At 38.2% G+C, this 218,922-nt stretch overlaps 1 protein-coding gene and 2 long non-coding RNA genes across 5 annotated transcripts in view; 1 reads left to right on the top strand and 2 right to left on the bottom strand.

Moving 5' to 3' along the window:
- LOC136288875 (uncharacterized) overlaps nucleotides 1-288 on the bottom strand; it is a 4,611-nt gene extending 4,323 nt beyond the window's left edge. Inside the window, exon 1 of the long non-coding RNA XR_010720621.1 lies at nucleotides 203-288. This is a non-coding gene — a long non-coding RNA (uncharacterized lncRNA). The remainder of the gene's footprint in view (nucleotides 1-202) is intronic.
- Nucleotides 289-34,199: 33,911 nt separating this feature from the next.
- LOC136288874 (uncharacterized) lies at nucleotides 34,200-35,375 on the bottom strand. Of its 2 annotated transcripts, none has more exons than XR_010720619.1 (3): nucleotides 35,165-35,375; nucleotides 34,958-35,068; nucleotides 34,200-34,773 (listed from the first exon to the last, which is right to left on the bottom strand). It is a non-coding gene; the product is annotated as an uncharacterized lncRNA (long non-coding RNA). The 2 variants fall into 2 exon arrangements; XR_010720620.1 differs by having other exon boundaries at nucleotides 34,200-34,770.
- A 23,185-nt stretch (nucleotides 35,376-58,560) lies between these two features.
- Nucleotides 58,561-179,182, top strand: RORB (RAR related orphan receptor B). Of its 2 annotated transcripts, none has more exons than XM_066181311.1 (10): nucleotides 58,561-58,764; nucleotides 147,834-147,919; nucleotides 152,167-152,308; nucleotides 155,334-155,735; nucleotides 169,896-170,017; nucleotides 171,255-171,387; nucleotides 173,145-173,252; nucleotides 174,355-174,465; nucleotides 178,370-178,482; nucleotides 178,968-179,182. In XM_066181311.1, exons 1-10 carry the CDS (start codon nucleotides 58,758-58,760, stop codon nucleotides 179,121-179,123), a joined length of 1,380 nt encoding a protein of 459 aa, XP_066037408.1. In that variant the 5' UTR covers nucleotides 58,561-58,757; the 3' UTR covers nucleotides 179,124-179,182. The 2 variants fall into 2 exon arrangements, with proteins under 2 accessions (XP_066037408.1, XP_066037407.1); XM_066181310.1 differs by lacking the exon at nucleotides 58,561-58,764 and adding an exon at nucleotides 139,862-139,901.
- Nucleotides 179,183-218,922: the final 39,740 nt, after the last annotated feature.

The following is a 218,922-nucleotide window of genomic DNA, read 5'->3' as shown; positions in this document are numbered from 1 at the left end:
AAGCAGCAAGCTTCAAAAGCAGAAGATTTCTATTTAAGGCAAGACATTGTTTATTACTACTATAATGTGGTGGTGTCTGGAATAATTTACCAGCTTGCTCACTCACCAGTCCATAGGCAATTTTGTATCCTTTCAGTTCGGTGGGTCTGAACCTCAGGCTGAAGCGTAGAGGGGGCGTAGAAGAAGAAAGAGTGACTCTTACCTGGGTTGAAGCTGGATGTTTATTGCTCCCACAGGGCCACGTCCAGAGAGTGCCCCCTGGGGTTCTGGTTTCAGCTTTTGTATGAGGGGTGTGGAAAGGGCAAGGGGGAACAATAACCAATACCAGGTAAGAAGGGAGTGACCAAGACAGAAAGACAATACACAGGACATCTGATACATGATACAGGGTGGAGATACCAAAGGCTTTGCCATTCACCTCAGCCCCTCCCACCCAGAATCTTTCAGGTTTCTGGACAGGGACACAGAATGATTGGCACACCCACAACCAGGGAAAAACCAAAAGGGTTAGTGGGGCAGGGGGTAATTTAGACTGAACCATTGTTAAATTCATCGCAACACTATAATTTTGTCAAGACAAGCCTGTGTTGCCAGTGCTAATGATTGTCAGCGCTAATGATTGCCAGCTGTAACAACACGGTTTCTTTACTGCACTGATTTTACATATTTGGGAAAATGACAGCAATTCCTTTCATTTCAATTTTCTTTGCCTTTATAGGCAATAATATTAATAAGAATGCTGATGTCATCTATTGGAGGATGAATTCTTGCTTTTCTACAATTCCTGCTTTCCAATATAGGTAACATCTGATGGTTCTGGTAACCTGTACAGGAGGCACCGGCCTCCTGGACACATGTTCCAATTACTGTGCCTTATTAGAAACACAGCAGAGTGCCAGTCAGAACCTCAGTATCTTTACAGTGTCCATGGCCCTGCAACACTTTGCAGTGTCAGGTGTGCTGTACCTGAGAACCTCTGTAACTGCACAGAAAATATAGGGATGGTGGGACATGACAGCTGGGTGACTCCACAATGATAAAGGGAAAGGATTTAGTTAGGGATAACTGAGTAGTCAGCACTCTAGTCTCCACTGCAGGAAGAAGAAGAAAAGCAATGTGGCCTGGGATGTAATCAGGATTTGGCAATTAGGACAACCGTTAAGTTCTTTCCTTTCATCTTTAAAGACGCCTGTGGGGTCCTAGCACATTACTGAAGCCAGAAAGGGCTGCCAAGCTTTACTGACAAACAAATTCCAAAACTGCAGACCCCCATGCAGCAGCACCCACCCCACATGCCTACAGCCACCCCTGCCAAGCAAATGATAATCCAGCCTCCAAACAGGGAACCAAGAAGCCAGAAATGCATGGCTTTACAACTGTGGGCAGAAAGCAAGTGCCAGCAATCTGAGATGAAAATAATAAAACATCTGGAGCTCAAGCCTTGAGTCAAACTGCAAAAAAAGGGAAGGAAAGAAATAATAATCCCAATGACACAGTAAATCCTACTGGAAGTTAAAGATATGAAAAGATGTCAGAACTCCTACAGAGAAAGAGTAGCAGAAAATACTGTGTCACCACCTACTCTTGTGTCATGTGCTATTGGTTGCATGGCACAGCCTAGTTATACTTTATACTTTACAGTGCCTGTTCTCTCTAATTTACCTGGACAAAAAAAAAAAAAAAAAAAAAAAAAAAAAAAAAAAAAGGATTTTTTTTTTTTTGATCTGCATAAAGTTGCATTGTAAAGGGACTTCTGAGAATATTTGCATTGGTTTAAACCCTGTAGCCGACACAAATATTTTGTGATTAATATATCAGTCACTAGCAATAGCAACAGACATTGTGGTTTGACTGGGTAAAGTGTTTTCTCTTTTTGAAGCAAAATTTACACCAAGAGATACATCTAAGTGTATCCTTCCCCAAGCCTTACAGTGGTAATAGGTAATTAGGTTTGGGGTAGAATTTTTGCCTGTATTTATTTTCCTCAAAGATGTGGCCAATAAATTATTTTTCCTTTGCACTGGCTGAAAAAGCTATTTGTATCAGGAATACATCTTTTTGAAGGAAAAAAACCCCCCTTTTTCTTTAAATGCCATTCAGTTTTCTCTACTGTTTAATAGTGATGAGCTTACCACAAGTTGCACTAATGAAAATGCAAAACAAGGGTTTTGAACAAGTTTAGGAAGAATTAATGATTTCTCTTTTGAACATCTACTGCAAAACCTAAAGAATTGGCATAAGTAATTGCTGGTTTATGCAGTATATTCAACGTTCAAAGACACAGAAATCTATGGCAGGCTTAGAAGAAGCTGTGCAAGTCCTTTGCTATAATTCAGTATTGGTTTTGTGCGTTGCAAGATGAGGGACGTATTAGGATTTGCCCTGGGCACTGAAAATTACTGGGCTTGTTATCCATCTAAACAAGTGCCATATAAAGTGACAGAAATAACACTTGCCAGCCACATGTAAGACACATGCAAATTCCTTTTAAAGGAGCATATGTTAAGGCTTTGTAGTGTAATGTTGCACACAGGTAAATGCAACCCGTAGTGGTGGTGCTGGAAGAATGGAAATTACAACCTAGGTCTCCTTAGCTGTTCATTAACTGTTAAATTCAATTTGAGTTTACAACGTTTCCTCCTGGAAGTACTACAAGAAGTTCCATTTTTTATTATTGTTTAGTTCCTACACACAACTTTCTGTAAATACCAACTGAAAGAATCACCCAGCAGAAGTTTAAATCAATTAGTAAATGTTTTTCCTATAAATACTATTTTCTTCTTTGGTGCTGCTGGTGACCAGTGATAGGCAGATTCTAACCCACAAAAATTATGTTGAGGTATCCTACAGAATGAAATTGTACAGCCATTCCATGGTGAGAGCACTAATTCCAGATTCTGTTGCTAGTTTGTTGTACAGGTGATGTACACTGCATTTCTCTTTCCAGACATAATCTTCATAATCCTATAGCTCTCAATTATCTTATGTCCCAGCAAGGCCTAACAGGTGAAATTACAGTGTTATCAGTCTCATTAAAAATACAAGGAAAAAAATCACATGCAAAATATGCCCTCTTTACAAAAAGACAGACTGAAACACAAACATAGTACATTTGAAGAGTAAAATTTATTTCATTTGCTCAGAAGATTAGCAACATGAAACTGTTACACAACCACTGTTGTGTTTAAATCCATTTAAATTGTGTTTAAATCCATTTAAAATTCAGCAATATTTCCCTGCTGATGGACACAGACCAACAAAGTTTTAACAGAAATATCCACCATGGATTTATTAACGTGATTTAAGAGTGGCAGTACAACACTCTATGATCTGTGATTGGTATCTGACTTCAAGTTATATGGACATGACAGAAAAATACAGTGCATTTCAGTCAAGCCACAATGTAGCATTGATTTATCACAGAACACAGAAGCAATGCCACTGGTTAAGGATCAGATAAGACTCATGCTAGACACTTGAGGCTCTTGGATCTGTTTTTCTATGCTAAATAGCTCCTGTGAGAAGGAAGTATGTCTGACGCAAAGGGGAAAATGAAAGTGATCTCTTTTGACATTTATCTGAGTACATCTCTTTTGTAAGATAGTGACATTTTGGTATTTAAAAAAAAAAAAAAAAAAAAAAAAAAAAAAAACTGAAGGATTCACAGAATCTTAGTATCACAGAACAGCCAGATTTGAAAAGTACCCACAAGGATCATCAAAGTCCACATCCTGGCCCAGAACAGAACAACCCCAAAAATCACACCACATGCCTGAGAGTGTTGGCCAAACATTTCTGAACTCTGGCAGGCTTGATGCTGTGACTTCTTTGGGGAGCCTTTTTAGTGCTCAGTCATGCTCTGAATGAAGAATCTTTTTCTAATATCCAACCAAATTACCTCAATACAGCTTCATGACGTTCTTCCAAGACCTATCACAGGTCACCTGAGAGAAGGGATTGATCCCTGCCACTCCATTTCCCCTCAGGAGGAAGTTGAAGACTGTGATGAAGTTTCCACTCAGTCCCCAGTTCAACAACCATCTGGAGTAGCAAATCCTGCACAAGTTCAGGAGTAACGGAGTGTTTATCATTCTCACAGCCTCAGCTCAGGACATATACCCTCACACCGTCACATCCTCTAGCTCAGTACACTTGGACTCCCACAGCCCCATCCTTAGTTTTGAGGACTAGAACAAAGAAAGTAATAAACATCTCTGCCTTGTCCCTGTTTATGAGGTCACCATCCTCATACCCCTCAAACAAGACAAAGTCATTACTGAACTGCCTTTTGCTACTGACTTATTTTAAAAAACACTTTCTTTTGTCCCCCACAGTACTGACTAACTTCAATACCAGTTCAGCTTTTGTTGCATGAAGTTTCTTCCTACTGTGGCAAGCAGCATCTCTGTATTCCTCCCGTGTCATCTGACCTTACTTCCACTGGCATTACATTCTCTTTTCTTACCTTGGCTCCAGAAAAAGATGCCTGCTCAACCAAGCCAGCTTTCTGCCTTGTCTGCTTGACTTCTGATATTTTGAAATTTCCCGCTCCTGTGCTCATGGGATGTGAGGCTTAAAAAGTGACCAGCACTGACAGATCCCAGCACCTTCAAACACATTTTCCCAGGGGATATCATTAATTAGTCCCCTGAGTAACCTTAAGTCTGCTCTCAAAATATCCAGAGCTGAAGTTTTTCTGGCACTTTTCCTGTTGCTGCCAGATGTAAGCACAATTGCCTCATGATGTCTGTTGTCAGGATGGCCACCAATAACCACTTCAGCCACAAGACCATCTCTGTTTAACAAATTAAATCAAAGCAACAAATCAAGGAGGTCACTTTTCCTTGTTGGTTCCTTTTGTACCTGTACCACCCATATCACCCAGGTGTTTAGGAATTTTTTAGGAATCTTCTAGGACCTCAAGGTCCTAGAGACTTCATGTGGGAAAACCACAATCTTACACCCTATCCAGCTCCCTTGTTAGTATGCCAGTCCTTGTCAGAGAAAGCCCAAGGAAGAAAATAAGTAAGTCACAATATTTATCTGAAAATATGAAGGAAATTTAGGCATCAAAATATCTGAATAGGCATTTTGCCATAACACTTAATATGATGTCTCAGTGTAACAAGTAATGACTGAGCGTTGACTTGTACACTGTGAACAGTACACTGTCCACCAGTGTTAATATTAGGTGTCTTCATCACAGACAAGGGAATCACTTTTCAAGAGGATAACACAGTAGCATTTTTCATAGCAACTCTGTAAGTTTTTGATACATAATGTATTTTTAAAAGTGTAGTAGATGTAGTGTATAAATTCATGTATAAAATATTGTATGTGATAAATCTGAAATTGTCACTGTGAGTTTGGATGCCCAAAAGCTGCTCAAGGCGTCTCCAAAATTCCAAGGCCCGTTGTACAACAGTGAAATGGCAGAATTTGCAACAGAAATGACAAGGCTGAACGGGAGATAGCCCTTTCATCAAGGGTGGACCTCCACTTTACAGCTGATCAACATCCGATATCAGTCTAGGTGGAGGGCATCCGGAGGTTGAACAGATCAGCATCCCAATGCAAGATTCCCAGAATGCCTTTTATACTGTCAGGAAATTCTTTAAAAACCCAACTCTGAAATAAAGAAATACATGAATATGCGGACTCTCAATAGACATTTCCTCCGGGCAGAAAAACTGTATAAAATTCGTGCACCAAGAACCAGCATTCATGGGCAAGATTGGACAGCACCCCTGCTGCTGCTCCTCTGTCCACCCAGCATTCGATTGATGTTGTCCAATTTTATTGTGGCTGTTTTTAGATTGATTTTGGAAATTGCTAAATAAATTCTTTGATATTGGATTGGCGATTGATCATTTATAACAAAAAACAAGCTTTTATTCATGCTTTGCGAAAGCTTTGTGACATTCCCAGAAAAAAATAATTCTTTCCCTAAAAGTATTGCACTGCTCTTGGGCAGCTATGTGGCAAACGTGAGGAAAGGACCAAGTATATCCAACAGGAAGGATAGACTGACCATAAAAATAAAGAACAACCAACAAGGTTAGAGGGATATCACTGATAGTCATTTTAACTTGGACATTCTCCCAGATGAAGGAAGTCATCAAGTTCTCTTGTTTAGTGTAAAAGTGAATGATCCAAGCTCATGAAAAATATCTCTTCAAGAGCCCATGACTTCATATAGAAATAAGAGAAACATCCTGTCTGTTTAACAAATACTTCCCACCACACACCTTCCAGCCTTGGGAAGGTGGCTTGCAGACTTCCTGCAGTGCTGATGGCTAAAACAGTCAGAAGTCAAGCTGCTGATGAGCAAAGTGACCCACCCAGGTGCAGAGGGGAGAACATACCCACCACCTCAGGCTACAAGCTCAATGTTGAGCAAGATGAGGAAAGAACTCTACAAGTGGCATACTGCCTCTTCCTTCTTATGAAGGCGAACTCAGCTGTGATAATTCCCCTGCCAGAAAAGTATGGGGACATTCACCCATAGCAATGTCTTCAACTCTGCTGATGGGCCATGATGGGCCATAATGGACTCAACTGCACTAATGTAAGCAGCTGGCCTTAGAAGGTGTCAAAGATTCCTGAACTGTCCTGTGATACACAACATTACCTCATTCAGTGTGAAACTCCTCACCCCTCAGGGGAGGTAGCTGGATATTCCTACCTGAACCTGAACACTCTGTTCAGTGGATTTCATCCATCACTTTGACAGGGCTTCCTCCACTCCTGAGAGTACACGACAACAACCACCTGACACTGAAATATCAACACCAGGCCTTGGTGCAGGATCCAATGAATGGTGACTATATCCCTTCCTACTTTCATTCCTTCTCTTGCTTTTCCTTATTTCTTTCTATCTCCCTCTACCTCACATTCACTGTTAAATAAAAATCCATGCTATTGACTTCAGCATATGGTCTTGTTTGCACCTCATTTGGGGCAGATGCAACTCTCTAATAATTTTAATATTTGGATCATAATATTATTAAATTTATTTTAGTAGAGATAATCATGGACTTTTTATTATCATTTCACAAAATTCCTTTGATAAGAAGAGTAAACAAGCAAGAAACTTAATAATTTTCTTATATCTGCAACTCAACAATTAAGGAGTAAAAGGATATAACTGCCCAAGCTGATCAGTGTGTCCTACTCTGTACATCGAAAAAAACTCAAAAGGCTTCTGTAAAGTTCCAGAGTGCATTTAATGGCAATGGAAATCTTACCAATTAGAGCAAAAGACACTGATTTAAGATCACTCCTTTACATTCAATCTCAATTGTGGTCCCACCCTGGCTCTCTATCTGCACTCCAAAGTTTAGATACAGTAAATATTGATCTCACTGCAAATTTAGGAATGGCAATTTGTAGTCATACAGTGATTCTAATTCCCCTTTTATTTTTTATGCTTTTAACTGATTTTTTTTTTCCATGACATTAAAAAAGCCTCCTTTAGGGCTTTTTGTGTTTCCTGTGACAAATGTAAAAATCAAGTTTCCAGTCAAAAGTAGTTGTGTCGCCCATGGACTTGTTTCATGTCATTTTCCTGAGCATTTTTCTCTGATCCCTTGTTTGCCTAATGCAGGCACATTGACAACATCAGTAGTGACGGTGTAGATGACCATGAGCAATTTCCAAATTTTGTGACAATAATCTGTTCCTGTTTTGACAATATAGTCCCTGTAGAGAAAGCAGAGAATAGAGAAGCATAGTAAATTTATAATAGTATCAAGTAATTTATAGGGGTATATATTTTATCTCTAGTAAACTGTGACAAGCCTTTGCCTGAAAAGACAGGTCTATTTCCTGTGATGTCGCTCTAGTTGTGTAGCTTGTTAAATCAGAAATTTACTCTGGTAGATTTTTTCCTTTTTATCAGGATGTTTACTGATGGAGGACTCTTCTTTTTATCAATGACTCCAGCTTCTGTATTGTAACATACCTCTCCAAGTACTTGCATCTTAGTAACAAGAAAACACAATATTAGGCCCAAAACTGGTGTGACAGTGTTGAATATACAGCTCTGTTGTTTAAAGCAGGAATTCACTCTTTTTATTTCTATATGAATTCTTGTGCTCCTGTGGTGCCCTCATGGTTCCATACCTCTTTTTACTAGCAGAGTAGCAGGTTATACTGTGCTCACCCTTTTGTGCTTGAGCCCCTGAGTGCCTCACTGCCTTTATCTGGGAAGGTACTCGTAAGAGGCTGTGTGCAGAGGTTCATAATGAGACCTCCAATAAATACCAGTAAAATTATGAGTGACAAAATTGTGACTGAAATGTGCATATTGTGTGGTCAAAAAAGTAGCAGAATGCTGACATTTTTTGAAGGGAAATATGAGGAAAGCAGAGCTGCTTTCTCTGTTTCTAGGCCACTAGATTATATTTGCCATTTAGTTCAGTTTAGCAGCTACTGGGCTGATAGTCACACTTCAATTACACTTGTTTTTCTGCTAGGTTATGTCACCAGTACAGCAAAAAGAGGTCTTCATTGAAGTCAAGAGCCTCAGTACATAATGTTTAGGACTTGGTGATAGCAATTCAACCACATTTGTGTTCTTAATTAAGACAACCCATTTGGAAACAGACAGAAGGTATATAAGTAAGAGTAAGAAGAGATGCGCTTCAGCTTTGTCTATTGCAGTACTTGCAATGTCCTTCAGAATTACATGGCATGGCAAAATGACTTAAGTAAATAAGACACAATGAATGAACCTTTTAACTTCTTAATTTCCAGTGGTGATCAGAGCTCTTCATCCTGTCCATACATGTATTTTGGCCAAGGATGTGAGGGGATAGATCCTTGACATGCCTAGGTTCTTTTTCTATTACCCACATCATCACTGGCAGGAGGCAGAAGTAAGGGATACCTACTTTTGAGAAGAAGGGGGTATGATGTTAGGTGGAGAAAAAAGGGGCCTCATGGGGATCTGCGGGCATTTTACCCTTTTCTGGGGGACAGAATGGCAAATGGAGCAGTTTGTCCAGTCTTGTTTTTCATTTTCTGAGATTGGGAGGGAACAAAAATGCATGTGGAAGGGCTGGGGGCCATTCTGTTCTTTGTCTCAGCGGGACACATGGCACCAGACCAGGTCAGATGGTTCGGTCTGCATTTTTTGTATGTAAATCAACCTCTTTTTTACTTTGTTACTAATAACAATGTTGTTACTTCGGTTTTTTATCTTACTGCTATTTGCAGTGAATGGTTCTTATCTCAACTCTGGATCTCTGCCTTTTGTCTCTTCCACTGGACTGGGTGAGGGTAGTTTAGCAGCTGGTGGGGCTTAATTTCCAGCTGGGGTTAAACCATGACAACACTTTACAGTTCTCTCCTAGACTTGATTGCAGGTAGTTGTAACTGATTCTCTGCTGGGTTCTTGGCTGCATAAGAAATGTTGCATAGAAATGAGCATTGGTATATCTGGCTTTCAGACAAAAAAAGATAACTTATTGTTTAAAGTGAGGCTGCACGTTTGATTAGTTTTCATGTCAGCCAGTTATTTAATTGCTGACAATGTTTCCGTAAATACCAATCTTTTAGACAGTCAGTGTCTTGTAACTGGATGTCACCTGCCAAGTGCAAAGTACAAAGCTCTGGCTAAAGTGCTCTCTCTATTTGTTATAAAGCAGAAAAACTTATTCAACAAGTATAACAGCAAGCAAACTGAATTTATTGCTTTACATATTGAATATATATGAACACCATGTAATATTAAATAATTAAAAATCATGTGCAGAATTAAAGAGTTGTGCTACTTTATGAGAATTTAAACTTTGATAAATATACTTATGTTTACTTTTTTACAGTGTTTTGTCCAGCCACATCCACATATTTCTGGAGAGTCTAGCATATAAAAACATTTTACATTTCCTAAGGACATTTTCAACAATGGTTCAGAAGACAACAGTGATATCTTATTCCACAACACAGCCTATTCAACATATCATCAATAAAAGGGTCTTTTTCAAAAAGCATTGTAGCAAATACACAGAGACCACCAACAAAAGACTCATCCTTAGGCATTAATTTAATACAAAGTCTATTTTTGCAGAACTCTCTTACAGGGTACTCCTTTCAGGGACACTTCAAAGTAGGGGACTAACCTGAGCACGCCAGGTAGTTTCCCTGAAGGAAGTCTTTTATCCCTCCAACAGAGTGGAAGAGAAAGAGGAGGGAAAATGCCACTTGTAGGTCCATGTTGGTCTTAACTGTCCTTAAAACTTCAAAAGATTTGCCCATAAGACAAGATCAAGTAAGGTAGTTTTATATGAAAAAAATAGTGAGTAAATAATCAGGGAAAATATATACTGTTATAAATGTGATCAAACAGACAACCTGAAAGACTGGTGAGATGAAAGCAGAAATTAAAACTGTTACTTAGCTAGAAAAAGAATCCCTTCAGAGAAAAGAGTTTCAGAATACAAGAAGCATTTAATTTCATAGATGCCCTCAAGCAGTACTTTTACCTAGCTGCTAAGCAATTAATGTTATCCTAAAATGTTCCTGACACCTAGAAGAAACTAAGAAAGCCATGTCAACATTTCTATCTCCACCTGAGATGTTTCTCATCTGAGAGTTCAGGGATTTTCAAATTATGGTTTCAAGCTCTTTTTGAAGTCCTTTCTCAAATGGTCCAGTTTCAATTTTCTACTAGAGTTTTTCATGTATAGACTCGGCTTTTCATTTTGATGGATTTGAAATGTAAAGACAACAGACCAGGCAAACACTGAGGTGAATATTTTCAAATGGCTTGAGGGACTTATTTTTTCCTCATTTAACCTCTTTTTCTTATGCAAGGTTTTAAGTCAATATTTAGCCCTAAATCAAATGCTTGATGGACCTATCAGCACAATATATCACTGAGTCTATTAGGAACTGATGAGAGTAATTGAAAGTGTGACAGAATAAGTTCAGAGTTGCTTGCTGAGTTTTGGTGCCTAAAAATGTGGTTATTTTCCAATCTCAGACCTCCAGTGAAAAGAAATGCCTCTCCTAAACTAGACTGGCAAAAAAATGCAGGCTGCTAACAATTTGAAAACTTTGTTGCTTCAACAGAAACACCAAAAAAATCCTCTCTGGATTAAACCAATATTGAATACTGGTATTTGAGTAGATGACATATAATTAGTACAGTAAATATGTGTATGTATACATGTACTTTTGCCACTAGGGAATAGAGTGCATCAGATTTTCAGCATTGTAATTTAATGCTGTCAAATAGTCAAAAATACTTGCAACAGTATGTTACACAAAAATAAGTGTTTTAAATACTGGGTAAATTGCATGATCAGGTAAGAAGATGGTTATGTGCATGCCTCCTGATAGTTCTTTATACAAACACTTATGACATATCAGTTAATTAATCAGCTAAGAAATAAAATAGGCTTGAAATGAGTAATGTTTCTTTTTTGGTTTTTTTTTTTTCTAAAATCATTGACTCACTGACTTCAGCTATGTGACCAAACCTATTTGACGGAGCCATGCATAGGAGAGAAGTGAAGTTTATACCTCCTTTACATCAGAAGAAAAGATGTGATGATGATTTCTTAAGAACTGAAGCATGTAAAGATCAAACAGAGAATTTCAGACAAACAGTCAAGTACTTAGGTTTAAAAGCCAATTGTTGTTTCATTGACATTTGGAATTATATCAGACTAAAAGCAGTTATAGAATGGTTCCTAATTTATGCTATAAAAGTGGGAAATTAGATAGTCCATATAGTTTTCATACCTTTTCTTAACCTGACTAAGACATGAGGCGTTCAGTGCTTATCAGGTTGCTGCACATCCATCAGTTCTCCTACTCTCATGCTTCTTTTGCTCTGCTGTGTAATTTCAGTCAAACTTAACAGGTCTCAAAGACAATTAATTTTCTCTGAATACAGACAAAATCACTGATTGGTTAGACAGTAGCATCCCTAGCTGGGGATAAGTTGGGTGAAAAATCAGATATTGCATTCACAATTTTCACCTTATTTTCTGGCTAGCCAGGCAAAACAAATATAGCACTGGCAATTCACCCAGCATGGCAAGTCACCTTGGCCATTGGCACTATCAGAGAAGATAGGAGGTTGCAAAGGTCTGAAATACTGTGATAGAAACAGGGATATAATGGTAAAAGGGCCCAAAATATGTGAAAATTTAATTCGCTAATGTCCTTTACTATGTTTCTTGAGCAAAGAGACAAGGGTGTTGAGGGTTTCAGAGCTGTCTATTCAAGCACCACTCATGTTGCAGCCATTGGTGGGGTTTTAGCAGGTAAAAACCGCAAAGAGAAAGGGGTCCATTTTGTCTGGTTCACTGAAGTGAAGGACAGACCCTGGCACCAGACAACCAGCAGGTCTTTTCCCATTTCCAAGCCTTTCCAGGACACTTCTGGAGGACAAGGTGGTGAGGAGAGGCAGCAGGGCCATTCCCAAGCCAAATAATGCTGAAGTCACAGCTCCAGAACTGCAGCTGGACTAGTGGGGCAAGGGGTGCTGTTCTTTGGTGACCAGAAAGTCCATTTTCTCCCCATCCCCTCCCAGCATCCGGCCCAAGACTGCACTCACACCATCTGAGTCCAGTGGGAGGCAGGAGGAGGCAGCAAGTGGCAGCACTGACCACACACACAGAGTCATACACATACATGCCACCACAGTTGGGTTTAAGTAGCATTAATGTCAGAAATCATATTTGAATGAAATCTATGGTAATCTTGTTGGGGTGAAGGTAAAAAGATTGACCATTTTTTCTGCAAAGGATGTCTTCACTTCTTCTCTCTTCAAAGAAATGAACAAAAACATATTTACAATATCATCGGGAAACACAATGCTTAAAAGCAAGAGGATTTTGAATCTGTGTGAATCTGTAATTTATAGTTATGAAACAATTATACCTATATGAAAAGACATATTGTGAACATAATAAACAAAGGGTTTCTTACACCAGGTTCAAAGAAACGTGTATCTGAGCCAAAAAAAGTTAATACTCCAACCCATGTTTTCTTTATTGTAATGTTCAGTTTTGGTTATAGTGAAGAAAAATATCTCTCATTACTTAACAAAACTGTAGTATGAATAATATAATGATTAACATCTTTATCAAAAGGGAGTACCGCTCATTGTTAATGCAGCCATCATTGTTTTTTGTGAGTGTAATGGTGAATCCTTAACATAAGAAGTACCAAGCACAATTCATTAAAATTACATTTGTGTCTTACATTTAAGATAGATCAATATATGCCATTGATTTCCTCAATCTTCATAGTCTCCTTGTAGAAGCAAATAGTTTTCAGTTCCTAGTTCATTAGACTGCTGATGAAAGACCAGAATATATGTGATATTTGTGTTTATGCTGATACATTGTAATGTGCAAGCAGAATATGGAATTAGTTTGGTTTCAGGTTTGGTTTAAGGAACTCAAAAAGGAAAATTATGTCATGAAGACTGTTATTCCATAGTGAGGAGTTGCCCTCCATGTGAGACAACACTCGGAATACATTTAGCTCTGTCTCTGAAAAATGAGTAGAGACCTTACACGTTAGGATAAAAAGGGGAACTAGAAAGGGTGACACTGTAGTGGGTGTGTGCTACAGGCTCCCTGATTAGGAGAAGGAAGTCGATGATACCTTCTACAGGCAGCTCAAAGCAGCCTCAAAGTCAGAGACACTGATGCTTAACTACCCTTATATCTGCTGGATGTAAGGGTACACAGCAAAGCACAAGCAATCCAGTAGGCTTCTGGAAAGCATTAATGACAACTTTGTGTTTCAGGTAAGGGAGAATCCCACCAGGAATTATGTGCTGCTCGACCTCATCCTAACAAAGAAGGAAGACTTTGTTGGAGAATCAGAGATTATTCTGAGTTGGAAGGGACACACAAGGATCATCAAGTCCTACTCTGAAGTGAATTGTCCATACAGGGATTGAACCCACAGTCTTGGTTTTATTAGCACTGTGCTCCAAGCAACTGAACTCATCTCAGTGTTTGGTGAAGATTCAGGGCAGACAGGCCTGAAGGGATTATGAGAATGTGGAGTCAGTATCAGATGAGAAGGAAGCAGGGCAGCAAGTAAGATCACAACCATGGACTTTAGGAGAGCTAACATCTTCAGGAATCTTTTCGGAAGAATCCTATGAGACAGAGCAACCTGCAGCTGACAGAGATCCAAAACAGTTGGTTGATATTCAAGGATCACTTCCTGCAGGCTCAAGAACGATGCATCCCAATCAAAGAATGGGGGCAAGAGGCATGCATAGATGAACACGGAATTCCTGTCGTTACTCAAGCATAAACAGAAATGACAGAGAAGATAGAAGCAGGCTCAGACCACTTGGAATGAATATAGAGAGGCTGTCAAAGTAGAAACACAACAAGGAAGGCCAAAGCCCACCTGAAATTAAATTTTGCTGAGGATACCCACAACAACAATATGTGTTTTTCCAAGTATATCAATAATTATAGGAAAGAAAAGGATAATGTGGGCCTGTTGCTAGTGGAGGAAGCCTGGTAAGAAAGGATGCAATGAAGGCAGACTTACTGAATGCATTCTTTGCATCAATCTTCACTGACAAGATCATCCCTCAGAAAACTCTAACCCAGGAGACGAGGGTAAAGGAAACTTGGAAGACAGACAGACTCTAACCCATTTCTCCGTGACTCCTAGTAAAGGTTAGAATCATCTAGGCAAACTTGACATCCATGAGTCCTCAGACCCTGACAGGATGCATCCTTGAGTGCCGAGAGAGCTGGTAGAAATCACAGCGAGGCTGCTCACCATCATCTTTGACACATCATGGAGTTTCAGGAGAGCTGTCTGAGGACTGGAAGAAAGCAAATGTCACTGATCTTCAAAGACAGCAAGAAGGACAGCACAAAGAGCTACCAATCACCTCAATTCCTGGAAAGGCAATAGAGAACCTCATTCTGGAGTTCATCTCTATCCACATGGACAGGAGCTGATCAGGAGCAGACAAAATGGAGTCACTAAAGGTAAATCATGCTCAACCAACTGGATCCCTTTCTATGATGAAACAACTACATGGATGATGATGAAAGAGCAATGGATATTGTCTGCCTTTAGAAAGGTTTTTAGGATGGTGTCGAACAAAATCCTCATAGAAAAATTCAGGGAGTGTGAATTGGACAAATGGGCAGTGGATAGCGAAATGGCTGGACATCAAATTCTATAGTGTCTAAATCATTGTCACAGGGTCTAGTTGAGAGTCTATCACTAGACGTGCCCTCAAGGTTAAATACTGGGCCCAGTATTGTTTAACTTAATTGTTATTCATTTGATGAAGGGTAAGATGCCTACTCAGCAAGTTACCAGAGTGTGTTGTGCAGCCGTTCAGAAGGACCTTGACAGGTTGGAGAAATGGGCAGACAAAAGCTCCCTGAAGTTCTACAAAAGCAAATGCAGGGTCCTACCACTGGGAAAGGATAATCACAGGCACCAGTATCACCTGGGGGCTGACCTGCTGGCAGCAGCTCTGCAGAGAGGGGCCTGGAGGTCCTGGTGGAGGACAAATGGTGCATGACAACTGCCCAGAAATGGGCCCCTGTGGCCAAGAAGGCCAAAGGATATGCACTAGGAAGAGTAGTGCCAGCAGGTTGAGATCCTGCCCCTCTAGTCAGCCTAGCAGAAGGGTTGCTTCAGAGGCCACATCTGGAGTGCTGTGTCCAGTTCTGGGCTCCTCAGTACAAGAGAGACATGGAGCTCCTGGAGGTATAAAGGAGGGCAACAAAGATGGTTAAGGGACTGGATCACCTCTCTTATGAAGAAAGGTTGAGAAAGCTGGGCTTGTTCAGCCTCAAGAAGAGACAACCGAGAGGGTTGTAAGCAACACAGTAAGCATCTGAAGGGAAGATGCCAGGAGGATGGAGCCAGGCTCTGCTCGGTGACAAGCAACAGGACAAGAGACAATGGGCAGAAAATGATGCACAGGAAGTCCCATCTGAATTTGAGGACAAACCTTTTCAGCAGGCAGGTGACAGTACACTGGAATAGATTGTCCAGAGAGTGTGGAGTCTTCCTCACTAGAAACAGTCAAGAGCCTGTGTTGGGAAAGGTGAGACAGGAAAAGCCTACAAATATGATTGCCTGACAAGAAATACTGAAAATATAAAACCTGTGAGTGAAATAGAAATGAAAGCTAGTTTTGAGATATAGGCATGGCAGCATGAAGACAGCGATTAGTTGGTGAAGGGTTGGGTGGTAACAAACAAAGGGGTTCGAGGGAGTAGCCCACTGAGGTATCAGGGAAAAAGTAGTTAAGAAAAAGTAGTCTTTAGAGTTTATAATATAGAATGATATGGTAAAATAGCAGTTCTCATAGGCTGTATGCAAAGTTTGTAGGTTTTGTATCTCCTGCCGGTTGGTCACTGTAATGTAAAATATTCAACACAGAAGGAGATATAATGTATTGTACCAAGGTCTTCTCTCTCTTGCTTTTTCCTCTTATCCCTCTCTCTTGCTTACCCTGCTCTTACCTTGCCCTCTTACCTCACCTCGCTGACCTCCCTTACCCCTGCCACCTCTCTTACCCTGCTCTCATCTCTTAGCTCTTGCTGGCTCTCTCTCTCTCCCCCCCCGCCAGCTTCCCTTCAGCCAAGGCATGGCCCTTTTACCCATGACCCTTGCAATAAAACCATGTGTTTCTTTAAGTGTCTCAGGTTTGCAGGGTTTCCTCTCCCTGCTGTCCATGGATGCTCCTACAAGCCTGCAGTACACATTTCCATGTCATGTCCTCTAGGATGACTTTGCTTGAAAAGGGAGGTTGAAGATGATCCCCTGTTGTCGCTACCAACCTTAGCCATTCTGTGATACTATGATTCTGTGGAATGCTTTGCATGATAAATATCTTGCAGACAACTGGAATTAACAAGGATATCTCTAGAATAATTTTAGTAAAGGAACACAAATCCTCCTCTTGTGATACTCCTTTTATTTAGACTGTTCCTCTCCAATTAACCATGGGATTCTTCTTCAAGATTAACATTCTTCAAATTCTTTGAAATGAAATGTTTTACTTTGTTTTAAATCATCTATACAGTGATGATGAAAGATAGTGAAGTTTTGTAGAATAATGCCTGTTGAATGGGAAGATGTAGAACTGTAGAAAGAACACATTTAACTAGAAGTAAAAATAAAAAGATGACTAGTAGACCTGTAATTCAAAAAAGAGAAATAAAAGTGCCAAACAAATAAGAACAGGTACTGCTAATGAAGATTAGGATGTGGGTAATAGCAAAAAGAGTTTCATACAGCAACATTAGTATCAGCAACATTTGTAGCAACAGCAAACACTTATTTGAATGGCCACTTATATTTAAGAAAACTTTTTGGTTTAAAGTAGATAGCATGAACAGGGCCCTGAGGAGTCTACACTGTTAAGCTTAGACATAAGAAGCCTTTTTAAAGTCAGACAAACAAATGTAAGCAACTAAATTAAAATTTGGTAGAAAAGCAGGTAGGAAACAAGATATTAATTTTAAAAAGTACTTTCGTAAAGGCTGAATTTCAAGTCTGCCTATAATACCCTCATCTGAACTTTTTGGAAAAAAAAATATTTTCTCCATTTCAAAATCATAAATCTTCAATCACAAATCATCCTTTTTATAATGGTTGTTCAGGTACTTTAGATGCAAGCATAAAAATCTTCTGTGAATATTCAGAATGCTTTTACAGTCTTCAGCATACCAAAAAACTTCTGCAAAAATGTATTCCCAAAATGTAAACACTTTGAATATTACAACTATAATTGCTGATTTTGTTAGTCCGAGAAAGAATGTTGTAGAAGATTAAGTTATGTTATGGCTGGAAATAAGCAACGAAATAAAGTACACCAAAATGTTTCCCAAAATCAGATGAGGGTGTGCTGGTTTTAAATCCTATTTGGAACATTAAACGCACTCAAGCTCCCTTCTCACCCCTGCACCTTCTGAAAATGGAGGAACACTGGGAGAGATTATAAATCGGAGTACCAGCTTACTGAAAATTGCAATAATCATATTAATGATAAAGAGAGTACAAGAGAGACAAGGTGTTTTACTCACAAAAAAGTATCACCATCAAATAAACAAAAATGCTTCCTGAAGACATCACCTGACATGGTTTCCCAGACACAGGCACTATGGGGACCGGCCCTGCACTGGGGCCAAAGGTAAGTGGGAAAACAAAGCAATGAGAATGTGAATGAGAGCTTCCACAGTTTAATGTCTCCTCGCCCACTCCCAGTTAAGAAACAACAGCGGGGAGCTAAGGTAGACAAAGCCTCTTGGAAGCTGGATCATCTGAGCTGCCCCCTCAGACGGCTCTATTTCTCTGGCTCGCCTCCGCGCCGCTCCCTGCGGCACTGGTGCCGCCCAGATCTCCTGGGGCCTGGGCCCCACACAAGCCCCACTGAGGGCCCCTCTGCCCTCAGGCTGTGGCTGACACTCTCTTTTCTTCCCCTGGGAGGGGTGTCTTGTGCTCACCATCACTCTCTTTCAGCACCAAACCACAAAACCTGCAACTCAGAGGAATGGGAAAAGGAACAGCCGGTGGTGGCAGTGGGACTAGCTCCAACTGGCTAGTCCTTCTTCTTCCTGAAGAGAGCCAGGCAAAAATGGCAAACTTTTTGTTTCCAGATCCAGCTTTTTTTCCTGCTGAAACCACTCAGCCCCTCTCCCCACTGTGATGTGAACTGTGAGTGGTATGGACAAAACAGCACTAAAAGCTTCAATACCTTGTCTTTGTACCCAGGAAACAGGACTACTAAATCAGGTAGGAGATACATAAAATTATAAAAGACAGTAATTGGTATTTTAAAATTGTACACTGCAGGATATTATAAATGGCTTTGTGAACTACTGTGGCTATGGCATATAGTGGCAAATTTCAGAGATTGAATTCCTGTAGGTTTTCGTTTGGTCAGAAATACTAATTCATTTAGATGTGAAGCAAATATTTTTATCTCTAAATATTAAGCAGCTAGGTTTGCAGTGTAACTTAAGAGATGCAACCAGCAGGACTGATATTTCTGAAATCCTCATTTACAAGCCAAACTGCTTTCACAGCCCTGATGCACAATCACTTAAGAAACAATGTGGTGGATGCTCTTGTGCTGTGAGTGTGTAAAGGTAGATGCAGCAAATCTGATGGGGTCACATGCACATTGGCTGCGTGGGGTCTGTGTCTCCGTTAATGTACATCGAGATGGTTTGCCTAAATCCAAGTTGAAACTGGACAATTTTGTCCCGGAGCGAGTTAGGACAGAGAAATGGAAACTGCTTGTTGTCTTACTTCAGCTGAACACTAAAGATTTGTGCTACAATTACTCTAGTTAGTTTCATTGGCCTCTGGCAGGAAAGCAGTGAATTTCATATCTGTCCTCCAGAGGGTGACAAGGTTTCCTAACTTCTCTCCCATTGTCTGTATTTTTGTATTCCAAGCACTAACTAGCCCACATTGAAAAGGACCAAATGAAATGATAATCAGCAACATGTAAATATTACATCTAAATAACTACTTGTCTTCATTTTGTTTTGGGAAGGCGGGATAATTTTTTCCCTTAGCAGAATTTTCATACTACTATTGCAGTGTAAAATAAAGCAGACAGAGAACTAAGATCAAAGTAGACAAAATAAATTTAGATTACATGAAATTAAATACTTTTTTAGCCATTCATGTTTACCAACTTTGGTTCTGACGTAACACATATCAACAGTGTCAGAGGAATTAAGCTGGCATCAGTGAGAGCTAGGGAGCTGTATTTCACTTCAAACTTACAATTACATTGTTTGAAGCTGAGTTAGGGAAGAAAGTTCATAAACAAGAGACCACATTCATGGCTGGTATAAACCAGCCCTGTTGAAGGCTGTTAAATATGCTGATTTCAAAATTTGGTGTTTCTGCCACAATATTCCTAATCCACAGTTTATATGTAGCTTCAGATGGGAATATATTTGTTCAATGTTGCAACAAATTTAAAACTTCTTAATAATTTTCTTAGCATGTTGTTCTTCCTCTGTTTGTGCTTTTCTGTTTTTTGGTTTTGTTTTGTTGTTTTTTTTTTTTTTTCTCTTTAATATGTCTTATTGTTCATTGAGTGATACAAATAACCATTACTTGCATTGTATGATTGTTCATATGTCAACTACACCATGGCATCTTTCTTATGCCATGTATGGTCAGTAACTTGTTGGATTTTGTCCTGGTTCTAGCCATGACAGGGTTAATTCTTGCAGTAGCCAGGAGGGGCCATGACTAGAATCCAGAGGTTATGCTACCACCTCATGTTTCTGGGGGTATGGGGAAGGGATTCTCTTCTGGGGAGAAAGGATTCCAGTCTGGCCAAGTAAATGTGGTAGAGGAAGTCGGCTGGTATTTTCTGTTGACGAGTTCCATGTGAATCATTCCTTTCTTGTACTGTCTGTTATCAACATTGTTGCTGTTACTGCTTGTTTTCTTGTCTCATTGCTGTTTCCAGTAGGGGGAAGTGGAAGAGGAAAAGACGAGACTGGGAGAGAGAGTGGCACATGGTTTGAAAAGTCTTGGAGGGGACACTGAACTGGGGAGAACCATTCCTAAACCATGACATGTTTCCTCTGTGATACAAAGATATTTCTTTGTATTTAACATGCTTAATGAAAGAGCTGAATATGGTCCCCAGCTCTGCAAGGAAGGTGATTTAGCTGCAAAATTTTATGCTGCTATCTAAGCACAATGCACTCAGCTGAACTTCTGACTGGTGGAATTTTACATGCAGAGCGGTCAGTAACTCAGGGGTTTTGACAAGTCTCTGATTCTCTGTACTCAATGCATAGAGTATGAATCATGTAATTTTTATGGTAAGGGAAAGCAAAGTCCTATAGATCTCAGACAGTTGTGTTCCAGAATGGTTACCTCCTAATATTCATAGACAGACTCCAGAAATTCTCTAAAAATGTAAAATCCTAGAAGCAATATCTCAGATTCTCAGTTTTACTGAACTGCTCAGTCTCAGATCACAAGACTGCCAAGAAGACATAGTAAGTCACCAGAATTTATTGTAACTAGGACAGTTTAAGGAATGACATATTTTTATCGTAAGGATTCAATTTATTTTGACTGTGTCAAGTAGTTGGAAATTAACTTCAGTCTTCTCAACCAGTGAATGAATTTTCTGTGTTCTCTTCTATCATAGAGTCAGCTGTGAGAGAAAAAAAACATCTGAAGTCTAAGCACAGGAATTAAAAACAATTTATTAACAATATATGTGTAAATAATAATGGTGTGTTTACACCCAGGTGCACACACTCACATGAACACACAGAAGCACACACAAAAAAATACTATATTCTTGTTTTGAATATTTGGTTGATATGGAACAAATCTGTTATTTTTCCAAAGCTAGTAACTCCAACACTCAAAAGAGAAATCTTACAAACAATGAAAAAATGTTATAACCAGAGAAGTAGAAATGTTATACACATAATATGAAACAGAACTAGAAATGTGATATATATGGTACGTATACAAATAGGAATTCAATTAGTATTTTCAGTAGGTTCAATCCTACAAGACCCCAAGAATGATAAAATAATGAATAAAATGCCACCAGAGTTATTCATTGCACTGTGTTCTGACTTAAAAACAAAGAGTGTTTTCTGTTAAAAAGATATCAGAAATTGCAAAATTATAATTTTCATTTTAAGGCCTCCTAGCCTGCATGCAGTTAGAACCTCCATTAGAGCTTTATCTCTACTATAATAGCATTTATTCCTTAATAAAGGGTGCATGATAGACAGTGCACCTGTTTTTTCTTTTGCAAAAGTTATTAAAAATAATACGTTACTATTACTAGGAGATAAGTCAGTTCTGTTTCTTGCATTTAGGACTACTATTCGCTCACATTTGGCTATTCACATTTAATTATATATTTCTCAATCCATTAGCTAATAGCTAATTATGTTGAAACATAATGCTCAAAAAACAAGATTCCAGGAGGAAATCTTGCCTGTTTTATAAACAGTCAATCTAATAAACTAAAAAAAATTCTTGGAGCCAGGACTTCAAGACAAGATAGGTACCCGTGTCTGTTTAGGACAATACACTGTGTGGCTGCAAATTTTAGGACTTTGTGATTCTTTGAGATTTTCAAAAGAAACTTCACTTCACTTCACTTCACTTCACTTCACTTCACTTCACTTCACTTCACTTCACTTCACTTCACTTCACTTCACTGTTCCTATTATTAATAATAGCTAATGATAACAATTTGAAGTTACGGGAGGAAATGGAGACATGCATTTATAGCGTATGAGAAAAGTTTGAACCCATGCTTTCCCACAGAGCCATTACAATTTAGGTTTAGTTTCTTTATGGGTGTAAAACTCAACTTTAGGGACATTTTGAGGATTGGCCTCGCTGTCAGCTGATAAGATCAGGTTTGCAATCCAGATGCAAGTCATATAGCTCTTCATATGTTAGATTGCCATTGTTTCTGGTGTTTCTCTTTTGTTTTTCACTTGTCCCGTAAGTATATACTGAGAAATTACAGGAGAAAAATGAAATGTGTGTCACTGCATGTTTGTGTGCCTCTGCCTAGAGCTCTGATCTTCTTGTGTTCACACATAATTGTTAATATTTTCTGTTTGAATCTATTTCTCTAGCATCCAAACTGGGCTAGATATTTTATGAAACAGGAGAACTGTTCCAACTCTGCCTACCCCTAAAAAGAAAGAAAATTATCGAGTGATTCATTATAGATTCATCACTAAATGTCAACAGAACAAGCAATAGTTTGGGCCATACAAAAAGAAATTTTAAAATGTCTCTTTGAGTATTTTGGATATTTTTTTTAAGGACATTTCTTCCTGTTATGTATTAATGCTGATAAAGTTAATGTATATGAAGTTATCAAAGGAAATTGAAAGGACCATTTCAATGATTCTTTTAAACTATACAAACTGCTCAGTTTTTGTAGAGAAAAATGTATGTTCCTTGAGGCAATGTGGAATGAGTAGTTAAGAAGAAAATACACATTTTTTTCATTAAAGAAAAGAAAATCATTCATAAGCAATTATAAATGACATTATGGATCTCTGAATTCAGAATAGACCCTTTTTATTATAGCCAGGAAAAAAAAAGAGACAAAAACATGAAAGCCATCCTTTTTTAAAAAAGTCTTTTTTTTTTTTCTTTTACCAGTAAGTATTCATTTTTCTTCCCACTTTATAAGGACTCTGTTTTTATACTTATCTAACTTAAGACCTTAAGACTTATTAGTGATTAATGTTAGAACTTGCACTTGCAATCAAATTGAAGTGAAATGCTCAGTCTCTATTTACAGAATAAGCATAACATAGTTACATTTTTCCTATCACATTCTTCTCTGAGTAATATCCACCAGAAGTCTAATGCTTAACCTTTTCTTTGAATATAGTTTACTATTCTAAAAGGCTGCATATTCATCTGGCAGACAATGGTGGCAGATGCAAAGCTGAACCAATTGTTAAATTATATTAAATATTCTACTGTCTTAATTTGATTTTATTTGATTTAGTCATCTTTGAAAAGTAACCAACAGGTGCTCAAAAGAAGCAAGAAACAAGAACAAAAAACAGCCAATACCCTTCACAGCTTATAGAATGGTTTGGGTTGGAAGGAGCCCTAAAGATCATCTGGTGCCAACCACCCACTGTCACATTCACTTGATGAGGTTGCCCAAAGCCTCTCCAAGCTGGCCTTGAGCACTTTCAGGGATGGGGCATCCAGTATACCTTGGAGCAACCTGTTTTGGTGCCTCACCATTCTCACAGTTAATATCTGCAATAAAGGAAAATAATGTAAAGAAGATAAAGAGTAGCAAACCTAGGGTTGCCATTGTCTTTTTAAAGAAAAGTTTACTTAGCCTATAGTTTGAATGTTTTTCCTAAATTGGTGGTCCCCATGGAAAAGGTTTTAACGTTTATCTTTTGGTGGTTTTTACTTCATATGAATAGCTAGGTATGATAAATACACATCAGCTCATCTTAATCTATTATTCTACTGGGTTTGGCTGGGATGGAGTTAATTTTCTTCATAATTAAGCACTCTGTATAGCGCTGTGTTTAGGACTGGTGATCAAAACAGTGGTGGTAGGACATCAATGCTTTATTCAATGGATCCATGATGCATCAGGACACCAAGGAGGGGATGCAGCATTGTGTTTGTAGGGTGAATATGACCAATTGAAATTTTTGCACAGGTTATCCTGGGAATTCAAAACATGCCGTAGTCAAAAGAGCAAACAGGTAAAGCTTGGCTTTCTGGCACAGACGATAGTGACCGACATACTAATATGGGGAGGCCGACATTACCAGGAACTTGCCAAGATTGTTGCCGTTCACTTAGGACAGTGGAAAGTATTACCAGATGGCCAAAAACATGGCACATGTCCAACAACACTGCCTGAAACACCATCCTGAGCCTTGGAAAATAAGCCTCAAGGCAAGAAAGTGCTCCAGTATAAATCAAATCAGTCTATTGTACTCATGGACATCTTGACATATCACACATCAACTTTTAATTGAACAGTTAAAAACTGCACTTATAGTGATGGGTGCTGGACCTTCAATCATTTGGAATACAAATGCAGCAGAGGTCACTTGGATGATTAACACTAGACAGTCTGCTAAACAACCTGCTTCTGCCCAAACAAAATCCCTACATACTGTAGAAGGACACACAGTTACTCTAGTGCACATTAAAGGAAAAGGCAAGCCCATTCACAAGATATTTTTACTCAAGGACCTCGGTGGATAACAAAACAATGGGGAAATACAGTGTGCACCTTGAGGATGTTTTACCTTGGGTGAAAATCATCTGTGGTCTCAGTTGTATGTTGCCATTGCTGTGTGATGTCACAGTTCTAGGTCAGAAGTACCAAAGCAAGAGTCATGCAGCAAATGGAGGAAAATAATAAGGAGTTGGGCAAAAGCAGCAAGGACCTAACACACCATCTCTCATGTCCTGAATGACCATAAAAACTTGAGAAATCCAGGTCAAGAGCTAAATTTCTGAATGGACATTTGAATGGATATTTGAATGGGAGTGGTCCATGAAGGGAATTATCTCTGTCAATATGTCAAAAGTTAGGGCAGAGTATGGTGGTGTCTTATGAAAATAGATTAAATAATGTAGTACCTGAGCATAATACTAATGGTGTGGAATAAGGTATAAATTGTAACAGCATGGTACTTATTTTCTTCACAGCAACTCATGTGGTGCTTATGTGACAGAAACTGTGACAGAAACTATGTCTGATAGATACTCATGGATGTTTTAGTTATTGATGTTGTAGTTGTTGCTAAACAGTACCTGCACAGCATCATGACCATCTCTATTTTCCTCTTTGTCCTCTCAGAGAGAAGGCTGGCTAGAATAGGAAACAGCGAATACAGCTGAACTGCCTTAATCAGAGAGCTATCCCATGGCCTAGGATGTCATGTTCAGCAATAAAAAATGGAGAGGTGTGGAAATTCTTCCGAAGTCTATTTTGCCTGGGTACTGGCTGGGCATTGATATCCTGGTGATGAGAAATTGGGCTTTTGCAAAATCTGGAGAGGGTATTCCTCTGTGTTGTCCTTAAGAAGTTTGTGGCTGAAGGCACACATATGAAGGAAGCCTTGGACTCTAACTCCTTATTGACTAATTTTATAAAAGGATTTATGTTGAAAACTTATATCCTGTGGAAAAATTTTGCATGCTCTGTGTAGCCATCTATGCATTGCTTAACACCTAATAGATGCTCATTGGAGAAGATACAGGATAGTGAGCTCCATCACCTAAGGAGAGGAGTTTTCAGCAATGATTTTTTTTAGTTGTTCTCTTTTCTTCTAGCCCAAGAAAAACCTAAGCTTTTTATAAAAAGTAGGAGTTTCAGAAAGTTATTTATTGTTAGAATTATTACAAATCAGGTTCAAATCTTTGCCTTGGCAGAAGGACTAAAATTTGTGTTCTGGATGTATTTTTTGTTAGGCTGCAAAGTTAACATGTTGGGAGTTAGATAACAATAACAACAGTGGAAACATCTTCTCTATACTTATGAAATGCCTTTTCCTTTTCACTAATGGGAATAATTCCAATTTAGTTTAAAATATTTTAATTGCCGAAACAACAACAATAACAACAACAACAACAACAACAACAACAACAACAACAGATATTGGTTAGGCACTAAGCCAAAAAGTCCATTATTTATTAAACTTTCTTTTTGTGTGGAAAGGACTCAAAAGAAGAACTCTATAATGAAGAAATTGTCTTTACTGGATAAAATAATGCCAAAAAATATGGAAAAATAGTAATTCATAGTTTGAGAACTTAAAATAGCATGGGAAATTGTTAAATAAATAAATTATTAAAATAAAATTATATCATTCTCTAAAGGAAAATTAACACACCCAGACACATACACATATGTTCATTTATACAAATTTAATTAAGACTGAAAATTTACACAAAGATATGCTGAGCTTGCTGTACCAGGGATCATTTAAACCAACTTTTCTACTGAACACAGGTACAGAGCAGTCTGCTGGTATAAATAGATCAGATAAATTAAAATCAATAGCTAAATTACTAGCTGGCTCATTCTCTACCTACACTGAAGCTAATAGACAGCTTCTGAGCACCCAGTATAGTATTTGGTCTAACTGACAGCTATCTCAAACAGATCACCTCCATTTGTCATAGGCTGTGTAGCAACTGGAGGAAAGTTCAATGTCTGTGGGGTTTTTATCTTAGGATAAGGTGGTCAGACACTTAAGAATTACTACTGTAAATGTTCTTTCATGTTCTTATAGCCCTTTTCCAGAGCTGGAAAGGAAATAAAAAACCCACCCTCTTCTCTAAAAAAGAGAAGTTGCTTATTCTTTTATGGGACTCCCATTTGAAGCAGTTCTCTCTTGAATTTACAGCATAAATAAGCACAGAAGCAGCAAAGTTCTTTACCTTCAAAATTGAAACAGGAAAATAACAGAGATTATCTCTCAGAGATACATCATTTGATAGAACATGTGCAGAATTTGATTTTTTTAATGATTAACTAGTGCAGCGATTCTATTTGAATATGCTAATTATGAGAAAACTCTGAGGTAAAAATACTCCATTTTATCATGAAGAAGATGCAGTTTAATCTCTCTGACATACTGTAATTACAATCTTCATAATTTAATAATTTAATATTTGTATTATGTTTTATATATAACACTGTCACATCATACTACACACAGCAAGTGGGCTGGGTCTCTGTGAAGTGGATAAAAGAGTCCTAGTAACAGTCTAGAAACAGAAGACCAGAGAACTGCAACAGCTACTACTTAAAAAGAGAATAAAGAACCTGTATTATTTCATTTAGCAGTTTTAGAAAGGCTTTAAAGGAAAATAAGATACTAGAGCAAGTAAGAGCCAGAGGCCTGACTGTTTGCAAATGTCCAGACCTATGGAGGGAATACCTTTCCCATAGCCAGGAGATGCTAGAGAAAAGAATGCCACCTTGAAAACAACCCAAGTATCTTCCAAATTTCAAATATAATGGGGTATAATTTTTTTTTGTGGAAAATTACTTCATAAACATAGAGATTTTGGTAGGAAAACTGTAATGAAAAGTTTTTCTAGGAAAGACAGTCATGAATTTGCATTGACATGAACCTGTCAGAGTAGCTTGTGATGGCCAAATACCTGAACTCTGTCTCATCCTTTCCACAAGCAGCTGTTGAGATCAGTGGACAGGAAAAAGACACTCAGATTTATTCTTTTTTCCCATATCCAGCTATCACAGCTGCAAACTATTAGTGTGCTCCCAGTAGCAGGAGAATAACAGGAGAAGGGGCAACAAAGAATGGCCTTTGCCCTCCATAATGATATTGGGGGGGGGAGGGGGGGGGGTTGGGTTTTTTGGTGGAGGTTTTGTTTTGTTTCGTTTTGTTTTGTTTTGTTTTTTGGTTTTTTTTGCGCACGTAGCCAGGACAATGTGGGAAGGTATTTTCAATTTATGAGACCTCCACCATCTGTGAACATCATATTTCTGGAAGGTGATATAGATGCAGGAGCATATCTGAGATATTGGAGGGGAATGATTTCAGTGCAATAGCAGAATGTAAAAAAGGATGTGGTGTTCTGACCCACCATCTCTTTTCTAGTAATAATATGACTAACAAGAACCACTTCCCTTGCCCAAACAATCTAATATTTACATGTAAGTGTTCATTATTTTAATAATTTTTCTTCCATTACCCTTAAAACCCAAACAGTTTCACTCATGACATATGGAAGTCAGATTATGAAGAGGCCTGTGTGTTTTCAGACCATGGAAATTTAGATGTAAGATATCCTATCCTCACATCAGCCAAAAGAATCAATACCATCTCTAACTGTGAGTTTAAATCATATTCCATGGATTCACATAGTCAGTGGGAGTCTAGTCCTCTGAAACTGAAAAATAAAAAGCTCTGATTTACCAGCTTTTCCTAAACCAAAACAAACCAGAAAATATGCTGTAGCCAGTCAAATATGTGTATCTCTCTAATTATTTAATTGTGATGAATAATGACAGGGAGGTTGTCTGGGTTTTCTTTCTGTTCTACCTTTAGTAGAATTTTTTTTTTTTTTTTTACCTGAGAGCTTTTGAAAGAGCTTAAGCTTTATAACATCATTTTTGTCTGATAAAAAGACTTGATGCCTTCCTTACTGACCCCTGTACTCCCACACAATACTTGTTTAGAAGCTTTGATTCAGGTTTAACAAAGTAAAGGGACATTTTACACTTAACTGACCTAGGTGTGATATTTCCAGCCCATTCATCTATAAAAAGTGAAGAAAAAGGTATTGCTTAGAATGAAAGATACATATTATCACCTCTTACTTAAGTATGGCTCACTTATTTAGCTCTCTCCTCTCCTCTCCTCTCCTCTCCTCTCCTCTCCTCTCCTCTCCTCTCCTCTCCTCTCCTCTCCTCTCCTCTCCTCTCCTCTCCTCTCCTCTCCTCTCCTCTCCTCTCCTCTCCTCCCCTCCCCTCCCCTCCCCTCCCCTCCCCTCCCCTCCCCTCCCCTCCCCTCCCCTCCCCTCCCCTCCCCTCCCCTCCCCTCCCCTCCCCTCCCCTCCCCACAAAGAGGCTCTAGGACCTTGATGATAATGGCATACCTTACATTTTCACTCACATCAGAAAGCTGGTCCCTTTACTACATTTGTGCACACCCTGCCATTTTTGTCATCACAGTTCACAAAATAGTATTCAAAAGTTTGAAATTGTTAATCATTAATCCGGGAGCATATATTTGTCACAAGCTTAAACATCACAGGGATTTAAGAAAATGTTCAGTTGTCAGTTACTCTGATCTGAACCCAGAATCATTTCTGTGAAGTGTCTGAAATTAATCCAAAAGTAAGTATGTGACAGCAAAACTTTTCCTATCATATCTAGTCTGTTAAACACCAGCCCTTCCAGCTTGGAATTTTTCAGGATAAACTTTAATGGTATGTGAAGATATTATCATTAAGGTTGCACAATTTAATCACCTTCTGACAATAAGAAATTATTCCAAACTTAGCAAGGTTTGGAAATCTCAGGCTTGCACAATGGTCTGTTTTGGGAATTTATGGTCTTCATTACCTAGAGAATCTCTGTCTTACACCTGTACTGAATCAATCCCTTTATCTTCTTAAAGATAATGATTTTTCAAAACCCACGCAGCTACCACGGCTGAATGAACAAAACAAGGATATGGTTATAGAGTTTAAAGGTGCACAGTTTAATTCAGCTCTGGTACACAAGGCCTGATTTAGCCCTAACCACCCTCTATTTCACCTTTTTTCCCCTTCTAGATGTGCTGTTCTGCTTCTGGATGTGTGAGCAATTATTTCAGCTATGTGATAGGTGGTATGATATAGTACTTCAGTAATAATAATTTTCAAATTTACTTCCTCTTTTCCTTGGGGGGAAATAGTGATTTTTAAAAGTGTGTCAAAATCCACCTTTGGACAGGAAATGAGGGCTGGATAAGAAGAACAAAGGTTCTGCTGATTAAGCTAATTTTGCTTTTTAACACCTCTTGATGACTGGCGTTATGAAGGAGGTTATGGTGAGTGATAAAAGTGGCAAATTTACCAAATGTTTATTTTAACTGGATTAAAGAAGATGAAGGCTCTAAATGCCTTCATAAGTAAACATTGTGTTTATCCAGGTTCCTTTTTGGAAATATCAGTCTGTAGGGAAATAGCACATAAGTCCAGCAGAAAATGCAACCTTTGAAGGTTATGGAATGAAAGGTGAATAATTAGCCTATAAATTTTTAGCCTATAAATTCTCACACAGAATTTTTAAATTATAAGAAATTGGTTTGCATTGAATAAGAAAAGCTTAGAGGGGGATCAGATTTAAGTTCAAATTTAAAAACTGCTGTAGTTAAAACATTTTTGAAGATCAAAAAAGATGACATCTACCATTAGTGGTAGGTATCTGCTGACTAAATTACTAGTGTTCTTTTCATTAACATGTCAACTTCTCCACTGAACTGATACTACAGAATATTTTGGTTTTAAATAGTTACCTGAAAAAGTAAAAAAAAAGGCTGCTAGAACAGTGAGGGGCTACGGTTCAATTGTAGGATGGAATTAAATAACCCACATAGCAATACTGAAATTCAGTAGCCATAGGCTAACAATTGTGTCTTTTTAATATAAAATATGTAGCATAATGTTAAGCATACAGTGCAGGCCTGTGTGTTAAGTCTGGAAAGACATAAAATGCTGCATGCTGTAATTGCAAAATGCAGTATGCTCTTCAGTGAAATTGCCAATCAGTGGTGAAAATCAAACAGAATTTTCTTCCAGTTCTCTTGTCTGTTAAGATCTTCTGGGCTCGAAACCATTGTAATCATGGAAATGAATTAAAAAATCAGTCAGACTTGGAAATCAGTGTAAAAGAAATTTAAAACTTACTGACTTCAATATAAATACTGATATTACCTTTGGCTGGCAAAAAAAAAAAATCCATATCTGAATAAAATTTGGGGTTTGTGTATAAAAGTCACATTATCTTTCATTGTGAAATAGGAATAATGTTGCCGTCCAAGTGTAAGTGCATTTTTTTGAGCTAGAATATGGTGAAGATTTAGCTGCTGCTAGGAAAACTGCTTTAAAACAGCATCCAAGGGATAAGAGAAAATTACCCTAATCATGAATATTACACTTTCCACAAAATTTTTGTTCCGAAACACAGAGAAAAAAGAAACCAGAAATAAGGAAAAACAAATCTTTCATCTGACTATATAAAATCTAAAGCATGATTATCTGTCCATATGCTTCTGTGATGTACATGCAGAAAAGCATGCAGACATATTCTCTATAGAGTATCCTCTGTGCATAATCTCTAAATCTCTACTTGTATATTTGGTGTATTTCAACATAAGAAGCCTTGCAAAGAAAATCCATTAAAAAGGACTGCACAGAAGCAATTTAAAAATTGTTCTTCAGAGAGGAGGGAAAAATGAGAAAAAACATAGGGCAGGGAATGAAAGGTTATGTTTTACCACTGCTGAAATAAATGCCAATATTGGACCCCCCCCACACACACTCAAGAGGTTAAAAAAGTCATGTTGCCAGTTAGCAGACTGTTTAACTAGAAAATATTTACAAAATATGCTTCCTCAATTTTGTAGCTAATAGTAATATATAATGATAGTGATAAAATTAAATCAAATTACTTAAAATCAAATGCGTAACTCTCATGCAGAACACTTAATGCAGTCTGTAACACCATGTCTTAAATTCTGTGAATACTCATATAAGATCGCTATATCCTAGCAGTCTGATAAAACGAGACATATTTACTGCATTTATCTTGACTGGTACTGACTGCCATAAATGTTATATGAGTACTCATCAATGATTAAATGAACATCACAGTGTCTTTACACCTTTTTCTTACAATGTCTGGATTCTAGTTCATATGAAATATTTGCCTATTTCTTAATGAAAGTAGCAGAACTTGATCTGTCTTGATTAGTAATGGCTTTTGGGTCACTGAAAATTTAGAAAAATACTATACTCTTTAGTAATTATGTTCCTTGAGTTGCAGCAATTTAAGGGGGAAAATTCAGAAGCCTAGTCTGTGCTGCAATACTGTGTTTCAAGGGAGAAATGACAAACTTGCGTGTGATGACAGGGAGGTGTCACCAAGCCAACTACCTCCACATTAGCTGGAGTTCATGGGACAAGCTCATGGTTACTGGTCCTCTGTGTCCCAGAGGGAACAGACTCATGATGGTACAACTGAGGGAAGAGGAAAACTTGGTGCAGGGTTGCAGGTATCAGAGTCATTGGAAAGTCGTTGTGGCTGCATCAGAGAATGGTGGTCTTCCCTGCAAAGCTTTGTGATGCTGTGAATGTAGTGGAAAGCTGTGGGGCATAGTACCCCATGCAGCGCTATTTTCTATAGTTAATCTTTGCGTGTCTTTCTCTTTTCCCATGCAAAAGCACACAAAAAATTCAGATGCCATGCTGACTAACATCTTTTCAGTCTTTTGGGAAAAAAAGATCTGCTTTTAATGCCTGTGATATTTTCTTTCCCTCCTTTTAACTCTTAGTGTTAGTTGGGACCCTTGATTTATGATCCTCTGGATTTATAAGCAGGGTGCAGCACGCAGAACATCTTCACTTCACTTGTATTTTGTCCCTAGTTTGTCTTGGAAAAAAATCCAAGGGGGGGTGGGGGGGGGGGGGGGGGAAGAAAGAAAATCTGCCTAGATTTCTAGCATCCCAGTACTGAAATGTTCTTGTCCTATTTGGAACCTTTTTTTTTGGTTACTTACAATAAAAATGTATTTGGTGTTGCATACAGCCACCTATCACCATTATTATTCTTGCTCTCTTAAAACTTTCACTCTTTTTTTTTTTCCTTATAACTGTACTCCACCATTACTTGTTATGAGCATTTTGCAATGGTTTAATTATTTAGGGATTGGTGGCAATATTGTGTCGATTTGTAGTAATAATTGCTGAAAAGAGCCCATCCACCACTGTTCACAAATAATCCATGTTAGAGAAGCTTTTTTGATCCTTTCCTGTGTTCATTCCCCTGGGAATTCCTACAGCTATAGCTATCGTGAAGGCAAGAATCTGCTGCCTGTAGTGAAGAGGTGGCAATTCTTTTCTGAGCTGTTGTTCCCATAAGGGGCCAACACACCAATGCTATGGTTTGTTAGTCACTTAAATATCTAGCTCTTCCAAACCAGACTCAGATAAATACAAAATAGGCATTCCCTGAAAGCTGGGTTCAGCTTTTGAAGAGTAAACAAACATTTCATTAAAATGGTCTCACTAAAGACGGGCAGAGAGATCTGAACTGAGCTGTCACCTTGTATTAGTCACACTCATAAATTCTGCCATGTTACAGTGCTCACTTGCAGTATCCCAGAGAGCTTGGAAGAAGCAATTCTCTCTCTGTTTTGGAGTTTTGTCTGGGGGGAGGTTATCATCTTTGTTGCAACGTCCAGTATGTTTGCATCAGGAATGCTGCACCCGCTTTGTGAACATGTACTCAAACACTGACCCTGACAGCAATAATTTCCATTAGGCTAGTGCAAACATGTATTTCTCTTAGGAAGACTTCTGTTACTGTATCAGTTCCTCTCAGGTCTGAGACACAGGACTTCTGATGTTGATGGTTTTCTGGTCTTTGGGATTCTTTTTACTTCTAAAGCAGTGACAGTGAATTCAATCCTCACATTCCCTTTGACATTCTGACAGTTATTTAATTCAGCCTCACAGCCCAAGGGAGCTGGAAAAAAGATTTAACTCTAAATTCTTGCTTTAGTCCTTTTAGTATAAAAATCTGGTTAAAAGGTATATGAAGAGAGAACAGAAAAGCAATGGTTGGCGACACAGGTAATGTGAATGTAGTTATTAAATGCAATGAGTCATGGAATTGGGCTTGGTAAAACATTATGAAGCAAAAAATTAGAGGAAAAAGAATAGCAACAGGCTATTCTTATTCTATTGTAATGTATATGATAAGAAATGAATAAAACCTGTGTGTCCAAGATTTTATTGGAATACTGGTTGGATGTTTTCTTTCAAAGTACAGCATTCAAAAAGGAAATATAAGTTGAGTCTAGATGAATAATTCTGGAAAGTTGTCTTTCTGACAAAAAATCCACTAGAAAAAAACATTTTGTTCAAAAAATATCCATGCAAGTGCTGTTTTATTTTTAAAATTAATAAGGGAAAAACCCCTTTTGTTTAAAAAAAAAACCCCAGACATAAAAGTAGGGAAGGATTACATTGATTTTTGAGTGGCTTACTTAACATGAGCCCTTGTTAAAGAAGATTGTGTTAACAGTGAAACTATGAGAGCTGTCTATTGCACTCCCGTATTCCAGATTCAGGTACCATTCCCAACCCAGTACCCCTGACTGATCAGGAATTTTCCTCTCTAAACTCAACCATCAGAAAGCAATCAGTTTCTTTCACACAAACTCAGGTCCCAAACCAAGAAGTTCTTTGATGCTGCCTTTCACTGCTCATGGTAAAATTAATTTATTAATGAAAACAAAACACAGGAAAAACAAATGGAATGGAAGTAGTTGAACATAATTATAAAATATGCTAATCCCCACCTTTTACATAATTAGCTTGTGGGAGGACTTTTGTTCTTCTTTCCCTACAAGGATTTTGTTGGAATGGTGAACTTTTCATCTCACAGTACCACTGACTTTCAACTCTCTTTGACATTTCATTCGGTTTTGGGCACATGGACAGTCCAATCTGCTGAGAAAGTGAGCACTGCTTAGTAAAAACCCAGAGCAGCTTCCTAGCCCACTAGGAAGTAGAATGTTTTTTCCCTGTAGGGCTGAGGAGTGATTCACATCCACAGATAAGTCTTTCATGTTTATGAAGTTGGTGGGGTTTTTCTACACTAGTACACAACTTGGTGAAAAAAGCAAATAGTTACCTAAATGGGATTTGCGGCATCTCCTTGGAAGTTGAATGTGATGGCAAGCAATAACCTCAAGTAAAAATGTCTGTAAGAAAAAATTTCTCCCATGACTGCCAGTCAAGGATGCTGAAAAAAAAAGAATATGGGATTGTCAAAATATAGTTGTTTTGATATTCCATTCTTCCCAGGTTAATATCTGCACTGAACTTACCCTGAACTTACCATCAGTCAGTGAGGTGACAACAGTGGCAGCAGCAGTGGCTGGGGGAAGACCAGAGGTGACTTTGGGGTCACAGTGTATAGGGGGGTTCCTGGGCTCAAGGACACACCATCAGCAGCTCAGACCCCTATGCAGGTCTGAAAGCCCTCAGGAACACATTAGACATGGAGGGGGACTTGCCCAGGAGCATCTGTGGGAGATGAACAGCTCCAGGGAATGGATGAAAAGGGTATAGCACCTCAGACAGGGTGTGACATGGCAATTTGCACAGCAGTTCACAAGGGTGGGGCACAATCCCCCAGCTGTACCTGAGGAGAATTTAATTTAGGGAGTGAGTCATCACCCGACCAACCACAAGAGAATTAACAGTGGTTTTCACTCAGTTAAAAGCCACTGTCGGTAGGAATGCGGTGGTCCAGACAGACCTCACACATCAAGATGTCGTACCATCAGCACTGGAATGAGTGCCCAAGCTTGTTCCTTATGCTTGAGGGCAGCAGAGGTAACACCTCTCTGTGGTGTGAACAAGTGAATGAGCTACTTACTGGTAGTGCTGAAAGAGGAAGTGGAGTGGTCAGGAAGTATCAGGGAGTATGAGAGGAATAGTTCACTGAACTCTAACAGGTGTGCCCTGGTGGAGGACTTCCGGCAACAGGTGGTCAAGCTGCAGGAGGCAGTCAGAAGACTGAGGGATATCAGGGAAGCTCAGAGGGAGTTGGGCAGTTGTTCCAAGCCCTGATGGTGGAAGAAAACACAGCCCACTTGAGAAGAGGCCAAAAATTCATCCACTGGCACTCATGGAAGGGAGAGAAAGCATTAACACAAGGGATTGGGATGTAGTGAAGAAAAAGCCTCAAACAAACACAAACAAAAGGAAGAGAAAAGGAACTAATAAAAGGAAGGAGCTTTTTTCAGAACCAGATATTCTGACTGAGCTTAACATCACCACCCAGAACCACTTTATAGTTCTGCAGACTAATGAGGCAACACCCAGCACACTGGAAAAACAGCCAGGGAGAACTGGAGCAACCCAGTCGTCTCCACAAATCAAGAAATTAAAGACTAGTTCACCCAAGAAAAGGTGACATGTGATAGTAGGGGACTCTACTTCAAGAGCCGTGGAAGCACATCTGACCTGGATCAGGGATGTTATTGAGAAGCTGCCAAGCCTAGCTAAACCCTATGGCTATTACTCACTATTAGTGTTCAAGGGGGCCACAGGTGACATAGCCAGCAGCTGACTGGGAAGCATTAATATGGATTAGAGAGCCCTGGGATAGGTGGTAAAGGGCTCTGGAAGTCAACTGTTTTTTTCATCAATTCTCGAGGTCAAAGAAGAGGTGCTTGAAATGGCCAGATGAGTTTGGCAGATCAGTAAATGGTTAGTACAATGGTACCATAGTCAGGTCACTCAGACCATGGGACTTACTTTGGCAAGCCTGGCCTGCAGGGGCTGATGGGGTCCATCTGACAAAGAAGGAGAAAAGTATCTTTGGTCAGGGATTTTCCAAACTGGTGAAAGGAGCTTTAAACCAGATTTGTTAAGGGACAGGGGGTACCTATCTTGCCAGATGGCTGCAAATACCTGTAATGGATACCTAGAAGAGTGCCAAGGCATTCCAGACACTCCAGCCTGTAAGCTGGCTTTGTCTGGGGCCTTCACCTAGTTCAGACAGCTATACACAAAAGCACATAATATGGGGAACAAGCAAGATGAACTTGAGACATGCACACCCACATCAGTGTGACATCACTGGCATCCCAGAGACAGGGTGGGATGGCTCCCATAACTGGAGCATTGGAATGGGGGATTTTAGGCTTTTAAAGAAAGACAGGCTTGGGAGACAAAGGCAGGGCATAGCCCTTTTGTCAGTGACCAGATGGAGTGTATGGAGCTCTGCCTGGGGAAGGATGCAGAGCCAACCAAGAGCTTATGGGTCAAGATTAAAGGGAGGGCAGGGACTGGGGAGATTATAGTGGGGGGTCTGATACAGGCCACCCAGCCGTGAGGATGGTGCTGGTGAAGCTCTCAATAGGCACACAGGAGCATTTGTCCTCAGCTACCATGACATCTGTTGGAGGGACAACACGGTAGGGCACAGGTAATCCCAGAGGTTTCTTGAATGTGTTTCTTCAATGGCAACTTCCTCATACAGTGATAGACAAGTCAACAAGAGGAGTTGCCATGGTGGACTTTGTGCTTACCAGCAGAGGGGAGCTGGTGTGGATTGCCTTGGCTGCAGTGACCACAAGACAGTGGTGAGGTCCTCATGGCAGTAAGGAGGGCATGCAGGAAGCTCACTGCCCTGGACTTCAGGAGAGTGCATTTTGGCCTCTTCATGGACCTACTTGGGATAGAGCCCTGGAGGGCAGAAGTGCACAAGAATGCTGGCTGGTATTTGAGGATCACCTCCTCCAAGCTCAGGAGCAGTGCATCCAAACAAGGAGGAAATTGGGCAAAAATGTCAGGAGACCTATGTGGATGAAGAATGAGCTGATGAGCTAGCTCAAAGCAAAAACAAAGAAGCTTTCAGAAGGTAGAAATGAGGACAGGCGGCCTGGGAGGCACGTACAGTGAAATTGCACAGGATGCTAGGGATAAGGTTAAGGAAGCCAAAGCCCACTTAGGATTGAGTCCACCCAAGGATAACAAGGATAACAGAAAGAGCTTCTATAGGTATGTTGCAAACTAAAGGAAGTTTAGGGATAATGTGGGCCCTCTGCAGCAGAAAACAGGAGAGACCTGACTGCCCTGGACAAAGGATGAGGTTCTCAATGATTTCTATACCTCAGTCTTCAACAGGAAGTGCCCCAGCCATACTACCCAAGTTTGGAACAAAGTCAAATTCAGGAACTGGGAGAATGAAGACCCTAAGCCCACTATGGGAAAGTATCAGGTGTGAGACCACCTAAGGAACCTGAATATATAAATTCCATGGGAGGACCTGATGAGATTCATCCAAGAGTCCTGAAGGAGGTGTCATAGTTGCTAAGCCATTTTCCATTACTTTTAAAAAATTTGGCAGTCAGGTGAAGTCCTCAATGACTGGAAAAAGCAAAATATAACCCCCATTTATAAAAGGGGGAAAGCAGAAGACTCATGGAACCACTGACTGGCCCTTGTCACCTTAGTGTCAGACAAGAACATGAAGCAGATTCTCCAGGAAATTTTGCTGAGGCACACAGAAAACCCAAGAAGTAACAGCCAAGATGGCTTTACAAAGGGGAAATCATGCCTGAAAAAAATTTGGTGACCTTCTGTGATGGGGCTACTACAGTACTCGATAGGGGCAGAGCAGCTGACTTCATCTACCTGGATTTCTGCAAAACATTTGAAACTGTCCCACATGACATTCTTGTCTCCAAATTAGAGAGACATAGATTTGATGGACGGACGACTCAGTGGAAAAGGAATTGGCTGGATGGCCACACACAAAAAATTGTGGCCAATGTCTCATTGTGTGCGTGGAGATCAGCAATGAGTGGTGTCCCTCAGGAACGGGTATTGGATACTGTTCAACATCTTTATGACCAACATGGATATTGTGATTGAGTGCAGTCTCAGCAAATTCACTGACAACAGCATGCTGTGTGGTGGAGACATCACGCTGGAGGAAGGGGTGCCACCCAGAGAGAAGATGTCATGCTTTGACGCAAACTTCATGAACTTCAACAAAGTGAAGTGCAAGGTTGTACTTGTCATGGTTTAGCAATGTTATTCTCCAGTTTAGGGTTGCCACTGAAGCACTTCAAACCATGAGCCACTCAATTACTCTCACCTTGCCCTCCCCCTGCAGAAGGATGGAGGGCAGAATTGGAGGCACAAAAGGTAAAGATCACAGTCTTTAGACTATCAGAGTCACAGGGATAAGAAAAATTTACTGAGAACAGAACTAAGAAAACTAGCAGTAACTACAAAGAGTCTACAAGATAGATGAATGACCCACATGCAAGTGCTTACCATCACTAGTGCTGTCCTGACCACTTGCTTCATCACTGGTCTGACTGAGGGGAGTCCTCCCTCCTCCACCTCCTCCTGCACATGAGGTGAGGTAGTATAGAATAACCTCAAGGTCCTGGACATGGACCTCCTGGCTACAGCAAAAATTAACCCTGTCCTGGATGGCACCAGGGCATTACACCAGACTTGGGGCAATTCCAGACACATACAAGTTGGGTGGAGAAGTCATTGAGAGTAGTAGAGTCCTATGGAGACAAACTTGGAAGAGATGGTTGATGAAAAACTCAATATGAGCTGGCAGAGTGTACTTGCAGCCTAGAAACCCATCCTGGGCTGCATCAAAAGGAGTACAGTCAGCAGATTGAAGGAGATGATTCTGCCCTCTACTCTGCTCTTGTGAGATCCTAATTGGAGTGCTGCGTACAGTGCTGGTGTCCCCAGTGTAAGGACATGGAAGTGTTGGAGCAAGTCCAGACAAGGGCCATGAGATTGGTAAGAGAACTGGAGCATGTGCCCTACAAAGACAGGCTGAGAAAGCTGGGACTGTTCAGCTTTGAGAAGAGAAGGCTACATGGAGACAGCAGAGCAGCCTCCCAGTATCTGAAGCTGGGCTACAGATAGTATCAGAAGCTGGGGAAGGATTTTTTGTCAGGATCTATACTGATAGTAAACAGAGTAATGAGTACAAACTGAAAGAGAAAATCTAGGCTAGGTATTTGTGGGAGACTAAAATATTTACAGTTAATGACTCAAAATTATCATCTATTTACAAAATGGCGGGGTGCTTTGCAAAGGCCAGCTTTGCATTTCCCAACAAAAGGGGTGGAGAAGATGGGTGGATTTGGTGTGGGTCTGATCTGCATAAGAACAGCCTAGGTGCAGAGGGAGTGAGCACCCACCACCAGAGAATGGTAAACCAACATTTATTTAGAAATGAGTTGTTTGAAGAACCTGATAAAGGAAGAGACTGGTAAGAAACAGATCCTATGGAGATGGGATAATGCTTTTCCTCCCTTACACAATTGTGTTAGGTGAAAACCTATCTCTTGAGGGAGATATTGGGACAGTCACATGTAGGCCTGAAGGTTTTCATCTCCTCTGACACAACATAAGTGGCTTAACCATGCTGATGAAATAAACAGAGGTCATGTCTTAGAAGGTCATGTCATAAACCATTTAAGACTACCCCAACTGACTTCTGGTGCCTTCCCCCACAGGACTGTGCATGACTCAGTGTTGAAACAGACCGTGTAAAACTGCCCCCTCAGGCGAGGTGCCTGAGTGTTCTCACCTGAACTTGAACCTATATTAACCCACTGAAGTCTGTCACAGAGGCTTCCCCCACCCCCACTGGTCAAGTCTGCAGCTATCACTTTGATCAGCAGACACCTAAATTGCATCAATCAAGTCATGTTGTTGGATCCAGTGGTGGTGGCATCTCCCCTCTCCACTACAGTGGAGGCATCCAGAGTGCAGTTGTGCACTGGAACAGGCTCCCCAGGGAAGCTGTAACAGCTCCAAGCCTGACAGAGTTGAAGAAATGTGTGGACAGTACTCTCGGGCACATGGTCTGACTCTGGGGGATTGTTCTGTGCAGGGCCAGGAGCTGGACTCTATGATACTTGTGTGTCCCTTCCAACTCAGGATATTTTGTGATTTCTTTTATATATATATATATATATATAATATATGTATATATGTATATATATATATATATGTGTATATATATATATATACATATATATATATATATACACACACACACATATAGATTTGTGCCTATATATGTACATATAAATGCTCACTTATATGTACATATAAATGGTCGTTGAGTGCCACTTCACTCAAACTTGGCCCAAGCAACTGATTGACCAGAACATCAGGTAACCTGTATTCAGGTGTGGATTGTAACAATAATAGGAAGAAATTCTTTATTTTGAGGGTGGTGAGACACTGTAATAGATTGCCCAGCCAGGCTGGGGATGCCCCAGCTGTGGCACTTTTCAAGGCCAAGCTGGATAAGGTCTTGGGCAAGCCTGGTCTCCTGGGAGGTGTCTCTGCTCATAGGGGTGGTTGGGACTAGATGGCATTTAAGGTCCCTTCCAACCCTTAAGATTTTATGGTTATATGAATCAGAATAAAGTAATAGGTGAAATCACATATGAATTATGGTATTTTGTGAGATATAGACTTAATTTATCTCTCTTCTCCATTCCTTTGCTCACTTTGGCCTTCAGTAATTCTGTGGTTGGCTGCAAGGACTGAAGGTTTGGGACAGGACTTGTTTTTATGTTCACATGCTGCTTGCAAAGTAGAAGGTCAACAGGAAAAAGGTTTTCATCTCCTGCTCCTGTCATCTGTAACTTTCTGGCCATGTATTAGGGGAATATTCATTTTTGAATAAATGATATTCTGAAAAGGCAAACTAAACAGTTTTTAAGCTAGTATCATATATTTATTTCTTCAGTGCACTGTGGACTAATAATGTGACCAATAATGATGAAAAGACAACTGCAGAAGAAAAAAGATGACATTTTGAGTGTTACAAGTTTATAGAAGGAGCTTAAAGCAAGTTTTTAAACTCCTGCTGGTGGAGTAGCTATGACAAGGTGAATACCCACGATCTGGCCGTATATCCTAATTTCTCTGTGTTGAGCAAGATCTGCCAAGTACTGAAATGCTTGAAGACCCCTCATAGTTGCCTTCTTTATGAGTGAAACTTCATCCTTTTGCCTGTCCTCTGGAAAGGAAAATGGCCTGATAATGATCAATAAATACAGAAGGGAAGGGAAGGGAAGGGAAGGGAAGGGAAGGGAAGGGAAGGGAAGGGAAGGGAAGGGAAGGGAAGGGAAGGGAAGGGAAGGGAAGGGAAGGGAAGGGAAGGGAAGGGAAGGGAAGGGAAGGGAAGGGAAGGGAAGGGAAGGGAAGGGAAGGGAAGGGAAGGGAAGGGAAGGGAAGGGAAGGGAAGGGAAGGGAAGGGAAGGGAATAAATATACATAAATAAATAAAAAGATAGTGTTTAGGGCTTGTATTCCTTTTCAAAAAAGAAATTGATCCTTTTAGGGGGTGGAACTCAGTCTACAAAACATGATTTTGATGCTGTTTGTCTCTTTGGTGTTACCTAAGTCATACCATGTACTTATGTTACTTCAGTGTACCAGAGAAAGAGTTAAAAAAGGTAATTATTGGATTGTGTGAATTACTTCAGAACAAATTACTTTATTTGGTACAGTAACAAATGAGAAACTTCAAAGACTACCATTTTTCAATGCACATAATTTTCATTTAATTGTACACATTTTAGAATAAGTGGCCTTCTTTGAGCACAGCTGGCACTTGGAATGTATGTGTCTTCCCAACCACAGTCATTTAAAAATCTACTGCTAGTATCAATCTCACTTGATAGATAGTACTTGAAAGTGATGATGATTAATACTGGTAGATGAATAGTCAAAGCAGAGGCCTAACTGACGAAGCAGTCTACAGGGCAAGTAGGTCATAAAGGAGAAATTAGATTTATGGAAGTCACACCTTACAAACCAGATCAACCCACCACAAGGAACAAGTTGGTAAAATACAATCTCTAGGTCTCAGAGAAGTGCTTGCAACTTTTTGTTTGTTATGTAAAATTAATGGGAGACAGGGACATGCACCAAAAAGAGAAAAGCACCTTCAGGTTTACTGAAATTGTGTTCTCTGTTATACAACAGGTGTCTTCAGAGAGGAGGAGAAAAGCAAAGCAATTCTTGAAAACATTTTCTACTTTCATTTTACAAACAATTGACAGCTTTTTACCAAATTTGGCACAATAATTAAAGTGTTTAGTCCCTGAAAGTACATTCTGATAACATGATTCCTTAATTAAGGCATTAAGAAATCAACTCTCTAATATTGCACAATATAATTACTGGAGCATTAACCTAGATGCCTTAGTCAAGGCTGTAGAACAGTTTCAGTGGATCCATGTTTCATAAAATGGACTAACAGCGGTGAAAAATCCACCACTTGGGCAAAAAAAATTTGTGCTGAGTCACTACGTAAAGACCCTAATTTTTTTTTTTTTTTAAATTTTTTTTTATTTTTTTTTTTTTTTTAAGTTGGAGAAAAGTCACATCCATTGCAGTTAGATACTGTGGTGTCCAGGAAATGGTCCATGGAATATAACAAAAAGAGAGGACTTCTAAAGTTCATAGTAGTAGGATTATTAGGCTGCCTAATTACATTAGCTTTTCATCATCTAAGCATACTTGATGCTATATGAAAACTGCTGATGCTATATCAGGAGAATCATCACATAAGTCTGTATCTAGGGCTCTTTCTTACCTACTCTTCCTTACAGCTGAGGTATATATGAACATACAAATTATAAAAATGCTTCTGTATACTCTAGTTGTGGCTTACATATCATGAGTAACAAATAAAAGTTGTCACACAAACTGGAAAACTGAGTTGTTTCTAAATGCCCAGGAATCTTGTCTAAACAGATTTTCAATGTGATCAAGAAATAAAATTATTGCACTGGAATTCAAGAACGATGAGATAGAAGTTTTTCTCTGGCTCACAGGCCTCCTTGGCAATCATGCATGAGCCACTTGGGTCAGTATTTTTAAGCACATAAAGATTCCTGCATCTGCTATGAGGAAGAAATGTACAACCTAATTCAAGCTCCTGGTTTATAATTCTAGACTATGAGGTTTTTTGGGTTTTTTTCTCCTATCATCCCTCATCTAGTCTTTGTAGGTTTCTTAGTTGTTTGACATCTGTTCCATTCTCTTCTCTTTTGTTTTCTTAACTGTTTCTTTTACATTTACCTCTCAAAAAAAGATAGTCAAAGGATATTTTGATTTGTGGAAATCCTGAGTTTAGAGGTTTTCATTAATTTTGCAGTGTTGGATTGTGTAGGCAGGTCTTACTTTCATTTGTTGTGCTTTCAGCACAGCTTTCTTCTCCTCAGCAGTGCTCCTCAGACAGGCATGCTGGCAATCCCACAGTGCCATGATGTTTCTGTGAAAGGGCAGGATGTGCCTAGAAGCTCACCATGCACCACATCTAAATGATCTAAGAAGGTGAAAGGATCATTACTGTATTGATTTTTTAGAGAGTGAAATGCATCAAATAGGGTCCCCAGAATTATTTATTTGTACCAGTAAGGGCTATAATTTTCTAAAATTAATTTAATTTAAAGATGTTTGTCTCAATCAGGAATTAAAGTTTTAAATAAGAAAGTCAGCTGCCTGCTCTTTGACAAGGAAAACTTCCATACAGTTTGTAATGTCATTCTAGATCCTAAAATCAGTGTGGATTAGCATAGGTCTCCTTAATTAAAAAAGGAGATCAATAGAATACCTCTCCTGGATGTAGCAGGTATGAAGTGTAGCAAACAATGGTCAAGCCACATCCTAAGGGAGGCGTGTTTTGGAGATTTTATTTACTAAACTCTTGCAAATATTTATATAGCTGGATGATAACTTGGGCTTTGGAAAGATTCATAACTTCACCAACTAAGACGAATTTTTATGAAGATGGCAGGTGTTAACCCTTCGGAGTAAAGGGCTCAATTCATAAAATTCTGACTTTTCCTAACACTGAGGTTTCTCTGTACCCAAAAGAAAGAAAAGATCAGCCCATTTATAAAATTTATTCTAGGACAACTAAAGAATACAACCCCCCCAAATTTTTGGCTAATAAGAGACAGGATAATAAATTTGGAGCTGTATTCACTCTTTTTTGTCACTTGTGAATTTGTGAAACTTGTGAATTACCTAAAAATTGTCATGTCTTTCCTACAGCTGTGAATACTGAGCCATTTAAGAGTGATACTTCAAGTTAATCTGAAAGGCAATGGCAAACAAAAGGTAGTAATTAAAAGCATTGTGGTCTTCAGATCCTTCCTAATTCACTAGATTGTGAGATTATGACACCTTCCAAACTTCTTCATCTGTTTTTACATCAAGAATGATACTGTAAAATTTTTCACATGTGATCTTAATTAAAGCAATGTTATACAGCTTTAAAGATGCACTCACAATGAATGATGAACTTCTAAAGATTAAGGTGCTTACCCATTTTTGGTATTTGCTTTTTTTCACATAATTTTTTCTCCTTCTCATTGACATCCCAACCTAAAGCAAGTATTACTCATCTAAATCTGTGGCAAAATGTGGGCAATAATCTAATCTTTTTGAGAGGATAACAATCGCCTACTCACCAAAAAAAAATTCCCCCTAAAGATTACCAGCACCAAGGTTGAAATCAATTCCGGTACCCCATGACAACAAATGTACCTTATTTTTTTAGAAGGCAAGGAATTTTTGCTTTTTTTTTATTGACACCTCTAACTTTATTAAAAAGACCAAAATTTTAAATTTCTCTTTTATATTGCACTACAGACATTTTCCCAACACTTTTTATACAGATTAGCATAGAGAAGCTATAAGGAGCTTTCTACACTGTTCTTCTGAAGTCACATATAAATAATCTGACCTATCTCTAATGTGTAGTTGACAACATCACTCTGCATAACTTCTCTGTCTATTTTTTCATAATGCCAGTGTCTTAGGCACCATCTGAAAAAATATGAAACATGATTTAGGGTGTCCTCTTAGATTAGACCTTATTTTCTCTTCCTTCTTTGGTTCAACAGCTAAATGGAAGTGATCTGCTTAGATTTATTGTTTCCTAGCAATTTTCACTTCCTGCGCCCACCCAATATAACTGAGAAATCCTTAAAATGAAACCTAAAACTAGGAAGTTTTTTAATTCAACTATTTAATTTCTAGTATGTGGGAGGGGAATCAAGCTGATGTAGAACCACATTTTAGTAGTTATGCCATGTTAAGAAAGAACCTTCATTTGCTATTCCATCAGTTTGCTCGTTTGCCAGCACAGTGGATCAGGGAACCAATATGGCTGGGAAATAACCATTTAAATAATTACTCCACATCATTCTGTTTTCCTGAGAACTGAGGGGATTCAGAGTTTTCCAACTTTCAGAAGAGTGTCCTAACCTATGGAGTTCTACTGTCTGTACTGTTTTAATCCCAATTAAAAGCAGGGCAATTAAATTCCAAATAAGCCACTCCCTTCCCCAATCCACTTTGGTAAGGAAGGGACAATAAATGAAAAATTATGAGTTGAAATAAAAAATTTACCAAAACCACAGTAACAGCAGCAGTATTAATAACAAGAGTGCGAAAAAGAGAAGGTGATTTACCCACGAAAGAGTATTCACCACTGGGAACAAAAAAAAAAAAAGCTTGCCGAAGATGGTGCTCATGACACCAGGTGTTTGAAAGGTAATGCGGTGAGGAGATCTTCCGCATGGTAATCAGGGACAAACAAACCCTGGAAGGTAGTTCATTCAAATAGGGATCGTGCAGCCACTGGCTGAGCTCAGCTCTGCAGCTGCTTGCGCTGCCACCTCCAAATCTCTGCAACACGAAGTGCATGTGTCTGTGTGTCCGTGTGTCCGTGTGTCTGTCTGTCTCTGCGTGTGACCACCACTGCCAGGGTGCTGACCCCGAGCCCCAGCCCCGCCGGCCCGGACGTGCCTCAGAGCTGTCCCTTTCAGCACCATCGGTCTGTGGTCCTGCTCCAGAGGAAAAACGGGACGGCAGGAGATGATGGACAGCAGAAGGAACCAAGCGCACCGCGGTTTTAAGGCAATAGCCCACTCTGCTCCAGCAAGCCTGCTAAGAACTTCTGGTTTCTGGTGCCCAGCTTGTCCTGCTGAAAGCAGTGAAGGCGTTGGTGGCATGGAATGAACACCGTGGTCACCCCGCACAGCGCTAAAATCTTCCACCCCCACCTCTGCAACCAGGCCACCGCCACTTCCATTTCCTCTGGTAGAAAAATACTGCCTTTCTGCACCATAAAGTGGATCTGGAGCAACTGAGAGAGTGGAAAAATATGTGAGCACCCATTATATGTTAAAATCTGCATTGGCCAAGTTTTCTGAGGCACCTGGCAAAGTGTGTGAGAGAGAGCAACTATAAGTTTTCTTACAGGAAAAAAAATAATAATAAAAAATCATATTATTAATCCTTCTTCTGTGGGTTAAAGAGCAGTTTATGCTTTTATATACACCCAACCCAGAAACTTGATTACAATGGATTAAGGTTCGTACAATGGTCTGTAAATAATCTTCACTGCTTGTACATCCTCCCCCTAAAAGTGAGAGAAATCTGTTTCTGCCACCTTGATTTAGGTGTGATAAAGCTTTTGAGCTTTTGTCCTTTGTAGTATAAAGATTCTTCAAACTTCCATTGCATTTATCAGCATAACAAAGACTGAAACTGAAATTTTACTGAAAAAAATCACAAAAATATGATAAATGCTAATAGTCTCCATAGTGTTTTAACAAAAACATGACCCAAATAATTTTTCCAGATCTTTTAATTCAGGCAGTTCAGATGCTAAAAATATCCTTTCAGAAAAATATATAAAAACTGCCAATTAAAAAAAAAAAGCTCTGAATTTGTTTGAAATGCAGCCTTGAGATCCACTGTCAGTCACTTTTGGCTATACTTTTTTTTTTAAAGAATGACAAGTCAGGTGATAAAGGAACAAGACTTTATTGCAAATAAAAATGGGTGAATGAATACATATTACACACACCATAAGTTACAAAAACTGTTGTGTTACAGTCAAATTTTGCCATCACGTCCACATGAATGTCAAGCCATTTAATCACTTTGACTTCTAGTGCTTTTACAAAAGGCAATTTTTTGTTCCATAACAAGACTCATTTCTCATTTCTGTTTCAAGGGGTGAACTGTGGGAGAGCACTTATTTGGAGAGTACAAAACTGTAAAAATATCTGCACATACGGCTTGCAGCTCCCGGCTCTCAGACCCACTGCATGTTCATTAATGCCACCAGGAGCATGGCAGACTCTCCTTGCAGCACAACTTCAAGAGGAGCACCGTCTGCTGACAGGACACGGAGACAGTACAGATGCTTATTGTACAAAAATTTGAGACTGGCTACTGACAAATAACAGCTAACCATGTTTGCTCTAAGGCCACAAAGTAGGTGAAACTGGAGGTGGAACAAAACTAACTATACCTCCAATACAAGGAGAAACATGAAGCAAACATTTAAGCCAAGATGCTTACAATTTACCCATTATTGGTTGCCACATTTTATAATATAAAATTAATAGTGTCAACTAGTTCGGTAAACCAGCAAAATATTTTATCTCCGTGAACCAAGAATGAAAGATTTTTTTTTTCCCCCCCTCTTTGGAGGACATAATATACATTCTATTTTAAAACAGAGCTCACATGCAAGAAAATACCTCACAGCTTTTTGGAACCTTAAAATTTTCATTAAAATGTTGTTTTGAAAAATATCTTTAGTGCTGTACTGCTAAACCCAGGAAAATGAAGATGATCTTCACTTAACAGTATTTTCCACTAGGGACTCCACTGGCATTCAGTTGTCTCATTTAATTATCACTTTCCTGATTCAACCATTATTCATGAGCTTCCTTGTGTTCTTAAAAAGCTCTGAGCTGTGCTTGCCAATGTTATGGCACATTATGAAGCACAGTTATGCAGCAAGAGGGAGGGGGTGATAATGCATTGGTCTATACTGCTGGCATATTTTCTGTTTGATCTCCTCTGCTGCCAGTGGAATGCAGAGCTCTTTATTCAAAATCTACTACTGTTTCTTAAGCATTGTGCTGGTAGTACAATCCTCTGCATTTCTTCAGTAAAATAGAGCAATACTGAAGCTCTATGAATTATTTGCATGGAGTTTACACTAGTTTCCATTTGACTGCATTTCTCTTTTGTAGTAGTGGTGTAAGAAAAGCATGGAGAGAAAAGTTTGTAACAGATGCAGGGAAAATACTCCTGGGTAGGTTGGAGATGAATTTTAATTGCCATCAGTTCTACCCATATTGAAGCTGTCATATATGTCATTTCAGATCTTCGTGCCCTCTCTGTCTAATTTTAATGTTTAGATATTTAGCTGAATTATATGCTGCTAATTTACTAGTTTAGGATTGTTACTGAAAATACATAGTCCAAGGTAGTTAGGCTAAAGATAAAGACTGAAAGTCTAAACTAAAAACAGCTGCTTTCCCAAATATGCCTCAAATCATGCTGCAGCTTATTTAAAGGCGGACAGAGCAACAGAAGTTACATAATTTCTGTTCTAAACCACTAAACTTAGTTCCTAATAGCAATAATCTTGAGGAAGCCTGTCATTAATGAAGTTAACAGGCAGTTTGCTAGAGTGTTTTCTGTCCTTAGGTTCACCCTAGGATATTATGTCAAACCCCATAACTTTTTAATAAAGATGAATTTTTAATTTTTTTATTATGCATAAATAATGAATTGGCACATATCTAAATTTCAGAATACAGTTAATGTGGAATATTTATTTACTGAGAGCACAGAAACACTTCTTATTTCCAGATACGGAAAGCAAAAACAACGAAAAAAAAATCTCAGCATGTTTCTTAGCATCCTTGCATCAAGTATATATGAGAGTAAAAGCTGATTCTCCCAAACTCATACTAGGGTGAAAGGAAATACCTACTAACACTTTTTTACATAGCCTGGCTGAAACATTTATTATTCCAAATTCCTCTCTGGAGCATTCAGAGCTTTAAATAAAACTATGACGCAGCTTGAAAGAAGACGCAGTTCCAATAAATTTAGCACAGTTGCTTCTACTTCAGCATCAAACAAGTTTCAATTTGGTAGCAAATTATACTCTAATTGAATATTTACAAAAGTTCTGAAGTCTTCTCTTAGTCAAATCTTTCCATAATTTCAGTGGGGACAGTAATACTACGTGAGTGGGAAGTTGCTTGAATAAACATTGATTTCACATCCAAAGATATGAACACCATTATGAGCCACGAATGAATAAAACAGGCCAACATCTATTCGGAATTGTATCAGTGTAACCAAGGACAGAACTGGGCTTTGCAGCTTTGGCTGGGGATACACTTGCTAGGAGTAGTCTCTGACTTGGAAGAGCTGCTGAAACCAGGAAATGCCTACAGAGCCAGAGCTGGAGCTGCTGTACCACCTTTGCTCCAAAGACTCACGGACAAAGCCACTTGCACAAAGCCTGTATTTTGCTGAGTGAGGACTTCAGGAATAACTTTCATGCTACAGACCATTTCCAGATATATAACCTATTATATAGAGCAAGATACTCAGCAAGTCACAGTAAGAAAGAAAGACAGCAATGAAAAGGGTAAGTTTTAAAGATAAAGCCCCAGTAAGTTCTCATAGCATGAGTTTAGTTTGGAGATAATAGCTTAGATTTCTAACAAGATAAGCAAAAATTGTTGCTACTGCTGCTTTAGAAAAGGTCAAAGTAAATTATTCATTGCTGGCAAATTTCAAATTAATCTTGCTTTGTCTAAAAATTATGCCTTAATTCAAACAAGTCCCTGTGGAAACCCTATGGATTTCATTATAAGTATGTGCAACAATCCTTTCTTTCTGTATGCTTCACAAATATGTTCTTCTGCAGATTTTTTCATCACATCTACTGAATGCTGATTCCATTCTCTTGTTCCTAATTTTTGAAGAGAAAAATTTTGATGTATTTTTGCTTTATTTTTGGTGTCAACTAGTCAAATGTGGCTGCCTCACAAAATAAGTATTCTTATTTTGATAAATAGTTTTTGTTAATGTTTAATGTGGCTTTAGGATCTGTATTATATTCCAAAGTTGATCTTTAGGATCAGATTTTCTATTAAAAATATTTTAACATGAAGAAGAGCAAATCCAAAATTCCTTGGCATAACAGTTTTTGTTTTCAGTATTCCTTCATTCTTATTTTTTTTTAACGCCGGATATGCAGTTCAAAATATCCAGTACATGGCATTGCTTAAATTCAATTTTGACATGTAAAATAAATCTTATCAAGTGCACCAAACCCCTAAATCTTTTGTTGTCTAATATTCATTTGATTACACTTACAAGATAATATAAGGTATGGAGGGTACAGAAGAATTATAGAAAAATTACACAAGCAACAGTTTCATAATCTGCAAGTACCAAGGAAAAGAGAGGTCCTGTTTTCAAATGGCATGCAATATTCTTTCCTCTAGGCACTGTATTTTCATTCACTTAGCAGTTTATGTTTTTTACAGCTTTTTTCCTAAGACACTACCTTTTTATTATTAATTCTCAGTTTCAGCTATTAGTATTTGTTTCTTTGGGATCTTAATTTAAAGTGCCATCAGAAGAAAATCTGGGATGAAAACTGCATAAATCCTCATAACTCAGTAAGGTAACAAAAATTACACTTTTCTCCAATACTGACAGTTTTTCTCTGTCAAGTATCAATACAGGTTTAGTACACATCACTTAACTGAGTGTTTAGCTTTGCCAGTGCCTACGTTGCTTGACCATATCACATATAGTTTTCATTTCATTCTGTTACTTTGTTTCATCCTTTCCTTTCCTGTCATTCTAACATACCGCTATATGCAGATATTTCTCAGTGACATCACAATCTGACTCTACAAACAGAGCATACTAACCCAAAATCATATTTCTATGGCATGTATAGAGAAAATTACATTTCCAGAAATACACAATTTCATAGTTTTAATATTTTAATATTTTATTATTTATTTATTATTTACTATTTATTTATTCACAATTTACTATGTGTTTAGAAAACTGTATTTTTCAGATCCTATAGAATGAGATAGCTGGTGGACATGTTTAACCAAAACAATATACTTTATAGTGTAAAGAACTGGGAAAGTGGAAGGGGGAGGAGAAGTGGTGTTAATATAATATGGCTGCAGGCATAGAAAAATTGAAAATTTGAAAATTCTGTTTTCACAGGAAACAAAAATTTTTATGGTCCTCATTGATAGAGAAATTAATTTGAAGCTCAAGAACAGTCTTCATCTTCCAGTTATTTATGCTTATCACATAAAGTCATCCTGTGTAAAAAGAACACATGCATCATTCCACAGGTTCAAGCAGTCTCCTCAGTATACCACTTAAAAATACAAGGAAAGAGTCATTGGATCAAATTAAAAATTCCACATGAAACCAGTAGAAGGTCCTCTATTTGTGGTACCTGTGCCACTAAGGAAATTCAACAGCTGGCTAGGTTGAAGTTCCCTACTTATCAGTGGTTTCACATCCAGCTCTGTTTCAGGTTGCAGGTAGTCAGAGGAAGCCATTCTTCTGGCAGAACTGGAAGGAATTTCCTAGATATAAAGACATTATTGACTACTAATTTAACGGATGCTTTTTGCCCGAGTATAGTATCAGCAAGAACCCAGCAACAGCCATACACTGCACACAAACCAGTGTTTACTTTCAGAACACTGTGGCGGGACTGTCCATAAGAACTAATTTTCTCCACTATTTCCAGTTAGGACTGGGCTTTGACTCGTTTTGACCAGCTCATTCTTTCCAAGCCAGGTTAGAGGTCATGATAGGATGTAGGACAACTAGAGCTGAACATCACATTACCTGCTGCCAGCACTTAGGTAGTCTTCTGGTGGTTTACATAAATTATGTAGGAAGGATCCTTGTGCAGGGTAAGTTTAAAAGTCAGGCATCAAGTAACAGAGATGCAGCTTCACAAGCAAGACACTGGCATGAATGATTAGTTCTAAAACGCTGCAGAAAAACCTAACAGATTGAGAAGAGATTTAGTGGAGCAAGAGGGTAATTTCCATGGACAAAACAGTATTTATCAATGTTGACTTCCGATCTTGCTCTGAAACAAAATAGTAGAAGACTGAAACTGAAATCTGGCCCTTGGCTTTCTCTGTGCCACTATATTTGGGAATGAAAGGTTTGATTCAGCATAGAAACTGTTCCAAATGTGACATACAATCTGGCTGGCCAGGGGGATGTGCACAGAGGAGTGATTTGTTTCTTTGTTTGGTGTTTGATTCTCTATACTTGGAAAACTGGCTGCTTCTTTAAAGAAGATGTTTGTTTCAACAGCATAGTTCATAACACCAAGGAAGCAACGAAAATGGGTTTTTAATTTCGATGTGTATTTTTGTTTGGTTGGTTTTAGTTCTGGTGTGGATTTCTTTATTTATTTGTTTGCTTGCTTGTTTTGAATCAAAGAAAAAGAAACATAAACATACTATGACTTCAAGAGCTCACAAGGAACAACCTGACATGATTGTCATTTTAATAATGTTTCCACAGTTGTCATTTGAATATTGTTTTCATCATTCTTTTGACACTTTCTGTAATTTTGAAGAGGTTTAGAAGTGCTTGATATTATTTTCTTTTATTTCTTCTTGGTGGACTCTCTTGTTTTACTATCTTCCCAATCTAAAAGAAACATTGAAAATGACTGTCTAAAACTGTCTGTAATACATAGCAATTATATAACTGATGTTGACAATATACTACTAAAGTTATATTATAACATAACACTTTTTCTCCTAAAGATAAAGCTTTTAAAAATATTTTGACATATACAAAGTCATAGACGCACAATACTTGTGCATTCTATTCAGCCTTTAGAACTACCGGAATTATAATACTCTATCATAAAATGATCTAGAGAACAATACTGACTCTCCAAAAATGGCAAGCAGTGTACTTTTTATTTGCAAGTAAAAATTTCAACAGCTTATAGACTTCTTCAGAAGCTGAAAGAAAAAGCTTTAAGATCTTTTCCCAAATGTAGCACTTACCAGCCTTCAAAAGATCACTACTTCTGAGGATTCCAAGCATTTTCAGTCTGGTCAGACTACTGTCATTGCACAGAGCAGAAAGAACTTGTGTAACATATACAAGTTCTTCTAAACCCCAAAAGATTTACAAGAAGAATTATGTAGCCTCCACCCCCTCAGTATGCCTTCTCTCTGGTCTTAGCGCAGTAATGTGTGCAGTGTCCTGGTCAGAGTAAAAAAAACGTTATACAAAACATGATGTAATGCAGTACCAAGTAAGGCACCAAGGTATCATACAGTGCTTTTTCTCAATTTCATTTGGTTTTAAGTTCTGTTCCTGTGTTGGTTAGTACTTATCTTCCTCTTTATTGTTGTTGTTCTGTAAATCTAGTCTGTTGTTCTTGTAAATAAGTGATTTTAATAAAAATGCTGAAACACATGCATAATAGACAGCAGTATGGTTCTCTTTTCCACATAAGGTAAATCACTTATTTATGTAGCTACAGTAGCTGCATTTATGAATCGGTAGACATTTGGAAAGGTAACAAGAGAATAAACATTACATAAATTTCAATTTGTTGTGGCTAACAAGGCAATTTTTTTTGTACTTTTCTGTTTTCTTACGTAATTCTAATCTTTGCTTATAATCCCTAATTTGTGAATACAGGGGTTTTAACCGATTCTTTCTTATTTTTACTGAATTGAAAATTGTGTCCCTGCTGTTGTTACATGAACATTTTCCAAATGTTTCTAAATCCTGTCTGTTAATTGAACTTACAATCATGCTTTCATACACCTTAATCACTTAATACTTCTTTGTACAGTCATGTATGATACATTACACTTTTAGCTTCTAAAACTAAGTAAAGATTTTTCAATTGCTAGATGTTGTTTCTCATCGTGTCAGGATTTTCTAGGGCTGCTTTTAAAATAGTTTTAGTAGTTTGGAAGAAAATGCAGAGTTTTGAATGAAATAATATCCTGTGGAAACAGTTTGAAATTGCATACTGGTTATAAGTCTTTATAGGAGACAAAGACAATATAGTGCATGTGCATGTTTTCAGATTGCAGGCAGCAAATAATGAGATAGGAGGAATTTCAGAAAATTAATCTAAAGTGAAGAACACACGAGAGAAGCTCATATTCCTGAATCTGTCAATACCTTTGCGCATAAGTCATAAAATGAAAAAATAGAAAATCATTCTTATTACTTACATGAAGTTAGGAATGTGTAATGAAGCTGGAGACAGATGAGATGAAGTAAATTGTGACCAATGCTACTCCTACTGAATCTAAGAAATACATTTTGACTATGGGGTGCATCTGGCTTCTTCTCATGCCAAAAGAAAATAGCCATTGATATCCAGGGGAATGAAATGGGACTTGCCTGATACAGTTTCTTTTGACTATTCATTCAGTACTTTTTAATGAAGTAACTAAATTATGTATAACTTGCTACAGCTTCAATGAACATATTGGAAATTATTAAAATGATAAAAGTATGTGCCCTTATATATTGTCTTAGTAGATTGTGATCCAAAGAGCCTTGGAAAGGTGCTAATGCAAGTAAATATTCTGAAAAGCAATTCCTCATTGTTATTTTGCAGTAAAAAAATAATAGCAATAATATAGTTCTTTAACCATAAAGTATTTGTTTATATTTTGAAGCAAAACAAATCATTTGTTGTATTTCAACTCTATTTGTCTGATGTTTTCTAAACTTCTCTGAAGCACTCACCTCAAATAAGAAAAATCTGAAAAGGCTTTCTTTGAAACCTAGCATAACTAATATTTTTTCAAGAACAGTGGGCTAAATTGTACTAATCAGTTTATTTAACTATTGAAGATACATGTTCAGCTTTTAAATATACTATTTTTTGTATGACTTCAGATCATGTGGCTTTCTTGTGTGTTGTTTACCTGCTTCAACATATAACAGTTTCAAGCAGCCCTGTATTTTTAAATAAAGTATTTATAACATGTCTGGCTCTCGCTGAAGTTCATGTACGTTTATAACATATCTAATTCTTTCACCAGCATTACTAGCACTCAGAAGACAATATTTCATCCTAAAAATTAAAAAAAAAAATAAACTCCCCAAATTTAACAGCTTGCTCTAGCTAGTGAAGAAGTTATCTCAGACATCATTGTACATGGACTATATTGGAACAAGAAAGATGAATAAACTAAAGGCCTACCAGGGCTTCTGAAAATGAATAAATAAAAATTGCCACTCCATATGGTAGTGAGAAATGCAAATGAATTCCAGGGCCCAACTTATGCTGGTTTTGTTTGCGGGGGGTGGGGGGGGTGGGGAGAACAAAACCAAACCAAACCAAAAGAAACAAACAAAAAAGAGCTACCTTTTTATCAAAATCAACCTAAGAAAGAATAATGAGATTTTTTTCTCCATTGTCAAAAGCACCATATAAATCCCACATAAAGATGATCCAGAACCCACTGTAATAGTGTAAGGTATTTTGAATGCACAGCATAGCAAGTAGATAGCTTGTTATTAACCTACTAAAGTTTTGATTGGGATTAGGATGCAGCCTGAAAACAATTAAATCTAAAAATCATATTGGCATAACCAAGGACAAGATGTCTTGACAATATTAAAAGAGAGTGTGTGCCTCCTCTTGAAATTCACCTGCCTTTTGTTCCTGCTGCTAGGTGAATCTCCAGGAGAGAAAAAAAAATGTTGTGGTTCCAATGCAATGAGTAGGTGGAATCTCTACTCTCTCTCCTAGTTGCTTTTGTAAGAGTCATAAGCACTATTTACTAAATTCCATATTAGATACAAGGTAAATTATACGTATTATGAGATGAGGCTTCCTAACATGCTTTGCAAAGTGGTGTGTAGGAGTTGTTTTATTGCAATTACCTCAGAAACTTTTGAACATGAGGAACAGATTAAAGAGATGGTTTGTGGGAAAATCCATAGAAGACAATCCTGGAGGCAAGCTTAACTGCCGCCAACCACATCTGCTAAAATCCCAATTAAAAAGAAAACATGCCACCGTAAATTCCAGGTCTTGTGAAGGGAAAAGATGGAGAGCACAAAACTGTTAGTGAAAGGTGCACTGAAACAAGTAGACAAAAAAGCCAAGTAATTGGTAAAAGTTTCTGGATGACATTCTACATGAGTATTAACAACTTTGCATACAGTACATAAATAGCATAAATACAATGGCCAAGAATAAAAATCCTATCTAGTATCTTAGGAATTAAGAATTATTTTTTTTAAGTAACCCTGTCTTCACTACAGTGAATGCAGTTAAAATTCACCATGGTCAAGTAAATTTAGACATTTTCAATACTGGCAGAGTTGATTCTTTCATGTCTTTGTCTGCTGCAATTCAAACAGGTGTTTTAAAAGAGGCTATCCAGAAGAACTGCTTCCTCTAAACCCTGTAACCTCGTTCCTCAAGAATAAAGCTTTGCCAGTTTGCACCAACAGTGGGCCCTTCACTTTGTATCTTTCCTACAATAAGTCTTAAAAATCATACCTATGATGTCTTGCAAAATAGACCTAATAGCACTTAGTCTGATAATTCATGTAGTGACAAATAGATCTATTTTGGTATGTCCATATCTAATTTAATAGTATCAAATATATATCCCATTTTGATTTATGATGTGGATACAGTAACTTTGTATGGATACCTTTTAGTTAAATCCGAGGTTTGCTTTTTCATTTTAGGCTTGGAGCTAGGAATTGTAAAGCTTGATATCAGGGACTTGTTTTTAAGGTGTCTTACTGACATTCCGTTGTGTTCCATGATCTATCATACAGGAAGAAAACCAAAACAAAACAGTCATTGAAAAGATCCCGTAGCCTTTTCGTTTGTTTGGGTGGCTTTTGTTGCCCTTTTTGTTTCTTTTGTTGGGGGGGGGGGGAGGGTTGTTTGTTTGGGGTTTTGTTTTTTTCGGGGACAGACATCAGTGCGTCTATCACTTAATCAGAGGGAGAGCTGTGATTCGTGAAAATCCTGCTGGCCGCAGAACATACCGGTTTCTGCAGAACCTTCTGCTAGTCTTACACCAGAAAACAAATTGCTTTCGACGTCCAGATTCACTCTTTAATAAGAAAATGACTCACCACCAAACTTTCCCATTCCCGTTGGAAAATGCAGTTTCCCGACGATGGTCACACCGTGGTAACCGAGTGCTTTGGCCTTTCTCCCCGGAGACACCGCCTCCTCTCTAACAACGCCACACGGGGTGACTCTGCGCCCGCCGCCTTCCTCCACAAGCTCCACAGCTCGGCACGCTAGTCCCATCCCGGCACCACCACCACGCCCAGCCTCTCCGGCCGGGCAGGACGCCCCGGCGCACCCAGGCCGAGCCGAACACAGCCGCGGCGCGGAGCCGAGCCGGGCCGGGCGGCGGCGGCGGCGGCGGCGGCGGCACCCGGGGCCACCCTCGGCGGCGGAGCCGGGCGGGCCGCGGCGATTGGCGGCGGCGCTGACAGCGGGCGGGGCGGTGGCGGCGGCACCGCCCACCCGCCGCTATAAGCCTCTTTGCCGCTTTCTCACTGGGTCTCATTTTCGCTCTGTGCGTTGCTGTGGCTGCGCAGTGGAAATCCGCACCGGGGAGCTGCTGAGGGGCGCCGTTGTCATGTGAAAGCGCACATGCTCTGCCATCCACGCGGCACCCCCCCTCTTCTGCATCCGCGTGTTTTTCCTGTTTTTTTCTAACGTAACTCCTTTCCTCCTCCCCTGCTCAGCCCCTCGCCACCGCTTGGCCCCCCAGGCGCCCCCCGCAGAGGCTCCGCCGCGGGCAGTGGCGGGGCGCCCGCCCCGGAGCAGCGCGCCCGGCGGCGGGGAGCCCGCGGAGCTGCGCCTGGCGGAGCCATCGGGGAGGTATGGTTTTCCCGGCGGAGCAGAGCTGCGGCGGTTGCCACCTTCGCGGGTGTTGAGACGGGATTTGTGCGGTGCGGTTCCTGGGGTCCTAGCTTAATGACTGCGCGGAGCGGGGAACTAACACCATGCGAGGTAAGCGGGCCGGGGGGCCGCTCTGTTTTGGGGAACGGGCTGGAGAAGCGGTTTCGTACTAGGGGAGAGGGTCCGGGGGAGAAAGTTGATGAGTCGTGCCCGCCCGCCGGCGTGGCCACTGTCTGTGTGATTCCTGCACCGCGGGGGCCGCGACCTAGACAGGGGAACCTTCCGCGGCAGATGGTGGGCGGACAGCCCTCGCGTACCTGTCCTGGGAAGCCCGGCGCCGCCCTGGCCGGTAGCGGGCAGGCAGAAGGGAGGCTCAGGGGGTTGGCCATGTCCATGCCGTGAAGTCCCCACACGCAGGTGCCTGCGGGGCGCGGCAGGTGTCCCGTACGGCGGGACCCGCTGCCGCTTGGTCCCGGCACGGAGAGGGGCTCCCCATTTCTCCACGAAAGTTATCTGGACTTCGTTCCCCAATCGGCACGTCATCTGGAGGCTCCCACTGCCCATGGGTTGCTAACTGTGCGGGCAGGGTTGCGCTGCCCGGGAACCCTCTCCCCGTTAACCGAAGGTCTCTTGGGGCCCCCGAGCCTGTGCTGCCTGCGCAGCCCTATCGTAGAGAGTGGTGAGAGACTCCTCCGGGGCTTGCAGCCGCACCTGGTGGGGCTCTCGCCGGAGAGCAGAGTATCGTCACAGACGGGACACCGTCAGGCATGGAGAACTGCTTGTACGGTGGGGCTGGAGCGAGGCTGCATGCTAGCACGCCGGCCCCCAGGTGGATGTGGAGGGCTGCGGAGGGCATGGGAATGCGTTGTTTCCGTGTCTCCCAGGGCTGGACCCCTCTGGGCCCCATCTCCGGGCCAGGCGAACACCGGACCGGAGCAAGAACAGCCCCTGTCAGCCTCGGGCATCCGCGGGGGTTACACACGTCCTCTACGCCCCATCTTCCATATTGCCCTTTATCACCCAGTTTGGCAGAGTGGTTGTTTGCCTCACCCATGGCTTGGTAAAAGGGACTAAAAGTAGTTTCTGTGCCACGGCACTGGAACGGAGGAGAAGGGCTTATGGGGAGTGGATCGCACTCGGGGTTGACAGCGACACTGCTTACTGATTTCTTGATCTTCCATTTAAGGACAGGTGACAAACACCCTACAAAGAACTTCTAGCTAGAATTTCAACTTGTTCGATGTCAGCTCCTGTAACAGCATGTGTTTACAGCACTAAAAAATCACACGTGTGTAATTCGCTTTAAAGGACTTGTAACTATAACATTTGCACAGACCAACTTAAAAAGACCTTCTTTTGTCCCAGCCTTCTTTGTTAAGGTGTTGGTTGTGGGGCATCTGGCAAGAACTTGTCAAACGGTGTTCGTTTTTCTTAAGAGCAACAAGGAAACAGAGGGAAAACACTCAATTCTGTAAAGTGGCCCCATGGCAGCTTTGCAGCTTGGGTTGGAGGTTTTTCTGTTTGAGTATGGTTTTTTGTGGGTTTTGGTTTTGTTTGGGTTTTTTCGTTCTTTCTTTTTCTGCGCACCAGAGTGCCTTCAATTCGAGTAAAGCCAGTCATTGTCTCAAGGGCTGTTTTGCAAAATTTGCCTGATCCAGGAGCCCCGACTCCCCTTTTTGTGAGCAGTTCATCCATGCAAGCCATGGCTCCCACGCTTTTCCTCCCCTGCCCTGGGGTGGTCTGTGCAGGGCTGAAGAGAAATGTCCTCCCTCTTATCGTGTGCTTTCCTTCTGAACAAGGCCCAGGGTGATCTGTGTGCACTGGGCAGGGAGAGGGAGGCAGATCTTGCTGCACATCTGGCAGCATCTCTTCTCTTGTGGGATCTGCCCCGGCTGTGTAGTCATCGCTGCCACCCCTTTAGCAGTGCTGTCAGCTACTGTGAGGAGGTGCAGCTCTGCCCCTAGAATGCAAATTTGTATTTGCATTGTATTTATGCTTACTCAATAGGGAATTTACAGGGAAATAGAGAAATAAGGGCTGGGATGGATGGAGGAGAAAAACAAACAGGCGGCTTTCATCCTTGTTCAAAACTCATGTACAGAGGTCAGTAAAGTGAAATTTTACAGTAGGTGTGTGTCAATGCAAGAGCAGTGCTTCACACCGCCTCAATTGAAAAGGAACACTATATGTTAATTGAGCATCTGTGTGGCTTTCCAAATAACAAAAATAAATGAGTGTCACAGTTCACAGATTGTGAGCACCCATGAATTCATGCTTTTGGAGAGCTGTAAGTCTTTCTGTAAAGGTGTAGTTGTTTTTTACTGTATTTGCAGTTGGTTTGGGTTTTTTTGCAAGGAAGAAGCGCTTGGTCTTGAACATGTGAGCTGCTCCCCCAAACTTTCCTTCCAAGCTGCAGCCGATGCAGTTTGCACAATATGCCTGGGATGTGCAGAGTCTGATGTGGTTCATTACTGCTCCACACTGGAGACGGAGGCCAAAAAGTGCCTAAACATACCCAGCCTGTGTTACTGCATGCTGAATCCCAAAGCATTGTACAGTCACATAGGCTGTCAGTTGTCCCATCCTGTGGAAGCCAAGCTAACATTTTCAGCTGTTGTGACAGTGTTACAGTCACAGGTCATGTTCTAGCCAAAATAATAATTTTCTGCACTTCAAACCTTGATTTCAGTCCCATTAAGCACATGTAGCCATACTGACTTACAGGAGGATGAGCATTTGTTGTTATGGTAGGTCCAGATACTTCCCTTTGAATGGGAAATGGAATTTTTTGAAGTTGATTACTTTTATACCAGTATTTTATAGAGGCAAACATAGGTATAAAATAAATTTAGAGTGAGCATTCATCACAGTCTTCCTTCCATCTGTCCCACTCCTGGCAACATCCTGTGAGGGAGTTAAGAACATAGAATGTGTACTTCAGTATACTTTTTAGAAAAAGAGAACAGAAAATGCGCTGAAATGATTTTGCTGTTTAACTGAAAAAGAAGACATGGATTTTTCTTTGTCATTTATTTCTTACTAAAATAATTTGTAAAGTTGAAAGCTATTAAAAGTTAGTCAATTCTGCCTATAATGCAGCTGTTACGCAGACGTGGAAGATTGACTGTGGCAAAAAAAAGTGTCAAAATAGCTACTTTTACCCTGGGAACATGCTACTCATACACATACAAAAATCAATTTTTTGATTGTAGCTATTTGAGTTGAGAAAGTGACATTAGTACCCAAGTACTCCAGTTATTACAAAAGTAATATTTAAACTTTCCTTTGAAAATCTTACTAAAAGCTTTTTCTGTTATGTTTTAAAGAAAAGGAACACCACAAACCTCTGAAGCCAAATTATTTAAATGTGTTTTCTGTGTAGTTTTTCCTTCTTGGTGTTAGGATTGACCAATAATGCATGTTACATAATGTTACGTAGTTACTCCATTTTCTTAGCATGACTGAAAGATTTGTAAGAAGTTACAAAAGTGATCCAACAGATTCTATCTGCTGCATTTCTAAGTAAGCTTATTAGGCAACATATACAAATAGACTGGCTACCTTACAAGCTCTCCTTAACTGGGTAGATGGGTGCCGGGAATGTTTATAGACTCATTAACTTTAAAGGAAAATTATTTTGCAATTTATTCCTGGAAAAGTAGATACGACTGTATTTGTATTATGTAACATTAATATTCTAAAATACATCAGTTGCATTGACTGTTTAAAGAAAGGACTTAGGACCTTACTCCACTATTGTAAAACCAATTTTTCCTCACAATGTAGTGCATTGAATGACTTCTTAACTGAATAATGTTATTTGACTTCATTGGGACTCCTTGATATGTGATAAAGCACAGATTTCTGGTGTTAGGTGTTTGCAGGTAAAATTTAATAAATGCCAGCAAATGCTTTGAAAATCATAAGTCAGTAATAAACTGAGTCACGTAAGAAGCAATTCAGATGTGTATAGTCAATAAACAGTGACACCTCTCTAGAATGAACAGAAGTAAAAGGGGAAGCATGAGAGCCCATTTGTACCTCAGCAATGCTTTTATTTTGCATTGGATTGTACTTACATTCCATACAGTATTTTCCATTTATCTTAAATTGTAATAAACTACACTATTGGGGGTCAGAGAAGAGTACATAGTGAAAGTTCAGTAATAGGAAACGATATGATTTAATATCATACAGATATTATATTAGAATTTTTTCACCATATATTTTTTTAAGGTTGCATTTGTTTTTCATAGATGGAAGTATGGTGACAGTAAATTTTAAAACTATGAAAATACCATGTGCGTTGGCTGGGAATAGTTTCTCTTTTGTGGTATGGAGAATATCTGACTTCCACTGTTGGTCTTTTACAAACCCAGTGACAAGCAGTAAGTTGGTATGATTTTTCTAGTTTGACAGTACAGTAGTAGAGGTCATTTATACTGTGTTTTATGGTTAAAAACCATTTTTGTCATTTGAGGAGTAAATCTGTCAGGAAAAAAAATGTTCTGAGTAGACAAGAATTCTGGAAGTCATAATTCCTGTTTAAAATTTACCTGTGATAATTTGTGGTAAGTCTTTAGGGCACTGTGGAAGGTATTGCTGTATATCATAGTGACATTTACCTCCTCAGAAACGTGTGGGTAAGGTATACCTTCAACAGTACTGCATTTGTTGAACAGTTTTAGGACCCAGGGTCTGCCATATGGGCATGTTGGTTACCTGATACAGGAAAACAATTCAAAGGGGTGAAAAATTCCCAAGTTATCCAATAAATTCCTTCCCCTCAAGTGGTGAATTCCCAGAAATTAAGATATGCGTTCTGAAATTGAAGAATGTATGCTTTGTAGCTGAAGATGCACACAGGAGTAAACATTGATTGAACTAATCATCTGGTGAATAGAAATGAGCTTTATCAGTACATCAGTATAATGACTTATGTTAGCTAGCCCTTTTGTAGTCCATACGCTGCCCTTTCAACCCATGACCCTGTCAATTTTGCTTTTAGTGAGGGAAAACACAGGTGTTACATTTATGGTAAATTGGGCTAAATATAGTAGTTGTTCCATAGGACAAAACGGAAATAAGTAAAAAGAAAAGGATAAAAAGTCTGAGCATTGCTGCACAATCATGAGATAACAGTAGTGTGTTAGTGGTTGTACATTGTTTTACAGTTCTAAGATGCTGTCTTAGATCACTTGCTGTTGAGCTTAGTAATAAACCTGTTATATCAACTTAAAGTGTAAATTAAAAAAACCTGATACATTTGAATTTAAAATCAGTTTCTTTAAACAGTAATTTTAACAGCTTTGTACATTTAGCACAGTTGGGGCTTTCCATAATGACTTTCATAGACTAGCTGTAGATGTCAAAATGTTGTTCTTTGTGCTCCATGTTTAAAAAAGTTCAATGTTGTTTTTTCTTCCGATTCTGTGTGCAGTCTGGCAAAGTCTGCAGTGCAGCTTGGAGAATAAGACATCACACAGCGTCACTGGGGGTGGCAGACAGAAGGTGCCTTTTGGATTGTGCCATTTCCCTGTTTGTTTCTAATATTGGTTTCATGTGCATATTAAAAACTCTAATTTATGCACAGGATTGAGAATACAGTACAGCTGTGATGGCCTGGTCCTTGTTTGACTGAACAATGCTTACTCACTTGAGTGGTCCTATTAATGAGACATTTGGCCCTCTGCATTTTTGCAGAACTATTTTTTGTGAAGCAGAAATGTTCGTGCTTAACTTTGTCAGGCACATTCTGCTGGAAGTTTATGCAAACAGAATAACAGCTCTTTCTGCCTCTGCTACAAGTATATGCGCTAATTTAGCTCAACATAAATGTTGTTACTTTGCTGTTAATTATGAATTATTTTGATGAATTGCCAATTAAAATGCATGTACACAATTTTTATAGAGGATCTCCACTTTTATTGCTGCACAAAAATGCAAAAATTTTTTTAAATCTTATGTTTATCTGGATCATGGCCATTTAAAACCACATATTTATTAAAGAGTAAGCATCAAGTAATTATGTTTGCTTGACAGACAAACTCATTTATAAAGAACTGTCACAGGCCTTGTATATGTGAGTAGTTCAGTTAGATTTTATGGGACTATTCACAGAAACAAGGCAAGCTGAATTTAAGACTGCTTGTTCTGTGTCCCTTGGAAACCCGATGATTTGAGATTGTAAGCAGCACGAATGATTATAAGGACTACAGGGAATCAACATCATAAGAAGCATGCCAAATTAAAAAAAAAAAATCTTCTTGCTCTGAAATTTCAGTAAAATCACCTTCCACTCCTTACTGGCTGCTACTCTTTAGTGTTACATAATATTTACTGGAAAGAAGTGTTTGTAAATATGCTACGTGTTTTCTCTGCTGGGCTGACACATAAAAAGTATTCAAAAATACTGTTCTTCTGCCAATTACCAATAAACTACTTCCTTTAATTGTTGTACTTATGCTCATTGCTGTGTTGTTGCTACTAAATAGTGACCAAATCAATCTTTATTAAAGGTTAGGAAAATACATGCATTTGTAATATATTTATGCATGAATATGCTACATTGGGTAATAAATATTTTAGTATGGCTAAAAAGAAATATAATTTTAAGGGCAACTTTGATGATTATTACAAAATCAGTCTGTAAAGCAGTTGGTCTACTTATGGATGTTCTTGAGGTGATTTCACATTCAACTGATTTGTTTTCATTACCCATGGTCACTTAGGTTTCCTGAACAAGCAAATGCCTTCCATAACAAAATTATTCTTTTTAAGAGTCATATTTCTGCTTCCTTAATCCATGGTATTCATAAGTGAAGTTATCCTTCAGAGTGACACTTCTAAACAGCACATGCATTCCCATTACATTTATTTTTTTTCCCCATCTGAAGCAATTCTTTAGAGGAAAAATGTCTTCCCTCTTACAAGCAATCCATTTCTTACAAGTTTCAATTGTTGTTGTTTCTTCTCTTTGTTTTGTGGGGGTTTTTTTGTTGTTTTTTTGAATGAAGACATTCATGGGGGGAAAATAGTTAGATCAAAAGAAGGCAAAAAAATTAAATTGCGGTTTGGTCTACTGTTGAAATAATGAGCTGTCAAGTGGGTAGGATATTATATTTTGTTGGTCTCAGGTGAAATTACGGTTCTCCTAAAATAAACTTCAAATGTAAAATGTAAAGACAAAGCTGCTTATAAATAAGCAACTCTAAATTATTATTCCCATTACAACAGGAAGGAAAGAGTGGTAGGCTTTATGCACTTGAATAGTTAGCAGTGGTTAGGTTATTTAATGTGCATTACACATTGAAAGTTTACACTTGCTTCAGAGATATTTGGAAGATGTAGACTCAGTCCACAAGTTGATGGCATGCATCTGTTAGTGAGAAGACTGAGAACTGTGGAAGAAATAAATTTCCAGATTTTTTGGAAATTGGAAATAAGGATCTTTTGGAGAAGGACAGTTTAATGATTTTATTGTATGTGAACTGTATAAAAAAACTGAGTTTAACAAAATTAAGGACCATATTTTCATTAAAAGTGCTGTTTAGAGACATTGATTTGTGTTGTCTTCTCTTTCCTTGTTGAAAATATGTCTAGTTTTACTAGGTGAGGGTAAATTTCTGCCAGTCAGCTTTTTGATTTGAGAGCCTGCCACAGAAGTGCGTTTTGGAAATCCTATGACTCCCGTGCTCGCGCATTTTCCTTGATCATTTATGCATGCCAGCAGTGCAGCACTGATTTTGCTTTTCTAAACAAGATGGAAAAATGAAAATAAATATTACATTTCAGCTCCTGGCTGAGTCGTGAAACAGGTGCTCTGTTATTTGTTTTCATATTTATCTGTCTGGAAGAAGAATGAAGCAGCAGCTGTCTATGAAAAGCATTGCTTACTTCAGTGCGCATTGTTTAGGGGATTTTGTACAATATTTGTACAATGAACTGTGTTTGGTAATTAATTGTAATGAACTGAAAGTAACTGGAATGAACAGAAAGGAACGACCGTGTTCAAGAGTTGAGGCCAGATACTCAAGGGCAGTGGCAGCACAAATATAAACAAATGCAGCACAGTCTAGTGGCACAGAGAAGTAATGGCATTAGAGAAGACATGTATTAATAAGGCACAATGGCACACATTGATTTCATCTTTGTGAAGAAAATAAACTTTTATTTTGGAAAGAGCTGCACTGATGGACAATGAAAAATTATTTTATTTTATTTAGGAAGTTATATTAAACCTGTTATTGTTTTCTTTCAGTGCATTATATAAGCTGTACAAGTATTGGTCATTGGAAGTATCAATCAGCAAGCTAGGCTCCTCCTTTTAATGACATGAACTACTCTCTCTGTAGAAAAACATATGGAAGTGGAAAAGTGATACGAGAAATACCAGCTTAACTGTTTTGTTTAATGTACGGAAACCTATAATAAATATTATACCATAGGCAGTATGAATGCAGTAGTGCACCAGAAATCTTTTTTTAGATATACCTGCTAGAATACTGGGACATCAGCACTTAAAATTAATGTTGCATTGAAAAAAGTAAAGAATTAGCAACACTTTCCACAGGATTTTCTCATTCAAAAACCTATGTTTTTTATTTTGAATACTAGTTTCCTTGTAGCCATAGCCAATTTTGGAAAATTCAGTTTATAATAATCTCTCACATGGGTACTTGGAATAAGGAAGAAGATTTAAACAACAATATCAGTGGAGGCAAAATATGGTTGATTAACATCCATTGAGAATAACCTGAACTACAAATTATTCCATGGCTTAAAGAATGTCAACATCACGTTCCACTACAATTTGTAAAGCAATGCTTTGTGCTTATGAAAATAAATTCCTTATTTCCTGGTTGAGAGAAAAGGCATTACTGGTGCTGTAGCAGCTGTTACAGTATTAAAGGTGAAACTTCAAAAGTACCTAGTAATCTCCATAATTTAGGCAGAATTTAATTAATAATTAATATATTATTAAAAGAACAGAAGGAAAGGTATTGCATGCAATATCTGCACTAACATTTAGAGAAGCAATGGTAACTACACAAAGATTTTTTTTGGAGAAACTGTTTATATGTGATAGTATTTCATACAAATGTATACTACAGTAGATTACATCAACCGAGTGAAATCTATCTGCAGAGCTGTGTATCTTCAATTTTGAAATAGAATTCCCTACCGACTTTGCTGTAACGTCTTACGTAAAATAATGGTACAATATGTTCTCATTGGTTTTTTGCAACCCACTGATTTTTTGAAAATGGAAGAGCTAATCAGTGTTGAGTTCAGTGGTTAAGAAGGGAGAGAACTTCTGCCATCCAAATTCAGGGGCCTATGCAAAATCACCTTCTTTGTTTATCATTGATTTGCATTTACCAAAATTCCAGTATTTATTTTTAAGAATATGATTTGCCAAGATGTGTTCTAAATCAGCAATTCCTACAAACTCTAGTGGACGTGCCATGAAAACTGAATATTAAATAAGAACTTTTGCAGCAAGCTATTTTCAGGCTTCAGCAGAACTGAGGAGAAAAAGATTGTATCAGCTGCATCACAAAACTGACAGAGAGAAATGTGTGCTTTCAGGAGGGAATTTAATCACGAGCAAGAGAAAATAGGGAGGATGAAAAAGATGGTAAATGCATATAAACAACAAATTGAATAGAAAGAGTGCTGTTTCGAAATATAGTTACATTCAAGAAGTGGAAATACAAAGGAAAAGAATAGCATTAAACAGAAGAGTGAGGAGGTGGAAGGGGTTTTGTTGTGAACAGTCCTGTACTACTAAGTCCTGGACTTTTCAATTTCCACTCATTGCAGGTGGAGTTAACTACAGTGGGCCTGCTGTTGGAAATGAGAAAGAAAAAGAGAAGTGTAAGTAACAGAAAAAGAGAAGAAAAATAAGGAAAAGAACAAATATGCAATATGAATGTATTCATTCTACTTCCTACTACTTGGTGTTGCATGTAAATTTGTTGGAGTGGGACTTCAAATTGTTTGGTATTTAACTAAATGCTAACATTCGATATTCACTTCCATTCATTTCACTGTGTATATCCAGAGCTCCACTACTCAGGAATGCTGCAAGTTGGGGCATCACACATACAGTTCTGTAAGTTGTCTGTACAAGCTTGGCATTCACTCCACTTTAGAAAAGTTACTTATTTGTGAAATTGAAATGTCATTTGCAAAATACATCCAAACCTGATGTTTTTAAACTCTGGATCAAATCAATTTAGGTTTGGTTGGATTTTTTTCTTTATCTTTCTGTTATTTTTTCTGGACTTCTTTTTTTCTCTGAATTTTTTTCAGTCACTTTTGTTGAAAAGCTGTACACCCAGAAAAGTACTTGAAACTGAAATTCATTCACTTGTTAGAAAATGTGTAATTGGTTCCCTAAACTATGCATCACACATCCCTCTGTATTACAGAGAGTTATTTTGTTCTTTCCAACCTTTTGTTTCTTTTCCTGTGCTTTGCTTGGGGTGTGCTACTATGAAGAAATAAGCAGTTTGTTATATCTGGGCCAGGTTACATCTCCATGAGGTACCTCTATTACATTTTTATGCTTGTAGCCTCGGAAATAGATTAGGTGCTTGAGAGTTGAATCTCTGCTTCCCTATTGCTTCTTGCTTGCCAGCACCTGCTCGTTCTCCTGTCTGGTAAAAGAATATGCCAGTATCTTTCCATTTGCTTGCCTGTTTGTTTGTTTTGTTTGTGTAGGGTTTTTGGAGTGGGGTGTTGGGGGTTTTTTGGTTGGACTTTTTTGTTGTTGTTATTTGTTTGGGGGGGGGTTGTTTTGTTGGTGTTTTTGATTGTTTTGTGGGGTTTTGGTGGTTTTGGGTGGTTGGTTTGGTTGCTTTTTTGTTGTTATTTAAAAAGAACAACACTGATTTGTTACCTAGATTTTAGTTTTCGGAGATGGTGGAAATACATGGCAATAAAGGAATAGTTTCCTATCTGATTGCAGCATCATATTTTTTGTAAGACAGAAAAAACATCTTTAGACCTTCTCTCCATGCTCAGGACAGAAAGAGAAATGGAGAATGCTCTTACAATGGTCACCATTTCTCCAAGACTAGGGTGATTTTTAAGTATATATCTTGACTAAGTTTTCTTTCTATAGCAGCCCCACAGAGCTTATTACAGAACCAAACAATTGCAGAACTCTCCATGGCCTAAAAGAAGAAGATCTCAATTTTCAGAAAACTACACTGAAAATGTAAGAGGTACACTTATATGAAATTTCTTGATTTCCCACATCCCTCCTGGAATTTTCTCTTAAGTCCTAAGCACAAAACAGGCAGAGAGCCAAGCTGTCATCCATTAACATCTATTTCATCCTTTTGCAGGATCAGTTGAGCTAGGGAAGTGTATATGTCTCAGAGTCTTTATGCTATTACTGAAATGTTTAGGAATGCATCTGATTTTGAGCCGGTCTTAACCTGCATTATCTTTTGGGCACAAATGAGCAACAGTATAAAATAATTTCAGGAAATGAATGCTATTAAATGCATATTGTGGTTTTTCATAATATCCAAAATAGCTTCTTTTATCCAAATTTCACGGTGGAACCAAGACAAAAGATGAACTCTCAAGAATAATATGAGTTGTTTAGGAGTTACGTTTCACTTCAGAATTGAGGCTGGTTTTGTGTGTGCTTAGTGCTTGCCTGTTGATATTTTAAGGAGTACTAAACAATATTTTACATGCTGCTCAGGAAGTTGACTGAAAAGGCTTTAGATTTTAGGTGTGTATATAGAAATGTTTCACATTTTGTGAGGGGATAGGTGGTATTTTGATACATTTATATATTGAACAGTCCCTTAAAAATTAAGTGATGTTATTTTCCCATGATGTGAATTCAACAAAACATTTACAGTAGGAGATATATCCAAGTATACAAACTTTCCTTTAATAGCTATATATTTTTTTAGTTTATTATGAGGGTTGAAAAGGGAAAAGAAAATGCCATGTTCCAGTCTTGTCCATATATCAGAAATTTTCTCTTAGAGCTAATCAATTGTTCCAATGTATGTTTACTGGTTTGGGGTTTTATTGCTGTTAACCTTTTAGATTCTTTGTGTTGCATTCATTTAAATTCCCATCTCCGTTTGCTCTCTGGTACATTTGCTTCTCAGTACATTTCATATTCTTCTGGTGTTTGTGGTTGTAACTTTGTGACCTGCTTCTGTAACAGGCATACTGGCAGACTCGGTAGAAGAAGTATTGAACGATTGAGATGTCACAGGTGAACTTGGAGCATGATCCTTCATTAGAGTCATTAGAAAGGCAGGCTGAAGAAGAGTCTCCATACCAGAGTAATCCATAACTGCACACATTCATTAATGCTTTCTGTAGTGACATTTAGAAACTATTCATGTACAAGAAAACCAAGAAAGCATGCTGAGTTATGTTGTTTAATTTGCTTTGTTCTTCATGATGATTTCTACCTATGTGACAGATGATAGTTCCCCTTCTGTTGCAGATATGGTCAGTGTCTTGTACATTAAGGAAAACATACAGAAGCCTTTTGTACAATGAAATTTTATCAGTTAAATTGAAACTTTCCTAGGGGTTTTACTCTTAAATGTCTTCACACATGCTATATTCTTTAATTGAAAAAGGTGCCAGATTGATTCCCCTTGTGTATAGAGGTTTAGGATCTGTTCCTGAAGGGGTTTGTGATGCGCAGGTATTTGCCTGGGTGGGGTGACTGATGTGCAAGGTCCTTGTCAGGCTGATGTGATTTGGTGCAGACCCAGTGGAGGTCAGGGAGCTGAACTGTCCATGGCACTGGAGCTTGCTGTCTCCTGTGCTGCTTCCTTGTTGTGCCTCAGCAGTGACCTTTAAAGATCCTTTTCCTGTGACTGCTGTAATCTTGGCCTAGCCAGTGACAGTGGCAATAGGGGTGCCAGTTAGTGCTATATGGTGGAGTTTGTTTTTCCTTTCTAATGAACAAAGTCCATTGAGGACTGGATCGACACCCAACAGCTTACTTCATGCAGGCCACCAAGTGCCATGGTATTTTTATTTTGCTCAATCACTACTGACCTGGTGTTGAACCTTCATGGGTAATCTGTATACAGGCTCTGTGTCTACCATTAATTTTAAATTGTTGTACTTGGTAGAAGAGGTTTCCTTCTGAAGTGAGATATGTGAATAAAGCAAAGTATTATGTAACAAATATGTAAAATATCTCAATTTATTTCTTGTGGTTAGTTGCTGAAATTGACTCTGCTCTTACAAAATTCACAAATTTTAGGAAAATTCTGAAGAACTAACCAGACATACAAAAGGGGAACAGCAGAAATGACAGAAGCATTAGAATTTTGCAAAAAATAAAGAGAGTCCTGTGTGTTACAATAGGCTTTGCAAACTAATGCAGAAACATGAGAGTCTGTGTTCTGTTATGTATATCTCATAAGTGATCTGAGGACATCTTTAGTTTACCAGGACTTTTCTGTCAAAAGTATTTAAACATATTCAGACATATCACAAGCTTCTAAGGTTTTAGAGATAGAAAACTAAGCTGAAAACTGAAGTTGCTCTTTAGTATTAAGTGGAGCCCAGGATTAAATTGTCATTTGGAAGCAGTTTTTGTTTTTCTGTCAGATGAAAAGTTACTTTACTCTTTATTTTTATATCTTTTTTTAAATATGCATGAACAAGCTTTTCTTAGTGTCCAGTAGAAGTGGTATCCTCTATTATACGTTTACTAAAATCTGTAATGCCAAATTTCACGTGACATATATGAGGGTGTGTACTAGATTTGTCAGCTCAGTGCAACAGTCTTGACTTTTTGCTTTTGCAGTACTTGCGATATTTTAAATTTTTAATTATTTGGGGTTTTTTTGTTTTTCTTTTTCCCACGCAGCGAAAGCTGTGATCCTTTACAGTGAGGTATATTACAAGCTGTCTGCAATTTAAAATCATATGGTAGTTAAGGAAGTATTAGAACTTTGTTTTTGCTAACAGTAGCAGTCAGGAAAGCATAGGGCGAGCAGAACTGGGTTGTTATTAAATCAAAATAGGGCTGAGATTGGACTGTGGATAATCATAATAGGGCTGAGATTGGACTGTGGATATATCCTCTTCAAAACGCTGTCTCAGTGCTGAAAAGAATAAGTATTAGAAGAGAGCTATTTTCAATACATACATGAAAAGAATCATGTAAATGTTGAAATAGCTTAGCAAAGTCTGCCGAAAAGAAATAATTACTCCAGTTCAGTACATTTGTGTGGTTACATATCTGAAAAAGACATAAGACTAGAGGCAGGAGGGGCAAGTGTATGACTTGGTGTGAGTGATACTGTGAAGTGGGGTAAAGAGTTCTGTGCAAAAATGAGAGAACCTGGGGAAGAAGACACTTTTGCCTCTCAGTACATCTCCCTCCTGAGTACATTTACTTCCATCACAATGAGCTAGAAGTGATTTTTGTTTAGTAGTGCAGTGCCCCTGAGACCTAATTTAGCTTTTACAGCAAATTCAAAAAGAGAGTGGGCAAGAGAGAGCAGAACAAAGATGCAAGTTTGCACCACAGATATTGGTATTGTACTTGATTCTGTAAATCCTTTTAAAAAAAGTTCCTGATTTGGGCTTTCTGCTAAAGGAGGGCTGAACTTCAGAGATGTATATTGTTTCATTATCCAGTTGTGATAATGAAATGGTATGTGTGATGTAGGGGAGCAGTGCCTTTGTTATCCTTAAATAACAAGTAGAAAACCATTAAAGACAAGTGTATCAGAATAATTTTGCTTCTGAAAATATGATTCTTCTTCTTAAGTTGTAGTGTTAGAAGCATATATTGGATCTAATTTGAACACTACAAAATTCAATTCTCGGGAGTCTCAAGACTTCGGAGTATGACATTTCTTATTCCTTTATTTGAGCAACTTCTCTGTGTTTGAGAGTTCAGAATGGTTTTGCCTTCATTTAGCACATAATTTTTTTTTGTAAAGTTCATCTGTGGACATCTGGATTTAGGGCTGTTGTGATGTCTTTGCATAATTTTTTTTCCTGTAGTTTGCAAGTATTTTTTTCATCATGAATGAAGCTGTATTGTGTATTCATGTACCCCCATGAACCTTACATAGCACGACCCTTTACCTGCTGAGTATTAGCATCAGTTCTCAAATTTGCAACTTTACAAATGTGCCTTGTGGCTATTTTAGAAGTAGAATATGAAAAATACACATCTGGGGAAAGTTTGCTTTGGAGTAATGTAACATTCAGCTATCGAAACAGAAATACTGCTTTGATGTTCAGAGTTACAGACAGATATGGTGATATATTTTTGGATAAAATTAGATTAATTAAATCTCTCATTAGTTGATTTAACTTGAGATTCTATTGGTACTTTTATGGTTGATCCAGTTGTCCTGCAGGTTCATATCTCTTATTAACATTTCTGTCAAAGTGTCTTTGATAAATAAAACATGGGTTTGTCAACAACAGATGGAAAGCTGATTTGAGTCAGCTCAAAAACTGGCAGTTAAAAATGCATATTGCGTATAAAGTCATACTTATACTTTATTTATCATCTGATTTTGACTTGCTTCTTGCTTTCTGTTTCTTGTCTGAAGAGGTCTCACTAGCAAACACACTGCTTCAACAAAGTTGTGCCCACAATGGCAGTCATGGGTTGTTCATCCTTGCTGGAGCTTGTTTCTGCAGTTGCTAGGCAGCCCCATTTGAACCAGCTGAAAGCACAGAGCAATTCTCCTCAGCAGCAGATTTCAATTAAAGATCTGGACATACAGCTGGTTTCTTTGGCTGGTCAGCTCCAGTAGTGAAAGGAAGGGCTTCAAGAGATGTGCTGTGCTACAGTTTGATTCCTTAGGGTTTTCTATAGTAAATTCACTCTGGGTATCTTAGAAATATATTTAAACAAGTAACTGAGCTGTTTCTGGTTTTTTCTTGTATACATCACCTTGCAGGGAAACTGGTGTTTGCATTGATTGTGTTTTTTTTCCTTTATTTTCAAAATAGATTTTATCTACTCTGTGGTGGGTTGAGGGGAAAAACAACTGAACATGAACCAAGATTAAATCCCATCTTAACCTACAGTATGGTTAGGAATTCCTCAAAGACACTGTGCCAATGCTTTCTTTCTTCTGCCAAAGAAGGAAGCATATTAGACATTTTCAAAAACATTTTGGGATCTGGTTGGAAGTATTACCTCTTAAACAAAACCTAAAAATAATCAAGAAGCCTTGTGATTAACATATTACCTTGCCATTCAAAATATTTTTTTAAAGATCTGGTTTTTTGTGTGTTTACGAGTTAGCTGGGAACTCAAAATCTATGAAAAGGAAATTGAATTAGAACTATGTGTGCTGTGTCATGGCTGGAAAAACCAAAGTGACAAAAGCAGGTTTTGGTATGGTGTCATTTGATAAAAGTCTGGGTTAGTTGTGCCATCTTAACCAAGTTAAATTAGTTACACAATCTGAAGCAGAGATTGAAGGAGCACCTTTGTCAACATGCAGCTGTCTTGCACTATCAAAATGTAAATACTTCGCTATTGCACATCATGTTTGTGGGCAGGTAAGGCAGACTGCAGTCATTTACTTCAGGTTTTAGAATACATCTCTTGTTCTATTCCTCAACACTCTCTTAACATACATTTTTCTACCAAAGGTGGTACCAAACTCGCTTGCCAGAATTACACTGCACTGATGTTTTCATCCAAATTCTGATAATAGATAGGCCTAACCCATTACTTAGTCTTTCTATGGAGAAACATTACTGAAGAAAGAAGCATAGAGAGTGAGCATTTTACAAGGTTTTCCACAGCAGTGCAGTAAAATTTATTACAATTTGTATTCTGATCTCTGTTGCCAGAATGCATTTGTTTAGTTTCCCTAATTTGCCAGTGTTACTATAGAGATTTTCTGTAAAATTTCGTTTTATTATAAATGTGTCCAACTGTTTGCTTTTTCACCAAGTTCTGTCCAAGTGCAAAGAATGTTCCTTCACTCAGCAGAGAAAGAGATGGGTGCTGTGTGTCCATTTTTAAATAACCATGTCTAAATAGTTTTAGTTCTCCTAAAGAATTCCTGAGGTTTGTTCTCTTCTACTCTTTCTAATTGAGAGATGGTCTCTGAGGCACTATCAGGCTGGATACTTAATTCATGATCTTTCCGAGCATCATCACAAGGCTACCCACAGCTGGTGCTCCATACAAACCCCTGTGATCCACTCCATATTGTGTGTTTGCTGTCTCATTTAATGCTGCCATGCATCCATTAGGAGGTTCCTCCATTGTCTCCTTAGGCCCCCCACATGGATTTCATATAACCCTTTGGATGTCGACATTACTCAGTAGCACCAAAGGGGTTTGACATGGAGCAGTATGGGGAATTAAGACAAATTACTAGGACATTCAATCATTGTGAAGTCACTTTCTCTTCTTTTAAGTGAAATATTCTGTCCGTGAACAGGCAATAACTTTTTTGAATGTATCCAGCATCTTCCCATCCCTGAGGTTAAGAACTTCACTAAAAAATTGTTGCTATATTCTTTGTAGAAATGGTATGCTATCTTATGGTCTGTGTTTTGTAGCAATTGTGGTGTTAAGATCATGAAATGGATACTGCTGACTTGATTTTTTTGACATATGGTAATCATCGTGGTGGGAGAAAATCATAGGAAGTCAGTGTTACTCTTGCCCTTGCCCAGCTTTCAGCTTTCTCCTCATGACACATTTCAGGCCCTAGCAAGTCTATCTGAATGATCTTCCTCTGAAGACTGTCTTCAGTTTTGCAAGAAGGCAGCTGTAGATAGGCCAGGAAAGACTGACTGTGATAGAAACAGAGTTGTTTTGTGCATCACTCTGGGGTGTATCTGTGGAGCTGCTGTCTGTGGCAAACGTTTTGAAGGCTGCTTCTCGAAAGGCTTAGGGATGCTGAGGAAGTGATGCTTTCAGGTATGGCCCAAAGGCAAATATGGTATATGCAACAAATTTTGCCCAGAGCAAGTTTGCCAGCTGTGTTCTCTCAGGACAATGCAGATGCAGGTTAGAAATATTATTGGTGGTTTAGCTTTTTCATCACACTGCTGTATAATATCTTGGAGTCTCTTAAATTTGCAAACCGAGTGTTGAAAATTAAAAGTGTGTTAAAAGTTTCTGAAGTGTACACTTGGAAGTCATAGACTGAAGTCAAGCAGGAGGTCGTTCTTCCCCATGTATACTCTCTTCTGTGACTCTTCAGGGAATAATATTGTTTCTGCTGAAGCTGTGTCATTAACTTGTGAGTCTGAGGACTCCTTCCCAACCCAAACTTTGTAAGAACAAGGTGAAAAGGATAAATTATGGCCAAAATGTTTTCTTGTCAACCTCTGATAAAGCGTTCCAGCCATCTGTTCCAGTTTTCTTCTATTTTTACTTGTATTTCTCTTTTACTAGTCTCTTCCTTTCATCTGATGTTTCTACATTCATCTCCACTTTCAGTACTTTTTATTCTTCAATCTCCAGATGTCAGCTTTTCTCACTGTACATGGATTATTCCTCCTCTATAGCTCTAGCCCTTAAAACTATGACGTTTTCACTAGTCACAGCTTTTATGGTCATGTTCTCTAAACCTCTGAGTCTCCAAAGGTCATGCATGCAGTTCAGGCTTTCTTATGAGAGTAAGTTAGTTTTTTTAATGTTTTCATCATTGAGGGTGTGTCTGCAAAATTACTCGGTGGTTATCCTGGACATACATAGCTCTTCAGTGAGTTCACACAACGCATATTGTCTCCATAAAACTTAAATATGATGAAAGAAATTACTGAATTCACTGTAATGCTACTGATTTTTAAGGTTAGCTTCTGCTGGTCCAAGTACACCAATATTTTTCTGATGCCATTAAAACTTAGATTATTATCTGTTAAATCATTATAAATTCAGTTTGGCACCTATGATAGGTGGTCAACTACATACCTATGACTCTAGAAGCCTCTTCTTGGCTGTAGTGTCCTTAGGCTCTATGAGCCCACATTTAGCATCCGCAGAAATTAAAAGTTCCTATTTTCTGCTGCCTTTGTACCTCTCAGTATAGTCCTTACAATGCAGAGAGTGTTTCTCTGCACTGTACTCTTTTGAGGATCAAATCCATAAATACACAGATATACCTAACAGAGCAAGCTATATACTGACCGCTGATTCTCCTCATTTATGATACTTCCAAAAGATTCAATAAATCAGAAATAGGGCAAAGATGATCCCTTAGTCCCAAAGAGCAAGACTGCTCCAGATTACATACTCAAATCTTGGATCCATTTTCCAGATTGGGAACTAACTGGATAATGTAGCTATTGGCTCTGAAGCTGAACCAAGATCTTCCTCCTAATGAGGGTTGGTGACAGTGCTAAAGAACCATGCTCTCTCTGATTGTCCCTTGATCTTCACCTTACTTCCACCTTTAACTGAATAATGAGTAGTCCAAAATCAAACAGTGACATGAGGAAAAACTAAGAATATTAATGACCCATAATAATGTCTTTGAAACCTCTGTGAGTTCATAAAGGTGAATGTTATGGTGTCTTTATTCCTCAACACATGTAGACTTTAGCTGCCATACCATGCAGCAGAAGAATAATTGTCTGGATTTTCAAGTTCTATTAATCATCACTATTCTGTTAAAAATGCTGAAGTTGGGGTAATTTTCTCCAGCTGATAATTTGCATGAATGGGTGAGATGTATTAATGTTTTTAAAAACAATAATTAAGACATCTGTGTCAAAATAAAAAGCATTCACTTTTAATGGAATGATGAGGGTGTCTTCTAAATATACAGCTTCGAATGCCAAACATTAAACCAGGATCTTAAAGGATTATCAAAGTCCCCAAAAATGAAGCTGAATAAGGATAGCTTGTTTTGTTTGGAATGTTTTGTTTTCGCAATTTTTTTTTCCATGCACTGTTACAAGGCAAAGCATCTTAGTTCCCAGTAATTTGTGGTGTATGTGTCTACAGTAATCACAAAGTTCACACACTCGGGCTTGGTGCACATGTTGTGCTGAGTGGTGTGGATCAGCAGTAGCTCCTGCAGTGTGGGACTGTGCTGTCCCCAGAGGGTATCTCTGTCATTAGCAGCAGGCCTAGCTGTGGGCAGTGGTTCAGCAGAAGAGCAGCAGGATTGGGATCTCAGTCACTTCTTATCCTACCACATCTCCAAGGTACTGTTGAGCATAATCAAGTTAATGCACCTTAATTTATGGGCCATCTTGTGTAGCAGACCGTTCTTCAAACAGCCCCCATTGAATTCATTTGAGAGAATAGAGCAAGCATGACTGAATATGAGGTTTGTTTTTACCTCAAAGTATCTGTTATTTCTATCCCTCAGTTTGTTGCCTGCGTACAATAAAGATATTTCACAGAATTTCAAGGGGCTGTATTGTGATTTCTCCTAAAATATTAGGTAGCCAATTGAATAATTTATTCTTTTATGTAAATTAACTTGATCCTCCTTGCTGACTTCTGAGTAAATTCACTCAGTCTTTTCAATTTGCTGATTGTAAGACAAAAACAGAGGGTATCCAAAGATACACTGGTCATTTATGTATAGCTGACTTCAACACAGATAACTGAAGATGGGGCTTTTTGTTTAAAATTCTGCTTCTGAAAGAAATAAAACCTGGCTGTTAGCAATCAATTTGTATTCTTTTTGTTGTTGTTGTTTTCCCCTCTTTTTCCTTTAATACTCAGAGCAATGTCTGCATGCAGGAGTGAGCAATGCAGTATAGGATTCTTCTTGTGTATTCTTTACAGTTTCTCATATCTCTGAATACGTCTCCAAACACTTTTCCTTGCATTACCAAGTTGTTTCAGTGAGTCTCACTATTTTAGGTCCTTTCCCCTCAGCAATTTCCTTGTCTTTCTGCTATTATTGGGGTGTTCCCAGCTGTTTCTGACATTTTACTTCCTTGAGGTTTGAAATAAACTTGAAGTCAAGCATTTTTCCCCTGCCACTGATACCTCTTTCTTGGGAAGCATTTCCAGTGTGTGCAGCACAGCCTGTCTTTAGACATCACTTCTCTGCTGTTACTTAGGTAGTGTTTGAGGAAAAGTCTGCTTTCCATTGCTTAAGAGTCTTGTTCAGATTATGCATAGTTGAGGTAATATATGCAAACCTGGCCCTGTATTTTGTGTTGCCCCCACCCCTTCAGTACAGCACTGTGCTGTTCTCTAACTTCTCTTTCCTCAATTCACTTCACCTACCATTTCAGACAATAGGACTGTACTTAACCGTGTAGTAATTACTTTGCTGTGTGCAAACCTTTTATGGAATGTGTCCTGCTAGGCCTCGAGTCTGTTTCTTTTGATCTTTTCTGTAGGTTAGCAGCAGTTACCTCTGTTTCTTCTCTCATCCCAGATGTGCTTTTGTGATGGACCTATTGGAAACTGTATCCTAATTGTCTCTCTCCAGCTATGATGATACATGGTCTAACAGATAACATTGATTTCTGTATGTTGGCAACATTTGCAAAATAAATCATGAGAAATTTAATTAACTGCATTCCAGCTAGCTCTGCTCTTTGTTACTTTTTGAAAGAGACTCTGTAGTGTTGGTTTCATCCTGGGGAAATACAGCTAAACAATCTAAACACAATCAGACATCTAATGGTAAAAATACAGCCTTCCTGACCAAGAGAGATGTATTAAATGTCCCAAATTCTGGTGTCACTACATGAAATAGTAACATCATGATGTCTCTAGTAACCTGAATGATCAAATTTTCTGTTCGATACCTTTGTAAGAACCTCCAGTCTGGAAAACATCGATTTTCTGTAGGGTTTTGTAATAATAGTGTATTAATCCTTCTATTGCCACTTTCCCCTTGCTTTTATTTCAAAACTTTCTGTTGGTGTTTCATTGTAAGGAAGATTTTGCCACTACTTAAGTTTGCTGTATTCCCTTGTATACCTGAGCTGCACTTGGTAAGAAGGCTATCTTTGCTGCTAGTTCTCCACAAAGAAAAGTTAATGTCCCTAATACCTTTCAATGTACATCAACCCCTGCCCTGTGATATTTTTTATAATGTGTTCTTTAGGATTGCTGGATCATATCATTATCACTTTGCCGATTCCTGTTGTATGTCAGTGAGTGACTGGGAACTGAGCTGTTGGTAACTGAGTTCAGCCATTAAAATGTGACCCTTTTCCTGTGTTCATGCTCATACATGTATTTGAATTACCAACTCTTCTCCAAATTTTCTCATGAAACTGGAAGTGATGGGCAGTATGTTCAGAAGGATCAGAGGAGTTAGCTTTCTAATGCTCTTTACCCTGCTATGTTTCAGCTTTATTGCTTTGTAAAGTAGGAGTAACAATTTCTGTACTCGTGGGACATTGGCTTGTTAACTTGCTGAGATCTGCACATTGTTATGTCAAGGTCAGGGTATTTTTTAAGTTTCTTTTACTAGATAGGAGATTTTCTCGTGGGGCATTCTAACATCAATGGCTGAAATTGAATGCAGTCACCACTTTTCCCCCACACTATGTTACCCACTGATACAGATTAAGAGTGAATACAAAAAGAAGAGGAAAAGTTGTAGGAAGGAGAGAAGGTTCCTACTGAAGTAGGCAGGATGGTAATAAGAATTTGCCAAATTAAAAAATTGTAATATCTCTGAAACAAACCACACAATGAAGTCATCTGATATCTGCTTGCCTTTACTTAATGTTAGTGTACTACCCTAAATAAACTGTTGGGACTTTTCCCAGAATCATGTCTCAAACATTTGCCTCATTAGACATAAAAAGGCTCTGGATTCTTTCCCTGCATTTTTGGCTCATTTGCTCTTTTTGCTTTCAGTGCTGTACAGCGTAAGACCTTTTTGCAGGCCATTAATATTTTGAAAGAGAACCATGTAGAAAAAGTCTATCTAAGTGTTTGCATTTTCACCACAGTACATTGGTGGAGTTTTTTTAATGTTATTTTTATTTTAACCAAAAATGTGTATAATTGTAATTATTAGAGTTTTAATACTAAAAACTTTGAAGTTCAGTTGCACAGACATTCAGTTCCTCCTTTCTTTTCTTAATTGGTCACAAGGTCTTTATGAATTTTCGGAATTTTCATTAAAATCTGTAGGGTTTGGCTAATAGCTTTTGAATATTTACTCTGGCAAAGGAAAATCTGCCTTCTGTTGATTGTTACCATCATCAAGAGAGCTGTGCAGGTACCTTTTATGTTTCTTACATGTCTCATTTGACTTCAGAAGCTCTTTTATGGAGGAATAGGTTCAGGTTGGTAATTCATATGTGTATATATGTTTTCTACCACTGTTTCCTCTCCTTGTACATAGAAATTCCCATTGCAGTGATTTCGTTGTGCCAAAATAAAGCTTTAGACACTGTGGTGCAAAGAGATCAAGTTGTTCAGCTCAGGGTGTGGGAATATGGGAAGACTATACTCTTGGTTGCCTCTCATTCTGACCTAATACTCTACTTCTTCATGTCAAATAGTTTACATTAGCTTTTCAGCAGAGACACTATTTTTCATACCATGAGGAAGCTGGAATTCTCCCTTTTCCATTTCAACTGCAATACTAGAAATAACTCATAAATTTACTTGTCCCAAGTTAGAAACTTGTTTGAAATTTGAAAAAAATAGGTTTCCAAGTTCTATGAATGCACATAGTACATAGTTAAGATGGGAGTTTAGAGTCTGTCAAGGCTTACTTAATGTTGTCTCTTAAATTAGAGACAATGTAAGTGAGCCTTGACAGACTAAACTAGACAGATTCTAAAGCTAAGGCAGGCAATGCAATTTTTAAAACCCGGTAACAATGAATGTTAAACAAACAATGGAATTCTCTTTTGTAATTTTGTAATTTTTAAAGAAAATTTTTGTGAAACTTAAATGACAGTGATCAGTTCAGTATGATTTGATTGCAGAAGCATCATCATGTACTTCACGTAGTTGGAAAAAATAATGAAGAAAAAACCAAAATAAATTCCTGCATTGCACAAAACGGGACTGCAGTTTTCTTCAATTATTCATGCTTAGTTGCTGAATTTACTCCATAAATAATCTGAAGTCTCTAGAGTGTGTATTAGGTGTTTTTTCCCAATATTTATTACTTTAAATTCCAGTTGGTCTCATTCTGTTTCAAAAATCTGCCATGTCTTTTAACTAATTAAGGTTATTCTAACAAGTGGCTTCCTAGTGTAAATATTCGTAAATTCTAAATTCCTTAACATTCTTCCATATTTCTTTAAAATCAGGTTTTTATGGAAGTTAGTAGGGGCTTTTTCCTAAAATATTTTTGGAAAGTGGATGTGAAAGGTATGCAGAGAAACTTATATATGTCTTTTTTTTTCCCAAAGTAATTTCTGTAAATATTTCTAGGTGTTTGCCAATATTGTATCTGTATAAAACTTTCTCACAAAGCTGCACAGAGGCAGATAATACACAAAAGAAAAAATTAGTTAATTAATAACTACAATGTCCCAATCTTGTATCATAGTGGTGCACAGTGGTCATGAGGAGTTGTTTCTGTGACCTGCTACTGTGGTACATGAGCTTGCTTGCCTCTTTCAATATTAGACCGCCTGAATTTAATTCTGGACTAGTAACCTTTTGCTTAATTGAACATTTTTTTGCTTAATTTTTCAGTTATGATCAAAGGGGCTTATCAGACTATTTCTGGCACCAGCTGTGATTGCTGGGTTGCTGGTTTTATAACAGAAATAAAATAAATAAATGAATAAATAAGCAAACAAAATAAAGCTGTTTTTTTCTTACCTTGATACACAGACTGTGCCATGCTCATTGTAAGCACATACAAAATGCTCTTCTGGAGAACTTGAGGGCAGTAGCAGGAAATGAAGCTGCTTCAAATCTTGTTTGTTTTGCTGGTAAAGATTACTTAGTGTCCCAATACCTATTCCAGTCATTTACAATTTAGTGGGAATTTTGCAGAGCCATCTGTGTTGCTATATAGTCTTACTCAAAGTGATCGGAGTGTGGGCTTCTAATTTCCATAGAGGTGTACCCACAGAATTCCCAAAGGACATAAGCACCCACTCTGCTGCTTTATGCATATTTGTATTTAGAAAACTTCCTGGTCCATACAGATGCCAATTTTTTTAAGAAAAAAAAAATGACAGTTGCCAAGCTTCAGTGGGAGTTTCCATGAATTTAACTGTTCAGCTTTCAGCCTCACGGGTTACAAAGCTGCTGCTGTGGGTGGTAGTCAAACCTCGTGAAACATCATTTGGAAATATGTCTTGTATGTTATAGGGTTCTGATTGCCAGTGCTCTGTTTTCAGAGCATTGTGACTGTGTGTTGTTTTTGCTGGTTTGTAAGTAATTTCTGACACTTCCATATTCCCAAGAGCATTCTTTTCTGGTAGCTTTATTATCTGAATGAGATTATTATTAAAAATTGAAGATTGGCTTCCCTTTGAATAAATGAAGAGCTCTCTTGAAACCGTCATTAAACTTTACTCCAGGCATTGTATTTCAAATAACAGGAAATCTGTCAGTTATGAGAGAAAAACAAACAAAGAACACAACAACAAAAACGCAAATGAAAGCCCATAAAAAGTTTTGATATATTTAGAGTGTACAGGGGCAAACGAAGACACAAAAAAAGCCTTCTGCCAGTGGATTAGATGCAGGCTGTCTGAGTGTCCAGACTTCCCACCTAGAACAGGGCTGGAGACATCCATTCTTGACTTACTGTCCCAGATCCTCAACTTCCTTATCTTGAGATAAGGCAAGGCATTACATTTGATTCAGAAGAGTTTTCCTTGGGTGTCTTCCTTATGTACAAAAGACATTTAACCTACATGACATCCAGTTCTGCCAGCTGTGTGCCTGAAACCCTGTGGGGTGTGGTGTGTCATGTAGCACCTCTGCCTTACTGGTCCCCTCAGGTGACATACAGGGCCTTTCTCCTCTTTGAGTCCATGCCCATGGCAGGAGGGGAAAATTAAGTGTCAGCTAGATAGCCACGTGTCTTCTCCTGCATCTGAAGACTGCCCTTGAGTTGTGTTGAGCCACTGAGGCATTGACTGTCAGATGAATTTTGCTGAGCAGCTAAGAGGGGGGAGAAAAAATCAAAATCAGAACCCTAAACTCAAGATTTAGAAAGATTTTCTATTTAGATGCTCCCCCCTAAATTTTGATTCTCACCTTTCTTAAGGGAGTTTTTACGCTGGAAGTATGCTTGTTATTTCTCAACCATTCCTGTTTTCAGACAACTGCTATTCTTCAGTTTACTGAGGTTCATTTTATCCTGTAGAATCTAATCCTATTACTCTGCAGCTGAACTTGTGTTGGTCAATACTAAAGGACAGGTTGGTTTTCTCTATCCCCTGGTAAGTGTTGTATTTAACCATTCAAAAGTATTGTCAGTGACCTGAAAAATACAGTGTAGAATACAATCTCTATCATATGCACAGACTATGTGCCATGGATATTAAAAGAATCACAATAAAGATTATATTCTGCCGTGAATCTGTGGCGTCTACATATGTAATGCTAGGATGAAAAGTTAATATATCCACATTAAAAAGTTACCTTAAAATGCGGAACACGTCCATTTTCCAAAGTGAGTATTGCAATATTTAGTATTTGTAGTACTAAATGCACTATTGTAATGTTATGATGTGTGACAATATTTTAATACTGGCCATGCTCAAAGATCTGCCAGTTTGCAATTAGACAACTTATCTGAGTTGTTTAAGTACTATCATTGCTTTCCTACTCTTCCTACAGGGAAAATGTAGAATAATTAAAATAATGCTGTATAATTACCTCTGACATTATTATTCAATAAGGCTATACTGTTTTTTATAATGCATGTTTTGTGACTGAATAACTAAATGACTAAAGATATAGCTCTTGGTGCTTAATTCTGTGGTCCAAATTCATGTAGTTTGATATTCCCATACAGGTAGACTTTGAGTGCAGGGGATCCAGGATGATGCTGCAGTAGGGAGGGGAGACATCTGAAAGATGTATTTTGACAGCTTGTCAGTATTTTGACAGCAAGACTACTCCAGGTAGGATAGAACTCAAAATAATAGGGAGGAGAATTAATAAGAAACTGTTCATGTTAAAATTAATCCAAAATATGAAAGTTGCTGAAAGAAGGAGGAAAAAACCCCAGAACAACAACAAAATAAGTTCTAGGGGCAGAGGAGAAAGATTAAGAAATCTGAAAACTTGCTTCTCAAAATTACTCATGATAGTTATGCCATATGAGAGGCTTAAATAAGCCCTATAATCATCTCTTGAATATAAACAAAATCCTTGCCTTTGCCAGACTGATAGTATTTCATTGATATAAGAAAATATTTTTGTAAGGAATTAAGAATTATTGATTCATGGAGCTAAAGAAAACTCGGGAGATCTAGGTAGAATATGTGTGTTTTGACATGGTAACCTAGGAGTTGTCTATGAGGTTCCTGCTTTTATTTGCAGACATAACCAAAGATCCTGCAACTTTTCAGGCTGCATTTTAATTGAATTCTTTACAAAATGTCTTTTGTACCACAGTAGTGCTTCTAGCACTAACCAAGAGCCTGGCTGCAGAGGAGCCCTGAATAACTTGGTCAAAAAAGCGAGATGGCTGATTCGCCCCAGTGATCATCAGTAACACCTATTAAGGTGGCCCTGAGAAGCAAGAAAGGGAAGGAAAGAGATTTGCCTATATGCAAATATGGAATAAGCTTTTACCATTTTAAAAGGAAAATCATAAACTTCCTTACTGATTGTGTTAAAGGTAAACCAAACATTGGCTGTTCCTCATTTAACAGACTGTGTGGACACTCATTCCTAAATATGAGTATCCTCTTGTTTCCAGAGTGCTAAAACTGAAGTATTTCCCAGCTGCTGCATGGACTCTGGGTTCCAGATGCATGCCTGACAGAATGTGTAGGCATGTGTAGCTACATCGATCTGTCTCTTTTATGTGGTGGAGGATGAGCCATTGAATTTCAGTGTCTGGGTGTGTAAATCTGGACCCTAGCTCTCCGTCTTCTTCATGCACAGACACAGATGCATGGTGTGTATCATGCAGGCTGAGCTATGGAAATCAATGTTTGCTTCTAAATCAGACTTCCACATGGCAGAACGGTATCATGGAAGTATCACAGAAGCTTATAGCAGTAATTATTTTCAACCCTTTTTTAAAACAAATGTGCTGTTGCATTCCTTTTCTTCTGCTAGGATCGAGGTAATGTGCTAGCCAGAGGCTGAAATACTCCTTGGGCAAAATTTGTGACAAAGGGTTTGGGTAAATTTCTTCTCCATATTTCTTACAGTCTTAAATAAAGTAAAGGAATTTTCCAGTTCTTAACTGATATGGGATGTATTTGAAAAGAAGTTTCGGTTGATACATGATTCAAATGATTATTGTAAATAATTGGATTGTTTCACGTAGCACATCAGCTTTTGTGAATGTGATATGGCTCTTACTAGCTAACGCTGAATTACGTGTTATTTTGTGGAGCTAGTTTGTTTGGTTGCTTTTTTTTTTTATAATGGCCAGTGGGGTGGCATGGAATAAGTAAAAAGAACAAATTTTTCCAGTTGAGTCCTTTGGCATCATTATTTCATTTTTCCACATTGTCCTTCTTTAGAGAGTTTTTAACCTTTCTTTTCAGAAAAAAAAGGATGGAAGGGACTGCAGGAATACATTGTGACTCTTGTTTTATAGGAAGTTTGATAATAGACAAAATTTAGATATTAGGAATCAAGTTATGCACTCTTTTTTTTTTAATAAAAGCAACACAAAATTAAATTTTGCATTAACAAAGACATCCATATTAAAAAGATGCTAGAGTATAGCAGCAAATAGTTTATTTTACATGGCGTTAGGAACTTTGTGAAGTCGATGGTGAAGTCAGTAATCTCAATACCTCTCATAATAGTCCATGAAAGCCCTAAGATCCCACCATTTAAATAGATGAACCTTACATGAAGTAGATCAGACCTGAAGCTGAACACTCTGCAGGTTCCTGGTACGCACAGTTGCTGTATTGTGAGAAGTCTGACTCATAAAGGGTATCTTACATAAAGCATACTATATAAAGTAGCTCTTCACCTGATGGCATACATTCAGGACTTCAGAAAGTTCAGGGAATCTCCTGAAATTTGGATGTGTCACAGTGTTCGAGTCTGCCTGTGCATGTAAACATGAGATTTTAAAAGTCCATATATGCACTGATCAAACCTTCTAGTGCAGTTGAAGGGGCAGTCAGTAAGGAAAGAGGAGTCTGCCTTTTGGAAAATTTGGCAAATACAGGCTTTTTCCAAAAATATCAGTGCAGCTTTAGTGTCTGCACAGAATAAGTAAGAATTTAGCCTGTGCATGAAAGATTTTTGTAGTGAACTGTCTGAAATGGAACAGGAGTCTTCCTCCATATGCTAGTACAAACCAGTTAATCATTCTGTATATTATGATTAATAGTTAATAATTCTTTTTTATTTTACTTTTTTTAATTTGCCAATGTGCTGAAATGTACAATAGGAATTATATTTCAGCCTGCAAGGACATCTTGTTCAGCTCAGCTTTGCTTTACAGCTCACAGGCTCTCAGCCCATTAATCACGAGGTGACACTCCTAAGTGGTAAACCTGATGATACATATTAATATTTATGGGTTTGCTATAGTGTACTCTTGTGTTTGCTGTACTGGGAAAGAGCAGTTCTGTCTATCAGTATGAGCTAACACCTCTTTAAAGCTGTAAACTGACAAGCAGCACACTGGCATTTTTTCTAATTATTTTATCAAGCTGATGACAACTAATCAAGCTGAACTGCCTAGTGGTTGCACTAGTTGCTTTCAGTACCTGCTTTGGGTTTTAGGAGTTTTCTTTCTTATATTCTATAGTATATAGAATATAAAATATAGGTGTGAAATATAGCGTACTTCTTGAATGCAGATTGATTTACTAATCTTCAAAGAATAACAACTGTAAGGTCAGTCCCAAATGTTCCTACTGTCAGACACTTATTTAATCTAAACAGACATTTTCAGTGGAAGATACTGGGTCATTTGGAAATTAGGTCAAGCACCCTATTTAGTCAGGTATATGAATAAATATACATATAGAGAGAGTGTCTGTGTATATATATATGTGTATATATACATATGTATATATATGTATATATATGTGTGTATATATATATGTGTGTATATTCGTTTCAGTGTAATCATACTTTTCAATATAATATTTCAGTATGGTAGCACTTTGCTTATAGTTACGTGCCAATCCTGCCAGCATTTTAAAGATAAACCTCTCCAAGTGTGTGTGATGTGAATTGTTTTGAAATGCAGGGGTTTTTTCTGTGTTTGGTTTGGGTATTTTTAAACAAATTTTACATTTTAGGAAATAGCCTGATTATCTACGGCTCTCTGCTATTTCTATGGAAAAGGGAACTGTTAGAAATTACAGACTTCTCACATCAAAAGTCATTACACCATTTGACCTTGAAAAGTAGCAGTTTTTTCAGTAGTCTGAGGATCTCCCAGTCCTCTCATACACATAGTCCTTGAGACTCAATCTGTAGGTCACATGGATAGAGTGAGCCACTCATGTAAAACTTCTGTTGAAATAGGCTACCTTGAGAATACTGACTCAGCTCATGTTGGAGTTCATGAGTTTAGAGATTTTTGGTAACTCTTAAACTTTCCTAAAGCTAGCACTACATGAAGAAATCCTTGTGATCTTTCTTAGCCAAGCTGACATGTTTCTCTAGCTGAAAAACTGATCTAGTGTGCTGAAACCAGATTCCAGGCTGTGCATTCTGTCAAGGCTACTTCCCTTTAGGCAGCTCTCCCAGTCCTTTGTCAAGTCTTAAAAAAAAACAGACAACAACAACAACAAAACACCAAAAAAACAAACAAACAAAAAAAAAACCAAACAAAAAACCCCCCAAAAACCAAAAAACATAAAATGCAGTAGATATTAATGCATCTACTGATGTTAATTTGTGCAAATGCTAAAAAGTAAAATGGGAATAGTCTTAGTTGCTAACATCTGGTATTCTCTATTGCTAACATCTTTTCACTAGTAAATTATAAGTTCAGAGAAAAATTGCCGCTGTACTAGAAAAGCCTACTTGAAATTATCTCTATGTGTGTATCTATCTATATGTATACAGTTTTAAATAAGATATATATATATATAAAATACATATTCAAATATGTATGTATGCATAGAGACATGCACATGTTTATACATCCACATCTCACGTCATGTTTTAGCTATGTTCCCCCACCTTTCTCTCTGTTTGAATTAGTGATTCATTCTGTTATATAAAAACCACAATAATGGAAGTTTTTCGTTAATCAAAAATACTATAGATTTGACGATTTTTTTTTTTTTTATGTTGTGTGATCATGCATGCACAGTGTTAATGGAAAACTGCATCATGTTCCCTTAGGGTCCATCCATGTATTTATACACAAATCCCTCTGCTGAACCTATTCTTGTGTGTTAACTCAATAAGTTCTGGTTAAACGTGACACTGTGTGTCAGTTGTAATCTTCAGGAAGAATAAGTTTCTGTGACAGCTATTTTACAGCACAGTGTTCAGTTCTATATAAAAGAAAAGTATGAATGTACTGCAACAGCACCAACAGGGTAACTTGGTCTCCTTGATGTATTCACTCCCTGCCACCTTGGTTTTTATTACGCTGCAGTACACAGAAATATTAGGCCTGCACTGTGTGTGGGGTTTGCCTTTGATGAATCCAGTCATTTGAGCTTTCACGAAGAAAAAGCCTCTCTAAAACCAGAGTGTATTTGTGAAGTATTTACTAAGCTTTAAAACCCAGGATAACAGGCATGATTAAATAGACAGCAGTGACAAACAAACATTTCGGTATGGAGCAGCACAACACATAACAATAACTGTTCACAAGTTTACTGCTTGTTGGTGCTGCTGCTGCTTTCAGGGAAACTGAAAATGTGCAGTATTTTTTTCTTTCAGGATTTGTTGGAGGACTAGAAGAGCTCTGATTATTGTTTGTTTTAGGGGTTGTGCTAATTTTGTTACAAACCAGTGTTCTCTTTACTTCCAGTGGAACCCCAAATAAAAAGCCACCTGTGAGCAATACAATGTCTGTAACACTATTGTGTGAAAGTAGTGGTTACTTGACTCTGTGGCAACAGAGAGTTACATTGCTTTTCAGCTATACCATAGTGGTGAGTGGCCCATTTCATGGTCCCCCAGCAATGTACAAACCATCTTGCAAACCCATGGCCAAGTTTGTGCTCCATGTTTGCTGCAAGGTCTCTCCTCTGAAGACTAGCAGGGACATTCAGGCAATGGGAAGCATCCCAGCTGTGCTGAATTTGCTCTTGGAGCCACATGGATGAGGTGGTAGATGCCGTGCCCAAGATCAAGGTGCAAGTCAGAGTCAAGTCTGGAAATATCGTTGAGGGACAGTGGTTCTTTGTGTCATCAAACTACTACATACAAGGTACATTAATTTGTAGAAATGAAAAACTACTACAGCTAATGTTATATAGTGTGAAAAAGGGTAAAATACATTCTACTGCTGTTCCTTTGATGAGTGGTAAGGAGCATGATGTTCTGAATGGAGTGTTCCCTCCATCAGCAAGAAAAAAGCCTTTATGGAGTGTGATTAAAAACACTTGATAGAGTGGATACTACCTTTCTAAAGATATTCCTTTATTTTTATCTTAAAAAATAATAATTGGGACTATAAAACACCACCACAAATAGGAGACCAACAGCCAAATTGCACAGAAAGGCATAGGCAACATTGTCTAAAAGCCTGGAAGAGGGTCAGACATTGACCTCCATTAGGCCAGTGGTCTCAGGTGTGTGAAGAAGCACAGAGAAGGGCTGGGAAAGACTTCTGTAAATCTGATATGCCTTTCACCTCACTTTATGAATTTTACTGCCACAACAGTTCTATTGAAATATATCTCTAGCTGCAAGGTAATTGTGATTTTGATGTTTTTTTGTTATTGTGGTGGTGTTTTTGGTTTTTTGGGGGGTTTGGTTTTGTTTGGGGTTTTTTTTTGGGGGGGGGTGGTGTGGTTTTTTTGTCGTTGTTCTGGTTTTGGGGGTTTTTTAATGGGTTTTTTTTGTTAAAGTATTTTAGTTTACTTTTCAGCTTTTAGGTCTAATTGACGTATGGTCAAGAGTTCTGACAAAGCACAACATGTTGGAAAGATTGCAGTGGAGAGAGCCACAGGACCAGTTGCAAAAGAGACAACACGTAGGAGGATACAGGCCAGGATTAGAGCCTTACATATGCAGGCACCCAGCATATCCCTCTTCATACTGTTACCCCTTTTTTTACTCCTGTGAGTGTTTATTTTTGACTTTCAGTGGATGCTGCGTGTGGTTTTCTGTAAACTGTAACCCTCATCCTTAGCAGAGACATCACAGCATCTCCTCAGGGTAGGGTAGATTTGGAGAGACAAGAAGGTCTCTTCTTCTTGCAGGTCACATGAGGTCCTGCCTGAGGAGTCAGATTTGAGCAGAGACTGATCTTCTTTCATTCTCACTGCTACCTGAATTCTCTGCAGGGGTAGGCATAAACCATCTTAGTCCACTGAGTAGTGTTGGTATATGGCAATGCTTACACTTAAAAAGTCAGTATCATCCAAACGTGTGATTGCAAGTTGAAGGCCCCACTAACAGTGCTTCTAAACAGGGCCCCCACTAGCACTGCTTCTAGACTCAACTTTGTCTGAGTTGCCCACCCAGGGCTTGCTTTTTTGCCGCAATGGCTCCACAGCTTTAAGGCAAGCCTTAAAAAAATCAAGTGGATCACTGTTCACTACTTCAAACACATCATGAAGGCTGTCCCTCTCCAGGTTCTCTTTTACAATGTTATACTACTGTTTTGTGTGTTTTGGTAGTGACACATTTAGCTATACAAAATATCTTCATTGCTGACAGCGTCAGGAGAGGTAGATACCTGCTTCCACATTGGGTTGTGCTAGACCGTGTAGTGAGTGAACTGCAGGGGCGGGAGGAGATTATGAAATAACTCCAGGATCACTGTGGCTGCCATAGAGGATAGGGCACAGCACTACAGAGGTTCTAAGAGGTTTTTTTTCCCTACAGAAAGTGTTTTTGTCAGGACATCCCTATCTCTTTTTTCCTGTTTTTACAACCACAAAACTAGGCTCAGAATTCGATTTGGCAGCCACTGAGCCACCATAATATAGCAGCATACAAAGCTAGGCAAAGAACAGATCTATCACTTAATCTGACTGATCCCTCTGCTTATGCACAGTGACAAATTCTCACCTCTCTATATAGATCAGCAAGCTCTGTAACCAGTCAGTCACGCATAAGTTGTGACAGCACATCACAAACTTGGCAATTTGGAAGCCCAGAGTACAAGGTAAAACATTCTGGTTTTTTACATGAAAGGAGCAGCCTTTTCCATTCCAATGCTTTTTACCTAACCCCCTTAATTCCCCCAGAACATTCTTTCTCAAGAAGACATCATATACTTCTATATCTCCCAGTAGATAGAAGCTAAACAAGGAAGTAATGAAAGCAAACCTTTCCATATACATTTTCTGTAATGTTTATTTATTTTTCTGTAACATATTTTTGTTCTCTCAGCTCAGAACTGTTTAAAAAAGAAATTCTTTCTTACTATATTAACTTTAATATACAAATCTAAAAACCACTATCTTGAGATAGAGATTTAGGTGTGCAAACTGATGGTCATGAGAAGAACAGTATAGGTATAAGTACTATCACCTTTGACGTGGAAATACACAGTTTAGTTAGAAGCTACTGACATGGATAAGAGACATTTTTAAAGTAACTTTAGAGGTTACATTGGTTGTCTGTAGAATTTGAATTATTAAAATGTTTAGACATGCCAGAAAACCCATCCCAATTAAAGGCAGTGGCTCTAAATTAGAGACAGTTGACCAGACGCTCTAGAAACTAGACATTTCAAAGAGCGGTTGGAGAACATATCAATTTTGTATGTTTTGATGTTGAATGAAGCCATTAGTAACCATAGAAATAGGGATATGCAGTTGAAATGTGTAAAACTTTATTTAAATAAGTATAAGAATTTAGTAAATTTTCAAGCATTTTTATTCTTGACAAAAGCTATGGGGTACAAACGAAATGTGCTTATTCTCTCTAACATGAGACTATTGAAAATACTGAAAACTAGTTGTGTCAGTTTCATGGTTCCTTCTGAAAATGTTAGTTAAAATAAATCAGTTATCAGTTCAGAAATCTGAGAGGAGATGTATCAAAAGATGAAATAATAAATAAGGCTATAAAACTTAAGCTTCCATGTTAGACTTGTTCTGTTTTTTGTCATGTGATGTGAATCTAATGGAGATCTGTGCATGTCATTGCAGCATGGGACTATCAAGTAGAGTGTTAATGACATTGCATTTCATATGATAGTTCTCAGACTTTCTCTGCTCACTGTACCTAAATGATATTCTGATTTTTTTTATGGATTACTATTCAGCCCTAGCCTTAAACTTTTAATTTAAAACTTTATTTAAATTAAAATAAAGTAGTAGTATGTTTGGAGTAGCTGAAGGCTGTTGAGGATGAACTTATAGACTACCCACTTATCTGAAGATGCCAGTCTTGAAACTACACTTGATGGGCTTATCTGAAGATTTTTTAATATTTTTTCACTTTGTATACAATTTTCTGGGCTTAGCTACTTTCCTACAGCATCATCCACTGTCTGAAAATGCTGTTTCATTGTTGGTGGAGATCACAGACTCCAAGTTGGACATGAAACAACTCTATCTGCTCAAAAGGCAGTTGCTGCTTTCTGAAGTGCCAGCGTGCAGGATTTCAGAAAATGGCACTGTCTTGTAGCAGCCTGTGCTGTGAGCAACTCATAAAAGAACACATCACAGTCTTGGTCACTGACACTGGCATGAAGCCAGGCAGACCTTTGGTATTAGAAAATTCAGGTTCAAGTAGCAACTTTGAAGCCATCCAATGTTGTAATTATGCAGGGTGTATTGTTCTGGATCACTGGTTTGCTGGGCCTGAAATGGCATTGATTGTAAGGATGGTCTGGGCTATCAGTGAAGCAAGGAGAGCATCCACTTGCAATGGCTTACTTTCTTCAAGAGAGGGTAAAGCCTCAAAGATTTCGTACTTTTAGTGAACATAACAGATGGAAATACTTAGTTCATCAACATACTTTGGTATATACCTAATTCTGGAGTCTTGATAACAATGAAATAATCTTTTTAATTGATATAAAGTAGGATATAAACTCAGTAATTATTGCTGATCTTCCTGTTGTGAGAAAAAATCTGCTTTTGCAGCACTGTAAGCTCTGAAGTGATATGGCCATGTTCAAAATGTCCACATGCCAGCAGTTCCAGGAGGCAGATCATAAGGGGTAACTCTGAAGGCAGTCAAATTTAAACCATAGAGTTTCCAGAATGAAAGCAGTCTACAAATTATCTTCCCTCCATAATAGTTTTAATACATAACTTTCAAAATGTTTGTTTTAGTTGGGGTAGCAAGGCGTTGGTCAGTTATGTTTTACAGGACTTGAAGAAGTCTAGGGACATGCAATTCAGCCACTAGTGAGGGTAGCAGTTACAAGTAAATAAGCAAGTTCTAGCCTCCAGAAGTGTTACAGGATATGTGGATATGTATAGAATTATCCATCCTGTTCTCCTCAGTTCATGAGGATGACCTGCTTTGAGCAAGTGGAGGAATAAAATGAGTCCAAAGTGAAAAAAAAGGTACATGACTTCAAATAATTCTTCATAAGACAAGGAAACCATATTTTGAGGAGAGACCTGAGGATTCATGTTTGTTGCATGCCAGCGCTTTCAGAAAACATGCGGTAGCATGTGAGAGAATGAAGGGACTCCTAATGACTACATAGTTTCTTCCTTTCAAAGGTACCATGATATTTCTGGTGTAGTTCACAGTGAAGCCATTTTTCATAAACACTTAATTAAATAAGCATAATCTCTTGAGGACCTGCATAGCAGGTTCTCAGGAACTCCATTTTTATCTTAACTACCTGTTCCTGAGCAAGCTTCCCTGTCCAAGATCAGTTTTACTTGCCCTTTCTACAGGCATGCTGTAATGAAAGACTTGAAAAAGCAGTTGTGTATTGATACTGTGTAGCTTTGGTTGGTAGATAGCTACATGCCCTGCTCTTTTTACATTTTGTGGGGCAAAGTAGATGCAATTCAGCAAAAGCAACATTCAGTCATAAAGCTGAGTCAAAGGTACATCTTGTTCTTACATATCACAATAGCAAGGTAAATTAAATTGTGTTTTCTTAGTCTGGAAATATTTTGTTCCAGAAGATGAAGGTAAATCCATGTGATAATTTTTCTTCGGGTTACTCCTTAGTTTCAAAAGGTAAGTATATATTCCAAGTGTTCTTATTTTCAGGTGTTCAGATGGTTAAAGCCCCTTCTTTAACTGCTGCACCTTTAACTGCTGAAGGACATTCTAAGGTATTTTAAGTTCCTGCATTTCACACTATGGGCTTTTTGATTCACTGGGATTTTTGCAGCTTCTTGTACTTACCTTTGCAACTTCCCCATCTATTCTTTAGGGAGAGGGAAAATGCTGCCACAGTACTCTCTGTTGCACTGAAGGCAGTACAGATACTGAGAAACACAGAGTTGCTTCAGCATTTCCAAGATCTCTGGCAGATGGATTATTTACTGTGTGATGTGTTTGTGACTCACAGCTGCCCAGCCAGTATTCAGGGAGGAAGAGCTCCAGTTCTGCCTGGCATCCTTCTTCAGCTGTGCCAAAGAAAGCAAAGTATGGTAGCAAATGCTGGAGTCCACAGTAAGGTTCTGGTCAGGATCTAAAACTTGAGTAGTTGCTCCAGAGCTGCCCAAAAAAACAAGCATCTCAGGGAGATCCCTGGGCAAGATCCGAGTCTTGAAGAGCATGAAATCTGGGGGAAAGAGGCAGTGTTCCTGTTGCCAGTGATCTTGTAAGTCCTTGTGCAAATCTGTGAGAATATTCTACAAAGATTTAGTTGAAACTAGTGACTACCCTCTGTAATGGCAGGTACACAATCAAACAGTCACTGGATATGTGCTAGGCAGAATGTAAACTGTTTATAAAAGATTTCTTTTTCCATTCAATATGAAATGCTTCTTGTCCTTGATCCCTTGCTAAAGTATCTATTTTTTGTTAACCTTTTTCAAGGCGCAGAAAGCTTTACTTAGGAGAGTATCTTCAGTTCCCTTTCATTTGAGTAAGTCAATGGATAGTTGGTAATATAAATCCCTAAGTAAAAGAAAAAGAAATCAAGTTACTAGTGTGCTTAGAAATGCTTTATGGTTTGTATTAGGGAAGGGGAGGGGAAGTCAAGGTGCTACATTCTTCTTTTTAATTCCACATTAATTCCACTGAAACCACGGATGGAAGTGGATTTGTAAGTGGATGCAACTGAAAATCTGGTTTATATATGTGTTTCTAAAAACATGAATTAGGAAATGATCCCAAATTTCTTTTTCTGCATTAAGGAAATCAATTTATACTGGCGTAACGTACAAGGGAATCAAGTCTTCAGTCTTTATTCTTCTGTAGTCATGCACTTGTTAAATTAAGTTTTGGTGACCTGTAATGAGATAGGAAATGAGATAGGACCTCTCTTTAGCTTCTTTCTGTCTTGCAGATAAGTAACAATAATTGGGGAAAAAATAACAGGGCCACAACTTCAGGGAATCATGTAGAGCTGAAATGCTTTCCAAGATGAAATAATAAAATTCATGCAGTTATACCCAACAAGTGAACTGATTTGTAGAAGCCTTTAAGTACATTATATCTTGTTAGGAGCTGGGGTATGCTGATGGAGATAAATTGTCCATCATTCATATATAAAAGGAGAGGTCAGCCTAAACACATACTAAGATAGTATTGTTTGATAGTGGGCCATTTCATGTCCAGAAATATTGATAGCTCGTACGTATGCGTTGCAGGAGTCCATCAGAAAAGTTCTGTGTTCTTTTATCAACTGTGAGTCAGGAAGGCATTGTTCAGTTTGCTTTTAAAGCCGGAAGTCAGACAAGATGACTCCAGAGCTCTCTTTTGGCTTGAATGATTCTGTGGTTTTGCCAGCTCAGTAGCTAAGGCTGAGATTTGTGAAATTCTGGATGCTTTTACATTGCCCTAAAGAATTAGGACTGTACTGTAAGGAAGGAGGATATCAAGCACATTGGACTCTGATCCTGCATGTCATATCCTACTTTCCTAAGTGTAATGCGGTTTAGTTGCTGCCTGCATAACTTATTTTTAAACAATCTGCTGTAATTCAACCAGTGAAATGTGCTTCAAAAGATGAAGTCCTTTTTTATTGTTGTGTGTAATGCAGGCACAGGGAAGGAGGCTTGGATGTGATCAGAGGAAATCATGTACGATGAAAAGATGTGAGTACAGTGTTATTTGCAGGTGTATAGCTATGTCTTTAAAATTTTTTCTTCTACACCAGTAAGTGCCTGTAATGAAGACAGTCCATGCATCCAGTTGTGCATCAAAAGGTTATGTATTGTTCTAGCGAGATGAGAGAGAAAATAAGGATTTTGCATAATGTTTTAGTCAAAATCTGCACTCAGCTTCCCAAATCATTTGCCGAAGTCTAGGTATTTTTGAAACTGGGATTTGGAGTGAACTTAACTTCAGTATAAACACATTTAAACAAATACTATCATTTTATTTGGGCCTGGACATAAACTACTTCTGTTAACAACTTAAAGTAATTTTTGTGCTAGATACATAAAATGTGGTCATGCCTGGAGTAAGCATGATCGACTCAAACTACTAAAAAGTTGCCATTAACTTTTTTAAATGTTACCATTTTAGGAAGTAAAGTAAGACCTTCAGCTGACATTTTGGCCATGTGCTACTTTGGTAGCACAGTAGTCTTTCACTTACCAGCTTCAATCTAGTAGTCATTTATGTGAGGGAAATTAATGGAAAATTGTAAAACTTTACATTTCTTTTGAAAATCATATGTATTTTTAAGAACAGTCCATACATTCTCTCCATCAAGCTCACTGATTATGCTTGTAGCATATAGGACTCCATGGGTCAGACTATATTCTGTATGATTTTTTTTGTTTTGTCATGTTCTGTATGCATCTGAACATTTTAATTTTTTTGGTGCTGTTTGTCTTCTTTTTCTTGAATGCACAGGGTAGAAGTCACAGCTTCACTAGGTGGCGCAATTTTGTATCCTTCCTCTCCAGAAATCCTTAGTAAATGTGAGGACAAAACATGCTGCTACCTGAGATTTAATTTCTTTGAAAATCATGTTCAGATATCTTTAAGAAATAAATGTCAGACCATTATTCCTTTCACAGAATCCTTATCTGATTGAAACTTGTAGATTAGTTCCCTTTTTGTTAAAGAATGAATTAAAGCAGATAGTTCTAGAAGAAACAGAAAGTAGCTGAAAAACTAACCTGCCTGTTCTGATGATCCAACATGTACTTAAGCAACAAGAGTTTGGATAACATTTTCCCCAGACAGTTTGGGTTAAATGATGTTAAACAAAATCTTGTTTGTAGTTTCTCATTATGTTACCATGTTAAAAGTAAAAAAATGCCATCTAATGCTCTGAGGAACAGATGAATTGAGAAAAGTTGAAGTTAGGAATATTATGTAGGACTACAACAAAATCAGGCTGAACCTTCGTTTCTTTCCCAATTCCCCTTTTCCTCATTTCTTTGACTGTTTGATTTCCGGATGTGCTGAAGATAGAGCGTGGTCTGCCTCTTGTGCAAGTCTGAAATCAGAGCTGGCGTGTGGTTTCTTTCAGCCTGTCGAAAAGGCAGTATGCTATATTCTATTCAATAATGCTGCTCAATACAGCATATGACTGGCTGCCTTCTTTTTACATACACTGCAATAGAGACCTTTGTCCCTTGTGAATCAGCAGATTTTATTCAGCTGTAAAAGGACTCATGTTCAGGAGCTGTTTCAGGAGGAATTGAACTAGTCCAGGGAGAGTGCAGAGAGAAGGTAGAACTCTGTTACTTAACAAAACCACCAAACAGCAGCAACAACAAAACACAACACCCCATATAAAAAAACCACAAAGAAATAGAAACAGATGAAAATTTATATCTATTTCATGATTACTACAAAAATACTGAGCAGATGTTGCTTACAAAATTACAGGTCTGGAGCTAATAACTGGAGACATAACTGTGAAAGCCATTGTGGTCAAGAAGGCAGTATTTTGTTCAGTAACTGTGCTCTTCAATTCCTGAAAGTTTATCTGTCCATAGTACTACACAACTGAACCAGGGCTTGGACTACTTTTTTTAAGTGACTGTAAACAAGGGCCAATAGTGCCATGTTCAGCTGCTTCTGAATGTGGATTTGACACGGCTGCTTCTCTATGTCAGAAAAAAGAAGGAATTAACATCTATAAGTCTAACAGAAGTTTCTGTAGAAGACATAAATCAAACCAACAGTGCTGAATCCACAGTTTAGGCACTTAAAAATATATGTTTAAGCCTGAAAATCCTGTCAGTTACTGTATTTGTATTGCCAAGATTTAGCTAGACTCTACTGAAATCATGTATTGTACTGCTGCTAAGTGTCATCTATCTTTTGCCTATATATCATTTTAACCTAGATTTCTGAGGAAAGTATTTTGGAAGATTTAAACTATGGAGTTAACCAATTCTACACTGAATTTCTGAGCCATCAAGAATCTTCGTATAGATTAGTTAGAAAACATCATGCCAAGGTCTTTCTCATTCTTAATGCCAAAATCTCCCTGGAAGCACAGAGTAGGTTTCCTGATCTCTGCAGACTGATAAGGCTTAGCTGGCCAGTGGAACATTTCCTCCTCCTTACTGTACAGAAGTTGTAAATAAAAATGGTTAAGAAACCATTGTTGCTATTGACCCATAACATGCACAGGTCAATCAATTGTTCTGCAGACAGCTAGAATAAACATGCAGTCCAGCAAAGCTCCTATTTACACTCAAATAGTCTGAATATGAATTTAATTAGGGATATTAATAAAAGAAATGTTTGTTCATTTGCACAGTGAAAAGAAAAAAAATAGCCTTTGGGTGGTTAAAAGCACATTCAGAGAAGGCACAGGTACTGAGACAAACCCATTCGTTCTCTAAACACGATACTCCAATAAGCAGAAAATGCAAATGAGTGTGATGAAACAACAATGAATGTAGAGTTTTCTCTTAGTTGTTTATTAGTTATTCTTTGGAGATGTGAAAATGAAGGGGAATGTATTTTGAATATACTTACATGTTTATATGCAGGGCATAGGTTTGGAGGTTTTTTTTCTTTTACAAATAAATATAAAGGAAACTTGGTGGGAAAACTGTAGGTAGTGGATGAGAGGCTGTGAAAAATTACGGGATTATTAAAATTAGTGTTGTTTGCTCAATACTTGAATTGGAACGTGGTGTTTTGTAGATTGGTGAATAACATTTGCACAAGCTTAAATGCAATTGCACATTAGAATGCAGCATTTGGGAAACACTGAAATTTTTACCACATTTTAGGGTTAGTTTCTTTATGTAATCATCTGAAGTGAAGTTAATTTCAGATTATCCCTCTACAGCGCTTGAATTTATAAAAAACATTCAGCTCTCCCCTGCCTACTCATCTTGTTATTTGTGTGGGCTTCATGCAAAGATAGGAATTACAGTCATACTGGGATGATTGTATAAATTTTTCACAGAAAAAATTTATCACAATGCCTAACTGTGTTTTATACTGGATATTTTTGTTGCTACTGTTAACTCACGTTGACACTAAATGATTTGGAAATTTCTAAGTTTAGCCTTAAAAATGCATGTCCAAGTAAGAGTTTAGGTGTTTAATTATAATTTTCAAGCTTTAGTGTGAGTTGTTTTCACTCAGGGAACTTAATGTTCATCTTTTTGTGACTAGGTGATGTCTCCATCAAGCAGTAGAAATTATTGAATTGACAGAAAGCACCACAAAGGAATGAGATGTTTGTATTGCAGTACTGAATATAATGTTGCCCAAGAAGGTGGGAGCAAGAAAAAAAAAGGTTGCATAATTTTATTAGATATGTCATATTAAATAAAGCCTGCCAGACAATGTCAGCATAATAAACACGTTGACCTAAATTCGCATGTTTGTTTTTTTCTACAGAAACTGAAATTTCTTACCAGTTAATGCTTTGCAATATAAATCACTGATTAAAGACTGAACACCAACCCACATTCCTCTGTGTGTCTGTGTGTGTGTGTGTGTGAGTACGCATGTACGTTAATACAGAAAAAGCCAAGGTATCTACTTTATTCAGCTATTTCCTCATGGCTCAGTGATAATGTTCAGGGTTAGCTGGTCTGTACATTAAATTAGAATATCTGCAAAATTACCCACTGTAATAAACAGAAAAATAAGAATTTGTTTTGAAGTAAGAAAGCACACACACAAAAAAACGTTCACGAAACTTCTAAATAAATAGGGTGTTGTTTTTTTTTTTTTTTAACTGAAATGCTTTTATTTCCCTTTCTTTCTTTTATCCCTTTAAGAGTAGTACTTGGCCTTGAATTTACCTTCTGCCCACCACCTTGTTTCTAATCATTGTAAATGTTTTAAATTCCTAAAGATTCCTGTGGGTCTATAATTTCAACTGCTTTTTTGGTAATTATGTAATGAAGTAGTTGTCATATAATTGGGGTCAAAAGGTATAATCCTAGAAATGTTAGGGCTATGTAAAATTTGTTGAATTTAATTAAAACAGTGAGAAGGTTAGGAGTGATATTTTAAAGGAGTGCTTTAATGGAGAATTTAAGCTACACTTGTACATTTTTGTACTTGGCTGTACTGTTGAGCAATTCCAGATTTTACGATCATCAAGAACAAAAAAAAAAAAAAAAAAAAAAAACCAAAACTATGCTGACACCAAAAAGAGGGGCATGCAAAAATACAATGGAATTTCAAAGCTCCATCTTGATTCTTCTGTGGATTTTGTACAACTACAAAGTGCAAAAACCTATTTTTTCTTTCCTTCCCACAAAATTTTTTCTGGGAGCAAGCCTCAGGAACTATCTGGTATTTCAGATCCCTAGTTTCAACAAAATCAAGTCCTTTGAAGACCTTAAATTTGAAAGTTACTTCTAAAATCATACACAGTGCATAAAATCATGCACACAATTTTATATACTGCCCAACTCACTCTTACTTACAGGAATGCAGAATTTGATACTACTTTGTGTTGTGAGAATAGAAGATATCCCAATGTGGTGTTGCATTTGATAACAGGCTCTGAACTCCTAGCAGATGTACAATTTTATTTTTTTTTTTTTAATTTTTTTTTTTTTTTTTATGCAGGAACAATTTTTGCAGTTCACAGAATGCAAAAAGTAAAAAGGTGTCTGGTACAACTGTCCTCAAATCCCTAATGGCATACTTGTTCCTTTTATAAAAGTCTGTTATTATGGTTAAGATTGTCAGATTAGTATCAGCCAACAGTTCTCCCTCCCACTTCAATCTGATGTGTTTGATTGTCTGGATTTCTCTTTGGGTTTGTTTTTGGTTTTTTCCACTCCCCCATTTTGACCAGGTCATCTAACATTTCAGCTGACTGTTAAAATATCCTGAAAGTGAGGGAATTGCAGGTCATTGGTATTTCTTGTACAACAGGACTGTATTTTGTGCACAAGGACTGAAAGCAGATTTTGGCTGACCTGCTGTAGAGGATACCTGATTAGGTGTCTGCTAGTAAAAGGCTTTCAGAAGTTTTTGAACTAGAGAGTCTCATTTTGGCTATTAAAACATCTGTAGCTGCACCGTATGTGGTGAGTTGGAAAACAATTTATGATGTTTCATTAGCAAAAAAACACTAATCCTCCCATGTCTGCCCCTAGAAACGCATATCAAAATTTAGTCTGCAGTTATGATATTGAATATGAATGACATGGTAGAATGCAAAATTAAATACGATTCAGCACTGATAGCATTTTTTGAGAAACGAATGAATCAGATAAAAACTGCTTCATTTCTATGTGTGATTGCAACATTAATTTACATTAATTTTACAGAAATTAAAGTCAATGTGATTATGATGATGATAATTTTTCTTATTTTATCTAGTGATACAGGAAAATGACAAAATGAATGTATCTATAAACACAACTATCACTTGTTCTGCCCAGAAGATCCAATTAAAACATAACAGATTTCTTCTCATAATAAATAACCTGTAGCTTTCAATCTTCTGTTCATAATTTAAAATAAAACCAAAAAAAAGAAAATTATAAATGTTGCACTGTTTAACATTCTGGGATTTTTTAAATACAAAATACTACTTCAAATCGCCAAGAAAAACAAATATATTGCAAGCATTTCTAAACCCCTGATGTTCTGGAGTTCAAGCTGTGGATTCAAACAGTGAAATTCATTAGTCTCAGCATTGTGTATTCACAACTGAAAAATTCAGAAAAAAAGCAAATGTTGCTCCATACGTGCAAGCTGTCACTGTCGTATTCTGAACCCTGCAAAGGTGCTTTACAGGTAATGTAAAAGGAAGGTGAGATGGTCGTCAGAGACATTTTAAAAAATTATCCTTGTACATCTGTTATGCTGTAAAAGTGAGATATTCATGTATTCATAAATAATGTAGCTTATGTATTAAGTGGAACTCACAAGTAACTAATCTAACAAATTACACAAGATTTTGTTAATATCTTCTATACCAGTTTAAAAAAAAAATACAAGTGATGTTTTTAACCTTGTAATTCTCAAATGTGGGGTCATAGAAGCAAACTTGGCCAGGCTCTCACCTGAGGCAATTTAGTAGCTCCATTAAGGTCAGTGTAATATTAATGTACTGCAAGTATGAATCTGAAGTGTGGAGTTTTCCTTGACATGGATTTTCCAGATCAGGCACATGTGGGGTAGGTGCAGCTGAATGGTGGCGGGCCTCACCGTCATAGGCAAGTATTGGAAGGTACTCCACTTGTAGGGAATGCTTACAAGCAGTACAGTATATTCCTGAGAAGGCCAAGACCACCCCTCACTCCTCACCCATGGCAGTGATTCATATCTCTTGCAATTGAGCAGAGAAGAATGCACGTTTAAAAGTATACACAGCTACATACACACCTCTTACCTATTGTAAACACATAGATTTGCATTATCTAATTAATATGATTAGTATTTTTTTCTTAAATTACCATAGTCATATTGCATATATTCATATTGCAATGCAAACACAAGTCTTTAAAAAGGACCTTTAGGAAGACGTTCCTGCTGTTTCCTGCCAATGGTGTGCTTGTCATTTGAGAAGCATTAATAAGTCTCAAACTGTCACTAGAGTGGGATATGGAGCCCAGTTCTGCAAAGACTACTTATTGTGGATCTAAGCTCGATCTCCAAGGATCCTAAGTAATTTTTTGCTTTCTCATATGCTGTTGTGGGTTATTTAGCTTATATTTAGATATATTTAGGCAGTTCTTAACGATTTATTCAGTTATGACCAGATACGTAAATTAGTGTATGGTTGGTAGCGTCATATAAGCATTTAAATTACAAGCAAGTTAAGTAACTTCCACTGATGGAAGCAGATTGGCTCCAGCATACTTCTGTATCAGTATGAAGTGTTTAAGCTACTGTGGAAAACCATGTCAAGTGGATCTCGCTGGACATTTACAAAGCTATTCATTAGTAATAGATGACCTCTTCTTCCATGGTTTTAGCCTTCTGCAAGAGTAATGGGGAAAATAAGTTTGAAGTTAGTTTAATTAGTTTCAAGTCGCAGCCAGACAGATTAATAAATTAATAATAAGAGGTAGAATCAGCAAATCAATAATCACACTGAGCTGTAGTCTTACAGCAGCCAACGTTTTGTTGGCTAGTACACAGGTACTAGTGTTATTTCTTGGATGGAATCAGTCTTCCCTTTGGGTAGATTCAGTGGATGGTAAATGCTTTGTGTTACGGTAGCTGCAATCATCTTGGCCATTTCTGGGCACTAAAGTGTAAGGGAAAGAGCATCCCACAACTTCAGTTCAGAAAAACTGCAAAAGAACAAAAAAACCCCATAAAAATCATCTCCCACCATGAAAAATCAACAGGAATCAACAAATACAATGTCTTTGTATATGAAAAGACATAAACTTTGGACCAAGCCCAACCTTATTATAACTAGACTTGACCTATTTCCAATGAATTAGACTGTAAATAAAGGAATTGTATCCAGATTATTTTTTACATGCTGTTTTGTAAATTCCACTTTAAGATTGTGTAAAGACCCATGACACCATACAGTTGATAGTGATTCAGTGATTCATCATACAGCTGATAGCTTCACCCAGCTGGTGTAATAAATTCGTGAGTACATTAAAATGGGCTCATTCTATTCTACTTGGTACCCAATCTGTGAAAAAATAATTCTAACTGAACCTTACCATTGTAAGTTTCTAATTAGAGCCTGATTTGCCTGTCTTTTAATTAATTTATTTTTTAAGGGTTTGCCACAGTTTTTCTTGCTTGAAAGATCAGGAGAAAGACATGGAGTGGATTTTTGTGCTCTCATAGTAGTAAGATAGAAAATGTGAATAATCCACGCTTTTCTTGAGACTTATGGTACATGATAGTTTATTAGACAATTAACAGAGACACTATAGCCTACAGAAATCAGAGTTTTCTGAAGTAACTGTGTTATATTATTAATTAAGTGACTGGATATGCCTGGACTTGTCTCCAAACTCCGAGACTGCCCAAGGATAGAGGGATAGTGTCATGCTGGAATTAAGATGGGACCCACACAAAAGCATTTTGATCATTCAGAGAGCTTAGTTTTAAAGCAGGAAATTAGAGCAAATGGAAAACTGTAAACTGCATTTTTTACAGTATAAGTCACTTTGTAACTTGTGGGGGTCAGACAGAACCGCCAGACAGTGATTAGAAACTGTGCTGATAAACTCTAAATTGGGAGCCAAAACTGTTTGTCTCTGTGGGCAAATCTAGTTGTAGTACTATTAAGTATCATTATTGAAGTGATATTAAAACCAAGTAGAAAAAATACTTAAAAGTCTGAGGGAGTGAAGAACCTTTGTCTTATGTTCTTGTAAATTAGTTTAATGCACCTGTAGGTCCTCAATTTTGTCATATTTTATAAGCAAATCTGGGCCATGACACTGAAATAAGGTACTGTTTCAGTGAGATTGATTGTATTGAAATTACTTTTTCTACACCAGTGTCGGTATTGCTGAAGTAAGTCTGACAGCTAAAATTTTGAAAAGGAATTGATTTTGGTTGGGTTGAGATCCCTAAATTTTTGAGTTGATGTCACATATCCTGTGCTTTTTGGTTTTTTTTTAATCTGAAAATGTTTAATATTGAAAATCAAAATTGTCTATGGGAACAGGCATGCCATATTGAAAAGAAGAAAATACTTTGATCAGAAAAAGAGCCCTGAAGACAGAAAATGATAACTAGCAAAACCTTCTCCTGTGGCAAACAGTGTTTGCTGGAGGGTAAACTAGCCAAATGGAGTTCTGGTGTAAAGTAGTTAGTTAGTCTTTACCACAACAAGTATTTCAATATTAATTCAGGGTAGCATAAACCTAACTGGGACGGAATAGCCAATGGATGCATAGTGAGGAAATCGTCTTCTTTACAAGAGGCCAAATTTTATCTTTTCTTGCAAGAGGAAGGACAGAGAATTAAATTTTGTTACATTCATATAGGTGATTTACCCAACTTCTGAGCTATTCTAAAGCTGATATATCTGACATTTTTTCCATAGACTGCATTTAAAGAGACCTTGAATTTAAGCCACAGAGGTTAGTTCAGTTGTTTGGGGCATGGTGCTAATTAACACCAAGGTTGCAGGTTGGATCCCTGCATGGGTCATTCACTGATTGATGTTCCCTGTGGGTCCCTTCCAGCTCAGATGATTCTGTGAGCTAATTTCCTATTACGGAATGAGAAGGCTTGTGAAATGCCCAAAATTTCCACAGGGTAGAAAAAACCTTCCCACCACATCTAAAACAACTTTCAGCAATCCTTTCCAGTCACTGGATTGCAGTAGCTGAAGCTGGGTATCTGGCCAGGCGTGATTGAGATTCTCTTCTTGTGTGACTTGAGTTGTCAGTTTAGTTGGCAGTTTCAAGATTCTGTACATGGATTTGGGTGTCTGTTCCCCACTTTAGAACAGATATATTTATATGATACTTGCCAGATCTAGCAAGATGAAGCCACATGGGTTTTTTTGCGTTTTGGGGAGTTTTTGAATCTAAGCAGGCATTCCTGTAAATCTCTCTGTCATTCCAGGCTCTTTCCACTTTCTTCAAGCCTCACAAGTTGTATTCCACAACTTCCAGCTTTGCTAAAGAGTTTGTCATGCTGAGCTGAAGCAGCTACCTAGGAACTGTGTTGTGAACAGCTCACCATACTTACAGTTTCAGGAATATTTTCAATACGAAGTTCCCTATGGCAGTGCCAAAATTGTTGACATGCAAAGTTTGAAAAATTACCACATCCCTTAAAAGTATGTAACTTGAAAGGCAGCCATGAAGAACTTCATACTGCAGTTCTCTTGGAATTTCTGCACTATTTGGTAACTCTAGACCTAAGTGTTTTCCATGGTGCTATCTGATCCTTAGACTTGAATGCAAATATGCATCTTCATTGTTTTGTATGATACTTAGATCATACAGTACAGTTCATTAACACATTTCTTGTACAGTAATAGCGTTACCAGAAGATTTCAGGTCTGAAATTAACTTACTCTTCGTCAAGAATTGCTGCTGTATTTACTGACATGACATACAGCTTTATAGAAGTTATCTTAGGAACATCCATTTTGGTGTTAAGGGCATAATACCGTTGTGACTTACTGCACTCCTGACTTTGTCTTGAGCTTTTGTCATGTTGAAATGCCAAGGTCTTATGGAGACAATAACTAAAATGTATGTGTAAATACCTTATCTTCTTACGAAAAAGGTTTTGCGGCAGTAACATTTAATGCGAAACCTTTTCAGATTGGGAGAGGTACATTAAATAGTCCCATTATGGTGTTTTCATCATCTTCCTTCTGAAAATAGGGAGAATGTAGCTCAGTCAGAGCATGGTGCTCGTAACATCAGGGTTTTGGATTCAATCCCCATATGAGCCATTCACTTAAGAGTTGGACTTGATCCTTGTGGGCCCCTTTCAGCTGAGAATCTCGTGTTCCTTTCTGACCCTTTAGAAAATATCAGGGTATGCATGTTTAGGAAGAACAGAAGAAAAGGATGTTTATTTTTTCTCACAGTTCTTTGAAAGCCATTTCTAATGAAAAAAATTTGAGCTGTGTACTATTTTTTATCTGTAAATGTAATGGAAAGTATCTTCTACTTGTAAACTGTAGTGCCATACCAGCAGTTGTAATCCCCCAGTGTAAAGATGATTCAGTCATTAGGTGTAAAAATCTTAGAAACATCAGAAAATGTCAAACCAAAATAAGGACCAGCAGCAGCCTTTTTTCTGATTGCTTTGTTCATCCTAAGTCTTTGTATCCCTGCATTGCCAGTCAGGCAATTGGCAATTAGGTCCTCTGGCCAGACAATGGGGAGAATGGTGCAGAACTTAAAACAGCAGAATTGTACTGTGGAAGTTTGGTTTCCTCTTGGTAATTAGTCATGTCTTATGTAAGTGGTTGGATTTTGGCAGTTTAAAAATTGTCGTCTTTTTATACTTCATGTAGTTGTTGCTAACTGGAATGACACAAAGTTGCACAGTTTAAAAATGGATACTAGACTACTGAGACGTCTGGTCTGTTTCTTTTACATAACAACTAGATTTTTTTCACAGAATAGTCTAGACAGTGGCAAGAGTGAAGTGAAGCAGCAGCCCACACGCAGTTTGGGGACCAAATGCTTAAAACAGGTTTCTGAGTTCTTCTCTCACCCAGAGATTTGGATGCGGTGAAGAGAAAAAATTGAGAAGCATCTTGTGTCTCTCTATGCACAAGGTAGGATAGGGACAAAAGATGGCAAATGATCAATTACATTATTCTGACCTTGGATAGTAAGAGCACACTTTTATGGACTCAAGGTGAGTCAGAGGGAAAGAGGAGGACAGAGAGGGGTGGTTGGTAGGTGTCTACATGCTAATTCTGGAGAAGTGGCAGCAATTTGTCCTGAAAACCGTGATAGGGAAGGGTGTTCTCATAAACACAGGAAAAGGGTCCATAGAATTCTTGAAAAGAGGAGGGAAATGGCTACCCTAGGTGAAAGCAGTCTGTAAGCAGCAGAATATTGCCTCTTATCAAAGCTGAGTCATTTCCAGCTCAGCAGGGAAGAAAGAAATTTGTAATCTGATAGATGAGACAAAGAACTGTCCAACAGAGAAGTTATTGTACTCACTGTCTATCTGGAAAGGATAGACTGCAGGATCATCAGAAAATGTGTTTTAGACTGAGGAAGAAAACTATCAAGTTTCTAAGATGTGGGAGGGTTCTGCATTAAAAAAAAAAAAAAGGCCAAACATAGTAGCATTTTAGCAACAACAAATAGGAAAAAAAAATGAGCTAACCCCAAAGATTTTGAGCAGCAAGACAGAAGAGCATGCAGGTGTTGTTTTGCTTTATTTTTTTGGAAGACAAGGTATTTATACTATGTTGGACCAGCAGTAAGTATTTTTAGACACAAGTAATGCAGCTTTTGAAAGGACTGTCCTCTGAATATCAAAATATTGCTCAATATTTTACTGCACTATTCTTAGGACCAAAACTTTTGAAAAAGTGAGGCTGTAACTTGCCAGAGGAAGTTCTACACAATTGAAAATTATTCAGTGTGTGATGCTAGTGAACAGTGATGTTAGAAAGGAAACTTTCAAAAATCAGTCAGTTACCTTTTCATAGTGGAGACATTTAGGCTATGTCCAGGCTGCACAGAATAGTGCTGGGTTAGAGTCCTACAAGAGCTCAGTTAAAGGCCAATTTGCATGTGTGGGTGTGGCAGAGTGTGTCTGTGGGGAGACCTGGTTTGCCTCCACCGCTTCACAAAAAGCTCTCGTAACTCCAGAGAGTGTGTTCTTGTGAGAGAAACATTTCCCTGAAATCATTTGGGATTTTTAAGGTTAATTTTAAGTGTTTGATAAGTGTCATTCACAGCACAAGTAGACAATAAGCAGGCAGTTATCAGTGGACAAGCTGGATTAATCTAGAATATGAATTTGAGTTTATTTCGTCTCAGGGCTTTAGGATTCCATGTAAGACAAAGTGATGTATTGCTGAGAGGGACATATGGTAATGGACTGAATAGAGTAATTTTTCTGGGGGAGTTCCTTGGGCATCAGTTTCTGTGCTAACCTTATTGAATATTTCCGTTAACAACCATGCCATAATTATTAGATTTGTACTGACACAGCAAAAGTGGGATGCATTATTAATCTGGAGAATGTTTGGGATCTACTACAGGGAAAACAGAAATGGCCATAATAGGAATAAAAATGGGGTTAAATTCTGTAGTACAAATTTTGTAGTCTATAATTGAGGATATAATGACTGAATTTCTATAACACAGGAACTTTGCAGTGGTAAATGACAGAGCAGGATAAACATAAAGTGGTAAACCATCAGATCTCGGTATTTCCACTGTGGGTTTGAGGAGTCTTTTGATTGTTTTTTGATTTGTTTATTTTCGATTTTTTTGATTGTTTATTTTGTTTGTTCAGGTTTTTTTTAGTTTTCAGATGAGATTCCAGAGGCAAATCAAGTGGATTCACAGTATTGCCTGGTGCCAAGAAGGCAGGTATCCCCCAGCTGCTTCATAATTTTATAGTATTTCAATATTTATGTCACTTTCCTGTGATCTTTGAGATAGACATTTAATGACACTACTGCTGAGGTAGAGAAGCCCCAAGCATGCACATTGGTGAGGGATGAATTTGTGCCTGCATGTAAAATAAAAAGATGTGATGGAGTATTATGAACTCCAGAGGTTCATGAGCTTCTCCCTCTGGAGAGTGAAGAAACTCTCCCTTATTGAGTGATTAAATACTCACTAGTCTTAAAAAGCAAGAGTTTGTTACCTTAGGCCAGTGATGGGCTAAAGTGAAAAGCTTGGATGGTCAGTCCCATGAATGATTCTTTACAACTCTGAATAGAACCTTCAGACTTCGAGTACTTTCCTTCAAGTTTCATTAAGGGTCAAAATCTAAACAATATTTGTTCTTAGGGTTTAGTTTTAATTTTTTTCATTTTTTTACCAGTAATGGTATTATTGTTTACCAAAAGCCTGTAGATAGAGTATTTGAAACAATTTTTTGCTGCATCTATTTGATCTGGAGAAAGAGCCAAGAAAAAAAAAATCTAGCCTAAATCTACCAGTAAGCTCACTATATTAAAAAATCTGTAGTTATCAGCGATGTACTTTGAATCTACCTTTTCCTTCTGTATTTTTGTTCTGTTTATTTTAAAGGAGATTTATATGAATAAAAAAAAAATCCAGTCATTTTCCTAGCACAATCATTCTTTCAAATTTCTGTTCATCTACAGGGTTTTGTGTTTTGAAGAGGATAGCTGAGATCAGAAATGGAAGAAGTAGCCAACAGCAGCATTTATTCATGTAATTTAAAATAATAGATTTCTCTATTAATCTTACATTTTAGGTGGTAGCTTTGTCACTTTTTATGTATTTCACGTCGCAACTGAAATGCAGACCCCCTGTGAGTCTGATCTGACAACCTTCACCACAAAGGCAGAGCTTCTGTTTGACGATGGGACTTAATGATCACAGCAAGCAGGACTGAAGTTTTAGTGGTGTGCTTCTGTGTGATTGTGACAGTGTTGACACTAAATCAAATTCAATTAGCAAGGGCTTGTTAATGAGTTATAATGCTTTGCAAAGTAGAAAGGACAAAGCATTTTGCAATCCTGTGCCTGCAGACTATGTACTCCTAATGTTAATGGAGCAATTGCTCAAGGAACCACTGCTGGATTTTTTTCTCTAGATTTATGTTAAAGAGTGCTTTGCTAATGAATTCCTGAACAAATGTGTTGTATGTTACTGGAATGAGGGTGTCAGGAGAGAAAATACATGCTTGTTTTGTCCTCAAGTGCTCTTAAAGTGGATTATAAATCCACTCTGCAGCATAGCAAGCAGTGGAAACTGCAGCTGCAGATGACAAAGTGCTGAGCAAAGTTTCTCATGGGGCAGTGCTTCCAGTGAGCCCCCAGACTTAGGGGCACTGCCCCTCATGGTGAGATGGTGGGTGTTGCACATCCCAGGAGTGTGCAGTTGGCAACTGCTGTGGGGACGACTGCCTCATGGTTAGTACATGGCTAGTTGTTGGAATTCTTGGTCAGCAGTTGGTGTTGCCTGCCTGAGATCCGTGAGGGACTTAAAACATTCACTCCTTTTGTTGTAGCTGAGTGTCATTCTTCTCTGGTAGTGAGCTTTTCTGTAGCTTTTGATGGTCAGGAAATGGCAAACATCTTGAAATTAACACATCCTTTAGGTTTCATCAAAATTGTTTTCATAAACAGCTGCATCAAATCAGCATCTGAGAAGGTAAGTCATCTAATTAAGGAAACTTCTGAAGAAGTTTACTTCATTTACTTTAGTCTCCCTATTCCTTAGCTGTTGCTTTCTAAAATGGGCGTGTGCTTATCTAATTAATATACTGTTAAAATCAGTATATTCATAATTTTAAATATTAGAATATCAGTGGCTGTTAAAAAAAAACAACAAAAAAGGCTATTAAGAAAATTAAGAATTCTCTTTATAGAGTAGTATCACGTAGTATGTGTAGTAAATATGACTCCAGGCCAGACATTGAACAACTAGCAGAAAACAAGCTATTGATTCATTGTTTCTCAATGAACACCACTCACCCTGTGTGTTATGAGAGGTAGAGTTCTGTGGAGAACAGTAATTGATTGAGTCCTGTAATTCACAGCTGTATCATAATGTATGCATATCAGAGGGGAAAATAGTTTCTGGTATTTCCTGTCTTCGAGTAGCCTGAACCTTCTTGTGTGCACATTTTGCAGCATGAATGATGACACTGTCAGACCATGAGATGGTTCACTCTCATCCAAATGTTAAGTCAGGAACACTTTGAAAATACAGTAATTTGCTTCATCAGTGAATCAGATGATATTCTGCATTTTCCATTGATGATGACTAATGTAAGAGGAGACTGGACCTGCAGAGATTTGATTCCTCCTCTGATGTTTTGTGTTCATTGTTGCCTTTGGAAGGGCCACTTCATCAGCCCCTGATCTTGGTTATGCTGGTAAGCCTGAAGTAATTCAATCCAAAACAAAGGAATTGAACTCAATTTATATGGCCACAACAAACCAAAATCTGTCTCTGAAAGTGCAGTGTAAGAGCTAGAGGAGGGATAAATATTATTTATTGTTTTATTGAAAATATAAATTTTTTATTGTCCTCACAATTTCTCTAATTATTTTTAAGTTGCAACATGTATTTGTTTCTTACACCTTCTACAAGATGGCAAAATGAATCATTTTGGAGGAGAAGGGAGTATTTTCCTTCCTGTTGCAACATTTTCAAAGTTAAGATGATCCTTCTGTTCCTTCTAGCGTCTGTTCCACTGGGAGAATTGTTTGTGGTATGTAGAATTGCTGTATTGAGTACAATGAAATCATAGCATCCTGCCATCCTTGAACATACTGCATTGGAGCCCAAGTTCTGCATTTTGTTTTCATGCAGTGATTACTTTAGACTTTGTGGAAAGGTGCATTGTGACCTGGGATTATGCTCTGCGTTCTGTGGAGCCTTCCATCCGCCAAGGGGCTGCTACAAGTCCCGTGGTATTCCTGAAGGAGTAAAATACATCTAGTTGATAATTAACACTTAAAATAATGTAACCATTTAAGTGGCAAAGAATTCCATGTTTCAGCTTTCTGTTTCCAGATCTGGCTACATCACTACCCCAAAGGAGCTAAAAGGTCCAGAGAATAAATTAATTAAATCATGAATTATGAGCCTTTTTTATCCACTCTGTTTAGAATAGTGACAGGTATGTACAAAGTAGATGACCCTGCAGAAAATTTTAATTGCAGTAGAAAGATTTTGAGTGAGTCTAAAGCTGTAACAATGTGAGAGAAGGCAGAAAGAAGGTGGAGCAATTAATGTGATTGCGAGCATACCCGTGGTTAAGAGATGGAAGCTTCCTCCTTAAGCACACTGGAGTAATTTATAGAACTAAGAGAATTAGCAAGTATTTTTCTCACTGTTAAATCCTCTTACACTGAAGGTTTAAGTTAGTAGTAGTTAACCTGATCTTAGGTGGGCAGCAGGGTGAATACCAGTAATAAAGCAATTTTTCTTTCCTTACCCAGAACTGAAGTGGAACTGGGGTTTCCTACAAGCCATCCTTGTGATCCTTTTTCGTTATCTGTTTTGCTTCCCTTTAACTAAAATGCTAGTAACAAGTAGACACCTACTATGAAACAAATTCAGAGTTAACAGGTTTGTTCATAATGAGGTAGAATTGACAGACTATCTGAGAGAGTACAGTTTCTTGCTAAACTGAAAACACTTTTGAAGTTTTTCTTTATTATGACCAGTCCCTGAGGAAAATCACTAATTGACTTGGTCCATATTCCAAAATGGAATTTTAACTTCTTGACTACACTGTTACGTGTTTTCAAATGTTAATATGTTTCTGTTAGCTACCTGACCTAGTTTTCTATGGAAGAAAGGTTGCATCACTTAGTAAAGGCTTTGGTATGTGAACACTGTGAGTGGCGAGCTGTGGAAGTATTTAAAATTCATTGGTCAATAGATTTATTTTATTAGTACTGCTGATGACAGGCACTTGAATTTTGCTTGTTTGTGGTTGAATCCACACAAGACTGCAGATGGGAGGGGGATACTTCCCACTTCCCACTGAGACTGCACTTCTGAATACCAATATAGCATGGGGTCTGGAGGGAAGATAGGGCAGGAGACTCTCTCCAGGCAGTTGAAGCTGAAGGAGTCTTCTGAGGTGTAGTAAAAATAGGTGGGTAAATTATGACTGGATCACAGTTGTTAGAGGAAAGATGCAGGAGCAGATCTTCTAGACTCCCTTTTGCATGCCAGTTGTGCTAGGCCTGTGGGATGGTCAAGATTAGACCTTTCCTCTTGGTTATTGAGCTCTGCCATGTGCTCTAGACACTCCAGATGTTACTCTGTGCTCAAAATCTATGCAAGATTGACAAGAGAGATTTTAAGTGCTGCCCATTCTACAGATTTTACATCCACTTGTTTAGCTGACATTGGGGGGGAAGACCACTATGACTCCAGTACCACTTACGGATCTTGGAAACCAGATACACCAGATTCCTGGACACTTAGCAAAAACATTGCCAAATGAGATTGGAAGTGCTCCTAGAGCTAGGGATGAATACAGAGTGTCCTCTCCTTCCTATATAGGAGATCCCTGTTAGGAAAGAGATGTTTAGGTGAACATGACTATCAATTTCATATTTACTGGCCTTTTCAAATTCAAAGTGTCCTTCCTTAGCTAGGGGGAAAAAAAAAAACAAACCAAAACAACAACAACAACAAAAAAACCCAACAAAACAAAACCACACAAGTTAAGCAAGTATTTTGAGATGCATTAAAACTGAATCTGAGTTGAGTAAGTCAAATATGATGAAATGTGGAATGGCAGCTTGACCCCATTTGTCTACTACTGTAGGCATGACTGCGCCCACCCTCTGGTGAGTGTTCAGTGCCATCATGTCTCTGGGAGTTATTAAAGTTTATCACCTATAAAATATTAATTGTAAAAATACTATGAATCCTCAAAGTTCACTCTGTCTTAGAGAGTGGGTCTGGGTGTATTTTTTCTGCAGAATACAGGAAGCCCTTGATGTTGTAAACTTTCCTTAAAGTTAAATGTGTTGCTCACTGAGTTGTTCTTAAATCTTTTTCCTTAAGACACTGAAAATGTGAGAACTGTTCACTGTAAAATGAGCTGTATGGGACCTCTGTTCTTTATGAAATGCAGGGTCTGAATTTTCTTACTGAATAATAGGAGTGAGAAGTACTGTTAAGCAACATTGAATGGATTGAAATATCACCAAGAATCTGTAAAATACTACATCATTATCATCCTTTTCTCCTACTGCTTTCTTAAACCTTTTTCTTCCTTTGATAACTTTTTTTTTATGCAGCTATTTGTATGTGAGAAGCCCTCAAAGCAAGTAATTTATTTAATTGTTCTGCTCAGTCACTTTGTCAGTTCAAAATTAAGTAGGTTCAATGTTTGGATATTTTATTTTGTCTGTTTTACCTGATAGTACCTCAATGAATTTCTAAAAGAAACAGGTGATGATCTGTTTTACATGTGAAATTGTTGTTCAGAAAGTGAAATGTGTACCTGAGGGTCCATAGGTCAGGCAGATAAAGATCTTTTTCCACCACCCTTTCATGTATGATTTAATAGAAACAGGCCTCCTTTTCATGATATTTTAATAAAAAAAACTTCTCAGAAGTTGACTGAAAGACATGTAATGAATCTATAAGAGTATTTCTGATATATAAGTTTAAAGAATGAAGCCTGCCACCTAATTTCATTTTACATATTCATTCTGCATGCATGACAGCATGCAAAGTAACAGCCATGCAAAGAAATAATCATTGGATTATCGACCAGTAATCATTGGTTGCTAGAATTGAATTTGTGGTCACAGGGGTATACAGACAAATCACTGTGTATTAACACTTTCGTATGTACGAATGTACCCTGTGTAAAGGATGGAACATGGGCACAAGTGGAAATCCAACACTTGTATCATTGAGGATGGCTTCTGCATCCTTTGGGTTCAATATACAACTCATCTGATAGTAGCTCACCAACAAGTGTATGATCAGTTGTCATGGCTTGCAGATTTTGTACTATGATAATCTTTTACAGTACATCTAACTGGTTACAATAAATAAAAATGCATGTGTCCTTGTACAGCTGTCACTCTACCATTTAGTTGAATGAATTCTGCTTTTAACATTTAATTAGCTGTTTTTCTGTGATGGGCATAAGATAACTTTTTTTCCTTAGATATGTGATTTGGCCTCGTTTCAGAAGGAAGTAAATAAAAAATGGTCTGTGTTTGAAAAGCTGGGTCTACAAATGTCTTGTGTTTTTTAAATTCTCCACAGGACATAACACTGCATGGAAAAAAATTCCAAATTTTATCTTTTGAAGTTTTAAGTACTCATTATGATGTATTTTTTTACAGAAATCAGATTATGCCCACCAAGCTGGAGTCTTTTGCTATGCACTGTGAGCTTTAATGAGGTCTCTGCTCATTGTAGACCTAAGGACAAACTGATAAAAAAGCAACCATCTACTGAGGACTGAGGAGATGTAGAAAAGGCTATTCTAGTTGTCACTGCAGTTGCTGAATTTCAGAATTCCAGAGTTTATTTTTGTCACCGCTCAATCGCAAGGCATTTTGTTAGCAAATGCTACAGCTATGGTTTTTAAAGAAAAAGAAAAATTCTTCCCAGAGATAAGAGCAGAATTGCTTATATAGTTCTAGCTGCATTTCACCTGCCTGAACAAAAAGTGTGTCACATTCTGCAACTGATACTTAAAATTCTTTGTTAAAAACTTCACTGACGGTCAAGCCTGCAGGTGCTATCAAAAAAAGTGTGAATGCTAGATATTGAATAGCTAATGCCATTAACTGGAGGACAATTTCTTGATCTCTATGTGTCACCTATGTAAGTATTGAGAATTTCGTGCCATGGGCTGGACACAACGAGATGAGGGAGGGTGTGGAACACATGATATGAGTGTAATAGAAGATGTCACCAGAGCTTTAAAAGCTCCTATTTTAAAGGCACTATCCAGGTGATAGTATAAAATACAGAAGGGACTCATTGGGACACTGTGGGTGTTTGTGTTTACAAAGCTAAAAGTGACAAACAAACTCACTTCCTTAAACTGAGTGCATCTAGAATGGCAATTACTGTAAAAAAAGGTGCACATGGAGCTTCACAATGCTATCTTTAATGAGTTTTTGCAGCGAAAAGCTGAACTTCTAGAAGTTTTATGTATGAACACTGGCAAGTGTAGCAAATGCTACTAAGGTTTGTTGTGACCAGAAGCCTAAGGGTGGCAGGAGCTACCCAGCAGCAAAGGCAGTCATGCTAAATAGTAGAGTATATGCAGATTGCTTCTTGTTACGGCACAGGTTTATGGGTGGAAAGGAGGATAAGGCAGCTCACTGTTAGCATTTCACAGAACCAAATTCTGCACATTCCAGCCACCTGTCATGAAATAGCTAAACAATAGACAATAAAGATGGTTGCATTTTGCTCTTTGAGTGATTCTTGTATCCACTGTTGTGCAGACTAAGTCAGTCAGTTAAAATTCTTTAATAAGCTATTTTAGCTATTCCAACGAGGCTCATGTCTCTTAAATTGGGCCTTACTTAAAAATAGTGACCTACAATATGGGCCTCTTGTAAACATTTATATTTCCACTATCAGAACTGCTCCTTTGCTACCCAGTCTGAAGGCAATAATCAGTTACAGCACTGGGGAAACAAGATCTCTGTCATTTGTAAGCAAAATTTCATTGACACGATGATTAAAACCAGCTTCAGTTTCATGGTGTAGTTATAGAGAAAATATTTACATCCTTTGAAGAAGCAATGATTATTTTCATTGAAAGAAAATATAAAGGAGAAAATGTTACTTAAAATATATGGGGGATGACATTTATCCATGAGTGAAAATCATAGCTGAGAGCCAAGTTCATAAAAGAAAAATATTGTAGGCAGATACGCCATGCAGAGCAGAGGAAAAAGAAAATTACTCTCTAAAAGGCCTTGATGTGACTAGGATTTGTGTTTATTCTTGACTAGTGTTTAAGTTGCCTAAAACATTGTAGGGAATGGCAGCAATATACTGTCTGAAAGGATCTCATAAAGGTCACCCTGGATGTGACTACAGCAACAAAAGACATTATCAAAGACTGAACATGAATCTTCATTTGAAAGTGGTATTTTGTGATTTAACAGAAAACATTTGATCAGTGCAGTCCTGTAAGGTTATCTAAAACTGTCAAAGTATAAAGCTAGTCAAGAACATATTTTGTTGTCATTATCATTTTATTCACATTTGCTATATCTGTCTCCCTGGAGTAGTGACACTTTGAAAAAAAAATGTAAATGCCTAAGGTTGTTCAACCAGGCTCACTTGTGACATATGTTTGACTTCCATCACCCCTTTGGTTTTGCACTGGGGTAAAAAAATACCATGGGCCATTAATGTGTTTTCATGTGGTGTTGTCAGTGGACTATGCTATATACTTCTAAAGATATCTATGCATTTTTAATACATTTAAACAATAAAATCAGAGCACAGCTTTGAATTTTAAAGCAGAAAGGAAATTAAATTCGTTGAGCAGGACTTTTTCTTGTAAACCCATGCTGACTATGACCAATGACTGCATTGTGTCTCAAGTGAATTCATAGAATCATGAAGTGCTTTAGGTTGGAAGGGACCCTAAAGATATCTAGTTCCAGCCTCCCACCACCACACACAGGGACACCTTCCACCAGACCGGGAGTCTCAACACCCCATCTGGCCTGGTCTTGAACACTTCCAGCAATGGGGCGTCCACAGCTCCTCTGGGCAACCATTTTAGCAGTCACTGGTAGTGCATAATTCTCATTCATACATACATACATACATACTATAATGTAATGCTTCAATATCTGTATTGAAATACATATTTTTGTCTGCCTGCTACAGAAATATGTCTGCTCTAGCTCTTCAAGAAGTAACTGGGACAGAACTTTATTGCTGAGATAGCACTGAATATAAATAGCTGCTTTTGTTCCTAAATAGCATTTTAATACCAACTTGTAATTTTTGCAAAGGTCCCATTTTTCTCAGAAGTCTTCTGGAATAAACAGCCTATATATATTTGTAGATTATATCAAACTATAGTAAATTGTTTACCAGAGTAAATTGTTTGAGCCTTCTCCCAAATCTTTCTTGATCCCTTCTGTTTCACTCAAAGAAAGTCTCTAGTAGTTAGAACCCATTTCCTTAGGACTGAAACCTCACAGACCATGGGTATTATGTTTTTTAAATGGTAGGGTCTTTTTAGTTCATTTTTGTGTGGATTAGGGTTTATAATTTTTTTTAGATTGTTTTTAATCATATTTGTCTCCACTGTGGATGTTGTAGCATTTCTTCCTCATCTGCTTGATTATTCTTCAAAACTCTTAAGCTTCTTTTCACAAAAATATTTATCTATGAAATATCTATTTTACTCAAAATAAGATTTAATACAAAATCTTATTTTGAGTAAAAAATCTTCATTTTTTAGAAAACTAAATTATTATTTGATTATTTAGATAGCTTTTCAAAGCAACTTACAATGGACTGCTTATGCTAGGAGAAGCATCCACTGTCAATGAAGCCTTGTAAGAGGTTCTTTGAAAAAAATTGTTCAAAAAGACATTTGAAATGTTTCCTCTGCTGTTCAACTTTGTTGAACTTCCTAATTTTTTCAAAGTTTCTAAGTAGAGTGGTTAAATACCACCAGAGGGGCTTTTCTTCCCATTTGTTTAGCTATAGGGTAAATGGAAATTTATATATATAATTAATACAATTTATAATATATTTCACTTGAGCCTTTTCTTAAGACAAAATCAATAGACTGCAGTCTGTTTTCCGGTCATTATTAGTACAAACTTTTCAATCTCTTCCTGATTTTATGCAGTGATGATTTTAATTACCATTTTGTCCTTTTGCTCTTTCAGATCAATCTACTTCCCTTTGGGCCAGGTTCTGCTGATGAATATTTTGGAATCTGTGCAGTTCCTATTACTACTCTGTATAACTATACTGTGGATTTTTTAGCTTAGTTTGCTTTGGTTTTTATCATGAAGAGTACCATTCTTGCTTTTGCTGTTTTTGCAACAAAATGGCAAAGCAAAGAAGATTATTTTTTAATACCTAAAGGGGAGAGATAAAATACACCCACTCGCATGGGTTCTATTGAGGTATCTTATTCAACCTATTACTTTATCCATATTCCCTGCAAATCAAGCTTTGTCACTAGTCACCCATTCTTTGGGAAGATAGTTTATTTGTAAAGTCTGTCTTTAAGGTTGGAGATTGATATAAGCCATGCAGGACCAGTTAAGCAGATGACTCTGCACGATATCACAGAAAACATTCACTCTAGGTACATTTTATTGGTAGCTATGCATGCATATTTCTAAAACCTGAACTTGCCAGCTTTGTGTTACACCAATCCCAGTCACACAATTCTGTCTCAGATAACAGAAGAACATCTCTGTGGACTGGTTCCCTCACGGTCAGTTTTCCTTATTGGTCCAATGCCAGGTTGCCATGGTAAACATTGGGCGCGTATTCCTTGTGAAAATGCTGTTCATTTACACTCCATCTAAGTACCCTGGTGTTGAGCAAACCACCCCAGCACAATTTTTTTTTTTTTAACTTGCTATTAGTGTTTCCCTTTGCTCTGTTGTTTTGTCTAAGAAAAACAGCTGAAACATTTACACAGTGCTGCTCCTCCTGTTTTTGTCTTGGTCACTGCTCCCCAACAAACTTATGTCTCCACTTAAAGAAAAATGTGAATTAGCTGGGTCACAGCTATTTCTTGGCATGGGATGCATACATTCATCTTACAGTATACCATGTTGGGTGATGGATTTGCCACATCCCCTAAAAATATCAATGAAGACTTCTGGTTCTGGCCGGGACAGGGTTATTTTTTGCAGTAACCAGGAGAGGGCATGGCTCAGACATGGAGGCTATTCTGAACCACTTCACAACGTTTCCAGGGGCTGGGGAAAGGGACTGTCTCCCAAGTAGAAAGGACTTCTTTCAGACAAGTAAACATGTCAGAGAGCCATCTACTATTGTCTGTTGTGGGGTACAGGGATTCCTGTGAAAAGTTACTTTTCTTGTACCCTCTGTCATTGGTATTGTTGCTGCTACTGTTTGTTTTCTTATCTCATTGCTGTTTCCAGTAAATTTTCTTACCTCAACCCACAGTCATAGTGATGAAAGATTATCCTAGAAATATAGTTATTATTTGTTGTTAACTTGTGCAAACAGTCCTTAAGCTGTATGTTATTTCAGTTCATCCTGTCATACAGGGCTGATAAATTTTAGCAAAGTGAATATGTAATTCAAGTAGAAGTACATTATTTTAATGTGACACCACAACCTTCAAATGATATAATATTTTTTTCATCTTCATTTGCTTGTGTTTTTTCATGAGTTGTGTACTCAGAAATTACAGTGTGTAAGCTTGATGTTCTGTCTAATTGAGAATTTTATGCTTAGGATGTCCAGAGAGACATAAGGTGTACCTGTTGATGCAGAGTAAAGGTACATCAGAAGCTGAAATTTTCCATGTGTAATGTTTCTAATTTATGTAAGTTACCTACATTGGACACTAGTTTAATTCCCTCTTTAAAGTCGCCTGTCTGTGTATGTCAAGGATGATAAACTGCTTACAGATGTGAACATATGACATTCTTCCATTTATGGGTCCAAAGAACTTTGGATGCTCAGAAACCAGCATTTTATCTTGGAGCAGTGAATTTTGTACTTGGGTCTCCTCAGTGGATGAAAAATGCATAGAGTTGGATGATACAAAGCCAGGAGGAGTGGCTCGTACACCTGAAGTCTGTGCTGACATTCAGTGGGACCTCGGTAGGCTGGCAAATTGCCTGAAGAGAAACCTAATAAGCTTAAACAAGGTCAAGTGAGGATAAACAAGGGCAAGTGCTGCACCTGGGGAGCAGTAACCCCAAGTGCCAGTACAGATCAGGGACTGACCTGTTAGAGAGCAGCTCTGCAGAAAAAGACCTGGGAGTTTTGGTGGATGACAGATTGACTTGGATGACGAGTTGACTGTGAACCAACAGTGTTGGCCAGGAGGGCCAGTGGTATCGTGGGAAGCATTGGGAGGAGTATGGCCAGCAGGTCGAGGGGTTGGAAAGGACCTTAAAGATCAACTAGTCCCAACTCCCTCTGCCATGGGTAGTGACACCTCCCACTAAAACTAGAACTTTAGAAGCCAGAGAAGAGGAAACAGTAGTAAAAAACCTACCTGTCACAAGGAGTGTCCAGCTTTGAGCATCATTGGTATCTGCTTGGCTAATGCCAGCTTTCAGGTATATTGCCTGAAGTGACACTGTATAAACTGCTACCAGGGTTGTATTGCTCAAATGGAGCTTGGGCTTGATGTGTGACTCAGGAACTTAAACAGATCTTGAATCCTACTCAAGGTAAAGGGACAACACAATAAAACTGCAAAAAAGCCCACTGGTGGACTGACATCAGCCACTATGTGACCAGAATAATCATCAGTGCTTTTCAACAGTGTTAATCAGTGTTATGGGAGAGATATATTTTAAGAAAACAAAGACATTAACCTGGGATTTGCTACTTCTAAACAGTGTGTTTTGGAAAGATCCACTTCCTCATGAAACAGAAAACACTTTTTTTTAAATTGTGGTACAAATTATTTTATAGTTGTATCAAGATTAACACAGATGATTGGTTTACTCAGCAGGCTAAATCTAGGGAAAATTTACCTTTGGTTCACTGTAGATAAAAACAGAATAGCATTGATCTAGGTAATGTAAGAAGCTAAGTAAACTTCTTACAGTCTTAAGAGGTATCTATTTGTGTTCTGAATTTTCATTTGTCTTTCTTGTAATAAATTCTTCATTGTAATTTTTTGGTTTGTTTATAATACCATTATATTGGAGCCTCTGTAATGAAAACTTCGGACTGAAATTCATATATTCAAAATTTTATAGTAACTTTAGTCCAAAAGGAATGTTTAGTTTGAAATGTTTTAAGCCTTTATACTTTTGCTGGACTTGTAAGTTACAAACCAAGTGAGAGGAGGTCAACAATGTTCTGCTTGTTTTTATGTTTCAGCAGGTTGATTGTTAAATTTCAAATAGTTACAGCTGCTCCGGTAAGGAGTTGGCAATTTCTATGTCACCAAACACTAACCACAAGGCAGTGGAGACAGAAATAAAGGTTATTTTTCTAGATAAAGGTACTGTTTGTGGAATAAAAGAGGATCTGCTAGATTCTCAGGTGCTGTGATTTCAGGACCTGCAATTAGAAGAAATGATAACAAAAGTCCTCTTGCAATGAAAAAGGAAAGAGGGAATTTTTAATGCAGGGTCTGAAGGCTTTTCTGCCGTTTCATAAAACCCTTTTAATTGGTATATAAAGTACTAAATCTAAATACTCCCAACATCCTACAGCTAGTCCCCTCTCCTACATTAATTGGATGGGACACAGCTTGGAACATTACACTATTTTTGACTGTTTCCTGTTCATTTATAGTTCATAAATCTGTTGTCTTTCTGAAGTCATCCTCTGGGGTAAAATACATAGAAATACCAGCAACAAATCTAAGGAGTTATCTTTCTGGCTGGGACCTGTACACATACGTACCATAGATGTGAACCCACATGTAAGATCTTTCCATTAATCCCACAGAAGGATAGCCCACGGTTCTTGCTTCCCAGTGAGCCACAGCCAGCAGAGGAGACATAGAGCTCACATAGAGCTATAGCACCTGATGAGCTTACCTGTAAATCAGAAAGTTCATAGGAACCTATGAATTCTCTTTAGTGTGTTGTTCATGTTACATCAACACACTACAGAAACTCCTGACACATACAGAGTTGAAATAATTTGGAGTGATTACATTACAGTTTCAGGTACTTGTGAGTCAGGATATTTTTCTTGAATATGTCAGTAACTACTACTTAAATACAGCATAAGCATAGTTCTGCTCTAAAAGGATTATTCAGTTGATCGATGTCGTGTGCAATGAGTGACGGGTGTGTAGGGCGGGTGAACAAGTCATTGTCACAACGGTGGGTGGGCAGTCAATCAGGTGATTCTTTCCTAAGAACCTGCCATCCACTTTCTAAACTGCACATTGCTCGTGGAGCCAGAGGTGGCAGTAACACAGCAAATGGAGATAGTCTCCCATTTGTTTATTCTGGCTCTAGCAAGGAAAGAGGAAATTGAAAGAAAGAACTCGTGCATGCAACTTCTACTGGAAAGCAGGAAGGGAGCTATTTTATTAAGATGGCTGTATAAAAATCCATGAGTACTATCAGAAAAGAAGTTAGCAAGTAGGATTTGAGCATAAGATGGGTAGTTAAATTGCTGGGAAGCTAGCAGGGAGAAATCTTAACCCAGTTTTTGGGAAAGGAGGCTGAACACCATGCAACAGTGCCTATTTCCCTTCTTCTGAAGAGGAGAAAGAAAAAGCAAAAGAAGCCCCAAACATTGTTTTCCAGATGCCTGTAGGTACCCTGACAGAAGAAAAGACTCAAATTTATCATCAAACTAAATTGAAGAAACACATAATCCATCCCATCCTGGAAAAGTTGTCAAAGATTATCATCTTTTGAAATACCCAGTACATTGTAACTTAAATGCATGTACCTTGCTAGGAATAAGAGTGGAGGCCTGTAACAAAAGATAATAATGCTCATAATAGCTGTTGTCAAGTAATTGTTTTATGAGTTCAGTGTCTGTGATCCTACCAAGAATATATTTAGGTGCATTACTTATACCTAAAAGTAAGTTGTAAGGACTTGGATGTCATGTCTTCACAGATAATCCAATTTTGCTCATGTAAATGTACCACTGTGGACCAGGATCATCTGTCTTTCCTCCACGGAATGGAAATTAGTGTTTGCTGTTGGGTAATTGTTACACCTGGGATGATACAAGATAAAAGTTAGTAAGTACAAACTAGTCAAACTTAAGTGAATTGGCAGTATTTCCTAGAATCCTTACAGTATCACATGACCATTTTCTTAGAAAAATTAGCTGTTATCTGACACTGACCTGCAGATCCACTTAGTTTTTGAAATACCTCTGAGGTCATTGAGTCCAGCCTTTAAATGAGCACCACTTTGTCAACTAGACCATGGCAGTACATGCCAGATACAGTCATTTGTTGAACATTTCCAGGGATGTTGACTCCACTTAATCACAGGAGAATCTGTTCTAACGTTTAGCAACCTTTGCATAAAAAAATTTCTCCAGATGTCCAGCCCAAGTGCACCTTGTCCTCTCATCCTTTCAGTGGCTGCCTGGGAAAGAGTCTGTCTCACACCTGACTACAATGTCCTGTCAGGTGTAGAGAGAAAGTTCTGGCTTCCTGTCTTGCCCCCTCTATAGATGCCTTCTCTGATGTTGAGTCTGTTAGGTGACATCCGGCTGAAGCAGCGTACATGTTATAAGGACAAGTGCTGCTACAAAAACAGCAGATGCGGGAAATTAGAAAATTGTATCAGTCAGGAACTGTGACATGGCTGTCTCAAACTCCTTTTTTTGTTTCTTTTCAGTGGTCTAGTTGCATTTCAGCAGAATATGAAATATATCAATGACAATGCACTGTTGCATAGTACATATTGTTGAGACTTCAATCAGTCTTTTATCTCTCCTTGTGAGGGCATTTTCTCAGAGATAATAGAAATTCTTTCTGCAGAAAAGATAATTTTGAAATTTACCCAGTGAAGGCATGTTCTCTCATAGTTAGTTACTGATATTTGGAATTGATGAGAGGAAAAGGAAGTTGTATATAGTTGCACTGTTAGCATCATCCACATGTGAGAAACCCTTAGGCAAAGAGGCTGCTGTTACATGTGATAGCCCTGACTACTTTCTGGGAAAAGAGCACGAGTCACTTGAAGAAAGAAGATTCATATTTTCACCTGACATGTTGTTTAAAGACTGAACTGTGTAAAACAGGATTGACATTGTATAATTACTAGCATCTTGCACAGTGCTAACTCAATTTTGCTTTTCATTCCTAGGTATTTAAAAGACTGTTATTTTCCCATCAGACTTTACTGTCTTCCAATTAAAGCTTTAAACCTATGATGTGGAGAGTGAAATTTGTTGCAAAATGTTTCATGTAGACGTTCTGAAAACATCTTGTTTGAAGTGCTTTTCTTACCTTTTTTTAATGTCTATGGTTTTTACCAGATAAAAAAATCTTCATGAGATTTTTAATAATTTCTCTTCAGCATTTTTCTGCAAAGCAAAACATTTCATTTGAATGCCAGATTTGCTCAGTAATGCTTGCAAAGACAGTATGAGGAAAACCTCCAAATACTGCAGAATTTTGTTTCTTTTGCCTGCTTGGCTCTGACAACTAAAGCTGCAGCGAGTAAGATGTTACCATAGGCTGCACTTACGGCATATATCCTTCACTTATTGTTTCCCCCATTACCTAGGTGGGTACTTCTCAGTGGGACCAGTATTACAGTTTTGCTCAGATTTCCTGAGTCACATGATCAGAAGTAATTAGTGTCCAATGGAACCTGAGGTAGGGTTGGTTAATAATTGAGTGTAAAACCACCTGAATTGAAAAAACTAATGCTATCCATAGTTACTCAATGTCATCTTAAGTAATAAGAGCTGTATTAGTAAGGACTGTCTCTTGCAAAGTAATTTGAGTTAGGGTCATTTTCTTCCTCTGTGTATTTATGGGAAATGGTTGCCTTTTTGCGGTGGAAAAAATAGGAATTACATTATGCATGACACCTGTGCAAAGAGGTAGATGATACACGCTTTTCTTTCCCCATAAATAGCGCATTTGTGGGGAGAAGAAAAATGGGTAAAAAGGTGATTATAGGCAGACCTGAGTATACAGTACCATTAAGACATTTTTAATAGTAGTTCCATTTTTGGCATCTGTAACGCAGCTGTACTTCCATTTTTAAGAATGCAACAGACAGTATTGAACTATGTAACAGTGATAAATATGATTGTTCTGCTGTACCATTCATTTAAGTTTTTAAAGAAAATTAAGTTCTCTGTCTCAGCACAGTAGATATGTCTTGTCTGGATAGATATCAGAATAAAAAATACCAATATATATATATATGTTTTTTTACTGGCTTAGATTTCATCATCTTAGACTACTTCATTAGAAAGTTATATCCTGTATTCTTTCCAACAAGAGTTGAAATAAACCAGTGACAAAGGGTTATGTTTCATGGCCTAGAAAACCATGAATCAGAATCCTTTTGCTGTAAACTTTTATGATGACTAACACTGCAAGTTAACTATATTTTGTCCTTAGCTTTGTTTATTTTGAGGGGCTTCTTGAATCTAAGAGGTAGATGACAAAAGTTTATATTTCACTTCTCTAAATTCATTGGCAGTTCCTAGAAGGGGAAGCCAGAAAAGTAAACCAAACATAATGAGGGAGTAGTGTGACAGTGATAAAAAGTTACAGTAACACCACTGTTTTCCTAGTGGTCTCTTCTGTTCTTACAGCTTGTTCTCATTTCTTTTAAAATGTGTGGATGAAAGGCTTCTGACAAGAATGTATTGCTTCACTAGCATGGCAGGAAGCTGTATTTGATTCATTTGATATTACTCCTTCCCTTTGTTCCGTAGCTAGTGATAGGCTTTATCAGTTGATGAAAGGGAGGCTCTTATTGAGGCCTCTCACCACATCTTGTGAAAACTTTCTGATACATTGCTTCTAGTACACCAGTACATGTTTGCCTAATTCCCTAAATGTCCCTAAAGTTCTGTGTGGCTCATACATTTTGCACTTCTTGTTCTGCATCGCTGTTCGGGGCCTGCAAGCCATAGTGCTTTGCCTCAGAAGTGGCAACATCCCAGAGGCTGTGAGGTATGGGCTTACAAGCAGGTTATGCTTTGTCCTGTAGCATAACAATAAAACAAAACAAATAAACAAAAACCCACCCAATATGTTTTATACAGATAGAATGACAGAGCTGTGCTCCATTTAGCCTTAATGAAGTTACAGCTATGTTCATTAAAGTTTTGCCGGAAAAAAAAAAATGCCAGGTACTTCGGGCAAAGGGGCAAAAACATCACTATAAGCAAATGCTTACATTTGGTGTATCTAGTGATTGTATAAAAATAGCTCATTCCCCTATATTCTGTCACTAGTACAGTTTTGTTAGTTAGTTGCTGTTGAGAAGGAAATTAGGCAAATTTTCAAAATAAAATACATGCCTAGATATGTTGCCCAAGGCACTTAAGATACTGTCTTTCCTTCTCCAGCCTTTGTGCATTAGCAGTTCACAAGCGCAGACCCAATGGCAAATCACTGGACTGCCTATAACCTGCAGAAACATTTAAGCACATAAGAGTTGACTAATCCCTCTTTAAGTGTCTCAAGAGACATGTGTCCGAGTACCAAATTCTTAGGGTTCTCTATTCTTTGGGAGTTTTTTGTTCTGACCCTAATGTGTCTCAGTGTGGATGAATATCCTTTTCATGTCACCAGTCTGAATAAAGCTGTCATACTGACTGGAGTTTCTCTCCATTTCATGCCTTCATGGAGGACTTTGAAGGACAATGCCACAAGCTTTGTCATGCACTTTGAGATTCTGTTGAACACAGTAACTAAAATAGCAGTACAGTACATTGAGTGGCTCATGCTCACTCTTTCACCTGTCTTCTGCCTGCAACAATGAGCTTTAGTTATAGTTCTGTTTTGGGGGTTTTTTTCCACTATTTTTAAATTTGTTGAATTCTGCATCTATTATTCACACGCTGTGTTTGGAAACAAGCCTGTGGTGGTATTTAGAAGAGTAACTTAAATCACTCTTTCTGTCAAAAGCACAATATGTGACTTCAGGAGTCCAGAGGAAAAGTGCTGGCAGAGGTATTACAGCAAAGCTCTGGGATTGTTGTTTTAGAAGGGTTTGATGTTCTGTTGTGTATTATTAATGAGCATGAGATTCATGATTAGAAACCCAACAGTGATGCTTTCTTTGTGACTGACCTTATGTCAGGCAGTGTTGCTGATGAAAACTACCTGAGTTTTACGTAAGACACAAGGACCCCATTCTCCTCCTGGCTAGATGGAGCACAAAATCATAAGGTTCAGGATGCCCACTGAAATGTTTCTGATGCAATTGTCATTTTGCCTCTCCATTTCCAGTGTTTGGGCTTGGCAGACTGGAGGGACATGATACGAGTACACTTCAGAAGCAGCATTGCTGCCAATCAAATACCATTTGCTGATGCATATAACGAAGAAGTCCCAGAGAGAATTTATTGTTTCCTTACAGTAAAGTGGAAATACAGAGGTCTCACACTGAATTATGCATAGTGATTGTTATAATTGACAGATAAATTGTCCCACTTAATTAGGTTTCCAACAAGACATTGTGGTTACAGGTAGTCTAGAGCTTAAATTGGAACACAATATAAAAAGCAGAGTATGGTTATAGCAGTTTGTAGGAATAAAACCAAGAGATTTCATTTCATAATTTGGTTGAAGTATAAATGAATAAGGTTTACATTTAGATACTAGAAAACTCTTGAAAAAAACTTCCATTTAATATAGTTTATTTAATTGCCTAACTGGTATAAATCCTTCTAGTTTGTTTTTTATTTTCAATGTGCAGTCACTGCTCTTCTTGACAGATCACTTCAGTAACTATAGCAAAATACTCAGGTTGCTGATTTTTCTGGTCTATAAAAAACTATAGAATGCCATTTACTCTTGCTTAAAGAAAAAAAAAAAAGCCACCTTAGATTTATCTCTGCTTCTCTTGTGAAATGTAAGTCTTTACAAAGCACAGCTTTCCCTAACAGGTCAGACCAAGTGCTCAGGAGACAGTGGTTCTGTTGCTGCAGAAAGCTGAAATTTATTGTCGACACACAAAAGAAAAGAGCTATATCAAAATAATTTCCCTTAATGTTCAAAATTTGGGGGATGTAGGTATTTATCCTGTGCAGGCAAATAAATGTAGTTCTGCATGTCCAAACTGTGGCATTTGTATTCAAACTATCAAGCAGAGAATGTGTAATACAGATCAGCGCATTCAACTTGGAGGCAGCTATCAAAGTATTCCTTCTCAGAAGGTGACTCACAATTTAAAAATTTACTGGCTTTTTAAATTGTAGTAAAAATACCAATAAGTTGGGCAACCAGTGAAGACTGGAGCAAAATGTATTGGCCACTAGAAGAACTAAACTGACCTACAGAAATAATCAATGGTTTCCCAGGCGATAGTCCATTACAAACAATTTCCTCCAATACTGTCATCCAGTAGGTAGATACTGACACACGCAATGTGTGACACACAAGGTTTGAAATAATGAAAACTGCAACAGTTTTTCTGGAAAGTCAGTAGTTTCCTACAGCAAAAGTTTGGTAGCCTGATTAGCTGATGTGTCAACATCTGGACTATAGGAGTCTAAAATAATTGAATCATTCTGAATGTGTTTAGCTGTGAATTTCTCTTTACATGTGTCAGGGACATGTGTCGTCCCTTTTAGGGAAGAGACTTCAAAAAGTCAAGAGCAGTCAGTCACTCCTTGGGAGGTAAAACAATAAATAAGTATGAGACAAAGTCAGTCAAAACAAGTCACATAGATGTTGCAAGTTTTATTAGACCACTCTATTATAGCTCACCATTTCCAGGGCAGTTCAAAGATACTGTATCAGACATGTTCATAATTTCTTTTCCAGTTTTTTCATGGGTGATTCTCTGGTCCCTAGTTCTTAACACTCATTCAGTGTTTTTCAAAGACCTAAAGAGTTCATATCAACAGAGGAAGCCTGTCACCTAGATGTTACAAGTTTGTCCAAAGATACTTATATTCTGTACATAGAGGTTTGGCCTCTCTTATCATTTCTGTAGTCTTTTAACTTAAAATGTACTGCACAGTGGACTAATAGGCATGCTCTCTTTCATTCATGGCTCCCCTTCATGGAGTCTGCTGGGATCACTTTTCACCAGAGAAACATAAAATAGAATAAAAAAAGAGCTGACAGAAAATCCTGCTTACCAATTTCTTGTGCTGATCCTTTTGCTGTGATTGGGGGAGTCACATATATATTATGCCATCCATATTCTATCATACATAGCAGCTGTGATAAAAGCACCAGCATTCTTGATAATAAGTTTCTATTGATTTTTCTTTAAACTGGAAAGTAGCATCACCATTTTTGTATCTTTAGCTTGCAAGTGGAATAGAACTTGGTTCACATTGTTGAAGTGTCCCTGGGGCTGCAGAGACTTAGATTTACAGATCACAAGGATTTCAGGACGTAAGACTTTTCTTGCTTTTCTGTATCTGCAAAGGAGGAAGGCCAGCATCCAAAAGGGCACTTGCAAGGTTGATCAGAGCTTGCATGGCTGAAGAATATACGAAGCAAAAGACAGAGCGAGGTTCATCTGATCACATTGCCCAAGGACAATACCTGCTTCCTAAAATAAATGAACAGGAGCACCTTCTTCATGATTGTGCAGGACAACAATCGAGAAGCTGCTGCGCAATTTTTACAGTTCTGACAGTTAAGACCAGGGGATATATCATAGACAGCCTTCAGAAGGAGAATCATACAATTACTTACAGCCTTTTTATAACTTTCTACTTTATTTTTCAACCATTATGTGACATCAGAATAAATGAAAAGAGGAGCTGACCTACAGTCAGTATAATTGATGTCATTTGGCACAGCTTCACTGACTTTGGCGACTCCACATCAGTCCATACCAGATGATGTTCTGAACCAGTAGTTTTGCCTGTGCACAGATAAACACACTTTTTTTTTTTTTTTTCATTTCTCTCACTCCCCAGACAGCTCTCCAGACAGTTGGATACTTTTTGATAAAACTACCAAGAACAGCAGAAGAAAAAGAGTTCCATCTAGGGGTGCAGCATGGTTTAGGAAGGGTACTCCCCAGTTTGGTGCTTCCACTGAGACTCTGCATGTGCCCCTCGCTGTCCCCCCCCCCCTATCTCGCTGCTGGAGGGAGAGGAGAATTGAAGACACAAAAAGTAAAGATCACAGGTTGAGGTAAGAACAGTTTACTGGAAACAGCAATGTGATAAGGAAATGAACAGTAACAGCAATAATAATAACAATAAAATGTAAAAGACAGGCAAACAACTCACACATGATTGCTCAGAAAGCACATTACCCAACCACTCTCAGCCTCAGAACCAGAGTTACACTCCCTCTACCCCATTTACTTGACTGGAAGGAACACATTCTCCCCAGAAGAGCCTTCCTTACTCCTCCCCTGGCAATGATTTGAGGTGGTATAGAATAACTTCTGAATCCTAGCATGGCCCTTCCTAGCTACTGCAAATAATGAACCCTGTCCTGATTGTAACTAAGATGTTATCCAGCCCTTATCCTATGCCATCAATATCATACCTTGATTCTACACCTTCCAACTATATACGTACATATAGAGATATATACACAAGCACAATTTCTGTCGGCAATATGTGTCCCTTCAAGATATTTGCTGAGTTTATTGAATCCATGATTATGGGTTCTCTGTCCTAGATGTCTTCCAGAGCAGAAGAGCTGATGTGCTGTCAGGTGGTTACAAGCTGCATCACAAGCTCATAACTGGTATATCTGGAGGAATCCAGACTCACTGTCCATGGTAGTTATGGCACAGTGCCAGTGTCATTCTGCCACTAATGTTCTACAGCCAAACATTACAGACTGCTCTCATCTAAAAATCAAATCCCCTTCAGGTACACGTCATTTCCCCATCCAACAACATTAGACACCGAGTGCACCAAGGTCCTTGGGCTAAAACAGTCCCACAGATGGGTTTACCTTTGCTTAAAGCAGGACTAGTCCGAACTGTCTTCCCTAACACATTCATCAGATGGACCACAGAGGGACTTTATCCCTTCTGTGATCTGTGAAGGTTTTGATTGGGCAGGGCCAGCTCAACTCAATTGGTGGAGCCTCTAGTGGTAACTAACCAGGTGGCCTTTGCTAAATGAAGGTCCCAGTGTGCAAAGGTCCCCCTTTGCTTTCAATGTGGTTTTTAGCAGTCCTGAACTTTCTCAGAGGCTGGTGTATGATAAGGAATATGAAATACCCATTCAATACTGTGCTCTTTTCCTTTTATCTACTCTGAACCTCCTCTGACTTAGCTTTGTGCTGTTTCCTTGAGTCTTCTCACTGGCCACAAGAGTGAAGAGCTCAGCCGCTCCACTTCCTCTCACAATGGTGTTGAAGACTGCAATGAGGTTGCCCTTCAGTCTCCTCCAGGCTGCACAAAGCAATGCACCTCAGCTGCTCCTCATCCAGCTTCCCCTCAAGGCCTTTCACCATCCTCATGGCCCTTCTTTAGATGCTCACTAACAGCTTAATGTCCCAAACTCTACACAGTACTTAGAGTGAGGCTGCCTCAATGCAGAGCAGAGCAGGATAAGAGCAATTTCCTGGAAAGAGCAATGAGATCAATATTAATAATAAAGGCAAGGGATCCACATGTGATTGCTTGGAAACAGTGTTTCCCATCTGCATTCTCCAGCTTAGAGTCAGTGTTTCCTGCCTGCTCCTTCTGCCATACTTACTCAACCAGAAGGAGCCCCTTCTTCCCAGACAAGGCTCCCTTTCTTCCTCACCCAGCAACAGCATGAGGTGGTAGAGAATAACCTCCATGTCCCCTCTTGTATATTGAAAAAATTAACAATCTGGCAAGCACCAAGACAAGGTGTGTCGTGTGTCTGCTCTTAACAAGAGTAAGATTGCTACGTGGTAGTGAATTCCACTGTACCTCCATCTTGCTCTCCACATTAATTATCTCTAAAGTGATTGCCAGGTTTTCTTTGCTTTAGCTAAATAATTTTTACCTCAGCTATCAACCAAACCAGATTTTATCTACAAGAAGCTGAAGGACTCCCCCACTATAGAATTGCACAGGGTGGCTTCAGCAGACCATGTTGTTGAGTGTTTGTAGTTTTTACTAAAAGAAAAAGTAATACCTGATCACTTTTTGAATTGTAATCTATTTTTCTTTCAGGAGAATGCTATTAGTTTTGTGGCAGTGTTTTTACTGTACTTTGATACAATTTCTGTGCAAAATTTCTATAGTTTATTTTCTTTCTAAATTACTGGAATAAATTGTTTACATTCCTCATTTCCATTGTTCATTCTGTAGTTGTGGGTGTTATAAGATGCTATTAACTGCTCAGCAAATTAGACTAATGAGAGAATTATCTCATTTAGGAGTAAGGCTATATTACAAAGTGTTCAGTGGTGTCAAATTCCTTTCTTAATGTGGTAGTTTAAAAATAGCAGGAAAATTAAACCCACTCAAGCTACTCCCTTTCCCCACCCTCTTCTGACAGTGGTTGAAACACTAGGGAAGATTATAAACTGGAGTCAACGCTGTAATGAAAAATCACAATAACCACAAAAATACTAATGAAAGAGCAGAGAAAAGAGGGAGTGTTTTGCACAAAAAAAGGGTGTTCTTCAGTGAACAAACAAAAACACTTCCCAAAGACAGTATCCAACATGGTTTTCCCAGGCAGAGGCAAAAATGGTGACTGTCCTGTTCTGGGCCACATGGATTTTGGGAAAACAAAGAAATATATTGCCAGGGTAAGTCACAGCTTAGTTTCGCTCCCCCAGCACAAAAGCACTGGAAGAAGAGGGATAAGACAAAACCTGGTGGGACCTGCAAGGGCTCTGAAGCAGGTGAGGGGACCCTTCTGCTGGACCTGGCTCTGTGGGAGCAGGAGTGGAGCATTTGGCAGTTACTGGGCCTACGCAGCTGGGCTCTGTTCCACACTGCTGCTGCTCTCTTTCTTTTGTGTCTTTTAGCACTGAATCAGAAAAGATGCAGCTCAGAGGAATGGGAAAAGACTGCCAGTGGCAGAGAGGCTGGCTGTGCCCAGCTGACCCCAAAACTTGCATTCCTCCTCCCTTGAGCCCATGAAAAGATGGCAACCCTGCCGCTGCTGGCCCTGGCTCACTCCTGAAGCCATAGCCCCACCACGATATAAGTGGTGCAGAATTAAACTGCACCCCATTTCTCTATAATCTCTTACCTCAAAAGTATTTATCATATAAAAAATGAAATATCTTTCCTGTTGAACATAATCAGGCAATATTTTGTCATGAATGTGCAAATATGACTTTTCTATGCTCATTGCAGGAAGGCTGGAACTTGATAACCTTTGAAGAACCCAAATTATTCTATGGTTTTATGATCTCTTTGTGTTCAAACAGTCAAAAAGAGCACTAGGTGCGTGGTGATGCATTTTATTGAGATTGTCTGTTGGTTCAGGCTATTAGGCTGGCTCGTAGGACAGGTTTGTGGTCAAAAGGGAGCTTACAATGCATGAGTTTCAGAGCTTGCTGTAACCTGTGCTGTAGATGAGTGGGATATTTGTTTGGCTCTTGAAGTTATTTTTCAACATAGGGTTTTTTTCAGCTGAGGGTGAGTGGGGTACATTTCTAGAAATATAAACTGAAAATTATGTTGTATCATTATATTTCTGTAAGACTTAAAATACTTCCATTTTCTTCTGGAACTCAGGTCTCATTTCAAAAAGTAAATATTACATAGACTTCTGCATCCAAGTTCTGCCTGCTCTGTATTAGGATCCAATTGTTAAGAGATGCCTCTGCCTGAATTAAGGTGCAAATAAGACAAAACATCAAAATCAATATTACAGATTTTATTTAATTGCAAATGTGAGGTAGAGACAGAAATAGGAATAGGAGAAAGAGGGGTAAGACTAAGAGAGTGAGAGATTCAGCAAAAGATACCACCACATCTTTTCTCTGGCATCCTGCTTGTTTTTCTTCACACTGGTTCACTCAGTGCTGGGGGTCCTCAAGTGTTCTTCTGGAGGTACCACTCTTTTCCAGGTCCCCACTATCCATGAGACATAGATGCTGTTCCCATAGTTTGGAATGGCATGTGTGCAAGCAGCTGTTTCCTTTCTCACAGTTTGCCATAGCGGGAATTTTTGGCTGGATAGGTTACCCAGATCTGCCTCACTAGGCCTGACATCTTCCTGTTATTGCCATCTGCACCCTTCCCACTGTCTGCACAGTGGAATTTGTCCAATGTGCTTATCCCAAACCTTCACCTCCACTTAGGTGTGGTATTAGTGCCTCCCTGTTTGCCATCTGTGCTTTTCTTAAGTTTCTATTGTGGTGGCTTATCTGACGAGAACTTTCTTCTTTGACAGTGTTTGAGGCAGTTCATTGTGCTCCTGAGGTCCTTGCACCCTAATCCCTGTAGAGGCAGAGCATGTCCAGCGGGACGTATAGTGGGATTTGTTAGGCTACTAGTCAATCTTGATTTGAAAGCTGGTGTGTCTGGAGTCATTGCTCAGGACCAGTTTGATACTAAATCATGCATCAGAAGGATATGCAGTATTTGGCAGCAGTGTATTGATTTCTTTCTTACTCATGCAGAACTAATTTTCAGTTACACAAATTACAAGAGGGAAGAGAGGGGGGAAAAAAAACCCTTAAATATTGTTCATTTCTTGTGGCCATTTCTTTGATCCATGTTTTTTATCAGAGACGAAAGCAGTGTGTCTAATGGGAAACTAATATTTTATGAAACAGTGAGACTTAAAAATCTTAGGCAATAAGTACTTCAGCAGAATGAAACACTGTTGCAACAGAAGGAAAATTATACACCAATTATTTACCCAGTCAGGAAAAATTATGCTCCATAACATCAAAGGACCTCAATTAATGAAATAATAGACAGTGAACTGTTTTTTACCAAGCCAGGAAATGTTTATTCATCAAAATGCCACAGGCCAAGAGTTTGAGACTGTATTTAAGATTATAAACCCAGAGCAACACATGTATGTGACTATATGTGACTGGTTCTAGGAACAGACATTTAAAAAATAGCTGTGTAATGCTTATGCAAATTTAAATGAGTTGTTGCAAGTCACTAACTTATCCTTATTATCCTTCAAATAATGTTTTCTGTATTATTGGGAAAATGTTTTTTTCAGCCTGACTATTCCCAGCTCATGTGTTTGGTTTTTTTCTGTACTTTCCCCAATCTCCAGTAATTCCATTTACTTTCATAAACTTCAGAACTCTCCTGTAATATTTGCTCTTGCATTGGTTTCTTTATTTGAAAATTCCTCAACTGATTTATCTAAACCAAGCAAGCATTCAAAGCAAAGATAGCTGTGATTGCGATTTTGAACATTTTTGGGTTTTTTCCCAGCAGTATATATGAATAACAATCTTCTGTATGTATCAGGCTAACTGAATCTTGATAGTTAAGTTCTCTGTTTTATCTTTGGCGTGGATTCCAAGGAAATTAATATGCTGAGTTAGCAAGACAGAACTGTTAACAGGGTTTCAGCAAGACAGAATCTGAATCATCCCTTATTCCAACAACTTCTTTATGCAAAAGGTTAGGGCATGAGAAAATGGATTAAAAAGGAAAGGTTACCTGGAAGTGAAATAACAATGCCACAGAAAAGCCTGGGAATATGTTACGGGGTGGTGATAGGAATTCTTACAAAGCACAGGAAATCCACAAAGACTCAAAAGGGAAAAGTGAATTAGTAGAAGGCAATGCGTGTAATATATTAGCTGTCTTGTAGAAATGCTCTCTTCTTATGTGATGTTTTGCTTTGGGTTTTTTGTTTTTTGGTTTTTTTTTTTTTTTTTTTTTTTTTTTTTTTTTTTTTTTTTTGACAGAAAGCCTGTGTAAATCTTGCTTTGTGTTCAGGAGCACCGCATTTGGTGCATATCAGCCTCTGCATTTGCAAGTGTAACCTATGAAACAGGATGCAATTCTAGCCATTATAGAAGCCTGGGGGGGGAAAAAATATGGCAGTTCCAGCTCTGAGCAGCTCTGTTAGAGATTCATACTGAGCGCTTACCCCTAAGTTCCCCTTTTCTGTACAACCTGAGGGCAGCTGGGATTCAGTTAATATTCCTTTGTCATCATGGATGTTCAACAGGGGCAATTCAGACAGGTGTGTCACATGACACTGGAAGAAAATTTACTTTTTGGCTCTGGCTGGAAGTAGGCAACATGTAGGTGACATTTCACATGGTGATTTTAACTGTAATAATTTGGCATCTTACATCTGCTACTCTAATCCTCCTGTCTTATATAAATATCTGAAAGAAAAACTGATGACAAAGGAAAGCTGAGATTTATTCAGAATTTCCAGGGAAAAAAAATTAAATCACTGGACTGAAATAGGAAATGGAAACATTAATAGAGTATCAAAAGAAAATATTGTTTCATTATTTAGTGCCTCCAGCAGTCTTTTTCTCTTCTTTGATGAAATGGAACAGTCTGTGCCTTATTACTTCTTCCATTTAATTTTGTTAACGCAGTCTGTTAAGACTCCACTTTTGCAACAGCACTGGTGTAACTGTGAATAAGTAGGCTAGTAGGAAGACTACTGTCTGGTCCTGGAAGTCTTATTTATTTACAACAAAATGTGTGATAGTCAAACCAAAATAAAACCTGATGCAACTGGTGAGTTGAAATATTTTTATTCTTCACTTCCTTAACAATATGAGACATTACAGTGAAAAATAAAGAGGGAAATATTAAACATGGTATACAAGTCTAGCCTTGAGACAACTATACCCAGAGTTTTACTGAGATTAGTTCTTCCTACTGTCTTTAAACGATGGCAGATTAAATTGGTAAGTAGACAGCTGGTAAGTACAACATTTTTTCAAACCAACAGATGCAAATTCAAGAATATCTCCAGCTGATTTAAATGCTTTTCAAAAGATGGAGCAAAGATTTAAATAGGAATGTGCAAAAGTGAAAATCTATAGTGATAATCAAAAATATGAAGAAATATGAAGACGTTCAGAAAGTTTTAAGAAGGCAACATCAGAATGATTTCAGAGTCATTTCAGGTTGAAATCACTATTATTTGGTTTTTAGTGCCTGTGTCTCTCGTAATTTTGCCTTGTGGGAGTTCCACTGTGTCTAAAGTAAGGTATTGCAAGAAAAGTGCTCCAGGAAAGTGGATTGGAAATTGTTCCTTTGACTGTGATGGCTGCCACACAAGGTCCCAGATAATGCAAGTTAGACCCTCATTTTGCTGCAGTGCTATAATCTAACAGTGCAACAGTCCTTATTTCCCTTGAAGATTTTGCATGACGTAAACTTCTGGGTTTGTGTGTTACTGAAAGTGCAGGAATTTGTGGACACTCAAATGAATCTGGGTAGGTAAAGGAGGGAGGAGAGGAGGGATGCAAAGATTGTCAGCGTGCTGTCCAGTAGCAGAGAGCTGCAGAAGAAGGTGCTGGTGCAGTTAGAGCTAAGAATAACCACTCCAGCCTCCTTCTACTATGAGATGAATTGAGTTTTAAGTTCATTTCCATCCCACTCCAGCAAGCAGTAACTCTTGGCTGGGTGTGAGGAAAGAAGGTTGTGTGTGATCCCACATCCTGGAAAACAGGTCTTCACAGCATGTTCCTGCAGCATCTCTCTCTGTGTTGCTCAGCTTTGTAACTGTACGGCAGAGATCTGTGCATATCTAACAAAAATAATTAACTTCAAGGTCCTGACTACTACTGTATGACCATTTCAGCCAGATTCGACAGGGAAAATGGACTGTAAATATTTATCATGGTATCTGAACTCTTCCTTTGTGGAATTCATTAGTCCATTTATTCAGAAGGGAAAGGAATGCAGCTGTGGATTGTTGTCTTCTGGAAACAATAGGTCAGAAATACCTGGCACACTCTAAGTAGCTTTCTGAGTAAGAAGTAAGGAGGGAAAATGCTATGTCCTGCTAAATGCCTGATATATTCTAAAATATTTAAAGTGAAACATCCAAAAATTATGACAAGCAGTTTGGCAGAGTAAATACTAAGTATAATTCTTATAGGAAAGAACTTTGCATATGCAGTGTATTTTTTGTACAGGCTGCTATTTTTTGACTGGGTGCACTTTCACTGTTTAAGAGTGTTGCATGGAAAACATGGTCACCACTACGCAGTCATCCTGACCAGCTTATATAAACATTAGCTATAAAGCTGCTAGAGATTATTTGCAGAACATTGGATCTGATGAGGTCAAATATAGGATAGCTTGGGTAGTATAATATTTGGGATTAGCATAATATTCTCTTTAGGGAAAGTGTGCAGGGTCCGCAAATATATGCAGGGAACTTGATGGTTTGTTTTAGGGATCTCAGGGTGCAAAAGACACAGTGGGGGACAACTCAGTTTGCTCAATCAAAAAGGCACCGTTATTTAGTGCCAACAAATGCAATAGTGGGGATTTGAAGGGAAATTAAGGATAGCGAGAAAAGAGAAAGAGGGGGTGGGTTATAGCTACCAGCGGAGAGACAAAATCCTCGTGGTCCAGCCAATAGATCCATCTTCTTCCGTGGAGAGATCTCAAAGTCTTTGGTTAACTCAGGGATCCTTATAGTCCTCTCCGAAGCAACAGGCAGTTGGCCAAAAAGGTGGGGGAAATTATTACAGTGTGTATGTTTTGAGAACTCAGAACAGGTCGGTTGTCAGCAGGTACAGTGTCAACTAGAACAGGTCAGCAGGTGCAGTCACTTCACCGTGACTTGCCCATTGTTTCTGCTCCAGTTCTGATGTTTTCCACTGAACACACCTGCAGGCAGCACTTCGCCAACATCCCACCTCAGCCAGGCCAGAACTCCTGTGTTGAGATTTTAAAGTCCCTTTTAGGGGTTTCAGTCTCTGTCCTTGACGATGGTTGTGAGGCAGATGAGGGATCTTTGGACCGTCTCTTACAATAATATTTGGGATTAGCATAATAATCTCTTTAGGGAAAGTGTGCAGTACCAGCAGAACCATTGCTTGAGTCTATGAAGGAGGCAGAAACTGTACAGTAATAATTCAGCATATATTATATACTTAAATATTTCCCTATGAATAGGGCAAGTTTCTTGAACTCTTTAGGTGGGTCCAGGATTATTTAGTTAAGTAACTCTGATTTAACTCACATGTGGAGCCCAAATCATCAGTTTGGTAGCATGTTTTTGTTTTGTAATTACTTATCTTACTGTAGTACCATCCTTTGAAGTTATACACATAACTTCCACGAATTTGAATTAGTAGGGAAAAGAGTTCATAGATTAATACAGAGAAGTCCACATTGAGAGGCAATGAAACTACTTCTGTACGGGTTTACAGAGTGCTAGATGAGTCATCAAAGTTTACTGATCCTTTAACACTTTCTGACTTCTATGACACAGACTTTCAGGGATCACATTTTGAGCTATAGCTTCTGACAAGGCACCTGAGTTGTTTTTTGGGATCTGGACAATGGGCTGTACTTTGTGTTAGTGTGCCCAACAGAGAATACAGGCAGTTCTGCCTCTCTTCTGCTGTCTTCCTTTCCTGTGAACCATTCCAAAATATCTGGGAAAGCCCTGAACACTTATGCTTGGTATGCGCTTCAGCCTCTCTGTTTTGTCCAAATTAAAGAAACAAACAAGCTTCTAGGTAGCAATTTGTGTACCTTGGTCAGACTCCAAACCTCGTAGTGTTTCACTGAGTGCCTGGCTGACATTCTTGGCAACAAAGTGTACAGTATTTTTTTCTGGAGTCCAGGAAACTGCATCAGCCCTGCTCTCTTGTAATAACCCAATGAAAATCCAGGTCTCCCGTTATTTTACAAATTATTTAAATTAATTGAAATGATCAGGTTTGCAAAAAATAAAAAATACTTGTGATCCAAAATATATCATTATCTCCCAGCATTATATCAGTGCTCTTAAAATTGTTACCCTTTTTTTGCTCACAACTACTTTTGCTTCACAGAGAAACATCCAACCTTGCAGATCTTGAAGCTTTCCTAGTTGAACACCATGAAATTCAGCTTAAAGCAGTTATCCTTCACCGGTTTTAAGCTTGAAGTCCTTTGCTACTATCATACTAAGGTATGATAAAAAGCTAGAGGTCCAAAAGCGTTTCTTTTAAAAAGAATGTATCCCATGTGTCCAAAAGCATTTATTTAAAAAAGAATGCATCTCTTGCTCTATTAAAATATATTGAATCTATCTGAAAATCTCTTCTGATCAGTAACCCTGGACCATCACAAGTGTAGTAACTTTTTAGTGTTCATAAATTGTTAAACAATAGTGCTAGATTCAGTTTAGTTACACTTAGGAAAGAACAGTATTTGAACAAAGTATTTTTTCTTCTGTGTTTATTAGCACTTGAGGTTGTTATGCTGTGCTCATAATAATTTCACATTCTCTGCTGAATATGAAGGCGAGTAATCTGTATATCATTCTTTCCAGACTTGTTCCAAAATTATTGTGTAACAATAACATACAAAAAGATGAGATAATATGGGCAATTTTAAATTACCTTTAACTGTGGAGGAGCTGTAATCATTTGAACTCATATTCATCTATTTCAAACCATTTGACAATGTTCAGTAAAAATTACTATGGCCATGGAACTCATGAAGACAACTTCCACAGTATTTATTTACAGTGTAGATATAAGCATCTTTCTTCATATGCAAAAAGACTAATATTTAGCGCATAATTTTAAAACTTTCATCACGCGACAGACATTTTCACACATATTTCTAAGATTTTATCTTTTGTTTTAATAGATTTTAAATGCACAGAATAAGGATGCACAGAGTAACTTCATAAAAACTTGCCATTAAAAGTCCTTTTCCAATAGTCTTTAGAATAGGCATGCAATAAAGGGCATAGTTGACCTACAAGGAGAATTGGTATACAATTCAGCATGCTTTGGTTTGGTTTGGTTTGGTTTGGTTTGGTTTGGTTTGGGTTTTGGTTTGGAGGTTTTTTTGTTCATTCCCCCACCCCACCCCTCCCCCACCCCCCCAGAAAATCATGAAAGAGGAAGGGGAAAAAGAAAACTTATTACCAAATAACCTTCCAAGTGACATTGGTTGTAAACGAAAAGAACTTCAGCTAAGAATGTGAGACTGTGAAAGAAATTGAACAAGACAATTTCATGCATTTATGGGAAAAACCTTCTTTTTTTGCACTAATGTACCCCATTTCTATTTTGAGCAATGATCTATCAGATTTCTCAATATCCAAATTCTAGGGCTATTGCTTGCCTTCATACACATCACGTTTTTATATATCATGTACAGATGACATTTAATATCTATGCCCAGTGAGACACAGAGATATACATAAACTGCTGCCTCTTGAGATTTGTATATCTGTGCTCACGAGATGTAGGATTGGCTTATTTGAGAGCCATCAGCTTTGCAGAGAGTCTTTGTTGTTGTAACAAATGCAGGGGCCAGACCAACAGTCAGAGTTTAATGTATCTCTGCGCAAAAGTGCTAAGATTTTATGAAAAAATTACTTTTCTGGGTGAACTGCACCATATTGGTTTATTCTAATGGCTCATTTGGGATATGATTGACAGCTAATGTACCTGCAGACATTAATTAACATTATCTGGAATTAATTAACTTGCCGAGATATTACTAACTATATAGGTCTCACTGCGTGAGATATGACAGAGGCTGTAAACATTAGTTCCCTCAGCTGTATATTTTCAGATTATTAAATGCAAAGCACCTGAAGTCTTGCTGAGACGCTAGAGAACATCTATTCCAGTATCAAAGAGAATGCCCAGATCTCATTGTCAGACTAACTTACCATGGAAACTTTTGGTGACAGTAACATGCAAGGAAAAAAACCATTTGCTGCTCACAGGAGTCAGGATAAAAAACGGACAGTTGGCGAGTAGATAAAAAATGCTGAATGTACTTAATTTGAAATCAGTTAGGAATAGAAACATGAAAGTGAATTAGGCCATTCTACCAGCAATTTTCAAGGAACTCCAACAAAAGGATGATGGGAATTCCTGAAGCAACTGGGTTTTTTCACGATCAGTTCTCTGATTAGCCTTGATGCTTCCAAGTGCAACCCTCCCTGGATCTACAAATTAGAAAAAGGACTTCCTTTTCAAAGTTTATGCCTGGCATGCTTTATTATTATCTTTTGATCAAAAACTAAATTCTGAAAGTTCAAGTCTTTTTTCCCCCTTAAATCAAAGCTACAGGTCTGTGAGATTATAATCCTGTCTTTCCCAAGTGAAGTTCTTCAGATATTAAACTAAAATTATATAAAATGTGAGCTTTGTTTTTCTATGTTAGGCATCATAAGTATGTGAGTGACAGTCCCCACAAATACACATCAGATACATTAGCTGCATTGTTGACTCTTACCTTTCTTTCAAAAGGAATTCAGAAAATTAACTGTTTCCCATTGCAGATTCATTCCTAATTTCACCCATATAACAACTTTTGAAACTTGATTATTTTCCTGCCTTTAGGATAATGATTTTTGTGCCCATGTGTAAATGTTCTATGGGTGAAAAAAAAAAAAAATGCAGCTCAGTGTACTTTTAATTTTTCTTGGGGCACATTTGAGCAAATGCTTTTTTTGAAGATGTTTCTAATTACCTATTTGTTTATATGTAAGTGCTCATTTCAAATATGTGAGACAATTTTGGATTTGCTTCCTTGATAGAATTCCACCCTATTTTCTGTTGTCATGAGAGAATGAATTAGATTCTGGGTGGTTATCCTATCATCTGTGGATTATAATTACTAGTTATGTAGAATTAATTAATTTCCATTGTGGCATTACAGTCTGTAGTCCGTCCCATAAAACTGGAGGCGGTTTCCTGTCCCAAATAACTTTCAACTTAAGTATAAAATAAGAGATGATTATTGCAGAGACATGACCCTATGGTACTGAGGAAAGATGCTCCAGCTGGTGGTAGGGGGCAATCACTATGCAGCATATATCCAAACATTTCAAATGTTTTCTTAGACATCAGGGTGATAGTGATTTTGCAGGCTTTTATTGAGTGGTACATCTCAATGTGCTCACAGAAAATTTGGACAAGTGGACTCAGGTTGAGGCTTGCTTGAAAAGAGGCAGGAGCCATTTTTCTTGTTCATGGTATAAGAGTAAGAATGCATGAGAAGGCAAGTGGAAAGACTTTTGAAGTGGGGCTAAGTAGTTTTGCTCTAATTCCTTCCTTTTGTTTACTACATTGGGAGAAAATAAGTTCTGTTCCTGTACTGGTGAAAGTTAGCATTGTGGCAACTCCACTGTTGTTTGTTCATTCAATTTTTGCCTCAATATTTAGGAAGTGGCACTTGGTCAATGCATTTTGTATTTATAAGGAGTTCAGAAGAAAGTTGCTTATTTTAAAAAGTTGTTGTAATAGCTGTAAGGAGAGTTGGCTATACAGTTCCCTGAGCTGTTTGTTGGTCTAATAGGTGGACAAATAAAACAGAATGTGCAAAAAGTGTATTACCCTAATAATACCAAGGCTGTATGTTCAATCCCCATACAGGTCACTCATTTAAGAGTTGAACTTGGTGTTTCTTGTGGGTCCCTTTCAGCTCAAGGATTCTGAGCTGCAATCTGTAATCTGATATAATCTGATTATATCTGCAAAAGAAACATGGGACACTGTATGTTCATTACAGTATCTCAAGACCCTTCTGGGAATACAGTGGTTTCTTTTTTTCTGGCCTGTACAATCAAGATTTCTATTAGGAATCCTGAAATTGTTCTGGTGTTTTATGAAAAAAAATGTCTGGAGGACAGTAGAAAAATACACTTTTCCAAACTTGCTGAAATGCCTTCTGTGTCCTACATGTCTTTTCTGTGAGTTCTCTTAAGCAGAAGTGGTAGCAATTTCTTAGACAAACCTGCATTTACTAATTTATAGAATGGTTATTTTCAAATACAGGTTTGAATTAACTGAGGAGTTGCAAGTCTAAAATATTTTTTACGTATTAATTGAAACCCGAAACCTTAGCATTTAGTGACTTGATCCACTAATACCATGAAGGTAGATCTTATAATTGAAACTCATGCATGAAATTGTTGTTTGCTTACAGTAAAAAATACTGTGCTAAATGTAATCAGTGTCACAGGATCAATTCTTCTCTCTCTGTTCCTATCAGAGTTACAAATTGTATATGCAACTAACATTAAAAGTACCTTGGTATTTTTGTTGTGGGGTTTTTTAGGGGTTTTGTTTTATTTCGGTTTTTTGTTTGTTTGAAGTATATAGGAAAGGACAATTCAGATTATTGTTTAGGACTTCTAATGACTGTCATTAGCAATAATAATTATAAAATTAACCAATAAAAAAGAAACCTTAAAAAAGGCTATGAGAAAAAACCTTTTCATTGGGAGACATTTAAAGATGTTGAAGAGTTTTGTGGGATGTGGCAGAAACTACATAATGTGGAGCACTGAAAATTTGCCAAACCAGAGCATTCAGAAACAGACATACAATACAAAGCATTTTTGTATTGTTGGGGTTCAACTGGTTATCTGCTCTCTATTTCTAAAGATCTTCTTTTGAGAAAAAAAAATTAAATACAATTATATACCCAAAATCTCTCTCTTACTTTCTTTTTCAGCACAAATTGAAGTGATACCATGCAAAATTTGTGGTGATAAATCCTCTGGAATACACTATGGAGTCATCACATGTGAAGGTTGCAAGGTATGAGAATTTAATACGGCATAGTTGTCATCATTTGCATTAGCCTCAGGCACCTGTGTACAATGATACAATCTTACACGCTTTCAAACAAGTGGTGCCAAAGGCTGTAAAGCCTACTGCTGATAAAGATGCATTTCATACCTAATTTTCCTAGTTGCTTTCCATTTTATCAAATACTCTTTAGAGCTACCTCCTTGTTTGAAATGTGAATTAATTACATCTGATGCAGTGTACGTGCTGACACCAACAAAGGCTGGCAACTGTAAGTCACACCTCTTCTAGCTTAAATCAGCTTTGAAAAGAGGTGGATTTCTTATCTTGTTTCCTATTAAACTCATGCAGCATTACGGTTGGCATGTTGCTTCTGGTCAGTTTTTTTCAAGAGCTTACAGGTGTGAGTTTGGTCGTGTTTTATCTCCTTTTGCACAATCCACAGACCAAATTATAACCTCCAAAAGAAAGAATGCCTTATATTCTGAGTGCAAAAGGATCCTTTGTCTTTTTGCTCATAGGCTTTAGCGCTGGGGCAATTGCTGGGAATTGGAGGCTGAAAACAAAGGGCAGAGAAGGAAGATGCATAGACTTGCTACTTAGCCATATTAACATGTTATCTCAGGCATTAGTTCAAAATAACACAAATCAGACTCAAGCAAAGAGAAGAAAGGCTTCTATTTTCAATTTTAAAAATTGTCTGCAATTTTATTATCTGAGGAATTACATTATTATTCATGACAAACCAGAATTTCATAGTACATGTTGGCATTTCAATTTTAATTGTAAATGGGAACTTGCAAAGACGGAGAGGCAGCATCTCTGATTTCTTGTACATGGAAATACACAAACTGGGACATTTGAAAATGGATGCCTCTTTGCAGAGTGAAATCACAGGTCTGTACCTAATGCTTTACAAAGTATGTAACAGCTGTAAATTTGGGTGCACCCATTTGCAAAAGAAATATTTCAGCGCCAATATATTGAGAACCAATATACTGATAAAGATCAGGTTTTTTTCAGGAACTTTAACAATTGTAAGCAGAACAATTTGCAGCATGTCTTTGTCTTACTGTGGCACTGGACTAGAAATTAATATCTTATGATGATCACATGAAACGGGATTAAACTAATTGATCTGATACTTCAAAATTGGCACAAAAGCTACAGAAGAAAATTACTTTAGCAGGCAAAGAGCATCGTCTCTCAGTACTCAGACTGTCTAGGGGCATAGTCTCCCATAGAAGTAATTAGGGTTAATGCTGGCCCTTGTGTGTGCCCCAAGAGGAGATGATACCACTGTGCTCTGTGAGTAGACTGCTTATTGAGATAAAGAGATTCTCTTCCACTTATAACAGTTTTAACCCTGTTGGGTTTATGCCAGTTTTGCTGTATCAGATCAATTAGTCTAATCTGTTCTGTGAGCCTGTGTGAAAAAAGGGTGTCGGTTTTTCACATCAGTTCCACTGGGAGGCATCTCAGTCTGTCAGAGCTCCCTGTTAAGGTGAGCAGTGTTTCTGGCAGTGCAGCTCTGCAATCCATTTAAGTGCCCAGCATTCAAATAGCTATTCACTCAGCCTGCATACTGGTCATTTCTGGCTCTTTTTGCCTCCGTTTGTTGGAAACCTAAAATGATTAAGAATCGAGGCCATGTGTGGCAGAAAGAGGGTAGAATCACTCCACAAGCATGCACACATATGTTGAGCCAGGCACCAGGCAGCCACAGCATTTCAGGATACAGCATCCAAGAATTACAGTGCCCATGGCGGTGCTACAAAGTTAAAGGAACAGAAAATCCTTTAACTCAGTGTCCCTGCATTAGCTATGCTGCTGCAAATCCATATTCTAAGTGCTTAAGGGTCATCTGAAATATTGCTGTTGTTTTGTATGCATGCCTGCCTTATGCTGAATGTGCATATGGAGTGGACCTGCTGGACCCACTCAGTAAATTTGCAGCTCTGACACTTTTTCTTACAGAAAGAGTGAAACCTGAAGATGAGTTTGGGTAACATCTATCTCTGTGGCTCCTTCTTCACTAAGAGGCCTTTTGTCATTTCTCGTGCCTACCCCCAAACAAAAGTATTTTCTACCACTGTTTCTACCACTGAACTAGAAAGTAGTTCATTCAGCGATTTCCTTTCTCAGACAGGCTTTGTGTGGTGGGTGAAGTGATTTGTTCAAGGTGCAGAAAGACTTGAGGTCCATGTTGGAAGTACTGGGAAATCTGTCTTTGACTCTTTAACTCTCAGTAATGAAATACATCTTCCTTCACACAAAATGGAATTATTCTGATGTAAAATAATGTAGCCAAATCTATATAAAGATCCCATAAAAATAAAAAGAAAGGATTATCTCTACATTATAAGACAACATTTAGATACTATGCGGAAGAATGAGAACACAAAATTCTCCTCAGAAAAATTAATTATCTGCTGTAAATTAATATTCTCATGTAACCCTTGATACATAATATGGTTCTTTTTTCCTAAGGAGGGAAAAGATGAAACAAATTCCTCTGAGATGAGATCAACCTTAAAGGGAGCATAAAGTACTGCAGGAGAAGGCACTGTCAATGCTAAATGGTTGTGTATGTTTTTTAACATTGCTGAATTAATTTGTTGTCTGAAATAGAGGCTGCTAAAATCTAAAACTGAAAACAGAAAATGCTTCACAAGTCAAAACTAAGATTGGCTATAAAGTTCAGCAAAGACACCTTCAGTTACTATCCATTTAGTCTTAAATTAAAGGCACCTCTACCATATCAGGAAAATTTTGGTTAACTAAGATCAGTTTGGTTTCCACCAGAATTTTTCTGAGAGTTCTCCCAAAGGACATCTATTTCCTGAAAAGTACAAATCATAAAATTTAATTTACATTTTAGATACACTGTAATCACTGGTAGAACACTCTTGAGTCAGTTCAAGTGGGTCTCTATGCTTGACTTCATGAACTAGCACTGCCAGTGTTCTTGGTGGAACACCATGCCTGTCATTGTCATTGACACCCCACACCATCCTCATTCATCTTGCCAGGACCTGAATGGGAATTCATGCATAAGCTGTAGCAAGTGAGTTGAGGCCTGCAGCATAGTCACCTTGTGACTTTCTCTGTTGCTCAGTATTAACATCCATCAACCTATGCAGAGATACGCTATTTTTTCCTGATAAATGAAGTCAGCTGTTGCTTTTGGCTTCATTCCAATGTGTTTGCAAGCCACCCCAGAAAGGCACAAGCACTTTGGAGTCACTTCTGGTGACTGGTGTAACTGCAATATTTCTGTTGTTTTACTACTCATAGCCTCCTGCAGTGGCCAGGCTATCCTTCAGCTTTCCCACCACAATCTGTACCTGCTTGCATTTAAAGTTGCCAGACTGGTTAGGGAACCTCTCTACTTTGCTTTTTTGTCGCGGGACTTGCAGATACTCCTGACCTTCATAATTTATTTCTTTATTTATTGTAGTATATTATTATTTTTGTTTCCCTTCACCCCCTGGTTTCATTCCTCTTGTCACCTCAGCTGCTTAATGTCTACCATAACAGCAGCTTTTGGTGACGCTCTTGGCACCACCTCATAGCAGCTGGAAGGGTAAGACTCAGGTGTATATGCTTCCCCTCTAGCCCTCAGATCTCTTGACAAACAGCCTGTGGAAAATGCCATTACATTCTTATGGTAGTATCTAAAGGTGTTGCTTTCTCCTTTGTGTGTTGGCTTTACTTGATACAGTCATTATATCCTAGTGCTTTTGCGAAGACTGGATTTTAATTACTTCACTCCTGAATCTATCTCTCTCTAAATCAGATCAATATTTGCTAATGTGAAAAGCAGACTTCAGCTTTTTGTGCTGTGTGCACCCAGTAACATTTACCAGTCTCTTCATTAAAGGGAAAAATGTCAAAACAAGTACTTTGAAGTCATCTCTTACAAATGCTGACAAATTTTTCCTCTGTTAGGAGCAAGTATTAGATGATACAGTGTCATTATTGAACAATTAAAATGCATTCTGTAATATTATTTAGGTTTTAACAAAGTAGAATTATATTCTTTACAGAATACACAGTTCTCCTTATTATAATTAAATGTTCTTTAATACAATGGTACCATATCTGCAGAGCCACAGCATAAGTAGCAGTGCACTAAAAAAGGGTTTTACTGTAGTTGTTTCCATGTTTCTGTGTGTGTGTGTTTCTGCATGCATGCAAACGCACATACATATGCTCGTGGTAATACTTGGTCTTTCCTGCTGTCCTGCCCCTAGGGATTCTTTCGGAGGAGTCAGCAGAACAATGCATCCTACTCCTGTCCAAGACAGAGAAACTGTTTAATTGACAGAACCAACAGAAATCGTTGCCAACACTGTCGACTGCAGAAATGTCTTGCCCTGGGAATGTCTCGAGATGGTAAGGAGTCAAACTTGTGATTCACATATGAGCCCTTTGAAACTTTTCTTCACTGCTGACTTACGTAAACTCCCTGCAAATTTCTGCAGAAAGAGAGAGGAGAAGCTCCACGCTTTGTAATATGTGCACTGTAAAACGATCTTTGCCATCCAGTTAACAAAGAAGGCTATTTTCATGGAGAGGGGTGGGGAACATCACAAAATGCAGAGCAGTTTTAGTTTAGAACAGAAAGAGTCAGAAGTGAAATATGTTATTCTAATCAAAAGCGCAGAGCACGAAAAGGTCACCTTTGGAGAGGTGGGCTTATATTAAGCATTACATTAAACATCAGAATTTACCTTAACATTTAATATTGACGTGTGAAAGCATCAATTTCCCTGAGATCTCTAAAAGTCTGGTAGTAAGGAGGCACAACCCTGCACAAATTTACACCTTGATAGCATTAGGGGTTTCTGTTTGTTTTATTCAGAGCACTTGACCAAATATTTTGCATTGGTAGTAATACCATTTCTTTTACTTGCACATTGCCTCCTGTCCCTATATGGGTTTATAGAAGAATGTTTGCTAATTTAGCATTGAAAATGGATCCTCCGCCAGAGGAAAGCTCCCCAGTCTATGCCATCTCAGGATCCTTGTAGAGCTTTGGTCCACCTTCCAAACTGTGGTGGATCAGCCAAGATCAGCAGGCTGAGAACATGCATTGCACCAAAACTGCAGACAGTGAGAGGTTTGGGCAAGGTTGTCCACAGCTGACATGCCTTGGGCACCACTCCTCATGCAGGGGGTTTCCAGCTCTAAAACATGTTTTATATAGTAAGAAAATATTAGAAGAAATTGTTCTAATTTTTAAAGCAGTTTATATTAATTTCATTTTCCTGGAAGCACTTTTCTCTCTTAAAAGGTTTACACAAGATGTGTATTTTGAAATTAAGTTATTGATGGAGAAGTTACTTAAAAAGCTCTTTATTTAGATGGTCCACAGACTATAAACTTGTTTAAAATTTGGACCATAATAAGTCTTCTTCTACCTCAGTATGTCTTAGGTCTCACAGAAATTATTTGTTTACCAGTCTCACCAGTCTGGGAGGGGCCTTGCAATCTGGCCTTTAATCCATGAATTCTTTTTGGTCCTAGCATACAGTTTACTTGACACCTTAGCTCCTAACTCTCCATGATGATTAAAGAAGTAACACTTAAGCAATTTAACAGCACATGCTTTCCTCCTGAAAGTCATATCTTCCAATGATTTAAGGTATCACAGGGGCATTCTAATGTGCTGACAGTGCTACCTTCTCAACCAGTTATTTAGAACCACTGCAGACACAAAATGAGTGATTCTTCCAGCAGCATCACTTTGTTCTCTCATAGCTTATGTAAGGGTCTTTATGATTGTTTAGGATTAAGAATATTAAGAGCTCTTGCAAATTTGAAATTGGCTGTGTGAATTTTTTGACAGAAAACTTTAATTTGATTTTTACCTCTCAGCCATGTAATAAATTCATTTTTATCATGCAGAGACAGGATACTAATTGACAGCAGCTGAAGAGTCCAATTAATGAATATATAATAAGGATAAAGAGTGGATATTTTATTTTATTACTGAGGCCCTACATTTGAAAGAAATACACAGTTGCATTATTCAAAATTATTTAAAATGCAGTCATTGTATGTTGTTCATAAGGGTATTCAGCATACCTTGCACTGATGCCAGGGGCAGGCTGAGTTTGTGTGAGGTAACTTGTAGCCTGAGTGCAGGGCTGCAACTAAACTGAGGTTAGCAATAAGAAAAAAACCTGCATGGTGTTAAAAAAAAAAAAAAAAAAAAAAAAAAAAAAAAAAAAAGTGAAAATAAATCAAAGCAGCTGTCACTTTGTTGTTCTGGCACTGTATTTTCATATCATGCTCTATTTTTTCTGTTCTTTTTCCTGAGGAAGAATTACACATTTATCCACATATAGGTTAAAACTGTTCTCAAGGGCTAAAGAGGAGTCCTGTGCTAATAAATATGATTTTGAATTGATCAAAATTTCAGATGGACTGGAAATACACAGTATAGAAAATACACCTCTTGATCCATAGAAGTCTGTATTTCTGGAGCTATGTTCCCTTACTTGTTCTGATTAATTCTGCTAAATGTATCTCTCATTGGTTTTAGAGCACAATCAACAACTTCTGCTCTAAGATCTCAAGATCTAGCACAGTAGAAGATCAGAATTATACAGAAATGGGGGTGGGGAGTGCTAATCAGCTGTGATCTACTGTATATACAGGCTGTGAATTTACTCCTCCTAGTTCCACAGCAATCAGCCTGTCACCTTTAAAAATATCAATCTCAGTATAACGAACCCTGTTTCCGGGGGAAATAGTTTGCCTTCTTATATTTTCCTCCCTTTCTCATAAGGAGTGCATGGATTTTGCATGGAGATTATTAAAATGGAGATTGCATAAATCCCTAAGACCTTGCCCAGTGGGAAAGGTGACATTAATTTGTGCTGTTTACCTTCAAATCTGTTATTTTCCTCTAGGTTCTAACCTGTAAGATCATTTTTTAAGTAGGAAGATAACGCCTCATTTAAAGGATGTGATAATAAGGCTCTGGGGCTTGTTTTCACCCAGAATACTGATCTTGTTAATGTACTGTGTAAAGGTTTGTGTAAAGTTAGTAAATGGATATGAATTTACAGACTGTACATTTCATACAGCTCTGGGATGTTGTTCAGTGAACACAGATATATAAAAGGATGCATGGTCTTTTTAATATTCCAAGTGGCAAGTGAATTGCTTGACTGAGGCCCTCCTGTCAGATAGGAGTCATTGTCACCTGGTAAATTCAAGTACACAATATCTCTTTTTTTATGAGGTGTATGTGATGTAAAGCTTTGTGTCCTTTCTGTTTTCCGTGGAAAAAGATGTTTCCACAGGAAAAATTAACCTTGTGTAAGTTAATATCAAAAGAGTGGTGGAGTTGAGGGGAGTCCAGAAAAGTTTAAAGGCAGCAATGTTTGCATTGTGCTTTGCTTTTCAGCTGTGAAATTTGGAAGAATGTCCAAGAAGCAGAGGGATAGCTTGTATGCTGAAGTGCAGAAGCATCAGCAGCGACTGCAGGAGCAGCGGCAGCAGCAGAGTGGTGAGGCAGAAGCCCTCGCCAGGGTTTACAGCAGCAGCATCAGCAATGGCTTGAACAATCTGAATAACGAAACTGGCAGCACCTACTCGAACGGGCACATCATCGACCTGCCAAAGTCTGAGGGCTATTACAACGTGGATTCTGCCCAGCCCTCCCCAGACCAGTCGGGGTTAGACATGACTGGAATCAAACAGATAAAGCAGGAACCTATCTATGACCTCACCTCTGTACCAAACTTGTTTACCTATAGCTCTTTCAACAACGGGCAGTTAGCTCCAGGGATATCTGTGAGTGAAATAGGTAAGGAAAATTCTTATTCCTGTAGTGCAATGTGTGTATGTAAGCTAAGCTCCAGGACGGTCTTCATTAAAATATCATGCAGGCATTCCATACACAGGTACACAATAGTTTTACATTCACATGTGTGTGTGCTCACATACAGAGAGTAAAGGAAAGAAAATTAGTCTGGAACTAATTGACATCAAATTAAGGCAGCTCTGTTTTTACTAAAAATTATGCAGTTCTTAAACCCAGCAGTCCATTTCTGTTTATTAAATAGGAGCATCAAAGCAGGTGATGAATCAATCATAACCAAGTGATAATTAGGAAGGGGCTTGTTTCAAATGAGCTCATTACTGGCAGGGTTAAATGATCTCTTCAGCCAACCATCCATATTCTTGTCAACACCCAGAATCCCCATAGCAGCTAATTCTAACGTACTTACTGTGGAAAAGTACTAGTTCATACTTTGGCTGCACAGATGTCAGTGCCAGAGCAAGCTCACCAAATTCATAAAGTACACAAAATCTGAATGTATTTTTGTAGATATCCCTGCCTCTCTGCCTGAAGTACTTGGAGACCCTGTCCCTTGCTTTTGTCTTTGACAAGTGACAGAGACCTCTCTGTGAGGTGAGACTGTTGGAAACGCAATGACTAAAGGTGGTTTTTGTCTAAGGAGGATTTCTGTTCATCTGATGCTTCTAGTTGTATTTCACTAAAGCCACTGGAAGTACTACTTCTGTTACAAAGAAATAACATGAACAAAGATTGGCATCCTAATTAGGTACCTGAAGAAGTGAAATGTGCTGAATCAATTGTGGTTGAGAACTCAATCAAAGAGTAACACTTTGTTAATGGAATTTAATTAAAAAGAAAGAAGAAGAGAAAAAAGTAATCTTCGAGAGCACTCCTAACAAATTCATTTCAAATCATGAAAAAACCTCTTTAGTTCTGGACTAACTTTGTTGTCTCATGCACATGGATGTACACTGAGATCTGTAAGTGTGTATGGTTTGCTCAGACCTGCTGAGGACCCTGGAGATATGGCCTCCACTCAATATTGATTGCAGTAGTGGGATATATAGTAGTTACTGTCTGCTAAAAACTGAAGTTGCAGCTAAAATGTACAGCACGTTTTCTGTCCTTGCATGCTCATGTGTAGGGGGCCCTATAACACATTGTCTGTTTTAGTTGCAAATTGTCCAGGAGAAAGTTAAACTTTTTGTCACTCTGTTTATTAAGGCATGTTTTATTATCACATTTGGCCTAGGCCACTACCCAGTAAAACTATACACCCATAGTGTAGGATTAGAGATGAACATTTGCTCCAACTTCCCTCTCGGCTCTCATGGCCATATGAGTGTTGCTCACATGTGGCTTGTGCATACGTCGGTCCTGTAGCAGTGGATCACACTACCGCAAACCAGCTGAGAGACAATTTAAACAATCCTTAAAATCTGTTTCCCTGCAGACCCAGTACCAAAGGAAAGTGTTTCTAGAGAGACTCAAAAGAGGTCCAGAAATGCAGGAGTTCTGATAGTCCATGAATTTGGGTTTGTGCTCAGTTACAGAAATGAGTGCAAAGACAGAATGTGGCTATGGGACTATATCCTTAGTGGTCATAGAATCCCCCTGAAGTCAATGGGACCTTTTGACTTCAAAGTTTCGTCTTTCTAACTTAAATCAATTTAAGTTTTATCTCTTGCAGGTTCACTTAGGAGTAATGCCTCATTCTTAGTTTTTCCCCCATTTTTTTTCTCTCCTAGCTCTAAACCATCCAGCCCTAAATTCACCCCACATTTCCAAGTTTTTTTATCCTCTTCTGAAGCACACAAAGCAGGAAAAAATCCAGAGCAGAGGGAGCACTACCTAGCAAGTGGCCTGTCTCTGAGCTGACAGCAAAATTCAGAGGCTCTGGGATTTACTTCTCTTCATTTTGAAATTGAAACTAGGGCTCCTAAATGCCTTCAATTTTACACAAGTACTGCCATCTATCATTTGTGGCACCTACAGCAGAGGGGTAAGGGTCACAGTGAGAAGTAATATAGTATGAACAAATCAGCTGACACAACTGGAAGAGATGCACCATAAAATATTTGGATTTGTGCACAGGCAAATGATATTTTCAGTGTTCAAAAAGAAGTAGAAAATGCCTCTTAATGCTGCAGTGTATCGTTGGACCATCTGTAGAGCTGCAGTCTTGCAGTCCTGGGATGTACTGATTTCATATTATAGTGTGCATAAATTTCATTGCAGAATTGCATCTCACTCCAGTGACATTTGGGAAAAAACTCAACTTATGCTAAATAGACATTACCACTTTTAACTGTTATATGAAATCATACAGAATATATAGGAGTAGAAAAGCTATGCTGCATTGATCCTTGTGGCTGGCAGCATTTTCTTTATATCAACATGTGTAGTGATCTAGTGAACTACTAAGTATCCCAGATCATGACAGTTCTTTTCTGCACTGATAATTTTCTACCAGATAGAATTTTCCGGTCTTGGCTTTCTTCTGGCCCTTACATTTTTCAAATGAATATATAAGCACAACCTCAACTGCCAGTTGCCTGATCTTGAGTCCAACCATCCTGTGTTTTTTCCTCATGAACGAATGTGTGGGAACTTCTTTCATCCTTGAGTTCCTAGAAGTTGCTGTTAGCTCTCCAAGGAGCAGGCTTCTTCACAACACTCAGAATAAAAGTAGTCTATGCTGTTTCTGCATTACATGTCAACCAAAATCTAATTCATTTATTCCTTTGGTGTTAATGGTTTGCTTGTTTCAAACTCACTTCTCTCCTGGGTAGGGCATTTTTTATTAAGATATAGTTGACTGTACATTTCCAAGTTTGAATCTCATTTTCGCTTCCTTTTTTTTCTAGTCTTTTCAATCCTGTCACATTATGTCTCAGTCTTCATTGATGCTTTGTGACTTCTTTCAGTTTAGAATTGTCTCTTAACTTAATTAGCATGCTATGAAAACCTTCTCTTTCAGATTAATATGAAAATGTTAAATGATTGTAAAACAAGTCGTAATAATGGTCCCTGCTGCACCTGACTAAAATACTTGCTGCAATTGCATATATTACTTTAGTATTTACATTTGGCTTGCTATCTAACAGTGTAAATTCTCTGTAAAATTCAAGTAATAAGTCTTCCTTTCCCTGTCAGTTTGATTCAGTTATAAAAATAATGTTTTCTAAGATACTCTATGACATAATTTACACATCATTTACATGCTCTTCTTCACGTGTTAATTTTCTAGTTCCACCAAAAAGTAATCTAAATGGTTAGAGCTACTTTGATCTTTAACAGTTCTGTGCTTTAATTTGAATGTGAAAATGTTCTTTTTCACAAGCATACGTTCATCTACAGAAGACTTTGTAGTGGAAATGCAAAATTTTTTTAACAGTTTTGAAATGCAAATTTTTTTTACACAGCAACTGTTTTGACATGTAGTATTAGAATGGAACAGCAAGGAAAATACAGCTTACCTTGTATGGCATGTTTACCGGTATCTATATACTGTGCTGGCAAATAGGGGTAGGAGAAAGACATGCTGACATAGGGCTCTGATGCACATACTTAGTATTATTATATTTCTACATTGAGTTAAGTAGACCAAGATACAACAGCACATTATCTGATCTCTCTGAGAAGCAGGAGAGACAATGCCTCCTATGGAAGAGAGGGTTAAGTACAACAAACAAGAATTTTCAGATATAGTCACAAATTTCTCATGTAACTGTCAGAGCTTATGATGTCCTGGGAGAAGTTGTACAAAATCAGGTAGCTCCCCATTAGGCATAGCCCTCATCAATATTCCACTTCCTGTTATAAAAAAACCCTCAAAGCATAGACAACACTCCAAAGCTCATAAATACACATACAGAACCTCAACTTAGCATCAAGTGCGTTTCCAGTCAGTACCCCTTTTCTTTAAAGGAATGTATTTTTGTCCTTAAGTCAAAACAACTTCTTGGACCCTTGATATGGATTTGGGTGGGCAGAACAAAAAATAGGTGAGGTGCAGTGGCCAGATGAGTTAGGCAGGCTCTGTCACTGGCTGTCCTGCCATCCAGGGGTGGCATGATTCAGGTGTGTTCCATCAGCCAGTGATGCTGCCAGCATGGGAGACACCCATATCCCAAGGACTCATACTGCCAGGGACTTTATGGCATAATCCTGTTTCTCCACTGTGCTATCTACACATCTGGGAAGGCAGAAATGATGAAGTGGGAGCTCAAACCATAGGGTGAAACCTGCTTGCCATGTCAAAAGCAAGAATTTGGTCATTTGCATAATGGCTTTCTCCTCACACAGCAAATCACAGAGGTCAGCTGGAAGTGAAAAGGGACCTCCAGCTCTTGATCTCAGTGCTTGCTCTCAAGCATGGTTTTAAATTAGGAGGCATTAAAAGCTTATTTTTAGACTTGGTGAAATTAACCTACTATCTTGTTTAAATATGTGTGCATAATATTATCTGCCACTGAGCTGAACATTGCATTTTCCTTGCTAAATATGTACTTCCAATCTTAGTCTGTAAAAATTAATAGAAAGGCGTCCCTGCCTTAACTGCAGTTGAGTTTGCCAGACTGTGATTTCTTAAGACAAGGTAAAATTATTAGCCAACACTGTTATGGAGAAAACAGATCAGTTGAGCATTCACTGCAAGTCATCAACCAAAGGGTGCCCTGTAGCTGTGTATGTGTAGGTAGTCAGTAAGACACCTCTAGAGTGTACAGGACATCACATGGCCCAGCTCCTATAATTACAGATGAAAGTATTGTTTACATATATTTACATGACATTTCTTCAACATCAGCCATTGGTATTAAGGTATCCAGTGGCTTGGAGAGCTTACATTTCTACCAAAATTAAAGTAAGGTTGGTGAGCTTAGGTTTGATCTTCCCTTTTCCCTGTCCTTCTAAGCCTGTCCTGCTATGCATATCTTAGAATGGGCAGTAACTCCTTAGGACAGATACCTAATGTGGATTGGAGGAGGTATCACCTGCCTTGTATTGTAAGGCACAGCTCTTTTGACCGAGACACATAGACTGAAAAATAATAGTAAAAGAAAGCCTTAATTTTTTTTTTTTTTAACTTACCCAGGATAGGTGTGTTAAAGAAAGGTCCTGTTGGTGACCACAAATTACATTCTGTGCATTTGTAATTTAGTCATAATTTAGCTGGATTCCTACATTCATCTCAGGACCACAGCGAACAACTTTATATTCTGCGAAGTTATTTAATTCCCATTGCTGCAATATTGTACAATAAGCAGGAGTTATTTCAGTCTCTCTCCTTCAAGGGAGGTCTTCACCTGTAAACATGCTGAAGATCTATTTGAAAGCCAGTCCCTTTCTCCTTTCAGCAGAAATCTTCTCATTAACTTTAGAAGAATTTAGCTTATTCCTCTATGTCTGCATTAAGTCTTGATGCCCATAAGACTTAATGTTGGTTATGCAATATATGTATATATATCAGCATCAGACTGGTATCTTAAAAAATCCACTGTACTTTGGTTTTGAAAGCATTTCTCTATGTGATAAGCACTTCTCTTTGCAAAAGCCCTTCTCCAGTGTGATAAGTATTTCTCATTCCTTAACACCCTTCTCTTTATCTCCAGGGTTTGTTCCCTGTGCCAGATGAAGTGTTAACAGACAGCTTACTGAACATGTGTTGGTCAATTAGATGCTCTGTAAAGGGACTCTCCAAACCAGATTCAAAATGAAGTGAGCTCACTAATCAAAGCCCATACCTAAGGTGACAATAACATCTATGTTTACGTTTTCTTTACAAAGCCACCACCCACCTCGCAGTGAAACAGAAATTATGTTTTTGTAGTCCTGTGTATTGTTCTTCCGTTTCTTTTTCTAGGCGATGGTTTAATGTTCCTTCTAGCAACATGACAGTCAAAATTTTACAGGGCTGCTGTCTACACCCTGTATTTAAGAGAAGCAAGGTTGCCACCTAGTGAGCATTTAAAATATGCAACGTGCATTTTACACACGCGCTGTCAGAGCACTGTCTTACCATCGTTACCTGTTTGAAGGCGACAGTGAGAATACATTTGTATTTCAATTCTGTTCTCATTTCAGTTCACATGACAACTTCATCTTGTTTTACAAATGAGCTAAAAATATGTGTAGAATGGTATTAAAAACAGCCTTATCTATATGCTACATTTTTAAAGCATCGTAATAGTTCTTTAAAGAGATCAAATTTCTAATCCTTTGAAGTATATAAAATTACTCCTTTTCTCCAAAGATGAGAATGTTTGGTTCCATGACCAAACTTTGCAAAATGCGTTCATTCAAATGAGAGTCCAAAGAAAGCAGTTAGAAATCAACCATTTGTAGCAGTCAAAATATGTAAAATACCATATCATATATCCCATATATTACCATATATCATGGCAATCTTTTCTGGAGTAACACTGTGCTGTGAATATTGTCAGGTTACAAATCACACATAAAAATCAATGTAAATCCAATGGTGTGGTAAGTACTGAGGCATGATGTTGCTGCCAGTTGTAAGAATAGACTTTTGGCTGGTTCCCTGTCATATGCCCCATCAATAGCAGAAGAAATTTTGCTTTCTGCAAGTAATGCCTAAAAAAAGAAGACTGGAGCAGGTGCCAGAGCATAGAGGGCCTGGGATGTGTGAAGGAAGTATGTTATCTTCCAGGGTTGTGACTCACACACTACCCACAATGAGGCAAACTGCAGATGAGAATCGAGAGGTCAAGGCAGTGATGCTTTAGGAGTCTCTAGTAGTATATGGGAGTGGCATGTTATCTGCCAAAATTGCTATGGTTTGAATTAGTGATTACTTGTTGCTTTCATCCTCATCTGTGTAATACTTCTGGACTTAGTGTCAATTTTCCCATCAGTGTTTTTGTCTGCTGATTCTGGGCTGTCAGCCCCAACATTTACAAGGTAACTGTACTTTGTGAGAGCTTAACCTGGAATCCCTTTTATATTTCTTTGTCATCCTGGATGGCACTGGTTGATCATTCCTTAATCCTAAGGCACAAGGAAGGCATCTGAAGTTTGGAGTTAGAATTTTTTTCCTTTCCCAGCACACATGCATCATCCTAAGTTTGCCTTTCCAAGGCTACAGTCCAGTTTTTCACACTGTATACTTTCTTCACTCACTTCATGCATTTCACTAGTTTCTACTTTATTCCTGATAATAAGGTAATTCTGCTTGATTTGCATTTTGTGATGCTGTTTCCAGCTTCATAGGTAATGATGTCTTTCATCAGTCCATTCAGCTTTGCATATTTTATTTCACAGAACAGCAACAATTTCTTTATACAAGAGTGAAATATATGAGAGAGAATTCAAGTGAAATGCATGAGAGAGGAACATAGATGTGCATAGTGGAAAAATGCAGTGTGACAAGACATAGGGCTCACAGACAAATGCTGAAACTGATCATAAGAATGCAGATTTTATAGTGCAGTAATCTTGGAATGAAAGTCACATGTAAATGGGAATAGTTTATTCAGGATTTAAGGCATGGAGCCCTGTCTTATGTTCCTTTTTGACTTGCACGGATGGCTTTTCTTTTGATCAGCGAAGATTCTGTCATTGTTTATGATAACCAATTTATTCTACTTTCTGACATTAAACATTAATATCGCTTTCATCCAACTCATTTGCCACACTGCAGGAAAATAGAACCACTGTAGAATATTTTGTCGCTACTTTTTAATATGTTTCTGTAGATAGATTGCTTAAAATCTTTATAGAAGGCTTATTTGAAGACTGTGGCAGTGACACAAATGCTAAAAGATGTGTTAACCTCTGCCAGCTTTTTGCAGGCTATGACAGGGCAAACCCTCACAGACATGGTTTTAAACCAGTAATATTCTAATTATTCCATATATATTTCTCAGTTTAATAGAGAACAATATCTACTTCAGGTAATGTATGCTTAATTGTGAAAAATTATACCACTTTCTTGTTTCAGAACAATCTCATTTTAATATAAAGGTCTATTTATGCAGCCTATGCTGGAAGAAGCTGAGAAACAGCTCATCTCAATAAATTTGTGGTAGTTATATGGTGTCTTTAGAGCCCATTTTAACTCCAGTTATTTCCTTGGTTAGTGCTTTTGCTGCCAGTTAAATGATTTCTAATTTTTGCTAAATTGGTTGAGTCCCAAGAGAAGTATTACTAAGTAGAGACCATTAAGCAGTTATAAAAATCCTCTAGGATCTAACAGTTCTGGATCCGTCCTCTAGGTTCCATAAAAAAAGGGCTTCATTCCATTGTATTGTTGTTTCTATTAATTCATTAGCGTTTTTTAGAAAGGCAAATGAAGCACTGATTTATTTTGAAGGAGAGAGGGGAAATAGAGGATTCACACATGTAACGTTTACTCTTTGTGCACTCTGTTAGTGATGTTAACTACACAGTAACTTAAGGGAAGGTTATTCCTGAACGAAATTCCAGCACTTCTAGTCTCATATTAGTGTTTCATACTATCTTCCTAGGCCACACATTGGCAGTGTTACAAAGTATATTCGTATTTTAGTATACTAGTATTGTAGTGTTACAAATATATTAAATAAATACAGGTTATGAAACTAGCCTGTGTTTTAAAGGGAAATACTTTTTGCATTATGGCATTGAGAATGCCACAGACAGATGAAAAATAGAATGAGCATTTTGCAACCACTTTCAGAAAAAAAATGTTCCTGTTTCCAGAAAAAAAAAAAAAATCAGACTTTTCGTCCAGTTCGTGTAAAAAAATTTGAGACCTATTATTCATGTTTTACGGCAACCAAAAGTATTTTTACTTTATTAGCTGTGTCACTGTCTCTACAATTGTCAAAGAATTTAAGAATAATCTCAATTCAATGAATTCAATGAATCGTTTTTCAAAAATTTTCAATCTGTTGTCATAATACGCTTGAATTAGCATACAAAAATGTGTTGATCCAATAGTATCTTGCCAAGCTTTTAGGTCCTAGAACAGAGATTTTATTTAGAATGCCTGGCTGGAGTTTTGTTATGCATGCTTACAGCAGCCAGCCAAAGCTGTGATGTTACTGCAGCATTAATTCAAAGTGGATCCCTGCAAGAGCTCATCTTAGGAAGTAAGCTGAGATAAGCTCGTAGCTGCCCAAATGGATCCTAAGGGTAAGTGGCAAATTAAAGATTCATTACTCATTTTAATTGAAGAAGATTATCAGTGTTTTAGGAAGCACACTTCAAAGTTTTTCAGTTCCCTGTGCAAAAGAGGGGAATGCTGAGAAAAACTGGAGTTTCTCTTGAGAAAAAAGAGATGAATGAAATAACTAAGATGCCTGTAGGAAACAAATGCTGCTGTGGATAATTCCCACTCAGCAGGCCAAATTCGCAGCTGCTGAATTTTGTGTGCATTCTGTGGATTACATTCATCCCCACCAGCATTGTACTTGACCTCAAGTTGGAGTTTTTCCTCACTATTGTAGTTGGAGATCTCTGAATATTGCAAGGAAGTGCCTGAAAAAGGCAGGACTGATTTATCAGCTGATGGTAGACCGCTGTGGGTCTGTGGTATGTTGATTTTGATTGCTGTCTAGGTTGCAATGTTCGGTTTTCTGTATGTACTTGTATTTAAGCAATTCCTACTCCACTGATGCAATAAAGCAATTTGAGCAATTGTAGTCTTTGGAGAGTGCCTTTTGTGAGGTGACTCTTGAAATTTAAAATAAGAAAGTACAGTAGGAAAAAGAGAAGGGGGGGGGGGGGGGGGGGAGGGAGGAGAAGAGCCTGCCAGAGCAAACAAAACTGGAAACACAAAGGGTCATTCTGGAAGTGGTGAGCTGTAGTCCCACTGAGTTGTCTTTTGTTTTAGGTAGACCAGGACAAATTTGAAAACTATTTCTTTTCCTGAAAACAGCATTGATTTCTCATGGTCCTCTTCAGCTTCCTGATGTATGTTTTTCCGCTTCTTCTGGACATCTCCTACTGTACATTCAACTGCTGCATTGAATGTACAGTAGGAGATGTACATCCTACATACTGCTGCATTGGAAATTATGATTAGATTATCTACCCATTGGTCTGGCACCTCTCAAGACCTCACCAGGCCCTGCTACAGGAAGGGCAGCACACCCTGTGCTGTGGGGAGTGGGGACAAGCCTGACCTCTCACGTTTCTGCTCTCTAGCCACACCAACAAACACCATCTGGATTTACTTGTCCTCTAACAACAGTTGAGTCTCTAGAGCTAGGACAGTGGGCTGTTATAGAAAGCCAGTCAGAGACATGCAGAACAGTAATGAAATGCAAGTGATGTATTTTGATGTACATGATGTATTTTGTTTGAGTATTTCTGGTTTTTGAAACCATTGGTTACACTCATTGACAGTTTCCTTGAATGAGTATGGTGTTTCTGGTTTATTTCTCTGGAAGCAAGGACTTCTTTCTAGATTTTTATTTTTTTTTTAATGAAACAGAGCATTTGTAGAAAAAGTGTCTGATTTTCAAGAAAAATTTCAATATACCAATACCAAGAAAACCCCAAATTTAGAATCAAGCTGCCTAACACAATTGCTTCTACATCACAGTGTATATCAGAGTTTGGATACTGGGAACATTATTTTCTGTGGACCATGTTTCCCAGACATAGTCAATCTGCCAGGATATGCTGTGATTTTCATGAATAAAGTGATCAAGATAGGAGATTTAGCCCTAATGTAATAAACTCAGGATGGAGGCTAAAGGGGAGGAGTAAAGCAATCTAATCTACATTTGTGTTTACATACTGTGGCAGTTAGATAAGCTTTACAAATCCTGCAGGCTGGCGGTGTACTGTCATCCAGGCTCAGGAATTCTTTCCATTAGAGTTACTAATTTTCACTCAATAGTGGGAGCAGTTGGTCCTTATGTTGTGGACTTTGATTCTCGCACCCAAATGGCCAGAATCATCTCTTTTGTTTTCTTTTCACATAACAAACCTACTGTAACTTACACAAAATGGGAGCTGACAATATTTCAAGTAGAAATGAAATTCACACTGAAGTCTCAAGAACAGAGTTGTCTTTTGTAGTCCTTGGAGTCTGTCCAAACTTTCTAGTTGTGTACATGCAGTTGCCCAGTGATAGGGGACCCTTGAAATCTATGGCCCAAGATTTTTGAAAACAAAATCAGCTCAAAGTCAAGACTTGATATGTGAAGTAATTCTAGTGGACTCCTCTAGCCTGGGGAAGAGGAGGAACATAGCTATTAGATTATGACCCCTTCAGGGTACCTCCACAGGCTTTAGGCCCCTGCATCAAGGCAGTATCTCTCCTCCTATTGTGTGTAGGTGTTCTCTTGCTTTCCCGATTGTCCATTTCTTTCTAGTTCTAGTTAAAGAATTAATCTGTTGAACTTGGTGGTCAACATATTTCAGAGCTGCTGAGTGTCACAGAAATTCATGTCTTTTGGCTACAGGACTGTACCTGTAGTAGGACAGGTTTACATCAGATGTCATTTATATTGTTGCCAGTGGTTTAGGAATCTCCTTGGGATTCTTGTCATTCATTCTTGTCATTGTCTCCTTGTCATTCTACTTGGGGTTTGCCAAGATGTGTACTGACTCCAACTATTAGCAAAAAGATGCTAAAATCTGAAAATGTCAGGAAAAAAAAAAAAAAAAAAAGACCATGGTCTGTTAAACCTTTTAAGAGTGACATTCTTTGCTCTGCCTGTGTTGGATCTTCTGTTGCTGGACCATCTGAGAAGCCAAGGCAGGTGTATACTTCTTTTACTTTTTGCATCATGTCAGCTCTGCCACCCAGTTCTAGGCTTTATTTGCATAAAGCTCCTTCCAGGGGCTCCAGCACGAAATGTAAGCAAGCAGTCTCCTCTTCTGAGTGAGCAGTTCCGTTCTCTTCGGAGACCCAGTGTACCCTTCCCGTCACACACTCAGCCTTGCCTAGCCTGCGGCACAAGAGTTTCAAGTCTGTCTTGCACCTGATTCCTCTTTGGATGTCAGCATTCAGAGCTGCTGCTTGTTGCAATTGCCCCAGGCCTTTGCACATCTAAATTGGTTTTAATGTCAGCTCAACATAAGCACAGTTGCATAAGGAAAGATGCATGGGATAAAACACAGGATGCCATCCCTAGAAAGCCCTGGAGAGCTTCTCAGCTCTTCGTTCCTCAGGTACATACATAAATGCTAGGAAAAGGAGGGGAGCTGAGGAGACTTGCAGTAGTGTAGAACTGCTAATCAAATATATTTTGAAGTCAGTGAAATCAAAAGATCTAGTTTTCAGATTGTTGACTTCAGGTCACTTTATCTGATTAGAAATCTGTATATTCAGTAATGTGAAATCATCTGAGACATTTATCGTAGGAGAGATGCCCATTTATCTTCAAGATTTTTATTATAAAATGCAACACCTGACCATCAAAGTTAAGACTTCCATCTAACCTTCCATAAAAGAACAGTGGGTAGATCACTATTAATATATATTCTTAGTTAACTTTAGGCTAGAGTAAATTCTTTCATCAGGAAGCCTAAAGATAGTGTTGACCTATAAAAAGAAACCTGCACAAATTCAATTAAGCAGGTTTTATTTTTCTTGTACAAACCTGCAACTTTTTTTATCTTCCTACTGAGCCTTTCTACTGAGTCTCAGTTTATTAACTGTGAGAGTAGCCCTGGCATCTGTCCTTCAAATAGCGCTCCTCTAGCACTGTTTACAGGGAACATGCACTTCTACATTCTTTTTTCAGCTTCCCTTCTTGCTGATGTTTCTAAATTCAGTCAGTATTTGGCCAAAGAAGCAGACTTATTTTGAAACTCCAGGCTCCAGTTCTCTACACTCTAAGCAAAATGTTGAGAATCTGAACAAGTGAACAATTGTATACCTAGTTCTTTCTATTTCCTATGCTCAGGTTTGCTAATGCATTGTCAATGTCCCTTTTTTGTTTTCTGCGCAGTGCTGATTCTGCTGCAAGTGCTTCGGTTCACTTCTGTGGCTTCAGCTTTGTTCCTTTGTTTGGCTTAAGCAAAGTTTTCAGGCTAAAGCAATGAGCTTCATTAGATGTGTGGGTCCCGAAGTTGCAAAATAGGAAATCATCAGTTTTCTTAAACTTGTTTTATCACAACATTTCAACTCCTAATGCTAATGAATTCATGTTGGAAGGTTTTGTGAATTTTTTTAAAATCCACTCAAGTGGATTAAATCCACTCAAGGCAAGGGTCTGCTTTGAAGTACTTGTCTAAGAGTTTACTCATAGTTTCAGTGGGTTTCCAGGGCAACAATGAATGCTTCCTTTTCTGCTTGCATCCTGCATTCCATGTTGTGAAGTAGTTTCTAAGGCTGCAATTTCAGGACGACTTTAGGTAACTTAGTGCTGTGTGTGCGATTTACATCCTCCATCTCTCCTTCTAAACCCCAGGATACTAGTTTTAGCTTTCACCCCTTGCTAAAACCAGTCTCCATATTCTTGCTTGTCAAATTCAATCAGAAAATGATCCAGCTTAAAACTAACTTGAGAAAAGAGACCTGTTTCCTCTTCTTTTATGAATCAAGCCAAGGTAATGCAAATGTTCATGGCAAACTCAAGCAGTCAGTCAATTTCTGAGAGACCTGGCAGCTCTGCAACATGCTGACCACTGAGTTCAGCAGATTAGTTCTTTTAGTAGAACTAGAAAGAAATGGACAATGAGGGGAAAAAGTAAACACCTACACGCAGCAGGAGGGGAGATACGGCCTTGTTGCAGAGGTTGTGGACTAAAGCCTGAGGAGGTACCCTGCTGGGGTGATAATCAACAGCAGAGTTCCTTCTCCAGGCTGGAAGAGTCTACCAGTGACTGCTTGGGTTTGGGACAGACAAAAGCAATTGGGCGAACAGTCTCCAAATAAAATTTATTTGGAGAAATCACTTGTGGAGAAATCACTTAAATAATTTTCAGAATGAAAATTCTATATAGTTTCACAAAAATCATTGTTATTTTCATCTGCAGATCCACTGTTTATCAAGATCGTTTGTTTGGCTTTGGGTTCAATACTGAAACATTTTGCAGTAATCAACTTCAGAATTCAAAACAAATGAGAACAGTAGCATTGAAAAGATTAATTTTCTTAAATGTGCATTTTCCAATTATTTCAATGTTTTCAACTTTTGCTGTTGCAGATCACTGTTCATTGTTTCATGCAAGCTGTATTTTATTCTCCTACAGATCGAATTGCACAGAATATCATTAAATCTCATTTGGAGACATGTCAATATACAATGGAGGAATTACATCAGCTAGCGTGGCAGACCCACACATATGAAGAAATAAAGGTTTACCAGAGCAAGGTACAATCCTGTAATATGCTTTTTCTTCTGCCTGAAATTGTTCACAGAGTAATTTATTTGGCAAGAATACACTGATGAGTTTTGTGTAGGTCAAAATACACTTTCCAATATCTTTGAACTGGTTTCTGAAAGCAAAGCAGTGACACTTCATAAGAAGCAGCAGCAGCTTTCTAGCATATTGAGCTGTTTGCTAATGTTAAATCTTAGGTATGGTCATGGAATCCAGTTTTCTGTGGTTGGTATTACAGATCTTAACCTCATGCACAAATTCAGTTAACTTCAACGTGAGTATGATAGGATTCTGTGTTGTAAGGATTTTAAGAAAATAAGATAACCTTGTTTCCTTATAATTTTGAAAACACATCTGCTTTTTTGTGAATAACAAGCACCTGTGACTTATGGCAGTAGATAATAACAAACTGAAAGTACTCCTTAAAATGAAGCTGTCCAATTTTGGGTGGAAAAATTATCTCATTACACTACATTTTTGTTCTTCTTCTGGGATTCTTAGGTTCAAGTTCAGTCTATTTTCCACTGGCACCTCTTCAGATGTAGTCCAGTCAACAGAAACCTCTGTGCCTATTGCACTGGCTTCATTAGCAATGAGTCTTCAGTCAGACTTCACTTGGCACATTAGCTGGTCTTGTAAGACACAGGAGAGACTCCAGCTTGTTCTCTGAAATCTGAGGGGCTGTGCCTATGTTTCCTGCTTATTAGCAGGAACAAAAACACACCACAGCTTGCAGAGCTGCGGCATGAAACCAAGAACATCTGTTTACATTTACACACGTGTGTGCAAGGAAAATTATTATCAGGAAGTCAAAATTTTCACTTAATCAGTGTTCAGATACTTCAATTTTATATTTCAAATTTCAAACTAGGAGAAATATTCTGTTGAACAAATTAATAGCATTGTGCCACTTCTTGCCTAGGAGTGCTGTGGAATGTGTACATTTTTTTGTGGCGCTGTTAGTCTGTCTCACAGAAAAGCCAACATTAGAACCACATTTTAACACTGGCCAGTGCATTCTGCTCCTTTGAAGAGGCAATGACAGAGTTCAGATGAGTGGGGCAACGGCTTCTGAGAAGTGTTAGGCACCTAGAGAAAAAGAGATGTTGCTAGCTCTGCCTGGGTATGGGGATGGAGTGTGGGAAGTCCTGCTGTCTGCAAGAACTTAATGCACTGATGTCCCTGCTTGCTCACCGCTTTGCTTTTCTGTGTCTGCTTTCCCGGAAGACGAGAGAAGCTCTGTGGCAGCAATGTGCCATTCAGATCACCCATGCTATCCAGTATGTGGTGGAGTTTGCGAAGCGCATAACAGGCTTCATGGAGCTCTGCCAGAATGACCAAATTCTCCTTCTTAAGTCAGGTGGGTAAACCCCGGAGGCTTGAGACCAGTTTAGCACCCAGCGCCCTAGAAATGTGCTCTCCTGTCTTTTCCTGCAAATCATTTTAATTTTGGAGAAGCACTAATTTCAGTTATTGCATTAAGTACATTAACCTGGCTGTATTTTTCCACTTTAATGATGTTACTGCCTTCTGATCCCCTTTACCCTTTCCAGTCCGTTGTGGTTGTTAAGTACACACACACACACACACACAACCATTGCAAAAACTGCAGTCTCCAACCTGACACGTGGTGGAAGGAGCCTGCAAATTGAGCTGGTCGAATAGTCATCTACCACCCTGTAAAATCCCCACTTGTCATTAATGAAACGAAGGCAGGCTCACTGAGGTCTGCCTCTGTGTCATCTTTAATCTTTTTAATGAGACTACAGAAATACTCTACAGCCAATGCACAGGAGGGAAAATTCCTGCTGGTGCCAGTTTGTTTCAGAATAGATGAGGGCAGATTATGGCAGTGTGCTCCAGCCATGCTCTCTCTGCATGCCAGGTTTGCATGTGTGTGCATAAGGGCAAGGGAGAAAAAGCTTTCCTTTCTTATCAAGTGACTCAGTAATTTCTGTCCTCCGAAAGAATCCTGACAAGATTTGTCATGACTATGCAGTAACACTGCCAAGCCCAGGGGGACAAAATGGCATGACTAAGTGAACCACAAGAACCACGACTGGTAATTAATTGCATTTACCCTGTCATATCAGTTTCTTTCTCCCTCCATGTGTAAAAGGTAGGATGCTATGTGAGGCAGCTTGTTAAAACTTAAAAAGTGCTTCTATTTGAAGGGAGATCTCTTCACTAAGGCTGAAAGCCTGTGTGATTCAGCACTCCATACACAGAAATCACAGACTGTTCTGAGTTGGAAGGGACCCACAGGGATCATTGAGTCCTGTCTTTCAGTGAATGGCCCAGAGATCAAACCCACAACTCTGGTGTTATTAGCACCATACTGCAACCAGCTGAACTAACCTCAGTGGCAAAACCAGAATCACAGACTATTCTGAGGTGGAAGGGATCCAGCAAGGATCATTGAGTCCAGCTCTTGAGTAGCCCATAGGAGAATCAAACCCACAACCTTGGTGTTAAGAGCACCACGACTGTGTCTTGGTGAGAGGCTGGACTCTGATTATGTGCCCAGCTGCAAAGGGAAGTGATATAGAGATGCATCCTGTATCACACAGGCAACCTCCTAGAAAATGGGAGTTATAGCACAAAAACTATCTCTTTTAATCTCATACTAATATTGAAAATTCTGCCGATACCAGTGCATCCCTAGGAAACTTCATTTGATTGGCAAAGCTGGGATTTTTATATGCCTTAAGCAAAGCTGCTTTTTTGTTATTAAAAAAAATAATAAGCTTAATTATTAAAAAAGGAGTTTCAATAAATGCCTATTTTTCAGAATAAAGTATTTCAAACTGATTTTTTTTCCCCCAAGATCTAAATTCAGATTCAGTCCAGGCTGCTAATTTTCTGCAAAGGGTGAAAAAGTCAAGCTATAGAAAAGGTGGTTAGACTGGACCAGAAATGACCCCTTTCTCTACTCAAAGCAGACAGAAATATTTTTTCTCACATTCATAGATGTATGATCTAAATGTCTTCAAAGAGTGTCTGTCCCTTCTGATGTTTTTAATGACTGATGGCTTCATAAATATCTTCTTGAGATTTCCTGTACTCTGATGTTAGGCAATAATACCTGGTACCTTTGCTCTTTTTTCTGTCTGCTAGGCTGCTTGGAAGTGGTTTTGGTGAGAATGTGCCGTGCCTTCAACCCACTTAACAATACTGTTCTGTTTGAAGGAAAGTATGGAGGGATGCAAATGTTTAAAGCTTTGGGTATGTTGCTCTTCTTTTTTTCAACCAATTGCATTGAGCCATGTAGCAAGAAATTCGTCTTTATGAGAACAGTGACCCACAGTGTAAATCACCAGTAAATGTTGCATCACCAAGTCTCCAAATGTCTAGTTGGGAACAGAAAAAAAAAAAAGGTGACTCTATTAGCTGCTAGCAATGATAGGTGTTTTTGTCTAATAACAAAGAGCAACAAGAGGGGTTTTTTCAAATAGATTTCTTGCCTTCTGAAGTTGTGATGAACGATGAATTTATGGCAGGAGCCAAGCTATTTATCTTTACTGTTATCTTTACTATACTTTGCCCTTGATATATCAAATCCCTCCCACTAAATGTGTCCTGCAGAAGGCAATTTTTGGCCCTAGCAATAAGGAGGTTAAAATAATGAACAGGTACAACCTGCTGAAAATGCTGTTTTGCCTAAAATTTTTAATTAAGCTCATTTAGGTCCATGTACTAAAAAAAATTACTTCATCTCAACATGATATTAAGTGCTACCTGAAATTTTAATAGTGAAGCATCTGTGTTTTGTGCATCCGTCAGACTGATATTATCAGAAATTGATTCAGGACCAAACTCAGAGATAGTGCCTTCAAACGTATATATTTATCTTTTTCTTCTTTTTTCTTATTCTGTATCATAAGCATACTACTTCTTTATAAGTTTAAAGCATTCATGAAAATATATTGGTTGATTTATTTTTATCTTTATGATGCTTTTGCAAATTTTCATGAACATTTGTACTGTTAATTAGTAAAATCATATATGAAAGTTATTAGGGTTGATCCTTCCTCCTCCTTAGGTTTAATACCTGTTAAGAAATACCAATTTTTGCCCCATTGGGAAAAGAGTACTCTCTTCTAAGACGTCTGTGCAATTTTTGTACTTGACCATAATTCTTGGTAATTTTTTCACTTCTGTGGACATTTTAGTGCCATTTTTGGGTTAAGTGGAATTTTAATAGTTAATGAAAAGCAGTTGCTTTAGCAGAACAGAAATTCAGGAATAACTTTTTCTGACACCAAAACAGTCCCTGCAGGCTGAAGGGCTGATTTCTAGCATTGGTTTTGTCCTCTTTGGTCTGCAGGTTCTGATGATCTGGTAAATGAAGCGTTTGACTTTGCAAAGAATTTATGTTCCTTACAGCTGACTGAGGAGGAGATTGCCTTGTTTTCATCTGCTGTTCTCATATCACCAGGTAATTTTTCATTCCAAACACTGATATTTTTTCTCTCATTATCCACATTTAATTCTACATGCTTAAATAGCTGTTTAAGCTGCATCAAATAATATTAAGCAATATATTAAGCAGTGGAAGAATACCTGAATTACCCCAATATGCCATCAGGAATTTCATAGACTGGAATTAGATCCAAAGTGTAACAGACATGGAGCAGGATTGTGTGACAAGAAATGCAGGCTGGCCTTCCTCCAGACCTCATGAAGAGATGCATGTTATTCAAGAGGTGCATATTCGTCCTAGGGACCACAAAACTCACCACCGTGCGTAGGCTATGTAATCCGTAACTGTGATGGGCTTTTTTCTTGGGAATGAGGACATAAGCAGTAAAAATTGGTGTGCAGTCCTGTCTGAACTTAGTTCCAAGTGAGAGGTAGTGATTAGAAGTGCAACATGCTCTTTTTAATGTATTCATATATCATAACTCTATGCAGGCAAGCATGCATTTAAGGGAGTGATGGCTGGCTGACTACAGAGGAGACTTTGGATTGAGTTGTGATTAAGTTGTCTCAGAAGGTGAATCTAGTATCCAAGCTCACAGTTTAGTGTGAGATTTTTAAATATACCTCAGGGAATCAGACATACAGTTTCATCTCAGGGTAACCTCTTAAATAGCCTTACAAAAAAGCCACACCAGGAATTATTTTTCTAGCTTTTTCTGCAGAATACTTCTTCTAGGTCACCTAGTCCATTTGCGCATCTGTGTTGAAGATTATGTTAGTCAGAGTTAGACTATCACAGATGGTGTCAACACATTCATTCTCATCATTAACAACACCTACTGAAAGGACTCCTTTTTTTTTTTTCCACTTTGAGCAGTTCTTGCCATCATCTGCTCAAAAGTGAGGTAGTTGAGCCAGTGACTCTTCATGGGGTTATGCCAAAATACTGCACATACAACCCTCCAAACATTGAAACACTCAAAGGTGTCCCAGCTGTGTGCAGGGGTGAGAGCTGCCTCATCTCACCCCAGATGTCTTAACTTTCTCTGGGACAGCAGAGTTGCAATGTCTCAGTGGATCTTTGCCCATCATTTCTCTCTCAGTCGGAAAAGACCAAAGCTAGGTGGGTGGCAGAGGGTGCTAGCTGCTGGAAAAATCAGATGGAATCAAAAATCTGATTTATTTCTGCAGTTCTGCATGTGTCCCTTCAGTTTGCAAGTCAGATGATACATGCAGTGTCTCTTATTACTTTAGCTAAGGAAAAAATTTTAAAAAGGAAAAAATGTGTCTGGTGCATGCAGACTGCTTATTTCTGTAGTCTGTGAGCACATGTAGCTATTCCTAAGACACAACAAGAAGGAAATGATGGGCTGCAGCAGCATGTGCATGACAGCAATCTTTCTTCCATAAAAAGCGTGTAAATTTGGATTGTCTAAATAACTCCTGTTTCAGCTGGACTGCTATGTTTGAGAGTGGGAAGACAGAGAAAATTGTCCAGAATGAGCTGATACTGAAATATGCCATTTATTTTCTTTAAAAAACAGTAACAGTGAATAGAGAATGAAGTATTTCCTTCCACACTTGATGTTCCAGTTCCTTCACAATAAAGAGTTTCATCATGGGAACAAATTTAAAAATAAACTACTGCTTCACAGAGGTCACTGCACCAATCCTTTCATCAACTAATACAAGCTTACAAAGATTCCATATAGGAAGTATTCATATTCAGGTTTCTTTTCTGCAGAAGTCACCACCTGATAAGCGATTCTTGCAGCCCTGATCTCAGTGTTTAGGCAGGTTACAGAAATCAGAGCGGTCCCCTGGGAGTAAGGGGACCGGACAACATCCATGAGGATTTCAAAAGCTGAAATATACAAATCCAGTAGAGGCTTCAGAAGCATCTCCACTTGCAAACATACAAAAGAGGCACTTGGTAAGACGGGAACATAGCTGCTCCCTTGTGCCAGTCCCTCTCCTGAAACTTTGACTTGCCATGTTCCTTCTCTCCATCTTCTTTTTGGCAAAAGGAGCTCTTGTCTGTTTCTGCATTCTCTTATCTTCTTTCCTACACTATTCTGTAGCCTAGTGGACTGTGTCCTCTTCAGATAAGTTCAAAACCCAAGAGGACAAGTACACCATTGAATCACTGCTTTTTAAGTTCTTTTAAGGTGATCACTGATCTATTGACTTTTTCTTCGCTTCTGTGAGTATAGCTAGAGTTACCTGTGAAATTCCAGCCAAATTTACAGATGGTGTTCAGGTGGAAGAAACTACATTTTGGTTTAAAAGGTTCCATTAAAAAGTTTTGCCTAGCTCTTGTCATGAATTTAAGAACTCTTGTGTAATATACAGCATGTTTCATGACAGGTGGGTGATGAATCCATCCTTCAACCACCTCAGTCTATTTTTAAGCTTATTCTTGTGACAGAAAGGTAAACCTTAAGGGATTGGTCTCTATGATAAATCTTTCTAGCTCCAGTCTGCCACAATAGGCATTAATTTAACACTATTTAAAGGCCAGGTTTTGCAATAGCATAAGATTTGGCACCTTTGAAGTCTAAACATTACTGTGTCCTTATGATGTAGAAAGTGCATGTGTTCTCAACTAATTCTATTTCTATGGCCACTGATGGCACAGGTTCCATTGGCTTACCTTCAGGGACCACAGTTCTCTAACATTTACAAAATACTGTTTTCTTTTCCTGATCCTGTAAAGTAGCTGAGGTGTGTTTTTGTCTGTTTTCACAGTACTTGACAATCAGCTCTTTTCATACACCCCTCCTCAGAGACAGTCAGACAAATGGCAGAATTGTGCTACTTCTGTGATTAAATGTTGCTCGGTTCCAGCCTGTGTGCCATGCATGCTCATTGAAGTGGTTAACTTAAATAATTTCTGTAACTTATTTTAGTGATGGGGTATGGGGGAGAGAAAAGTGAAAGGAGTTTTTCCTGAATTTTTCAATTTGTACATGAAGATTCATGCCTGTGATAAAAGAAATTTTCTTATTTCCCATATGAAAGCTAAAATCTATACCCAAGAATTGGTCTGGATTGAAGGAAAAAAACACAGTTTGCAGTGCGGTAAAACAGAAGATTCAATGGTGCTGCAAGCACCCTGCATTAATGGGTTTGGATTGTCTTGGAGTCTGCTACTTCTCTTTCTGTGTTTGTCTCCAGAGCTTATGAGTTGTGAGAATATAGATCATAAGGACAACCTCCTGCACCTGGAGTTTGAGTCCAGTAGAGGCCATTAAGGTTTTAAAACAACTGTGTAGCTGTTATTCTTCCAGATAATCTTCTATTTTGTGTTGTTTAAAAAGAGAGCATTTTAAAATAATAAGGAACTTGCACGTCGAAATTCTTTTGAATTATTGAAGAAATTCTTTTGAAGAAAGCAGTTTCTTTTTGTGTTGTCTCAAACAACGTATTTTGTCTCAAAAAGTTAGCCTAGTAAATAATGAGATATATTAATGTTTGAATAATTATATTCTCTTATTTTCAAAGAACTGTTTTGATCAGTAAGTTTATTTTTTATGTATTAAGACACTGAGATAACATGACATGTTTATCACCTAGCCAGTATGAAATTAGAGCACTGGTTGTATCAACAGAGAATAATAAAATGCTGAGCCATGTTTCATTTCTGTTCCCAGTTTATGCTTAGCATCCTGTTTTAAACAAAGAGATGCAGAACACCAACACTGTCCCTGGATGTTTTGTAAGTGTTAATTTTAAGTGCTCAGGTGATCCTTCAATGGGTTGAGACACTTTGCCTCTGAAACCATGTCTTTAAATACCATGCAGTCCTTCCTCGTGAGAGTCACTATGCCTGTGGATACTTGCCGGTACAGTACCCTGTGTGCACCATGAGCATGCCCCACATCTGTGCATTCTTTAGCTTTTGTTTTCCTTTTTCTCAGATCGAGCATGGTTAATAGAGCCAAGGAAGGTCCAGAAGCTTCAGGAAAAGATTTACTTTGCACTTCAACATGTTATTCAGAAGAACCACCTTGACGAGGAGACACTGACAAAGGTAAGATCTTTAAACAAAATGCCAAGCAGTCCACAAGCATGTCTCTTCTCTTTCCACAGCCATTTCTGTATGTATTGCCACATTAATGTAAGCTAAAAGAAATGCACCATGTGCTTACCTGCATAGAAGACAGGCTTGTTTGACTCTTGTACCTGTTGCCTCTTACTCCATTTTTTGTTCAATATACCAATAATTTTAATTCATACCCTGTAAAGAATGTGACTGCCTTAAAAGAGTGCTCACTGAGGCTGCTCCTTGTTAAATGCATTTTTGGCCTTTGACTAAAACTTACAGGTTACATGTTTCTAGGCTCTTATAGCAAGAACAATGTCAAGTCCTTCAGATGGGTTTTGATGGGGCTTAGAGTGTGGTTTTCAGTTACTCAGAAAGATGCTAACATAGTTCATTTTGGAAAGTGTAATTTATACAAAATATGCTTCCACCTTCTTCCTTTTTTTTTTTTTTATTGTTTCAATGTCTTACAGTTAATAGCCAAGATACCAACAATTACTGCACTTTGCAACTTGCATGGAGAGAAACTGCAGGTATTTAAGCAATCTCATCCAGACATAGTGAACACACTGTTTCCTCCATTATACAAGGAGCTTTTCAATCCAGACTCAACCACTGGCTGCAAGTGAAGGGGATAATAGAATTTTCACGTAGTCATGGAATGCATCACTAGTAAGACAAAAAGAAATGTTTTTATGAAGAAATTATTAAAAATGTCACTACTGCAACACTAGGAATGTCCTGCACTTAATAGAATTATTTTTCACCGCTACAGTTTGAAGAATGTAAATATGCAACTCTGAGTGGGGATGTCTTTTTTCTCTTTCGTTTACTTTTTTTTTTTTCATTTTTGAACTGACAATGAATATACAAATATAGGACACTGGGTGTTACCTTTTTTTTTAATTTACTTTTATTGGGACAACTGTTCCTAGAATTTTATTGTGGATATACATGATAATAGAGCAGTACTTCGCAGTATTACTCTAGCTGTTTATTGTTCAGATATAATTTAAGAAAATTCCACTTATTAGACTGCATAGTTCTATGTTTTTAGATAGTTTAATGCATGTGGAAATTTGTAGCTGTCTTGGAAATTATGGTGCATATATGGAAGACAGACACTCACATATATATATACACATACATGTGTATGTATGTATATATGTATGTATGCATTATATGCATACATGCTGTAATTTAAAATCACATGCCTACATTTAAAGGATGCTCAACCCAGCTGTCATGTATTTCTTACTCTCCAAGTAATATGTTAGATTTACATTGGGCAATCAAGATTTGCTTTGCCAGAGTTAAATTGTCAGCTGCCAATGTGTAATGACAGGATCACTTCTGAGATGTGTGTAATGCAGTGCATGTGTGCTGGGTGTAAATCAAACATCAGGAATGTATCAATGGTGCAAAAGCCTTGTCTAGATGGTTTTAGTGAAAAGGGGAATAGGATTGGCTTTTTTAAAAATTTTCTCACTGTTACAGGGATAGAACATATATAAAAGTGAACATAGAAGGACCTGATCTCAGTAAAGTATCTGAAACATGGAAGAAAAATGTAGACAATCCCATATGTACATTTTTTGGATTTCACACATGATTTTGTTTTATATATACTGCTTTGAAAAGTAGCTTCAAGTCTTGGTTTGTTTTGCTAAACTCATTAGAAAGATAGGTAGTAAGCACAGTGGAAACCATAGCAAGCCTAAAATGTATCTCTGAAGAGGAAGGAAAGGAGGGAAAGAGGAGGAAAGTCAAAAGTAAATGAAGTCCATGGTTACAAAGGACAGTGTAATTGTCACTCTTTCTGATAGTCATCATCTAGATGGGAGTAATGGTTTCCATTACACTCACACATCTGTGTGTGTTTTAAAGACATGCATATATGTATGTATATATCTGTATCTATATAACTGTATATATTTATATGCATATATAGGATTTATTTTAGATGCATTTCAGGAGTGGTGCGAAGAATTGGATCTTTCTTTTTGTCTGTCTCTGAATTGACTGTACATGCATTTGCTTGCAAAACCAAAGGCAAACACTGAGGGGAGTGGAAGTTCTGCCATGGACTTAATCTTGTGGATTAATGAAGTTTAATCAGCAGTCATTATTAATGTATCTGCATTCTGCCAGTAGTACTAAAACTCAGATGTTTTAGGTATCAAAGAGGGATTCAGTTTCTGCTACGTCTCTCTTTACCACCACTTCTACCCATTGTGAACTTTTTCAGAGCAGTCTCCTCCTGGGATGCCAGCAGAGGGCATAGAGCAGAAATAAGGAGAAGCAGGCAGTAGAGAAGAAAGGGAGTGAAGGCAGGATCACAAGCAGATGTGTTTCTTTATTTCAAACCACGCAGAAGCCAGTGCAATCTGAGGCAAGGCAAGGGGAAGCACAAAGGACCTGCCCATTTGCCAGGCTCATGGAGGGGGCAGTGTCACAGGGAGCCCACAGGGACACAAGTGGGCCCTAGGGTGAGAAGAAAATTGGCCTGTTGTAGTGGTAATTTAATGTCTTGTGCAGCTCTCACGCATCTCTTTTCTGCATGAGCAAATAGTTCACAGGCTATTTCAAGTACTTTGTGGAGCTCTCTCTTGCCTTTGTCAGTCAGTTTGCAAGTTTGCATATGTATTTTGTGGCAGAATCGAGTCTAGAGAATATCACAATTTGTAGGTTCTGTTTTAGCAATGCCAGAACAGGTGCAAGAGTAGTTAAAGCTCTCAGCTAATACGTGTTTCTGTGCAGATCCATTACAACTTAGAAAAAACAAAAGAAATCTGTCGAGCAAGTTTAGTTGTGAGAATTTTGTTGCAAATATGCCATACTGATCAAAATTGCTTAACCCTATAGAACAGCAGTTACTAAAGTTACCTTTTTTACTCCAAATTCAGAGCACGTTTCTCTAGTAATTACCTTAAAATGTCTTCAATTAACGTAATAAAGCAATGCTCTTGATGCTTTTTTATACCACTATAACTGTAAGCCTGACATTCCTTTATAAGGTGATTTACCTGTTTGCAGCCCTTCTGGTATGGCAAATCCACAAAAAGGATCCCAAATTTCAAGTATGTGTATATCAAAACTTAATGTCTATGTACTATTTGTGTAGATTTATTGGGAAAAAAGTCAAGTCATACTGAACTCCAGAAGTGCTCAGTTTTAATTGCAGGAGATTCATGTTTTCCTTAATTTCCCAACACAAGAACATATGCATACTGTTTGAAATATTTTATAAATTTCTTTTCAGTATATCAAAAGTATATATTTAACCAACCCATAGAAATATAGAATAAGTGATAAATACTACTGTTCATAGTGCTGCTTAATAAAGAGGTTTGTCATGTTTATAAATAGTCCTTCACAATTGTGTGTTACATTTTGAAAATGTTGTTTCCTTCTCAAATAAGCTAATCGCTGCTTGGGATTTTTGAATTGGTTCTCAGGCAAGATAACTAAATGGAGGTCACCAGTGAAAAAGACACTAATCATTATCTGTAGGGCCTTTAATCCTTAAAGCATTATTCTTATATCACTACAGTGTCATGACCTTTCCAATCAGTAATGATTATGGTCACATTTTAAAGATGTGGAAATTAAAGAAAAAAGGCTAAGTGACTTGTCAGAGACCACAAAGGTGCAGTTTAGAAATAAAAGTGGATTCTTTAGGCTTTTGTCCTAGAACTTCTAATACTCTGGCATACAAGATCTTCATTGTCATTTATAGGCAATAACTTCTACCAAGAATTTCAAATATTGCCAAACAAATTTTTGTGACTATTAGTACGGGATTTGAGCAAATAGCGTTGTGGTTTATTTGGTAAATGAAAATTCATTTTCAAACATTATTTATTTATGGGACTGTGCTGGGGTAACTGCAATTAGATTTTATCTCATTTTCTGTCATTTGGGCTTGGCCACATAGGTATAGTACGTCTTTTGCCCTTTATTGAAAACGTAATGATTACATGCCATGGGCTGGGTTTTTGTGATTGGTTTTGCTGACATAGTCACTTGCACTCAAAATTTCAAATTCTTGATAATGGATTTCACATATTCAAGTTATCCATGGACTTTTAAGGATAAAATAGCATGAATTTTAGTAAGTAACTTCGTAATTCACAGTATTAGTTCTTCATTTTAGTTTGTTTTGGGTTTCAGTAGTTCACGGTATAACCTGAAGCTTTTCAAGTGTTTAAAACTATAATTTATCACATCTTCTTTCTGTAGTAACTGGATATGTTTGTTGACTTTTTTAGTGACAAACTTTTCAAATGAGACACGTCTTTTAATGTTTGATTAACCTGGGACCTGTAACAAAAGGATATTTAAAGCATATATTTAAAGCATGTGTTGAATCTACTACTTCTAGCATTGCTCTCCAGTAATTCAGCCATATTATGCTAAATTACCCTGAGCATCGAGGAGGCAGATGTACAATGTTCATTATACTACCACAAAGACTATTTTGCTGTAAATATCACTCTTGCCTGCTCTTTTTATAAAGAATTAATTCCAAGATTCATATTTCCTTGTAATGGAAATTACTAGAAAACAAACATGCTAGTAGAAGGCACCTTAGTTGAGGAAACTTGTTTCCAAAAGCGACATATGTTTTTTGATTGGCTTGTGATAGACAGCATTAAGGAGTTGATTCTGCAAGTTTTCAGACACTTGGCTCTAACGAGAGTCACTAAACATTGAGGCATTTCAGCAAACAAGGTGTTCAACTGATCACAAGATTGGAGGCCCTTGGCATTAAGAGGTCCCTCTTGAGCTTTGTTGGGCAGAAGGCAGATATTACTCTCATAAATGCTTTGACTTCATGCTCTGTGTTGTTCATTTCAGCCCAGTTTCACAGGGGTCAATTTATTCTCCTGTTGCACCTTGGGCACCAATCCTGTTCCAATACCTGTGTCAAGTTATGGTGCTGAGGTTGAGCAGCTACCAGACCTGCCCATGAAGATGGGCTTTGTTATGCAATTTTCTTTGTTCAGTTTCATGGTGGCAGCTTGAACAAGGCTGTGTTTCCCTTTGGGACAGTTTGCAGGGTTTTTGATGTAATGACTCCTACACAAAGAGGATGCAAAGCTGCTCCTATATGCTAGCCTCTTGGCTTCCCACCATCAGGCTGAACGAGCTTCTCTAAGATTGCAGCAGACTCACAAATTGATCGGGCAGCTTAGTTAGAGATGTGCAGCTGATGGCTCCTTTCCCTGTTGGCTTTTCCACCCCTCTGGAGCTGTGCTTCAAACACCATTGAAAAGATGTTCAGGCTCCCCCACTCCTCCTCCCTCCTGGCTCTGCATTGATTGTGCTGTTTCCAGAAGAGCTGAGGTACCAGCCTGGAAGGTGGTTCCTATTTTCAGTCACTGTCTTTTGTACATCCCAGGAATATAGCACATAAGATCAAGCTGAAACATGGAAGATTTTTGGGTTTTGTTGAATTCATTATGTCTAAGGATGTATGAAATGGAACCTTGAGACACAACAGCTTGCTTTTCCCTGGCTGTAAAATAGTAGTGTATTTACACCTACCAGCCTGTCTCCACTACCTTCTGCCTCCACTCTAGAAACTAAATGCTATCTCTGACATCCATTACGAACAGTGTGCTGGAGGCCCTGTCCTCTTCTTTACTCTTTGAGCTTCACGATTCATAAGTGACAATCACTGCTTGATGCAAACGTTGCACTCTATGCCACTCAGGGATGTTTCATTATTAAAAATAACACTATAAACATAACAGTGATAATATGGAAGAGAATACTAGAGACTTTGAAGGGCATGGGTTGAGCTGCCCAAGTGAACATGACCAGACAAATCTTTCAGGCCAATGATTAGAAGTAACATTGGTATAAACTGAATTCACTGTCAGCATTTCACCAGCTTGATCTCTCAGACTTTGCCTGTTGTTTCACAGTCAGCAGAATCCTGCTGACCCATCATCTCATGATGTTAAGGTCCTTTTGGGAACAAAATGCAAGCAAGCTTTGTGCGAATTACTGAATTTAGGCAACTGACAAAGTTTCAAAGTACTCAGTTTATGTACCATTAATGTGAGCTCATATTCAGACTTGCTGCAGACAATGTAAGAGGAAAGGTTAAGATATGGAATAAGTGATAGTGTGTCAGCAATCACATGAGCTCCAAGCTAGGACATGGAGAAGGACTGTGAAGAACAAGTAGACATGAGCAAGTGGCTAACAGCTACCGTTTTCTCTCAGGGATGCACAAAATCATAGCTAGCCCACGACTCTGTAGCAACACTTCTCTGTGGTATGATTAGTCACTTTATCACATGAAGAAAACATTACCCCATTTTATACTGTGCTAGTGAAAAGTACTCCCACTTCCTAGAGTTTTAAAATGTGCTTATCCCTAGCTTTACACCATGGATTTTCTATCATTACAAGAGCACACACAGAAGGTGAATTATATAGCCAGTCATTAAATTAATTCCATGTCTTCATCCAAGAGGTTTTCCTCAGCTCTGAATATGATCATTGCTCCTGTTACAACAGTGAGTATGTGTGGTTTTTTGACTCCCTCTATCCTCTGAACTCCCTCCACCTAGAAGACTGATGGATGACTTCAGGAGGTGGAGAGGCCAGCATTGGGATTTTCACCATCATATTCTTTGCCAACTGTCCCTTTGCAATTTTTATTTTAATCCTTCACGTTGCTAGGAGCAGTGTCCAAGTGACTGAAGTTCTTGTTAGCATGATAGCTTTCCATTAAAAAGTTTAACCTTATGGTCATAGGACCTTGTCTCTCTTTCCTGTTCCTTTTACTCCTAGCTCCTAGTGAATGAGGCTTGGAGTGGTAAATGACTCATCTTTGTTCTTTCTCAAAGTTGATCTGTATTTGCAGCCTGCAAGGGAAGTTCCACCCAGATGGCAGGAAGCAAGCTCCTCTTGCTCCCACTTAGCTGTGTCCTCCCTGCATGCATTGTCCCTGCATGTGTTGTCCCTGCATGACTGTGTGACAATGAGCCCAACGCCTCATCCCAGAAGTTGTTTGCAGCTCTAAAAGCCACTTGTGTGTGCAGTCTGCAGACGGGTCATTGTGGAAAGAAGAGGTCTAACACTTCCAGAATGGTAGCTCACAGATCAGTAACTCTCCTAAAAAGGCAGGCTGAATGTCCAGTGGAGGCTGGGTCCTCCAGATGACCCTTGCATTGCATTTCTGTTGAGAGATAAGGCAATGAACAAAATGCTCTGGAAACGGAGAAGTCTTTCCTGGGCATTTCTGAAGGCAGCAAGGATAATACTGCTCACAGTGAGTTCAGTAACATGATGTACTTCATAATTTGCATAACTTCATCATCATCACAATTCAAGCACAGCACATAGAGAAAGTGAAAAAAAACAGCATTGGATATAGCAGCAATAAGTAAATTGTAAATGTTTCTTTGTAACTGTACTTGCAGAAATTGTTTGCTTTGCACGTGGTCTTCTGTACAATAACATAAAGAAAAAATTCAATTAATGTAGATATCACAGTGATTTTGCATATTTTTTTGATATTTTGGATATAGCTGCTAATTTACGAATGAAGATACTGCTGTTGAGAAAATTTTTTGTGCTTCAATAATATGCTGAGGTCCTTATTTATGACTCTACATTGGCAGCAGTAAAGTATGTTCAATTTAAGACTGACTGGAGAGAATTAAAAAAAATTGACTCCTAGTTTTAAGTATTAGGAACATACTGGCCCCTTATTTGGGCAACAGGAATGCAACTTCACTGAAACACAAGCAGATGGTTAACCACCAAGAACAGGAAAGAACAGGCTTTACCTTGGCAAGTGTTTTGGATAAAACCAGCTTATTAAAAAAAAAAAAAGAAAAAAAGAAAAAAAAAAAAGAAAAAAAAAAAAAAGCACTTATACATGTCTTGATTAGACACACAGCTTAATAAGTCAAAGTAACTACATTAGGCTGTTGACTTTGGGGATTCAGATTCAGATGCACTACATTTGTGGTTTTTTTAATGTGTCACTTCAATGTCAGAATCAGGCAAAAAAGGTGTTTTGTTGTTAGTAAAAGAAGCTAATAATCATTTAACCCTATGGAGTGTGGACCACACATTCTCATGCAGTATATGGGGATTTATTCGTGCACTTATTTTTAAAAAGCCACTGAGTAGCATAGCCAGTGAACTAGCCATGATAGTCTTTGCCTCTTGTGTGACTGCCATGTGACCTCTAGTACACTTTGGGGAGCGGCTCTGTGTTTGTTCTTGTGGCAACAAATAAAGCACAACTGAACTCTGAGCTGTTACCAACACTCAGCTAAATCAAATACATTGGGTATTTTGAGATTTATGCTAATCGCTATGAGATAATTCCCATGTTTAACTAATTACTTCAGTTGTAATGAATGGACAGTATAAAGAATATAGAAACCATAATAGCAACAAAATCCCTTATTTTACAGCAGCACACTCTGCCTCATTTGATTAACACTAAAGAGGTTACTTGAAAACTAAACAAACAAAACAAGAAGAAAGAAACCTGAGTATGTATTGTAGAAATGTAGAAGACAAATAAAATATTTTTTCATATGTAATTACTTTTAATATATGCTTGTGGAAGGTCCAATACTATGTATGCTGTCTCTGTAATTTTTGCTGTAAATAAGTTGGGACAGTGAATACACTGATTTTTTCTAGTCTCTGTTTAAACATAAGACTTTGTAATTTTTTTTTTTTTTTAAAGAGGAAAAACATTGAAGAGCAAATTACGTACTTGCTTCCTGTAAGTGTAATGTACCCTTCAGTTTTTATGGAAATTGATTGTAATAGATAAAGCCTTTTGACCAGCCGTTGATATTTAGTGTATGCTTCTGTTCTTAATTGGGGAAAAAAAAATGTGGGATTATCAGTGAAACGTGATCCCAGCAAGTCTGTTCAGTGAGAACCGTAATAATTCCTGCGGACTGCATTTGACTGATCTGAAGAAAAGTTGTTCATGCAAATAATGCTTCCTTATAGCATATGGCTTTTATGAATCCTTCTGACATGACTTATATTAATAGAAACATTTCTCTCTTTCCAATGAGCAAAATATTTTTGTATGCCTTTAATTTCTTATTCAGATTTGAGGTCAGGTCGCTCATTAGCTGTAATCTGAAGCCATAACTGATCTTCACCAAATGCACATTTTAAAGACCATAATGGAAAAAAGAAACTATGTCCAGTTTATCAACAGCTGCAATGTAATACAGGCAGGAGCATAAATAATGAGCAAAGTATTTAGATGCTTTTCTGGCATCCAAATGTGACTTAAATGGCTAGTATTTTGTGATTACCAATTTATAAAAAATAAAAACATAATTAAGATAGATATTTAGATTTAAATGAAACTTTCTAATATTTTTGAAATATCCCTGAAAATGCTTTTAGGATTATGGGAAGAAATGATTTTTCATACACTTCCCACTTTCAAATATCTAATGTTTTTATCCTATTTCCGGTTCATTTTGTTAGAGTGAAATGAGATGTTAAGACCCAGGATCCAAGCCCTGAGCTATTTGGTGCTTGGCTGTAGTTATATTGTTGTAAATCATTTTAATTTGAATTTTAGGGGTGTGTTGTTTTTTGTTTGGTAAGCATGTTTACCACTGTTGGTAACACACAAGAGTTGCATTGCCTGTCAAGACAAATGATAATAAACAATCTAATAAAATAATGAGTAACATTCAAAATTAATCACTCTCAAAATACAAATAAAAGTTCTTTTCTAAAATCAAATGCCTCATAGAGTCGACAGTGATTTTTTTGTCTTTTTTTAATAAGCTTAATTGTGTGATAACTGTGATGTATCTTGACTGGCTTGTAGATGTAAAAAACAGAACTGCAAATGAATCATGACATACTGGGTAAAAATGTGGCTCCATTGAAACCAGCAGGAAACCCTTCACTGATTTCAACAGTGCCAGGAGTTCATCCAGCATTTTTACATCTGCAATTCTCTTCTGATCTTTCTCCCTTGTTTAATATAATTGACCTAATTTATGTGTACGTGAGTAAAAAGACAGCCTGATTCATTTAGAAAGTGACCACTGAGGGGGTTTTTTTATCATGAATCTTGTAGGACCAGCATCCTTGTCTAATGAAAAGGTTCTATATTACTTTAGAATGTAATGGATCTTTGTCTTATTTTATGACCTGTAAACTATTAGTTAGACACTGTTAGCATTTCATAATAATGCACACATGATTCTTGAATGTTTTCTGTAAATGACAATCAATGTTGATGAAGTTCCTTTCTTTAATGCAAAATTAAAAAAAAAAAAAAATACAAACCTCTAAGAAAATAAATTCTGTCGTGGGATTTGGTTTGGGCTTTTTTTTTCCCCCGTCCCTTTAAATTACCTGTGCCTGTCAGGAAAAGGTACAGTGTGTGCATTTTCAAAAGAGAAAATAATCCTAAACATCATATGTCCCTACCCACAGCGGGGGAGTTTTAACTAGATCAACTTTGAGATCTCCTTCCAGCCATAATCATTCTAAGATTCTATGATCAGGTGCCTGTACTTAATTTCAGGGGTTTTCGAGACCACTACAATTAGGTATATGGCATGTTATGACATCAACTGATAGTAACAGTGGCTTTGTTTTGCATTTTAAGTTACAGCTATGACTTTTGAATATGGAAATTGCTATACTTACTAATTGATTTCTGTTTATTTGGGTGAGAGCTTCAGCTAGTAGGAAAGCAAAACAACATAGAAACAATTCTGTGATAGCAAACTGCACTGTTGTGTAACAGGAGGTTACTTTATTGAAGAGAAGATTGTATTTAAAATGGTAAATATGTCAAATATTTTTTAAGTCTGTGAATGTCTATCTGTATGTCAAGGCTGTAAGCAGGACCTTTTAATGATACTAACTTGAAATTTTTAGGACCCTAAATTTAAATCAGAAGTAAATTTAAAAACAACAGTATCAAAGGGTCTCGTTTTGCAAACTGTTAGGCACATGTTTATCGGTGTACTGACCTCAGCAGGCTTAATGCAGTGCTTACACTTAAAGCCAGCTATGTTCAAATGTTTTTCACATCTGTGGGAAAATGACTGAGTATGAAGATAACAGCACAGAAATTACAAGGGAAAATACACTTGCCATTCCCGGGTGGAATCCAACAGCACACCCAATGCAACACAATCTATGGGGTCTAAATGGAGGGTGGAGTGGAGACCCCATGGCCAGGATCTGTCAAAACCCTTGAGAAGAGGGAACTCAGTGTCCTTTCCAGCTGATAACCCTCCCAGCAGCTTAAAACCCAGAGAGAGAAATGGAGATGTTCTGCTCTTGAATCAGCAGCTGTGGGGGAAATCTCTGACACAGGTCCCCATGCCGAGGTTATCTCAGGTGCCATGCTGAGATATCTGCTCCCAGGGTACAACCACCCCTCACTGAGTCAGATGTTTGACAGCCAGCAATGGCAGAGATGTGGAGATGCAGGAGGGGGAGTGACTCTGAGCCACCCTCTGACCTTCTGAACTGCTCAGTGAAGGGTGCCCACAACAGGACGCTGACAGACTGGTCAGGCACAAGGGCTGAGGCTTTCCTGGGGCACTGACAGATAATCACACACAGGGTTTGAGAAAATCTCCCCTTTTCACATGACAGCATCACAATACAGGTAAGCAAGTTTGGGTTATGAGATGCTGCAAGTGCCAGCCTAGCTTGATTAGATTTTCAAGGAGGTTTCACATCAATTTGAAAAAATTTCAGATAAGTATAATGGGGAGTTAATGTATAAACATTCATATTTCAGACACAATAAAGCTGAAGAGTTTACTAGTCATATGAAATAAATGGAATGCTGCATTTACACGCGTTATTTTGAGACACAGTTACGTGAAAGTCTTACAGGGCATAACTTACTACACTATTGTGCTGGCTAAATTTCATTTAATATTTCAATGTGTACAGGCCCACAACGGATCTCCTACAAGAGTGAGCTATTGTATACATTTTTCATATTGCAGGTTCTTGGAGGTAGATGGATAAATACAGACTTTCTAGAAAGACAATGGTGAAATGCATTACACAAAACAACATTAAATAATTATAGTTGTCAGTCACAGAAAAATTACATAATTACAGGTGTTCAATTACTTACGAACCCATGCAAGTATAGCCTTCTGGATCATGATGTATCATAGGTGTATTCAGTCATAACTTACCATGCACTTTAGGCAGCATCTTTGTAACAGAAACTGTCTCCTGAAGTGTGATCAATATCCTAAAAACAGTCCAGCATTTGTATTCAGTAAATCAAGATCTGGCTATACAATTTTTCTGCCTCTCTTCCTTCTTACTCCTTTATTGTTCATCTCACTTTCCATCCTCGTACCCACTACATCTTGAAAAAGTCCTTTAGATTACAGATTGCTTTGGGAGGACAAACTCTGACTTGTTCTGGTGCAGGTTTAGCTGTAATGTTGGTGTTAAAGGCCATGCTTCTGTTTCTGCAAAATGTCTGTTTACCTTCCTATGCATGCAGGAGTTTAATTGTGCTTTTAATGATCTGCATGTAAGAGAGAAGTGAAATGTATAGAAAACGTAAGAGCTTCAGTTAGTCCCAATGAAGGGACTGATCCCAGAAGGCTTCTGTTCGAATTTTTGTGGAGAGTCTAATAAAAATAGTACCTCCCCCTGCAGATGTGCATTAAAAGTATGCTATGATCTTGGCAAGTCCTTCAGCTGCACATTCTACCTGTAAGGGCCCAATTCAGTTGGCCAGAGAGGTGCATTGGTCCTGTTTGCACTGCTCTTGGGTGCCTTGCATGACCTTTTCCTGCTGCTTCTCATAGCTTTCTCCAGTAAATGGACATTTAGAATAACCTGTGGCAGCTCCAGTGTAGCTGTGTGCTGGTGTTTAGATATCCATAGAAAGTTTAGTTGTGAAACATCAATATTTAATAGGAGTGCCTGGAATTTTGAGTGCATAAAAGTAAACATATTGGACAGTATCAGTAATTTAGAAATAATTGCTGTGATTTGCCTTCAAAATCCTCACAACAGTAACTGCATTATGGAGCTTAAGAGATCTCCTCCATGATCAGTAGATTCAGGCCAGTCCTGAAAGTGTCATGTAGCATGTTTCCAGTTCCACTAATTAATTAATAGCAGATTTGAGGAAATGCTGAATCTCAGACTAATAAGGAGCCTTATCAGAGGTCTTTAAAAATTGCATCCTCTATCCTGGTGGTTTTGTTGTATTTTGGCATTTAAAAATGCATTCAGTTCTATTCAGCATCACTAAAGTTAGAGCTGTAGTTGATCAGCTTTGTTGGTTCCTCTAAATGACTCAGTGATTGACACAGGCATGATTTAGTATATCCTGTGCTGCTTTATGACAGCATGTCATACATATAACACTATAAAGTTTTAGCAAATATGTGCTGGTATTCCTCTCTTACCAGTAAAATTTACTGTTGGCTTAGAAGTTTACTAAGTTTACTAAGTCATTTACTGGGCTTGTAATTTCCACACCTCTCCCAGTTTTTCTTGCAGCAATGCATTTAGGAGCACTGCTGCATCAAATGGAAGGTCACCAAATGACATCCTGAAAAGTCAGTGGTATTAGCTTGTGTATGCCTTTCTAACACAGACCAGACAAAAAGAAATCACTACCTCCTCCATGAAAACAAAGATGTGTGCTTAAATAACTGTCTGAATGTAGCTATCCATGCACCTCTGTCAAGTGCAGAACAGTTTAGCAGGCAAAAGTTGTGTGGAAAAATGGTGCCTTAAGGAATTTATATTTTATGTCCAAAATCTAAATCAAAGTACCTTTCTATAGATAATTAAAACACCTACTAGGAAATGACATCATCAAGTTTAAACACTCTTTTAGGGATGCTGACTCTGATAATGGATTACTCATTTCTAGGCAAACAGATTATTTGACATCTGTATATATATTTAGCTATTTTTTGTCAACTTTGAGGAATAAGCACCTTTATTTTAAGACTTTCAGATGTTATCACATAAACACGTATTGTCTTGGCACTTACTACCTCTTTCTGTTGCTTCCATCTGGATTATTAATGGAATCCACTCTTCTCTCTGAGGACAGTGATTGTTCTAGTGTCTCAAAATGACTTGTTCTGTGCAGGTTAGTCAGGACTGTGACAACTTTTACATCATTAAGAGAAAATTCAGCAATCCTGTGATTTCACTGAAACAGTATGCAGAGAATCTGTGGCTGTTCGCAAATCAAGTCCCCACCCCTAACCTTCAATGCTGCATGCTAGAAGATATCGAGCTGTTCTAAAACACTCACCATTGACACCTTCTCCAAACGCTAGCAAAGCAGAGGTGTCATGCCTTTTGCAACTAGTGAATGAAATCAATAGATTCAGAAATCTTTGTGTGAAATAGGAGATATAAACTTGTCGATTTTCTTTTAATTTGACAACATTCAAATGCTGTTGAGGTGTTGAACCTTAAGATCCCTGAGCAAGACATTATCCACCAAAAAGCTCCTGAGAGCATTTGTGACTGAAGCTAGTAGAAGTGTATACAGTCAAAGGATTTTAAAAAATGCTATTAGTATTGGATCTAGTATTCAGAATTCTGTAGCCACAGTTTTCCTCTGAGCAATAGTGCCTTGGAAAGTAAAAGAAAATTATATAAATATTATGCATTATTTAATTAAATTTAAAAGAAAACAGTTTGTCTTTTATGAAAGGAATCCGCATCACAGGAGACAAATAAAAGAAGTTCTGTTTAAACTTCTTCAGTCATTTGATGACTGTATGCAACTCATTATTTACTACTCAGTGTGAACCAAATTGTGCCCATCAAGTGCCTGCTCCAAAGCACAGACAGTAACTCTGCTTCTGTTTTCCATTTATGTAGTTGAACCACTTGAACTGGTTTCTGTTAGCTGAGTTTGGGGCATCAAAAGCTTTTGCCAGTATCTTTTAAGGTTGTTTTCCAAGAGATTCTTGTTTCCAGTACTATGTTGAACTGGGATCTCTGAACTGCTGTTCTTTTCAACACGGAGCAGCATTGCAATGCAGAGGGTTGCTGGCACATTATCCTCATAGTAAAAATGTGTATTTCATCCTGTGTCCAGCAAAGCAGTGGAGGTAGGAGTGCTCTACATTAAACTGATCCATTCTGTTCCATGACAAATTGTGGTTTTCCAGGATTCACACATAGCCTGAATGTATTCATCCTGGGTAATGAGCCATAATTGACTCAGCTTTGCTGATGCAAGAGGAAGTTGTCACATCTTTGAAGATGTCATAAACCATCAAAAGTTCCTGAAGTGTCCCATGATCCAAAGTATTAACATCATCTAGTGTAAAACTCCCTGCCCCACAGGAGGTACCTGGACTTTTTCACTTGACTGAACAAATGTAAACCTTGTGGACTCTGTGTTTCTTGGGCTTCTCCCAACCCTGAAGGATCAAGACTGACACCATCAGGATCCGCAGAGTGGTGACTTACTCTGTCACTGCTTCTCTCCCCCTTGCCCTCTCTTTTTTTTTCTATGTCTCCCTCTCTTACCTCACAGTTTTTGCTAAATATAAATCCTATTGACTTGGGCATATGGTCTCATTTGCACTTTCATTCAGGCAGAGACATCTCTCTAGTAATTTTAATACCTGGATCTTAACCTATGGTTTGCAGGCTGACAAATGAAACAAGGCCCTTGTCATCTCTCACACTGAGATTTTCTGGGAAATAACAGCTTTTAGGTTGCACTGTGTCAAGAGAGGCCCCTTCTAGAGTATGTAATGTCCTTGCAGATGCCCCAATGAGCCAATAAGCAGTAGTTCTACTGAAAACCAGGGCATAATAACTGGTTCCTGTGGGTCCAAAAAATTGGCTTCTTCAGACCACAACATCTGTGGAGGAAGTTGACGCCTCTGGTAAAAGCCTTCAGTCTGGGAATGGCCAAGTCATAATAAAGATTCTACAACTGCTATTCTGCTTTAAATTCATCACATTTCCTAGATTCTTTCCAAGTCAGGGAATCAGAAGCAGATAACATGACAAGGCTCTGGAAAACAGTTAGGAAATAAGGTAGGCAACATAGTATCTGGAAAGCTGAGAACTCTAATTTGCCTCCCAGTTGCAGGATGCACAGTTCCACTGATCATCTCTAATTTCTTTGCCTTTCACTACTAAGAAAAGAAAACTCCTCCCACTGCATCTTAGAGGGGAACAATTGCTTCCAAATTTAATGCGCTTCATATTCAAGTCTGCCTGGAGAAAGGAGGGAGTAGGGGCTTTAGGCTGATGTTGGGGGGGGGGGGGGGGGAGGTGTGAAATCCCAGCCTTTTATAGGCATAAGCTTACAATTAATAAATAAATATGTCTGGATGATTGCCACCTTCAAAAGTCTTGCAAGAAAATAGGTTGCATTCACAGTAGTATTAATCATGATCAATCTATTTCCCCTCTCCCTGCAAATCAGTGCAGTTTTCAGCTAATAAGAATGGGTGCCCTACTTGAGCAGACAGACCCAGGTAGGAAAGGCACTTAGTATGGCATTACCATCCTTACATCCCAAGGTTAAAGGCAATGAAACTCCAGGAGCAGCAAAGTCAAATCAGTTCAATTGTATGATTGTTCATACTCATGAAGTGGTGAGGCTGGCAGGGGATCCAGCATAAAACTTAGGACTTTCCAGAGGAGATCCTTTAAGGTAATTCATTGCCCTCTACAGTAACTTAAATCAGAAGGGCTAGATTGGTCACAGTAAATGTGGCTCCTGATATTTCTAAAGAGCAATATTAGTGGTAACCAGCTGCTAGGCCAGATGTCAAAGATGCATTAAGAGCACTTGATTTTAATCTAACTCATTCCCAAGAAGCAGAATGGATTTGGCTTTGAGCAATGCGATAAAAGATAGATTGTGATTAATGAAGCAGTACAACTTAACCACATAAGTTGACTCCCACTTCTTTCTCTCCAGTATTTTCACTGTCCAAAAGCAGTTCTTTTGCTTACCAGCCTTACAAGGGACATGTAAATTGTTAATTATCAATATGTGAGCCATTAAAGAGGTTGCTTTTGCTTTCTCATCTTGAAAACCAAGGGGGAGGGATAATAGGTTTCGTAAACAGAGCTCTTCAGATAATGGAGAAATTCAAAGAAAAGCTATCATAGCATGGGAGTTCAGTGCCATAATACTTTTACTAACCTGACTTCAACATATAGGTGGACACTGGAATTCAGGACTGAAATAAACAACAAAGAGTCTCTTTCATGGGATGTTCCAATTCAGCATGGCCTAGAACAGCAAGAGATGGAAGTATATTTTTCCTTTTGCCTAATAATTTTAACAGAGGGCAGAGTACTGGGAATAACTAGTTAGTGTCTGCATTTTTGGACTTCACACTAGGTACTAAAGTAAGGTGCAAGGAAATGCAAATTCAAGATAGAAAAACAAATGGAATACAGTACCTAATAAATGGTGCATAAGAAGTGATCATCTAGAGTTCTCTCATCATTACATGGATTTGAAGAGCATCATGCATAGGATACATTTTTACATAAGCTTGAGATTGGAAAATTGAAGAGACTGACAATATTTAGAACAAGCTTTGTGCAGTTCCATAAGCCATTTTGCAATCTGTAGGGAAGTTCTGGTCTTCCAAGGAGAGGAAAGGGGTGTAATAATTCCAAACAGCAAGAATTACTGAGAGGCAGATGCTAAGCTGTGACAGTCAGAGGCCCTGGAGGGTACTACTAAAATCAAGAAGGCTGTCAAATTCTCAGTTCTTCTGGGACCTCAGGCTGGATTCAAACAGCAGACATGTCCTCACAGAGCATCTAAACTTGCCTCAACTATTGTGTCTGAATCCTCAGCTTCAGGCATGCTTTAGTAACAGATGTAGTTCTGAAAAAGATAAGAAAATAGACTTTTCACACCTACCAGCTGCTCTTTAAAGACTTATTTTGTGTATTATACATCACATTTCAGAGCTCACTAGCCAAGCAATAAACTTCAGCTGCTCCAAAAAATCACACCTCTCTAGCCCCATTTGAAGGCTGCTGCAGTAATCTGGAAATACAAATACTTGATTCTTTAAGCCATTACAGGAATTTTGTCACCACATCATAAGACTTACTTTAGCAGGTCCCTGTACAAAACAGCAGACTTACAGGATAAGAAGGGTTTGGTTTCAGGTGGAGTTAGCTGTGATTCCTAATGCTGCAGGGTTGGAAAAAAATTGTCTAAGATCTTCACCTTTCTCCTTCCCACACACTTTGCTTTCTTCATAATTCCTTTTTTTTTGGTGGGGTGTGGTTTTTTTGTATTTTTTTTTTTTTTGGGGGGGGTTGGTTTGGTTTGGTTTGGTTTGGTTTGGTTTTTTTGGGTTTTTTTTTGGTCTTTTCCTCAATTGGATAGTAAACATCTAAGCGTCTATAAGGACTTTTGGGGTTGTTCTGGTTTTGAGTTTTGGGTACAGGTGATATTTTGAGGGGGGGGGGCGGGAGGAAGGGTGTTTGGTTTTCCTTTTTTTATTAACACAAATGGTTGTTGAAAGTAGCTGATTTTACAATATCTTAATTGGAAAGCTGGCACCAACTCAGTCTATCATTTCTTCTTCTTCTTCATGGACCCTGCATGATGCAATTGGATGTCATTTCTCTACCCTTGATCTACATTTTATGAGAAGAGAGTCAGAATCTCTTTGTCAACTAATATTTCCCTTTCCACAGTCTCCACAAGCCTTTAGGCCACAAACTTTCTTGCAGTGCATGAACAGGTAGGTGGATTAATCTGTGAAGAAGGGCTTTGTACTCAAATGTAGCAAAAGAGAGGTGCCAAATTTTGCTATTATGTATTTTCTTTAGCAAATTATTATACTTCTGTAGAGATACTGCAAATTTTAATTGCTTTTGTGGACATTTTAACTAAAATTGTGCGTGAAGCAAGGCTATCACAGGATGTAAGCTTGCTTGCCGAAGATGTGTCACAAGATATGACTGCTCTTGCAAAATATATAACTGAGATAGCACAGGCAGAGAACAAGATTCCATAAAAGGGGAATACCAAGTCTGAAGTGGCATCAAAAGAGCACTCCCTGATGGACCCTCAGAGACTGCAACTGTGGACATAGGCAATGCTGTGGCAACCTGAGGCAGAGTTGTGGTAAATGGGTTTTGAAAATGTGCAAAGACGTTTGGGAAAGTGACGCAATGCAACAGTGTAAAGGACTGCTTGCTAAAGGATTGGGGGTATCTCTGGCTGTTGCCACACACTCTGCACTCTCACTTTTGCTTTATTTATCTGTCCCTTTTACCCCTGATTAAACTCTTAAAATTTTGAGGAATGGGCTTCATTTCTCACAGTGTCCTACTTCACATATTTGAAAACCAAGTGCAACCACTATGCAAGCTATTAAAAAAAACAGTACAAAAAGGCTTAACACTCAGATAAACAGGTCAAAACTTCTAAAGAGGTTAAGGTTTGCCAGGTGCTATTAATATTGATATCAATATCAGAATAATTTTCTGATTGGAAATGTGGGGGTTTACCCTCTGTATTATTTCAATATAGAGGTGGCTGTTTAGCTTGTCCACCTTTCCAGAGCACAGATACCAGCGGAAGACAATCTAATCACTTTGTCCTACCGTAAGTGTCTGAGTGTAGAGATTGCCTGCCTCAGCATTGAAGTGCTACCTGTGATAAGGAGCACATCAGATTTTTAATATTTTTCAGCAGCAAACAGAGGATGCTATTCATTCCTTCTGCTCTATATGCAGAAAGAGCCGTTTGACCCTTAAGTCTTGTTTGCAACAACTGTAGAGTAGGTAAGATGACAAAGAAAGAAGGAATGAGTTGTAGTGAAAAAGTTTGTGGGAGGTTCATGAAATGATTGAAGAATGGGCACTCCACTGTTTATTGCTGGGATGTTTAATTAATTAAAGCATGTTCACTGGAGAGTGAAGGTTGCGCTCATGCTCTGGAAAGAACTGCATGTTCTGCTCCTTTAAGATTTAAGGGGTTTGTAGTGGTTTAAAAGCCATCTGGAAGATTAAACCCCACTCAAGCTGTTTGCTTTCCCCAGTCCCTTCTGATGAAGGAGGAACACTAGGAAAGATTATAAATTGGAACAAGAATTTATTTATTAATAACCACAGCAGTATTAACAGCAAAAAAACCCCACAACACTGTATAAAAGAGAGTGTTTTATCCTCAAAAGCATGTTCACCACTAAACTTTGTCCGCCATCTCCCCATTAAAAAAAAAAAACAAACCTAAACCAAAAACAAAAATGAAAACAAAAACAAAACAGCAAAAACAACAAAAATAACTAGGACAAAACTGCACCCTTGGGAGCTTAGATTATCTCTGCCATGCTGCCCACTGTTTTCTCTGGCCCACTGTGCTCAGCTGTGTTCAGCAGTGTCCACTCCAGTTGGGTTATTGGGCTCCTCTGTGTCTCTCCTGGTGTGTGGCTCTCTCCCAGTGCTGAGGGCAGTCCGATTTCTACTAGCAGATCTCTGCAGTTTGGAGCAGCAGTTTGGAGCAGTTTGGAGTGGCAGTCCCCTCCTGGGATCTCCAGGGCTGGCTGGCACAAGACACTCCCACTGCAGCTCTCCCGGTGCAGCAGGGATCTCTCCTGGTGCCAAGCTGCCATGTGGAAGAACCCTGGTCCCACACTCTCCAGAGTGAGACAGGAAAAATGGCAAACTTTCAGTTTCTGGCCCTGTCTTTGTCTTGCCAAAACCACATCACCAGCAATGATGTGGGTGGTATTGAACAGACAGTGCTAGAACATTCTCCCCATTTTTTTCTATAGCCAGGACAGGACTTGACAAAAAGAAGATCACACAGGCAGACCTACCAGGGGTAAGGATTCTATTTGAGATACACCGTTCCATAAAGGACAGAGAGAATGTTTGATATTTGTCAAAGTAAAGCATTCATTCATGTATTGTTGAGTATTTTGGTGACACTTCAATAGGCGGATTTTCTTTTCTATAGCAGAATGATTCTCTGTTCTAAGGGAGCCAATGGGTCATTCTGTCACTGCCCCTGAGAGAAAGTTTAGGTTTAGTTTGGTCAAGAAAACAGTAACAATCTTGTTGTAATGGGAGTTGTAGTACTTTTGGCAGGTATTGATGGGAAGACAGCAATCCCAGTGAAACAGCTGAAAGAAATTTCAAGGGATAGCGCAGGAGAGACAAAGGAAATCATGCTGCCTGCTCCTACTGGGACCTGGACACCAAGAATATCGAATTTATAAACTACAAAGACATGTTACCAGAAATCAGAGATTAAGAAGAAACCACATTTACTGAGGCTCTCCCTATCCAAGAAAAAAGATAATAAGACTGAAGAGGTGGACTAATGGTCATGAGAAGTGAGAAATTAATAAGCAATAGAAGATATAATTATTTGACTAATAACTAATTTATAAAGAGAACAACATAACCTGTAAGCCAATGAATTCCTTTGTTTGCTAAAATTTATAAATAGTTAAATGTTTTGATAACTCATGTATGTGTTTTGTGGAGTGATTCCCAAGTACCCCAACTTTCAAGAAGGTCAACTTTCTAACCTAAGAAACTGGTGAGAGAGTTTATTTTGTCAGTTTTGGTGACAAGATCCGTGCTGTCATGGTCGAAACCAGCAACTGAGCTCCACAGAATCACTCACTCATTCCCTCACCAGTGAAACAAGGGAGAGAAGCGGAAAAGTTAGAAAACTCCTGACTTGAAATGGAGGCAGTTGAAGAGGGAAAGCATAAGCCTCACATTTAAGCAAAGCAAAACAAGGAGTAAATTTGCTACTTCCCATGGGCAGGAATGTTACACTCAGGAAAGCAGGTCTCCATCACAGGTAACAGTGACTTGGAAAGACAAATGTCATAGGTCCAAATGTTCCTGCCTTCTTTCTTTTTCTCCCTTCACTGTGCATACTGAGTATAATGTCATATGGAATGGAACATCCCTGTGGTCGGTAGGGTCCACCTCTCCCAGATATGTCTCATACCCACTTCTCATGTACCTCACTATCCAGTATGACAGTACAAGAAGCAGAAAAGGCTCTGCATAAGCCCTCCATAGCAATGACAAAAACACCTCCGTATTATCAAGACTGTGTTCAACACATATCCAAAACAAAACCCCACCCTAGCCACTCTGAAGAAAACTGAGCTAAATAGGGACAAAATCAGTGCATATGCCCAGCAGGAGTGCTCTCTTTCTACTTTCTTCTTAAATACTATACAGGAAAGAATACTACACCAATTTACCAGACGAAGGCTCTCTCAGTTTAGATGCTGTCCATGTTTTGTAAACTACTGTCCTCAGTTTGACACACTACAGACCTTTGCAGAAGACCAGTCTCCTTTTTTGTCACTCAGGTGATGTTTGAATTCAACTGTAGCCACAGTTTGCTGCAGGTCCATAGGTCCCAGGCCCAGCCACATGGCCTCAGTTCACATCACTGGGGAAGCACGTAAGTTGGGATCTTAGAGCTGTTAGGAAATGTGTCAAAAATAAAGTGAAATTAGAGATAGACAATCATGATCAGGCAAGAGTGTGCTCTTATCCAGTTAATGAAGGATACGGATTGGGATAAGCAGGTGATGCATCAGCTATTTGACAGACACAGGATGGAAAAGGATGAGCAGGAGCATTGCTAAGTGAGACTCAAGCAAAGTGCTGTGCATGGGATGGATGGACTTAACTCCATGTATCTGTACAGGCTGGAGGCCAGCTGGATTAGAAGCAGCTTTGCGGGAAATGACCTGATGTTTTTAGTGAAAAAAAAAAAAAGGATCTGTGTTTCTACTTTTTTGTCAAAAACCAAGAATAGTCCTGCATGTCATTTGCTCTACAAGGACCATCTGAGGTGAATGAGAAATGTAATTAGTAGCACAAGGGTCATTGAAGGTCAGCTCATTCCCACTGCCTGTCCGGGTTGATGTCAAGTCAAACTCAGAGACATAATTCTGTACAAGAAATCATGTAAGGTCAATCACAATCTGTATTTTTTGCCTAGTATCTAAAGTCTAATCAATCCCGTGAATTTCACTGGGGTAGCCTGAGGTCCACCAGATTATCAATTCAATGTGAAAATATCCCACATGTTTTCTCCAGGGTCATCTGACATTAATTTGATATACAAAGAGTTGACAAGGGGATCATTTGAAATTAACAAAGTTCTTGCGTGATACAGATGAGTCAATGGAAGTGAATCTGATATCCTTTCAAATCACTAGAGGTAATTTCAGGCTTTTGCAACGTGAGGCCAATTGACATCAACATGAGAGCCACTTACATATTTAGAGGTGTTATAATGCGATTAGTGAGAGATGACTTTGCTCAAATAATGTGCAAACTAGACCAAATGCTGTTTTAACAACACCAACTTTATTTTGTAATATTAAGGGAAGAGGGGAAAGAGCGAAAGGGGGAGAGAGGGAAGGAGAGAGATGGTGTAAGCAGAATAGAGTCACCACCTGTGGATCCAGAAGTGCCCCACCAGTCCTTCTTCACCCTCAGCTTCTCAGTGGTGGAGTGGGGGGCCCAGTTTGTTCTTCTGTTGGTACATATTGTGCAGGAAGGGATGCTGGATATGCAAAGTCTGACAAGGATTGTCAAATCTTTTCACTATTTGTACATTTTAGCAAACAAAGGAATTAGTCTTTATTGACTGCAATCTACACAGTTTCATATTAAATAGTATTCTATCTTCTATTGATTAAATTATTCCCTTGCTTCTCATGCTAATTAGTCCACATGCTCAGTCTCTTCTTCTTTTGAGTCAGTGGGTTCCTTGAGTTGGTGGTCTGTGAGCCGGTGGTTGCAGATCCCTTTGCAGGAATTACCTTTCACCCAGTAGGAGCTGATTCAGCACAATTGCTGAGTTGGCTTTATTAGTTTCTTCGTTTTCTTGTGAGTTCTGACTAATGTCTTGTGCTCCATTAATTCTGGGTTTTTTTGTATCCACTGTCAGTGATACATCCTTCTTCTCAAGCTTTGTTGACCTCCCCCTGTGACTTAACATCCAGACAGCAGTACCACCTTTATACAGCCCAACTTCCAGGATCAACAGCGGCATATCTGGGGAGCTTTGGTGATAGCTGCAAATGGCATCTGTCCCATAACCTATCCAAAATACGATCTTTGTTTGATCAGTGATATAATCAGGGATCAGTAGTTGGGTTTTTTCACACAGTCTGCCACTTTGAGGAACATTTTTCTGGATGTGTTAACCAGTATGTGCTACTGACAGGCCTAGAAGTACCACCTTTCTGTCCCAAACTCCCTCTTTCTGTGGCCTTAACAGTGCTTGAGATAGGCAACTTTGCTCTTTAACTTCCAAGGGGAGGTCACTTAGGCAAATTATGAGCCCCCTTTCCACATAAGAGGTCACTGGAAGTCAACTGGAAGTAAGAGTCAATTTGAGGTACAGTTAGGGGCTCTAAATATCATTTGAGGTGAACATGAGATCCAACCTGAGTTCCCAACATGAGCTGCTTGGGATCAGCAGAGGTTAAATGAGAGTCAATTAACTGGCCTATGATCACTTCTCAGGAAGGCCATTTGAGATCAACTTGTGGGCTAAATAACTTGTGTAGGGTCATCTGAGGTGAAGCTGTGGGGTCAGTTAACCTGTCAAATAGGGCTTATCTGGCACCATCATGAGACCCAGGTATATGCAAGGTGTTTTTTGAGGTCAGCTAGACTCTTGTTTGGAACCTAGGGTCATCTGAGGTCAACCTGACATTCAGAGACCTTGACAGTTTTGGCATACCCATGTCCTTCACCAGAGGTTAAGTGGTGACCTTTAAAGTCACCACTCTTGTCCTTTGGAGGAGTGGCAAATATTTAAAGTCTGTTTGATATCCAGTTAGGCAGTCAGGATTCATTTGAGGTCAACCAGAGAGCCGGTTAGGGTTCATGTGAGGTCAGTGCAGCCTTTGCTCAGTGCCCAGCAGTCATTCAAGGTAAATCTCAGATCCAATTAATTGCTTAGTTTGTCATTTGACATCAGCCTCCCCCTGATTTGATGCCAATAGGTCAATGACAGTCCTTGACTCCCATCTGAGGTCATCTGAACTCAATTGAAGATGGAACTCTCACAGCAGGGTTGTCTAAGGTCAACTCTCACAGTCATGGCACAGGTTAAATTCAAGTAAATGTGAATTTAAATAACTTACAGGAGTCTCCATAAGGTCCAATTGGCTTCATTTTAGAGCCCCAAGGCTAAGATGTTGACCTCATCTGAGGTCAAGATGCTAGCAAATCAGATAAAAGAGGTCACCTGGGGACAATGTGATAGCTGGTGATCTGCTTGGGGTCACCTAAGGTCAATGCCTGGGGTCAGCTTTACACCCAATAAATTGCCCAGGGTCACACTAGTCCTCATTTTCATTCACCAAGTTATTTGGAGTCCTGTTCAGAACAAATTAACCTGCAGATGTGTCATCTGATATCAACTCTAATTCAAATAAGCCATACCAAGTAATCACTGAGGGTCAGCCTGGGCTCCTTTAATGCACAGAGGTCACCTGAAATTAATTCAGACTACATTTCCTTATGGTCACTTGAGACTAACCTTTTATCCATTTAGTAGAACAGAAGGAATATGTGGCCATTCCTGACCCTGACCTCCCTTGCTCTCCTTGATCAGTTGCTGACCTGTTTCCAGCTCAGACAGCTTCAGAGGGCACATTAACACTTCAATTATCATAGCAGGTGTCATCTGAGAAGGATCTCTTTTTTCATCATCAAGTGAGACATCTGTTGAAACCAGGCCACCTTGAGTACACTGTGTAAATGTGTTTTAGTACTCATTACTACCTCATGCTACAGACCACAGAAACACTATGACATTGGTAGTATCTCTGTGGGACAAGAGTTCAGTCAGGAAACACAATGGGAGAGGGGCTCAGAAGTCAGAGACTGCTCTCTGTGCCTCAGCCTCCCCTCCTCTTCCTCATATCTCTCTCCTCCTTCTTCATATTCTCCTCCCTTCTGCCAGCCATGCATAGGTTAGGCTACCTGCAAAATGTCAAACTGAAATCGTATTATTTTCAATGGCAACCTGAGAAATGGATGGTTTTAGCCATCTACCTAAATCTTTAACAAGAAGAACACAGCCACACTTCCTTTAGGCAACAAAGTTACTTCTTTCCTGGAAAACTTTTCTCTGTTTTTTCTTCTTGAACCTTAAAGGCTTTATCACAACTGAATATTAACATCTAAATGCACCTAGGGTATTTTAAAACACTGGTTTGTTTGTTTGAACCACTGCCTTGGAGGCAAATGGACAGAGTACTACAACTGTTTACACACTCTTCAATATCAAAGACTGTCCTGGTTTAGGCCAAATTTGGGAGGAAACTCCCAAAGAAGTCCCTCTAGAAAGCAGATTCAAGGGGCCCCTCCCGCTACTCGTTCAGGAAAAGATTTCCTTGGAGAAAAGTGGAAAAAACCTGTTTGTTTAACAAGCATTAAAATTCACAAGCATTAAAAAATGAATGGTATTAAACAATGGAGCCTCTCACTGTTCTGAAGAGATGGCAAATTCAGAACGTCCTTGTTGTGGGGTGCAGCTCGGCTCCTCAGTCTCCCATCAGTCGCTCCTGTGCTGGAAAATGCCGCACCCCCGGCCCCGGTGGGACACAGTTGTGAGCTCCTGGTGCTCTGCTGGGTTTTCAGTCCAGAGCAGGCTGAGCAGTTCCAAGACACAGAAAAGCCACAGTCCAGGGAACTTCTCTGCCTTAGCTAGCTACAAACTAACTAAAAGCAAAGGAGATCTCTCTCCTGCTGTCCGTGCTGCACAGTCCATGAGAGGGAATGCAGAGGAGCGAATGCAGGTTTTCAAAACAAACTGCACCCTTCGCTCTCGGAACCAGTCTTAAAGGTGCAGAACTTAATATCCAGCATTAACAGAACAGATGATTTGGACAAGCCCAGGACAAAAAGGAAAATAGGTTTTGCCTGATTTTAGTTGGAAAGTTTTCTTCCCCAGGAGTAGTTACCATGAACTGGGAGATCAAACTGTCTTTCAGGATAAGTCAAGATATGACAAAGACAGTAAAGAAAACCTGAAAAGCATAACATATCTTGCAAATGATCTAGCAATAAGGTAAGCACTGACTACTCTGGTGTGACAGTTGATAAGAGGGCCCAGGTCAATCCAGACAGGTTTTTCTTTAATTCTGGGAACAATCTTTCAGCAAGAAGTGACTGGCATCAGCATCTTATATATAAACAGATATAAAAGGTAGCAGCTTTGATAATTGAGCACTAATCATTTATGGCTGCTCCTTGTTTACCCTTGTGTCTTTACAGGCTTTTCACATGAGAGAACTAAAATTATAGTAAAAAATAAGACTTTTATATTTCAGTAGTTATATCTATTTTTCTAAAACCTTCAGCAATGATTGGATTTACCAAGTTTTCTAACAGTTGAGTAGACATCTCAACTAAAAAAACCCACAAAACCATATTTTTTTGAAAAGCTAATTAGTAAATTAAAATATCTACTTTCTTCTTCTGTAAATTTATTTTTTGGCTTATGAGACAGCTGTAGAAGTATTCTTGCTGTGAGTATATTGACTACTAGAACAGAAACTAATGCTACTGCAGAACTAAAACAAAAGTGGTGCTGTAAACCACATGATAAATATAGAACAGATGTTTACTACTTTGAGATTAAAAATAAAAAACCCTGCATTATTCCCTGTATGTTACTTTCACCCGTTTCCCTTAGTGCTCAAAAACATTATTTCATTTTACACATATCAAGAACAGAGCCATTGTGAAAGTGTTCTTTTATTCTTTAGAAACAGTATGAAATAGACTGACAAAACTAAAACAAATACAAATCAATTTCCCTAAAAAATACATGTGTAATATCCCTTTTGATTTTATTGCATTAACAATAAATTAATAATCCCAAATACACCACAACTATGAATAAAAGAAAAAAAACATGCCTTCCTCAGTATGAGGTTTTCGATTTCTGAATATTTTTCATATGTTCAAGCTACATCTCCGAGGCAGCAGATGCCAAATGAACATTTTGCTCTGCATAATCCCAAATGAATTCCTAAGTAAGCTTCTTTTAAGCTCATATTAAAAAGTGAGTTTATAAATACTCTGGTGGATTTTTTTGTTTTGTTTTGTTCTTTCAAAACTTTGTTGTCTGACTTATTTGAACAAAGTAAACAGGAGGGTTTTTTTCCTGAACCCACCAGAATTATAAAAGAAATCCCTGTATGTGCATTTCAGCATAAAAAATATTAAAGCTAATAATCAGAAACCCCTATGGTTTGGTTTGACACACATGATTTCCTCTTCCACTCTAGTTGTTGGGGAAAGAATCTGACTTCCACATCTTTCATTTCATACAAACCCAAATTTTAGTGTTAGTGGGGCTTACTGCTGTCCCCATTAATGGCTGTTGGGGTTTTTTTTCATGTGTTCAGTAGGCATGAGCTTCAATCCAAGGTTAGTATTTGGAAATCAAAAGACAATTTAAAGAATGTACACAATTTTTAGTAAGAAAGACACCAAGATCTTAAAAGAAATATATTTTTAAATTATTTTCAATGTAATTTCTTACTGAACTATGAAAGGGGAGGGGAGGAACATCTTTAATCAAATACTTAAATTTACAGTTTAGTGAAATGTGAATCAGCACTTCCAAAAAAATGCAAAAAGAAAGGTGAGGCATAATTTATCAGCCAGTAGAATTACTGGACTTCTTCAACTTAGTGTCTCCACACATGAAAAATAAGTGCGAGGATAAAAATATACAGTGGAACAATTTGAAATGCCTCTTTTTGTTCTTTCATCCACTTAATATTTCATGCTGAACAAAATTAAATAACTAAAAAATTAAATAAACTACATTTTAACACAGATTAGTATCTTGCAAGGATCCCCAATTTCATACTGTAATGTAGTATTTACCCTGACAAGAAGGAATAAGATTAATCTACACTGACCTAGCTCTACATCATAAGAATTCTCACAAGTGTTGCTGAGAGTGCAGGAGCCACCCACTCTTCAGGCAACATGGGCATTGTCAAGAAAAGGTCATCTGAAGAACAATTTGTACATACCTTCAAAACTGTAAGGAAATGAAAAGTGCTCAGGCCCAGACTGGTCTAGAGTTTATTTTTTGTGCATAGTATATATGTGTTCTGAATTTATGACAACATTGGAAGAAAACAACACTATCAGGGCAGGAGTTATATTGTCTTTAACTTTAAAGTCATATTTATATGTTATTTAACTTAACTGAATTTAAAGGCATGCAAATAGAGATCCTTGAGAGAAAGATCTTTCTTTAAGTATATATGTATTCATGTAAGCACATAGCTCCCTAAAGTCAGATTTTAAAATGATAACCACAAGAAGCAGAATTACTACCTTACAGGCCTCTGTACGAAAATTTACCCTCAGTCTGCAGAGATCTAAAGAGACAGGCAAGTCCTAGAAGTCAAATTACGTTCAAGGTGTTTGTATTAAGGACCACAGAATATTCAACTTCATTACCTCAAACTGAGGTAAAATCTGTGCTTGTGGGTCCAATAATCTGCCACTTTATTGTGCAACTTTTTCTTGGTATGCAAAAAGAATTGAAGATAAAGTTCCTACAATTTTTTCAGCCTGACATGACTACTGCTTAAACCAAAATTTCATTACTCATATATTCTTGGTTTGTCTCTATATCAAAATCAATAATTAAGAGAAAGCAGTATTTCTGCAATTTCCTGGAGAGCCTTTTATGCTCAAGAAAAGTGATCATGGGGCTAAGTGGGCTCTAACTGAAAATGAATGTTTTGCATGAGTATACTTTCATTTATTTACTAAAGAGCAGAAAGGGAAACAAAAATTACTACCATTTGGAAAGTGCAGAAAGGGAAACAAAAATTACTACCATTTGGAAATAAACTTGTCGCAGTAATTTTCCTAAGAAAGTGCAATTTGGAACCATACATTATAAAAAGAAAAGGCACTAATGGGATAGTTCATCGAGGTAAGGGGTCATCTGCTCCTGGCAATTCAATTATGTGTACAAGAAAGGCCAGCACAAGAGCATGGAAGGGGAGTAAATAAAAATAAATTTTTCATTCCTTGTGTACAGGATCTAGCCAGGACAGACAGATGCTTCACTCGGTCACCTGTATTTTGTGATTTTGGACAAAGCCTTGGCAGTGATATGTTGAAGAATGCAAACACATGGGCTCTCTGCTTCACAGGCGTGTATCATATACAGAAGGCTCATCTGCATCATCAGCTTCTTTGGTGCTTGTTTCTATTTCTATTCCGAAGGCTGGACCAGCAGTTTCCAGTGTGTAGCCACTTCTCAAATCTATGGCAAGAAAAAAAATTCAGTAATGCAGCCAAGTAAATGTCTGAAAAGCACAAACATCTCAAGCAGTGTTCAACTCAATAACTGATGGCAGTTTGTTTGATGTTTTCAGGAAGGAAGAAAATCTGGAGCAAGGCAAATAAGAACCAGGGGGTTGAGAGCTCTGGAGAACTCAATGGTGTGAGGCCATGTGAATGAATCTTCCCTCACTGTATTCATTCAGTTGATTTTCCCCTCTATTATCTCCAGCTGCCACAAACAAAGATAATCAAACCAATAACACTGCAATTTCTGTTTCAGAATCAAACAGCAATTATTCCTTTATGTAGGCAATGAAGGGAAGGAGCCTTCTCTACAGAAAAAAAAAAAAAATCAGTAGCTGAAAAATTATCCAGAAAGCAATCTATTTTGGTTTTCAGTCTTTAAAATCTGCCACACATCAAACAGAAGCACATTCTACCAAATATAAGATGAACAACAGGCAATGCAACTAAACATAAGTAGGGGCTGCAGCAGGGCCAGAAAACCTCCAATGAGGTTTTCCCCAGCTAATGCATTGCAAATTTTCTATTGCTACTCTTTCTTATTCTAAAAGTTATTGTAGATGTTATCTGTAGTGATGACCCTGGAAAAATGGGTTCCCGTTTAGCAAAGAAAGGGAAACAATTCAGTGGTAAGAAGCTTTCATGCTGAATGCCAACACCAGGTTGATGAACTCCCACTCTTACATGGATGTTAGGCAAAAGAGCAGTATTCTCAAATCTGCCTTTGCACAGGAAGACTATGCCCACCAGAGTCTTTCAGCTCAGTAGAATTTCAGTTCTTGTCTTTATAGCACATTGAAGCCTGTACTTTCTTGCACTTATAAAGTTACATATAGATTAAAAATTAATCTTTACTTTGCGTACCAGGAAGTTTCAGCTTTCTGCAGCATGAATTACAATGATGCTTAGCAATGAAGTTTCTTATTGCATCTTCTCCTAGGTTTGCTGGTCCAAATACCATCTTTCCAGACCTAAAAAAAATATTCTTTAAAAATTAATGAATCTCAAATGAAACAATTATAGGCCAAGAAGATGGTGCCAATTTTTAATTTTTTTATATCAGTGAGCCCTTTTTATCAAGGCAATAGAAGTTTAATACACACTAAAAGTTTCTTGATATGAGATGAGAAAACTGTCAGTATGAGTACAGTATTAGCCTACATATATCCCACACTACTTTTCTTTTTCTTCTAAAGGCAGACAGGACAGACTCATCAGCCCCTACTAAAATGCTTAAAGGAAATCTGGGGACAATGACATTTTGATGACACTTGCCACAATCTGTGTGATTCTGCTGCAGCCACCACTCATTCCCACCAAGCAAGTTGGTTGGTTCCAGTTATGATGGTGGGTGTGTGAAAACTAAACAAAGCTAACAAGGATTTATTTTCTCATCAGTTGAAACTAGAAAGGCAAAATCTAGCAGAACCGTAGTCACAAAAACAAGCAGCATAAAAAAATGGAGAAAAAAAAATTAAAACCCCAAAACCCACAGTATGCTGCTGACAAGCAAGTTTTTAAAATTTATTGTGTTCATCCTGTCCTCATTTCCATGTGTCTGTTCTCTGACCAATTCCTCAATGCTACTAGGGGATCCATTTGTGGAAATGTATTGCATATTCTGAAAACAACTGACACAATTACAAACAAAAAAATCTATGTCCAAACACATATTAGAAGTACCACATAATTACAACAGATCCTTAAGGTATTCTGAAAGCTTGGTGCTCATTAATTTTAGCATAGCTGCACCTTTATGCTCAAGAATTTGACAGTCTAGACACTATGGAACACAGCACACAAGAAATACTTCCAGAGAAACTTTACAAATGCTAGTATTTTATTTTAATTATATGCAGAGGGGAAGTGACACATTTTAAAATCTGAAATCAATTACAGCTCTGAGAAACTGTAGAAAAATATTTTAATTCTCTCAAATCTATCTGTAATTCACACTAACTAAACTATGTTCTCTCTAAGAAAAGCAGTGCTCAAAAATGAAACTCTTCCCTTTCACACAAGACAACAGCAATAATTAGCCAAAACTAAAAAGTTTAGTACCTTTTTAATTTATTGCAGACCCTGGAGATTATGTGTCTCCTGGATCCTGTGAAGGATTAAACTAATCATCTTTTAATGCAAGTTAATACATCAAACAAGGGAATAAGTGAAGTATCAATCAAGGGCCATATATACACTTTAAATAACATGATGTAATATAGCCATTTCTACTCTTTGCTGGAGTCCGATGGAACGCCTTAGAAATAGAATGCACCTAAGTATTTGCTTGAGCTGGTATAGGAAATTAGGAAGACTTTGATAATTTCAAGGCCCCACAACCACTCTGATACGTCTTGTAATCTAACCATTACTGTGTTCAAGGTGGAGAGAGTAAGACAGAACACGATCTCCTCATGCCGTTTTGAGATAAAAGGGTATACTCTGCAATATATATGAAGTAACATTTCCTCTCTACCCAGCACTGGCAATGGTTCAAGAGGAATACTGCATTTAAATCTGGAAAACACTTTCAAAGAATCTGGGGATAAATTGGAAATTATCATCAGCCTAGAAACCATAACATATAAAGATTAGGGTGTAGTTTAACATGAAAAAAAGATTGAAGGAGAAGATTGTTAAATTTTTTTTTTCTTCTGTGTTGTCAGTGGGCAGCATCAGAAAGAAATATTTCAATTAAAAAAAAAAACAACGGAAAATTCTTTGTGATAATATCAAACTATTGGAAACAGCTGCTATGTGAATGTATCAGTTCTTTTCATTCTGATTCTCAGAATACTCTTTTCCCCATCTCTGAATCTGGACCTAATATCCCTGAAATCTCTACCCTCATTAACTTCTTGTAACTTTGCCAAGTAGTACAAGTTACAAAAAGCACCCACAGTATTTCTTTAGAGGCAATTCTTCTCAGCGTTTGGGCAGGACAAAAATCCTGCTGCTGTGCCTCAATTACATCTGTTTTAAAGGAAATCTTCTTGTGAATGGCATACCTGTATCATTTTATCACTTCATACAGTCTATGTAGTGCATGTGGGTAGATCTTAACACTGATTTGCATCAGCTCAGGATCTGTCTGAGATGTCACAGCATTAGGCATACTCTCCAAACAGATCTATTATATTTGTCTTTATCTGGATATAAAACTGAGACATAAAGCATTATCACAGACCTGGAGGTCACATTTGCCATTGCAAAGTCCTTTCCGAAACGCAATGTGGGATGCATGAAATAAAATAATTAAATTACATGACTCTTGACAGGATAATTACATGAGCCAATAAAATGATGGAGTTAAAAAAGCAAAACATAAATAATTTAAGTGAAGCTAAAATTTCAATCAGCCCCATCAGTCAGGTGCCATCTACTTTATCCTAGGTTTCCAAGACAGCATGAGCTCGAAGTACCTTTTGAGACAGGTTTTGATCTTGTCTAAGTATCTTACCTACAAAAGAAAACTGAAGGCCCATCTTGCCTTTGTCAGAATGGTTCTTCTGTGAGCAAATGAAGGTTAGTGCAAAGACAGTGCTTTTACACTGTAATTCTTATCACTCTTTTAGAAAGTGTTTCTTAGAATTGGATATCTGCTTACAGAAAACACCAGAGTTTCATTGCCTTATTCCTTAGAACCATAAATCAAACAACATTGTTTCATTAGTTGCTGTTCCGAAGATTTCCCTGAATATAAGAAAATCGAGCTGGATTTCATTAATTAATCAACACTTGCTCTCTAACTAGGGCTAACTATTTTCCCGATGATAAACAACAAAAAGTTCTGAAAATAAGATCTGTATGATCAAACTTTACTAATCAATTAAACGAAAATATTTAATAGCAAAAAAAAAATAGATAAGAACACTAATATAAATAAACTTCATGGTAATAATGTAGATAAGTATTATCCTTATTTTAAAGAAGATAAGCTGACTAGCCTTGTGAACTACTTCTATCAGCACGTCTCTACTGCTTGCAGCCACTGATATAAAAAAATGACCACTGATATAAAAAATCCACTTGAACAGCAGCAAATCAGAATTTCATCCATCTGTAGTAATACCTTAAAAGTATTTGCTAAAATCTAGAGAACGAGTACATGATTGACCTCTCTGCATCTCTCACTTGAGCTACCTATGTGCTTCTGTCATGGACCTATGGCCTACTTAGGGCAAAGACTTTGTCATTGAGAAGTGCTCAGCATATCTTTGTTCTCGTATCTTTATTGTTCCCTAAATAAATATTATATGTACAATACACCTACAGTCATAATTAAACATTAAGGCAGTCATTTTTTTCTTTTCTTTTTGAAATATTAATTATGGTCCCAGAACTAAGAACTTGGATTTCCAAGTTTCAGGCAAGTCATCTGATACTTCTATAGTTAATTTCCCTTTTTATTACACTAGAGTATTTCCATTTGCATCTTCCTAATTTCCAAACACTGGACTTCCCTGCAATCAAATGGCATGACCTGATGAGCAAGATGAACACACCAGATAGGGGAGGGACAGGGATGTTAGGGCAGATCTGGAGAGGTGTGTGGGTTTAGGAAGAGTAGGAGAGCTGTGGGAGAGCAGCCATCAACACCATTGGTTCTGCTTTACTACAGGAAATGCCACTGAAGGGCAAGATCACAGAATAGGAGTACAGCCATGGTTCTGATTCTGAGATTTGGTTCGCAAAGACAGACTGTTTTTTCTGTGTGTCTAGTCTATCCAGGTTTGAAAGTTTCGACTCATGATTTACCATCTTCATATCACAACTCTGAAATTGTGCTGCATGCTTAAATGCAGCACTCAAACCTATTGAAGAGGTTAGAGAGCCAGGGGCCCTCTCTTCATCTTCTTAAACTATTGTGGCTCCATTTACTCCATGAAAAAGTCAGGGGAAACTGGACTGCCACATTCACATCCTTTGTACAGCTCTGTGAAGAGATTGCTCCTAGCACAGTAATGCAGACCCTCATACCTTTCGTACACCTCTTAGCCCTTGTTGAGAGCTGGGACACTTAGAGTCCTCCAAAGCGCAGGAGAAGATGTGCATCATACTGTTGTTTAACCCAAACACCATGAGTAAAAACAAAATTGAACCTCCCCCACAAAATATAGAAAATTATCCTAAATATACAGACTGTTGGCAGAATGTCTGAAATGAATGATAATTTCAATAGAAAGAAACCTACTTTTTGTCTTCAGGTTTAATCACAGATGGATCTGTAAGGTTTTCCCCAACACCTACAACAAATAAACAGTGTGTTTTACAAAGGAGGGTAGCCATGACTTCATAATCTGGCACTTAACTAGAGATGGGATTAACCATTTTCTTGGTACATTATTATCTGTCATAGTTAAAGTGGTCATGAGCTAGAAAGAAAATGCTATGAGCATGAAAATCTGTGAAGTACTGGCAATATTCTTATTACAGTTGTGACTTCAGCTGTTTTGACATTTATATGTAGATTGAAAGTGTATGCAAATATAATAAATACTGTATTGAAGTTCAACTAACTAAAATGTGACCAACCAAAATACTGTTATTTTACTTGGAGTAAAGGTACTAATATGGATCTTACCAATATCAGTAGAGCTACTTTCAGACACACATTCTCTTCAAGGTGACAAACACAAGAAGCCACAACTTTTTAATGTGAAAATATTTGGGTCTATTATTCCTTTCTCCGTTTGGGTGGCCAAGGAAGCATATTAAAGAAATAATTGCATTATGATACCTGAGTGCTGATATCTATGTTGCAGTTTTCACCAAACTGATTAAAGTATATGCCATTATGAAAACCATCTTTTCTTACATCTGACAAAATTGCTGTGCTTTTACACTAATGAAAAATCTATGGTCATATGACCATGTGATATGCAATTCTATTTCAACATCATAAATTTATGTTCTGCAACAAAAATAAAGATCCTGGAGACAGCATGATGTGACTGAAATACCCCCAGGTTGCAATGTAGGCCATTTCAGTGGAGGTAAATTAGGCAAAAATGTGTATATATATACATATGTGCATGTGCAGATAGTCCTGGTATTAGATAGTAAATTGTCATCAAGATTCACCCCAGCAGAACTTCAAGAAGAGCAGCCCTTGCACTTTTCCTCAGTTCCAGATTAGAGAATTAAACATGAGGCCAAAACTAGAGCTGATCTCAGTTTGTTTAAGACAAAAACTGAGATTTACAAAGATGTTCATATTCTCCGTTTTTGAGCCAACACATTTGTTCTGGAACTGTGAGAGTTATGTAATAAACCTGAGCAAATTTCATACAAATTCTCATAGGATATGACAAAGACATGCTCATTCTTTCTGTATCTTTTTTTTTTCTTTTTTATGTACAGCTAAAGCAAATCAAGGCAGGATGGAATTATGGGCTTGTTTTGTAAATAAGTATGTCTTTTTGCAACTTACAACTTCTGGATGCTGTAAAATATAAATATGCTAATTCTCTGGCTACCCATAGACTTTTCTCTTGATAGAAATAAAAAGCGATAGTGTTTTTACCATTTGATGGGTGATGTTCATCTGAACATTGTCAACTGTTTTATCTTCTCAAAATATGCCATCTTCCCACTTACATATGTACAGTAAAATGATCACATGCTCTTTGAAGGAGTCACTAGACTTTGCAAATAGCATTCAGGCTTACAGCTTATTTAAACTGCATGCGGATTCATTATTATGAACAATAAAAAATACAGATAGTTCACAACATTTTTGGCAGATTCACATACACATTAAGTGGGCATATATACATGAGTACTTTTGAATCTCTGTATTATTTATATATCTTGTGAAAAATAAAAATACCTTAACTGTGAAGAGTGGCTTTTTTGGAGCTGGATGAAATGTCCCTGCAGTTTATCTAACTGCTTTTTTGGTCTTTCAGTCTGGAGGCATTTGAAGCAATATTATTTTCCCATTACACCTACATTAACCTAGACTGTTCATGTGAATTCTCATTTACTGGCATCACACAACAGGTATCCAAAGGTTTTTTGAGCTTGGCTTTTTCTTGTCTATGTGAGAAATTTGGCCCATTCCTCAATACTGAATTCTCTTTTGAGATGATTACTTTTCATCTGGTTTCAAACAGCAATCCTATGCTAGTGGTCACCTTGCAAGTCAAGGACGAGGAGCTCCCCACGGGTGTAGACGTAGGTCCAGTGAGAGAAGGCCAGCATCATCTCCTCCAGCAAGGTGATGGGAGTGATCTCATCCCCATTGTTGTTGTTGTATTTCTGAAATTCACCAGTCATGTACTTCTCGATGGTCAGCCACTGGTTGGCTGAATGGCAGTAGATGAGGAAGACTTCCAGGAACCTGTAGACGTAAATACTGCCTGTCAGCAGCTGGCAGGGTAATAAGCATCCTCACAGTCAACAACCAGCAAGATGCAGAGCAAGTACACCAAAAAGGAGGACGTGCCTTCTTTGGCAGGAGCATTTTCAATAACAGTAAGTACCAAACAGTAGAGAGAACAAAGGCTTTCTTGGTCTGACAGCTCTCAAAATAAACACCTGATCAGAAAGTGTAGTTTATGAACAAAAAAACATAATCTGATTTACCCTAGTCCACCCTAAATGAGCCACATCAAATTGTTTTATTATATTAATAACTATAATAATTATAATTAATATTAAGTTAATTATATAAAAGGCAATTCTTGCTTAAGTCTAATGAACAGAATGTTTATTTTGCCACTACAGGAAGCCATAAAGACAAACTTCAAAGCTGCCTACCTTTCCTCTTAAAAGTTCATTAGCTATCCTTAGACATTATCAGTATCACTGCATTATCATTGCAACCCACAATGGAAAAGGAGGCTGAAAAGAGAACCCTCTTTCACTTAGTACTTAAAGACATTGAATTTACCTTGGAGTATAGGGAATACTACAAGGCTTCACTTGGTTGAAGGTATAGATTAACTTCTGGGCAACCCTTTGCTGTTGAATCTCCTGCAAAAAAGATAATGTTATAAACACCACTTCATTTTCATGAAGAAAGATGTCATGAATTCATCGATAAAAAGGAAACAAACACACACATACACACACATATACCCTGATTTTCTATTTTTTACAAATGGGAGATACACCTTCCTCAAAACGTAGTTCTTTCCAAAAGACAACATCAAAACACATGTCAACTTTGTTGAAGACTTTAACAAATAAGCAGTGTAACATCAGGCTAGGCCAGTCAGTGTTCCTTCAGGCCTGAACTCACCCTCAGGCAGAGATGTAATACTGTGCCATGGTGAAAGATCTTTTGCCAAGTTTGAACCACCTCTGGCAGGAAAGACTTCACAATAAACACTTGTCCCAACTTTAATGCATCACTCTCAGACCAAGTACAGATGACCTTCACAGCCCTCCGCAGACCCCCATCCATCTCCTCCCGTGACAGGACTTGGATCATTGCAGTTGTTCCACACTGGGACCAGGAAGACATGCTCTTATCAAGATTCATAGGCGAACTTTCCTCTAGCTGATAGACTGTCACTTCCTCTCCAGCTTAAACAAAAAGTTTTGTTAGCAAAAGTCATTTGCAGAAACAGGAGAGAACAGCATTTTCATTTGGTGTCTTTAAATAACCTATCTCTTTACGCACTCTTCTAAGGCACACTTTTTTTTTTTTAAAAAAAAAGCCTTTTTATCATAACTGTTCATCTGTCTGAAAACTTTCCTAGCTTACCTACACTATTTAGTATGTTAATCCTTCTACTATGATAATAGGTGGTCCAAAGAGCTTCTATTAAGCCTCTAAACAAAGATAAATCAAGACCTCCTGGATTCTTCCACACAAACAAAGTTCACTGATGCTCTAGTCTATAAAATGCTATATATAAAGCTATAACTTTACATAAAAGTCATTTAAAATAAAGTATTTTTAAAGGGTCACCATTTTTATCTCCAGTGTATGAACTTCAAATATCCTGTGTGCAATTACCTCTCTTTATGCACTTATGTGGAAGGGGAATTTTTAGTAAGAGTTAAGTCAATCATAACCTGCGGAACACTCCCTGTATTTTTCTTTTAACTTTGTGTTTCACAAAGGAAACCCCAAAAAACAAAAAACACCCAAAAAACCTGCAGGAGCAGAACATCTGAGTTCACATCTTGGTCTAAAAACAGTTAAAATAATAGTTAAAAATAATAGTTAAAAATAAATCTAGGGAAAAAATCATGACAACAAGGCAAACAGTTTGTAATAGTTATTGAATATTAAAGATTAAAGGGATTTAATTTTGTAGTTGATACAATATTGGCTGTAGTTGAGAGTGCCACGTTTTGCTGCAGACAAAGAGCAGAGTTGTTTCAAAAGTGGTGGCTTGGCCATGATGTGATGAGCCAGGAAAATTAGATTGAAAAGGACAATTCCAGGAGAACAAGCTGATGCACATTATCAGGAAGCTTACAGTTTTGGTATTTTAAACTAATGTTTTCAATTTTTTTCTAGAAATTCCAATGTTATTTGCAATGATGGAATGTCTAAGATGCTCTACTCCTGCTAGTAACGTATTTTCTGCAAGCAGAACCTAGTGAGCTTTAACTCAGTTGCACTCTCTTTCCTCTTGGAGAGTTGTAGTGACATTCCTCTCTTGCAGCAGAATCAACAACACTCTTCTGTTGCCACCATTTGTAAATAACAGCGAAGTGGACTGATTGTTTAAAATCTGGCTTTCGTTCCTACAACTCACATTATTTGTAACAGTAATTAGTAAGAAACAGGTTTTTGCTGGGAAGTGTGATTACTAAGGTAACTAAATTGCCAAAAAGGCAAAGACCATCACAAGCAATCACAAACTGGATTCAGACTTGTAGATTCCTCCCCAGTCTTGAAATTGCCTTTCACCATTTAGCACAAGCTCAGATGCTGTTGAATCCAGCAATTTAAGCACATTTTAACTTAAAATAAAGCAACTGGAAAAGTCAGTACCTTACATAAAAGACAGACACTTGAATAAAGATAGTATAACTAGACACATTTTATAATCTTACATTAAATCT

The sequence above is a fragment of the Chamaea fasciata genome, unplaced genomic scaffold (genome assembly GCF_029207755.1).
Source record: "Chamaea fasciata isolate MVZ Bird 193981 ecotype frontalis unplaced genomic scaffold, bChaFas1.0.hap1 SCAF_4, whole genome shotgun sequence".
Taxonomy (NCBI): domain Eukaryota; kingdom Metazoa; phylum Chordata; class Aves; order Passeriformes; family Sylviidae; genus Chamaea; species Chamaea fasciata.
Note: the sequence above shows the minus strand (reverse complement) of the source record. Positions and strands in the feature narration are given on the sequence as shown.

Excerpts from the sequence above, each read along its gene's own strand:
- RORB (XM_066181310.1), top strand. The coding sequence starts at position 139,862 with ATGTGTGATAGTCAAACCAAAATAAAACCTGATGCAACTG. Across the intron at positions 147,920-152,166 it reads TCACATGTGAAGGTTGCAAG|GGATTCTTTCGGAGGAGTCA; the intron begins GTATGAGAATTT and ends TCCTGCCCCTAG. Across the intron at positions 152,309-155,333 it reads CCTGGGAATGTCTCGAGATG|CTGTGAAATTTGGAAGAATG; the intron begins GTAAGGAGTCAA and ends TTTGCTTTTCAG.